Source organism: Ammodytes marinus, assembly GCF_949987685.1.
Source record: "Ammodytes marinus genome assembly, chromosome: 2".
Taxonomy (NCBI): Eukaryota; Metazoa; Chordata; class Actinopteri; order Uranoscopiformes; family Ammodytidae; genus Ammodytes; species Ammodytes marinus.
Genome location: NC_137231.1, coordinates 25,300,013 through 25,588,370, shown reverse-complemented (window position 1 = coordinate 25,588,370; position 288,358 = coordinate 25,300,013). Strand labels below are relative to the sequence as shown.

Here is a 288,358-nt window from a genome sequence, read left to right as displayed (position 1 = left end):
AGTTCACTGAGTTCATTTAAACATAATAAGGGTATGGTAGGGTATAGATATGCTTTTCGGGGTGTGGTATTCCTCATGGTTGCTATATGCACACGTGCAACCACGTCAACAGTGAGATGCAAACATTTAAAGAGAAGAACTAATTCAGACTAATGGTTGCACTTTGAGCGACTGAGGTGTTCCTCAGTAATTAGAAGGCATTTCACAATAATTACATGGCAAACACGAACCGTCTGTGTCTGCCTAAAGGAATGACTTGACATGTTTTAAGTCGTTGGATTGGCAGAAAAGACTAAATAATTGTTCTTTTGGTTGGAGCCCATCCATCCAATGGGCTCCAAGGTTGCAGAAGCACTGCAGAGCGGCTATTCCCTTTTTCTATGCATCTTCCTGGGGAGAAATAATAATAAAAATACATGAAAAAGCAAAGGTGGAGGGAGAGCAAGGCTTACGACCAACAACTCGAGGTCCTGAAGAGTTCTTCTAGAAGTGCACAACAAACTCATGGCTGCAGCCCAACCCTCCATCAGAGGAAGAATTGTCTTCAAGTGTCAACAAAATGAACTGTATTGAGAAATGAATGCTGTGATATGCTCAATATGTAAAATACTAGTAGAAAGTGCCTATAAATATGTTTCTATAAGATGTAGTACGTAGTACAGCAAGTTGTTAATAAAAAGAAAAACAAAAGCCGTAAAACTGTCCTCTGCCGTTAAAGTCACGAGTTCAACAATCATAAGGGGCTGTGAATAATGACCATTGTTATGTTTGGAGGGAGAAGGAGCAGGACTAGGGGGCAGCATTATATTGTGTGTTTGCTTTGCTGCAGGAGGGACTGGTGCACTTCACAAAATAGAAGAAGAGGGAAAATGATGCACACATTCTTTAACTTCTGACCGATTGGGAATGTTTTGGAATAAAAAAGAAAGCTGAAGTGAATCAATAAATATCAGAATAAATACTGTTATTTTACTGTAATATATCAAATTCTTAAGATGAAGTTGTGATGCTAACTCAGTGAAGACAGGGAATGTTTACACTGTGATTAAATGTCAGGCATTGTGATTAAATGTCAGGCATTGTGACAAACAAACTTCCCACTTTAACAGCCCTCAGCTAACACAAACTGGCATTTGCTTATGTGCCCTCAGGGTTCAAGGCATTGAGTGTTAACTTCAACAGTGCTTCTTGTTTAGTCCGTCAACCCCTTAAGCAATTTCTGTTATCTTTCTATTATGAACTCTTAATTTAGGGAACACAATTCCTTTAAAAAAAATTCAAAAATAAAGTGTAAAAGCATTTTATGACATTTTAGAACTCCACAGCTGTTGACAAAAACAGTGTCCCACGATAACACAACCTGTGGTATACGACTAACAGCTGCAAGGTATACAGTCATATGAAAAAGTTTGGAAACCCCTCTCAGCCGGCATTATAATTGACTCTGCTTTCACACAAAAAAGATAAAAGTGGTATGTCTTTAATTTACCAGGAACAGGTAAGTACTGGGATGTTTTCCAAACAAAGATTTTTTGAAAAGCAGTATTTAGTTTTATGAAATTAAATAAAATGTGAAAAACTGGCTGTGCAAAAATATGGGAACCCATGTGGTCTTGCTGATTTTAATGCATGTAACACAGGGCTGTACGCTTATTTTTTTAGGTGGTAGCACCGGTGCTAGCAAGCAAAAAAATTCAGTAGCACAAAAATAAATTTGGTAGCACACAAAGTAGGCTATGATTGAAAACTTGCATAACCTTAACCCTTGCATTTTGCTCTAATTACCTTTGAGCATGTCATCCTGGTCTCATTTGAGATTCACAATTAATATATCCTAGTGTGTGCAGTAATAATTGTAGAAAAATTAATAGGGGTGCACTGATTGCAATTTAGAAAAAAGAATCTAACCTGCCAATTGCAATTTTTTGCTGATTCAGAATTATTATTATAATGTCCTTCTGTTAATTAAAACCAAACTTTAAAACATTAAACATAGCCTATTAAATAAACAAGTATACATATTGGTACAATTTAGGATAAATTAAATAGGTTGTTGTGAATGTGTTGGGAGTAGCTTTTCAGTGGCTTATTTAAAACTTTGTTTAAATAGACTAGGCTACTGTTGACTGCTCGCTGCAGCTGAATGAGTTGCCTTTCAAGCTAGAAAAAAGCGGCTTCAAAATAAAAGTCAACTCACGTTTGGCTAGTAACAGGCTTTTAATGTGAAGGCGCACAGGAAATGTTCTGTTTGTACACTCGCTAACTTAACTGCGGTAATGTGCCGTCTCTTTCCGGTAATTGCCGTTGAAGCCGTGAAGTTTTTATACCTAGAATCGCTGCACGAACACAGATCCCGAGCACACATCTTTCACCAGCCAAAGTGGAGGGTGGACTCAATAACTTACTTGCCTAAGACTCATTTACCCGCAGTGTTAATGTAGAGCCCTCTAAGCAGTGTTGTGCATCTGTCCTCTGTGTTTCAAAGACAGCCTCTCCTCATTATCAACCTGTCGCACGAGTGCGAAAGGATTCGTATTCATCATCGCACGTGATCAATTTCAGTAGCAAATGCGATCAAAACTGTCGCACTGTACAGCCCTGATGTAACAGCATGTAAAACTGATGACTTTAAACACAAAATTGGTTGGATTATGTTGTTAAGCCTTGAACCTCATATAAAGGTCTGTTTAATCATGATAAAAGGTATTGTAGGTGCCTAAATGCAAGTTCCACTTCTCTTTGACTCTCTGCTGAAGTGAGACAGAATGCGATCATCAAAACAGCTCCCAAAAGATCTTAAAAACAAAGTTTAGGTTTAGGGGAAGGCTACAAGAAGCTTTCCCAAAGGTTTCAATTGTCAATTTCTACTGTAAGGAACGTTGTCAGGGAATGGAAGGACACAGGCACAGTTGCAGTTAAACCCAGGTCTAGCAGACCAAGAAAAGTACAAGAGCGGCATATGCGGCGGATTATGAGAATGGTTGCACACAACCCAAAGATCACCTCCAAAGACCTGCAAGAACATCTGGCTGCAGATTGTGTATCTGTACATGGTTCTACAATTCAGTGCAATTTGCACCAAAACATCTGTATGGCCGGGTGATGAGAAGGAAGCCCTTTCTGCGCCCACGCCACAGATACAGTTGCATGGAGTATGCAAAAGCTAATTTATACAAGCCAGCTTCATATTGGAAGAAAATGCTTTGGACTGATGAGACAAAAATTAAGTTATTTGGTCTTTATAAAAAGCAGATGTTTTGGTGCAAATTGCGCTGAATTGTTGAACCATGTACAGATACACAATCTGCAGCCAGATGTTCTTGCAGGTCTTTGGAGGTGATCTGTGGGTTGTGTGCAACCATTCTCACAATCCTCCACCTATGCCGCTCCTGTTTTTTTCTTGGTCTGCCATTCCTGGGTTTAACTGCCACTATGCCTGTGTCCTTCCATTTCCTGACAACGTTCCCTACAGTCGAAATTGACAATTGAAACCTTTGGGAAAGCTTCTTGTAGCCTTCCCCTAAACCATGACAATGAACAATCTTTGTTTTTCAGATCTTTTGGGAGCTGCTTTGATGATCCCATTCTGTCTCACTTCAGCAGAGAGTCAAAGAGAAGTGCAACTTGCATTTAGGCACCTAAAATAAATTTTCTCATGATTAAACAGACATTTCTATGAGGTTCAAGGCTTAACAACATAATCCAACCAACTTTGTGTTTAAAGTCATCAGTTTTACATGCTGTTACAGGCATTAAAATCAACAAAACCACAAGGGTACCCATATTTTTGCACGGCCAGTTTTTCACATTTTATTTTATTTCATACAACCAAATACTGCTTTTAAAAAAATCTTTGTTTGGAAAACATCCCAGTACTTAGCTGTTCCTGGTAAATTAAAGACATACCACTTTTAAATGTTTTTTTGTGAAAGCAGAGTCAATTATAATGCCGGCTGAGAGGGGTTCCCAAACTTTTTCATATGACTGTATGTACATACATGAATGATCAAATCCTTATTTAAACCATATGAGGCATTTTGCCCCTGATTATTTAATGAAGACAATATCATCATCGGAAAGGAATGTGCTCATCAGATCAGATTGTTCAGGGAAAAAAATTGGCGTGCTAAACACCTTTGTCCTCTGTGACCGAAAGTTTGGCTGCAGACCTGGTCTCCCAGCAGACATTGGGGTTATCACAATGTGTGTGTGAGTGAGTGCGGCCATCTGGAAGATCGACTTGATATCACACCACTCGGTCTGCCTGTCCCCTAGTCTGCCTGGCCAGTGTTGCTACGGTCCCCCTGACACCACACGCCAACACGCAAATACAAATACAGTACACACACATCCAACACTGCTGCTTCGCTTAGTCACTTCTCCTTTGCTTTTTCAGTTAAACACACAACCACACACACTCATTTGCATCCGTCTCCTCACACACATCACACCACTTCTCACCAATTGGGTGTCAGGGAGTCTCCAGTAACAGCTGTCTTGTGTGCGTGTGTGTGTGTGTGTATGTATACAAGTGTGTCTGTGTGTGCGTGTGTGTGTGTGTATGTGTGTGTGTGTGTGTATGTATACAAGTGTGTACTGCAAACATGTCATTCTGAGGAGGCAACTTACAATATATGTGTCATATTGTATATTTATCATTTTAAATAAAAAAAGATTTGAATAAAAGTTAAATAACATAAATGACATCCTGAAAGGTGGTTTTGTTTCTTTTCTTTTTTTTGCTTCTTAGTTGGCTTCTACTCCTGCTTTCAGCTGTTGCATCATTCATCATTCCCCTTGAAGCTTCCCAGTGTACATAACATACACTTTCCCCCCCTTTGTTTTGCCTTTACATGTGTATGGTTTAGCTGTACATGTGTACAGCTAAACATGTACTTTGGGATTACCTCACCAGAATATTTATGTGTGCATTGTTTGTTGGGAGAAATTGCAGGTTCAGGCATTTGCCCATTCTACATAGCTCTCTGTTACTGAGCTGTTGCACAAGTGGGGATTAAAGGTGTAGTTACGTATGTTGATGTAGCATCTGTAAAGGTTCTGCCCACATCGAAAGTTTCCTACTCCATTTCCTGTATGATCCCTGTGTATTTTTTATTTTTCTTTGGTTCAGAAAAACACCATTTTAGTGTCTGTTTTATCTTGTTGAAATTGCTGCCATTAAAAAAAAAGTTTGTTTGGTTCTATTGTCATCCCCATGCAGACTTTCCCTGTGGTCACGTTCACACACAAAAATGTCACCACAGTCATGCAGTGATTACAGACAGTGCTGACAGTGTGGATAGACAGAAAAAAAAATTAACATTGTCAAAATACTGAGGTCTAGCTAGACACGTTTCATTATCTGGTGGTGTAATTGTCTTGTCCTTTTTGAAAATGTTAATGTTGTTATGTAAGAATAATTTATAGAATAGCAGAATACTGTTCAGCCTTTAAACAAACTTCTACGCTGACTATCAGGTCTTGATCAAATCATTAAATCAGTGAAGGATCACAGGCCTTTCATTTCACCACTGATGGCAACCACATGGCGTCCAAGAGCAACGCAGACACAACATGAGCCTGGTTAATATTGAGGGAAATTAAATTTGAAATATATCTTGCACAACTAGCTAGTCTTTTTGAAATCTGGGAAGTGACTGACTGTAAAAGAGTCAGGTAGAGAAAAAGGGTACGCACGAGCTGTCAAATACAAACGTGCGTCATAAAACAACTGCCGTAAATTATATAAACCTTTCAGACTGATTTACAGTCTAAGGGAAACCATGTTCAGTCAAAATAACACACAAAAATGCAGACATACTATAAAAGTTCAAGAATGAGGCAAGGGACGAATAAAAGTTCTACATAGCTGACGTTATGACTTTTCCTTGTCACGTGAAGCTTATATGTAATAGCATCCCATTGGTTCTATAGTTTGACTTGAAAGTTAACATGTACTGATGCGTAGAATATATTACTTACGTAGCTTGTGTATAAAAAAATAATGATATAGGTGATTGTACTGTAATTTGGAACTGTAAATATCAATTTTAAAGAATAAATCTATGGGGACAGGTGTGCAGAGAGGAGCAGGATCGGGTGATAGGCTGAGGCAGGAACACAATAACCAATCAGGTTTACTTTACTGTTTGGACTAACAGGAAATGATAGAATGCGCATGCCTGCTGCCTGAGTGTGACGCGAGTGTGACTCAGCATTGATACTGCCAAGAGAATGTCAAATATTTCTTTCCAAGGATTTCATATATTTGTTTTGTTTGTTTTACAAGATCCAAGATCTGCCTCCTCCTCATCGCCTCATAGCACCATCCTCCCTGCGAGTCTAAAGTGGTTCATAAAATAACTTCATATACACGCAAACACACACACACACACACACACACACACACACACACACACACACACACACACACACACAAAACTATGAGCATCAGGTTGCCATTATGTTTGCCCTCAGGTGACATTTTAATAATGTATTTAATGTTATTTCTAAATGAACCTGTGTAGGGATAGCATGGATGTGAAGGACCTTTCATTTAGAGTTCCCTCGTCGTGCATAGTATTGTGGGATAGCTGTTGCATTTAGTTCACAGCTGAGATTTGTAAAGTTCCTAATAAATTCAAAGCCAAGGGAGAGTTAAGCTCTGCTGCTGAAGATGGAAAAAGGTAGCATCATGTTACAGTAACAGCATTTCTTTAGCAGCATATTGTTTCATCCAAAGCACGCCCATGTCTGTTGCTCTTGTGTGTGTGTGTGTGCGTGTGTGTGTGTGTGTGTGTGTGTGTGTGTGTGTGTGTGTGTGTGTGTGTGTAAACCTGGGACATTTTACTAAAGGGAAGTGAAATCTTACTAAATGTTTCCTTCCTCTGTCTAGTGACATTTTAAAAAGAAACGGAAACTTTCTTTTATTTAAATTATTTATTAATTATTTATTGTGAATGTCAAAAAAAGCCATGAGCTCTCTTTCTCTGTCTTTCAAACCCTTTGCCGTACTACCAGTCCCTTCTTGGTATGTGACATGCTTTTTTTTTCTTGACTATGCTGACATTTGACACCAGCGACACCCTGCAGTGTTTGCTCTCAGTTCCCTGACATAGGTTTTGGTCTTATACACATGTATAATGCATTCACTTTCTTTCTAAGGAGGTCGGTTTTAGTTCCATTAATATGGACCATTTAGTTTTTCACTCTTAATCATGAAGAGTAAAATAAATTAACTTCAACTCATTCTTATGGTTTCCGAGAGAGATATGTCTGAACGTCTGTACTTTCTGAAACATCGTTTGAGAGCCATATTTTGTCCTTGTCATCGTGCATTAAGGTCTCACCTCAGTTACACCTAACAAGGAGATACTCTTGGGAGAATCCCCCTGCTATTAATGGAGTCATCTCATTTTACATCTACTTTATAGGCCTTTAGCTGACACACATCTAGGGCAATTTGAAGTGAGAAAGCAAGTAAAGTGGTAATTTTTCTGCACAGGGTTCCTTTAACCACCGGGGCTCAAGTGTCTTCAGAACTGGCTCGGTAAACAAAAAGGATTAGATGTTATTGACAGCCAATTATTGCTTTTTAGTTGGGACCCACTAGTCTAAGCAGAGCTTTATCAGCCAAATGCTTTTCGAAGGATTTGGGATTCTATTGTGACCTCAGGAAAGACATAGGGTTGGTTGGATGATTCAAGAAAGATAAAGTGAACATGTGTCCCCACCAAGAGAAAGGAAAAGCCTTTGATTTAATGAATCAGAATCAGAATAATTTTTTTCCTAATTTGGACAGTGCAACAGATTCCAAGTCACAGACAGTTTGTTTCAGAGAACATCACAAAGATAAAAGAAAAATAAGTTAAAATGTTCTAAAAAGGGGTGGGTCAGTCAATATGTGCTGAGACACCACAATATCATCTGTGCCTCTTGTAGATACGTTTTACCATGACGTGTATTCCTCACTTGTAGCATTTCTTTGGCCACTTTCATGTTTATGTATCAATGACCTTGTAATTCTCGCTTTTAACTTTCAGGAGGGAAAGTACTTTGAGTTCTACAGAGGTGAAACTCAACCTGTTGTGAAGTTGAGAGACTCTTGTATTATATTCTCAGGTTCTAACTGCCTAGGACGACACAGTCACATTTCTAGTGACACCAACATGTGTCATTTATCAGAACATGCTTACTTGTTAGGTCTGAGAATCCACTCCACTTATGTCAAGAATAGAAACGTATTGAGTCATTAAAATCAATTAGTGGGAGGATTTATGTATCTGTAATTGGATAACAAATAATCTCTCATCAAGACACTCTGCAGGAAAACAAATAGTTTTACTGTTTGATGTTATGAGTCAGGACATTGTTATAACGTTGTGAATACTCCCTGAACATTATAGTGAGTCAGCAGCAATCTTGTCCGTTTGAGTTTTAAAGAACCACCATGTAAATGAGTCTAGAGGAAGAACTCTGTGTGCGGTGTCATGACGTGGATAAAAGATCATGAAAACACACAATGATACTCCCTGTGTTGCCTTCTGTCAATGTTTGTGGGTTAAATCCCAAAGCTGTGAGAGAGCTTTAGACGATCTGTTACAACAAGTTTACTTTTCTGGATTAAATGGTTACCTGTGTTTTAAGGTTTCACAATGTTCTAATGAAGGATTTTGTTGGGTGTTAATCTTAAAAAATCCAGCACTTTAATTTTATTTTAAAAACGTTTAGAGAGGCCTTGCGATTATAAAATAATTATGTATCTGGTATAATGATAAAAACACTGTTCCCTTGGATGAAGAAGGTAATCATTATTTCCAGACCATCTTCTACTGCTGCTCCCCCTTCCCCTCATCCAGCCACACCTGTGGCTCATCAACCTATTTAATGTATATACCTGTCCTAATACTAATAATAAATATGAGGATGCATTTCGATACCCATACTTCCCTTGTTTATAGTATGACATTTTTGTGGGATGTCCCAATACAAACAAAAGATTCCCGTATGTCTTCTCCATCCGGTCATATTTTGCAGTATGTAAACAAGCATGCTGTTTTTAGCTATTCTGATCTACAATCCTCGGATGTGTACAATAAAGGATGTCAATAAGCAAGGGGCGCAATGTTATGATGAAAAAGTATTTCCCAATTGTAAGCATGCATACCTGTATATGTCATGCAAAGTACATACTTTTTAAGGGCAGCTATAGTATAGTGTTAACAAAAAAGTTTGATATTTGGAATGCAGGGTAATCCTTGGCCAGATTGTCTCTTATGCCAATGTTCCGTTTTATTATTGTTCCTGTTCTCTGCCTATTTTTTGATGTTGCCAGTAAGAAAACCTAGTTCCTGTTGTCTGCCCATGTTTCGATGTTGCCAGTAAGAACACCTTGTTTAAACCATGTTTTTAACAATGAGTTCTGATTTGGTCAAGGCCACAAAATAGAAGCGTGCTGCATCATATCATTAGCCACATTAGCAGAATGGCTCATGGGATGGCAACACTGGTGTGTCAGTCGGCCCACCACTTTGGTTCATTATCATTAAGCTTTCATGCAAATCATAACAAAGGCAGCGTTTAACTTTTTCCTATGTTGGAGTCACTTTATGAAAATCCTTCCAACTTCATGTTAAAGGAATAGTTCAACATTTTGAATTTTTTGCCTCATACTCCGGCTCATGAAATGGCGAGAGAAACCGTTCCTGTAACTGTGAGCATTTTTGATATAGACTGAAATATACTTCAGTGACTGTCACAGGCACTTCCTGGCTTCCTTCCAGTATTTATTTAGCCAGTATTTGGTCGCCCTGTTTTTCGATTTTTTGTTAATAGCCTTTGATTTAGGATTGCTTTCATCAGGGTGAAACTTTTTCTAGTTGAATGATGTGACAAACTGAGGCCCCTCTCTCTCTCTCTGCACTGGCGGATCTAAATGTCAGCGTGCCTGAAGCAGAGCTGGAGCTGATGTGTCTGTGTTGTCTCTCATTGTTAGCTTCCACAGTGAGGATGTAGATCAAAGAGGACAGTACTGGATTCATTAACTCTCTCCCCCTGTACACTTCACTGAGGCTTTTTTGTTCCCATGGTCGTACTGAAAGGAATCTAGTCACCGGACAGACGGACAAGTCCAGTAAGAAATAACTCTGTACGAGGCAGTTTGAAGGCCAAGGCCTGAGTAGTTTGGTGAAAGTTACACCAGTATTTATGCTGGAATGAGTTTGTGTGTGTGTGTGTGTGTGTGTGTGTGTGTGTGTGTGTGTGTGTGTGTGTGTGTGTGTGTGTGTGTGTGTGTGTGTGTGTGTCTGTGTGTAAAAATCTATAAAATACATTAGCCTACCTCAATTTAAAAAATAATGTTTATGTATTCCAGCTCCACAGTATTTGATACCGGCTCGGGCTGTGGAAAGAATGTCTTAAAATCTTAAAGCGGTGGTCACTGCACGCAAGGAGCTGCAAAGCAAACAAAATGTGCTGAATTAAAAACATACCAAGCTGTGGCCATATGTAAGCTGGCGTGTAAGTGTGTGTGCGGGCGTACCTTTACCTCCCAAACAAAAGAATTCACTCTAAAACGGTGGTGCGGTTTCATGTATTCAAGGACGTAGGGGGCTGGAGCCAGTTGCCAATTCCAGAGAGGAGAGATACAGACTGGACAGCTCACCATGTCTTACAGAGAGACAGACAGACAGACAGACAGACAGACAGACTCTCTTCCATTCACATGAACAAATAAGAGTCTCCACAGCTTCTTCTATAACTGGAAATAGGAAATCAACAGATACATGGTGAGAACATGTCAAACTCCACAGAGGAAGGCCTCAGCCGGCTGTCAGGCTCAAACCCATGGCCTTCTTGCTTTGACTATGAACGGATTAAATTACTAAGAGGGTTCTGAGGGGAAAATAAGCTTCTGGGGGGCCCCTAATAACTCCTTGTTCGTTTCATTTGTGTACAATGCCTGCATGATTTACTTAGCCTCTGATATGCTGTGTGGTCATTTGAAAACATGTATTAACTCAGTTAAATCAGGGACAGAATGAATTAAATCATAGGTTTGAAGCATGAACAAATTGATTTGCTGACATGTGCTATATATAAAGAGTGGAGTCTATACAATAGTGTTGGTGAAGAGGTAGAGAGCAGTGCCAAGGATCTGGGTATTGAAGTAGGGCTGGGAGTGAATGGGTTGGAGGAAGGTACAGTAGGGAAGGAGCCTTTGGGGCCTGCACAAACAACCTGCTGGGTATCTGCTTTGTGGCTCTGAGCAAACTGGGGCTTTTCTAATTGCACATATTTAATACAACTATTGTCAATAATTGTAAGAGGATGATGACACGCTAACATATTTCAAGTGCAGCTACAATCAAGCCTGACAAAAGCAACGGTGATCTGTAACATCAAAGTGAACACACCCACCCACCCACCCACCCCCCTCCCCGAATACAGAGAAACTGATTCTATAGAACACAATGTAATGCAGCCGTGAGATATGTTGCAGTTTGAGAACGGAGCACAGCCGTGACACGTAACATACACACACACACAGCTCAACTGTCAGCATGTCATTCTATTTATATGCATCTAGACCGGGTGCACCTTTGATTTACAGTAGTTTCAGCCTTTGAGTGAAGGGTGTGAGAACTCACAGTAATTACAGTAGGAGAAAAATGAAACAGGTTTGGAGACAAGTTGATAATGGCTTGGAGTGTTGAGTGTTCCTTTGTTGTTGTTTTATTTAGGTCAAACGCTCGGCCAACTATGTGAAGACAAGATGTCTTCCATACTAATGGTATCTGTATGTGCAGAGAAAAGAGAAATGTATGCAAAAATGACACAGCTGTACAGTGGGGTGTGACTGTTAAGTTACATATCTCTTCATACTTCTAACTTTTTAAATAACTATGTCGCTCTGTGTGGTGATCAGTCATGTCAGGTTTTGAACATTGAGGAGGTTTCTGAGGGCTGCACGTTGGAGGGAAGCTCTTACCTTCTATTGACGCAGTCAGCGCTGGAAAGACACATGACACACTGCAACCTGACTCCTTGCTCTCTGCAGAGAGCTTGGACTATATAAAGACAAAACTGTTGCATTGACGAACCACTGAACCCCTTCAACCTGTTCCCGCGCACTCACCAGCACATGTGCACACCTAAGCTACTTATTATGTATTTGCTTAGTCAGTTTCCCTATCAACTACCTTATCTTGCCAAAACTCTCCATTCCTTCTCACTTTAAGAATGCTCTTGAGCATCTTTACAAGGTTGTTAGCATTCATCCAGTGCATCTGACGAGAATGGCCACTCTGTTTCTCTCCAATCAATCAGAGCCAGAAAAAAAAAGAAAGAAATCGCCATCTGAACCCCAGCGCTTCTGTCTTCCGTGCTCCTCTGGCGTCTGCGGGACGCGGGTGTGATTCCAGGCACAGGGATACCTAGAAACTGGGCCTTGTGGTCAGTGCCAGTTTCCATGGTTCCCCCTGTCAAAGAGAGGTTCTTTCTAGGCCTGGTGTGTTTGTGAGGCCCCCGTGAAAAGATGGCTCTGTGTCCAGAGATCCCCGAGCCCAGAATTCCTCTGTAACTCCAACTGATTTGAGGTTGTGCAGCATAGCGGATGGAAGGTAAAGTGAGGGGGAGAGAGAAAAAAAACACAGAAGCTGCATGTTTAGGTCCTGGCTCAATGCCACTCATCAGTTAGGAAACTTGAGGGACTGGGTCAAAGTGGGGGCTCCCAGGAGGGGAAGTAAACAGGCCAGTGTATGCACATTACCTCCAGTAAACACACGGTCAACTGCGAGGATACAAAGAGACACAAGAAGACATCTGTAAAAGCCCAAACACTTAATATGGTGTCCGTCCGTCCTACCTCCGTTTAACACATATCAAAGATTAAGCGCCAAGTTTAAAAAAAATGTAATAAACAAAAAACCTGTCCATGATCTGACACACTTCAAACACTTCACAAAAAGATATATTAATTTTTAAAGACACGGAAATGTACATATGAGTCATCTTTTTGGATTCCTGTCGACACATACACAGACACACCCTCTGTTGCCTTATTGTCCCAGGGGAAGGACTTTGTGTGCACAAAAGCTTCTGTTTTGTGTAAGACCTCCACAATGACTAACCGGATGGAAAAGAGGATAAGCATTTACACATTGTGTACTAGTTTGGCCAGAAATATGTGAAAACGGTTATCACGAAACCAGATAAGCCACTACATGCCTGAGGTGCCCCACACGATACCAGGAAATGACTGCAGCCTACATCATGCATCAATTTTCTTTTCTTAGGTTTTTAATTCAAAGTCTTGAATAGCAGCCGACTACAAAAGCACAATTGTCCAAAAGCTATATCCGCAAAAGAATGAATGGTCTGATTTCAAATGGACAACCAGCCTTTCCACTTAGATTCGTGCACCAACTCCTCTGATCAAGTGCTGGTTTCGTCACCTGTCCCTAAGCCGCTCACACCTTGGTCTTACGAAGAGACAATTTATGGCTTGAGTTTCTTGAAACTCCACTTTCCACTCCCTGAGGCAAGTTTAAATATTACTTTAAAGTCTTTCAAGGTTCTCCTTAAACACCAGACTAAATAGGGAAGGAGGTATGGTATGTTGAAGTAGAGCAACATCTCATCTCAGAGAATTGTGTCACGAAAAAGCTGTTTTCCCCTGTTTCCTGCCATTGATACCTTGAGAATACATAGAGATCAGGTTCTTATTATTTGTTATCTACTGTATTCAAATTGGGGTACGTTAGGCCGCAAACTGAAATAGGTTACCCACACCGAATACATGACAGAAAAGTTATTTTTTTATGAACTCACATGTTGTAAGTGAAAAGGGACAAACTGTTGGTAGCCTGTAGAGCGAGATCACAATGCTTGCTACAGAGCAGCAGAGCAGCAGCTGGATGTGATTCAAGGCCTTGCTCCAGGACATGTCAGTAGGACAGCTGTTTGCTGCCCTAGAGGCCTGAAGATGAGGCTTTCCCATTGATGGACATGCAGTGGAATGATTCACTGGTGCTTCCCTGCAGCATCCGAGTAACCACCGAGTTCTGATTTGATCTGAAAGGCTGAATGAGAAGAAGAAAAAAAAATTATGCTTGTGACATTTTGTCATTGATTTTCACCATTTGTAGGACTACACACCATTTGAACACACTCTTTGTACACAGGCTTGAAGGCAAATGCTGATTCTAGTTGTTTTACGATCTACATGTTTTCTTATTGCTTCCCACTTGACTACAAAATCAAATTACATTAAGACTTTTTCCACATAGAACACATTTTACCCAATCATAGGCCCCTAAGAGTCCTATACGCCTGCACAGAACACAGGCTTATGTACGTCAGTTGTTATTATCTCAATACCTCTATGCATACAATGATTCCCCTCAAGGATAATATAATTCTTAAACATGCACGGGTAAAATAAGCTGTGAGTTGTTACCACAGCATTTCTAAAAAGGAGCTGACTCTGCTCATCCTGCCATGCTCAATGCCTGACTTTGCACTCGCTCAACGACTCTGTTTCCACTGTGGCTTCAGAAAAAGGCACCTGGGCCTCCCCACATCGCGGCGGGCAGATGGAGGAGCAACCACACACCCACTCAGGGGCTGCAGCAGGCACCGTTCTGTGGGGCCAAACATAACAATAACCCGTGTGCCGGTCAGCACCAGTGCACTGCTCTGCTTTTCATGAATTTGCAAATGTTGAATCTGAGGTTTTCCATGATCACGGCCAATGATACCTCTGTCCAGTACTGCTGTGGTTCTCTGTGAATTAACAGAGAATGACTATACTGCAAGGTGGCAATTCGTAGAGCGTAGAAGTGAAAATGAATGGATATCTATGCTGGGCAATTTAACAAAACAATATTAATAATAAATTGAATTGTTATTGTTTGAAATCCAGAAAAGAAACATATTTGGTTTAGGATATTTTAGGATTTATATACATCACAAATTACTATTACAGTGCAGACCATTTTTCAAACATGTGCTACACTGTAAAGAAATTATTAACTGTTTAAAATCTCAATCTTAAATCACTGTTTGTTTTGTGTGAAGTCTCATATTACATATTGGACAATCTGTCTGAAATATTGCACATTAAGACATCAATGAAACTACAATTCAAGAAGCCTAGTGAGCGACAGAATTCTTCCTCCCTCTGCTGGCCATATGCTGTCAGTGCTGCTTTTTATAGAATAATTACAATTCCTTTAATTTTATCATTAACCATAAAGTAATCTATTGGATAACTGCCAATTAGATTTACATTTGAATGATAACATATAGGTTTTAAGGGTACTGATTATTAAAATAAAATAAAATATTTTTGTAATCCAGAAAGTGAAGAAGTTAGGAAAGAAAGGTAGTGTTTGGTAAGAAAACAGAGGTACACCATAATCTATCAAAATTACAAAATAGCTATACTTAAAAAGAAGAAATATCTTCAGATGTTTTATCAGTGACAAATGTATTTTAAGATTTTAAGTTAATGATGCAGTAGCCATCTTTGCTGTGGTGCTAGTTTATGTAAAATGTAATAATCAAATTCATTCAAATAGTAAACCAGCCATGCTATATGTTTTCACATATCCCGAGCAGTTGGTAAAAGAGCATTCCTCCAAAACACTAACAGGGAATTCACAAGCTAATTTAATCTTTCAGTCATTGGTTAAGCAAAGAGTTAGAAGGAGTAAAAATTATTGACCACAGCTGTCTGTGTGGAAGAAAACGGAGTCTGTGGATCAGGGTGGTTAATAGGCCTACGGTTGATTCAATTGTTTGAGTGCTAGGCTATAAGACAGGGGAATTTTTCAATACTTTGCATTTTGATTAATCATATCATGTTACACGCTTTAGTTGTCTGCACAGGAGAAACTGGTTCTGCTGTTGGTTAGCAAAAACTCGTTCACATTTAATATGATTTAGCTTCAGCTTTACTGAAGGTCCACTATAGGCCTATCTTTTTCTCTCTCTTTTTTTTTATTTTTTCTAAGCTTTAAACCATATTTCACGGTCTTCCTCATTATAGGGCTATGGACTGCAGTTGAGTTTTCATCATGGATAGCTCACTTGTTCCTTTCTTATGATGTGTAGTGTAGCATACCATAGTTGTGACAGCAGTGATTTCTAACAGAGCAACCTTCATTCATTCACTGAGAAAGACCATGAGATGTAGAACTAAAAGCCTGCTTGAATGATTAAAATACAATAAATAAAAAACAGCTATAAGACAATTAAAATGTGAGACCCCAAAGTAAAAATAAATATGAGGTCACTAAACAGTAAAGCTCAAAAACATCCTGATTTTTTTTTCTCATTCTTTGGATTCTTTAGTATGTATTTCCGGGTTATCAGAGCAGAGATGTTGACTGTGACAAGAGAGAAATCCCCCTGTCCTACCGACAAAGAATCATAGATTGTATTTAGCAAATAATCTATGCCCCATCAACCGTTTCTTGTGGGCACCCCCGCATGTTCTCGAAATGAATAAATAAATAGAATGATATTTATATGTGTATTATAAACTGTATGCTATAAATTAAGCGGCCACTCACTTACGTAAGATTCACAATATTTCTGGCCAACACTTGCTTTTGCCAAAACGGAAGTTATGGAGGCGTTTCACTCTCGCTTTGCCGCGTTCATCTTTTGTTATGTTAGGCCGAAGCCGGTTTTTTGGAGGACAGTCGTGTATTGTAATGTTATCTACAGTATCAACAATTAAACAACGTATTAAATCACAACAACCCGGCCCCTGGATTTGCTACATATGATTATGTTCAGGTATGTTTACGATGGCTTCCTGTGCTTTCCACACATTTCTGTCGTTTGTGAGGCTTAACACCGAAATTGTGAAAACAGTAAACCACAACCTGTTTTTTCGCTTTGTTGATACGCTATTGTAGCCCATAACTTTACAGTTAACATGCATTTTTTTATTTTATATATGTAAGCCCTTATCGAGGGTTTATGGTATATTTGTGTTATTATTCTTAACCGGAGAGGAGGCCGCTGATGGACCATAGATAGTATATAATATGATGGACCTGTCAAACAATCAATTGATATCTGACTCCTGGTGTAATCGCATAATCACCCACGAGAGGGCGGTGAAGTATAGGCCTACAGGGCATTCACATGAATTAAGCCAATAGTTCTAACTCTTTATAAAGGGGTGCCTTTTTGAAAGTCAAACTGAAAACTGCCACCACAGTGTGTAGGCCTAAACCTTTGCTTGGGATGCATGTTAAACTTTACTTGTTGTGTGTCTGTATATAACTAGTATTATTAAGTTTTCCTATTGCTTACATCCTGTGTCCTTTGTAGGTGAGAAAGGGGGACAGACTGGACCACAAGATGTAAGAGCCTCTTAAGTACAACATGATGAACAACGTTGATTGATATTCATTTTGAAAGAGTAGTAGCCTAGTATCTTGATCTGTTTTTTTTTCTTTTCCTTTTCTTACCGTTAAAGGTCAGGATTAAAATGTCACATGTCGATGCCGATGGCGGTTGGTGTCATGTTGGTTGGCGTCCCATACTCCATCTCTCTGGCTGCCCAGTGGCTTTACGGATGGCCCAATAAGCCTGGATATAAGAAATACATGGAGGCGCTAAAACCAAGGTAAAAAATATTTTTCTTCACTTATTAATATCTGGTGTTTGTCCTAGAAAATATAGTTTGTCTTTTTGTTTTGTGTTTTGTTCATTAAGAAAAGTCAGTTATAATTTCCCTGTTTTCATGTTTGACCCCATCAGGCGGATATACTGTTTGACCAGAGCTGTGCTGGAAACTCTCAAATATCTACAGTACGGGAGACTTTACTTCCAGTGGAAGTCATGGTACCAGAATGACGAGAACCGTAAGCATTATGAAAAGGTGGGTTTTGTACTTGCCTTAAGTTGTAGGAACTCTACATTTGACCACTTCACTCCTTGGAAATGTGTGATATGCGGTACCAAAATATGTGCTAACAGTTTGTTCTATCTGGATACTACCAGGGCATCACGTTTGGGCGCAGAGGCAACAAGTTGGACTTGTACCATCGTCCAAATGTGGGCAAGTCTAAAGATGTGCCTGCGCCACTTGTAGTTTTCATCTATGGAGGTGCGTGGGGCTCCGGAGACAGATCCATTTACTGTTTGCTGGCCATGCGGATGGCTGAAGAACTGGGTGCAACTGTCATTTGTCCTGATTACTGCACGTATCCAAAGGTAATTTGTCTTATTTGCATTCCTAGTAGAGTCTGTGAGACTGGAATATGAACAGTAATTCTCATAATTCTGTTAATTATGGATAAACAATTATAATACAGTAACCCTTAACGGCTTATAAGACATTTAATCATAAATGTTACTGTGGTAGCTGAACTGACAGGTGGTTTTGTCCAATATCCAGACAAACGTCTTAGGGATGATCCAAGATATTGCTGACTGCTTATTATGGGCTCAAGAGAGTGGATCTAAATTCAACCTTGACAAAGTAAGAAAAATCCTCATGTGTACTTTGGAAATTGATTTTTTTTTTTATTATAATGGCAAGATTTTTTTAATAAACGCATAAAGGATCAGTGAAAGCATATGAAAATCTGACAATAGCTTAAAGTTTCCTGAAATCCATTGCCTTTTTCATGCAATTCAATCATCCAAGCATGGACAGAAATTATGCTCTTCTATTTCACAGGACATGTTAAGCTCACAATTTAAACTAATTTCATCAATACATCCTTAAAGTAGAGCTGATTTATGCTGTCTAATCTGTTTTCTAATGTATGAATAAATGTTGTGGTAGAATACATGTTCATTTTCATTTTGAGGTATTTTGTCACATCTGTACCTGTACATCCCCAATCCCCCCCCCCCTCCCCCCGTGTTCTTGGAAGATGTCATTACAAATGCTGTTGTCTTGTTTTTCTGTCCTCTTGTAGGACAACATAGTTTTAATTGGCCATTCAGCAGGTGCACATTTGAGTGCACTGACCACACTATTTCTCATTGATGCAAGAGACGAGCTTTTCATAGAGGCCGGCAAGCAGAACGGGCTTACACTGGCAATAAGAGGAATTATCGGTAAGGATCACTGGACTGTCCATCACCAAATTCCAGTCACTGTTGCAACTACGTTTTACACCAAAGAAACTTTAACTTTAGTAAATACACATGTACCTATTGAATTGTTTTAGTGTCTTCATCTGAAGGCATTGAAGTTTTTAAAAAATACACATATGAATAGGACTTTAAACATATGCCTCCTCCTATATATTTTCATAAAATTGATTGCCAGGGTTTTTACGTGAACCAGTTAGCTAAATCAGTCATGTTTCCCGGACAGGCCTGAGTGGGGTGTACAACATCATGGACCATTATGAGCACGAGCAGAAGCGAGCAGTGGAATACGTCTCCACCATGCACAAGTCTATGAATGGAGTGGAGAACTTCCCGTACTACTCACCAACCCACGTGTTAAAGCAGTTGAGCCAGGACAAACTAAGCAGGTGAGGAAATCAGATCAAATGGATGTGATGTATAGGATTGACCAGGAATGAGGTTGCATTTGTTATTTAACTTACACACACTGATATGGTCCTTGTTTTCATTTGTTCCAGGGTTCCTCCCTTTGCTTTGCTGCATGGGATCGATGACATCATAGTTCCTGTTGAGTCGTCCACAAAGTTCTCTGACCTCCTCAACTCGCTGTCCATAAAGGTGTCTCTCTACCTGCTGCCCAGAGTCGACCACACTGAGATAGTCACCGACCTCATGGCCTCAGACAGGCACTTCTACCATCCCATCTACAGCTGTGTCAAACAGGAGTACAGAAAACTTTTGGAAGTCTGCTGACATCCCACAAGATCAGTCAAAACACACCCATTCCTCCTCACTCATATTTACTGATCGTGCCATACAGTACACTCACTTGGTTTACATTACTAATACCTCAAAATGAATCATGTTAAGCCTTGTTTTTTTTTACTTTATTCTCTAACTTGTGATTCCATAATAATGATGTATGTCTTGAACTGCTCTGTGATTGTACTTGAGTATATCCAGGAGTTCCATCCGATTGATTTTTAATTGGTATTCTGAAAAATGCTTTTCTTGGTGAAATGCAATCTGAAGAACATCATTCTGATTATGTATTGGGGAGATTTTATCCAGGTTGTCGTGAAGAGAATGAAGTTAATATGAAATGAAACCAGTTATGAAGCCAGTCATGAAGCAATAACAGTATTATGAAAATCATTGTAAAGCGCATTAATATATTGTACTGAAAAGAAAGTCAAGTTAAAATCTGAAAAATATGTTTATGTTCTACAGATTCATCAATTTGCGTGGTATTATCCAATTAAACTTTTTATTGAGTTATTATAACATCTTATTTGGGAAAATTATTGATTCAATGGACTCATTAAACCCATGTAAACGTATTGATTTTTGTCTGGTCTTTATTAACTAACTGCATATTTCTCACAAAGGGATATTAAACAATGCATTCACACATAGTTACAATTTATACAACTGTATTGAAACAGGCTATATGTAAGAGAAAATATGTAGTATGAATGTGATCATTTAATAAGTCTATGGATACAGTCTGCTGCAGGCAATGGTGCAACCATGATAGACATTAGGCCGGGGGTCCGAATACAAATATCTTCCACAAATTTTTCCCTACTATCTATGATTCTTCCCAATTCTATTATGTATTTCAGTGATTCTTGAGAAGTGGGACAAAACAGGGTGTAATGTTGAAAAAATACAAACCCTATGTTTCGGCAAATTAAATTACATGTATGTATCCAACATATACTAAGCTACTGAGCTAAGCTTTGACACAACCTCCCAGCTTTTTTTTTCTACCGTCATTGGCCTCTGTCACCACCGTCAAATGTCAACTCCGTCTGATTTCCTGTCTGACGGTGTTGACATATTTAACGTTTCTTAAACATAACAAATGGAATTTATCTAGTAGCCATTTGGTTTTTATGTTGATGTTAGGTGCTAGTATGAACTAGGCTACTTCAGGAAAATAAAATTATCAAAACATTTCCAATAACTTCTTCAGAAATTGTAAGTCGGTATGGTTGTGACACAGGACTTTCAAGATTCGGAATGTAAAATATTCTAAAACTACAACACTTATCAGAGCCTGTCCGACTTTAATGTAGGCTACTCAATAACAATAAACAATAAAAGCATATCCGAATCAAAACTATAAGCAAATGTAACTGTGAGTTTGCTTATTCATTTTGATATTTCAAACGTAGTAGAGGCCTGAGCCGTTGAAAGAGTCTCGTCCAAGGGCCTTGGTAGAGGCTTTATATCAGCATTTCCCACTTCTTATTCTTAAAGCTTTTATTTTGAAAGCTAAGAATGCCATGCACGCGCACATGGACGAGGCGGATTTTCGCGAGGACCTACAGCGGTGCCTCTCACTTGGAGTCGGTTTAGTCTAGGCTCCGCCGCACAGCCTTTCGCCCACTCTCCCTCGTTCTCACCATTAGCTCAACTTGACGGTAGCGAAGCGTAAAGAAATGAAGGACTGGACTGTAAATATGTAACTGGACAGTCCGTCTCTTAACACCATTGTTTTCCTTCCACCGGGAGAAGAAATATGGACTCGGTCGTGACAAACCCCCAGAAGAAGTTGTGGCTCTGTGTGGTGCTTTGGTGGTCGCTCCTGCTCGAGCTGGCGTTGGGAGGTAACAATGCAACTTTTCTACTCTTTTTTCTTCTTTTTTCAATGTAAACACACGACAGATAAACGTATTTAGTGGCGCTTTCAATGACGATGGGTCAACACTATAATATGCTTGTATTGGTAAACTGTTTTCTCCTAGAGTTTGTATTTCACTGAAGAAATAGTTTCACCCTGAAGGCTACTATTTAGCAGGTAACAACTATCACTTCAATGGTCATAACACACGAAGTAGCCTAACAACCCAAACATTGTCTTTTAAGGTAGTTGCTGGCTGAGATGTCCTTTATATGTAGGCCTATTAGGCTACAGGACTATTTCTGTAACATGAGTGTGTCTAAAAGCAGATTTTAGTATCACTTAACAGAGGATTGTATTATGTTTGAGTTTCCTGATTGGTTCACAGTAAAAAATGCTAACACCTGTCTGAATTGATCACAATATGACTGGCTGGTGTTAGTTTTTTGTCTGCAATGTTATACATTTTGCGGCCAATGTTATCATACATTGCAGCAATAACAGACAGTCGCAAATAGCTTTTAAATCAGCATGATTCTGCATGATTATTTCAATTTAATGAGGAATCAGTATTAACCTCATGTCTTAATAATCTGTTGCAGTGTGCATGCAGGGTGAAAACACACACACACACACACACAACACACACAAAGCAGGAGATGCAGTGTTTGGCCATGCAAGCACCCACATTAGCCTCACTTTAATCTGAGGTAGCAGCAGAAATGGGACTGTGATCTGATGCCCACTGCACTGGAAGAACTACTGTATCTGTGACAATAGCACAGTCAAATGGTATCAAATAAATGGAGAGTCGTCACTGCATTCAGACTTAAGGCTAAAATAGGATATATATTTATTTATTTATTTTGAGTTGTTTTGAGTTACAGCTTCAAATGAGCGTAATTTACATCCATGTGAGCATTCATTTGTCTCTCTGGTTGATTTGATCCTGCGCATGTGTCATCTAATCGGAGTGTTCATCCAGGCTTTGCCCCCCCCCCCCCCCCCCCCCCCCCCCCCCCCCCCCCCCGGGATAATCAGGAATTATTTCACAGTGACTCAAACTCGCCATATTCTTCTTTGAAAATAATTACGGTAGGCTGCTGTCGACATTTGTTTTACTTCAGTGCATTTCAGAATGTGTGCATCCTCCTCTGCATTATGAAATAAGTCTTTGCTGAAAACATCCACGTCCTGCCTGGGTTTTGACAATGTGTCACCATCAGCGACAGAGTGCCGTGACAGTCAACCAAAAACCAAAGAGCTGGTCACCTTGGGAGAATTCAAAGGAATCCTGAAGGACAGAGAAGATAGTTCTCTTGGTCAATCCAATTGTTTGTAAAGCTATTTTCTGATAATGGCCGGTTTTATTCATTCATCTGTCACGACTCACCAGTTTATTTATTTAATTTTTAACTGTACTCATTTCAATCTTCATATAGTCTTGTCCCTGATCTTGTATTGTACTTTACCTGACGTTGAATGTGGTGTATGAGAATTGTGGTTGATTGTTCTTATTGTATCATGGTGCCTTCTTGGCCAGGTCATTCTTGAAAAAGAGATTTTAATCTCAATGAATTTTACCTGGTTAAATAAAGGATATTGATTGATTGAAAGAGGCACCTCAGTCAAGATGCATCTCCGATGTGTTGTATAAGCTGGGCACACAGGCAGTGACAGTCCTTGAACTGGTCTTACCCCTCAAATTAACTGTAAGTGGTTGTTCACCTAAAGGTCACTTGCTTTGTTGTTGGGAAATCTCACAAAAAATGTCCCCAACGCTCAGAAAACTGCCCCTGCAGACACACAGATTACAGAACAACACCCAAACACCGCCTGCTTCTACTTTTTAAGGCACACAACCAGGTGAACATGGGTATGTTTATGTGTGGGGTATTGTTTTCTGGCAGCCTACTGTGCTCTTTCATTTACATACCCCCCAAGATATGTCCTTGTTTCAGCCCGTGAGTAATGAGTATGTCAGAAGAGAAGCTGAAACAACCAAAAATGTTCTTGCAAATACTATCTTATTGGCATCATTTCACAGCATTCAAAGAATCCAGTTCCCTCTGGCGAAATGAACCATCAGGAAAGGCCCCTTTGTTTGGGGCAAAATACAATTGAGCGTGCATGTCCATCGTTGTGAATTTAAGGGAAAAATGTTGTTGCATTCCTCTTGGCCAGTTTGGAGAGAAGCTTCCTCCCTGTGATGTACACAGCACCAGTCAGATGAATGCACATGACGTATAAATGAAAAATACATTCAGTCTGACTCAGAGTAAGTCTACGAAATGCTGTGTGCTTGTGGACCAATCAACTGGTTCATTTCCAGCCATATTCAACTGTTGTAAAAGGCCCATTAAAACACCTGACTGGTTAGATTACGACGGTTTGTTCAATTCAAACAAACGACAGGGGTAACTGCAATTAAATTTTTTCTTTTTAAGGAAACATTTTTTAAATACATCTTTATATAGGTCTCTACTACAGGCTTTAGCAGATAGGGCAGACACCTTGTGTGCAGAAATAATTCAAAACGTTTTCAAGCATGTGTCTGCTTTTTTGTCTTTGAATTCTGTGAATTAACAGCACTATAAGATATGTTTAAGGTGTGCACAAATACGTACCAAAGCTTGCTGAAGTGGAGATTATGTCACCCACCATGTAAATTTCACAGGAAAAAACATGAAGCTACTTGATATTGAAGAAAGCTGGTTGACTCAATATGCGTTTATTTGGACTTGGCCAAAAGACCAACAACTATGGGTTTGGATTGGTATATTATTTTTTTATGATAATAAAATTAGATTTGGGAATTAAGGATATTAGGATTGCATATGGTGACTCGCATTGCCCGTTAAAACCAGAATTTTTTTTTTATGGATATGCAATATGGATCATGTACAAATTCTGAGATGGCTGTTCACATGGTAAACTATTCTAGTAGCCAGATACCTTGAGGAAGTCGGGTAGAAAAAAACAAAAAAATGTGTTGTTATTTATAAAATATATTCCATGTTTATATGTTTTAATTTACGTGTTTCTTTTGATTTTGTAAATATGTTACCAGAGTATGTCATTTTGATGCTTGATTCATATTGTTTTTTGTCTCTCTGCAATCAGCGCCTGTTGATTGATGACTGTATACTGATATAGCTGAAGGGCTAATTGACATGCATTACTGGTTTAATTCTGGGTTAATTTAAATTGCACAGTCCATATGGACTGGATTGGTTCAATTGAACTATACCCATTAGTGCATTAACCCTCTCTTAAGAGTGAAAACAATGCATTACCTCACATTGACCTTATCTAGCTTTCACAGTGAGTCACTCTGGCCCAATAGCAGTAGCAGTTTGTTCTTGCCCTGGGTAAATAAAAAAAATGTGGAAAGGACATATTTCTTTACTGAGGCAAAGACGTTTGTTGACCTTTAACTGAGGTACTCTGGAGCTTATTAAACAGTGAGCTGGTGGTGCCTGTGCATGTATGCTTAGATGAGGACGCTTCAGAGCGCGTTAGCCCAGATTACAGGGTGATGTGAGATGGCTGGGAGGGGAGATAGAAGAAACAGCTGGGTCCATCCAACGCGCTCTTTCTGGAACATGGAGCCACAGACAATGTGGGGACGTCAGCACCTTTCATGTTCAGGTTCTTGCCAGGGCAGGGCAGGCCGTAACTTGTCTGCCCCTCTCCACATCCACTGCCTCCACGGACTGTACAGCCTTTTAGCATTAAAAATCAAATTCCTTCAAATTTCACTTATATCAAGGCTACGGTATGTATGGGACAGTCCATGAACAACTTTCTACCAAAGCTACGAACAAGTAGAGACATAAGCCTGTAATGAACAGGATGGAGTTTTGTTTCATCTCAAAAAGTGCTTATTATTGTATAGGTAATGCTTTAACACACCATAATTGTACTCTTGTGTTGTACTTAAGTGTATATAAATCATTATAGTTGAGCACATTTAACACAACTGGCCCACCGGGATGGCTAACCTCAGCATATCCATAGAGTCTTACAGGCATTCCTTTAAATTAGGTGAGGTATAATTTCTGTATGTGGTTGTGTTTTTTTCTCCATGTAGATAGCCTCTGCTCCCCTTGCAAAGAACAACCAGGATGATAATAAGCCTGGCTTTCATATCTAAATGTCACATGTTGGCTATATTAAGAACACAATGCTTGACTTCACTTGTTCTGTGTTTGCCATATCCACTGCCGATGTTGCCTACCCTCTGTTACAGTTCTCCTTCATACTCGGCTAAGTATGAGTCTGTGTTAGGCATTTATTTAATAGCCTGCAAAATAAAGTGAACACCACATTTTAACACATCAGTTCTTCCTCTTGTTCTTAATTTCCTTTTTTTCTCTTAACTATATATTTCTCTCTCTCTCTCTCTTATGTCCCTTTCTCCAGCTTCCTTCTACGGCGACGGCTTTGTTCAGCTCAAGGCAACAGAGTCGTCGGACCATAACACGCTCCGCATTCGCTTCCGAACCTCCAGCACCAATGGCCTGCTGTTTCTCGCTGCCGGACAGACAGACTACTTGTTACTAGAGCTCTATGCTGGTCGCCTGCAGGTGGGTACATCCATGGCCCCGGCACACAACCATATGTGTTCAAGCATATATTCACACAAACATGCATAATATATACACAGGCATGCAGTACACACAGATTATTGTGCGTTACCACAGTCGAAAAACACACATAACACACACACATTTAACACCTTAAGCTATTGCCTCCATCTAAGTTGACAGTGTCAGTCTCTCAACACAGTAACGCAAGCAGACAAGCCTGCGTGGTCTGAGGTCATTGTTAACTCCATACCAGTCAAAGTGGAAACTAGCAGATAATGAAAGCACCGGATTTGTGTTTTTTATCTATTTGAGTAATCACGTCTGCTTTCTAGCCCCTCTGTACAATGTTAACAATTTTCCTAAATTGTCAAAACTATGAAATTAGCGTACTGCTTGTACGCAAATGTCTGCTGGTAGTGTGTGTGTGTGTGGTGTGGGTGGGTGTGTGTGTGTGATCAAAAGTGTATAGCTATGTATAAAAAACGGTTGCAACTAATGAATATTTTGTATGTTAATTAATTGTTGTTATCGATCAATTCCAGGAAATTTCATAGAAGTGATATCTTGAAGTGTTGTTTGGTTTTGCCAGACCAACGATCCAAAACCCAACTATATTAATTTTTTTAATTATATAAACAAAGTAAAGCAGCATCCCTGTTAATTGACTAATTATTTAAGCTCTGATTTAATTACAGTCCTATTTATATTGTACTGTATAATATGCTATAATATAAAGAGGCTTTTATTTACTTTTCCCAGTTTTTTACACTGTCATGAGCCATAAATCTGTCATGATATGTAGCCATACATGTGTCTGCAGTGCCTTTTGCTTAATCCAATCACAAGAGTTACCTAAAAATTTTACTTAAGAGTTCCAAAGTCAGCTGAAAAGCAAGATGTGATAAATAACAAAATGTTCAAATTTAAATATGTTTTCCAGATTTGAAAAGTTATGACAATTTAAATATGTACCAATGGATTTTTAGTTACTTATTCCTAATAGATTATCAAAATGAATGTAATATTTAATCAGGCATTCCACATATAGTGTATCTCTCTGTTTTCAAGGCACTGAATAATGTGTGTGAATCAAACCCTAGAAATCGTTGTGACTATTCATGTTATACTTGTGCTACTGTGAAGGTATCACACTGACGTCTGGGTTGCAGTGTTGTACTTTGGTGAGCACGAAGAGTGAATCACTTGTCCCTGTTTCTAGACGTGTGCAGGTCACCAAATAATTTTTCTGTTCACTCACACGTTATCCTCAGGGTTGGGGTCTCATTACATGTGACTCAGGCATGAGCATCGCTCCCTGGTAACCCGTGCATGAATAGCAGGGCCTCGGCAGCAAGCCTTGACAAGCACGTCCTCTAAATACAGTATTAGTTTGAGATGGTGGCATGATGCTGTGAAGAAAGACATAGCTGAAGGCAAAGAGATAATTAGTCTCTTCCTGCTTAAAACCACAGGAAGAGAACACACAACTCACAGTTATAACAACAGGTGACATCAGAGGATAAGCTGTTTAAATCCTGCATTTCCCTCTTCAGGTGTCACAATGTGTTCAATTAGTCATTGGGTTAGCATGCATACTGTCATAGGTTATATGTACGTTTTAAACAAGATTTTACAACTATGGTAGAAGCACTGTGAGGCTGTGCTAGAATGTTTAGTAAGTATAATGTTTACATTGGTAACTTACCATCTTAATTTAACATGATTTAATAATGGTGGTAGATGTTAAGTAATCAACCATGTTATCATAATTCATTCTGGAGGGGACATGAAGGACATGTAACCAAATTGAATGTCAATCTATCTAAATTTTCAATACATTTTACTCAAAACCACAAACGTCAAACTTGTGGTGATGCTTGAGGAAAGGTCAAGCAAGGGATCCCCAAATTATCATGATTATTCCAAGAATGTCAATACAATATCTTTACCCATCGGTCAACTAAATGTTGAGATATTTCACAGGATAATAAATTAATAGTGATTAGTAAATAAGATAATAATCCCATGAATAAGTTGTTGAGACATTTAAAAATAAAACTGAGATAAAACCAACAAACTCATGGTTGTGCTAATTAAAAGGTCAGGAGATCACCATTCTAGAGCTCACCACTTACATGGCTAACACAATTTGTGCAATCATATTCAATCTGGGATATAAAAATATCTATTCTAACTGACTAACATCATTGTAAAGGGAACTAACTTTTCATTTCTACAATATATAAATGTATACATATTTTGTAATTCAGTTTGTTTGTTTTTTCTTTTAGCTGAAACTGGACCTTGGATTGGGGGAGCAAGTGTTACAGTCAGAGAAAGGCAACCAGCTCAATGACCTGGCATGGCACTCTGTGGATGTCCGCCATGTGCAGCACAACATTACTCTGATTGTAGACAAGAACTCTCAAACAGGTGTAAAAATGCCAGGCGCTCATCATGAACTCCACATTTTGGATGGTCTCTATGTTGGAGGTTCAGGAAGCCTGGACAGACTTTACCTCCCCAGAGATCCGATTGGCTTCAGAGGCTGCATGGAAGAGGTAGTGTTCAATGAACATGACTTGCTGTCATCATTGAGACCATATACCGGATTCAAGAATGTCCATGAGGTGTCTCTAGGCTGTAGTCCCCAGTTCTTTGCCACCGAGGAGGACCCTATAAGCTTATTCAGCTCCAGGGCTTACATTTCTCTTCCGACATGGAACACCCAGCAAGAAGCAGTATTTGAATGTGTGGTGCACACTTCAGCCAAAGAGGGAATTATCCTGTACAATTCAGCTAGAGAGGGGGACTTTGTGGCTGTGGAGATTCAGGAAGGTTTGCCAGTGGCCATTGTTGGGAAAGGAGGAACCCAAACTGAGCTTCGCTCCCTCACATACATCAATGACAGGAAATGGCATGCTATCAGGTTGCATTTCAGTTCCAAAAGCCTTGAGCTAACGGTTGATGGGGAGATGGTGAAAAGCAGTATTATCTCTCGTTCAAAGGGGCTTCAGCTTAAAGGTTATCTTTTTGTTGGAGGTATCGATGACAGCACCAGAGCAGAAGTCAGAAAGGTGGGGCTTGTATCTGTATCTGGGAAGCGCATTAGAGGAGGTTCCTTGAAAGGATGCTTGAAGAACATTGAAGTCAACAAAGTTAAACTGGGTCTCTCCAGTGCTATAGTCACCAAGGATATCTCAGTTGGTTGTGAGCCAGAGAAAGAACCAGAACCATCAACCACAGTAAGTCCAACAAGTGTTCCGAGATCCTTATTTCACTTGGTTACACCATTACCACCTCTTCACACATCCACCCTCGCTCAGGGCTTGGACAGAAGGTATGGCTCTAATTTTTTGCAGCTCAAAAACCTTGTGGTCCAGGAAGGTGGTCGAGCATCTCTTGAGGCAAAACACATCAAGGTACTTTTGGACTTCAAGAAGCTTGGCATTCGACAGTCTCAGATCATGTTCCGAATTCGGGAGCAACCCATCCGTGGTCAGATAAGACTTGATGTTGATCAGGAGCAAGAAGAGAACACCTTCAGCATGTTGGATCTTTGGCACGGACGAGTGATGTATATCCACGGAGGCTCAGAGGAGCCGGATGACTTCTTTATGTTTTCAATTTTTTCTAGTAGTAGAAAGCAAGTTCCTGATTATCTAAAGGACAACAAATTGTATCGCTACAATATTACCGCAACACCCACCAACGATGCTCCTGAATTAAGTCTCCCTGAAGGAAATCTTTTTGTCCTATTGGAGAACTCAAGGAAACGCCTCACCACTGATGTTTTGAAGACCACAGACATTGACAGCAGCTACACCGACCTTGTCTTCTCTGTGCTTGGGAACCTGAATGCTGATGCAGGATATTTGGAGAATGAAAACAACACTGGCAAGTCAGTGACTTCATTCTCATATTTAGACTTGGAGGAACTGAGGGTGTACTATGTTCACACAGGGGTTCGTAACTCAAGGATAGTTCTTAGAGTTAGCGATGGGGAAAAGGTCAGCAACACTGTGGTCCTAAGGGTCATGGCTGTAACGCTGGAGTATAAGATAGCCAACAATACAGGCCTTGAGCTCATTCAAGGAGAGACAGCTATAATTGGCTCTAGGGAGCTGGCTGTACAAACCAATGCAGTGAAACAACTTGTAGAGATCCGGTATGATATCATCGAACCCCCTCAGTATGGAGAACTCCAGAGACTTCACTCAAGCGGTGAATGGAGGCCTACTGACTCATTTTCCCAAAGGCTTCTAGAAAAAGAGCGTCTGCGGTATATTAGCACTTTTCAAGACATCCAGACAGTCAATGTCACTGATTACTTTAAGAGCAAAGTTAATGTTGCTGCAAGGGCAACCACAGAAATACTCTTCCCTATCACTGTGAAGTGGGTGAAGTACCACCTGGTGAGGAATATCATGATAGACATGGATAAAGTTAGAAAAGTGACACTGAACTCGCAGTGTCTTTTTGCCATAACTGAAGGTGTGGAACTTTCTGAGGATGACCTTTATTTTCGGGTTCTCACCATTCCAAAGAAAGGGAAACTCCTGCTCGACACCACTGTCTTGGGGAAGAACTCGACCTATAGCCAAAGAGATGTAACAGATCTAAAAGTGCATTACGAGCTAGTTGACAGGCCTTATGAAGATACAAGCGACAGGTTCAAGTTTCAGCTGGTTTCCAAACATGCTCAGTCACAAAACTATGACTTCCAGTTTTCCATTAAAGCTGATGTCAATAGCGTGTTTATAAGAAATGAAGGTCTCGCACTTCTGGAGGGAGAAAGTAAACTTATCACGAAAGATGAGTTGTTTGCAGAGACTTTGAGTACAAAGAACATGTTCTACACAGTCATAAGCAGCCCTAAACATGGAAAGCTAGCCCGTATTAGTCAGTCAAATTCTAATGCTAGCTACACCAATATCTTAACCTTTAGTAATCAGGATATATTAGAAGAACGAATAATGTATGTGCATGATGACAGTGAAACAACTGAAGATGAATTCACTTTCATAGCCTCTACTAGCCAAGGGTTCAAATCTTCCATCACAAATGATGAAATTGGCTCCAAAGTAGGAGCCTTTAACATATCTATTCAGTTATTGAATGACCAAAAGCCAGTACGTGCTATTGATAAAGTTTTCCATGTAGTAAGGGATGGACAGAAGTTACTCACTATAGAGGATTTGCGTTATCATGATTTAGATTCTGATTTTGATGATGGGCAGTTGATTTACACTCGACGTGGAATTCCAATGGGAGACTTAGTTCTGGTTAATGACACTACTCATCGACTTTTCCAGTTTCGGCAGAAGGATTTGGAAGAAAAGCGAGTGTTGTTCATTCACAAAGGTGTGAGTACTGGCAGGTTTGTGCTCTTTGTCTCAGATGGAAAACATTTTATATCAAGCCTTTTGGACATCAGTGCTCATGACCCTTTCTTAAAGGTTGGCAACAACACTGGCCTACTGGTTCAGAAGGGACAGTTAGTAACCCTCTCCACCACTAATCTTAGTGTCATCTCAAATTTGGACATCAGAGATGACCAGGAGGTCATTTTCAAGTTGGATGAGGCTCCCAAGTACGGAGGAATGTATCGTAATGAAACCAAGGTGGGGTCCTTCTCACTGTCTGACCTAAAGGATGGGCTGATCACCTATCGGCACAATGACAGCAAACATCTGGCAGACTATTTCAACGTAACAGTGAAAGCTAAAAGTCTTCAACTTGCAGTGAGGATCAATGTGAAGGTTTACCTGGAAAGTCATCAGAGGCCACCCATTGTGCAGCATCACAACACCTTACTTGTGGAAGAGGGAAAACCAGCAAAGATCGATGAAACTGTACTGGAGGTGAGTTTTTCAGAAGAGAGACGGATCGTCCTAAGATTACAGCGTTTAAGTTGTTTTCTGTGTTTTTTATCTAGGTTAAAATAATATTTTTTCCCCTCCTTTTTTAATTATATGGCAACATTCAATATTTTATTTACTTTTGAAATATCACAATTTTTCTGCCACAGAAATCTAGTTAATTAATTTTAATATCCAGTATTCTGATTCTTTACAATTTGATCATGTCACTTAACTTCTCTATTACAGACGCTTGTACTTTATACAACAGTACTTAACATATATACAGTATCTCACAAAAGTGAGTACACCCCTCACATTTCTTCAAATATTTCATTATATATTTTCATGGGACAACACTGAAGAAATGACACTTTGATATAATGTAAAGTAGTCAGTGTACAGCTTGTATTACAGTGTAAATTTACTGTCGCCTCAAAATAACTCGACACACAGCCATTAATGTCTAAACTGAAGGCAACAAAAGTGAGTACACCCCTAAGAAAAATTTTCCAAATTGGGCCCAAAGTGTCAATATTTTGTGTGGCCACCATTATTTTCCAGCACTACCTTAACCCTCTTGGGCATGGAGTTCACCAGAGCTTCACAGGTTCCCACTGGAATCCTCTTCCACTCATTCATGACAACATCACGGAGCTGGTCGATATTAGAGACCTTGCGCTCCTCCATCTCCCGTTTTAAGAAGCCCCAAAGATGCTCAATAGGGTTTAGGTCTGGGGACATGCTTGGCCAGTCCATCACCTTTACCCTCAGCTTCTTTAGCAAGCCACTGGTCGTCTTGGAGGTGTGTTTGGGGTCGTTATCATGTTGCAATACTGCCCTGCAGCCCAGTTTAAGAAGGTTGAGTGCACGTTTTCAGCGTCATACCAAGAGGTTGGCTTTGGAAAATAGACGTATGAGTGCTGCCAGCATTGCTGCAGGGCTTGAAGGGGTGGGGGGTCAACCTGTCAGTGCTCAGACCATACGCCGCACTCTGCATCATACTGGTCTGCATGGCTGTCGTCCGAGAAGGAAGCCTATTCTAAAGATGATGCAAAATAAAGCCCACAAACAGTTTGCTGAAGACAAGCAGACTACGGACATGGATTACTGCAACCATGTCCTGTGGTCTGATGAGACCAAGATACATTTATTTGGTTCAGATGGTGTTAAGAGTGTGTGGTAGCAAACAGGTGAGGAGTACAAAGACAAGTGTGTATTGCCTATAGTCAAGCATGGTGGTTGGAGTGTCATGGTCTGGGGCTGCATGAGTGCTGCCAGCACTGGGGATCTACAGTTCATTGAATACCAACATGTACTGTGCCATACTGAAGCAGAACATGATCCTCTCCCTTCGTAAACTGGGCCGCAGGGCAGTATTGCAGCATGATAACGACCCCAAACACACCTCCTAACGACCACTGGCTTGCTAAAGAAGCTGAGGGTAAAGGTTATGGACTGGCCAAGCATGTCCCCAGACCTAAACCCTATTGAGCATCTTTGGGGCTTCTTAAAACAGGAGATGGAGGAGCGCAAGGTCTCCAGTATCCACCAGCTCCGTGATGTTGTCATGAATGAGGGGAAGAGGATTCCAGTGGCAACCTGTGAAGCTCTGGTGAACTCCATGCCCATGAGGGTTAAGGTAGTGCTGGAAAATAATGGTGGCCACACAAAATATTGACACTTTGGGCCCAATTTGGACATTTTAACTCAGGGGTGTACTCACTTTTGTAACCGGCAGTTTAGACATTAATGGCTGTGTGTCGAGTTATTTTGAGGGGACAGTAAATTTACACTGTTATATAAGCTGTACACACGCTACTTTACATTGTATCAAAGTGTCATTTATTCAGTGTTGTCCCATGAAAAGATATAATGAAATATTTGAAGAAATGTGAGGGGTGTACTCACTTTTGTGAGATACTGTATAATAATAAATATGTAATTAAAAAACGTAAAGCAGTAGTGTAGATATGGTGTCAGAAGTGCACACTTATTGGTAGATCATTTATTAAACTACAATTAAAGGACAATATTACAATGGTCACAGTGAAATACCAGTTACCACTGTAGGTTTTGAGGCTTCTGAAAGGGTAGGAACTAAATGCAGACCATTTATATATTTTTTTACGTTGTGTTATAATGATGCTATGTTACATTGAGAGCAAAATGAAAGCTAAACTTTAGTGACACATTGAACATTTCAAACGGAATCACAGAATATGTTTTTTGGTTGTTGCAGGTCACTCACGAGGACAACCTGCCATCTGAGATTGTATTCACAGTCAAAGTAACCCCGTCTCATGGGTTTCTCCGGCGGTTTGTCGAAGTGGAGGAGCGCTACATCGGAACCGATCAATCCCCTGTCAGGACATTTACCCAAGAAGACATTAACAGTGGGAACATCCAGTACATGCAGGTGGAGATCAGCAAAGTCAATGACACTTTCATCCTGGATGCCACTAACGGGATCACGGATGTCGGTGACATTAGGATGTCTGTTGACATCATCCCACGCCTCATCCCTCTTCAGGTCTTCAATTTCACAGTGAATGAGGGCGCCTCCAAGGCTCTGACCCAAGACATGCTCAAAGTTACCAATCAACATTTTTCTGGAATCAACTTCCTGTATAGTTTGACTGAGCCCCCGCAGCACGGTCACATTGAGCACTCTCGACACCCCGCTATACCCATAACTTCTTTCACCAGGAGGCAGGTGAGATATTCTTAGTGACTCTTTTAGCTTGGGAAAAATATCAATACACTGTCTGATTGTAATGATTGTTGGATACATAATTTGTGTTGCATTCAGGCTTAATTTATATTTTTTCCCCTTTTTTTTCTTTTCATAATCAGTGCCATGTTACAGGCAGGCACAGAATATTTTAGAGGAGAGGACTTAGAGAAGTGACATTTAGAGGAGGTTTCTTCTGATTTCACTCACATCTACAGGCATTTCTATAATGATTGTAACCTAAAATGCCTTCTAAATTAATTTATTATTACTACTGTACAGCAGTATCCAGAATAATTTGCTTTGGCTGGTTTACTACGTAATGGATTGATGGATAAATAATTCTATCTGCCATTTTTCCACCACTTAACTTGCTTTGTTTTCTCCGTTAGAGAAAGAGTAGAGCTTAATCTACAGAAATGTTTACAACAGTTGTAACTTCAACTTCATCCTTGATAAAATTACCATACAGGAAGAAAAAAAGGCCTTGCCTTTTTATCTCATCCTACCTGACCTTGCCATTTTTTCCTCCTTTTTTTCTTTGTTAATTTCTAAAATTGTACAAAGTCATATTTTTTTTTGCTCCTGTCTGTTTGTTCCTTTCTGTTCCTATTTGTTGTTTTAATCTCAGTTTCTCCCTAATTATTTCCATGATCAGGTGGAGCATGAATTCATTTACTACGTCCACGACAGCAGCGAAACCTTAGCTGACAACTTCACTGTGGTGGCCAATGACACAGGCCTGAGGAAGCAGAGTGCAGCCCTGACCGTGTACGTCCAGGTTACAGCTGTCAACGACGAGCCTCCTGTTATTACAGCCAACAGGGTCCTCAGGGTGAGTCTGGGCTGCTGATCTAAATTTATGCCCTGGACATTTATTTAACGAGCAGGCCTGGCACCACAGTTTACTGTCAGATAATTTTAATTTGGGCAGCTTTGCAAGTTGCCACGGCTGGCTGGACAAGTGAAACTATGTTTGCTATGTGGAGGAGGGTCCATGGGGGCTGGCAGCACACAACACACATTAACATGCTTTTGGAGGTGCTTGGGACTTGTAGCAAGGTCTGTTATGGTTCTATTGTAAGTTTTCAAACAGATTCTCCTAGTAATGAAATATACCACTGCTTTTCTGAGTTGGTTGCAAGCACTGATGTAGGGAGTTGGACAGGGAGCTGCTATTTTGCATAGTTATCAACTGGAAATGATTTCTTGGGCTTTCTGTAAATATAAAATTGTTTTTAAATCTAATGTGAAATAAGCCCCAGGCTTTACTTGCACAAAAGCTCTTGCTGCTGAAGATATGTCACTTGCATTAAGTCCATTTCAAAGCATCCTGGTGATGAGTGACATGATGGCCTGGTCTGGAAATAGCAAACACAGTATGTCCACATGGCATCAGTACAGTCATGTTTTCTCTAATTCAAATTCCTCTACACTGGCTGCTTCTCCAAAACCCTACTTGTTATTTACAACCTGTCTGTTAAAAGCACCTCTAATTACGTACATTTTAAAAATGTTACTCGTAGATGCCACTTTTTGTGTGTGTCCATGTGTTCAGCATTGCTGACTTTAGTGGCTAGAGTTGGGAGAAGTCCAGCTATTCTAGCTCTCTATTGTCTGTGCAGCTTTCCCCCAAATGCCCCAAATTCCTCTGGGATCCTGCATACTCAGAAAGGAGTGGCTGCTCAAATGTGTACTGTCCAGAAGAACATCAGGAAATCAGCTGACTTGAAGAAGTTTTTATCAGAGACCCTGAAAATAGATTTGAAGGGGAGCTGTATATTATTTTTTGGTCACTGATTGACTGAAGTACTGCCAAGTCTATTCAATGAGAATTAATTTGTCATTATATCATGTTTTACTAAATGTGAGGTGGATGGGAACTGGATTCTCAGTGTCCACAAGGTGGCTCTCTGCCACTGCACTTCATGTTGGGCCTCAAACATATACTTGACCAGTAGAATAACGGGTCTTATTTCAATAACAGGGTTATGTCTTCCCTCATATAATTGATTGGAAAGTTAGTTTTTTGATTTCTGAATCAATGTTTAAAAAGTCATACGATTTGTATTAACGAAGTGTGCCACAGGAATTCTACTTACATATTATATATGTTTGGCAAATGCTCAATTAACCCTCCCACAACCCTACATAGCATCAAAAGAGAAACCAAATCAAATCTACTGTAAGTTAGATGTCTGTCATAAAATACAAACTAAATATGTCAATGACATATGTAATTGTGGTAAAGTTTGTTTTGTTTAAACTTGACTGCCATCTCCTTCACTAAAGCTGGAGCCTGATGAGTGGTACACACCCCGTCCTCTTTGAGGGATTGATCTTGACTACAAGGGGCTGCAAATGAATCTCACATGCCTTTTCTTTGAATTTGTTGAGTCACACTGATCCTCACACTTAGCAGACTCATCCTGCTGTGACCTCTGTTAAATGGGGGATTTTTGGAGGTGTCGTGTAGTTCCCACTAGACAAGCACACACTCACATGTGGCAAGTGTTCTCATATGGCAAAACGGACTAATGGTGTGTGTGTGTGTGTGTGTGTGTGTGTGTGTGTGTGTGTGTGTGTGTGTGTGTGTGTGTGTGTGTGTGTGTGTGTGTGTGTGTGTGTGTGTGTGTGTGTGTGTGTGTGTGTGTGTGTGTGTGTGTGTGTGTGTGTGTGTGTGTGTGTGTGTGTGTGTGTGTGTGTGTGTGTGTGTGTGTGTGTGGGTTGATGCAGCCTTTAAAGGTGCTAATTGAAAAAGTCCCCCATGCTTTTGTTCCAGTAAATAACGCTTTGAGCCATGTGAGAGGCCATCTCACTGTGAGTTTCACCTCAGCCTTTAATTTAGCCATTTCAGTGTAATTTAAGGGCCATTTAGACTCTAGTGTCAACCAATATTTCTGTTTATAAAAGGATGAACCCACCTAGAGTTTTGTCACACTCCTATGTAGGGCCCGACCGATTATATCGGCCGATTTTCGCATATTTCGGAATTATCGGCATCTGCCGTTTTTTATTTATTTTTTATTTTTTTAAGCAATCATGTGTGAAATGTATTGCTGCCCTGGATGTAGCCTAATTGAATAGCATTAATGCTATAGCCTATTTACAGCAGCAGCAGGTGTGTTGTAATACATTGGATTAATTTACACTTGACTGTTCCCCCTGCAACCAATAGCAGAGGCATTGGTCATCGCTTGATAGTTTATAATAATAATAATTGATAGAATTTATATGGCGCTTTTTTGGAGGTCATCCAAAGACACTTTACATCATAGAGAATCATACATGTAGAAAAAGAAAACAAAATACAGAAAAAATTTAAATAAGGTTTAAAGTGGAGTCAGGTGTCATTATGCTTCCTTAAAGAGGTGAGTTTTGACTTGACTTTTGAATGAGTTTATTGAGTCTGAGATGCTGAGGTTTGGGGGGAGGGAGTTCCAGAGGGTTGGGTGCAGTAAGATGAAATGCATAATGTCTGAATTTAGACATATTTGTTACACTTTATTTTATTAGACATAATGTCTGAATTTAGACATATTTGTTACACTTTATTTTATTAGACAATGTGTATTGCAATAAAGAAAAAGTTCCTGTACATATTTTCAACAGTAAAAGGTATATATATATATTTAAGGATTCAAAAAAATCTTTTTCAATATATATTTTGGGGATGTTTTTTTTTTAATCGGACGATTTAATTGTAATTGTAATTTTTCTCTGAAAATAATCGGCATCGGCACTCAAAAATCAATATCGGTCGGGCCCTACTCCTATGTATCATGTGATGTTTGTGATTTACTGTTTATTCCCTCCCTGCAGCCGTTTTGTTTTTCTTTCCTGTCACCCTGCAACTTTCACTTCTGCATTAACCAACTTTGAGAGAACATCAGTGAGAACTTTGCCATTGTGTGAAATATTAGTGTGATCCCACTCTAACACCTGTTATGGCTGCATTTGACTTTAGTGTGGCCTACTACTCTAACAGGAATTTGAACTAATTTTGTATAAAACCTTGTCTGTCTTTAATTTGGACGGTACATAAGAAAATACACCATGAGCTCTTTGTGACTAAACAGTAACTTTCTTTGTGATCTTAGAGCTATTTGAATCATAACTGTTCAGTTAAAAATGGTTGAAATGTCTTTATGTAATGTAAAAATTGTCCCGCATAGTTACCAACCTGCAGATGACTACTACTACTCTGCATTTCCCCTGAGCTCTAGAGAGCGTTTCAGCATGTTTCAGCTCATTGTTTTTGTTTGACGGCCTACGACTTGTAATGTTTTGGTTCAATCACCAGTCTCATACAGCAAAAAAGCTCTACAAACTCACATTCCCTCCATCAAAAAGTGGGCAACTAGCTGCTTACCTTAGCAGATAATTAAGCTGCTTAAGAGATAGATATTTCCCTCAAGAGGAAATGGAGACCAAAAACAGAACTGAATGTGTAAGGTAATTATATCAACTTAATCACATGGTAATGTGTTAGTGTTTTCATGCCCCCAGGACAGGCTAAACAGATCAGTGTATCAGGGTTTAACTAAATCCTAGCATGAAGACATGTACAGTATGTATGACAAAAATGAAATTAATATAAATGAAACTCAAACAGACGGTTCCGACGATGCAAATTTAAATAAGACTTAATCACAGCAGGATATTTTGATGAGTCAAAGTAGGAAGAGCACAACGATACAATTACACATTTTCAATGTTTTTCACAAGTCTTCTGTGAAAAATAGAATTTGTTTGCATCCTTCAAGTAATTATTGTGGAATTAGAACCCGTCTGAGAGACTTTGACATGTTATGCAATAGTTGCTCTGGTGTGGAGTGTAGAAGCTCATCCTTTGTTGTCAAGAGTCTGCATGGTTCAGCAGTTTTAAGCCCTGCGTGTCAATGGGTTCCTCTGTTCCTTCGTGTCAGCTCGAGGCTTTCAAATTTACAGTGAGGGAGAACCACCAGGAGAACTGTGCCTGGCCAACACTCTTCTGTACATCCAATTGTTTTTACAGTCTGCATACAGTCAGTTATATTATGTCCTTGGATGTCCCTTCATTTGAATTATGCGGCTTAACTCGACATCAGTGATAATCAAAGTGACATTTTTCCATAGGTTGTTAATGTATAACCATCTTTAGGTTTTTAAAGCAGTTCTGCTTCGTTGGAGGATTTATTTTAAAATAAAGAAGTAACAGGAGAAAAGAAGGTAGAAATATGATAAATGGCCTTTTGTAGCCATTGTATGTGGTGATGAATGAGAAGGATGCATCTGCTGTTGTTATGTGTGTGCAGAGAGTAGGTGTTTCAAGGCTGCTCTACATGGTCATTTACTTTATATAAAAACATTACATGAGATTTAATCCCATTCTATCCTAAAGGCTTTTTTTCAAGAACACCTGAATTGTGGGTATTCATTGCCTAATGTAAAACAACATCTGACAGTATTTGATTCCATCTATTTGAAAGTAAATGTCAAACTCCCGTTCGGCTGTCTAATACCATCGGCCCCCCTAGAACATGAGCAATGTCAAACAAAACGTCTCTGTCCCTATTTGACTCGAGGTCTATTATTTTCATGTAGATTACAGATGTCCTTGTCAATCTTTTGTCGCAGGTTTGGGTGTCGTCTGTGACAGAGATCAGGCCGGAGGATCTGAGAGCGCAGGACCTGGACTCTCCCCCAGAGGAGCTGTACTTCATGGTGGTCCCTCCCAGCAACGGACACCTGGCCCTGAAGAGCGCCCCCATGAAGGCAGTGCTCAACTTCACCCAGGCACACATAGACCAGGGACAACTACTATTTGTTCACAAAGGTAAAAATAAAAAAAATCAGTCAATCAATTTTAATTTGCATGGATACTAAGAGCATAAAACAGCAGTGACATAGGTCATACGGGAGAGATCAAGAAAAACCATATCGAGTGGTCCTGTTGTTGTTCCTTTTGCCTCCACTAGAAGCTGCTGTTGACAATTCCTAATGGTTTGATTTGCCTTTTTACGTGTGCCAACCCACAGCTCAGGTTTCTGCCTACTGTTCTGATTCCTATCTACTTTTTCTTTGTCTGTACTTGTACCACCAGGAAAGATTGCAATCATAGTTGGCAAGGGACTCGCCCCACCCTAAATGTTTAAGAATGTATTTTCTTTTTTACACACTCACACACCTACAGTAGCATTGACGAATGGTATTGATTGAGTATTCCTTACGAGAATAATAATTTTTAGCTCGCATTGCAGTTCTTCGTGGGGCCAGAATCGGAAATGCTGAACAGGTTTGTATCTGTATTTTGCAGAAACCAGGCACGTCTTCTTTGTAACTTTTCCATTAGCCGACAACAAAGTGAAAGTGTTTCACAGACAATCTAACAATGTTCTTTCAGTCTTCTTGACCAATTATTTTGGTTCATTGCAATTTCAGGGGCCATGTCTGGAGGATTCAACTTCCAAGTCAACGATGGTGTGAACTTCACTCCCAGGCAGATCTTCAGCATCACTGCTAGAGCCTTAGTTCTCAGTTTGGAGAAAAACCGTCCACTCAAAGTGTTTCCAGGTAAATCGCCCTCTGAGTAGAGTCTCAGCATTAAAGAATATGGCTCACATTATCCTTTTTTTAAGTTATTGTCAACAAATCTCATCAAAGAAATCAAACAAACCCATCAATTCTTTATTTGGATAAATAATTGATCAATGTGCAAGTGCTTCTCTTTATAGTTTTCCCTACTCTGTTGCACTCAGCTCCAAAACATAAAACATGGTTTGAAAATGAGTCATAAATGTACAAATACAGAAAATGTACTGAAATAAGGCCTCCAAATCAGCATCTATTGTCAGGCTGGTCACTGGTTTCATTTGAGTACAAATACAATTTCAAACCACAACTTCTACTTTTGCTTGTGAACACTTTTAGCTGTGTTTTTTTCCGATCTCACAATATGAGATCACAAGGAATTCTCTTTTGGTAGGCTTTTGTGGCATGATGAATCCACACAGCTGCTTCCTCAAAAATGAACTGAAAAAAAACATATTTGTGTCTGCCTCTGGGTCATCAACTCACACAGACTCTTTTTAGTTGTACTATAAATGCAAAGTATTGATTTCCTCTTTTTTGCTTCTTTTTTCAAGACTTTGAAGTGTGAGTTTGTCACACATTGCCCTCTCATTTGCTGTCATTTGTAAGATTAAACCTGCTTGTATGTTCACTTCGACTATAGTCTCTGCCCAGATTCTCTTTGGTTAAACAAAAGCACCTTTCCAACAGCCAAGTCATTTACCCAAATACCAGACTGGTGAATCAGCTGCTGCCATTGCGTAATGTTTTAATATACAGTAAGCTACTTTTAAAACACAGGAGCTAAAAATAGGCTTACTGGGTGTTGTCTTTGTCTGCAAACACATTTTCAAGATGGGATTTACAGTGGTTGTGTTTGTGAATTAGGCAGAAACAAAAAGATTGTGAGTGCAGCAAACTGCCAACTGGCACGCTCTGCTGAGCTTCCCAACCACAGGGTGAGTGGGTGTTTGAAAAGCTGTACCACTGTCTGTCTGTGGCAGCCCCGTTTGTGCTTTGTGCCAGGCAGGGCAGAAGGGGGGCGGGGGGGCCTTTACTGACAAAGAAGGGTTTTGAAGGGGTGAGGTCCGGGTTGACATGAAACACGTTCACACTGTGGAGGTGAGATTTTGTTTTCTTTTCTTCTTTACATCATCCTCAAATGTCTGGGTGCACTGCTGAAACTGTTCAAAGATGGTTGTATATGGTTGTATAAAAAAAATTGTTTACCTGCAAGCATTCAGGCAGCAAGTCAGAGTGGTGTCACCTGCAAATACCACACAATATGCTTAAGTGATTCTTGGAATGAGGGAAATGTATCGATATTCTGTCAAGCTCTTCTGAAAAACACTTGCATTTATTTAATGCAATGTGTTGTTTCTATTACATGGCCACAGTGGGAATGTAAGGAATAATAACAGTCACCATTATGGTGTGACAACCTGTGTGTCACCTGTATGAGGCGAAACCCAGGTTAAAATTAAATTTCCAAGCACTCATCCTGCTTGCTGCTGCATGTTAAGCTCATTTCTATTTTACAATCTGCTGATTGCAGGTTTTGGAAGGCTACAGAAATGGTCGGATGCCATTGTCAGAAAGGTGTGCAGAGAGGGGTTTTCCAAAGCTGTTTAACCACCTGACAGTGACAAGCACTTCTGCTGAAGCAAAGTGGTGCCTTAATGATATTCAAATATAGTTTCTCTTCGTTACAGTACATGTAGATGTATTCTTCTTTTACCCATACTTACTTTTGTTATTATGTCTTAAAAGCATGAACTTCACAGTGTGAGTATTTATGGTGCATTGTTTGCGCAGTTGATAAAATGTTTCACACAACGTTTGCTTTTTCCCAAAAGTGGCAAATTTCTCGCCCACAGGCAAAGACTAAAAGCTAAAAAAAAAAGTATTGTGGATGTGTTAAATATTATGATCATATTCCTGTGAGCATTTCTACATTGTATATATGTACATACTACTATCAAAAAATGCTGGACAAATATCTGATGTTACAGCGAAACCCATCTTGTACAGTTATAGAGCAAGATGGATTTCATTGTAAAAAGAAAAGAAAGCCCATCTGTCTGAGGGACATTTCCCATGAGAGACAGAAAATAATGGTGGGAGTTCTCAAAACAAGTGATGATGAATGCATTTCCCTGTGCTTCAACACCTCTTACCCTCCATCATTCCATTGTCTATCACTATTAATTTAGCAGATCCTTTTGATCTTTACTGTGGAAGCAGAACTTTGGAAATCTTTGAAATTCATCCTCAAAAGAAAAGACGCTCTCAGTAGTCAGTGTTAGTCATCGTGCACCAGAGGTGCTTCTCTGAACATTTTCCCCAAGTGGAGGACTTTTGTGCCTGCAAGGAGCTGATCCACTTTTAATTTCTTGTTTTGATTTTATGTAACACTCCGCACTGTAGGAAAGTGCTGTAAAAAGTCTGTGATGTCTGCAGTACAGTATTAATTTGACACATCAAAGGAATCTCATCAGTGTGTTCCAGGGCATGTTTTGCATAAATTGGGAGTCAAAAAGATGTGAAACACTTGCAGTGGAGAAAAGTTGCAACATTTGATGAAGCTGCAGAAGAGTTTTAACAGTGCGGTTACAGCTCAACTTAACACCAGACTAGACAATGATACTTTTTTTTCGATGGTTACAGTTCCATGATCAATTATCCAAGCTACATTTGCAGTCATTTTCTTAATTTTACTGTCTTAGTCTTGTTTTACACATGTGTGTGTTGGAAGGGGTTTGTGTGTGTTTCCAAATGTGCATTATTGTGTCACTGTAGGCGTTGTCAAAGAAACATTTCTGTTACTTTGTGACAGAACATAATGTTATATTATCTTATCTTAATTCAATGACATCTTTTTCCTCTAGGCTCTGCTACACCAATCACAAATAAGAATTTACAAGCAGTGACCAATGACATCAGAAACACCTCAAGCCGCATCATTACATTCAGGGTGATTCGGCATCTTAAACTGGGGCGTCTGGTGATCAGGCAGCCTGATAACTCGACAGTGGACATCTCCACTTTCACACAAGACATGGTAAGTAAAATACTGGAGGTTGTATAAACACGTATGACTCATTTTAAGTTAAAAAAAAAATTATAATTTGAAATGCATGGGATGTGAACCAGTTTAAGATTAACATTAAGGTTGCTCCATTCATGTGGAAAGTTGCCAGATTTCCAAGGTATGAATAATTTATATTCTGCATCCCCATTCAGTAAATTGACTTTGTGCTTCTTGAGCTGAATGGAGCATGTAAGGCTTTTATGTTATCAATTATATCTGATGGATTATTATCTGACTCAGTAAAAGCTGCAATGCTCTTTGCACTTAGTTTACTGCTGAGCAACGCAGATTTAAATTTTATGAGAAAATCTTATACGTACCATAGTAATGTCTTTCTGAATGGGGAAGAAATATTGAGGCCACTGAACCGTTTATAGAGTTGATTAAACCATCAATTCACTTAAGGAATGGCTGACCTTTATGTCAGGCAAATAAGTTGTTGTTAATTTATTTGGATCATGGTTTACCTAAGGATTTTTGGTGTTTTTGTACTTGTAGGTGGACAAAAAAGAGGTTATTTATATTCAAACCCCCATCGAGTCTGTGGGCTGGGAAGCCATGGACTCCATGACCTTCTCTGTGACATCACCGCCTACTTCTGTGGATGGCCAGACTTTCAAAATAGACATTTCCTATGATAATACTGGGCCTGAACACAACTCAGTCCTGCTTGCAAATACAGGTATGAACAAGATTCTATAGCATTGGTGCTTTGAGCTAAATGCTTATGTTGGTATGCAAACATGCTTTCAAATGTAAAGCAGGTATGACATTAACTTTGTTAATCATCTTAGTTTTGCGAGGTACCAACATACCTATATTAACTTATGTGCACTAGAGACAAAGTACAAACATTTTTGACTTCATTATAAATGAAAAATTGAGGGTTAAATAGATTGATTGATTAATTAATCCCAAAACAAAATTGCTGTAAAATTCTAAATAAAATTTGGAAGATTAACAGGTCTTATTCCTGGGCAATCTGGCATATAGATTTCAATGCTTCCATTACTTTTCACTGAGTTATTTCAGTCTGGACCAAAGTGATGGAGCAATCGATCAAAAGACTTATGTCTGTCCCTAGAGCTGTGCTGCTAACATTGCTGAAAAACCACTGACTATGCTCTTGTTTTTGTTTTTTGCTTTTTATTTTTTACTTTGAATAATTATTATCAATATTGTCCTTGAAGATAAACCTAATGTCTGCTTGTTGCCAGGTGCCGATGTAACAGAAGGGGAAAGTGTCATCATTGATGAATCCAAGCTGGATGCCTCTAACCTGATTTCCAAGCTGCCTACACCTCAGCGGAACTCCCATGAGGTCTGGTTCCAAGTGACGTCTCTGCCTCAACATGGTGTCATAGTGGTGGGTGAGAGAAACCTCACCAAGGAGAAACCTAATTTCTCCCAGTTCATCGTTAACAAATACGGAATAACCTACAAGCACGACAACTCAGAGACAATGCTGGATAATTTTGTGTTCAGTGCATGGCTAAATCCTAAGGGCAAAACAGCGCATCGTCCTCAAGATGACGATGATGTTGTTGAGGAGAGTTTTAACATTACAATCACACCTGTAAATGATCAGCCACCTTTGCTAAAAACCAAAGCTCCAAGTCTGAGGGTGGTACAAGGAGATACAGTAGCCCTCAGTCCTGAAAATCTCAAAGTTGAAGACTTAGACAATCCTCCTGCTGATATTAAGTTCTCTGTGATTAGTAAGCCAAACAATGGTTACCTGGCTCTTGAAGGAAGTTTGAATGAGTCGATAGTGGCATTCACCCAAGCCCAGATCAACAGCAAAAGCGTCTATTTCATCCATGATGGAAGCTCTGTCTCGGGTGTGTTCTACTTCAGTGTCACAGATGGCCATCATAAACCGATATATAAACTCTTTAACCTAGAAGTGACCGAAATCATGATTTCTTTGGTCAACTTCACTGGGGTGGCATTGGAACAAGGCAAATCTACAGTTGCACTTACCCAGGACAACCTTGCTGCCGAGTCCAATGGGAAAAACATCACCATTCACTACCAGGTTACAAGGCCTCCAAAATTTGGCAAACTTCTGAGGGACAACCAAGAGGTGACACAGTTCGAACAGGAGGATCTACAGGCTGGAAGGTTGACCTACCATATGACCTCCCTTTCCTCTGCAGAAGACAGCTTTGAGTTCACTGCCTTCACCTCAGAAGCTAATCTGACTAGCCAGCTGTTTAACATAACAGTCAGACCTTTGATCCAGTTCGGCAAAGGTTTGAGGATTCCCAATGGGATTGCTGTCAAACTCAACACCAACTTTTTCAATGCCTCAGAACTGGCTAATATCAGTGAAAGTGACCCTGTTTTTGAAATTATCTCCCATCCTAAGTATGGGAAGGTGATTCTGAAGAAACCTAAAATGTCCAAGAAAGCTATACCAGCTGAGTCCTTCACCTTTCAGGAGTTGATGGAGGGGAAGGTAGTCTTGGAGCTGAATGCCAACATGACTGGAGTTCAAGAACTAAATGACTCACTGATCTTTGTATTGAAAGCTGATAACATTCAACCTGCTAAAGGGGAGTTCCACTTTACAGTTGTGCCATATGACCCAGCACTTTTCCCGACCACAAAAAGTCCATTTCCAACCACATCCTCTGGTCCTCAGACAGCAATCCAGAATTCTAAAAAGGGGACTACTTTACCAGTCCCGTCTACAGCGTACTTATCCACCGAGCTACCAAGCAAAAACCAGCAGAAATTCAAGAGGCGCAACCGCTGGGGTAACTCAAATGGAACTAGCATTTTCAGTACAACTCTTGGCAAACCAACGCGTGGACCAGATCATTTTCCCTTTAGGAACACACCAGTTCGTGTAGAGTCCTACCCTCAAAAGACCTCCAATCCTCTCCTGGTTATCTTACCACTTCTGGCCCTGCTGTTGCTCGTAATCATCTTCGTAGTCCTGGTGGTTTATCTACGACACCACAGGCAAAGAAAGCAGAGCCCTGCTGCTGAGCCACCTTCCCCTGGACTTGAGGGCAGTCAGTCCTACCTGGGTCAGACCCAGAGGAGCACAACGGTTCCCACGGTGACTGTCACTCAACTAAGCCCCTCCTGCCCAGGTAGTCCTTTACTTGATCGGTTCTTAACTCCAAATCAGGGTTTAGCTTATAACAGTATTGATTCAAACATGTTCGTAAGTTCTTGGAGCAATGGTTCCTCTGTGCCATCTTCCCAAATTATTCAAACACCCACTCCCACTTTGCAGAAAAATCAGTACTGGGTATGATCTTCCACAAACCAACTTTTAGCTATTGATACCATAATAATCCACCAACTCTGTTGGACCTTTTGCATCTATTAACTTGTTGTTTTGGTTTGTATGGATATATTACCAAATAAATGAGTTCCAACCCTTTCAAACTCAGCAACAGTAGGTGGAAATAACAACCAGAAAAAAATAGAAACTAGAAAGAAAGGAAGACAAAAACTCAGTCACAAGTTGGTAGAGGCTTAACCTGAGCTAACAGGTCACCACATGGCACACAACTCAAATATGAAGATAATGTTGCTCTGTGTCTGTAAGTAGGCAATTGTTTGCTAGCTACTTTAGAGATAACAGCTTTATAAGTCCATAATACTGTATGTAAAGACAAGACTGTTTGTGTGTCCAGTTTGAGTTCTTCTGATCAATAGTGTCCAAAAATGAATTCACAGAGCTTTAAGGGTGGATGAAAATCAAAGCAAAGCCAATCAATCGCCAATTTTCAATCACTCACATTGTTATCTGGTCCTCATGCATGTTAAAAACTCTTCCATTATGGGCTATGATCATCATCAGAGTGGACGATGAGATTAATAGAAGCTTGAAACTGTGAATTACTATTTCTGACATAAGCACAAAGATGTCCTGTCCAAACATTTCTATTGATTGTGCATATTTTATAGTGTTATGTATAATATATTATAGTATAGCAACTTTTTGTAAACTCAGGTATTTTGTTAACAGTCATGTAATTCATGTTACCTTTTAATGCAGGTTGCATGTATTGTCAATAATTGAGGTCTTTGTTTAACATGAACAGATTCATAATTATGAAATTGGCAATCCTGTTACAAATGCTTCCCAGAATGGCTGTAAACTGAAATGGCTCGTTTTGTACCACTATGATAGCAGGTTTAGCCCTGAAAAGTATACTGGTTAAAATGTAAGCTCTTTTCTTTGATATTTTTTTATTTGATTTTAGTATGATCAGTATTTATATTTTTCTAAAATGTGTGCACAGGAAATCACGGCACTGACTCTAATGAACACCTAAATCTACCTTTTGTGCTATTCCTCTTCACCTCTGTGATTAAACATGTATTTGGTATGTAGGCAGTTGTATTATGTAATCTATTTATAGGTGCCCCTAAAGTGGAATAGGTCGGTAAGTCTACCAACTTTTAAATAGATTGAGCAGCTAACCCTAAAACATACATGTCGACCTGATATATTTAATAAAACTGACAGGTCCTAGATAAACCACAAAAAAATTATAATTTCTTTGAGAGAAATAAGTGCTGGCATTTATTAATTATTTAACAATGATAAGCCTGTTTAACTTGCGTCACATTATTGACATAATCTACTATAGGCCTGCTTTGTTTGACACTGTAATAATGAATCTACTGTAAGGGAAAAGGTGCTGTTCTGACATGCTCTGGCGAGCTATGGGAGGTACGAAAAAGCTGTCACAGTAAAACCACTGTAATCTTATGTTTTGTACTGAAGAAAAGTGTCTTTATCAAGTGTGTTCTAGTCTCCACTGAATGATGTAACCTACTCTATAACAGATGTGTCATATTTATTTTTACCATATTTTTAATAAACCACTTTAAAATGTTTAACTGGAATTTCTTCCTGCTATCATAATGTGTTTTTGTGCATTTATAACCTGTGCATTTTCTTATTTTTTTTTAAATTCTGCCCATTTCTGTTTTTAACAAGATTTATAACAAACAAAAGGTCCCTTATTCCTTCCACGTAACTGAGTTGTTCAAACTCTTCTCGCGCCATGTTTCCGTCCTCTAAATGGCACTCTACCGAAGATACATTGCACCAGAGGACCAATTAGAAAAAGATGACTTAATCAGTCCTTCCACTTTCCTGCACTTGTGTTAATTGTGGGGAGTTTTTCACAAGCAAACACAATGAAATCAGCAGGACTTTTTCTGATTATCTGTACCAAAGTGTGCTTTCAATCGCAACTTTAAATGTGTCATTGCCAAAGCAAATGTCCTCTAAAAATCTGAGTGGATACTCAGAAGGTAAACACGTAATGTGATTTGGAAAAGCACAAGGATCTCAGTCTGCAGTTGGAGCTTTGCTGCTCTGAGTCAATCCACATGACTGGTGGTTTCATGTGAAGAAAGCAATGACTTGTTTTCCTGACCCTAACCACACTAAATGCTGGCAAAATTGGATATGTTTTTCACGTGTTTAGTTTACAGGTGTTAATTAAAGATTACATTGATCTAATAAAGAATCCAAACTCTTTCACTTAACATGCACCGAGCTCAAGTTTTTTACACAATCAGTGGCGGTGTGCTGAATGGTCCTGTTGTTGGTTAATGAGCTAATAGGAGTGGTGAGCAATGGCATCACATGGGAGTTGCAAACTTAGCATAGTGATGTCAAGCGGGAGTCCACCAAGAGGAACTTCCCTGGGATACTGTTTTTAACCACAATGTTGGCATTTAATGGCAGGACATTTCAACACAATTTAGGACAATTATCATCAAATTGTTTAATCCAAGAGTATGCGAGTCGGTAGACGGCCACAGCTGGTGAAGGAAAAGATACACTGAAACAGAAACTTCTGAACATGAGTCTGATCCACTGATAATGGTTGACCTTCACCATCACCTTTTCCACTATCCACAAGCAAGATAACTTTGTCAATTAAGAATCTTAGTAGGCTACACCCTTAACATGACACATCTACAGAAGATAAAAACAAAGACACACAGTACAGGGGCGTGTCCAGTGCCACACCTTCATCCATAACTATGAATGGTTATCTTCCTGGTCAGCAGCAGGATTTTAGGTTGAACCAGCTGTGTTGCAAGAGCAGGGCAGTAGCTTTGTGTCATTGCTCTTTAGCAAATATATACAAGATTTGTATTGTAATGTTACCTTGAAGTACATTTGCATTATGAATTGATTATGTCATCACAGACATCTTACTAATAAATACAATTTATTTTCAAGGATGTATGGAGGCTTAACGTTCCCAAAAAGCTGTGTCATATACACAACTGTTTACGGCACAGCTTTTCAATAGACAGAGTGGGGGAGTGGGATTTTCTTAAAGTAAGGAAGGATTTAGAAGATTAAGATCACCCACTCACTCCTTCACATATAAACACATAGAAAACATTTATAAAGACGCACTCTGTTTTCCTGTACTTCCCCAATCTGAATCCAAACCTCAAGCCCTGTCATCTGTCTGACCAAAATGTGTATTTGTGGCAAGGACAACCTTGCTTGAGTGCTTTCATCATAACAAGTGAAGTCATGAACACATGCTCAGTGAAACTATCCACTGTTGCTACACATGGTGAGAAGCCTGTTTGTGTTTAGTAATGCTTGTGATCCATCTAGAGACAACAACTTGCCTCTGCTCAAACTCTATTTATCGCCTGAAATAATTTGCAGAGATGCATGTTTTGTTTTGAACGTCATGTCGGATTTAGGTACAATATTTTGTCTGGTGGAACACTGTAAAAAGAAATGGGTGGATGCTGAGGCAAAAGTGAATATGGTTAGATGCAAATGCAACAGTCACCTTTTCACTATCACACACAGTGACTTTAGGATTGTACATACATTGTACATCTGTTTTGTGAGACAAAGTTATACGGTTCTATGTTAATCCGGTTTAGGTTGGTCATATTTATCAAAAGGTCAAGAGTTGGGAAAGAGGAGAGTATTGCGTAATCCGATAGTTAAAATTGGCAGTGACGCCATCCCTACAGCCATGCCAGATAGCAATATGTTGGCTATAGTTCCACGTCACTACTGATTACATAGGTATGCATCACAATGTAACATGATCTGTTCTAATCTTAGATCTATTTTAAAGTGCAACAACTCTTTTTCTCCTCTTGCGACACACCCCGTTATCAGTTTGAAATATCTATGTATATGTCATTATGGGTCAAGCTAATGCAATTACATTATATTATGACACGGTTTTACAACAAATTGGATTTTTTTACAAAAGTTATTAGATGTACAACTTATTTTAAAATGTATTGTTTGCATTGTGTACATTGATGAATAAGAAAACTGTGAAACTATGCCCATCCAAATTGGAACAGAATCAGACTGTACATTGCATTAATTAGAAATACGGTTGATGTGTACTTCCATGAAGAAAAATCCAATTATAGTCTCAAGAAGAGGAAACTAGAGTAAGAGTAAATGCTGACATTGTGGTATTTAGAGTTACAAAATGTGGATGTCTGGCAGGATGCGGTCACATGTTGGACACTAACAGCAGCCGGCGCTCAAATTATCATTACACATGCTGTCTGCGATGTTAAAATAAACACACAGTGTTAAATATGGGAGATTTAAAAGTGAGCTAATGCAGGTTACAACTAAAAACATGCATGTGCGAGAGAAACTGAGAAAGGGAGTCAAAGAGAGATAATTAGTCAAGATGAGTTCTTGATCATTGTTATCTAAAGGTTGGTAATTGTAGGTTCAGAGGGCTACAGAACAATAGCACCATGCAAGACCAGACTAGGAGAGACAAAGCAGTCTTGGCTCACTTGGTTTTAATAAGGTTTCACACAGTCAAACCCAGATGGTTAACTGAAACACTTTGACCACCAGTTGAATTTTACTTTGTTTCACTTCACTTAAAAAAAAGAGACTCCCATTTCTCATTCCCATTTTATAAACTGTTAGAAGAATAACAATGTCTGTGCATTTGAAGTACCACTAATATATTGTCCACAAAGCGTCATGTTGTTTCTTTGTAAAAGCTAATCAAGGCGTGTAAAATACTGCAAAGGGTTTCGGAATGTAGCGGGCTGGTGTTGAAAGCTGTGGCGGCTGCCTTTAAGGAGAAAGCTCTTTACCCAAGTGGCACTGGTAAGGGAATCAGTCATTGTTTTATCTGCTATTAAGAACTGGGCCCGTTCTCATCAACTGGGGGGGCGGGGGGGGGTGGGCTTCTCGATTCATTGACAGGCTTTTCACTGTTTTTTTTTTTTGCAGTGATGATCAGACATGGCTGATGTGAAAACGTTGTGAGGGCATATTGACAGTCTACTCTACTAGATATTTAATCATCCGAGTAGTTTAGGCCTAGAACACATCTCTTTATATGCTTAACAAATACAAATAAACGAGTAGGCCTCTTAGATCCATGGTAAGTGTACAGCCCAGAGTCCAAACTAAACATGGGGAAGCAGCATTTAGCCGCTATACTGCATACATTCATATGCTTATCATTGAGTATTAAAACTTTCACTCTACTACTGCCTTTTAGTTCTGGAAGTAGGGCCTCTAGTAAGTGACATATTGGGCTTACAGCCAAGCTTGGCACTTGGCCCTTAGATCCAGCCACAAATTAAAGGAAAGATTTTTAAACAGTTGGTCTAATCGGTGGCAGCATCTTTCCCCTTTTTTGAAGCCTGCATGTAACTTTTCAGATGAAATGACACCTGGAACATGAAGGCACATCTGCTCACTGTTACTTTATAGTCTGACATCTCTCAGCATCAAACACACTCACTCACACATAGTGTACCATGCCAGCACGCACGTGTAGTCAACTCCCACGTGCCCTGCTGCTGTCCATTGATTTTGTAACACTCAGTCAATGTCTGCCATTAGGTTCATCCATAGTGCGATCAGAAGGAGACGTCATGCATCAGTAGATCCGCCTGATGTAGCTCTCTCTCCCTGTAGCCCTGCACCAAGTTCCAGTCCCACAGGAAGCATGTTCTCACCACTCAATCCTCATCGTTCAGTGTGGAGTGGACTATTAAGAGGAACAGATTTCATGTGATTCTACCACTGCCATGTGAAAAGGATCGTGAGAGAAAATCCAATGTTCAGCTTCCCATTTCAGCATGTTCTGTTCCTATATACCGATTCCCACATTGCACTGTTCCTTCCTTAGACTTTTGATCTTGATAGTTAAGGATGTGTGGGCTTGTTAAGAATGAAGCTGTACAGTTGGATGTGTGTATGGTAACTGTGAGAGAGGTCAGACCACCAGCACTCCATGTCAGCTGGGATATTTGATGACTGTGGTCAACTGTGGACTGTTGGGGGGAGACAGTGGACAAAGAGGGTGGTTAGCTGGTCAGCACTGTGTGTGTGCTTGCCAACATGTTGTACAAGTGTGTGTGTTCGTCTGTGGAAGTAGTTCACCCTTGAATAAAAATATGAGGTGGATCCTTTGAAATGAATGACATACTGCTGGCCTAATCTCTCATAGAACCTAGGTTTAAAGCTAAAATGGGCAAAACCTCAAGAGCACACAGACATCTGACATCCTATGACTGAATGACGGTGTGATAACAGAAAACATTTGTAAATAAATAGAAAACAATAATAATATCAATGATTTTAGGTTTCACAATACCTTGTGCAAGTATTCCCAGAAGACTCAATTAGTCATTCCGGTTTGAGAAAATCATTTAATATCTTACAATTTAATTTTTTAATTATTGTTTTTGAATTTCAACTTTGAAAACACAGAAAATAGTCAGCCCAAGATATATGATTGACGGACATTTGAGTGGTCATGTCCAATGAGTGAGAACTGTGTGAGCGTGGGGAGAGGCCTCATCCCTGGTTGTTCTTGCTTGTTTATTGTAATTAGAGCTATAAATGAAACTCTGATGGGGGAAGGGAGAATGCACATTGGCCTACAAAGACAAAAAAAAAGTGTGTGTGTGTGTGTGTTTGTGTGCGTGTGCGTGTGCGTGTGCGTGTGTGTGTGTGTGTGTGTGTGTGTGTGTGTGTGTGTGTGTGTGTGTGTGTGTGTGTGTGTGTGTGTGTGTGTGTGTGTGTGTGTGTGTGTGTGTGTGTGTGTGTGTGTGTGTGTGTGTGTGTGTGTGTGTGTGTGTGTCTATGTGTCTATCTTGGAGAGCGGCCAGAGAGGAGGGGGTGGGAGGGCAGTCAGCGTTTTTCAAGCTACATGAATGAGGCCCCACCGGAGTGAGCTTCCTGTGTGAGGGCTATAAAAACAAAACCAGGGCTAAAGAATGCAGAGTGCTCCCACATTCCTGAACATTCTGTCAGGTACAGGACATCACAGCATGTCCTCTTGTCTTTCCTTCAACAAATAGAAAAATACAAAAAACATCCCATCGCGCATTGTCCTTGATGGAACACAAGAAAACATACGTACTTGTACAGATTTTTTTATTTAGCCCTACACATTAAAATGCTCCTGAATTGCACCTGCTTCAAACAGGTTTATCCCTTTCAGACCATGCATGCCCCCTGAAATGTCTGCTCATTAACAATCTGCCCAGGATATTTTGAAATGTATTCTACACGAACATTATAGCAGTAGAAGAAAGGTCACAGAGGTCACCAACAACAGAATTCACCCTCCGAGGACTACAAATTCAACGGCAAATTTATCGGAAATGTTTATTTAGTATGTCCTTGAAAGGAAAAATATATATTATCGGTTATTATTTCACAAGGAAGTAGTTGAGCAATGGAGTAAAATAACTGAGACAAGCTGGTGTAGCAGTCACAGAGAGGGAGAGCTGCTGTGTGCTGAGGTCAGTGCATGATCTCATGGGAGCTGCTGACCAGGCCCACATGTTTGTACACTCACACTTCCTGCCTAACCACCAACTGCTTTTAATGCAACTGCTTGATAGCAAAAAAAAATATCCAAACAGGAAAACAGAACTGCATATTTAGAGGAGTTTCGTTTTCTTTTTTTTACAGGAATTAACAGAAAAATATTGTGGAGAAACACTGCAGAGTTGTTAGATATGTTAATATAATATATTCAGTTTCATTTTACATTTCGTCACCCTCTTAAAATAAGTCACTTTTTTGCCAAAATGATTTTCTTGCCTAAATCAGCTCCTTGTGATGCTGGCCACCTCTGGTAAAACTCTCAGCATCCTCAGTTGAACAGATCATGTGATCCCACCCCTTTAGTGTAATGGCCTATGTCAAGAGTGTGAATTAGGCCATTTTATTTAGCCTAAGTCACTAGACGGAGTGACTTAGGCAATTTTATAAGCGTTTCAAAATGGCGGTGGTTTGTAAAAAAATATATTTTATATGAAATTATAACCAAATATGGTAAACATTTACAATAAGGTTTAGGGTTAGGGGGTTAATCAGCATTAACAGTAAGTTTATGTTTAATTACCATGCTTATTCACGTAATGCTTAGTTCATGCTTAATATCTTAGTTAAGCAGTTAAATAAAATGTGTGGTAAATGATTATTGAGAATGTTTGTTGACAAATCACTTTGTCAACATCAGTGAATATCTCCTCCCAATCTGCTACCGGTCCATACTGTGTGAGCACTGACAAATCTTGTTAATACACCTAGGCTAGGGAATTTTAACAATGACGACCCGCTTAACCCACCGTCAATGCTAAGTTGATGCTTATAAAACATTAACTTAGCATTGATTAATGCTTATCAAGCATTAAATAACCATTAATTAATGCACCCTTATTGTGTGCATTAATAAGACAAGAAAAGATAAGATAAGATCATCCTCCTCTCCACCTCCGGACTGTCCAGTTCAAGTCCCACAACCGAGCTGGCCTTCCTCACCAGCTTGTTGAGTCTGTTTGACTCCCCAGCCTTGATGCCTCCTCCCCAGCACGCCCCAGCGAAGAACAGCGTGCTGGCTACCACAGACAGATAAAATGTCCTTAGTAGCCTGCCACACACGTCAAACGACCTGAGCGTCCTGAGGAAGAAGAGTCTTCTCTGACTCTTCCGGTAGAGGGCCTCTGTGTTGTCTGACCAGTCCAGTTTATTGTTGATGTGTACTCCAAGGAATTTATATGAATCCACCGTCTCTATTTCAACCCCCTGGATGGTAATAGGGGTTGGGGCTTCCTCTTCCGGCGGTGGTCTTGCCGATGTTGAGTTGGAGGTGATTCTCCTCTGCCCATCTGACATCCTCCACCACACCTCTGTACCCGTCCTCCCTGATGCAGCCCACGATGGAGGAGTCATCTGAGAATTTCTGGAGATGGCAAGTTCCAGAGTTGAAGCTGAAGTCAGAGGTGTAGATGGTAAAGAGGAAGGGTGAAAGTACTGTTCCTTGGGGTGCGCCAGTGTTGCTCATCACAACATCTTACAGGCCGCTCTGCAGCCGCACGTACTGTGGCCTGCTGGAAAGGTAGTCACCAATCCAGGCCACCATGTCAGGGTGTACCTGCATTGCTAAGCGCTTCTTCTCAAGCAGGGGAGGCTGGATGGTATTGAGCGCACTGGAGAAGTCGAAGAACATGAGCCCTGTGCAGCAGGTAAATGATGGCGCCGTCCACGCTGAGTTGGGCCTGGTACGCGAACTGCAGTGGGTCCATGGAGTCACACATCTGGGGCTTAAGGTGATGTAGAATGAGTCTTTCGAAGGTCTTCATGATGTGTGAGATCAGCACCACTGGCCTGTAATCTTTGGGAGAGCTGGGGCGAGCTATCTTAGGCACCGGAACAATGCAGGAGGTCTTCCACAACTGGGGCACCTTCTTCAGCCTCAGGGAGAGGTTGAAGAGGTGTTGGAACACTCCAGCAAGCTGTCCGGCACACGCTTTAAGCACCTTGGGATTGATGTTGTCCGGACCCATTGCCTTATTCCTCTGGAGCTTTGATAGCTCCCGCCTCACCTGGCTTGATGTGATGACAAGACTAGTAAAAAGGGGGGGAGGAGGGGGAAAGGCAGGGGGAGAGGGAGGGGAAGTAAGGGAGGGAGGGGAGGTGGAGGAGGGGGGCACGGACTGACCTGCTGAGCTCACTGGGGCAGGGGTTGAGTCAAACTTGTTGAAAAATAGGTTCAGCTCATTAGCATGTTCATGTCCGCCCGCCACAGCTGGACCTGGCAGTTTGTGTCCCGTGATCTTCTTCATCCCATCCCACACCTCCTTGGCACTGTTCCTTTCGAGCTTGCCCTCCAGCCTCTCCTTATAGCTGTTTTTAGCCGCCCTTAGTTCCCTTCTCAGCTCCTTCTGAACTGATTTTACCCCCTCTCTGTCTCCTGCCATGAAAGCCCTCTTCTTCCTGGTGAGTATGTTTTTAATGTTCTTATTGATCCAGGGTTTGTTGTTAGGAAAACAGCGGACCTTCTTGATGGGTACAACGCTGTCCTCACAGAACCTGATGTAATCTGTAATGCAATGGGAGAGTCCCTCAATGTCCTCTGCATGGTCCTCCAGGAACAGATCCCAGTCTGTTCTCTGGCAGCAGTCCTGCAGGGCCTCCTCAGCCTCTCTAGACCACACCTTCACAGTCCTGGTGGTAGCCGGCAGCTTGCTTACAACAGGCTTGTACACAGGTGTAAGGTGTATCAGGTTGTGATCAGACTGGCCGAGGGGAGAGGAGCTATATGCCTCCCTCACATTGGCTTAAAGTCCAGGATTTTATTTCCTCTGGTTTTACATTTCACATACTGTGTGAAGCTGGTCAGAGTTTTGGAGAGGGAGACATGATTGAAGTCTCCGTTGATTATCATGAGAGCTGTGGGGTGCCGAGTCTGTAGTCTTGCGTCGGTAGAGTGGATTAATGGTGCCATTCACAGCCAAACTTCCCTCTGTCTCATGAGTCTATGTGTGCTCCACTAGCATATTCAAATGTTTGTGGCATACCCTTCCTCATGGTATGTTACAGTAGTTGGGGAAAAAAAGAAATGCACTGTTTTGCCTTACTTATCCCAGAATTAATTTGGCCCAAGTCAGGTTCAAAATTGCGTAAATCGCAAAGGCATGTTCATAAATTGGCCAAAGTCATTTTATCCTCTCATGTTACACAATTGACTGACATCCTTATTTGTATATCAATAGTTATCTATTGTCATAACCTTTTTGTTTGAAATGATTCATAAATATCATATACTCTATATATGGTTCAGTTTTTTCTGTTTTCTGAACAACTTGAAAATATGACTTAGGCCATTATTTTAAGAGGGTGACGATTTCAGGCATGTTTCATGCTAAGCGCACAGCAGAAGAACAACGCACATTGATAATATCTTTGTTTTAAAAGAGAGCAACATGTTCCACCCAATGTCATCGACCGTCTACAAATAACCACAATGACCAAATCTTCCCATTACACAGATGTGAAAAATTTGATTTTTTTTTTATTTGTTTTCCTTCCTGTGAGTTAAGATGTGTTTTTCCATACTCGATGACGAGACATTTGATTTGACCCGAATGTCAAATGTGAATTCTTAGTTTAGTATGTATGTTTGGGTTTGAGTACCACACAGGTATGAGAGGAGATGATCAGCTCCACTTTGAAGTTTCCACTTCAGGGTTCAACCGATGAAGTAGTTAAGAAGATTTAAGAGAAAGTGAAACTATAATGAAAGATTCACAGGGGGTTAAGTCTCAAGTCTCTGGAGGTGGCTAGGAGGACTTAAAACATGCTTCACACAAACACACACACACACACACACACACACACACACACACACACACACACACACACACACACACACACAGTTTTTCATTTAGGGATTGTACCACTGGGACCATAATGTGAAGCCAGTGGCATTGGAGAGAGTGGTTCTGAGTTTCTTTTCCCCGGAGAATGATAATCTGTTTGGAACCCCAGTGCTCAGTATCCAGTCTCATCCAGTGTGTCAGCTCTGTCAGTCTGAGGACAGGGTCTCCCTTCTGGGCCAGCGAGGCCAGCCTTTGATCAAAGGCCAGTAAAGACCCGGCTGTAATTAAAACAACAGATCCAGCCAGAATCTCCCCTTCAGCAGGAATAATGCTGAGTACAGCCAAACGCCTCACATTCCCAAGGCATGAACAAAAAAAAAAGACAGAACAGAAACAGCACTTGAAGTTTGCTCCTTCTGCCTTACATGTGCAAACAAAGAGAGTAAGTTTAGCGTTGGACCTGCAATGCATGATTTCATTTATTTCAGCAACTGAACACAATCGACCTGTATGTAATTATTTGGTGGAAGCATGGTAAGAATGAGTAATAATTTAAGAACTCATACTATTTGAACAGTTAGATCTACCATGTCTGAAGTATGGAAGTGCAACTTCAGTCAGATTGTAAATGTGCAGGTGCTTTTAATGGAACATTTCAGTAAAATGCCTCATTTGCACATCATGACATGTAGATTCTCATTCCTGCATTAATGTTACACTTGTTTGACATTCTGGGAAGTACACATTTTTCCCCCAACTTTTGCAGTTCCTTTTTAGATCAACAAAGCATTTTAACCAGACTGAAGCAGTTTAAACAGGCCATGCAATAACAACATGTTCAGTACATTTCATCGTTACACCTTGTCTCGCAATACGTTACGGCAATCTAAAACAGACCATTTCCCTTGAACAGAAATCCTGTGTTTGGTTTTGCACTTCCTCTTTCAATATAATAAAAATAATTCCAGAAGAAACACTGTATGAAAGGGATGAAATCTCTGTGGTTTGCCTGTGGGCATTTCCTGGCAATAAGAGGAAGTCAGGGTCAAACACACAATGGCACATACTAGTGTGAGAATATGTAATGGGAGTTCAAGAGTGCTCGAGAGAGGGGAGGTGATGAGTTGGGGGCGTTTTAGTTAAGGATAGCAGATGTGAAATGATGCACAGGTGTCATAGTGGTCTCCAGGCAGAGGGTTTTGGAGAGTAACTTGATTGTGTTTGACAAGCACATTACACAGAGTTTTAGCCTGAACCTTTTTTTTTGTTGTCCATGTCTGTCGGTTTCACTGAGAGCTGAGTGTTGCACAGGGAGGGTGCAACAGGAATTGGGCGTATAATCTACTCAAGGATCTCGAGACACTGATTCATTCCTTATGAAAGCAAATGTGGTCAAATGCAGGCGTCAGTGCCAGGTCATTAGAAGGGGGAAACCCTGTTCCCTTACAACTACTGTTCTGCTTCACAGTGCCAACTATTGAAAACTGATGGAGAACAAACCCATTTCTAGGTTGGGCAATGTGTAAACAAGTCTTGTAAAAACAGAAAAATACTCAAGAAGCAATTTTTTACTTTTCTCCTTAGATTAACAGCATTAAATGACCAGCTGAGACGAGGCTTGGACAGAGTTTCACATTTTTGGAGCGTCGTGGCTGACGACAAAAGGAGGTACAGATAGTTTTTCTGGGTTACATTCACTAAATTCCAGAGATTCACTGCAGGGCCAAAAGGAAGAGAGCCAAGTCTCAAAGGAGCAGTGATGACAACTTATTTTGGACTTGTTTCTTATTAGAGCTGAAATACTCAAACCTCCATGTCCCAGGGCAATTACACTTGCGTCATGCTCTGTTATCGTGATCTGAAGCATCCAACATAATATTAAACTTTCAATACATCCATGAGTAGCAAGAGTAGCTGTGTGTTAGTGTTTCTCAACCAAATCATTTTTCAGAGCAATATGGGCCTCTACATTTATCAGTTTTTATTACTTATTCAGAACAACTGAAGCTTAAGGCCGGGAAGAGCAAAAACATAGGAACAGGAGCACCCATTTCCCCGGGTGATGGCAGTTACTGACAGAAGGCCTTGAAGGATGAGATTACTAGAGGCAGTGCTCAACTCGTCAAGTTAAAGTGGAACAATGAAAACCAGAGATTTCCATGAAAAAATAAAGGACGGCAAAAAGCAGAACCAAACATCGGCATCATAGCATTGTCATTGCAGAGTTAGAGATCTTGATAGGTAATCTGTCTGCTCAATAATTTATTCTCCTCAAGTTAGTTAAAGGGCCTGGCACCTGACACAACCAAAGGCGTTTACAGGGTCAAATGTAACAAATCAGACCATCTGTGAGAGGAGAACGTGCTCTCTCCTGTTCTGCATCTCGTTTATCTCTTGACCATCAGGTTATGGCGGTGATGGCGGCTGATGTGAAAGCTATTTTTGACCTTTTTTCCTGTTGGCTACGTGTTCACTGTCATCCACTCAGGCACTGTGTTAACATGGGCCAGATGTCCCAGATGGCTCGGGGCTGTCAGCAGATCTACGTGCCGAGTGTGAGCATGGAACACTGACACGGCACACACACCAGTCCCTCCAGGGACGCAGCCAAGGAAACCTGCAGAGCTGCACACTTTGCTCTCTTTTTGTCTCACTGCCATGGTAAAATGGCAAGGTGGCCACAACACATGGGTCGTATAAATTCTACAGGCTGCAGAGTCCCTGAGGCACCGTTAAAAAAGAAAATGTACTCGTCAGCACATTTTTACTCTTTCCCAGACATATATTGAGTCTAATCAAATGGAAAATGAACAAAAGACAAAAGTAAAAACAGCAGCTTTTTGTGAAGGAGGAATTTATTTTGTGTCCATCTCAATCTCTTCATGATGCAACCCATCATCATAAAGGTCAAAAACGGCAGTACAGCTGAACTGTCTAGAAGTTTGCTAATAGAAAAGACTGCATTATTAAAACAGGTGAGGAACCCTCTGAACGCTACCCCCAAAACCTAAGCTTGAAAACCAACGTCATGAATTCATGTGCTCGGCATAGTAAGTGTCCATTATACTCGTCGCTTGCATTCTACGGGGCTTAAATCAGCACCAGTCTGGCTGTGCCATGCGTAAGGCAAAGGGTTCCCTATTGTCAAAGCAGGTAATCCTCTCTTGATCCCGATTGGTCACACTGTGAATGTTGACAAATCAAATGCCTGGGGGTGACTGGGGGGAGGAAAAGAAAAACGTCCCGAGCAAACAATATTATCTCCCATGTAAGACGCTGCCCTCGTTTGAAGCACCGGGATATGAAAATGTGTAGCTTTGTCAAAACAATTTGAATATATTTCTATATATACAGTATATAAAGCTTTTTTTTTCTAGTTACTAGTAATAAAAATGACCGGAAAGATGTATTCCCAAGGCACATATAGACAGTGGCAGCGAGGAGACTGTAAACATGTTGTCCTGTTTGTCCAAAGAGAGAGAGAGAGATAGCAGCCAGGGCTTGAGTGTTTCCAGAAGGCAGTGTGTCAGCCACTGGAGTGTCGCTGCTCTTAGGTGTGGCAGTCGCTTGTGAATAAAACCAGTCAGTTTAAAACAGTGCAGTAAGGCTTAAGAACACTTAATATATGAAAAGCTTCACTGGTTGTATAGCAGCAGGTAGCAGCAGATACAAGGTTCTCTCTCTCTGTAGGTCATAACATTGAATGGATTGAATTCACCCACGGCACCGGACCAAGTGATAATCATTGATTCTCATTCAATCTAAAGGCTGTTTGTTTGTTTTAAAAAGTTATCGGAACTTTCATTAAATTACACGTCCTCTCTTAAAAGAAGGACATCCATCCAGTCCCCCCCCCACCCCCCACTAAAATGTGTCCAACACACACAGAAACCTGGATTGGGCAGAAATGTCTTTATTACTGGAGTGTCATCATCTCCTTGACTGTCCCTCCCTGCAGGATAAACAGTGTTCAGCACCGTGTGGCACCGGCAGTTGGTTTTCCTAAAACTCCACTGGCCGGCCGAGGGAGGTGCGTGGTTGGTCCACTGATCACCGAGGTCTAAACCCCTAGACGAGCTGGGACAGAGCCATCCATTTACGCGTCGTCATATTTGTGCAGTGCCTCCTCCAGCGTGCCGGTGATCTTCTGGAAGAAGGCGATCTGCTGCTGCAGGTAGTGCTGCATCTGGGCCTTGAAGTCCCTCACTCTCATCTGGTGGAAGTGCTGGATCTCAGCCAGCGTGGCCACCGAGATGATGTTGCAGCGATCGTCTATGCCTTCCGCCTGCGCCCGGTCCATCTTGCCCTCCTCCACGTGCTTCTTGCTCTCTTTCACCTTCGTCAGGGCTCCTGTTTTCGGGGATGAAATAGAAAAAATAATAATCAAGATTTATTTTCATCTTTTAAAAAAAATTTTTTTTAAAGTTCAGTTTTAAAAGTGCTGGTGTGGCAAAAACAGACCACAACTAAGAATTTTTTAACAATGTTCCTTCCTTAATAAATGAAAATCCTTTCCTTAAACCTAACATTTAACTCAGCCGACAGGGAAATTAATTCCAAATCATATTCTTGGCCGTTTATATTCAAATACACAGCTTGACAATGAGATTAAAACTTCACAGAACAGGCTGAAAATAGTTAGATGAACAGTTTGTTCCAAACTCCCTGAGAACCACGTCTGTGTCTATAGTTAGGGATTGTGAGGAGGCCCGATTCTAAAAATATCTATTACATTAAGTCACTTCAAAGGCCTTTTATAAACAACCATTTAAGGGGATTTTGCTGGCAGTTTGCTACGATTTACGAATGATTGTTGGCTATTTCAGGGACTAAGTATGGACAACTGTCCACTTACAAGAGTGTTTTGTAAGACTTATATATTCTTTAATGCTGATGTCATGGTTGAGCAATTCCAGTCTGTTAAACCCATGGACCTATTATAAACATTAAACCTCTTCCCCGAAACAACTATTGTCTAGATAATAGCCTAGCAACTGTAGCTAGGCACAGCAGGCTTTAGACTTTAACAACCAAACTCATTTACGGAAAATAATGTTCAATTGCTCACACACCAGTAAGACCTCATCTTAAGACCTCAATTTCAAAGGGGGGCGGAGCTTAGAAACAAGTTAATTGTTGTCTTTCAAGTACATTTTGTCCAAACGCTCACAATCTTTAGGGACGTTTGATTCTAACATTTAAACTACATGGACTGCTTTTTGAGCTCATCTGTTGGACATTGCTTGGAGCCCTTCAGGTGAATTTGAATAAACCATGACAAGGTCAGATGCCAGCTCTGCTACACATTTAACAAGAAACTTAATCTGGCAAACAAAAAACTTCAACCATTGAGCATATCACACTCATAGTGAGAGAAACACCCCTGAGGTTCCACTCTTCCAGGAAGAGCTTGTCGTCACTGTGCGTGGTGGACTCTTGTGGCGTACAACGATTGAGACACAATGCTTTACAAACCTCACAATTTTGACACGTCAACTGTCACAGCTGCTGCTTCCTATAGAAAAACTCTGCAGAGTTCTGCGTGCTGCAGAAATAAGCCTTCAGCAAATACCAATAGCAAAAGAAGAAAGTAGCCTAGCAGACAGATGGCCTGACGGGAGCAGAAGGCATGATCAAAACCACCAGCAGCTCACGCCACATGACTTATCAAAAGTCTGACATTTTCTGGCCAGTTGGGGAAAAAATGTCACGAGCAATAAGTATCGAGTTGAGACGCAAAAGGAACTGACAGGATATGACTTTCTGTCTGATCCAACTACATTAAAATGACACAGCTGGATTCACAGCGTGCCTGTATGCGTGTTAACTTATCGTCTCAGCGTTTCTTATGGCTCTTGTCTTTAGGAATTTGTTCTTGTCAAATGATTTAGCAATTTGATTTGTAGCCAAACGAATAGGGGTTTCAAATGTTGCCGTTTCAATTAACTTTACAGGACATTTGATATTCTAAGAATAAGCTGGTGGTAAGGTCAGACATCCCATTGCTAGTGTGTAACATAAAGTACGTTTTACTAGTTCCAGTGGCAAATTCAAATTAAACCCATTTGATTTGTCAAACTTCCTTGACACAGCAGCAGAAACAGTGGTTGGCTCAGTACTTTGAAACACACAAACCCTGACAGACAGACCTTGTGTTCCGATACCCATACTTCCATGCTATTTTTAATGCCAGCAAAAGATAACGGATGTCCCAATTTGTGCATGTCAAATGCGGTATGCCAAAAGTACAGTTCTCCTACTACAATTCATATTTTGCAGTATGCTATCAAGCCTGTTTTTTGGGTTATACATTCTAACCTACAGTCGTCTGCACAGCCAAAGTTACGTCACATCGACATATCTGCAGAGAAAGAACAACCAGCGATGCAAAAGATAAATAAGAAAGAGGGTAAATGTTCAAGATTCACTGTTATGAAAAAGAAGTATGTCCCAATTGTTTGCCTACTGCATGGAAACTACATGCTTTTTAAGGGCAGTTTTAGTATGTAGTATAGAAAACATAAGTATGTGATTTGGAACACAGGCTTAGTGTGAACACTGACGTTGTGTAAGCTTTCAAAGCGACACAGACATCATGTATTAAGGCGAAAGTAATTCCATGCATGGCATAACCAGCTGACAGGCAACGTCATCCCAAAGTGCGTGCTTCAGGGGTGGGGTTAAAAGGTGAAACGTGTGCCCTTAAGGCATGCAGGAAAACTTTTTGTATAGGTCTTTCATGAGCTTTTCAAGTCATTATGTGAGCTTAGTCACCGGCCCTGTGCTGAAAGACTGATTCAGACGGCTTGTTTCCTGAAATGTGAGACCGCAGAAGACACACTGACCTGGCCCTACACCCTTTTGGCTTCCTTATACACTCAAAGTGAACAGTGAATGCTTCATGACTGACTGCAGTCTTCTTCACAACTCACGACACTCAGCATGTAAGGCCATATATAACAGCAAATAAGACACAAATATGCTGACAAAATCCGTCCCCCTCTCCAAAAAAGACATTATCTTCGCCCTTCCCCCAAAAATCTGCCCAGTTTGCCTTCTGGCTGCTGCTGCTCCCTCAGCCGCAGTTTAACCTAGATCTTTCAAACTCATGTAATGCACAACATATTGAACACGACAGAGGGCTGAGCCAAAAAGATAACAGGGGAATGGAGACGGGGTGGTGCAAAGGACAGACGGGAACAAACACAGCTGTCCAAGGACTTAAATGCCTATCCCAAAGGTGTTTTACAGCACCTTTAAAGGTCTCTGGTTTCTTGCAGGCTAATGGACTGAGCAGGGATAATTGTTACCATGGAAACATTATGAGAAAAGGACGAGTTCAGTCACAGATGATTGTGTCAGCAAACCATAATGTAGGGACTAGGGAGGAGCCACATCATTTACACAGCTGCTGCAAGAAAACCAACAAGGGGCTGCGATTTGAGTCCACATTTCAAGAATAAAGTGGATACAATTTCTAGAATGGAATCGACAGGTAAAGTTGGAAAGATGTGGCAGATTCAAACTTCCGGTTTTAAGTAAATTGTTATTGAAACACAAACGATGGATCTTTAAGCTAGAGTAATAATATCAGAAAGTTGTGTTTATGAGTTATTGATCCCCGAATTTTGAATCTGTCGACATCTTTCCAGCTTTACCACAGTCTGGAACTGTCAAGTTTATTCTCGACATTGTGTTGCGTTTTGTCTTTTTTCTCAAAGTGCGTCATTATACAAAACTTGCTGCTCTCAATTAATTTATCTGCCATGGCCCTTATACTCTTCAGTGTCACACTATACATTTAAATCCATCTTGATGCACTGTGCTGAAGACTGGGAGCTTGGAGGTGGCATGGAGCCCTCCTGGACTCACTGAAGGCTGCCACTTCAGCTCTTATGTAATCAGCACGGTTACACAACATTGGATAGTGGCCTGAACAACCAGCGGCGGCAGGCAATCCCCATCTAATCACTCCACCGCCTCGGTCAAATATTTGTGCTGGGGAGAGGACATTTAAACGGCCTGTGACTGTGACGATGCATCAGACAGACCCGTTTGACAGCGTTTGGACTAAGGGAGTGTAAACTGAGAGCCTGACTCAGCAGGACAATCTGACATCTCTGCAATTGGGCGCTTTCCCCTCAACTTTCCTGCCATTGTTATATCACTTCATGTGGCGATTAAACTGTGATGAGATCAGACAAAATGCAGCTGCTAGCAATGTGACCCATAGATAAAAATGAACAGTTGGGGAAAATGTGAGCAGATACGTGATACAGTCACAATGGGAATGAAGTAGGCCAAAAAAGCAGCTCACCAACTGAATGACTTATTAACCTAACCTTCATTCGTTGTGTTCTGTATGCAGCATGCTCTTAAAGGTGGAGTCAGAGATGTTGGGCATTGCTTCGATCCCTAAAGGTGAATTTGAATAAACCATGACAAGGTCAGATTCCACCTCTCCGACACATGTAACAAGAAACTAAATTTTGCAACAACAAATAATACAAAAAAACTCCAACCTTTGAGCATATCACATTCAATAAGAGCACACACAGTATGTAAAGGTGGCGGATCGTGAGGAGATATTCACTGATGTTGACAAAGAGTGATTTCGTCAACAATCATTCTCCAGAATCGCTGACTTCATCTTTAGGAAAACAGATTGTAGGCTGTTCACATATTGTGATTGGATTAGCAAGTAAATGTGATTGATTACATTTAAGTTTTCATTAAAGTTTGTCAATGTGTGCTCCTCTCTGAAAATAGTCTATTTTGTTATCCTGATAAAGACTTGGCGTCTGAGCCTTTTTTGCATGTAGAAGTGGGTGGGACTCTTGTTATTTTACGTATACTTTTAATCGACTATTATTTCAGCTGATGTGGTAACATTGCACTAGTCCAAAGTTAACAACTTTTCTTGTAAGAAGCGCTTCAGGCAAGGTCAATATTGTCACACGGAGTAAGTGTTTGAACAAGAGCTTAAGGCAGCATAACCGGTTCTATTTCACTATTCAAGTGACACATGACTATATGAGCTGTGATTATAAATAGAGATTGTTTTTTTTCATTTACATATAAGCTACTGGAACAATTACTTCGTAGAGAAGAATTTATTCGATCAAAACATTCAACACCCTTTCCCCCCTCTTGAATAATGCTATAAAACTATAAAAACAAATGTAGCTTATTTTGTAAATGGCTAAACCAGTTAACCTTGTCTTTGAATTGAAAACAGTGAAATATTTATAAGAAAAAGCTGCTCCTCCCTTCCTGTTTCTCAAGAGCTTAAAAGGGGAAGAAACAACAAAGCCAGTTGCCGTCTTGGCCGCAATATCAGATTAGGGACAAAAATAAAAGGATGTGAAGCTGAAGCTCAATTTGTTTTTGAAAGCGACACCAGATATGATGTCAATATCATTGTCCCGGTCAAGCTCTCTACACTAATGGCTAATGGGGGTTCCTGAAGAAGGTGCAGATCAATGGTGTGATGGTCAGTGTCCCTCTGTGGGACAGATGGGATCAAATGAAACACCTGCCTTGTGTCTACTCTGAGGTCCTTATGAGACAGATACACAGAGCTAAAAATTGAATTCATTAGCTGATAAGCATACAGTCTGTGCTGATAAGACTGACAGGCATGGCTGGACTGACCATCTGGCATTGTGGGCCGGCGGCCTTTTGGGCCGACCCGGGCCGACGAGGTTCAATTTAAAAAAATAAAAAATAAAAATAAATCTGGGCCCCGCCCGTCCCATCCATGGCCGGCCCGGCCCGGCCCATGTCACACAGCCGTGGGCCGAGGGCCCTTCCCTCTCGGCCGCGCAGACTGTCAACTTAACCTGAAAGGCCAATGACATATTGGCCCATTCATCATGATTGGTTCTGGACCGGGCCTGGACCAATCACACACACAGCGGAGGGCCGAGGTCCCGCCCCTTGGGCCTCGGCTGTCAATCACTCAATCAAGTCACGTCACTAACAGACAGAAAAACAATTCGAGAAAAACGGAGATGAAAAGGAAAGGAGACAGTTGCTGGACTAGTGGTAAGAAGTTGAAAATAAAGTTATGTTGAGAACAATTATTTGTGTAGCTTGCTGAATTTTAACCAACACAGCATGTGTACAGTTTGCCAACAGCTAGCTGCTTGCGTTAACATCATGGATAGAGCCATTTATAGAGCCAGGTCAAAGTGGCTATTTTAGCTAATCACCTACTAAACATTTGCTAGCTCTCTTGTGGTTTTTAAGAGGAGTTAAATAGCTGTTGTTGGTGTATTGAAAGAGTATCATTACTTTGCTAGCTGATCAACATGTCATTAAAGTGAGGAAGCTGTCAGTGTTTGCTTCTTGCTGTAGCCTACTTATTCAGTATAGTGGATTTAATAATGTTTTACTTAAAAATACTTTTCTGTACTGATTGTTGACATGGTTAAACATACTTGAATTTTATTTATTTTATATATAATTTAAATGCAATTTAAAAATACAGACTGTAATTTGACCTGACCATTAAAATATATTAATATATCACAAAGTTAACAGTAAATGCAGAAAAGTATATTCACTCAATATGCAACATAAAGATGTCACACTTTCTCCTTTCACAACACTTTCAGTGTTTGAGGCATTAGGCTTCTCTTTTTTAGAAACATTCAGAAAATTAGACCACCACAGAATTGTAGCCTACTTACTTTTTACAAGCTGTTGAGTTTCTTTTACTAGACCTGCTTTCTAGACCATCATGTAGGCCTACTTTAGAATAATACACATACATTAGACCATTACTTTTGTACACTTTTTTCACATTGGTTTACTTAGTAAAACAACAATTTGTGCATTTTGCCTGTATAAATCTATTGTAATGGATCTTTCCACCTCTTTAACTGATACATCCTTAAAACCTCAATCAATTGTGTGTCTCTCCTCATTTATGAAACAGGTTGAGCCACCATCCACAGAGGAGGAGTCTGTCGAGAGAGAGAGCAAGGAGCAGGAGGTTGATTACTTTGTCTGTCCTGAGCCTACCATGTTACAGGTATTTTTTGAGCACCACCCACAACAGAATTAGCCTGGTCCTACCAGACCATCGTACCTCATTTCATTTGTACAGAAGGTCTGGAACTGCTCTATTTGGCAAATGTTCACTCACTTAGAGGCGGGTGTCTGTTGAAGTTTAAAACTATTGGATCTGCCCAGTGCCACTCTGGATCAGCCACCAATCGCATAACGTTTGGTCGCAGCATTCAATTGAAACTGGAGCGCGACTTCGACGTCATCGTTCTCAGCCACTCGCTCTGTTCGCTGATTGGACGGCCGAACATTTTCCTGAGCTCAAACACGTGAATTCACCGCAGCCCCAGACTGACTACTGAAGGGAAAATGAAATTTGGGGAGAAGTAGGTAGGCGGACGGAGCCAGGCTACAACAGAATACTATAGCTACTATAAAACTTTGTAAATTATATTGTATTATATGTCTGTACACTTGTTCAAAATAAACCAACATTTTAATTTAATTCAATGGAACAGTCATCTTTAAGGGACCGTGATAAATGTGTTCTGGTGGGTGGTCGATCAATTGTGGTGGGCCGGTCTGGGTCCAAAATGCCAGGGCCAATTTTTGGTTCCAGTCCAGCCCTGCTGACAGGCAATGCTTTGACAGGTTCCCCCTAAAAAAGGTTCACTGGTATAACTGCAAGACCTCAAAACTGTAAAAATGAAAAACACATGAAACTCAAAATTCCAAGGCAACTTTCTTCACTAGATTTTTTAGTTTTGTGGCCACCTAAAACTCCTAAGTCTTCCTACATTTGATCCAAACAATTATCTTTTTTTGAGATAACTTATCATAAATTGGTAATGTAACTTCCAAGTCTGGAGTTCTTCATACTAAGACTTTCAAAAAGTAAACGTTGTGGCAACTTTTGTGGAAAAGAAGAATGACAAAGATTGCTCTCACCGTCAACCCGTTTTTGATGGACAATACAGGGGACATAGAAAACCTGAGACCCTGTTCTTTGCACGAAGCATACTCACAGAACTTGGCCTGGCCTCAAACCTTAACCTATCATTTTAAGTTTTGCCACCTTAATTTAAGAATGTAGACACACTTTACACAATACACTTCATAATTATAGTTGAGATAAATAATTTGATATAGTTTTAGTTTAAAACAAAATTAAATATTTTTTGTTTACTTTACCAAAAAACATATTTTTTAAGTGAAAGGATAACCTCTCAAATTGGGGTAATGTCCAACATTATCAGGCTCAACTTATACTGCTAAAGTAACCATTGTTACCATTTGTCTTTCTGCCTGACTTCAAATCTTTATTGTCGCTGCACCAATGCAGGGCTGCAGCACGACTCAGTCCTGCCCGGCTGGCCTAGTTGGTCCAGTGAGTTTCAGTGCGACGACTTCTGTTGCGGAAATGTGCACTCAGGTTAATGACAACAAAGGATGTGGCCTAGCCACTCGTCTGGGACGCCTAACCAGGAGAAGACAGCAATAAAAGCTTGCCTCACAACAGGGGAATAGCACATGGACATTTCCTCCAGCAGTTTATCAGGAAAGACGCATTGAAAACCCAGCAACAGGTGGCATGGACACACGCACAGGGATGGAAAAGGAAGTGTTTTATTCAATATATGAGGAGGAAATGTGAGAAAAGGGGCAAAGGGCCAGGGCAAACCCAGAGCATGTTCATGGCCGGTGTTCATTTCAGTCCGTCGCTGCACAGTATTTTCTTCACACAATGACATGCCATTGAGATTGAAGTTAAGCAAGGGATGTTTATGTCTTCATTAAAAAAACTCCTTAATTTCACTGATTGCACTGCAGTATAAACAGTTGTCAGGTGCCAAATGATTGTACAAGACCTTGAGGTGAGTAAACAACATCAGTAGACTTCAGAGCGTGAACGTAGAGCACCTTTTGTGGTGGTTATTTGCATTTAATACTCCCCCGAAAACGTGTAGGCAAGCTGATTAACAAGCGGCCATTCAGTTGGCATGAATGCAGCATAATAAATTCCTTTTATAGCCCCTCAGAGATACCGGCACACTGTGATGCCAACAGGACTAGCAGTACAAGTGGCCATACACAGAACGTCTGCTCGTACTTGACTAAACTGGCATGAATTTGCTTTTTTTTGGTACTTTAATTTTCTTAGGAATGGGAAAGAAATTAGGAAAGGCTTCTTCACTTACAAAATTATTTTGGCCCTCTTAAGAAAACAAACGAAATATAACTGGCCCAGCCTGAATTAAAACAGGTATAGAAGCTACACAGGCTCAGTCCACGGAAAAAAACAAGATGAGATCAAAGTCCTTTTGGATTAAATATGCTGCACGGGGCTCTCCTTTCATCTGCTGCATGGGCCTGGCTCTCCCTCCAGCTGTGTGTTTCCACTCTCACAGGTTTGCTGAAGTTTCACCAAACAATTAGGCCTACGTCATATTTTTTCCCCTTTAAATCAGTATTTTTCTTATCTGTGGAATGTATTAACGGCTGTGTCACCTTATTTGGGGCTGCGTGCAGCCTACGTGGCAAACTGGATTTGGGCTGACTGATGGGAAGGTTGTGTCCCACTGCAGCCTTAACACAGTCTGTCCTGTCCCTCACCCCACCCCACTCTGCCCCCAGTGTTGTCTATTATGGACTGAATGGGCGCAGTGTTTATATTATAAGGGACCTAAAACGATCAACCGAGATGTCCACAGGCAAGTTGAGGGAGTCGGCATAAGTCACCATAAATGTTTTAAAACGGAACTTGTATCTTTACTTAGTCAATTTGGCATGTTATAGTTTAGAAGTCATTATTTTTGGACCCATGTGCCTGTTAAATTTGTTTCTGGTGTAAATCCACAGCCAAGGCTATGTAAACAGGTATGTAAACAGGGTATGTAAAATAAGGGTCCCACCGTAGCTATAGCATCACGCCTGTTTTCAGATCCTAGGCTGTTGTATACACTTGATTTTTTTTCAAAACACACACAGTACTGACGGGTGGATCATCGTGAGGAGATTTTCACAGATTTGAACAAAAAGTGATTTCGACAACAAGCATTCTCCAGAATCGCTTACTCCACCTTTAAATACTGGAGAACACAGGGAGATTTTTTTTTTAATCTAAAGAGCCATGTGGTTTTAGTAAATTAGGGTACTAGGACAGAATAGATTGCATCCAATGAGAAACCTTAATTCACCTCATCCTCTACTGTTGCAGCACTGTAAACAGCACCTGTCTAAGATACAGTTCTCTGTTTCCATTTGTTAGTGATCGTAAAGGTTTATGTTTCACGTGAATTGAAGAGACATCCACTATATGAAAGCACAAAGCTACACAAATTGGAAGACGTGTTCAGAAAGCTGTCAGTCTGGTATAACCTACATGGAGAACAACAGGTTGGTTTGAGTTGAACGTTTCCTTTCAGATCCTCCTTTTCTCTTTCCTATCAGAGGGAAGCCACTGTGCCACGCTCCCACATACCGTAAACAGCGAGTGAGAACATCCCTTTGAGCACGAGTTGCCACAACGCCGGGGCCTCTTGCGCAACAGTGTTGCCTCTCATGAATGTGACATTTTACCACACAATGGCAACAATCATCGAGGTTAAAGTCATGTAAGCTGGATGGCCTAGATTAGTGTAACATTGACTTTTTGTGCAAAAGATTATCAAACATGTGGACACTCATTTGTGAAGGAATGCGCTGCAAATTGTAATCCTGCGTCAGTGTTGTGACTCGAGAAGCCATGTGGGACAAGAATCTTCCCTCCCTCATATGCAATACTTCACCCGTAATGGAAAATGAAACACACAGCCAAATCGGTCGCCGCCCACACTGGGTCAAAACAGAAGCACGTAAACTCATTTCTCCAATGCAAACAAGACCTATTTGTTTTGCAAAGTCACACACAAGCTATTGTCGGGACCTTACTGCAGTCTGCTGTTGACAGGTCTAACATTTTAAAGCGCCTGTAACAAATTATGTTGTTTATCCTTCTACAGCTGGCAAACACTTGTGTCTTTACTTTGAAGCCTGTTGATTGCACCTCAACCTAACGTGTGTCGTGTGGTGGGAAAGTAAGGTTTGGAAACTTGTTTTATGATCCCAGAGGTGCCATATAATTTTTTTTATATGTATTTTAAATCAACCAGAACATTTTACTGAGATTAGTCTCCTAAAGTGTTGTACTGGGATTTGAATTGTGTGAATCTTTTACATATTGCCCTTGTTGTTCAGTTTACTGTTGGGTTTGTGCTGACTATAACATTAACAGATTATCTTCTTCCCTTCAGTCTCATTTTTCAAAAATAATAGTTTTTAAAGTTTAGAAGAAATGCAATCTTATCTTTTAAAAGGTTTTTAACAATTTCGGTCCTGGTGTCATTAAAGGTGCAGTCAGCAATTTTGGAGAACGCTTTTTGTAAAAATTAGTGCACATATCCTCACCATCCGCCACCTGTCCATACTGTGTGAGCGCTGAAATGTAGCCTACTGTTTAATACACAGCCTAGTCCCTGTTAACAGGCATGTTTCTAACAAAACTGTGCCTCTTTCTTTACATTGCCTACCCTTTGTTTACCTACCCATTTATAGAGCCTATGCTGTGTAACACTGGATTTCTTTCAGCGCACACACAGTACGGACAGGTAGTGGATTGTGACAACAAGCGGTCTTCAGAATTTCTGACTCCACCTTTTAATAAAAGAAGCAAGAAATATTAAAAATCTTAATAATTTGACTCCTGTGAAAGCCTCCTTGTGCAAAACGAGTGTGAGATGTAAAGCAATGTCTGTGATAGTGTTGCATTCTTTACCTTTCTGGACATGGATAATGTCTGGGTAGTTTGCCAGGTGTCCTTGGTAAAGAGCTAACAAATCCATGATGGGGTCCAGATCCTTGCGGGGCTGCTCGGCGAAATACTCCCCGATGGCTTCGTACGCGTCCCCCGTGAAGGAGATGGCCTGGTTGAGTCCCACCGAGTAGGCCTGCTGGTCCATCTCGAAGGCCTGGCTGAGCACCTTGAAGGACAGGCCCACCTTCTGGTACTCCTTCTTGAAGCCCGTGATCTGCTTGCGGGCGAACTCGTTGACGGTGGCGTTGAGCTGCAGAGCGCTGTCGTCCATCCTCTTGGTGAAGGCCTTGAAGCCGTCGATCTTGCTCTCCACCTCCTGGAAGTCCAGCGGGGCGGCGGGCGTGCTGATGGTCAGGAAGAAGTTGGCGCCCACCATCTCGTCCTTCTCCGCCTTCCTCTTGCCCTGCTTCCAGGCCTTCTCATCCGTGCTGCTGCAGCTCAGGAAATGCTGAAAGACGTCGCAGCGGGCCAGCACCGGGTGGCTGGTCATGTGGTTCATCCACCACACCAGGCCCTTCCTCCGCTTGGAGATGAAGTCCTCCTCGAAGCGCCCCGTTGCCTGCTTCTCGGGGATGTGGGGCACCGAGATGACGGGGAACTTCTCCACTAGCCGCGCGTACAGCCAGTCGAAGTGCTTGTACCTGCGGTTGACCTGGGTCTGCGTGTGCGTGGGCGTCAGCTTGTAGGAGATGTAGCTCTTCATGCCCTTGAACTTGGTCTGCTTGGTGGGGTCGTCGATGGTGCAGGCGAACGGGTACGGGTTCTCCTGCCACTCTGGGCCGTACTGACCCATCACCACGCAGATCTTATCCCCGTCCTTCACGAAGCCAGCGGCCTCCCCGAGCACAAACGCCTCCCCTCCGGACTTGACGAAGGTGGAGAACCGGTTCAGGTTCCTGCTGACTGTGGCTGAGCTCTTTGCCTGCTGTGCGTTGCCTCCTCTTGACATTGAGGATGTTGACACTCTGTAAGTGGAAGGGCCATTACCTTCAAAGTCCTGATACCTTCCTCCCACGGTCCCTGGCTCGTCTGCAACAGTCGAGCTGTCATCCCAGTCGTCGTCCCAGTCATCGTCGCTCCCTTGGCTGGCCTGCTGGTAAATGTGCTGCTGTTGTTGTTGATTTTGTTGTTGTTGTTGTTGTTGTGTTGGGGCTGAAAAAGTCCCAAAACCAGGCGGTGTAGTGGACGCTTTAGAAAAGTTCTCAATTTTACTCTGAGGCTTTTGGGAGCCGTCAAAACCTCCTGATGGGACGTTTGCATATCGGGAGTCTGGGTAAGACGTGTCCCCTCCAGATGTGCTGCTGCTGCTGCTGTTGTTGTACGTGGTGGTGGAGGTGGTGTTGGACGCAGTGGCGGCTGCGTCGCTCCTCATGATCTCCACGTAGGACGCGGGGAACAGACCCCTCTCCCCTTTGCTGTTCACCCCCTCGAACCAGCCGTCGATGTCCTGCTCGCTGTACAGAGTGAGGACCTCGTTCTCCTTCACAGACACCTCCCCGGGGTTCTCGGAGTTGAAGTCGTAAAGCGCCTTGGCTCTGAGCGCCATGATTCACAGCTGGAGGAAAGACAGCGGAGGGCTAATTTATGGGCTGGCCGGGCCGGGGCAGGACAGGACAGGGGCAGCAGCCGGGGCAGCCAGGCTAGCTCAGGCAGGCAGCCCACCCGAGACAAGCCTACTCTTTTAAAAAAAATAACTCCGCGTAAAAACTTCTCGCGTGTAACTATAGCCTTTATTGTTTAAATCCCGTTTGTAGCCCTTACCGCGCGGTCCCACTCCCTGCCCCTTGGTCAAACCTGAGAGGAAGCGGTGGCGGTCTTAAATCCAGAGGTTGCAGTGTAGGGGAAACAGGAGCGGAGGTATGTTCTGCTACAGCAACACTAATCTGGGCTCCTCCACTGTCCCTCGGACGCTTGTGCCCTCACGCGCTGCGCAGCAACCATACATCGAGTCGAGTCGAGCGAGCAGGCTGGATAATCGAGGGCGGAGCTACAAGATGCTGCGATCCACCCAGACAACACAAATCCGCCGCCTATTAATGAGTTGGTCCATGCTGTGACTACTGCCTGCTACAATGTGACACTGCGGACTTCTTAAGTTCCTCATTGCCCAAAACATGTTCTCATGAGAGTCAGCCTCACCAGCAGCACCAAAAGATGTTTTGACCCATTTAGTAGCTTAGTTGCCTTCTTGTAATCAGGCAGTGAAAAAAGGTGCTTCCTCATCACACCAATGCCAACAATTATTAAACCTATTTTTCATTGTTATAACAGTGTCCTAAATGGTAGCTACAGCCTCGAACATAGCCTACCAGAATTAAACAGGTCATAGCTATTTCTAGATTATGAACAAATGAAGCCTGCTTAGATGTTCTGAAAAAAGCCCATAACATAAATAATCCTTGCAGGTGTGTGGTTTTACCCAGCAAATGCAGTTCAGATTAGATCCTTGTTGTCCCTCTAGAGTGGCCTATACATTATTTATTTTTTCAGCAAGGCAGCATTGAAATATAAAACACAAACACAAATAAAACCAAAACAAATAAGACAGGAAAATGTCTTCTGGCCATCTAAATATTAGAAAAAGTATTTTTCCATTGGGAGAGTTTGTTTTGGAGTGGACTGGTGTATTGATGGAACGCACAGTTGAAATTGTTGAAGTGGAATTTGATAATCAAAATATTTAACTCAAACTTTCGATCTCCCTGAGGCCCATTGAAGCTGTATTTGCTCTGTAGCCAATAACTCAAAGATTAAAGATAGGGGTCTGTACCATCATATACTCATGCAACGCCTCAGAGAACATAACCTTGTGATTCTAAAGTGAAGTTGACTCCGACAATGAGCAGGATCCTTTTGGAGGTGATGAAGTATATGTATGCTGATTAAGTTTCATTTTATCTTTTAGTTTGAATAGTTTTGACATTCATGTTAATGGTCGAATGGTGCAGTGAGGATACTTCAGCAGTGTCATGCAACCTGCAATAAAACCTTTATGGAGCTGCTAACTCATCATAACCATTGTTTTAAATTGAGAAGTCTATTGTGTCCCATAAAATGAATGCACTTTCTCTCCGCTGTGAATAGTATTATTCTTATGGAAACACATAATTGTTTTAATGTGTTGGAAATTTTAGCATAAAGATGGCAATATCTACATTGATATAAATTGACTGCAGATATATAATGTAGCTTGACTCAATATTACATTCAGCCTTCTGGTGTATTTGGTGGTCGGTTTGATTCTAAACCTGAAGAATAACACACACAATGTACATTAAATCAGTTTGTGCTTGTCTAACGCACGCTCATTATTTTTATTTACTCATAGACATAGACATAAACAATGTAAGCCGCCCATCCTGTCACATCAACAGACCATTTCCTTTGGAAAAAGGTAAATACTAGGCAACTTTGTGCCCGTAATGATAATGTGCATTTTACTCTGTGAGATACTGCCCCCTTGTGGCGAATTTTCAAAGAGGAGGCTTATGTATTCTGCACAACAAATACAAAAAACAATTTATTAAACAACTTAATCAGTCCAAATAAAGTGCCTGGTTCAAATCAATTAATTATTTAGAATGGCAATCTAATATTTCTTAAAGTACTCAAAGCTTTCAAGAATGCATCCAACCTGATAGTTCATGCTGTCCATTGGTCAAAATGTCCAAACAGCTCCTGATGTGTGTGTATTGGAAAACATTTAAGTCACTAGGGATAAAAGCCTCTACCAAATGAATCTATTGAAAACCATTGCTTATCTAAACCACCATAACATTTTACACATATACATACTACTGTACATACTGTATACTATCTATGCATTTTACCAGAAGCCACCAGAGGTCTCTCCTCTCAAATTTTATTGAGTTAGATATTCTAAAGAAGACCACACAATTTAGTATGATTTACGCATGCCTGAAAATTCTGACATATGAAGAAGGGAAATGCAATTTCTTCCTTACCTGTCGAACCTGTGCAGAGGACAATCAGTTGACCTTCCACTTAAAGGCCTACTTCACCGGTTTGAATATGAAGGTGTATTGAATTCTGAGATCCTATGTAGTATAAATGTGCAAAAAAAATTAAAATCGGTTTATCATAGCCTGAGAAAAGGCAGAAAGAGTGTTTTTTTTAACCCTATATTTCTCTTTCTCGTGACATCACAGAAAGAGAAATATAGGGTTAAAAAAACGTACTTTGTAAATATTACTGTGATGTCACAGTAAAAGACATCACAGTAATATTTACAAAGTAAGTTTTTTTTAACCCTATATTTCTCTTTCTTTGATGTCACAAGAAAGAGAAATATAGGGTTAAAAAAACACTCTTTCTGCCTTTTCTCAGGCTAAGATGAGCCGATTTCAATTTTTTTCCGCACATTTATACTACATAGGATCTCAGAATTCAATACACCTTCATATTCAAACCGGTGAAGTAGGCCTTTAACTACAGCAGATTTCCTTTATAGCACGACACATGGGGTATTGAACAGGTGTGGTGAACCGGAATTCCTTCAGTTTGCAGCTCGCACCACATGAGCCGACTTGTGATTTACCCGGTTCCTCTAGGAATCGGGATATTGCATAATTGATTCGTCTGGGCCTTCTGTTTGGTTCCCACTATATCATTCTTTCTTATTGTTTCCAGTTACTTTGTTCCTAAATCAGATTAGCATTCATACAGGACGGCATTGAGTAAGAAACACTATCATATCTCTAAAAATATGTATTAGCCTAAATGGCTTTTTAAAGAGCAAAACAGGGCAACACTTGAAACACATCCACACGTCAAAAGGTTTTGTGTTTTGTATTCACTTGACAAAATGCACATCCTTTAGTCATAACATCTGTGTTCAGGACTATGTGCTTCAGAGCAAGCAGTCATTCATTATGTATTGTTTAATGTATTATGTCAGAGGCTGTAGCATTTGGGGCCCCTTCATTGATAATACTTTGGAAACTGCAAACGCATGAAGTGAATGTGCAATTGACATTCAATACAAAGCCACCTAGTGGTGCAATACATGTAAGGGACAACTGGATATTCCAAAAAGGTATCTAAACAAAGTGGCCCACCTTAGCTGGCAACATGCCTGTTCTCAGAGCCTATGGTGTGTACACTGGACATTTTTCCAGCTAATTATTTATCTCTATATACATTCCTAAGAGAAACAGCCTAATATAGCCTACTGTTTTATAGCCAAATATTATCAATAGGCCTACTTTATTAGCCTACAACAATGGCTATAGGTTGTAATAGCGTATAGCCTAAACATTGCCTATAGGTGCATGCTCAAGTTATGTGAAACATTATTAAAACCAGCCTGTGTGTAGCCTATATTAGAGATCCAGATTATATTTCAGTCGTGCTGAGAGTTAAGCAGCAGAGGCAATTCTTCTTAGCTCACATTGCTTCAGCTGTCTCACCTTTGTAGGTTGGTGTTGTTACATAATTTCCTAAAGGAAGGCAGCAGTCTTCTCTTCTACTGGGCAATGTGAGATACATTCATAAACCCCTATAGGCCTTTAAAGATAAATTAGCCCATAAAAGCCCATTAATACCGTATAATATCATAATGAATAAATACATCAAACCCACACATCGTTTCCGCAATCCAAATAAGAATACATGCATCCGCTGTTGTAGAAAACCTACTTTAAATGCAAAAAGGTTGATTTAAACAAAGCCTCTATGATCGCTGCTCGGAATGAAAATAGCCCACATGTGTTTGGTCATGTGACCACGCTACGTGCGCAAGGCGACGTGCGTGACGTAGCGTTGTAGGCTTCGCTAGTTTCCTCAACCAAACACTCACTCACTGACAATTGTGATAAGGAAAAAACTGGATGTCAGCCTGAAGTCAGCCGGTGGACGAGGGGCTATTTATTGAGGAAAAAACACACGACCCCAGCGGCCCTTGTCTTTATAAACAAACTCAGTGGTTCATGCACTGGAACGAGTCTCACTACGGAAGAAGACGGCGAAAATTGTCCTGCTTTTAAAGGCACCAAAGGCTGGTTTCTATTTTGCTGTGGCTGTCGAGAGGCGGGGAATACGAAGCGACGTGTGGTCAAATTTATATAATTTTGGACTCATTGAAGCAAAAACGGGATTACTACAAAGCCAGTTTGCGCTGCTGTGACTGGTGAGCGATAGTACATGGATTATCTGGTAAGTAAATGAATCGATATGCTGTGATGTTGCTGCCTATCCCAATCAAATACTTTAGCCTATCCAACGTTTGCTTTCTTGCCAGTTGGGCCCCTGATCAGAAATTAATGTCACTCAGGTGTGTGACTACAATACGGAGGAGTAGTACCGGTTGTTGTGCTATGCCTCAGATAGCCTAGTAGCCTATCTTCTTCCTATCAGTGGTGTGTGAACAATGTCTAACTGGTTGACCCAGACCCCGCTCTGTTTACATGTGAAACAGAATAATTAGCCAACTAGCTACACCCATAAAGTACTGTTAGCTATAAGTAATGTGGCATGCGGGTGTTATTTTACCCTAAACATCATATTACTGCAGAGGATAAAGATGCATTGTGGGTTGGATAAGGCTACTTGCGACAAGATGTAAGTGAGATAAGTGCCCTTAAGTCCCCTGCATATGTTTTTAAACCTGTGAGTGACCAAACGAATCATTACACGTCAGGCCACTGTGCCAGCTTTGAGCCTGAGAGATTATAGTCTTTGGGTTTATGCCCACATTGTAGGGATGGGGATGGGTGCTGCTGAAACAGTGCAACAATAGAGAGGAAGCTGTAACTGAAAGCTTTGCCTGGGAATTCATAACCCAGAGGAACAAGAGCACACACACATTGTGCTGTCACCTCACCAGTGGGACAGACATAGTGACCGTGTGAAATGCAGAGGAACTTGCCCACCCAGCGTTATCTGCTTGTTTATAGTTGGCCTCCCAAGATGTGTGGGACCTAAAAGGAACTTTGAAGTTCTCTTCTTCTTTCCTTGGGTCAAGATGACAAAGTCCTCTCCGGCAACTGACGACAAAACAGTTTATGCTATAGTTAATAATACAAACAGCTTACTTTCTAGCTTGTCCGTGACTGCTGGCCTCTGAGTTACAACTCTGGCACATTCATAGTTAACAGGAGTTATTCTGTAATCTCTGGTACATATGAATGGAAAGTTGTTGTGTGTACCAAAGGTAAACACAAGAGGCATTGTTGTTAATGGCAGCACACTCGTGACTTTACACAATTCAAATATATTTCACCATCTGCTCTTTTTCAATGCCTTTTATATTTCAGTACGTTTTGACCATGTTAAATCCTTGCGTGCATACGAGGAAAACTTGCCTGATTATTTAAGGTTTTCTGTGACAAACTATTTTCCGTGGCAAGCGCAGCTGTAACTCTGTGAACTGTTGGAGCCCGAGTGCTTGGCTGTCCTCGGAGGTCAGGCACTCAATATGCGCCGGGCCTCCATTCCTGCTGTGAAACACAGGAGACCTGGCACAAAACCCAGGCCAAAACTATGTCTCTCTTTTTCCTTTAAAGGTGGAGTCAGCGAGTTTGGGAAATGCTTGTTGTCAAAGTCACTTTTAGTCAAATGCAGTGAATATCTCATCACAATCCGTTACCTGGCTGTTTGTACTGTGTTCGCTGAACAAAAAAAAAAAATCTGGTGTTAATAGTTAATACACACTGTAGGCTCTGTAAACGGGCATATCAAACGAACGGTATAAACAAAGGGGGCCAACCGTAGCTGGCCACATACCACTTTTTCAGAGCTAGGATATGTGATAAATCTGTTTTTTTTCTTCAACACACACACACACACACACACACACACACACACACACACACACACACACACACACACACACACACACACACACACACACACACACACACACACACACACACACATACATACACACACAGTACAGACAGGTAGCGGATGATGGGGAGATTTTCAGTGATTCTGAGAAAAAAGTGATTTTTGACAACAAGCATTCAGCAGAATTGCTGACTCCACCTTTAAATCAACAGGAGCCTGTCGGAACCTTTAATAAAATGTACCAGTCCTATATCCTCTTCATGCTTTAAGTTAAGGTTTTTACAGCAAGGTAGGTCTAAGAGGATATTTGGGATGATCAGGAATGGAAGCACACATCATTATTGCACATTTCTGATGGGTAATATAACTGTGATTGAATTATGACTGTGTTTGACATCTGGCCTATGGTGGATTCTGTTTCAACTGAGAGCTGGAGCAAGTTGTAGGACCGTTCTCCTGCACAGTCAGCAAAGTGTTAAAAAAGACTACACAAAACAGCAGCACCGGCAGAGGAATTTGGTGCTAGCTGTTGCCATGATACAACCTTACCAAATTACAAAGTGTACCGTGTGTCCAACTTTAGGACTCTAACTGTCTGAAAACGTCAACAGACACGACACATTGAACATGTAAGCGTCATCAAAGAATGGGCACTTTGCATCTGAGAAAACCAAACTATGGCATGTTTATTTCTAAGACACATAAGAACATGCAGAATTATTATTATTATTATTATTATTATTATTATTATTATTATTATTATTATTAGAGAGTTTTTCTTTGCTTCAATTGTTGACAAGTATTCCACTGCACTGGGCTCAGGATTATTTGCTTTTTTTTAAAGAGATGACCGCTGTTAATTTCTGCTGCATAAGGGACCATCCCCTTAGGAGGAAATGTAGCCACAACAACACCAGCAAACCTTTTAACCTTTATTTTGTCTGGTGTAAACAACCAGTATGTTTAAAAAAAAAGTATGTAAAAGAATCAGCAAAAGCTGCCATGCATTGACCTCAAACCATATGGTAATGATGGGTGTGACAGATAACTGAATAGAACCTCCATTGTATAAGCTGGCCCACACATGACTACTCAAGTCACTATAGGCTCATATACTGAGAGAATGAAGGGCAGTACAATTTAGGGGAAGGAAGCTAAAGGGTCATTTTTGAAAACACCAGCAAACAAACAAGTGTTGTAATTAAGGCTGTTTCTTTATTTAATTATATCAGTCTCTTGTGATTTGAATTCCTCACCTTCATTTAGTATTTTGTTGTCATTGACTTGGATGCATCTTCTTTGTTGATAACAACTTGGCATATTTCACCATGAAGTGGTGGATCTGCCTATTGCTGTCTGCATTGAATACTTTAAACATTATAATGATGTAATAAACATGAAACTATTCAGTATTAAATTCTGTCCCATGAACATGTGCAAGTCAGTGAATAAACTGATTCTACTGTTGGGTTTGACTGGGAAATTGCAGACTAGTAGCTAAAGCTTTTTCTTCCCCAGACAAATGAGTTTCTTGGATAAACAATAATCACAATGAACGTCAAATAATTATTTATTTCACCTTCAAGGCTGATTTTTTTTTTTCTCCTGTGTGAAAGTGTTTTTGTGTACGATCCTATATACGATAGTTTGCTGCTGGCTAAATGCCCTGGTGCTTGTTGAGGGTCAGCTAACAACACTCGTTATGGACTGGTTTTCTTACTTTCTACATGTTCTAATCAATGGTTGGTTTAGTTTCAGTTGATGAAACAGGTTTGTGGTGTTGTCCATCTTAGCTGGTACAGTTTACCATGCACCCTGCTCTGTTTTTTCTCTATGTTTTTTTGTCGTATTGTAAGCAGCCAAAATAAGGTCAAACCATTGAAGTTAAATGACCTTTCTTGTCGAAAATGGCTTCGTCTTGCTTGCTTCCAGCTGTCCTTACTATTTATAGTAGTAACAGCTGAATAACATTTTAGCCTGAAAAAACCTGAGACAACCTGGCTAAATTGAAAACCTGTTTTCAGTTAGTTCACATTATTATTATTATTATTATTATTATTATTATTATTATTATTATTATTATTATTATTATTATTATTATTATTATTATTATTATTATTATTATTATTATTATTATTATTATTATTATTATTATTATTATTATTATTATTATTATTATTATATCAAAGCTGCCTGTCACCTGTTGGCGTTTTCCTTTTTTCCCTTTTTGTCTTGTTTAGAATATAACCGCATTCAACTTTTTTAGTATGACCTAGTTTTGCTAATTGGTTGTTGAAAGGAGCACTGCAGGATTTTCACACTTGTAGGCTCTATTGGGAATACAATCTGAGTAGTGACAATGCTTGTTAATAAACAGATATTGTGTAGCCTTCCCATCACATCATGAAAATCAAGCAACATAGTTTATGTTACCAAGAAATGTTGTTAGTAATTAATGACAGAATATTTATTTGTCTTTTCAAGTTTATTAGGGCACAATAAGCATATTTCTTTTTATGGATGATGAATATGTTAAGGTATCTTTGAGGCATCTGTGCATTCACCCAGCCAGGCGTTAAAGACTTTATCTGCAGTTTGTGAGGAGGACACATTACTCAAGATAAGTAAATAAGCTAAAAATAATTGTTTGATATGGGAGATCTCCTCTGATGATTGCTATTGTTATGCTGAAAGCATTTTAGTACTTTCTTTGCCACTAGCTATAGAATTTAAAGGTGGAGTCAGCAATTCCGGAGAATGCTTTTTGTCAAAATAACTTTTTGTCAAAATCAGTGAACATCACCTCACGATCCGCTACCTGTCCATACTGTGTGTGCAAAACGTCAACACACCCTAGGCTTTGTTTAATAGTAAACAAAAGGTATCAAACAAAGGGGCCCACCAAATATATCAACATCCCTGTTTACAGAGCCTGTGTATAAAAGGTGATTATTATTGTGATATTTATTGTTTTTATTTTTTCACTTTTCTAATGTGTATTGTATACTTGAGGTATTTCAATCTTGATGTATTTCTTGACCCTGTGAAGCACTTTGAGTGGCCTTGTGTCTGACTTGTGCTGTATAAATTTGCCTTGCCTTGCCACTGGATTTTTTTTATAGCGCACCCTTACAGGTAGATCGTGAGGAGATATTCAATGATTTTGACAAAAAGTGATTATGACAACAAGCATTCGCCGGAATCGCTAACTGCTGCTTTAACAGATGATTATGTTTTTAAAGACATTATTTAGGGGAACATGGTAGCGTTATTTAGCATTTGGGAATAAAAACATTGGAATAGTGTTTATTTTCTTTTTTCTTTTATTTGATAGTACAGGGGCAGACAGGAAAAGAAGGACACCACATGCATAGAAGGTCCCCGCGTTAATTGATACGATGCTGCTATGTTTTAAGCACCTTAACCATTTGGTTATCAGGAGCTCCCATTGTTTATCTGGTAAGCACTCAGGTCACACCTCAGTAAATAAGTAGTCTTTGTAGAAACCTGAATGTGTGTTTTTAGCTGGCCACCTGTATTGCAGAGCAGATCTCCTGTTCAAGGGCACACAGCAGGCCGTAGCAGAATGACGCCTCAAACACAAAAGGAGGGAAGAGAGCTGATGATGGGAAGTTCTTGGCAGCAAGAGACTAGCTGGTTAGCATATGGGATACAAGGCTGCATGGGGTTTCTTTTCCTCTAATGTTGTCCTCTATCTGACCATGTTCCACACCACTGACTCCAGTCTCCACCAGGCTCCTTTCAGAGGCTAACTAAAATTACCTATTGTATGCAGAAAAGAGCACCAGCAGTTTCACAAAAAACATTTCAGCAATTTGTGTGTGTGTGTGTGTGTGTGTGTGTGTTTTAATATGGGGATGGATGTTAATGGCTAATCGTTTCCTTAATCCATCCGTGAAAGCAGGTTTACTCAGGTTTCAGTGTGAATGGATGTGGATTGATAAAGTCCGGTTGGTCACAGTAGGTTAAATCTACGGTGCAGAGCCCACAGCTGTAATGTGAAATACCTGTCTAAACACAACAGCATTCCTGAGTTTGACCCGCTGCCAGCAGCATTTCCGCCATGGTTTTTGTATGGCTGTCTGCTGCCTGCTAACGCAGTGATTCCCTTGTGTCTGTGGAGAGTGCTAGTGAGTCAGCATCTTAGGCTGAAGCAACATCAGGGTTACTGTTGGTGAAAAGGCAATATTTATGCTATGATCATGCTTAAGCCCAGGCACTTATATTATCGCTTTTATTTGCATCCCTATAAGTAGATGGACCATTGTTCTAAAGATGCATTCGTTTTCAAATCTTCATCACGTTTAGTTTCCGTTACTTTATCTTATCCCATAACATCTCTCATTGTTTTTTCTCATAAACAAACGTGAAGGACATGGATAGGTGGAAGGGGTCCATAAAAAACTTAAACAAATACAATCGATAAGAAGGCTCTTCTCGCTGACCCACTGAAATACTGCAGCTATAGCCATGTTATAGCTTCAGTATTTCAGTAGATATGGCAGCCACTTTTGAACAGCTGACCAAAACAGGCTATTTGAACATGACTCACAATTGTCCCTGAAAAGACAGACCTTTGACAAAGCGTTGCAGATATTTAAATCCCCTATGGCCGCTGTAAACTCAAGTGGTCGATCCCCTTATCCTCCTCCATGCGTAGAAAGCCGTGGTTTTCATACTTCATGACGCCATATATGTGTACAGTATGGGCACAATGTGTGGGTGGGTTCTGGTGACTAATCCCATTTGAAGTCTTATTCTGGATTCCTAGTTGTCACTGAGCCCTTAATCTGTGTGAAGAGAGAGAGAGATCCTCGAACAACTAAGCTTGTGTCTGTCTACTGATCCTCGTGGCAATAGTTTTTTTTTGTCTTTCCATGAATCAATACGGGGAGTAAATATGAGACAACCTTTTAATCCTGCTTATTTACACCCTTATGAAGCCCATCTGTGATGTCTTGGGGATAAGGACTGCTAGCCGTGAGACGGTGACGGGCTGGATTCATGTTGTTGACCTGACAGTGTTTAGCTGCTCATGATCCTCCTCCATCCATTCACTTACTCCAGAGGCTTGGCTTGTTTGTTGCCGGGGGTTACGCTTGTTGCCGAGCACAATGTCGGAGCACATGCAGCTCTCCCTTGCCTTGTGCAGGATTGGGCTTTACACGGTAAGGAAAAAGGCTTAAACGCTGCTATCTGCTAGAGGTATGTGTTGTGTGTATGCTATAGAATACTATTGGTTTAATCTTTCCTTGTTGTATTTAGAAACAGATACTGACCAAGCAACAGTGGCTACTGCTCTACTGTTGCTTGGTCACTGAATGGAGAGTATGATCCGTTTTCATTTTGAGTGCGTCTTCAGTTCTCATAATATTAAGGTGGAACAGGTGGACGTCAGTACTGTGTGATGTTAATTCAACCTACAGAGAACAAGCTGTCTTTGAGTAAAGGCTGTTTCTCTGAGAATAGAAACAGAGATAGATTAGCTTTTCTGTTGCAGCTCCTAGCAACTGGCTTGGTCAATGGTTCACTCACCCTTTGGTACAGTTCAGCACAGTGCAGTTATGAATGGATCCATTAATATTATGCTATAATGGTGGAAATATTATTAAAGTTTGTTTTTGTTTTGTAATCGCGATGACTGTCACACTAAACATAATGTTAGCTAACACTCCAGTATTCATCTTTCATAATTACCTTATATTCACCATTGATCAGTTTGCCCATCAGTACCATAATCATTTTGAGTAAGACAAATTGTAACTTTAATGCACATAGTTTCCTTTTAAGACTTTTTGTAAGATGTTTTTATAATGGTTGTATATTAACCAGGGCTGTTATGTCACTTCCCTGTTATTCCCTGACCGGCTGGTGAAGCTTTCTCAAATGAACATCTACAGACAGGCTTATTTGGAAACAGTATCGTTCAACAGTAGGCTTGTGCACGGCTACACATTGACCAAAGTTCAAAGAAGTACTGCTCATGACTTTTCTTGAATATATTGAAAAAACACAAGATACTTTAATCAAATGTAGGGAGACAATTCTCAAGAAATCAAAGATTTTGGAGGTTGATAATTGCTGCTAAACTATTGCTGTTATAATAACAATTTCCAGTGGCAGTTTGACACACTGTCCTATTGGCCGTGTGTCAAAAGGAAATTCACCTAGAAATTGATTTGTAAAAATGGTAAATCACTGTATAACATGCATGTGAACAGAAAGTTGCATCCCCTTGGGCATTTTTGTTAGTTATTTTTCTGCTTGACTAAGCTATACTGTGGGAATACTCAGTGCTTTAAATGTGGATCAATAAAAGTATAAGGTTTCAATGGAGATTGGAGCGATTGTTTTTATTGGCTTGCAGGCATTGAGATCATAGATAGCAAATAATATGGATGTAGCATCCGGGCTGACCTCAGTTATTCACACGGCATCCAATAATCCTGGCTTGTGCGCGTCGTCATCTTGTGAGATTTTTACTCCGCCTCACTCCTCTTGCCGAAAAGGGGAATCAACGTCACGTCGGGGGGAGAGAGATAGCTGACGTATACCTCCGAGGCAAAGTGAGGGACAACGGGCGGAGAGCTGTCACTCAAGAGATCGTGCCAATACATTTTAACCTCCAAAATAATAAAAACTAGCGTGGGCCAAAAAAATTCACCCCCCTCAGTGTTGTCATGGAGATATGACCTAAACATACAGACTAAAATGATTTTGTGGCCCAGGCTGTAAATAGGTTTAATAAGACTTTGAAAACGGCCTATCTAATAAGTGAGTCAAAGAAAAACTGCTCGTCTTGGCGCCACCCCCAGTGGCACTTTCTGGTTACTACAGTTGTAGGTCACTTCCTTATTGGATGCCGGTAAAAATCGCTGAGGTTGGGGCTTGATTGAGATGCAATCCCCTGCTGAGTCACCACACTATCCTGTTTGGTGGGGTGCAAAATCAAACCTGAACATATGTGATGCTGGATGCTGTGGGAGAGGACTGGTGTGGTCCAGTCCCACTGCTACAAATGGATCACTTTGTTGTGTCAAAAAACAAACTTCCTTCTACACGTAGTATCAGACATTAGATCTTGACAGTGGGGGTGATGCTGAAAGAGCTTTGCCACTGGGAAAATCAAGAAAAGCTTTGTCAGTATTAATGCTTATCAAAATGTAGCAGACGACTGGGCAGCATTGTAGATGCCAAGAATCTATTGGCCGAAAAGTTTGTAGACTGAAACATATTTGTGCCACCTTAATCTAATTCATAAACATGTTTTACCTGATGAGGAGCAGCTACGTGTGGGTAATTAAAACAACAGCTTGCAGTTCAAATATGGTTCAGCTCTTGGTAACAGCAGGTGCCATGGGACAGTATAAGTGACCATGTGCCATGGAAACCATAGCTACTGCTTTGTAGAGCCTGTCTTTGCATGATGTCTGAACCATTAAGGCTCTAAAGGATCGTATTAGGCACTTCGTGGTCACCTCATTATGTTATTAATGGAGTGGAAAATGGCTGCTCCACTGCTTGCTCCGACCCCCAGGCCCAAGCCACATCATTCAGACCAGAGTCTCAAGGCTTGGTCATGCTCAATTTGGAAAGAAACCCGACAGTGTGTGCATGGTTAGAATGACATACTGAAAGTGAAGTGAAAATGCACAATGGAGGCCCTACCGAAGATTGCACACAACCTTAAACTGGAAACTACATTGATGCTGTGGCGCCTCCATGCAAGACTGGTTGAATAAAATGGAACTAGATTTACTTGTCGGTTCTGTGCCACAGTGGTAACACCTGCATCCTGTGAACCATATGTAGATTAAGTTGCCTTGTTACCGTTGTATAGTTTATATGGTGATCTAGTCAGATTATTATTATTTTTGAAATTAAATGTTTTGGCAATTTGTTATTATTTATTAGACAGTGTATAGAAAGAGAGAGAAAACGAAGACACGCAGCAAAGGGCCCAGGCTGGAGCCAAACACGGGCCTGCGCAACAAGGTTTTGACACCTGAGCAGGTAAAGCCTTGTGAGGATGTTTTGTTCCTGTCTCATGGGTTTTCATGCTGTGTCACTGCATAGGTCTGACTCTTTTCATGTTCTCACATGCCTGGTTAATGTGCCTGGTTTATCTCCACTCATCAGCTGTGAGTGTACTCCTGTTACCATTTCTTATTGGTTTAGAGTTGTGACGTTTATCATTCCCAGTCTCCTCTCCATTCTTTCTTTTTTTAAGTTGGCCTTAAAGTTTGAGAAGAGTGTTGTAAAGCAATATTTTACTTTTTCCTGACAGTACATATCAATTATTGTTCTGATCAATATTTGTTGTAGAGAGCTGCGGGCTAACAGTTGGCAATGCTCGTATATTGTTCCCTCAGTGATACAATTTCTCTCTCAGGGATGTATGCAGAATGTTAAATTGTTAATAAAACTAGCGAACACAAACACAGTTATCTTTACCTCAACTCATTTGTAAAATCACACTAATCCATTGGATGTTGAGCCAGACTTAGGATTTTTAAAGTCTTTGTTCAGAGTTAAAACAGTGGAGTTTGCTACTTAATAACAGGATAGTCCTTGTACCACTGTTGTTATGCCTGGTTGGTTTTAAACTGGACATTGCCAAATGGTTTCAAAGTTCAAGAAGACCCCTTGGTAAGTAAGTAAGAAAATACAAATGATTGACCATGGTGCACTTTGAGCTGTGTACATTTCTGGTGTGAAAGGTTTAATTTGAAATGCAATATGCAAACTTCCAAAACAATTGCAATTTTTATTCAAACCGTATAAAGCTATTTTCTTGGCAGTTGCTGTTTTGTTTGTGGTCGGGTGTGCTACCTCATTTTATAGAATGCAATATACATTTATGTATGAAGAAGTGTTGTCACATTTTCAACATATAACATAGGACATATTTGTGAACGTTTGACAGCCATTTACATTACATTTTATTTAGCTGACGCTTTTATCCAAAGCGACTTCCATCAAGAGCAGTCAACCATGAAGGTACAAACTCAGAACAACAAGAATCACGCAAGTACTATAGCTTCAAATAAACCAAACTACAAAGTGCCACATGAAAGTGCTACATGGAGATGTATCCATTTATTTGTCACTTCTCAGAGAAAGGGCAGAATGGCAGGTTTGCATATTGATTAGAGACATAGCAGCACATCCATCTCCTCACTTGTCACTAAAACGACCAAGAAAATATGTCTGTACCAGCAACAAGGACTAAGTTATATGATTCACCTTTCCCTTGAAGTTAGTTTAGTTTTTTTTTAAATAAACCTTTGGATGACATTTAAGAAGCAGTTTTTTTACACCCACATTTGAAACTGTTGGAATTGTTTGACAACAAAAAGTCATCCAATTTTTTAGTAGGGGATATTTTGCAGCCCTATTCCTCAAGCTTTAGGTGCCATGCACTCATCTTGATGACTTAGTGATCATAAATTTACATTAACCTAGAATTCCAATACTATTTTGTTAACTATATTGGTTGTTCACAAAGTGCAGTGCAAAACATTACATGTAATAGGTTTACTTTCTATATGTTTATTTCTCTGAAATTGTTTCCTATTCAAAATTCAATGCAAAAAAGGTTTCAGATTGTTTTTCACTTGGGGCTCATAAATCCCAAAGAGTTATTGTTTTCATGATGCCTCTTATGTAAGAGAAAAACGTCCGCACAGTAAATACACCTTTTTTTCCCACAGTGTGTCAGAGGCATACATTTTCAACCTGCTTCCGTCCTTATGAAAGGCAGGATGGGAGCAGCCATTGCCCCATCCTGGGCTGTAAATATCCCCCACTTTTAAATAACCACAGGACCTGGTGGGATGATGACTGAGAGATCACCATGGGTCACATACCCACTATCAAGGAGTTTTTCCTAAAACTCGGCTGCCAGCCTTTACCGGCTTGTTTTGTTGCATCAAGGACATTTTGAGGAGGAACTCCTGACTCTCTTTTTGGGAAACGACAAAGTATAACGTCCGGTTTGAGATGTATTGGCTGACAGAGCAAAGGTTTGGCCTTTGTGTACCATGTCAGGGTTCAACACAACTTTTTTTATCCCGCCGGGCCAGTGGATCCGAGTTTTACTGGCCCCATGTACATTTTCACTGGCCCTGCACACACTTTTTTCTTCTTCATAATTTAGTGTGAATGATTATAATACCTATATTAGAAAAATAACCAAATCTAAAGGGAATATCTATACTGTAACAGTATAGATATTCCCTTTTAGATTCGGTTATTTTTCTTTTAGTTAATGATATGAAATATTGATATTGCTCATACACATAATATAAAACCAGGCAAACGTATTGAATTTGAAGCCTACAACTGAAAGCATGTGGAAGGAGTCGGCCAGTATTTTAAAGTCCAGAAGTTTGATAATTGTTTTTATTCTTGAATTTGGGCAGTTTAATGAATAGTTCAGAAATCATGTTCAAACATTTAAAAAAAATAAGAGATGAAGGTCTGATCAGTCTTTGTGGTGTGGTAGTGTTTACTACTTTCTCTATGCATTAGGGATGTGAATGTGTCAAACCAATGACCGGTTTTCCACTTGCGCTAAAGTTGACGTTAAAAATAGAAATCCGAAAATCAGAAGGTTATGCTGTTTTTTTAAATGGGAGATTTCACCGTGTATGCGAGTTCACGTCTGGTCGTGAGCGCGCTGCAGGAGCTTCACTTCTACATGAAGTGTCAGCTTAACATTAAGTCCGGTGTGGGACCATTTTTTCAACTAGCCTATTGATAAAAAACAATGCAGTGCAAAATATGCAGCATCATGTTAAACACTCGTCTAAGGCTATGAAATCACCTTAGAAACACACAATGCCTTTGTTCGAGCAAAGCAGCGTTTCATAGTGAGATCTCGCCAGTGAGTGAGCCGCTGCGCAGAAGGACTGCGGGGTTTGTGGCTAAAATAATAACCGGGGATATTCTCCCCGTTAGCGATTACACTGGGAAAGACTTCCGCGATCTGATTGTATATCATGAAAACACAAAGCCATGTCGGCAGACAAACTGCGCGACTATAGGAACTGTCCAGTGAGCAGAGTCCCTCCGTTCGTTTCTGTCTACAACCGACACAATCACCGTAGACGCATTCACAGCGTTTAAATAAAGCCTCTCATTTGTATTACCATTGGGGCTTTGATGCAAATACTGTAACATTACAGCGGCAGTTAAAGGAAAAGCGCAGTTATCACTTCATTTTCTGCACCTCAACCTCTGCTGTGGGGAGAAAAAAAGGGGGCAAAGTAAGTCGATTGATTTGTCGACTCGCAGGCGGACAGTAGGCAGCTCTGCCAACGGAGCGAGAGTGCGCCCGCTTGTTGCTCCGCCTGTCAAAACGCCCACGCATCGTTTGTCCACTGGCCTTTCATTAAAAAATATATTGTATATTATGTTTATTATATTGATAAACACTGCTATCATTACGACTCTCAATGCGCATTTCAATGAACCATGATGTAGTCTACAAAAAGATACTGAACTGTGATTGGCCGTTACTGGCCCGGACGGGACAGTGACTGGCCAATCAACTTGCCCTGCATATGATTTTACTGGCCCCGGGCCAGCGGGCCATTGGTTATGTCGAACCCTGCATGTATATCAGGAACTCCAATCAGATTTATTTTCAGGACCACATCCTTTTCAGAAGCATGTATTATGCAGTAGTCATGCCTATCACGTTGTAGTACATTGGGTGGACTTTATGAATGATTGTTTTCAGAGGTGCAGTTGTTCTTCAGCCATGTCTTAGCACTCACGGATTGGATTCTCCATAGGACAAAACCAAAGCAGTGTGAAAGTATATCGAGCAGCTTCAAGGCCATGTAATGTTGGGAGGTTAATCTGAGTCATAATGAACATAATAAAAAGGAGTAGTTATAGGGAAGAGTGGTAAAACTGTATCTGTAGAAAATGGGGAAAAAAAGAGAAGATAAAGTACATTGGGGTGGGACAGCAAGCTTGACAGTGCAGGCTAGCCTGAATAAGGATGTTGAGTTGTAAAATCAAATCCTGGAGAATCTTTTGATCCAAAAATATCTGATCTTGTAAAAATAAGTTTCAGGTTAAGATTTGCATTTTGTTTTGCCACACAACCTTTATTTGTAACTTTCTTCTGCACCTATTTTCACCCCTTTACTCCCTTTGCTCTCTTTAGCTTTAGATTGAAGATAGGCACAGAGAAACTTCTCCCCATAAGCAAATGTTTCAGAAAGGGGCTACTTTCAAATGCTGGACATTCTACATCCTCTTTACCTTGAGGTGGAAACATCAAGTAAATAAGCCAAACACATTTAAGAGTCGAGGGAGACTTCAAATTGTGTTTCAACAGATAGAAATATATTTTACAAGCTGTTGCAATACAATTTTTTCTTCTTCTTCACTGTGATAGTCGTTTGTCTGTAATACTTTGCATACTTTTGATCTGCTGGCCTATATTTTGAGGGGCAGCCCTTATAATGCCCTTGATTCTAAAACCTCTCTATTAAGGCTTTTGTTGTGAGACGCCTTAGAGCGTCTTTCTTTGTTATACAATAGTCTTTGTCCACATGACATGACATGACAAGGGCCTATTACCCACTGAGCTCAGGGCCTGACCACATATTGTTAATGTGGCTTGAAAAAGTATTCATACCCCTTGAACTTTTCCACATTTTGTCACGTAACAACCAAACACGTACAATAATTTTATTGGGATTTCATGTGATGGAACAACACAAAGTGGTGCATAATTGTGAAGTTGAATGAAAATTAAACATTGTTTTAAATTTTTTTTATAAATAAAAAAACTGAAATATGTGGCGTGCAAAAGTATTCAGCCCCCTGAGTCAATACGTTGCAGAACCACCTCTCGCTGCAATTACAGCTCCAAGTCTATTTCTCTACCAGCTTTGTACATCTACAGACTAACATTTTTGCCCATTCTTCTTTGCAAAATAGCTTGAGCTACAGATTCAGCTTCAGATTGGATGGAAAGCGTCTGTGAACAGCAATTTTCAAGTATTTCCAGATATTCTCAATTGTATTTAGGTCTGGACTTTGACTGGGCCATTCTAACACATGACTATGCTTTGATCTAAACCATTCCATTGTAGATCTGGCTGTATGTTTAGGGTAGTTGTCCTGCTGTAAGGTGAACTTTCACCCCACTCTCAAGTCAGTTGCAGACTCTAACAGGTTTTCTGCCCTGTATTTGGCTTCATCCATCTTCCCATCAACTCAGTTTCCCCTTCCCTGCTGAAGAACAGGACCCCCACAGCATGATGCTGCCACCATCATGTTTCACAGTGGGGATGGTGTGTATAGGGTGATGTGCAGTGGAAGTTTTCCACCACACATTGCATTTTGCATTATGGCCAAAAACTTCAATTTTAGTCTCATCTGACCTGAGCACCTTCCTCCAACCCTTGCCACAAACCATTAGGTGGACGCAGCATATGCAGATAAGACCAAACTTGAAGTTTCTGGCTTAAATGCAAAATGCAATGTGTGGTGGAAAACTCACACTGCACATCACATGAATATGTTTTGGGGCGACTGTGGCTCAGTTGGTAGAGTGGGTCGGCCGATGATCAAAGGGTTGGAGGTTCGATCCCCGCCCTGCCACCTGTGTCATAGTTGTTGTGTCCTTGGGCAAGACACTTCACCCACCTTGCCTCGTGTGAATGTCGATAGTTAGCCTGCTATCGGTGTATGAATGTGTGTATGAATGGTAACGTGTAAATGGGAACAGGTCTCCCTTGCAAAAGAGTCTTCGGACTCAATGGGATTTACCTGTAGAAATAAAGGTAAAAAAAAAAGAATATGTAAAAAAAAAAATGCGTATCATATTACGCAAATGTAAGTTATCATACAGAAAAAGGAATACAATGTTTTGGTCTAGATAGTTAATCATTTGGGAGGTAATCCGAGGTTAACTGATCACGTCACGTTCACGTCCTAGCACAGTGTGTATTAAGTTTATTTAAAAAAAAATATGGAAATGGGGCTGCCCTCAGTTGCCCATGCACTGTGTATAGTCTACAGCCTTTTTCAGCCTCGTCTGTGGAAATAAAGATAGCTGGACAACAGAGTTCTTCTGCTTAGTTCCTCTCACTGCATTTAAATGCATTCACTATATTACAGAGAAATATGTCTCGTTTAAGCAAAAGAGCTCCAAGCCCAACCCAGAGGACCCTGCATATTCTATTTTAAATTAATATTTTTATGGAAAATTCATGAGTCTTTCTTCAATAGCTTCTAATTCATCCGACCCAGTGTCTCCAAATTATTTGTTCACACAAAATTCCTTATATTTAGCCTCCTAATTTTCCTCTCAAAGTGCACCAGATTGATGCATTTCACTTTAAAAAGGTAAACAAAAAATCTCCTGGGGGGGCATACCCCCGGACCCCCCTAGGAGGGTCAGGATATCTGCTGGCTACTATTTTCATCAAGCAGGACATTGGAGGCACTAGCGAAAAAACACTGGGAATGACATTTGACAAAAGTCAATAATTTGGGCAAGTCTGTCTGCCTATCTTTCTAACTCCACTGCACACTCAGGCCCTCATTTATCAATTTTGCGTGGAAACTGGTGCAGATTCTGGCGCAAATACCTCCCTACACCAGGTATCGCGTGGGATTTATCAAACAGGCGTATCTCGCCAATCTCACCGTACGCCAGGCCATTATTGATAAATGCGGCGGATGAAAACTAGCGTATCACGCCCCTATATTTTCTCAGTTTAGAGGCCTCGCCCAGAGGTTTTACGACATGGATATGCGCAATACGGCACTTCCCTGAAGTAGAAATTGACAGAATAACAGCGAAAGTAGAAAAAAAAGAGTTTCATTTCGGAGCATTAGCCTACAAGCAGCATCAAAGAACGACAGAAGGCAGCAGTTAGGAAGGAAATAACTGCTGCGGTCAACAGCGTTGGTGTTGACTCAAAATCGCCACTAAAAAAAGCGTGTTGCTGTTCTGAAATGCAACCAACTGGGGGTGCGGGGCTGCGGGCATAATATAAGTGGTGGAGGAGAAAAAGACGCACCAACTGTCCGATAATGGTCCCCTTAAAATAAATACAGGTCTGCAGAGATTAGAATGTATTGGCCCTTTTAGATAGCACTATTCAAAAGGGTTTTAAAAACTAAAAATAACACATTTAGCGTTTTACTGTATGACAGCATGCGCTTGGCACGAGTGGTCAGCCCGGCCGTCAGCTGCACAAGCCGACCCGGAAGCGATCAGCTGTGAGAGCGCCCACCGTCCTGCTCCACCAGCAGATAGGAACATCGTGCCGGTTAACGGTGGAAATAAATCGCTCGCTTTAGCATTAATGACACATTAAAAGAGGAACTAACATCTACAAAGTGCGTCAAATAAATAAAATGTTAAGCTGAATGTTGTGCCGTGTATTTTTTTGTATCATAAAGAGCAGTGTATGTCTACTACATATTTAATACTTAGACTAACATTTTGAATGAATGCAGCCCCCGTGCCTCAGTGTCCCCCCAGCTGCTCCAAGACGGAGACAACTGCCCTTTCGCAGTCCCATGCAGCCCTCCTAAGTGGCCGGTGTGCGCACTATTGAATCAGCTCTCCTACTCAGTTGCACACCATAAGCTGCTCATTTTTAAGTGATTAATATCTTTATTTCGGTCTTATTTGCACTGCATTTGTATTATCTTCTAATAATTGTCCAACAAAGTCATCGGCTACCCGTCACAGCCTGCACTGCGAGTCCAAGCTGTTTTCAAATTTGCGTACACGAGCTGAGAGCTGGCGTGGGATTTGAGCGTACCCTACGCTCACGTCCATATTGATAAATGCCGAGATTTGCGTGGAAATGTACGTACACCCATTTTTCTGGTCTACGCAAGATTGATAAATGAGGGCCTCAGTCACTACTATCCACGCTTAAAGGAAGCAGGATTAAACCACTAGATTAAAATGTTCAAATGTATTTTGAAAAAGCAAAACAAAAGTGGCTCCGCTGAAATTTGTTCTCTGAGGGGGGGCTCACTCACTTTGAAAACCCCTGGTTTAGATCAAAGCATAGTCATGTGTTAGAATGGCCAAGTCAAAGTCCAGACCTAAATCCAATTGAGAATATCTGGAAAGACTTGAAAATTGCTGTTCACAGACACTCTGCATCCAATCTGATGCTGAATCTGACGCTCGGGCTATTTTGCAAAGATGAACGGGCAAAAATGTCAGTCTGTAGATGTACAAAGCTGGTAGAGACACACCCAAATAGACTTGGAGCTTTAATTGCAGCGATAGGTGGTTCCACAACGTATTTACTCAGGGGGGCTGAATACTTTTGCACGCCACACTTTTCAGGTTTTTATTTATAAAACAAATTGTAAATCATATTTCATTTTCATTCCACTTCACAATTATGCGCCACTTTGTGTTGGTCAATCACATGAAATCCCAATAAAATAAATGTACGTGTGTGGTTGTGACGTGACAAAATGTGGAAAAGTTCAAGGGGTATAAATACTTTTTCAAGCCACTCTACTCTATATGCTTATCCACAAGCAAACATTGTAATACATGAGTGGGCTGCAATTTCCTTTAATAACTCAAGCCAGAGGGCCTCTTTTCTTTGACCTGTATGTCTTTTTGGCTACCTGTCAATGTTTCCTGGGAATTGGAATATAGTTTGTAGTATTTTGGTAAAGCATGTTTCACACCTATTTGCAATCTGGCTAACCTTGAGTCAATTGAAGATCCATTAACAATCCATTCAAGACAAACTTGATTAAATTGTTTAAGAAAACAACAGTTAAACAACAATTAAATTGTTTAGAAGAAAACATTAAGTTTTTTTATTGTAAAACCAGTAAGGGGATATAATATATAATGGGCCGGTTTCACAGACAAGGCTTAAACCTAGTCCGAGACTAAAATGCCTGTTGAGCTGGATTAATTCAAAGCTACTTGCACAGACTCAGTTTAAAATAGTCCTAGATTAAAGATATTCTGGATTAAACAAAGCCAATTGCAAAATGGACGACTAGAGCTACTCTAGGTCTAAATTTGAGTTTAAATTAATCCTCCAAAGAGGCAAGTTTAACTTCAGTTTAGTGGTGTTTGTGAGGGAGCATGGACTATTTGGAATATCTAAATGAAGACCAACTCCCACTGCAGAGGCCAGCTAGAAGAGTACTTGTGGATAGGTCTAATCCAAAACATTTATTTGATGAATTTACATTTCGGGACCGCTTTCAATATGGAAAATGCACTGAAAATAACAACCTTGCTTGAGTTTATTAGATGGATGCATTTAAATTGAAGATGTATTCAGCATAATAAAATGAGTGTCTAACAATTCTGTTTTCAAATGTGGTTGTAATACTGACACACATGAATAACAAAATGACAAAACACAACATGAACACCTTTTATTTTCTACTTATATCTTCACTGTGATTAGTAATCACAATTGTCTCAGTACTGTATCTTGTTTGAATCATAGCTCTCTCTTCCAACTTCATGTCCAATTCTACCTGTAGAATTTTCATTTTCATGTCATACTTCCTTCAGATATTGCATTTTCTGTTCATGGAATTCTCGGGCTAACTTTCATGCAACGTCATCTTTTTTGTCCTTTGTTGAAAGGTTGTGGCAAGCTCTTCTTTAAAGCGAGATTCAGGTTTTTCTACAGAGTCTATCAGTGCAGATATCATTAAATATAATGTCAAAATTATAAATGAGAAAGATGTGAAATACCGATAATAATGAAGATAACCTGAAGTTGGTGTATTGTTCTCTTAGTAACATTTTCATTAGAATTGAATTTGTTGCAAATTGCGGCCCAACTGTTTATTTGCTCAGTCCCAGCAGTATGGCTTTTAGATGCAATAACCGGATGGTTTCAAACTATTATTTTTTAAGAGATTTTTTTCAAATTCATTAAAGTTTATTGACGGGATTTTTTTAGCCTCTGTCATTGTTTTTTCTCATAAGCAATGGTGTTTCCGCTCCACTCCAGGTTTTCATTATCACTCATGGCCAGGTGTTTACAATCAGGCTTACTTACCTTACTCCAGGACTTCATAGTCTTACGCGCCCCACACACATCCTACCTCTACTGCGCGTCTACCTCGCGTCTGCGTCTGACTTTTAGTCACAGACTGTGAAATCAACGTAGAGCGAGCACACATCCAACCTCAGACGCACTGCTGAGGCGCGTCGGAGGCACGTCTGCAGCGACGCTCCCCTTCACCTCAGGAGGCTCGCCTATTTTTTTCTGAGAGCAGCGCGTCTCTCTCGCGTCTCTGTGCTTTAACTGATAGAGAAATACTCTACTGACAGTCATACCAGCAGCATTCACTCTAGTTACACGTTTACCCGGTGTGTTTATTTCAAAATAAAACATCCCTCAGTCGTATACGCGAATAATCCCTTTATTTCACGATTTAATTGTGCAATCAAAATACGAGGGATTTAAAACCTAATTTTCAATTAGTTCTGGCATTTCATTTTTGGATAAATGACACATATAGAGATCCAATATAGTGAAGAAATAAAAAAGATCATGATGAGCGCAACAGTTTTCCGTTGCTCTATCTGTGTCTACGGCCTTCTTCTTCCCCGACCACACCCCCCTCTCTCTCTCCCGTATAAATCAGTAAAGTGATTTTTTAAATACTCTGCTGAGAGTCATATTGACTTCATACTGGCAGCTTTCGCTGTAGTTTCACCATTTCCTGGTGTGTCCCCTTCAAAATAAAACTTCCAACAAGCGAACATATGGCAAAAAAAAAGAAAAAAAATGGCAATGGGGCGCACGGATTACTGTCCAGACTCAATATAAATCATATGCATCATAGATGACATGAAAGAACTTCATTTTTAATGGGAATTATCTATGAAAACTCTATGTAGAAAGATAGGGCTTTTAGAAGCAGCGCTGCAGCAGCAGCAGCAGCTGCTGAGACGTTGCATGTGTGTCCGAGAAAAGTCCGAGAGACGCAGCAGTAAGGTAACGCGACGCGCTCCAGAGGTAGACGCAGGATGTGTGTGGGGCGCGTTACACTAACTAAGCCAAACTTAAGCCATATCCATGAAAGTGACTTAAACGTCCCAGTTTAACTAGTCCATATTAAGGCCTACTCCTGGCTTAATCTAGGGTAGGCCCTGTCTGTGAAACCGGCCCTATGTAGGGTAAATTTTCTTTTTGACTACTTACTATTTTTGTAATATCAAGACACCTACATATTCACCTGTTACAGTTAAGATGCCTTAAAGACGCTCATGTATTCCATCATTTGTAAGTTAAGGCCGGGTATAGTGGTCCTTTGGTATGGCGCTTTCACACCTGCAGTGTTTGGTTCCACCTTTTCCTGCGGGTTGTTTGTGCAGCTGATAACGAAGCAATTGCACTTGGGTGCGCACCACAATCGGAACAAACAAGCGTTGTTGAAGACCTTGTTAAAGAGTTGGTCTCGGTACACTTTCAAACAAGCTGTGGTGCAGTCTGTTTGTGATGAGAAAGTGATCCGACTGAGTCCGACCTAACTGCAGGAAGCACTGCGCTAACGTATAGCTGCGATATGCATTATGGGATTAGGAAAACAATCTACTTTCTGTAGTATCTTTCTGTTGTTTTCCCACATGGAAATTCGGTCCAATTATAAAGCAGTTCAGTAACTACGTTATTGCTCCCGCCCCAGACACATCTGACCAATGAGTGACAGGAACGCTCTCAAGTGGCTTATGCGGCCGCATTTTGGTTCACTTCAATAACTGATTCGGACCAGAGGAAACGATTGGTTGGAAAGAGAACCAAATCTGTTCTAAAAATTAAGATCTATCACAACTATCAGGTGTGAAAGCACTGTAAGATTATTGTAGGCACAATCTTACCTGGCTATTGGAATGAACCCACCAATCAAATCGCTCCAAAGCTTCTAACAAGGCACTGACTATAATTTAAATTAAAAACACCTCACCTCACCTGGAAGCTGAATCTTAACAAAGCTAGATGAAGTGCTTTGTTTGATAAATCTACAAATGTTAACCGCGTTTGCTCAATTGCAGTCATTTTAATAGAGACATCCGGTACAGTCCCAGAACCAGGGAACATTTTCTAACGGATGTTTGACAGTGACTGTCAGCACCACAGTTAATCTCCGAGGGATTCCTAATTATGACAATGGAGCTGGTGCAGATCATGCTCCAGTTACTATTTCTGACAGCTCTATTTTGCATATAGGCATCCTACCTTGGAATCTGTTACTGTTATACCACAAGAACAAAATCAGGTCCCCTGAACTATCAAACAATGCTTTTTATAAAAAATACAACACTAAACTCTAATTTGTTAACGTTCTGGCCTGTGACAACACACAAATGTCATGTCCACTGAAGCTGTTCCTGCCCAAAATGTAATCCTACTCAATATGAATGTTTTCCTCTTCCAATTTTTTCAATAAGTGCTGATATTCTTGGCCTCATGGAAGGAAGGAAGGAAGTGTGACAAATAGTGATGTGGACAGCTCTATTGTTGATGCTTGCATGCCATGGACATGCCCAGATGCATTATGTACAATTTATGTTACTAAGGGTTAAAAATAAACTCTGCACTGACAGTCAGATTGAAGTCCAAACAAAAAATGGTCTGCTCTGCATTGGATACCAAATCGGATAGTGTTTTTAGTTGTGTTTCTAATAAGACGTTTAATTATTTAAAATCACATTTCTGTCAGTTTGAGACTAGAAATTAAGGATAGAAAATGTTGAATATTCTGTTCATTTATAAAAGGCATTTGCAGAAAAACAAACGACCATCTGCCATACCAGTGATGTAACATAAAATAAATTAACAGATGTAGCATTTCCATTTTCCTGCTTTCTCATAATCACAACAGTATCATTTGAAAGACACATTTTTTGTTATAACGTTTTAACCAATTCTGTAACCAATTTTATGAACGTTTTTCTTATCTGCATCATGTGAAATAATAAAGAAAGTCATCACTTTACAACAGGCTTTGGTTTGCTTAACTCTTGGGTAAACTTTTCTCTTCCAAAAATGGTTTCATTGAGGACTAGTGCTGATTCCTTCACATACTTAAGATATCCTTCACAGCAGTGTTTTGGAAGTGCTGAGAGGACAGTGTGTGGACAGGTTTGGTTTGGTTTGAGTGAACTGCTAATCCAGAGAAAGGGTAATGGCGCCCTCTGTTGTTATTAAACAGACGGTATTTTCAATGGAAGGGCTGAACTTGTTAAGATCTTTTATGATGTTGAAGTTTAAAGCACACTGGGTGTTGTCAGGACTAGTGTGTTCAACTTGATGTTCAGACCAGCTTATTGTCCCCTTTAAAATATACACAGGGATATAGTGGTGTTTGTAATAGGATCACAAGGACATGAAAAGAAGGAACATGGTATAGTATAAGTCACTGCAGTTGTTAAGACAAATGCTTATGCCAAAGGTACCTCACGTAGCAATATTGCATGTCTAAAAGTTAAAAAGGCATTTTTACGGTGAGATATTGAGAGAATTCACAAAACAAATGTAACAGATTAAGGCATCAAGATCAGATACAGTTCCTTAGTTCAGGAATGACTAGCTTGAAGTGATTCAAGGGGATCATATGGAATTTAGGACTGTCAACTTTCAGATGCACTTGACACACACACACACACACACACACACACACACACACACACACACACACACACACACACACACACACACACACACACACACACACACACACGCGCGCGTGAAGTCCAGTAAAACATTAATTTCAAAAAGTTGTATGGGAAACTACTTCCCTGAGAAATGTTTAAATTTCTTTTTAAAAGATAGAGAAAGCCAAAACAGGTCTTAATGCTATGCTATCTATTGAGATGACATCATCTGAGCCCATGATGTCTTTGTGTAATGGACAAGACATACTGTACTTTGAGGACTCTGCACAGACAGCTGTGCAAATACTTGTTCTCTCTCATGTTCCTGTTTTCCTGAATGATAATTTCCGTTTTAAATTATGTCTTGACACATTCAGGGGTGTTTTTTTTAAAGAGACAACATTTGTCCCCCATCTCTTCCAAAAGTACTGGATCTACTGTTGGAAGAACTCTTATGGGACGTTTTTTAGCACAAAGTGTACATTTGGATTTCAAATTCCCCTCATCTGTCAATAAGCTTGGGATTTTTCCTTTTTGACAATTGAAAGTCAAATGTCCCAACAGACGGGGCTCAGCACATGAATGGCAGCATTTTAACAGAGATTAAAGTGTGGACTCCATGTTCTTCTTTTTTGTCAGCATGTGCTCCTTTTTTTCTCTTGATGTGTTAAAGATTGTGCTAATTTTATCAATAAGTCAAATACTACCACTAGGGCCGCAACTTATTATTGTGTTATATTATAACTGATTGATCTATCATTATTTTTTATGTTTAATTAAAAACATTATCACAGATATTTTTTTAAGGCATCCCTTTTTGTTTTTTAAAGTAATCAAACATGGATATTGAAACTCTGTGGTTTTAGAAACCCATACAGAATTTCAGAATTTTCAGTAAATAAGATTACATTTCTCATGTAAATAGATTACATTTTTTGATTATTCTAAATTCAGTCCATACAATTCACTCATGTGTCCTCTGGGTGGAGCCATGTAGTCTCTCAACAGTTTATCAGTCCAGCCCATAGGGTCCAGCCGCACATTTTCTACAAGGGTTTTCTAGAATAATTTACCCTGAAGCAAACTTTTTCCTGTAGCTGTCATATATTTGACATACACTGCATTTTACCTTTGCAAGTAACAACACACACATCCGTGATGTAAACTTTTTGAGTATGCACATACAGGTGAAACTCGAAAAATTAGAATATCGTGCAAAAGTTCATTTATTTCAGTAATTCAACTTTATAGGTGAAAATAATATCTTTATACAGACTCATTACATGCAAAGTGAGATATGTGAAGCCTTTAACTTTTATAATTGTGATTATTATGGCTTACAGTTTATAAAAACCCCAAATTCAAAATCTCAGAAAATTAGAATATTACATAAAATCAATAAAAAAAGGGTTTTAAATACAGAAATGTCGGCCCTCTAGAAATTATAATCATGCATATGTACTAAGTACTTGGTTTGGGCCCCTTTTGCATGAATTATTGCCTAAATGCGGCGTGTCATGGATGCTATCAGCCTGTGGCACTGCTGAGGTGTTATGGAAGCCCAGGTTGCTTTGATGTGGCCTTCAGCTCATCTGTATTGTTGGGTCTGGTGTGTATCATCTTCCTCTTGACAATAGTCCATAGTTTCTCTATGGAGTTCAGGTCAGGAGAGTTGTCTGGCCATTCATGCACAGTAATACCATGGTCAGTCAAACAGTTACCAGTGGTTTATGGTACCGTGGGCAGGTGCCAAGTCGAGCTGGAAATGGAAATTGTCATCTCCATAAAGCTTGTCAATAGACAGAAGCATGAAGTGCTCTAAAATCTTCTGGTAGATGGCTGTGGTGACTTTGGACTTGATAACACAGTGGACCAACAGCAGCAGATGACATGATACCTCAAATCATCACTGATCCAAATTAAATGTTGCGTTTCATTTGGAAATCAAGGTCCCAGAGTCTAGAGGAAGAGTCGAGGGGCACAAAATCCAAGGGGCTTGAAGACCACTGTCAAGTTTCAACAGTCAGTGATGATCTGAGGCACCATGTCATCTGATGGTGTTGGTCCACTGTGTTAGCAAGTCCAAAGTCACCACAGCTGTCTACCAGGAGATTTTAGAGCACTTAATGCTCCTGTCTGTTGACAAGCTTTATGGAGATGCTGAATTACTTTTTCCAGCAAGACTTGACACCTGTCCACAGTGCCAAAACCACAAGTAACTGGTTGACTGACCATGGTATTACTGTGTTGATTGGCTAGACAACTCTCCTGACCTGAACCCAATAGAGAAACTACGGACTATTGTCAAGAGGAAGATGATACACACCAGACCCAACAATACAGACGAGCTGAAGGCCACTATCAAAGCAACCTGGGCTTCCATAACACCTCAGCAGTGCCACAGGCTGATAGTATCCATGCCACGCCGCATTTAGGCAATAATTTGTGCAAAAGGGGCCCAAATCAAGTACATATGCATGATTATACTTTCTAGAGGGCCGACATTTCTGTATTTAAAATCATTTTTTTATTGATTTTATGTAATATTGTAATTTTCTGAGATTTTGAATTTGGGGTTTTCATAAACTGTAAGCCATAATAATCACAATTATAACAAATAAAGGCTTGAAATATCTCACTTTGAATGTAATGAGTCTATATAATATATTAGTTTCACCATTTAGGTTGAATTACTGAAATAAATGAACTTTTGCACGATATTCTAATTTTTCGAGTTTCACCTGTATGTGGATGTCTTGTTGGTATTGGATTAACATAGGCTGTTGGATGTAAGGCTGAAATTCAGAGTTATCATATGCTATGAGGTTAAATACTAACCCAGCTGGGGAAATAACTTCAGTCTTTTGATTCATATTTTATATTACATGCATAACATTGGTTAATTTTGAAAGCAGGATCATAAGATGATGTATGGTATACAGGCTCTTGGCAGTTTAAGTGGTCCTTATTTTGTGGTATTTGAGGCAATGCCTTTGCCTGATGATAGATTTTTCTTGTTTTACAAACGTTTTCACTCTTTTGACGGTAATTTTTTGGCATTTTTTCCATGCTTTATTTGACAGCGTGTAGAGACAGAGAAGAAATGGGGTAGAAAGGGAAAAGACATGCAGAGAACAACCTGAGCTGCAGTCTGCTGCGGCGAGGACTGAGTCTGGTACTCGCTCAAACCACTGCACCGCAAGCGCCTCGTTGACACTTTTTATAAAACTAACCTGAAAGCAGCCAAAACTTATTAAACATATGAAATGTTTTAAAATCTGATTTGTGTGATCTATGATAACATGCTTAAAGTTTTTTTTGGTAAACCATCAACCTGTTATTGATTATATTATATTTTATTGTGCCATTTCTAATGTTGTCTTTGATACCACATTGACTTAACAGGGGAATTTGAAAAGGGGAGTACTTCAAGAGAAAGATGACCAGATTTAAAAATAACTTTTCCAAATAACATCTTCAAGGCTCACCACCCGTTATATATTATTACGGCTCTGCAGTCTAAAATTAATTCCAACATGATCAAATCAGAAACACCTTGAATTTCCCCTATATTTTTATTGTATTAACACCAGATGTTCTCTTTTCAAGTGAGTTTTCTGTTGCACTTTCTGACATGCAGACAATTTTCACAGTCCCCTATCATACAAATTCATCTAAAACTGGTAGTCTGGATGCTCTCTCTCTCTCTCTCTCTCTGTCTCTCTCTCTCTGTCTCTCTCTTTCTCTCTCTGGGGAGGCAGACCTCAGGAAGGGCCTAGGCTTACCTCTGAATCAGGTTGCAATGTGCAATGTCATAGGTAGGCCTGTGATGGATCATGGCACAGTTGGCCTCTGTCTGTTCTTTCCTGTCTTTGACTAAGTAAACGTTTCCCTCTGTGCTCAGTCCTTTATGGAAGCTCATTTGCGCAATACTGCCATACACATCTATCCACCAGCCTTGGCTCTCACTGTGTGTGTGTGTGTGTGTGTGTGTGTGTGTGTGTGTGTGTGTGTGTGTGTGTGTGTGTGTGTGTGTGTGTGTGTTTGTGTGTTGTGTGTGCACATGTGCTTTGTCTGGGGTTAATTTCTTTTTCCGGTAAAGTATGTTTTTTTTTTGGGTGATGTTGAGTTTATTGTTATTTCTGGCTGTTGCACATGGTGTTAATATCCATCATCTTTTATTTAATTAGGTAATTTTCTGGGGGCAATTCTGCAAATATTGTTTGCATAGTTAAGTTAATGGGCAAAAGTCACATTGATCTAACTGAAAAAACTATGGTAGGCCTATTTGTATTGTTTGTTTGCCTATTTGTATTGTTTGTTTGCCAATTTGCAAACTGTATATTGCTAGAGTAACAATGTATGTCATTGTAGTCAGAAGATGAGCAAAGTACCGGTGGTTTATACGAGGGGTGGTGTAAAATATCGATTCATATAAAAATTGCGATACTTTCTGCGATTCTAAATCGATTCATAATAAGCATAAACTTGTTTAATGATTATTTCAGTGATACATTGAGTGTCTGGCCATCCAGTAGGTGTCAGGCTAATGCAGCACAGACAAGCATTGAAGATGGACTCAGTGAAGTAGTGATAGTAGTAGAGAGTACTGAATGACCATTTCCCAGACCTTTGAGACTCACTTTCTACACTGCTATCTCAGTCTACATTGTTCTGCCATAAAAATACAATCATCTGTTGTGTGAGACCGTTAAAAAGTTAGCAGTGATATATTAGTATCATATTCACTTGTATGCCCGTCACTGTAAGGGAGGATGGGCTGGTATGATGTGATGCTTTTGTTGGTCCCCTTTGAAGTGGGAAAGACATGTGGAGTCCATTGGCTTTAGTCAAACTCTCCCTGTGTGGGATTTAGTGGTACAGTTTGTGTAGTGGTAGCCTACACACATGTTTCTCTGATTCAGCCCCTAGCCTTTTCTATCTTCACCATCTTTCACACACATGTACACTGCAGTCAGAAAGTATTAGGACAGTGACACACGTATTGTGGTGTCTGGTCTTTGTTTCAGCACATTGGATTCAAAATGAAATGATGACTATGAGGTTGAAGTGCTGACTGGCTTCTCTGGCTTACTCTCCCCAATTCTAGGGCTGATAAAAACAATTGGACAATTTAACAGTAACATAATGTAATATTTAATATATGGTTGCAGATCTTTAGATATTCCCTGTTGAGGATGTTGTGATGGTCTTGTCAGAAGTTTTGATCAACTTGCTGATGCTTTGTCTTAAATATGGTTATTGACTATATTGAATGGGCACCACAACACTACTTACCCCTTTCACACCCTTAATGCAAAATTCAAGTGGAGTGGAGGTGGAGTCAGCGATTCTGGAGTGAATTTGAATCTGATATCAGATTTTTGTGAAAATCACTTTTTGTGAAAAAATCTGTGAATATGTCTTCACCTGTCAGTACTGTGTGCACTGCACGCTGAAAAAAAATGGAATGTACAATTTGGGATTTTCTTTTCACTCACTCACTCACACACACACACACACACACACACACACACACACACACACACACACACACACACACACACACACACACACACACACACACACACACACACACACACACACACACACACACACACACACACAACTATATATATATATGAAGTACAGCAAATGAATGAGCTGAAGTCCATTCATTTTTTTGAGAAAGCCGAAATAGGTCTTAAAGGTGCTGTAAGCGGAATGGTTCTTTTAGCTAACTTCCTGTCAGTTACTTCAGTTAGCAGTCCCCTCGCTCGTCCCTACGTCACCACATTAATGCCCTGCGGTTTTCAAACAGTGAGCACCATCTCAGATAAGTAATTGTGATAAAACATGATAAAAACAATCAAAATCAAAGGATTTTTACCTGCTCCGCCATTGTAGGCACATAAACTTTCACCCATCTGTCCTCTGGCGTGCACTGGCAGTGAGACCATGAGTGAAACGGGTTCTCTCTTGTGATTGGATATTAATTTAGGGATCCGATTAAAAGTTTATTTGTCTGAGAGATCGGCTTTATGAAACGCGCACATTATGTAAGTGATCACTGTATGAATAAAGAGCGATTTAACACTTATATTAACATAAGTAAATCGCTTTTAAGCCAATATCTGATGATATCGTGCAGATAATATTGTGCAATGTGCATCCCTTAAAAAAAAATACATTGTTCATACACAGCCTTGGCTCTGTAAACGGTACAATAGGCCCCATTTATTTACATACTGTTTGTTTACATACCAGTAGAACAGACAGAAATTCACTGATTTTGACAAAGCGATTGACCGAACTGCACTTTTTTTTTTACCTGAGCAGGAAGTGAAAATGGGTGATAACAGTACCAGCACGTTGCTGCAGCCACAGAAAAGTGTAAGCTCGGGTTGCAGTATGATAGTTAATTTTGCTCAAAGTTTGTGATTTCCTTTGCTAATCCCAGGCTCTTCCCTCCAGATAAAGCCTTTAGCTTGCACATAGCACACACTTACTTGATGTGTGTGTGTGTGTGTGTGTGTGACCTCCCCTATATGCTAGCTGTTTGTTTGTTTGTTTGTGCCTGTGGGAGAGAGCGAGAAAGCAAAGACCATGTTAAGCATTTATTTTGGAGTAGTTGGTTAAGTTAATCATGCCCCTGGATGGTCTGAATGTAAACCAGTAATGTTGGCATCATCACTCAATTTGGCACCAGAGCATCTGCATTACTATACCACCTGTGTCACACAGCGGAGGAATTAAGTCCTGCTCCAGATCTTCACTTGGGTGGGTTTTGGACCAATGGAAGCTACAATCTGGTCCTGATTTACTCTTACATAAAGCATTGAAACTGTTGTTTTTGTGAAGTTTTCTTCGTAGGGAAGAAAAGTTAAGGACGATAAAAAAAAACACAAGAGAGTTGTTCCAAAAGCAATTGTGGTGTGTAAACAGATCTTGGGTGGTGTTTGAATTCACAACGGAGGCCATTTTATCTAGTCTCAAACCCCCAACGACCCTGTCTCTCCACAATTAGTGGGAGGTGAATGAGTTTAGATGGAGGGATGAGGGGGAGCTGGTTACAATTGGAGAGGACACCCTCAAATGGTGGATAAACAATGTACCTGAGCCAAACAGCAGGCAGTGACAGAGGCATTTGCCGGGGAGGACACAAACTAGTGACAGTGGGGTGGGAAAAGGTAGGTGAAAGTGGATTTGAGCTTTTTGAGGCTGGTCCTACAAAGAGTCCGCCAGTCACAACTGAGGGGCCCAAAGCGTGTGATTATTAATTACTGATGGCTTCTCAGCCTTTGAAAATCAGGGGGCCGCAGACATCAGATGTGTGGAAGAGGCAGAGGAGCGAAAGGCCTGTCATTACCATCACAGAAACAATGTTAGAATTTGGCTGTCATGCATTTTTGCCTAATTGACTGTTTTGATGCAGGTTTTTTTTTCTCCATTTTGTTTTTGCCAGTCTTGATGAGGAGAACTTTGGTGGGCTTTCAGCTTCACCCAGCAAGAACCTTCCGGAGGTTCTTTGATGGCAAGAAAAGCCACTGGAGACCTCAGGGGCCTCATTGGCCTCCATTAATGTATCAGCACCATAACAGTCCATTTCTGATTCCTGACAAGAAATGAGTGAGGAGAAAAAGTAATGTATGAAAGGCATACAGTGCGTGTAAGGGGATGTATGTGCTATATGGAGTGTGTGTGTGTCTGCAGGGTGGTACTTTTTGTGTGTGTGTGTGAGGCTGCAATGAAAGGGGGAGGCCAGGGAACCACGAACCACATGAGGGGTCTCCTAATTTGCATAATTAACTGTTGACACTAACTGTGCTTAATGAAGGCCTATTGAAGTCATTGACCCTTTTACACAGCCAGCCCCTGGGAATGAGACACAGGCTCCTCCAGCTAAGGTTAAAACAATGTGTCTGGTTAACTTCCGACAAACGCGCCGAAACGGCCCAAGTCTAAAAGATTCATGCTCAATGCAAGAGGTTATGGCACAGAACGACCTGTAATTTCCCAGAATTCCACCAGATGTTTGGCTTTGGTGTATCATCCCTCCATAATTATTATTTGTTATACAGAATTTGCCTGATTACTCAATTTTGTCTGTAATACACAAGCAAATTTGTTAGCAGAGTTGTGTAACAGTATCAGATGTCTATCTTTTAGTATTCTGTTCCAAATAACCTTGGATATGTTCTTCCCGTTACATGGTGACTAACATCTACAGGAAGATGAATGGTGTTAAAATGATTTTGATCTCCCACATATACTGTAGGTCATTAATTGTCTCCTTGTTTCCTGTGTAGGTCTTGTTACCTTTTTTTTATGACTGAAAGCATAATGCAGGGGAATAGCACAGTATTTAATATATGATGTAGAAGCAATACTAATATCATATTCCAGACTATTGTGAATACATTTGCCAAAAGAGCATTTACGAAGTACAGATCAAGTCACCTCCCCCATGTTATAAAACTAGGCCAATGGCCAGTATGCAAATGAGAAAACAAGGGTTCTGGGAATACGATTGGGTTTATTATAGATAGTGTTGTTGTGGGCGAGCATGTTGTATTTGGGTTGCATGTGTAAGTCTATTATCAGACAGGGGTGGCACCAGCCACTATTTGGCCATTAAAACGCCAGAAATCAAGTGAAAGCCAACAGTGTTTGAACTAGAGGTGTGTGGTTAGAGAGGGCTCTGGCCGTTGCTTCTGTTGTGGAAAACACACTTCAACACTGACAGACCACTTAGTATGGCTGGGATCCTTTTAACCAGTCTTGTATGGAGACTCATGCCTTGCTTTGCATTTATATTAAAATCGGAATAACATACTTTATTTCAAATATTTTAAATGTACTACCTAGTCAGTTATTTGGGAGTATAGCTCTGCAGACCTCGCAAACACCGTCGGATTCAAATGAATTGCGCTTGCTGAAGTGTAAAGCCATACAAGCCAGGGGCAACTGTCCCAGTTTCCCATAAAAAATATGCCCACAAGTGGTCATTCTGATGCATTTAAGATGCATTCTAGTGCCAAGTCTCAACTGGAATCTGTCTCAACTGGACACTGTCCTTCTGGATACAAGACACTGAAAAGGTCCTCCTGACCTGCGGACAGGATGTAGTACTTGCACATACAGTTTCTCCTAAATGTATAGGTCTCGGAAACACTGAAATATTATGGAAAGGTTATGCACAAATAAAAAGAGTAGAACGTATTTTGTCACAATTATATGGTATGATTTTAAGACACAAGCAATTTAGGTCGCAATGAATAGACAAAAGCCATCTGTTACAAGAGGTTGTCAACGTCACAGCACAGGAATTGTCGCTTCTCCAGCTGTCTTTGATGTGTTATGACTAATTTATTTGAATGCTGCTGAAACCACTTGGTGCTCTTCATGTTTAACAGTACTCAAGGGTCATGATCTTTCTCTTCCTGAAAATGTCCCTCATCTGTTGACATCACTGTTTGTGGTACACTCCTATTAATGGCTTTTCCATTTTCTTGTTCTTGAAAGCTTCCAGAGGCCTATCTAATGTCCCTGTGCAGGCTTTGTAGAACAGAGGGATTATTTCTACAGTTTGTCAAAGATCGCTAAAAACAGCTTTTCTCTTCTCCCTCTTAATCTGCACACGTTGACGCGTTCAACGAGTTCATTGGGGATGTTGTGAAGGATCATTGTGGCCCGGCCTTGTTTGTATGATGTGATGAATAGTTCACTCTATTAAAGAATCAAAGATATTCCATATCCTGTGAGAATCTATTTGCATTGAAAAGGCTTTACCAGTTTGTCTACCCCTCCCCCCCCCACTCATCAACCTAATTCTCAGCTACCGCACAATGTATAAAAACAGATTTATTGTTCAGTTGGTCCCCATCAGGTTTTTTTTTTGTCTCAAAGGGGCCTAGAAATAGTTAATGGGGAGTCTTTCACTTTTAATGACACTGTCCTTAGGCTTGAAACTTTCCCACACTTGTTTCAGGGGGAATTGAGGCCCTAAGATTTGTTTTTATTAAAAAAAATGAGTTAGTCGTCGATAGATAGATAGATGCTGTATGAAAATGTGCCATAACTGATGTAAGTGGGACAAGTGCCCTCCCCATCCACCCACCCTTTTTATGTCTATGAGATGGGCGCCCCCCACCCCCCTTGGTTCTTGCACACTGGTTTCAGGGCCTTCAAAAGGGGGCCCCTCAAGCTTTGATCCTCTACATGGGTGCAGAAAAACATCTTTTTGCCCTACACTGTGCCCAGGAAACCAACGTTTTTGCCGCCACCGTATGCTAATGTTGCCTAGCTAATCACCCTTCCCAGTTCCAAGATTTATATACCATAATAGCGCCCAGTGGTACTCTCTCAATTCTGTGGCCCCCTTATCTACACTCCGGGTGTCCCATCGAGCAAAGGTGTCTTCTGTCTGTGAATGCAGCTGCCTTGCCACCACCTCATTCTTGCTTTCTTTTACAAAAAAGAGGCTAACATGAAAACAGTCCTGTGGCAGGGCCCCTTATTGCTGTCCCTCTCATTCGCTACCTAATGTACTTTTCCAGTAAATGTCATGAAACACACAGGATCTCCAAGGTAGGCTCCAGACAGATAAATGTGTTGTGGGGGGAGGGGGGCTCAGTCCCTCTGTATGTCTAGTGGACCTGCTGCTTGGATTGTATTTCTCCTGTCAATATTTTACCTATCATTTCATCTTTAATAATATGAGTGAGCTCCCTCAGGGTGATTTCACACGTTCCTCATTTATTCTTCCTTCCTTCCTTTTGCCGTTTTTTCGTTTCCTTAACTTGTTACAATCCCTACTGTTAAAATGTAAATGTTAATGATGATGGCCAACTATGAGCTTATGGACTTTCTTTCTTACAAATGTCCCCTCTTCAACAACACAGGTTATAATAGGGAAACTGTGTTCAACCCTAGTTTGTGCAGTGGCCCACTCCTGGCCCCTCGGAATGGGACAAACGTGGATGCTGGCTGAACCCACCAGAGCTCTTGGATCTGTCCCAGGCTCTCCTCAGGTGAACTCTTGTCCTGCTTTTTGAGAGAGGGGTCCTGTTCTTTCCAATAAAAGGACACTAACTCAAAAGAAAATCTAATTTTGTTCAACTTAATTTGAGGTGTGTGTGCTGATTTTGAAACTGTACTAAGAGATTCTGAATGTGAAAACTTTAGAAAAAGCCTCTCCACACTTGAATCTGTGAAACAGCATTTAGAAAAAAATATATTTTAAGTCTAGCTTCAAAGAGAGTCAGTTCTGGTTGTTTGAAACATCCAAAAAGACACATTTTCTGTCACTATTTGCCTCTGTTCTTCTGGGATATCATTCTTTCTATTACAAGATGCAGTCTTTTTTGTGGCATCTTAATCATTAGCCTCTGAGGTTAACATCAGTATGTCTTTCTTGACAGGTGTAGGTGGTGACAGTTTTTGTGGTTCTTACTATCAAGGTTCCAATCCAGACTAGCAAATTGCATTGGTGGCTGTAGTACAACAAACATTGTCAGTTACTGTGGTCAGTATTGCATTTGATTTAATGAGTTGAACTCAAATAAAGACAAGGGTGTCTGTGGCTAAGGAGGTACAACAGTACATCCACTGACCACAGGGTTGGCGATTAGATCCAGACCGCCTCCTAATATTTAAATATTTTCATTGTACAGGACTGTTGACCACAGCTCCCAAATATATTACGGGTAACCTGTTGTTCTGGGATTTGCCTAGTTATACAGGAACATATCCTTGCATTTCAAAAATAAATTGTAGTAGTTGTAGTTGTTCAGGCATCTGAAGGCCAATGCCTTTGCAATGGCTTTAAGAATGGTGCAGTATACTTTGTGGTTGTATGTCTGTCTGTGTGTGTGTGCATGTGAACCACAGCAGCGGGCACTTACTGCCACATCCAGATGGTGCTGGAAACAAACAGGGCTACGCAGGACCCCTCAATAGGAGCGTCTAGACTGGTCCCTGACCAGACAGATACAGCCTCCCATCAAATTAGCGTTTGTCAGATTTATGGTAATGGTCCGCAACAGTCTTCCTGTCAGTGACATCAGGATTTACAGCACTGTCTGACACCCAACCCCACCCCCGTGCCACACAAATACACATACACACATATACACTATCCTCATCCTGAGCCCTCCCTTCACCCCTCACTCCTACAAAGGCCACCTAAACTGCTGCATCTCTCTTCATTTCTTAGATGTTGTGAAAGTGGTTGTGTGTCTGTGTCAGGGAGGTTATTACAATGGCTATGGTCATGAAGACTCGGTCTCTTTCTTGAAAAGCATCATAACCCAAGTGGAAAAAACGATCCACTCGGGGTGGCAAAACCACCCAAGCCCCCTCTGCCTTCCTAACAATGGCTTGTGTCAGGGTTTCCTGTTAATCCTCTGTGATGAAGCTTGAGTGTTTCTGGGGAGAAGGGGTGGGAGGAGGGTGAAGTGGTGGTGCTTGGAAAGCTTGGGTCGGGATAGGGCATGTTAGTATCTCTGTGTCAACCCCCAAACTAACACCCTGAGTGGTGGAGACTTTAGCAGGTCAGGAGGAGCAGAGGAGGAGAAGGGGAACATTTCTGGCGTTGGTGGTGTAGTGCGAGTGGAGAACAGACAGAGAGCCCCATGTATGTTGATTAGCGTCGCCTCCTCTTTCATGTCGGCGGTTTTCGGGGTGGTAACCTGATCCGTGGGCCAAGGCACTAGTGAGCCCAGTGGGAAAGGCTTCTTGACAGATATCCCGTCCGTTCTCAGCCCAAATGTTTTTCCAAGGCTGCTCCTCTGCCTTTGATCTGGCCTCCTCCTCAGCCACGCAGGGTCACAAGCTACCATGTCAGGCCAGAGAGGAGGAGGCCAGCAACGGAGCTGCTTACTGAAAAGGGGAAGAGAAGGAGAGAGAGAGAGGGGGGGGGGGGGGGTGTCGCTCCAGGCTGTTGTTCAAAATCTTGCCCCGTAGTCTAGACCTGTCTTGGTTGTCTCTTAAAAAGTGGACTTTACGCTCCAGATGGTCAGTTGGTCACATCAAGTCATCAGATGAAACTCCACCTTGCACCACAGTTCCTAACGCGCCCCACACACATCCTACCTCTACTGCGCGTCTACCTCGCGTCTGCGTCTGACTTTTGGTCACAGACTGTGAAATCAACGTAGAGCGAGCACACATCCAACCTCAGACGCACTGCTGAGGCGCGTCGGAGGCACGTCTGCAGCGCCGCTCCCCTTCACCTCAGGAGGCTCGCCTATTTTTTTCTGAGAGCAGCGCGTCTCTCTCGCGTCTCTGTGCTTTAACTGATAGAGAAATACTCTGCTGACAGTCATACCAGCAGCATTCACTCTAGTTACACGTTTACCCGGTGTGTTTATTTCAAAATAAAACATCCCTCAGTCGTATACGCAAATAATCCCTTTATTTCACGATGTAATTGTGCAATCAAAATCCGAGGGATTCAAAACCTAATTTTCAATTAGTTCTGGCATTTCATTTTTGGATAAATGACACATATAGAGATCCAATATAGTGAAGAAATAAAAAAGATCATGATGAGCTCAACAGTTTTCCGTTGCTCTATCTGTGTCTACGGCCTTCTTCTTCCCCGACCACACCCCCCTCTCTCTCTCCCGTATAAATCAGTAAAGTGATTTTTGGAATACTCTGCTGAGAGTCATATTGACTTCATACTGGCAGCTTTCGCTGTAGTTTCACCATTTCCTGGTGTGTCCCCTTCAAAATAAAACTTCCAACAAGCAGCAGCAGCTGCTGAGACGTTGCATGTGTGTCCGAGAAAAGTCCGAGAGAGGCAGCAGTAAGGTAAGGCGACGCGCTCCAGAGGTAGACGCAGGATGTGTGTGGGGCGCGTAAGGCATGCACGTCTATTTTCCAGTTTGTTGGAACTTTGTGTTCACAATGACAAAGCTGTTTGACGCAGGGTAGATGCTTTCCCTTTATATTGGAAATGTAACATGTTACTTTTATCCAGTTTGTTATCCTTATTGTATTTTGTTCATTTTGTTTGAACTTTTGTTTTCCTTTGCTAAGTTATTTTGTAATTAATAGATGAGAAGATGTTACAGTAACTGAGGTGTTGCAATGCATTGCTTGTCCCTTTTCAGTGCAATGGATGTAATGGGTTCTATTAGAAAGCTGGGGGGCGCTCTAACTTCACTCTATAGCTGTGTGTGTGTGTGTGTGTGTGTGTGTGTGTGTGTGTGTGTGTGTGTGTGTGTGTGTGTGTGTGTGTGTGTGTGTGTGTGTGTGTGTGTGTGTGTGTGTGTGTGTGTGTGTGTGTGTGTGTGTGTGTGTGTGTGTGTGTGTGTGTGTGTGTGTGTGTGTGTGTGTGTGTGTGTGTGTGTGTGTGTGTGTGTGTTCCAGCTTGTCTCCTTGTCCAGACACCTTAGCGTCAGGGCAGTTGTGTTCAAGCTCTGAAATGAGGGCCAGACAGACAGAAGTGGGATGAATGAATTGGGTAGAGGGGGTGATAGAAGAGCGGGAGAGTGGATGTTGCTTCAGAATAAGGGGATGATGTGCCTGCAAAACAGTGACAAGCAAATCCGCTTTAAAACAGGGCCTCCCTGTACACACACAGACATGCAGGCATAATGGGTTGTGGGTTGTATTGTTGAATTAAGTAAGACACGGTCTACTTCACCAGACGGGATGTTGAGTTGGCGCGGACAGGGTCATGTTATTATTGCCGTGTGTCTGTCATTTAAGTCCTGTAGGTCTATGTGATTTCATGTTTTAATATGTTGAAATCAACAGTAGACATATTCAACATTCACTGCATCAAAAACATTCCACACAACTGGATGTGCATTGTTGAGACATGGAATGGGAGTGACGCGTATCCCCCAAATATTCCAGTGTACTCTTCCAGTATGTGTGTATGTGTGTGCTTTGTGCACGCACGTGTGTGTGTGTGTGTGTGTGTGTGTGTGTGTGTGTGTGTGTGTATGTGTAGGTGTCTGTATGTAGAGGGATCTATTTCTGATGTGGGGGTAATGAATGACACCTGTTTAGTGTCCTTAGTTGGCCATAATTTTTGAAGTGCAGTACATCTTGTATTTCATCACCTGCGGCTTCAGTTGAAAGCGTGTAACAGTGCCGATGCCAAATCCCTGTTTTGTTTGTTTAATCTCGCAGTAAAGGTTTGAAGAAACCAGTCAGTCATGCATGTAGCATCGTGCCTTCGGTGTCTTCTTGTCTGCACCCTCTGGGCAGAACATGTGCTGATGCGAGTGGTGGCAGTGTTGGTGATTAAAAGGCTGTTGAAGGAGTTTTGCTGGTGTGATAAGACCTAAATTGTACTTGAGCAACCCCTCGTCATATGTCCTATGTTGTGAAGCAGAATAAAGGGTGTTGGGGTGCTTTGGTAAGGTGTGGCAGGAGACCCAGGCCTGAAGCCGTCTGTGGTTGGCGCGGTAACAACTAAGCATTGGAAGAGTCCAGTGAACAGCCTTGTGTGTAGCATGTCTCTCTCACCCCTTAACGAGAATGGCATGCAGTGTGCCCCACACACCCCCTTCCCTCACTGTACTGAACCACACTGTGTCCCACCGTGCACCCCCCATCCAGCTTCAAAGCGGCAAATAACAACAACTGAAGGGGGGAGAAGATGAATGAGGATGAATGAATGTGGCCCTTCCACCCCCTCCACTGCCCCTCTCCCCTCTCCCTTTCCTTCAATCCCTCACAGACTGCCTTCCTGCATGCCCTTCCCCGCTCCAGCCCTCCGCTTACGCCAGGTTGTGCAGGCCTGTGTTATGACTGTCACCGGTGTGTATTACACACATATCTGTTAGCGCCGCTCCTCCGTCGGGACGCCCATATAAAGGACTGTCATTTCCAAAGGTCAGGAGTGAGCCCTGCACACAAGTGTTGTCCCGACACTTGGTCTGGAAAAATAAAAACGTCCTGCTTGCCCGTCCGTGTCCCGTGTCTGTCTGTCTAGCACGGCTATGACTCCCAGAGGCAAGTGTCTCAGATGTCCTTTCCCTTTTCTTTCTCCTCTTCCTCTCTCCTCTCCTTTGTATATCCCACTGTTGTTGGGAAATCAAAACCAACCCTGTGTAAATTGGCAACCAAGGAGGAAGTTATGGTTTGCTTTTTGGTGAGCTGTTGGAAATGCCTGGAGGTGAATTTGATATTGCAGTTTTCAGCAGGCATTATGACACTCACTATCACCATCGCTGGGCCGAGTGCAAACATTTCAAGCATATCAGTTGATGTGTGTCCTACCTGTGAACGAAGTGTGTCAAGCAATGGGCATGTTAAGAAGGGACACAAGCCACAGCGTTGGTTTTTATTGGAACTGCACAAGGCTTTTGCCTAACAAAGTGTACTTCGCCGAAGGGTGGCTATGGGTAGCCAGCACATCTACATCTTGACGGACAAAAATCTGTCTGGTGTTAACTTCTGAACCCCCATCGCCCCAACCCCTAGCCAGGCATCAGAATTGCACACAATGTTATGTAATTATCCTCAAAAGAATGCTACCCTTGTCTGGGCAACACATACTCTATGATTAATTAATGTTGTTCAGCAATAACATTCAAATGTAGCAATATCATTTTGCAGATTAGGTGAATATCAAAACACCCAGCAACAGGTCTTTGTAGGCCCTATACCCAAATGTTGTTCAGTAGTTATGTCACTACCGTAGCAAGGAGGAAAAAACCCTCCATAGAAACTGGAACCTTGTTGGGATTCCTCAGTTTGGAACATGCTGTCATGCCACTGCTCCTTTTCCTGTCCTGTGGTGTCCCGACAGTAGCCAGAGAGTACGAGAGTGAAACACGAACTAGTCTGCTGCGGTGGTAGTGGCTTCCCTCTAACCCACATTTATTACCTCTAAAAATACAAAGTGCTTTTCTTAAAAAAGCTTTGCTCCTGTTCTGTCCAACTACATCAATGATTCTTCCGGAAAAGTTTCAACTTCACCTGAACTCATCAGTTTGCTTATTAGTTTCCTTAATCTTTTTCCAGTTATATAGTGTCCTAATATCCATGCTATGTGTTAACAGTATGCAAATGGACAGACAGTCACTTGAGGTCAGCAGGCTCTGTGGTGGAGACCACATGCTATACACCATGTGGTATAACTTTGAACACTGTTTAAAGGTGCAGTCAGTGATTCTGGTGAATGCTTGTTGACAAAATCTCTTTTTGTCAAAATCATTGAATACCTCCTCTTGATCCATACCTGTCTGTACTGTGTGTGAAAAAATAAGCTGGCGTTAATACAGTCTAGGCTCTTAAAACATGTGTGTAAACAAAGGGTATGTAAAAGAGCATGCTGTTTACAGAGCCTAGGCTGTGAATTAACACAGGATATTTTTCAGGTTTTGGACCGGGAGGAGATATTCACTGATTTTGACGAAGTGATTTTGACTAAAAGCATTCTGCAGAATCGTTGACTCCACTTTTAACCCATTGATGACGGCTGCTGCGCGATGCCACATTGGCTCTCCTGCCTGATGCTGCATCGTGCAGCATTATTACTTTATCTAATTTTCATGGCATTCCCAGCATAGAATGCACTGTCATTGGTTCAAATACACATGAGGTGGGTTTTGTTGATTTTTTGAAGACCACGTGACCACCCAAAAGTTGTGTGGTTTGCCGAAAATCATGTCAATAAAAAAAATAAAAAATAAAAAAATAAAACAAAATAATAAAAAAAATACGCCAGCTATGTCGGCGACAGAACAGTTAGTGGCGTTTGGTGCGCAGAATCAAGGTCTACTATAGACTACTGACGAAAATCACACAACACATTGCATCTATTTATTAACAATATTTAATAATTTTCTAATTCATCTAATTTTGACGATTTTTAGAAATATTTGTTGGCTTGTAAGCGCTAAGGGAGCATGTTTAAATAACACCTGTGAACCTTAACTTTTAAATGTATTTTATTACATGTTTCTATGTGCTACACAGGCTTAGATATTAAGGTTTTGGTAGACTTGACAATTCGTACTATTTTTTCAGAAAACCCTCAGGCATTAAGGACATGCATCCTAGATTGCCATAGTCATCAATGGGTTAAGGGAAAACATTGGAGAAACAGGAACCGCAGTAATAATTTTCCTTTCATTCCAAAAGTTTTCCGTTTTTCTCTGGGCTCCCCATCATTTACATGAGGTAAATGCTATAGGTTCAATGCCTGTTGAATTATGAAGCTGCTCCAAGCTTTCCTTACACACCACTGGTAGACTAGCCGTAGTGTCTTCAGCTCCTGTTCTTGCTTGAGCTTTGGCCCGCTGCCAGTAGGCCGGGTTATGTCACCCATTAAATGCCCTTACATCTTTTTCAAATTGGAGGCTTTTCCCTTTATTCTGTCATGCATCTTTCAAGGAGACATTAATCTGAAAAAATGCAGCCTGGCTACGTCCCCAGCCATATTTATATTCGGCAGTGTTCCTCATTTACATAAAGCCTAGCTAATCAGCTTTCACAAAAACAGTGAGGTAATGTCTCGACAGGTCTTTTAGGGAAGCACAATTAAAACATGTCCAATCCTATAAGAGGCAGCCGATCGATAAATTCTAGGAATGGCTGACTTTTTATGGGTAGTGTTTTGGCAAGGAGTTGCAAGGTTTTATTTGTTTCTTAAATATCTTCCTCCTTTTAATGGACAGGTGGAGTGATTTTCAGCTTAGTGGGTGTACTGTAAATCACCCAAACAATATTTTGTGAACTTTTGTTCACTGTGCTGAATTCAATCTGCTGTTTCTCAGCCGTTGTTCTGGAAGCATAGGAGATTTATGGAGCTAGTCATCACCGGACAGTCTCATTTGAGCGCTCAGTCTTAGTGACACAGCACATTGACTCTCAGATCATTGAGTGCGTGTGGGGGACGGAGGAGGGGCATTTCCCCAAGTAAGCAAAGGCTTTTTGGACATATTTGTTTTTCTCCTGTGAGCCTTTTGAGCAAGTTCTCCTCTTCAATCTTGTGCTGTCAAAGAGGGCCAGAGGTGGGAGCACCCATCTTTATCTCACACACACACACACACACACACACACACACACACACACACACACACACACACACACACACACACACACACACACACACACACACAGACAGGGGCCACTGTGTACGTAGGGATTCCAGGGTCAGGCCCTGGATGCTCCTTCTGTAACTGTGCGGGAAGGGAGATGTGTTGGGAGTTATCCTTTACGGTCTGCTCCCACAAAGCTAATGAGGTAGCAACCCTCTCTGTTGCCTTTGTCGTGGTCTAGAAATATATTTTTTTATAATAGGGGTGAATAAATAACAAACCTCCAATTCATAGCAACTTTAAAGCTGCTCAAGTTGTTCCAACTCTCTTTATCTCAACCCCTCTGAAACATTCACTGTCAGCTTGGGTGATTGACAGCTTAAGGGACTGATTGAAGAAAAGGGAATCTCTTTACATGCGGCCTGGAGGAAGTTAGGTGGGGTGTAAAGGTGGCAGGGGAAGAAGAGAGCCAGAATGAGAATGGAATGACCTCATCAAACCAAGTTTTTACATGTGTTCACCCAACTGATGCGCGCGCGTGTGTGTTTCCTGATCCTGGCGTGTTCCTGAAAGAGGAGAATGTTTCCTGTGCGAGCAGACTGACGGGTTCACAGAGGAGTCGGGGAGGTCGGGTTGCTCAGCCGACGTCTGGTTCTGTTGAAGCAGATTCCCCCCACATCTCCATCAAACAGCAGCTCTGAAAAGTCACCCTGGTGGTGGTCACTGAAGTCAGGGGGTGTAATGCAAAAGAACTATGGCTGAAACACTCTCTCCTCACCTCCAGTTTGAAAGAAGCAATGGGTTTTTATCTCACAGCATTACTGCCAGTCTCAGAAAATGACTCGAGACAACAAGTGATCTGCCGTAAACGTGATTTTTTTTTTTTTAATAAATTCACGTAGTTTTGTATTAGACTTCAAATTTGACCTAAAATTACTTGAACCAAAGATAAACGAAGATGCAAAGATACTTGAACCCTTGATACAGAGTATTTATTTATCTTCTTATTTGTTTATATCGGCTTCTCGTGTTTTTAATGGCATGCCCCAAGCACACCTGGGGAATGTGCGCACAGATGTGAAGCAGTTCATGTACACTTAAGCGTGTGTTTTCTCGCCTGTCAGAGTCTTTGATTGAGCAGAGTAGCATTACGTTGAGCCGGGTCATCCCCGACAACAGCAGTAAGCAATCCTGTGTTGATGTTCTACCACCTGGAATGGAAGATGAGGATGATGAAGATGAGGAAGACATAAATAAACACAGAGAGAGAGAGAGAGAGAGAGAGAGAGAGAGAGAGAGAGACTGCTGTCTACCCTCCCTGCCTTGTCCAGACAAGTTCCTGTCTTGCTAATAAAAGAGATCTCTTTTTAGTTTTGGATACTGAATACTCTCCACACAAGTTTAAAGATCTCATTCACGGTTCACACCGCATTTGCTCTCTAATGTCTCACAGCAGGCCCTTGGTCCCAGGCCGTGATTCATGGAGTGACAGGTCTGCCTCTGGCCGCCATAAGGGCCCAGTCAGACACACACACACACACACACACACACACACACACACACACACACACACACACACACACACACACACACACACACACACACACACACACACACACACACACACACACACACACACACACACACACACACACACACACACACACACACACACACACACACACACACACACACACACACACACACACACACACACACACACACACACACACTGCAGATGGAAACACGTTGCGGCAGTTCTTAGATGCATGCATTTAACACTCCTTGTCCCTTCCACATATTTTTTCATGTAGACCTTTTACTTTGTATGACATGGTAGCATTTCACCCTGAAAGGAAAACATATCGCCGTTTTATTCTTTGTCATTCCTGATTTCATTTTTTAAAATGACTTTCTGGTGGACCATGGTTCAACATTCTGCTCTTCTTACATCAACTGACAGTGTGGAAGTGTTTCATAAACCAGACTTGTTTTTGACCTGTAGTAGGGTTTCCTGATTCATCGTATGAAGACAGATGTGAATCCCACAAGGGTCTTTTTTTGAAAGTTAAAGAATTTATTCCAAAGATGTTCACTAGAGGGGCTGAACAAGTGATTTCAAATGCAGATTCTTTTTTTTCTTTCTTCTTTTTAATTATTTTTTTTTTTTGGCATTTTCAAAGCTTTTTTTGATAGTGCAGAGAACAGAGATGAAATGGGGCAGAGAGGGGAATGACGTGCAGAGAACGCCTACGGGTCGGATTCGAACCCGGGTCCGCTGTGAAGAGGACTGGGCCTCATGGGGGGAGGGGGGGCAGATTCTTAATCACTAACTTGTCCAGCCCAGTTGTATTTTGTTTGTTTTCTAACGCAGTCATTGTTTTGTGTGTTTTAGTGTTTCCGGGCACTGTGCTGTAAAGGACCCCCGCCACCAAGACCAGAGTACGATGTGGTGTGCATCGGCATGACAGGTGCCGGAAAGACAAGCCTGCTCTCACGCCTCTGTAGTGAGGGTGGCGACGGCATCGTGCCTACAACAGGTATGTACTCTTTCATGGGAAATTAAATTTTTTCAGTGAGTACACACCATGGTACACACACACACACACACACACACACACACAGGCAAACAATTCATACACATGCAATCACAGAACCATTAATCATGCATTAATACCAATGGGGCTGCCACATAGTCAGGTGTGCCAAGCAATTAAGGGTTTGGTGCCTTGCTCAGGAGGTGAACTGGCAACTCGTCCCCAAAAATGTTATGTATGTACTTGAATAAAAGCATGCATCTTCCACAGATCTATCGGCATCCCTGCCTTCACATATGCACTTCATGTTTCAAGAACAGTAGATAGATAATACTATCCAAGTATGACTGCTCTCCAATAGGGGGAAGCAAGTCTTCAATATGTCTACCAAAATCCCAGTGCTCACACCAGAAACACTCTGCTATATCTCACCATCCAATACTCAGCTTCTTTCTTCTTGTCAAGTGGAAAGCTGGTGTTAAGTTAGTCCAGAAGAGGAGGCTTTAGGGTTGGTACATCATTCTCTTGGTAGTCACTGCTCTGCTTTTCCATGTACGCACCGCAATCCCACAAGGACGCTGACATTCCCTTTTCTCTCCCCTGGCTTTGTCAGCAGTCAACTTTGAGCTGTTGCAGAAGTCCCATTTTAGATTCAGTCATTGTTTTCACGTTTACCAGTAGATGCTAAGAATAACAAATATTCCCAAATGTGCTGCCTCTAACCGTTAGTGTTAAACTGTCTCTGTGGCAGGGGGTGGTTTAGGGGAGTGAACACCTGTCTGTGTCTGCCACTGAGTAAGCCATAATAGATCAAATATGTCCATTACTCACCTTTTAGCAGAAGCATTATTTTGGTGTATTTCTCTGGAATGAGATGTAGCTGTCAACACTGTCTGGGTCTGCCAACATTTACAGAGTGAAGATGAAGAACAATGATGGGGAAAGTCTCCTGTGTTCCCCCCCCCCCCCCCCACGTTTTACCTCATAATTTTGAACTGTTGTAATGGGCTTTAAAAAAAATCCTTCTGCGGTTAATTCAGATTTTTTGAAAGTCCTAATCGGTTGTCTCTCCCATTTCTTCTCCTCTTTGTGAGAGTTTCCAGGAAAAGGAATTCCCACTGAGACAATCATTTTTTTCTTCAATGGATTTCTTTACTATTTCCCATCGTATGCAACCGCAGAAACAAACCACATAATACATGGTAGCACTTTAGAAATTAAGTTTTATCCTCCACTAATTCCAAAGTTGAACAAAACACTTTTCTGTTTAGCCTTTCTTGATTTCTGTTTTGCTTACTCGGACCACACATTGTTATTTTCTTATATTTGTATAATACAAATGTGTTTTCAGTCAGCTTTGTGTTCACCAGCTGGTGGTTTGGAACAAGGTTCACCAAATATCCTGGGGAAACTAAATGATACAGTGGATTTTTTTGGCATTTTCTCATTATTGGAAAGAAACAGCCAACATTCCTAAAAGTTGACTCTCATTCCTCCAAACATGTGCCCACCACGCATACTGACTCACACATTGCTCTTCATCTTCTATCTGAATCATTGCAATAATGGATTTTTATTAATTTCTTCTTCAGGTTTCAGCATCAAAGCAGTGCCCTTTCCCAATGCCATCTTGAATGTAAAAGAACTTGGAGGTAAGAAACCCATCCCCAGCCTTAACCTTTTTTTTCAATGTGAAATACAGTGGCAGAGTGTTGACATTTTCCTGTGGGTCAACCCAGACGTTAGCAGGTTTAGTGGCCCTGTGCTAACTTCAGTGTGTATCTGACTGGGGTTTTGGATTGGACAACTGCGTTAACAAAACACCAACATTTTGAATGGAATACATATCTTAAAGCAATTACATGTAGAGAAATGGTGTTGACGTTTCTTTAAAGCTTCACATATACAGTGTATAAAATAAGTTTCTGTGATTTATTTTATGAAGTGAAATCCACATGAAATGTAATCATTCCCCATATTTCAGGTAATGAAATATTATATTCCCACACTTGATGAAGTCAAAACTTTCGTTTCACCCCTTTACATAAAGTAGTAATCATGCAGGAATGAGCTTGTGTGAATTCATTTCTGCATGTATACCCTTATTTTTTGATCCTGTACTAATAAAGCAACTGGTTTGCTCCAAATCACAAATCTGAATTACACTAATGTGTGCATTTACTCGGTTTAAAAACATGTTTTTCGTTTTACGTGATAAAAGTTGTCCTGATATCCTCTCATCTCTCAATATTAACTGTTTACTCTAGAAAACTGTGTACAGAGTGCAAAAGCATGTTTGTTTTTTTACCCCCTGTAGCATCACACCTTTCGGTCACAGACTGACATTTGTTTACAGACGTCAGACCTGTTAGTGTGTTTTTGAAGTGGCTGCACAACCTGCACTCTGTTATTCCTGGAAATGTAAAGCATTCAAGGAGGCAGCTTAATAAGCACTGATGAGCTAGGAGATAAGTAAACAGAACATACGCAATGGGAAGCTTCCTGTCCTTAAAGGGAGCCATACGAGAGGGGTAAATAACTGCTATCCCATCTCTGTGACGTGAGGAAAATTCATTGTTTTGTTGAGTTGCTAAAATAATTTATTTTGTTTTCCGCGCCCAATAGGCACATGACAGGTGCAGTGCATGTTTTGAAGGCTCACCCAACGTATCCTTCTGAAAAGATGAAAAACATACACGCGCAGACACTAACACATACACACACACACACACACACACACACACACACACACACACACACACACACACAAAGAGGCACCGGGGGACCACCAACGAGGGTGCTACCAAATTTGGACAGAGCGCATTAGGGGGTTTTCAAAAGAGTTTTTTCTTTTTCGTTCAAGCCAGTCTGGTGGGACATTATTGTGGTTGGGGAAAAAAACACTGGTCCCACGGATGACACATTTGATTTAGATAAGTGAGTGTGGGCTGCCACCACCGCAAAGGATGATGAAATCTGTTCTCTTTTTCTCTTTGCCCCCCTGCTTAGACCCTTACTCCCCTGCTCCCTTTCTTGTAAATACAGAGAGCATAAGAATTTAAGCGTTTTATGGGGCCATCCGTTATGGCTGGTTGGGAGAGGGTAAAAACAATCACATGATGTTTTGACGCCTCACTGGACTTCTTTTTCGGAGCGCAGCATAGGATTTAGGTTTTCGGTCTGAGGTGAAATGTTGACATGAAGGTTTTTTTGTTTTGCTGAATGAAAGCGTACTCTTCTAGTTCCACGTAAACGTGGAGTCAGGAGAGTTGGAGTTGTTTTGCTGTTGCAAAATGTTCCGCTGGTCAGTTTTCATAACGAGCCTTTCAGATTGTTCTCTGATTAAACTAGCCTCTTTCCACACTGTTTTTAACTTACTCAACACTTCCCATTTCTGTCAGCATACACCACCCCCCTTCCCCCATGGCTTCAAAAAAAGCAAACAGGCCTGGTTTAGTTTTTGTTACTTTGCATTGCATCAATGATGCAGAAAAATGATACAAGATGTGACGCACAGACAGTATTCCTGACCCTGAAAAACTTGTTTTACACAATACCTTTGTGGCTTGTTCATTTCACTCAGCCTTGACTGAGGCAAGGGGAGAAGTGTGAAGACGTGAAGCTCTTACCATGTATTTCCTTCCTCTCCCACTAGAAAGCCCGTTGAATGTCAATGACGTATTCTCCCATAAGAAATATAAAGTACTTCAGTTGACTTTAAAGCTACAGTGCGTAACTTTTTCACATAAATTAATAAATGGCGGTTACATTGCCATACGAGTTGAAACAGAGTTGATTAAGCCTATCAGCTCCACAAAATTCTCCGTAATTCTCAGTATGGCAGCGTTTACAAACTGGTGTTGACCCCGACACTGACGTAGGACTTTGAAAAGAGCCCAAGAAATATTTCAGTTGTGGATTCTACTGCTAAGAAAAAACCTGGACGTACAACAGAAGGAATAAAAACCTTTCACAATCATCGAAGGCTGACCTCATGTACAGTAGATGCGTCGACAGGGTTGTTATAATTACTCAGAATTCCTCATGGGGGCAACATAAGTTACGCACTATAGCTTTAAGTGTGATCAAAATATTAGACACAAATGCTATAAATTAACTAAATGTAGTGTAATGTTATATTTTTTTCTGCTTTTGATATAGCGGAAGTAAGGCAGTAAGCCGCATTATAGTTCAACCCTTTTTATCTAGGAGGCAAAAATGGGTTAAGTTAAACAGAAAGAGGGCGCATGGGAAACAAGCAAGTGTTGAGGTCAACACCTTTGGCAGGCAGATAAATCTTGCATACAGCAAAGAGCAGAGAATAACACTAACAGGGCACTTGGAGTTGGCTTTGGAGCCAAGTCTCCTCTCGGCTATTAAAATGCCGCAGGCTATGAACCACTGTAAATGTAGTTGACTCATAACTGTAACTTGTGTTGTTGCTAGCTCTGGTAATGCATTTTTAATGTCTTTTTTAAACCATAGGCACAAAGCAGCTTATGTTCAGGCAACCCTGATGTATGGTCCCTATAATGATTAAGACTGGGCTATATGTTTGTCTCACTCATGCATTTGCCATTGAGGTCCCTTCAGTCTTGTTTTAATTAATTATCTTTCTCATCTGTCGCTCTGGTTTCCATTTTTATTTTCTTCCCCACCCTTCTGCCTCGCGTCCCTTCTTTTCTGTTTCTGGATTGGGCTAATACAGTATGTGTGTTGTCTTTGTCTCTCTGTCAATCTTCCCTCATGTCTCAACATGCTTATTGATTTGAACGCTGACCCGAAGACATTCTTCAGGCAGAACTTTTCTCTCAGTCTTTTTTTTCACATGCTTGAAAATAAACTTGTTATTATTACCTAATAAGTGTCAGCTTGCTGCAGTGCCCAGATCCCTTAAATATAATGTAAGTGAGAATCCCAGTTCCCTTAATTGGAGTAATGGATTCAACTGGTTAATACAGATAGATTTTTCTGAATAAACTTGGTTTCTTGGTCATAAGACTAACAGCTTTTCTATCTGTGTCTCCGCTGTCATTTACATATCAAACATTTCCAAATAGGCAAAGTATTGCTGTGACAGCATTGTGGTTGGATGAAAGGAGACATTTATTGATTCCAAAGTCCAAACCAAAGCTTAAACTCACAAGTAAGTCAAAATAAAGTGGCCTCCCCAGCTGCTGAACAGCAGAACATTTGTAAAAATCTGACACATGTGCACACAAAAGACAAATACTCACTATAGAGCCCTTCCTCCCTCAGTGCTGTCAGTTCAAATGCTCTGAAAATAGAAGAGGCAATCATGCATTGTGCTAGATCGTCACACATCAATAATGCACTAAAATAAAATACACATGTCAACCATGATTTAGAAAAATCTATTTAGAAAAAAAAGGACACAGTATTGAAGAAAGTGGAAAACGGTGTGCTTTGATGATAGCCATTTATGTATGGCACCTTGTATTACTTACATACTAAGAAATATTGTGAAAATGTAATCAGGAATCAAATTGATAACCTTAAAATGTGCATTTTCATTCTAAGATTGCCAGCACAAAGAGATGAATACGTTATTCGTTTAATCACCAAGCAGCAACCTTATAGGAGTCAGCATTTTATGACGAAAGCTCTTATTACTCATCTAAGTAAAGTGTAATAAGGTATTTTCAGTCAGTTGACATTGAGAATTTTGCATCTGGCAATCTTTAGTCTGGCAGGCATTTGTACCCAGCTGCCAGGTATGGGGATTTGGTGGGAAGGGCACCTCCAGGGACACGGGGAAGAATCTATTAAGTGTGTGTATCAGTGTGTGAATGTGTGTGTGTATATGTCTGGACAGTGACGTGACGTCAAGTCTAGACGAGCCATTTCACATTGTGCATTCATGCCGCGCCATGCAACTGATGAAGTGGCTGCCCTAATAATCGACACTCCTTGCCGTTGAGGCTGTTGATTTGAGATGGAGTGGTAGAGATTTCCACATGCATTGGTTTTGTGTGAACATTATTTGACAGTTGTGTATATTCCAGTATACTGTAAATCAGATAATTTTTACTGAAATATGTTTGTTTAAATTTACGATCTCATGTGCTTTTATTTACACATTGGCATGTGTATATGAGACCTTTGATGAATGTATGCATGTGAGGCATGCAGTTTTTAGCTCAAGACGAGCAAGTTGCAACAATATCAGAAAATGTAGCCGTTTTCTAGGACCATCAACAGCTAAAGGAGATACTGTGAGCACAACTCAGAACAACAACACTGCACTGTCGTCATTGCAGACCCAATGTGGTTTGTATTACTATCAAATAGGACCACAGTGTGTGTAACTTTGTCCAGCAGGGAAGCCTTTCTTTTGCATAGGATAAGTCATGACCAAAAGTGGAATAATTTGTCAATTGTCATTGGGGTTTAAAGCAGATGCTGGCAGCCGCAGACTGTTCTGATTTTAGAGTTCTGAGGACAGACGTGTAACTGATCCTAATTTGAGGCCTAATTCAAGGATATTTCCCTATTTGATGTTGGGTTTTCAGTTGATACTGAATGAATCATATAAGCAGCACTATAAGGGACAGCCCATTGACATCTGGAAAGTGCCTTAGCCATAACCAACTCTTGAAGTTCAAATTTCAAAAATGCTAAAGAACAGTAATTATTCTATTTTAAAAATGCAATAGCAATGTTTAGGTCTAGCAAGTGCTTGATCAAGTGTGCAACAACAATAAGGACATGCATGTGAAAATGATGTCATTAAAGAGGCACACCAGTCTATACAAAAACGGGATACAAATAGAAAAGGGGATGATTTGAAATCATTGTACTTTCACATTACTACTTGTCTTACTATAAACAGCTGTGGTCACAAGCCCCTTTTACAAAGAGATTGCGGCATATTGATGGAACGAAAGAGTGGCAATTTTCCGGCTCTGCTTGGTTAGGTGTTATTTACACAGGACCAAGCAACGCCGGCATGTTGGCGCATCAGTAGCCCCTTTTACACTGCGTTCCGGAATGAAAGAGGTGCTTGTAAGCAGCGTCAGGTGTGACGTAAACATTTAGCGCAGCGCCGGTCAGCTGCTTTACAACAACAACACTGGCCGGTGAATTGAGAGCAGAAGTGCTGGGGCTTGCACTAAGAGGGCCGTATTTTACTGTCCCCGTGATGTGCCGGTTGATCTCGCTACGCGCTGAGTCCAACATCTCTGGGACAGTTAACCAAACTGACAACATCACTCCGCTCACTGCGTCACCTCACCTGTGTGCGTGTGTGTGTGTGTGTGTGTGTATGTGGCTGGGTGTGAGCGAGTCTCTTTGAGAGCAGTGCTCTGCCATTCAGACATACACATACACACAGTGTGTGAAGTCACGTTACTGTAGACAGAAATAAAGTGTGGATATACGCTCAGACTTAGGTTACTAATAGTGGCGGCGATCCGGTCGCAGCCTAGCTTAGCCTAGCCTTGCTTTCCCATTCACTGTACAACTTCCCCCGGGCAGAAATAGACTCATACACTCTGCAAAATGAAGCGTTGGGGTTTGTATTGAGCAGCGTACCTTATGACCAGCTAGATTATACGCCGTTCCTTTTATTTGGTGATTTTTACTGGACATCAGGCCGCCGTGGTTAATGTTTAACACACGTCCTTCAACTGCTAACATGGTCGCATGTTTAGAACGTAGGCTATGGAACGTCAAACGCCCCCCTGTTCCGCAACAACAAGCTGGCCGCATTTATACAGAGAGGCGGAACTGATTGTGTCGCCAATCTTACTACCCCCGAGGTAGTAAAATTCCCGGAACAATCTCTCGCACCTTTCTTCCCCCGTTCCGCAACGGTCACATTTGTACAGCAGGGCGGAGGGCCGAAATTCCGACATATTCCCAGCTTTCACTGGCTGTGTAAAAGGGGCTACTGTGGCAAATATTGAAAATGGCTCACCCAATGGAAAGGAGGGGCCAATATAGTGGAAAACAGCAAATATACAGCCAAATCATTTGCACAGAGTAACTCAAGTTATTTATCTAATATTAAGAGGTGCCACATTTGGCGGGGCGACTTTAATGCAGATTAGTAAATGATGCGCATAGATGAAAGGGATTGATGTGTGTTTCAGGCTAGGCCTCAAACAGGAACTGTTTACTTAACAACAGACAGTGCTAAGACTGCAGGTTGATGGGTGTATCAACAGCTGAAGTGTTTTCTACCTCACTGCAGCTCTAGCCCCAGCTCCTTCCTCAATGAAGTAAGCAAACTTTATTACTAAAGGCCTCCCTCCAGTCCCAGCACTCCTCCCATCGCTGTATTGTAGCTGTTTTGTTCTGAGAGAAAAAACACTGTCTGTTTTTCGTTAGGGAGACTTCAAAGAGGGTCGCTTTCAGTGTTTCAACTTTCAAGAGTGAAAAACGACCTGATTAGCAACATGTTTGCGTTTTGTTCAGGATAAAAGCTGGTGCAAAAGCGTGAAGGATTGGCTGAAATATATTAGACAGTGTTGTTCAAGCTGCTGACTGTGAGTCTGAAGACATACCTGCTGCGATACCCAACAGCTAACAGAGCAAGGCTCCACAGTAGCTTCATTTAGACCAAATGGAAATATATGATCGTTGGATTCAAATGTGTTGACTAATTTTTTTTAAATGAACACCGTCACAAGTCGTTTGAATTTACAGATGATCTCAGAAACAGCAGCCAGTACACACAAGTGAAATGAATCTGCTTTTAATTTGTTCCGTTTAATTGCTTGCTTATGTTTTACTGGCATTGGCCTTTAAGTATGCTTTATTAAGACATAGACACACTCTGATAAAGAAAAAAGTAATGTGATCACTGAAACGTCATTGCCAGTTGTGTTTGTGTAACTGTAAAGTAGATGTCTGCTTTTCCCATTCTCTCCTTTCTGCACCATTGGCGTCATGACTTCAGCAGCAGATTCCTAACAGTTTCCTATTCAACATGTTTTGAGCTTCACTTTTACTCCCCGTTTGCTCCCTAACCAAACAATAAACCAAAGACCCCACAACAAAAACATAGATTCGCATAGGAACGTTTAATGTTCAAATAAATTAACAGTATATTATACTGTTCTTGCTTCCAAATTTGAGGATGTCGTCATTTTAACAAAGAAAATGTACTGATGTCTCCATTACTGATTAATCTACGATTGTCATGTCGATTAACTGACCAATTATTTTGTCTATGAAAAATGTGAAAATAGAACTGCCTTAACACTAAGATAACGTCTTTCAGTCAAGGACTTAAACGTTAATTCCTGTCATTGTAATTTTTGATTGGAAAAATGAATTTGAAGATTTTAAAAATAGTTGCTCAAAAACTTCCGTTGATTGATTAATCTGCTGATTAAGCTTACCTAACGCAGCTCGAGGCTTTAGTTCAGTTATTTGAATTCGAAAAGCTCAATTTGCCGCAAAGCTATTGGAAAGTTCACTGTTGGAAAAACACAATGGAGATGGAATAAGAATAGAAAAGTTGTATGGACAGTGAATGTTGGCTGCATTAGTAATGAGTGGTAGCCCTGGTAAGTGTTTCGTATAACATTGGTCTGTAGCTGTTGGCTGTGTGCATACATAAAGAATAATGAATGAATAATCAAATGTCTACGAAGCATAGCACATCTGTACAATACAGTCATTAAAATGCATGTCTCCCAGACCTCAAACCAAGCATACATGTTAACCATTCATATATAGTAAATAGTACATGGAATAAATAATTAAACTCTTTGTTTCAGTCTGTCCTCATTTGCTGCAGAGGCTTGAAGAAGTCTTGCTTGAGAGAGAGAGAGAAAGAGAGAGCTAGAGAGAGCTAGAGGGAGAGAGAGAGAGAGATGGGTGGGCTGGGCGAGGTGTTTTCCTCAGATCACATTTCTATCCATTTGATCCCAGAGAGAGTTACTCTCATCACAGACTGACATCACCTTCTTGTTTATTTCCACAGTGAAATACTTTCAGAAATGTTGAAATCACAACATTGAATTGTCTTTTCTTGTGTAGAGGGCATAAAAACAAGTTTACAGCAACATAAAACCTACTAAAACACATAACATTGGTGAACACTTTTACTGTGCCTTTTTTCCCTCTGTTAGAGCTTTTATCTGTAGGGATAAATGGCACGGCAAGACCATTGCTATAGTGAAGGTCAACCAATTAAAAATCTTGCACGAACGCTTGTTGTGAACATTAAGTTTTAGTCTGATACCCTCAAATCTAAAGCGAAAACCCGACTTTGCCTCTGTGTTTAACAACTATAACATGGATTAAATCCATTTTGGAAAAGCAAATGATACCAATTTATTTTGCCAAGGAGGGCCTCAGTAGACAATTATGTAATGCAGCCACAAGATATGTTTTATGATTTTTTCTCCTGACTGGAAGTTGTCGCTCTCTTGCCATTACTAAGATAATATCTTATTTTGTTGCTCTCTGCACCTACGCATTAAACCAACAGCAACATGTATCAAGTTCAGGCAAGTGAAAAGGATGTTGAAAGCTACTCTGGGAAGTGCAAGTCGTAACTGACGTTAGGGTCAGACATTAGACAGAAGTTTAGGTAACATGGATACAATAACAAATATTTATTTGTAAATGTTGAAAGTATCCACTTGTGGAATCTTCCTTCAGGTGGATCGACGTGTGGATACACTGAAGCTTTCAAGAGCGAACATGCTGGACCATTCTGTGTGATACATTTAATGAGTCGTTTACAAGGAGTTAATTCATATTACTTTGATCGTTTGTTCACGTGATCAGATTTCCTAAAACTCAGTTAATTCATTGATTTTGCTTGAGCATGTACAATTCCAAACATACTGTCAAAACCCATATAGTGAATAATTTAATGTTTTTTTTAACATACTATAATTCCAAGCCATATTTATAGGATATTAAGTGGTGAAGGGTAGAAAAGCTAAAAAAAAAAAAAAAAAAAAAAAAAAAGGAAGTTAGATAAACAAGCAATGGAATGAAGTCTTATTCACGGCCCACTAAACTGATTCATTATATGTAGCGCTGCCAGCATTCCCCCCAAGAATCATGACGCCATGTTTGGAAATCCTTCTGTTAGACCAATAGGTGGCAGAAGTTGCCAACGACTTCCAATGAGACGTGACGGACATTCCACCATTTCCAGGCAAAGATGAGAGAAACTTCCTAGTCAATCTCTCAAGTGCCACTTTGTCTGATAGCTTTCCACTCCAGTGAGAGGTGTGAGTGGGAAGAGTGGGGGAGGAAAGAAGAGAGGGAGGGAGGGAGCGAGGGAGAGCATGAAGAAAGGGAGGTAAATGTCACTGAGAGCACTTCATGATGTTTGTACATGTGCCAGCTATCTTGGCAATTAGCTTACTATGAGCAACAATAACAAAACAACAGTTCACAAGATTGCAAAGGAACTAGAAGAAGGATAATGTTCAACCCTGTAAAAGCAAATACAATGTACCTGTGTATGCAATATAGTGGGACCCTTTTTGATATGTATTTTGAGTAAAAAAAAAAACTACTTTGTGTTGGTGTGAAATTTGAAGGCTACTCATTAAAGGACACTAGCTGTTGTGGTCAACTTGTCAGTTTACAAAGGATGCTGAATATGGCATGAGTAACATCGAGGATATGACTCACATATCTTTCTTTTCTTTTCTTTTAATATCATGGTTTGTGGTGTTGAGTGAGTTTGTCAGCATCGGTTAAGAGACGCTGCCTGTCATCAGGCAGTCATTCCTAACCTTATGAAAAACACAATTTTTATTTCATTTATTTTTTCTCATGGACTGAACAGTGATATAAGAATTTGCCACAAATCCTAAGAAGAAACTATACCGCTGCTATTTAAAGGAAGAAAGGTTGGAGAAGTAAAACGTTTGGCATTTGCATATCCAGCACGTTAGGTGTCCAGTTTTCAGACAGAACATTTGGCAATAGTTGGTGTCGAAGCACTCCTGTACATAACTGATTGATTATTTTATTCTGAGTTTAGGATTGAAAACTGAAATAAGCATGTTAGGAAAAGTCCAAGACAGTGAGCTTGCACTACGTATAGCTGCACCAATCACGTGGCAGTGCTTTACTTAAGGTGAGAAATGGGTGAGGTTATGGACATCGCTGTGATTGGGATTGGGTTGACGTCTACCAAATCGTTCAAACTACGAAGCCAATGGAATATTTAGACAAACCAGGATCAAATTAACAAGAATTTGTCATGAGCAGAATAGAACCGGTTGTTTGTAAATATTTCGCTATAATCATTTATTTCCCGAAGCAAAAGGATGGGCCAGCAGAGAAAGCAGAGGGAGGTGGTGGCGAAGAGACACGATTGAATCATTTTGGGAGCATGTAGGTCTCTTCCTCAAATGACTTACACTAATAAATAAAGTTGCTTGGAACTAAACCATTGTGTGTGCGGACATTCCTGCTACACATTGGAACAGAAAACAGGAACCAAATGTTGTTCCCTGTGGACTCGATTTGATTCTGTTCTTCATAATAAACCCAGACTCCATTCAACTGATCCAGTGAATTTGTGTATTTTCTTTATGGACTTTAAAGATCACTACTGTGCCTTTTTAATAATGACTTTTCAACTGCTGAGAAATATATGTGTAAGTACTATAGGTTGAACGTCATACCCCAAAGATTGCTGGTTTTGGTTTTAATACAGAACAAGAATAACAGCTACGGTGATTTTTATACATCATGATAATTTTTCCTAAAATGTTTGTACACCGCACAGCAGTAATTGTTTGGAATTTATTTTTCTGACCAAGGTACGGTGACCAATAGAAGCAAAGGAAAATTATTCCACCAATATGATTTGTTGATTCTGTTTTTTAAGTGGCTTGATGTGCTAAGTACTGATTTTTATAACGTTCCATGTTGAATAATTATTTCAGTACTTTCAATAGTTTTTTTTAAGATTTATATCCTGAGCTCAGGTTGATTGCAAACAAAACTTGTTTATTTTTTTGTAGATTGTTTTTGTATTGAAACAAGTCTAGGTATACACTGACAATTGAATTATGAGATTATTTCTTTTTTGAGTAACATTAGTTGACAATAACGTCTGCCATAAATTGACACATTTGATGGCATCACATTCATCTACAGGAGCCGACAACATCAAGAAATACTGGAGTCGTTACTACCAGGGGTCACAGGGTGTAGTCTTCGTTTTGGACAGCGCCTCATCAGACGAGGAACTTGAAGCAGCACGTAACGAGCTGCACTCTGCCCTGCAGCACCCACAGCTCTGCACACTGCCTTTCCTCCTCCTAGCCAACCACCAGGACAAGCCTGCTGCAAGGACGCCAAACCAGGTAAGCTATAGTCCGTTTACAGTGTTAACGTATTCCCTGGCATCTCTTTCTTCAGTTAAAGGTGCTACAAAGATCTTTTAAATATTTCTGAAACCGTCTAATTTTTCCTCTGACGATAATAAATTACATGTAACAGCAAACGAGATCATCAGTGCAAAAAAATGCTATTTTTATATAATTTTTCTTAATGCCTTTGTCATGCTTACCCAAGAACAACAGCTGGCGTAGTAAAAACACTACCGCTTTTGACCAAAGGGGGTGCACGAATGAACACAAACTTGGAGCACCTTTAACCTAAATTTGTCTTTTGCAAATAATGCATTTTGATGATTCAAATAATGGATCATTTTGGATAAAGTAATGGTTTACGTTCAGGAACATACTACTGACATACTGTATGTAAGTTTACACATACAGTTCATTGGATGGCTCATTTACAGACTGAAATAAGTAGTTCAGTTGATTATTGTTGCCGTTGTTGTGACATGGGGTCAGACTGTCTCTACAGTAGTCTGACCTTAAAATGGCCTAGTCCCAAGAGGTGTCAAAGTCTTATGTAATTTAATATGACAGAGCTCTGGTATTATCAACAAACAATTAATTAACAAACCAGCAGTATAAAAGTAAATATTTATATTAATATCTGACATCAACAAATTAGCCATCATCAGGGATTCTGAAATATTCTTCCAAATCTCGAAGGATTTTCTGATCTCAGCTTACTTTTTGTAATACATCTGTTTCAGTAAGATAGAGAAACATCCAGGGTGCATGGGCTTCCAAGATACTAGCTTTTAATTTTTCTCCTGCCAGGAAAAGGTCCAAGAAATGTTTTTTTCTTGGTATCTGGAACACAAATTCCCCCTGATTCTTTGTTCGCCTGTATGTTTATTTTTCCTCCCTCTTATTAAAAGGTGGATTGAGCGATATATTTATGTTAATATACATGTTAAATTGCTCTATATTCATACAGTTATCACTTATATAGTGTGCACACTTCATAACATAGGTCTCTCAGTCACCCGCTCTGCATGTAATCAGAAAATAAACTTTTTGGGTATCCTACAACCTGATATCCAATCAGAAGAGAGAACGCTACAAACCGGCACGTCTCACTGCCGGTGCACACGCAGAGAGCGACATAGGGGTGAATGTTTATGCGCCTACAATGCCTTCTGTCTGTTTTGATGGTTTTTATCATGTTGTATTGCACTAACAGATCTGAGATGACGCTAGATAACTCGCTGCATGAAGACCGCAGTGCATTAATGTGGTGACGTAGGGACGAGGGAGTCACTGACAGGAAGTTAGCTAAAAGTACCATTTTGCTTAGTGAACCTTTAAGTTATAGATTATATTGCTGTTTTATGTTTGGCAGGTCAATGTTTGGCATTTCATCTTTAAAACAGAAAATTTGATTTTTATCATTTGGCAATTTGCCCAAGTTACTTGAAAATATCAGTATCTGAATATAGAAGACTTGACACTGGTCACAAGGAGGGAATCCAGTGCCATCCATATTTTGAAGTGAGTTGTCTTTAGGGCTGCAAACTTCATATTGCTGTACTGTATATTGGAGCAATGGAAACCTAGCCAGCGCAGAACTCCAGGAGTACACTTTTTTTGTTGTTGTCTGGAATAGCAGTTTGTAACTCAACCAAATGACAGACTGTCATAGTTAAACAATAGAAGAAATGTCATGTAGTAGTCCTTGATTGCAGGGATACAATACAGCACTAGGGTAGTCTGTCCCACCTCTTTCTCTCACTGTTTGTCTTTCTTTCCGTCTTTCTCTTCGCAAACCATGCTCTATCACTCTACCTCCTGTTGGAGCCTGTTGGAGTAGCAGAGTAGATGTTATGGATAGAATTCTCTGTGCAATAATCACACATGTACAAAAACGTGGAACCTCACTTTCCTGCACACTCACAAAACCACTGAAACAGAACCCCCCACACACACACACACACACACACACACACACACACACACACACCATCTGCTGGGGTCTATTTGATGTTTACAAAGTACAACAGACGATTGCCATCTACACAGCCTTGACCACTCGTGCTGCACTTTGCTGTGATGTGACATCTACACTATGAAAGGATGGAGTAAAAGTTGCACACAAATACTGCTGTGAACTAAGGCCCAGCCGATTATCGCATATTTCGGAATTATCGGCATCGGTTTTACACATGATTTTAAACAATCATGTGTGAAATGTATTGCTGCCCTGGAGGTAGCCAAAATTAATAGCATTAATGCTATAGCCTATTTACAGCAGCAGCAGGTGTGTTGTAATACATTGGATTAATTTACACTTGACAGTTCCCCCTGCAACCAATAGCAGAGGTATTGGTCATCACTTGACAGTTAATAATAATAATTGATAGAATTTATATGGTGCTTATTTGGAGGTCATTCAAAGACACTTTACATCATAGAGAATCATACATTTAGAAAAAGAAAACAGAATACAGAACAAATTTAAATAAGGTTTGTATTGGAGTCAGGTGTCATTATGCTTCCTTAAAGAGGTGAGTTTTGACTTGACTTTTGAATGAGTTTATTGAGTCTAAGATGCTCATGTTTGGGGGGAGGGAGTTCCAGAGGGTTGGGTGCAGTAAGATAAAATGCATAATGTCTGAATTTAGACATATTTGTTACACTTTATTTTTTTTAGACAATGCGTATTGCAATAAAGAAAAAGTGCCTGTACATATTTTCAACAGTAAAAGATATATATATATATTTAAGGGTTCAAAAAAGTAAATTGTTTCAATATATATTTTGGGGATTTTTTTTTTTAATCGGCCGATTTAATCGTAATTTTTCTCTGAAAATAATCGGCATCGGCACTCCAAAATCAATATGGTCGGGCCCTACTGTGAACCAAACTGATCACATTTGAGGAAAATCTGACTCCACTTAAATCAGACTAACTTAGTTTAGCTCATCTAAGCAACTGCTTGCTTTAAACCCGACGACACTGTTCTCTTTGTTGGCCCTCATAACATAGACAATTAATCCAGTCCGTGAACTTTTCACACTCGCCGACTGGCCTTAGCGTGTTGTGCCCTCTGCTATATTTGATCCATGATTGCATCAGTCTCTGGAAGTATTGACTTTTCTGAACTGTTTGCAAACACTAACGACATGTGAGACCGGCTTACGTGGATGAGGTCATGAGATAGATAAATGCCTAAAGGCCTTTTTCACACCATGTTAGTATAGGGCCAGTTCAGTTATGAAGGACTTGTATAAAGTCAGTTGATCAGTGATGCATTTGTTTTCATACTGGGTCTTCTTGTATCAGTCAACAATTAATTGGGCATATGGACCTTTATGCAATATTTTGTTATGATTCACTCGCACTCTTCCTGTCACACATGCACTTACATTAAACACACTTAACAAAAACAAACTATACACACAGCTCTAGTTAATTCTTATTTCAACGTATTCAACATTGACACATCCCGTTTAGCTTAAGGTTCTGATAGTACACTTTTACAAATGTCTATGATGCTGCACTCTTTGGGTATAAAAGAGTTACTATTATTTTGAATGTTTAAGTGTGTGTATATTCTTTTTAATATGTTGTGTGCTTACAATTATTTTGTTATTATGACCATGCAATGTTACCGTGCATGTGTGTTCCACACCTTCTCTTACACTATTTTTCTTTTAGGTTTTACACTATATATCAAGCACATGAATGGAGTAATAACCATGGCTTGTTCTCATTATTGACACTTCAGGTAATATCCAGTGCCACAGAGTTCAAAATAAAACAGAAAAGGGTTTGAAATGGTAACCACACTCAACCACTGGAGAGAGGGCAAACCCTCTGTATGTTAACCAAACATTTGTTCAACACCGACCGGGGTCTCTTCCTGGAGTTTATTTTGAGTTCTCCCCAGGTTCTCACGCTATCGCTTTAGTTCACGTTCGAGGATCTTTTCGCATCCATTATGGGCACTTTGCAATTTAGAAACGAATAATGATAATAATCTTTATGTCCTGAGATCAAACATTATTTAGACTGTATGGGGTAAAAATGGTAGAGATCCTTAAAGATCAAACTAACCTGTTAAAAGGTCATTTCATGCAAAGTGGTGCTGAAAGGCACATAGTTTGGCTCTGGGTAGCCCAAAGGGGCTTTGGCAGAGTACTGACATGATGTTAAAAGAATATCTTTGCCACTGGTCATAGTCTCTGTGATAATTTCAGAAAGATGATTTTTCTATCATTTTCTAAAATAAAAATCTCTCAGTTTTTTGTTATTGCTCTACATTGGTCTCCGAAATGACAATACTGGCTTTATCTTTGAGTTTATAAGACATGTTTTTTTTCAATGTACATGACTCTATTGAAACAATAGTAGGCTTAATCTGCTATCGGCATTTGTTATTTGCTTCCTAATTATAAATTAAGATTATCTTTACATATAAATGTCAACTAAATTGAAAGGGACTTGCTAGTTGTGCCAACTGGTGACGTACATTGTTCCTTAAGCCCTTTGTATATTGTTTGAGTGCAGGAATTGGGGAATATTTCTTTGTTCACATTACTTAATGATAAAGGTTGTCAAAATGCTCTACTGTGGAGCCGAGTTGCTTAATATTAAATTAAAGTTATACTAGAAGTACCAAGGTACATGTCAGAAACAAGCGGCAAACCACTCTCATGGGCTTGCTGGTCCAGTGAAAGTGCAGTGTGTCTCCTCATCTCAGGATAAAAGCACAATTAAAGATATGCCACTGCTGCTTATTTCCAAGATTTTCTCATTCTCAGCCGCAGAGCTGTATGAAACATCGCAGCAAGACCTCGGTGTGAACCCTAGACAGTGTTGGTTCTGTACAGTGTGTCCAGCTGCACTTCTCACATACTTACATACTTCACATACAGTATCACTCATTTATTTAGGTTATCTAGAGTATGTGTGCATGCCTCTTTGATTGAATTTGTTACAAGCTGCATATATATAAACTTGTTTCTAAGACTAAGGAATGTAGGTCAACATAGTTAATGTGATGTATTGCACTAAATACAAATTATTTCAGCTGTATCAATACCAAAGAGTGTCTACATCACTCACTCATAGAGCATTACCTGTTTATGCAGGACCCAAATAATCTCACACATGCATCCTCTAAAGCAGGTCTAGCCTCAAGCCTTTTGCATCAGACTCCCACGTGGAAACTCTCCTTAAAATTCTGAAAATGTATTGTTTAAATTTCGAACAACATTAGAGGTTTGTAGATAACGAAAGTAATCACATAATCTTTTGCTGCCTGAAGGTTATAATGATGTTTAAGATTACCGTGATTCATCATTCATACCACTTTGAAAATAACCTTTTCAACTAGAGTCACAACCTTTGATCCACAGTAACAATTTGCCTTGGAAAACTAAGTCCGGTTACATCCTTTGTAATCCCTTTGAAATGTTTAAACGATTTTAGCATGTCCAAATGTTTATTAGACAGGTCACTCTAAATTAAAACAAGAAGTCATCCGTAAGGTTTTGTATATACTATATGTGATGCATGGGTTAAATGCTGCAGTTCTTGCCACAGTGTTCCCTTTAAATTCCTGGACGGAATAACCTTTCACGCGGGACTATTTCATGGGGACCCATATGACATTTGGAATTATCTTTTATTTTCCAGAGGCATATGTTGACAGAATGGGACTTATGACGTGTCCTGAAATTAAACTTAAACCTGACCACTTCAAGTTAACATAGATCTTGTATTATTAGTGGCTGACGTATAATTGCAGCCGTCTAATTGCAACTTAGAAAATTGCTACGGTATTCTATGGTAGAGCACATACCATTAAGGTTAATTCTTTGTTGCAGCGGACCCGGGTTCGACTCCGGCCTGGGCAGTACTGCATATCTTCCCCCTCTCTCTCTCCCCATTTCAACTACAGTGGAGGAAATAAGTATTTGATCCCTCACCGATTTTGTAAATTTGCCCACTTACAAAGAAATGAACGATCTATAATTTTAAAGCTAGGTTTATTTTAACAGTGATAGACAGAATATCAAAAAGAAAATCCAGAAAATCACATTAAAAAAAATATATAAATTATTTTGCATTTCATTGAGTGCAATAAGTATTTGATCCCCTACCAACCATAAATAATTCTGGCTCCCACAGATTAGTCCTCGTGCTTTAAAAAAGTATTCCTAATCTCAACTAGATTCCTGTATAAAACACACCTGTCACAAATTGTTGCCTGTATAAAATACACCTGTCCACAGAGTCAATAACTCAAACTCCAACATCTCCATCATGAGCAAGACCAAAGAGCTGTCTAAGGACATCAGGGACAAGATTGTAGACCTGCACAAGGCCGGAATAGACTACAAGACCATTGGCGAGAAGCTGGGTGAGAAGGAGACAACTGTTGGTGCGATTATTCGAAAGAAACACAAAATGACCATCAATCTCCCTCGGTCTGGGGCTCCATGCAAGATCTCACCTCATGTGGTATCAATGATCATGAGAAAGGTGAGGGATCAGCCCAGATCTACACAGGAGGAACTTGTTTATGATCCCAAGGCAGCTGGGACCACAATCACCAAGAAAACCATTGGTAACACACTATGCCGTAATGGATTGAAATCCTGTAGTGCCCGTAAGGTCCCCCTGCTCAAGAAGGGACATGTACAGAACCGTCTGAAGTTTGCCAATGAACACCTGAACGACTCAGAGAATGCTTGAGAGAAGGTGATGTGGTCAGATTTGAACAAAATCAAGTTATTTGGTATCATAGTGACTCGCCATGCTTGGAGGAAGAGGAATTCTGACTATGACCCCAAGAACACCATCCCCACAGTCAAGCACGGAGGTTGAAGCATTATACTTTGGGGGTGTTTCTCTTCTAAGGGGACATGTGGACTTCACTGCATCAAGGGAACTATGGATGGGGCCATGTACCATGAAATACTGGGTGACAAGTCCGTAAAAATGGGTCATGGATAGGTCTTCCAGACCCTAAAATTACAGCAAAGGCAACAAGGGAGTGGCTCAAGAAGAAGCACATTAAGGTCATGGAGTGGCCTAGGTCCGGAGACCTTAATCCAATAGATCTGCGGAGGGAACTGAAGCTCAAGCGACAGCCTCGAAACTTTAAAGATCAGGGGCCGTATTCACAAAACATTTTAAGGCTAAGAGTAGGTCCTAACGTGCTGATTTAGGAGTAACTCTCAAAAATAAGGGGCGTTTCACTCCTAATTTTAGGACTCCTAACTTTTTAAGATGAGTGTAATTCACAAAGCATTTTACCGCTAAAACTAGCTCCTAAATCTATGAAAAGCTAGGAGTCCTCGAGAGGACTCCTAAGTCACTAAGAGTAAATCACAGACACTCATTTGATGGCATTTTGGAGAGATTTAATGCTAGTGAGCTTTACAAAAGGTACCTTAATAGCTGTAAGGGTTTAATGATCTTAGTAAAGCTATGTTTAGAAAGTATAGACACATTTATATTTATTATATTTATATAAAAAATTATGTATTAAGTTCCTTTTCCTGCAGTTGCTTTGGGTTTACGATGCACTGAAAGTTACTGTTGGTGTCACGTTTGGGTTTAATTTGTTACTAGAGTAGGCCCATATGGCGCTTCCATCTCCTCCATTCCACAGGTCCGCTACTGTATAGTTGCGTGTCTCGCCTTTTTCCTTCCGCATGCACTTTATGATTTCGCCAGTTGTTTCTAAATTGCGAATTTCCTGGTTTGTGTGAGGAAACGGAAGGTTCTCCGTGAGAATGGTGACTGATTCCCTCACTGCAATCTGGTGTGTGGCACTGATTGGCTGATTGGACCCAGGTGTGAGGAGATGATATATGCTCTGAGATCCCAGTGCTCTGTGCTGCTCATTATCTCACCTTAAGAGGTAGTGAGAGGTTGTCTCTGAGTGCTCCCTGTGTGTCTAAGTCTTCTGTTTTGTGTGTGTGTCCATTCAGCTGCTTGGCAGCGGTGGTTTTGTTCTTGTTTTAGTTTTCAATATTAAAAGGTAGCCTGTGTGGCCCTGCACAACTTTGTGCTTTTTGTTTTCTCCCCCCTCCCAGTGTCGCGTTGCGATTTAGTGGTTTTCCCTCCGGGGATAACTTTTAGAAACCCCTTGGTCCGCACCTGTGTCCCAAACTCCCCCCCGAAGCCTTACAGTTTGTCGCTGTCTGACTATTGCGGCATAGTCCGCCGTTGAGGGAAATACAGTGAGAGTGCATGGCGTGCAGCTGTTCAATGAGGATATTTTTTCCGATTCAAATCATTGCAACATTTTAAATGAATAGACTTATGTGGCGCTATTGTAGGTTAATTGTGAACGAATGTGTGGGAAACCCTGCAGTATCTTGGTTTCATGTTAAATCAGTGTCACTTGTCATTAATTGTATATTAAAACTCTTCACTTTAATACAGCGACACGATATGGATATCTCCCACAGTGTTTCTATCATAAACTCACTCTTAGTTCTCATTCCCTCTCAGCCAATCACTGTGGGCATAGAAGGTATGAACATGACATCATCCATAGCAACAGGGTCAACACCGCCCTCTATTCTTAGTTTAGGAGTCCCTCCCATTCCTTAGTAAAAGTTGATCTTATCAGCTTTGTGAATAGGTTTTAAGAAATTACTCCTTACTAAGAACTTTTAGTGCTCCTTAGGAGTACTCTTAGCGCTAAGATAAAATGTTTTGTGAATACGGCCCCTGGAGAGGATCTGCAAAGAGGAGTGGTCCAAATATCCTCCTGAGATGTGTGCAAACCTGGGGCCGTATTCACAAAACATTTTATCTTAGCGCTAAGAGTACTCCTAAGGAGCACTAAAAGTTCTTAGTAAGGAGTAATTTCTTAAAACCTATTCACAAAGCTGATAAGACCAACTTTTACTAAGGAATGGGAGGAACTCCTAAGCTAAGACTAGAGGGCGGTGTTGACCCTGTTGCTATGGATGACGTCATGTTCATACCTTCTATGCCCACAGTGATTGGCTGAGAGGAAATGAGTCCCTAAGAGTGAATTTATGATAGAAACACTGTGGGGAGATATCCATATCGTGTCGCTGTATTAAAGTAAAGAGTTTTTATATACAATTAATGACAAGTGACACTGGTTTAACATGAAACCAAGATACTGCAGGGTTTCCCACACCTTCGTTCACAATTAGCCTACAATAGCGCCACATAGGCCTATTCATTTTAAATATTACAATGATTTGAATCGGAAAAAATATCCTCATTGAACAGCTGCACGCCATGCACTCTCACTGTATTTCTCTCAACGGCGACTATGCAGCAATAGTCAGACAGCGACAAACCAGGAAATTCACCATTTAGAAACAACAGCCGGCGAAATCGTAAAATGCATGCGGAAGGAAAAAGGCGAGACTCGCAACTATACAGTAGCGGACCTGTGGAACGGAGGAGATGCTGCGAAGCGCCACATATAGGCCTACTCTAGTAGGAAATTAAACCCAAACGTGACACCAACAGTAACTTTCAGTGCATCATAAACCCAAAGCAACTGCAGGAAAAGGAACTTAATAAATATTTTTTTATATAAATATGATATATATAAATGTGTCTATACTTTCTAGATATAGCTTTACTAAGATAATTAAACCCTTACAGCTATTAAAGGTACCTTTTACAAAGCTCACTATCATTAAATCTCTCCAAAACACCATCAAATGGTTGTCTGTGATTTACTCTTAGTGACTTAGGAGTCCTCTCGAGGACTCTTAGCTTTTCATAGATTTAGGAGCTAGTTTTAGCGCTAAAAGGCTTTGTGAATTACACTTATCTTAAAAAGTTAGGAGTCCTAAAATTAGGAGTGAAACGCCCCTTATTTTTGAGAGTTACTCCTAAATCAGCACGTTAGGACCTACTCTTAGCCTTAAAATGTTTTGTGAATACGGCCCCTGGTCATCAACTACAAGACACGTCTGACCTCTGTACTTGCCACAAGGGTTTCTCCACCAAGTACTAAGCAATGTTTTGATAAGGGATCAAATACTTATTTCACTCGATGAAATGCAAAATAATTTCTATATTTTTTTTAAATTTGATTTTCTGGATTTTCCTTTTGATATTCTGTCTATCACTGTTAAAATAAACCTAGCATTACAATTATAGACCGTTCATTTAATTGTAAATGGGCAAACTTACAAAATCAGTGAGGGATCAAATACTTATTTCCTCCACTGTATGTGCTTAAAACTATCCTGTAAAGCTATAGTGTGTACCCCCAACGGAGCCTGCAAGGCAACACTGCCTGGAAGGCCCTATACCCTAACCTTATCCCCAAGCCTAACCGTAACCAGCGCTGCCTTGAAGGCTCTGTTGGGGGCACAAAACACCAAACACTCTCATATGAATGAATGTTGCTTACATTCAAGCCATCGGCAAACGAGATGACACAAAGTTGATCAAGCCTATCAGCTTGAGAAAAAACCTTGTGCTATCACCGACGGCTTCCCTCATGTAGATGCACCAACAGTGCTGTAGTTATCACTCAGAAATCTTATTGGGGCGACAGAAGTTACACGGTATACCTTTAATGCATGATTCATACAGTGGAATTTGTAAAAGAAGTTCAAATAAAGTCAAAGCTAGTTGATTTATATATCAGTACATGTTTCAACGGTAATTAATCGTCAGAATAAATATGCATATAATGTTTAAGCCACTCAAAGTGAACATTTGAGTTTTTCTAAACATTAATACTCTTAAGCACATTATATCCATTTTGACTCAGTTTTTTAATTTTTTTAAGCAATTTTGTTATTTCGGGAAGAAACACTAGTCCCAGTTGCCAGTCACATGCTTTGAAGATTTCCTCTGCAAATGACCTTAAACATCCCATATGGAATACAAGAGGATGTGGTATGTATATATGAAGGCACATAGGCATTCATTATATGGGTTATAATGTTAAAACCATGGATGGAAGTCAGTAGAGAAAGCCATGTAGTTTGTCTAGTATGTGATCTTAATTACCATATTCCATTTTTGGAACTAGTATTGGATTCTGCAAAAGTCCCGCTGCCATCAACCCTGGCTCCTGCAGCTGCATGACTGCAGCTTGCTTCTTGTGAATGTTTGACAAGCACCACTCACGAAACGAGCCACAATTAAGTTGTTCTGAATTCAATTGGCAGCTCTACTGGCAATGACACTATACACAAATGACGTCTCCATGTTGGCCTTATACTCGCAGCAACCACTCTGTTGACTGAACAGGGTGGCTCACTTCCTAAACACACACATAGTTGCATTTCCTTGTGCTGTTTTCTAGGGGCACTCCTTGTTTACGGTGCCACGTTAGTGACCTGGGTGTTTCTGGCACTGCTAGAGTGAGGGGTGAGAGAAGGTGGTGGTGAGCCTGTTAGGGCCTCACTGGGGCCCTCTGTGCTGCTGCAAGTGTTTTTCAGAAGCTGGGTGGGTCTGGAGGAGGTAGAAGGAAACGTGGGACAAAATTCCTTGTTGACATCAATCTCCTGCCGTTGGGGGGCCCAAGGAAGCTGGGGAGGAGTGGAGGGGTGGTCACCTTGTTGATATAACACCTCAACAAAGCAGGCCTGTTTGGATGGATGGGCCTAATGGACTGCGTCCACGAGGGGCTCTTGTTTTAGAAAAGCTTGTCAGTGTTAGTGGGCAGAGGTAGAGGTCTTTCTGGTTCTATCGGTGCTTGTGTTATCGGAGTTGAGATAGAAGACAGATGAAACTGGGGATACACTACACAGAAAGTACACAAAAAACATTGCCAAGGAGCGAGTCGCATAGAGGGGGAGAAAGAAAAGGGGGGTGAACTGCCAATATGAAAAAATACTGTAACAGAGGAAAAAGGGGGAGGCTGGACTATGTAACCTTGAGAACCACGGCAATGGCACCCATCCAAAATGAAGTCGGAAGCATTGAAACATTGTGGTCAAGTCCAAGAATGACTAAACGAGAAAATCACCAACCCAAACTTTCTCTTTCTCTTCTATCTCTCCTTCACATTCTCCTTCACACTCAGTCCCTCTCTCTCTCTCACTCTCTCTCGCTCTATCGCTCTCTCTCTCTAACATGCGCACACACACACACACACACACACACACACACACACACACACACACACACACACACACACACACACACACACATACATGCACACGAACACACACACACACACACACACACACACTCAAACTCCAGTCAATCCAGTCCCGGACATTCCCTCTATGCTTTAGTACATTGTGAAGAAAAACAGTGCCTGGTTTGAATTGAATTCCATCTGTTTTCAGTGTACCAAAGCTGAATCTGATGTTGCTCATACGTTGTGACAAAGTTACACCGCACAGACGAACAGCCACTCAAGTGCGTCATACACTTGTGGGACATTTTGTGTGCCACATCAGCAAAAACAATAAAGTGGATTACAGTACATTGGGTGTTAATTGTCTAATTGTGATTACACATTGTTCTTTGGTTTACATTTTTGGGAAAATCTAGTCAACTGAAACGAGAAGCAGAATGGAGAGACGGGGACAGATTTTCACTTGTCACCAACCAGCATGCAAACAATCATTAATCATCAATTTGCCATGTTTTGACAGAAAGACAGGCAGACACACACATATACTCAGACACACTGCATGGACAAATTGAAGCAGACATTAGTTGTTTCACATGTAGAATGAATAACCTTCCTCAGAAAAAAAGAAAATGTTCTCTGCTTTTTGATGGCTGTTCACAAAATCACAAGCCAAGCCAACAGCTCCTAATTTGTTGTTATGACCCGTTGCCTTTTTGTTACAGTAGGTCAAGGGGAAAGCCTCTCAGAGGTTGAACTCAACACAAGTGTTAAACTGTAAAATATCATAATATTTTCAATTTATTTTAGAAAACTAACTGGATTTGAGTTAAGATTATGGTCATGGAGCAGAAGGTGGAACTTCTACTGTGACTACTTCTGTTTTCACTGAAACATGTCTGCATCTATATTGTACATTGTAACACTTACATTCATACATACAGATCCATAGTATGTACTGTATCACACACGCACAAACACACACACACACACACACACACACACACACACACACACACACACACACACACACACACACACACACACACACACACACACTCGCACACACACTCGCACAAACTGAGGGGGTAGAGGGGGTGATAGAGAGTGAAACAAAGCATTACACATCCTGTAATGCCATCTGATGAGTGGTATAGTGAGACTCTGCAACTGCATGAAGTCACTGTTGGCCAGTCACATTGGATTTAAACCTTAATTTAGATGTTCTCTTTCGTTCTCTTTTTTTGGATAGGGTTTTAAAATTTAAACTCATTGTACATTGTGGTGCATATCCTCTATGTGCATTCATTTCTTACCACAGTCTGTCTTTTTATTTATCTTTTTACATTGAAGGAGGAGATTCAGGGAAAGGAAAATCCGTAATCTAAAAGTGTTTGGTGTTTTGATCAGCGGCTTGTAAACAGCCAACTTGTATAGTGATTTTAGCTCCTTTATTGTTTATTGAGTTGTATAAAATACTTACATTTATTGCTAAATATTCACTTTCCCTCTTTTCCTACAAATACAGTGTCAGAACGCACATAATGCATAATAGTTACATTGATAAACCACTAGAGACAGAAAGTTTCAAATCCCTGGCCTCTCTCACTTTACGCCTACTTCCTTTTCTTTCTCTTTTTTAGCATTCATTCATCTGCCCCAAACTTGACACACAACTCCTTTCAAAACATTGCGGTGAATCACTGGCTATTAACAGATACAGTATTTGACTCTTGCAACTCTGTACTTTTTCGTATATAAAGTATACTTATAGCTTTATGTAATAGATGCAGCCAGGGGGTAATTCCGTTATGTTTTCATTTCTTTCCATATCATACCTTTTTGCTTGTTACACTCCTAATAAGTTATCTAGCTTTCACCTCTAAAAATGTTGAACCTACTCCAGCAAGTGAAAATCTAATAAGTCACTGAAAGACGTGTTTTCTGAAGGAAGCAAACTCACCAACCCCACAGCTGAGTGGGCTTCTCCACTCGCAGCTTGTTCTGTTCTCCTGTGGTCTACAGGAATGTGGCTCACACAATGATGGAAAACCCACAACCAGCAAATAGTTTTTCCCCATATAAAAGCTCTCATTTGACCAATGCCTGTGTGCCCCTTTTGGATACCCACAAAAGACATCACAAATCACTTGCACAGTAGGGGAGATTAAATACATCACTGCATGACAGGTGGAATTGCATGTTTTTGACAAGTCTCATAATTAATGGGCCCTTTACGTAGAGGCTTAAACTTGTATTAGTCTTTTTTTAGATTTAGATTTAGTGTCTACGCTATATAATTGAATTAAAACTCCTGTCAATTCCAAATGTGATAATGGACATTATACATATGTTTTGATAACATATCATAAAACATTGTAATTGTCTTATATTTGCTGACAGTATTTCATTATGTTGTTGGACCCCATTGTTTCCTTTCCCCTTAATGCGAAAGTTGCATTGCTGAGATTCCCACCCAATTAATGGAGATGTTATGATCAGTGACTGGTGGAACTCCCAGTGACAGCTCTAGGTTAGGCCACCACCGGAGATTAAGAGGGTGCTTGGGTCATGGTGTATAGGGAAGTAGTTAGCCATCCTTTTTGTCTCTATTATCAGGCTTCCTGAAATAAAGTGGGTGGAGTGGGACCGTGGGGGCCGGCTTGGGCGCTCCGTTTGATCGTTGATCTTCATGACCCCATTTGAAGGGTCTTAATCTCTCAGTTGACCTCCTCAAGGATTTTTTTAAGGGAAGGTGACACGGGTGGATGTTGTATGAAGAGAGTGAGGATGCTGTGTGTGGGGAAAGTGATGGGGGGGGGCTGTTTTTTTCCACTTGAGTGGAGATACAGGGATGGAATAAGCCTGGAAGGTGTGTGGATACATGCACACAAGTATGCAAATCTGAGATATGGAACTTACTAGTACACGCCGCTCTTATGTTTATGCTTAACCACAGATACTCACACCTCGGTACATTTGGCCATCAATGTTTACATAGGCCTTGATCACCCACGCTCAAAGAGGTGTAGACAAGTTGTTTTGTTGTCTAGCACAAACATGCCTTTTGTGTACAGAGTTTTGCTTGCGTAACACATTGTTCAGACAAATACTCATGCCCCCCCTTCTCTCGCCTTACATTCAAAGTGCTTTAAGCTAAAGTATAGTACTAGTATCATTTTACCTTTTTATAAAGCAGAAAGGCACACAAATATTTAAGTGAAGTAATTTATATCCAGTGGGCATTTTTTATTTTTTTACATAACCCTCTTGACTGAACATGAAGCTTTGGTCTGGGGATGTTCTTCCCTCATGCAAATGTCTCTAAACTCTATCCCCAAAGAAGATTTAAGGCTAACTTAACTTTCCTTCAGCCTTTGTGCCTCAAGTCTCCAAGGCACTACTCTCCATGACAATAAGAGGATAACGCCGTCTCTGTCTTCAGGGCTCAAACTGAATGTTGTGACAAGACGACTAGACTGAACCCTTTCACATATGCTACACTATTCAGCCCGGTGTTTCTTTAAGAATGGTTTATTTACTTTATAACTGCAAGATTTATCTATGAAATGTATTCTTTATAAAGGTTAACAGTGATTATGAGCCTATTTTCTTTTAATAAAACGATAGCCCCATTTATACTTAGATCGTGAGGTGTCTTGAGAAATTCCAGATGAGACTTTTTCAATTAGAAAATCAGACAGTGCCTGTTCACACAAATTGGCTTGTGACACAGTTGCACTACGGGGAGGAGTTAAGATTCTGAATGTGTACATTTACGTGTCATTTACAAGTTTTCAATATCTGTCTGAATGCTTTAAAAAACTTTCTCCGCAGGTGGTTCACACAGATTTAGAACCTTCTTGAGGGAATCTTTGGTTGCATCTACAGTATACTTACTTTTTGTTAAATCAGATAACTATCTCTCCATTCATGAAGTGATTATCATATGTTTACCAACCCCAAATAATCAAGCCACCCAATATCAATATATTAATCAAGGTAAGCATATTTCTCCAATAGGAGACTGTGGCACTGGCTTTTGCTTAGTTTGCGACAATATTTATGCATTGTATCATGGACCCGATGTTATTGGGCTCCAAGGTTTTTTCAGTCATCTTGAATTGTTGTTGGATACCAGAATACAAAAACAGCTTAAAGCAGTGTGTCAAATTCAACTTTGTTGTGGCTGAGCAAAAATCAATCTGGCGCTGGTGTCCTGCATTAAAAAAAAAACTATTTCCTCAACCAGACATTGGATGAGGTCACACTTTGTGACTTATTTCCCAAGTAGTCTCCTTAGTTTAAAATCAGCTCAGCAGATTAACATCGATAACACCCAAGGGTTGGTGCAACAGACTGGTTACGGTTGTTCATTTGATTTGATTACAGGGAATAATTGACAGTTTTGTGTGTAATGACTTGATGGAATTCCCAGCCTCCTTTTCATAGATTTTTGTCGTTACTGACAGTTTTGCAATACAGTTTATTGAGGTCACTGTTTTCTTTTCTTTATCGCATCTAATTCCTAGTGCATTTGCCAACTGATGATAAGGGGTTTTTAGTGCACTCTTTATTTTGAGGCTTTCGTGTGTACCTGTTTTTGTGTGTGAGAGAACATATAATGCTGAGAAGAGCAAAAAAAAAAGTAGAGATGGGAATGTTTTCATTTAACTGTCTTTGGTATTCAGGACGGATAATTAAGTAGCTCTTTTAACTTGTCTCTTCTTCAAGAACTCCAGATGCGCCAAAGTGTTGTCAGACAAGGTGTGTCGCTCTAACACGTCCATCCATGAGCAGCTGTGCGGATGTGCTCATTTATGCATGCATGTGCGCACCCATGAAAATCAGACTGTTGTGTGTTACATCAACAAACCCTTTTGCCGTAATCTCTCTTATTCATTGTGTCACACTCCCACACACACACAAACACACACACACATCGTGGTGTTATATGGTCAATTCACTGCTCGCCCTCAGGAATGCAGCTGCACTCCAACTTCACCACACGTAGATACACACACATACACAGATGCTGTGGTCTCTCTCGCCTTTACTGTCCTCAGCTGGAAAGGTTTAAAAAGCGAACTTACACAAGATCCCTGGGAAGGAAACCATAAAGAATGGATTTGATGTGAAGAGGAAAACCACAGTGCTGGGTGAATTGTGATAATGACAGACAGGACACTTCCTGGCTTCTTGTTTTGAGAGGAGATACTGATCTCAAGCAGCGTTACCTAAGATACTCAGTGTAGCCAAGCACAGAGATTACACTGATGAGGCCGAGGGAAAGCGAGAGGGCCAAGGAAACACAAGGCTGCAAATGAGAACGTCAGCGCCTCAGACCTCTGCTTCTGCTTATCTCTCTGCCCATCGTCTGGGGCTCTTTTGTCAGCACACCAATTGTATCCAAGCCACAACTTTAGCCTTTGTTTTTATATGTAGTTAGCTTTACTTGGTAGGTGTGCTACAACATAGTCTTATCACGCTGCAAAATCAGGGATGAGGAGTTGATGGACAGCTCAAGCTCAAAAGAATTCTAGCTCATTTTAAAAGAAACAGGAAGATGGCTTTTCCCCCTCTTTTGACCAGGGAAGCAGTATCACCAAACATTGGTGGTTTTGGCTCAGTAACTTATTTCTGGGAACCATTCTCCGTCAAGCTATTTTGAGGCTATGCTCTCTTGCCTGCACCTCTTTATCAGCATTCATATTTATGATTGTCATTCATTGGAGCATGTTTTTGTAGTTATATATTTAAGTGATGTGAAAGTGCCCTCAATAACCAATACATAACTTTGACTGCTGTTCTAAGGGATTTAAAACATCAGAATAACGTATATATATATGTATATATCTGTATGAATAACTGATGGAAATTCAAGAAAGTCAATAACTAAATAACCATCATTCTGAACGGTGCTACATTCTACGAAATAAATTCAAAGCTTAATCTGAGCTCCAAATCCAGATCTGCAAAGAGAGACAGACCAAAAAGAGCTGGTACTGCATAATGCAAGTAGGAAGGCCATTTGTGTTGGACTCCCCCAGTAAACTGCAACTGTTTTCCAAGCTGATTTCCCATGCACACTGTACACACAAACGGTAGACGCATCGGTGTATTGATGCTTTGCACTCTGTCCAAAGCCTCCGTTATTTTGGTGTCTGCATTCCTTTATGGCACAACCACCTCCAGATGTTATCCTCCTATACTGTACCCATGTACAGTTATGTCTGAAAAGGCAGGGAAGCCTTGGTTGGGTTGGATTTCCCCCCATAAAGCCATTTTATTTGCCAATGTTTTTAACATCTCTTCAAAAGACTTTTGACATGGGAGCCCCTCAACAGTGCATTCTGGATAAAACATTAAGGGACCCAGGCCTCACAAACAAACTCTCCCCCCCTGTCTCTCAGAAGACAAGTGACAGTTTGATATATTTCTGTGGTGTCTTATAAAAAGCAAGAGAACAACTCAACATGTCCATCAAAAGACCAACACGTCTTCAAGCTTTACTTTTATCATACTTTGCAGAAAGAATATATTCTGTAATGCGTTATTACCCTTATAGCGACTGTGATGACTGCATTGTATCCTGACATAACCCTAACCTGATTGTGCCTCAGTGTCACACTCCGTTTGTATCTTCATTTAGAATAACCCTTTGTGATGAATTCTAATATCAGGATAGGCACATCTTCACTACTGCTGCATGATGGACTTGGGTCATTCCTATACATTATAAAATACTTTGTGTGTGCTTGCTTTGTGTCAAGAGCCGTGTACATGCACATGTATGGATACGTGTTTTATAATTAAGAGTCGCATATTCCTTTTCCTGTCAATTACGCAACCAAATCACCACCTATTTTAGCAGACATGACTGATCTGCGGGCTTGTCAGGTACCATCAGTACAAAGCTGGTGCCATGTGACGCCCCTGGCGGCTTGCCCAAAGCTAATTGTGCTAATTGGCGAACGCCAATCCTGTAACAAGGCTTTGAGGGGCGACCCACCGACATAGATGAAAGCACTCAGATTTGTCTTCTGTCAAGGTCTTGCGGGTAATCGGCATGTCCGCTGACCTGCAGGCCAGGAGGGCAGGACCACAGTGCTGTGGCTAGTCAGTGTGTGAAGAGGACGCAGGACATGAACTACAGGATCCATCCACTGGATCTTCCCAGACTTCACTATCTGGAGCTCATAAAAGGCATATTAACGCTTGTGCCTGGAACTTTTAAAGTCTCCTTAATTCCCTGTACATAACATTTTGTACCTACAATTCAGAAATATTACGGATATAGATTCTTCATTTGTCTATATGAACATCATTTATTTTCCGTTTCCATGTGTTGTTCTTTTTTGTTAACATTTATTATGGTACATAAGCCACACACATCTATAAAACCTGGCCTGGCCAAAGCCCAGTTGGAACAATGTAATTCCGTAGGTTTCGTGCATCTCAAGTCAGTCCTATGCTTTGGTCTGTGGAACACAGTGGAGTATATATAATCCAGTCTGAGGATGGATAGATGAGCCCACAGATCAGACAGAAACTCTCCCAAAGGCTTTAACAGTCAGCAGGTCATTTGACTTTTGCAGCTTTAGTTGTCTGATAGCCTTAGCTTGGGGTAGAGGGTGGGGGAGTGTTTGGTGTTGGGTGTCTGCGATGGAGAATCGGTTTAGAAACAAAATGAACATATGCCTCTATTTGTTCATTCAGCTGTTTGTTTGTTGTCTAAAGCTTATTTTAACAAGTACAACATCCTATTTCCAAAAATCCTTTAGTCAAATGCTTTCAATTTTCATACTGTCTGGGAGCTTGTAAAATGTTTTCACCTAGCACTCGGAGAGACTTTTGGAGGATTGTCTCTCCTCAAGCGTAAGACAAGTTTGACCGGAGACAGTCACTCGGGTGTGATTATGTAGAGAAAAAGAAATGTAGACAAGATAGGAGAAATGCTGCCGGACAAATGGACTGGCAATCAGACAGAGACGCTGACTAGCCATGTAGATGATTTAAAGATAACAACTGCATTTTAATATAAGTCAAATAAATGAGACTGTGGTGCTTCTTAAGTGTCGAGATTCTTAAGCGTTAGTTATAATTTTAAGTTATTTTAAGACATTCCCCTTTATTGTATTGACGAAAAGGCCACATTCTAAATCATTCAAATCAATCCAGCCACACATCCTGTGATCACTGCAAGCATTTAAAGATATGGCATTTCTGAAATGTAAGGGTCACTAATGTCAGGGTTCATACTGTAGCAGGTCCTGCTTGACATCAGGTTAGTTGGGAAGTTTCTGGCTTTTGTTAGGCAGCCTGATTGGCACTCTATCTTGCTAAATCGGTATGTGAACACACCCATGCGCGGCCACACCACTTAGCTTTATGTCTCTCACCAGTACTTTTCAGCTCCACAGGTATTCAGGGACAAATTACGTTTGGCTTCCCAGACAGGGGGCAGTCCAGAACCCGAATAGTTACTTAGTCCACTGAGTTGGGATGACTAGCAAGGAAATAATGACCTCTTCCCAAACAATGATTCATTTAGCAGCCTACTTTTGGGTGTTAAATCTATAGTGTGTAACTTATGTCGCCCCCATGAGTCATTCTGAGTAATTACAATAACACATTGTCATGAGGTGGGCCTTCGGTGATCCTATATGGATTATATTCCTTCTGCTGCACATACAGGTTTTTTCTTAGCAGTAGTATCAGCAACTGAAACATTTCTTAGGTGCTCTATGGTATTTTTATGATCTCCTGCACCATTGTTGGAGGACGACACCAGTTTGTAAACGCTGCCATAGGGTTTTACTGTCTTAAGTAATAATTGTGTGGCTTCCTGAAATTTACTACATATTATTGAAAACATTTCATTTCATCACAGATTAAAGTAACCTCAGCTGTCAGTGATCTTGTGTTTTTGCCTTGGGATTGAGAAGATTTAATTAAATGTTTGATGTAAAAGACTGAAATGTTGTAACTACTTTCCTTTGTACTCTAATTAAGTGTGAAATACAATATAACCTAATAAAAGCAGATTTATTTTTCTGCATTCCTGGCTTGTATGATGTCTGGAACTTTATCCATTCATCCAGATAATACAGTCATTACTGGGCTGCTTAGCACTAAAAATCAAATATTTTCTGTCAACTCAAAAGGCACTGGTGATATATTAAAGTGTAACAAAGCAGAAGACTCAACAATCAGTCAATAGCGTTGTGTTTTGGTTGCCATGCGCTGCATTGAAAGAAAGATCAAACACATCCGCCCCTTTGACTTTGTTACACCTGTGGCAGCTCATGTTGAAGGGGTTAAACTGTGTGTGTTTGCCAGAAATCAAATGAATGCACAGAATACTTGGCAAGTCGCTCTCAGTTCCTCTGTGCAATGTAGCTACATGAACATGTAAACTGTCTGAGTTTTGCAGACATTGCTGCAGGGCAGAGGGAATTACACTGTCACACAGAGGATATGGAGCTGCAGTGATATCCTCTTGGCACATAGTTGAAGACCATCCAGATTGAAATTGGCGTGCTCTGCCAAGAGGGAGGTGGGGAGTGAGGTAGTTGCGTGGGAGGTGCTCATCTGCATCGGCAAGCACTGTTTCATGTAAACAGTATCTGACTTTACCTGTTGTAGCTGTCAGAAGGCAGAATAGGTGGTTTTGGGTGTGGAGGCAAGCAGATGTTAAGGCGTGTGTGTATGTGTGTCATGTTTTGCACACCTGTAAATTTTTGGGATTCATAAAGTTGTGTGCACAATCTGTCAGTGCTGTAATCCGCTGCACAGCGGGCACATGTTTTCATTTAGATCATTGTGTTTTTCAGTGATAAAAGGAGTTGTGTGTGAAGAATATTAACTTATAATACAAATGCATGTGTGCATGACAATCGCATTGACTCCCTTATTGTTGGGTTTTGTTTTAAAGTTGCACAAACTCCAACATAGTCATCCAAACTGATACCTAGATTGCATCTTTACCTTTCCTAAATATTTTCTGCTTTTAATATTGTCTGTACTATGATTAAAACAGTCTGATTAAAATTATGGGAGACAAAAAAAATTAAAAATTAAAAATTATGGGAGACCATAAAAAACATTAATCGGATAGGAAATCATTGCCTAATTTGTTTCTATAAAATACGCAAGTAGGTGATTATTTGCATCCACATTCTTCATAATTTACAATAGAGTATTGATCAAAATACAGAAGTAATATTGAACTGCCATAATACTGCACTGATACTAATACAGAAGCGAAAAGTTAAAATGAGATGGATTAGATGCAGGAGCTAACGTTTGCATTTCCTCGCCAAATATCACTGGGACCTCCTGATGAATTTCAGCCTTTTGTCAAAAACAGCATTCTTTCAGTCTCACGTCTCATGCCAAAGCTGGTAAACAGCCACGGCCACCCTGTCTGCAGACACACACACACACCATGGCACATTTAATGGCTCTGAAAGATGTCTACCAAATATGGAGATGTGACCGACGGGATTTGGAAGCCAGGTGTCCTGAGCACCACAAGCCTGCCTGGGTATGATTAAAGCCGTAGCATTATCTCCAACATTCTTCAGACGAGATAACGTATCGTGCTAAAGGGGTTACTGAACCGTACTGACGACTTGCCTTCTACTTACTGAGTGTGTATGTCATTAACCAGTTCTCACATCATTCCCAGTTGGTGAATAGGTTTGAGTAGCACTGCGTAATGTTGCTTTTGTTTATAAATAATCAGAAATGTTCCTATATTTAGAAATACTTTCAGTGTGGTCTACTTGCATATGTTTGTTGTTTTCATCTAGACAGTGCATATGGACCCCACACACCCTCGGGATTAAAATGGGATCCGTGTCTGGATATGCTATTCGTATAATCATTATTCCAACCATGCCACATGTGTTTACACACGGTATTTGTGTGTGCTGTGTCTGCGTGCTGTCTGCATTGTGATCATGTCTCAGTTTTCATGCAGAGCGTAGAGAAAAGGTGAGCAGGGGAGGTAGTGTCGTGAACAAGAATAGACGAGGCGGATGTAGGAACGTTAGACATGACACAGTGCTGCCTTTTTTTACCCTTTATTTTAGTGCAGAGTTATTTGACTCTCGCAGAAAGAAATGCAATGAATATGTCTTTTTGTCATCTTTACTTAAGTAAGGACAAGTAGTGATGAGTGGTAAAGGACAGGGCATTCGAGCAATGCTTAGTGGACGACTGTACCAACCAGATAAACGATATATTTTGATAACTGTATAGAACAAGCATTCATTTGTGATATTTTAAAATTTTTGTAGAATGATCAGTCTCCATGGATTTAAATACAGTCACATTTAACTGCAAAGAATCACACAATGACTCGGTTTTTGAGATACTGCTTTCAAAAATGTATCTCTCAAACAAAGCTTTGATTGATTGATTGATTAAACTTTATTTCAGACATATCAAAAAAAAAATGAAAAACTAAAAGCATGAAAACACAACACAAAGAATATGTTCAAATGATTTCACAAATAAAAATAAACAAAATAAACAAAAAATAAACATAACATTGAATTGATATGCCTGAAAAGGAGTAGGAAGAAGTATAAACTTATTTAATCCTACCCCTTTTCCACAGCTCAATAACTTTATAATATTTTTATATATATATATATATATTTTTTTTATATTTATACAATCCATATATCCATATATACTCGACGCCATTGCAAATGAGGGACACCCCTCAATTGGTCTCCCGAGGATAAACAAAAGTCAAACGATAAATGAAATGAAATATCCACTACATACATCCATACAAAAATACATCCACCATATGCATCATCAGCTGATGTAATGAAAACCAATATGTTTCTACTTGTCTAATCTTAACATTTCTGAATATATTAACTCTAAAGAAACTTTAGTTTCCTTCTGAACTATTTACACCAAAAGGTTCATAACAGACAATATATGAGAAGCTGAAAAAGAAAAGGAAGGTGACAGCCAACCTCAGCAGTCTGTCTCCCTCCTAAACTGCTAATTAAAGTCAGCCAGCATTAATCTTTTTCTCCCACACACATCTCAAGGCCTAACCGTCACTGTTTGTAGTGCGTGCTGCATTGGGCAGTTTTACCGCTCCAACTCGATTTGTGTCTTAATCACACCAAATGACAGACGAGTCCCCTGGGCTGTCTGGGCCACATCAGACGCTTCTCCTCAGCTTCCTGTGATCTGGGTTAACCTCCCCAAAGGGCTCCAGAGCAGTCAAAAGAAGACCTAAGAATATTGTGTCATTATTACCCTAACAGATGATTTAGGGCTTGAATTAATGTTTTCATTTCACCACATCTTTAATCCAACTGTCTCACCATACAAGGCTTTGACAGTCACTTCCATTAAAAAGAAAAATCAACAAAAAAAATCCTTTGATTGCAGCTAAGTTTAAATGCGTAGCAAAAGCAACACGTCATGGCGTGTCTTGTCAAAATATTTGTATCTCTTTCATTCTCTTGACACCATGGAGATGGTATGCCCCATATACAGTTACAACACTTGGATTTAAGTGTGACTTTCACAGTGTTTGACCTCTTTTTGCTCCACAAACTTTCCCCCGATGGGAACTGTTGGATGCTGTTTGTCGGAGCTGATTATGGGTGGTGTGAGCCATGCAACCCTGCCACCCTGCTCCAGTGTCCTCGTCTGTCCCTGTCTGGCCTGCCTACCCCTCCACCTCCCTCCTGCGGTGTCCTTTCGGAGGGCCAGCTCCTCTGGACCCAAACAACAGTTCCATTTGTTTTGCCAGGGCTGGGAATGCACTCAGCCATCTTTAGCTGTGTTTCTGCCAGCCCCACTGGGTGCCAAACCTGTGAACCTTACTCATATGCCAGCCCTTCCTTTTCTTTTGCTTTCTTTCACTCTGTCTGCCTGAGCTTGTCACAGAGCCAATGTATAAGTCAGCGGTGAAGGGGTCCTGAGAAGGGACCATCTGTATGGCTATGTGATAGTGAGGCTATCGCGCTGTGGATGTCACTAAGTGGATGTTACTGAACGACAACAAATTCCACAACAGTGAATGAACTTTTGAGGAATCCACTGATCACATTAACTAGTTGAAGATACAATTTGTATTATATTTTCACATTTGCATGCTTGATACACAAGATGTTATGTAAGAGGTGCAGTGTGTAAAGGGAAATTTTCATTTATCAGAACAGACTTGTGAGAAATGGAATATGGTCGTCATAAGTTTGTTTTAATTAGTGTATAATCGCTTGAATTTTTTTTCCCGAAGAACGGACAAACCTAACGCCCTTAAGCGTTGGTATCGGACGGAAATGCACCAGTTTGAAGACGAAGAATATGTACTTTAGAATAAATAACTGAATATATCTTTACCACATCACTTGATATTGTGGGAATAATTCAGGCAGTGGTGGATGATGATGCCATCTTTAGTTACCCGCTTGTTGTCCTTGAAGGTAAATTCTCCGATCGGGAGGGTAGCTTGGTAAAACTTTCACCACTAGATGATGCCAAAATACACGTAATTACATACTGCAACTTTAAGTGATAAACAAACATGTTCAAACTTCTTGTCAATGATTGGTATCCAATACAGAGAATTTAGCAATTTGCGTCCCTGTCAGCATTACTCTGTTGTCTGAAGGCAATTATTGTTTGTACATTTTTTATAGTATTTTGCATAATGATTTGGCAAGTTTCTATTATCAAGTGTGTTGCATTGAAGCTTGGAGCACACATTCCATCTCTTTCAGAGAAATGTGTCATGCCTGCCATGCCATACTTCTCATTGTCTTCGAAAGCCTGTTGGTCTCATGAGATATGTCCAAATACTGTCAGTGTCACATGACTTGATGCTACTTTTTTCAACAGTTTGCAGAATGGTAAAATAAAATTCATGGTATATTAACCGTTAATATTATGATGTAATTTTTAATTTTTTCCAAATTTTTGTTCTTAATTGCCATATAAAGTTACACCCATAACCAAATATTCATACAAAACAGAATCTGCTCATCAATTGTGCTTATTTAAGAGCATGATTCAATCTTAAATTTGCATGGCTTTGGCTTTGCTTAGGCATATTTCTATATTGCAAATGCATCCATATTTTACATACATTCATTTGTGGATACCTGTTAAGGAAACCCCTCAAAAATAATAAGTTATATTATCTGTATCATTGCTTTTAATTTATAGTAAAATAAAATTGTACAGCAAGTTATCATTGTAACGCACTCATTTTATTTTATTTTCAATTTTTCGAGTGATCAGTTGGCCGTGATAAAAATGACCAAAATGTTATTTCAGCTCTTAATTAAAGATATCCTGCAAGTCCTCATGTTTTAATACATGGTATTTTTTTCTAGATGTTTTGACACTTTTGCCGCCTACAAGCACCTTTCGACTGCATGCAGTGCACTGGCCTTCTTTCTATTTTATACTTTTTCAGCTATTTGCATTTGAGTAGCCACTGCTCGTTGGTGGCAAATAGGCCATGGACGAGACGTGAATGCCTCATTGCCCAACACTCTTCCATCCCCGTTGTTTGCATGATGGATGAGTGAGTGTATGTGAACACTGCATATGGTCTCAGCAGTACTCACAGTGCAGAACCACTGTGGAAATCTTCAGGTTGCTCTTGAAGGACTTAAGGAAACACAAGTCGCTGATCGTAATCACTCAGTCTCGGAGATCTGGTTCTAACCATCACTTCAAACAATCCCCGATGCCGAATTGTGCACTACAGGGAACAGTTTGCACAAGTTATGGCACAAAATCAACTGATTGGGATCTCCAAAAATGAGTTTTTTTAGCAAGTTTTATCATTGTTTTTTAACAATGGGTTGAAAGAGTCGCATGGAAATATTTGTTCTTTGTGAAGCACATTGTACAAGCACTAATACATATTTAAATGAACAGTAACTAAGTTTGATCCCAGGTATAAAAAGTGTAGGGGCTGATGTTCTTCACAATGATTACACTGGTGACTAAAACAATCGTAGAACTCTAATCTTGAATCTTGAATCTTAAATTCTTAATTTCATCTTTTATGTTTTTCATTATATCAGATTTCAACCCCTTCAGACATGCTAGTGGCATCCCTGTCAGCTTGACAAACAGGACAACAGAGAAAGTGGGTGAAAAGGTATGGCATGGGAGGGCTTCCTCGGCTGAGCGGAGAGAATGAAGAAAGGGGAGTAATCTGCTCTGTCTGGTACATTACCCATGAATGAGGCCTGGGCACGTCAGGGGACTCATAGAGGATGCACTCTGGCCTTAGGACACAAAGACAGGGCATGGCCAGTCACTTTGTAGCACTTAAATCCACCGCTCCTGCTTCCACATCATTCACTTCACTCATTTCTGGGATTTTTGGGGATTTTTTTAACCCAAGTAACAAGTCCCTAACAAGTGTGTGACCCTTCGCTATTTCACTGCTAGTACTTTTGCTCTTTAACATTTAAAGGTGGAGTCTGCGATTCTGGAGAATGCTTCTTGTCATAATCACTTTTTGCCAAATCAGCGGATATTTCCTCACAATCGGTTACCTGTCCGTACTGTGTGTGCGGTGAAAATGGCTGGTGTTAATGCACACAGCCTAGGCTCTGTATACTGGTATTTAAACAAAGGGGCCCAAAGTAGATAGCATCATGCCTGTTTACAAAGCCTAGGCTGTGTATTAACACTCGATTTGTTTTCAGTACAGAGGTAGCGGATCAAGAGGAGATATTCATTGATTCTGACAAAAAAGTAATTTGACAACAAGCGTCCTTGCTTACTTTTGCGTCCCATGCTTCGTGAATAACTAAACATAAAAAAAAAAAATATTAACGAGAAACACATTTAAATACACCTCATTCTTGCTTTCCGCCCTCATTTTATATTTTATGTCACCTTTTTTTTTCCTTCCCCTGACCAATACCAAGCATATACCTCCCTTTTTTCTTATCTATGTTATGAGGCCATCTCCCTATAAACAACTGGCCATTTGATCCCTGTGGCCCATCCATGTCCACTTTTAGAATCAATGGGGATGCCCCGGTTAGCATGGGTGTGTCCAGACATGTTGTACAGCCTTAGCCTTACACCCCCCCCCTCTCCCCCTTCAACAGCAGGGGCCCTGCCTGTGAATCATGGAGATGCCTCAGAATGGATATTCTCATCTTTCAAGTAAATTGGGCAGTGTTAACCTCTGGGCCTTATTCTTGACATCAGTTACCATGTAGGAGATCTGATTATAGCCCGGTGTAGTGCACAGCTTTTTCTGTGGTTATGATGTCACGAACACTAGAGATGCCCATGACCTCAGTGCAACTTGTTTATGTGCCTTAATCCAGGGCAGTAGCAGCAGAAGGGAGTGTACGTTCCTCTATATGTGTATTATTATCATGTGTGTCACGTATAGGACTATATTGAATTTGAATAAAGTTTCCTTGAGCTGTCCCTGGAGTGTATGATCATGACAAGTGATTAAAAATGGCCCAAAGTACTGCGCATAGTAAAAATTATAAACTAAGTAGCAAAATTAAATAGCACGTAAATGGTCAGTGAACTACTTTTTATGTTTTTCATTCTGCTTAGACTGATGTGTGCATGTGATGCCACAATTCAACTGAAAAATTGGTAATATCAGTGCACTTCATGGTCTAATTTGAGTTTGTTGCAGCACATTAGTATATTACACATGTAATTACTTTGATAAGGCGGTATTGAGGGAGCAAAGCAATTCTTCTTACTGTATTCGTACTTTTTATGTCTGATAATCCGTTTGCATGCACAACTGGCATTATTAGTTTTTTTGGGATGTAGTGTGCTGATCTTTTGCTGTGCTTAGACTACTGTATTCTGTATTGTAATTGTTTTCATTTAAACAAGAAGGGGGTGAGGTGTTGTATTGGGGCTGCGGTACAGAAACTAAGGTGCAGTCCATTGTCAAGCAAATATGCATTCACAGGTAATTCCAGATGTAAGGGACACAATCTCTGGGCAAATATTGTTTTTGTTGTTGCCAGAAACATATTAAGTTACACATCAGGTGATGATGCATTTAGAGGAGCAGCTTTGGACTGTTTCAGTGGATTTGATCTGCTTGAAGAGGATGCACAGAGACAATTGAAAAGGTTTTTTTTTCTTTCCTGCAGTACAATACAACAGCAACACAGACAGTGGCTGCAGACAGCATTGTGTGGGACTTGGCAGACACCCCCTGAAGCGTCGTTTGAAAAAGGTTACCTTGTTTGCCCCTTGAGCTATTTTCGCTCTGCCTTTCTGTCTGGACTCGCCAGTCTGTGAAAATACTCCTCAATAACCTTCCTCCTCCTCCTCCTCCTCCTCCCTTCCTCCCTCCAACCTCATGTCTGTCATGACATCACCGACATCAGGTATCCGAAGCAGACAGCGGTAAATGGACGTTTGTTTAATAAGCATTATTAACACACCTGCTTTGCTGCACATTCCTGATTACACGGTCTAATGGGACGGGCACTCAAAGTAGGATTAGTGGAGCCTGGGGGCCTACACCTGAACCTCAGCCTTAGTCCTATATGCAAACATCTCCCTCACTCAAACAAAAAAGGCTGTGGAGAAGTCTAAATGTGACCCAGCTACAGTGTGTTTGATCAACGTGTTTACCCATACACACCCAAGGCTGAGATAAAGACTGTTTATCAGATTTTTTTTTTATTGAAAAAGTGGCACAATGCCTTGAAATAATAATTCTTCCAGAAGCCAAATGTCTGTATATACTAAAAACATTGTAGTTAATACTCCTGTTTATTTTATTGCATAGGAACATAAATAAGCTTGTGAACTAATCTTATTGATCTGAACACTTAAAAAAACGCTCTAAACTTATTAGTAATTTTTGGCATTGGCAATTTCCTTACTTGTGTTACAGTATACTGGAAGAAGCTTACATGGCTACATAGTTATCTTGCTGAGGATATGCAAATTTGACCAGTGATACATCTGTATTGCATTGGTGTCGTTTTGTGGTGAGCTCTTTAGTAATCGCCCCCTCACCGAAATATAGGATCAGTATTGCTGAGACACGGAGAGTCAAAATTTGTTTTTGGTAGAACATGTTTTGTCATGCCCAATATACAATTTGTCCTGTGGCTAAGCACACATATAAAATGTAATCTGTCTCGTTTCCCACACATATCATTATTCTTTCCAGTCCCAAAGTGGGTGGTAGTAACCGTTGTCAATTTTGCCTCTCAAACTGTGGGCATAGCACGTTATTGTATCTCTGTACCAACGACATGTGCCAGATCTGCAGAACCCCCTATTAATCCTTTTTTATCATTGTGGATTTGTCAGCACCAATTTAAAGCATTTCCCCCGGTGTGCCATGTTGCATTATACCATGAAGGAACTGTGGGCTGAAAGTATGGCTTGTTTTTGGTGTTGGCTATCACAAGTCAGGCAATTTTGGAAGCTGGCACATATACGTGTTTATTCAATTTTTATAAGAAAAAATTGGTTATTTTTATGTAACACCAAATTACAAAAGCAGTATATTTTGGATTAGTGTTTCTCTATCTCCGCACATATTCTTCCTGCATGTGGCATATTATGTTATTCCCGATGCTTAGTCACTGGCCCCTCAGGTTTAACCAGTGATTGCGAAGGAACAAACAAAATGTCTAGGGATATGACTAAGCCAGCTAATACCTAATTGGGGCTAATGGTGAAATGTTAAAGGTCTCCGGTGTGATATGACCAAAATGACCCTTCTTGGGTTAACTTGCAGGGAGTCTGTCTTATGTCTGCACCCTGCGGCATGGCCAGTCCTCAGCGCTGACATCTTCTCAGAACACTGTGCTTCTCCTGATTAGATTTGAGCACTTACTGAAAGTGAATGACATAATTTTGGCTGTTCGAGAAGCAGCTGTGCCATTACTTCCAGACGAAGTAATGTGGGAACCCTGCTTTCTAAGGAAAGAGAAATACAAGGAAACAGAATACCTATCTTTTGCTTTTATTTGGGAGAGGAGGACAGAAATCAAATACATTAAACGCTTCTCTTCGCTTCGCTTCTTTATTTTAATGATGCCTTCAGTGTCAGTCCTGCAAAAAGGGGCTTTCCGCTATCCGAATTTTATGATATTATTATTTCATCTTTGGTAATCCTAGCCTGTGGAAAGATGGAACTGGTTTTAACCTGTTCGAAATAAAATGCCAGCCATTAACAATGGGGAGAAGATAGCATTCTAACTCTCACAATTACTGCTGGAAAACTATATACATCCGTACAATGGCATGTTTAAACGGAAACGTTTAAGTGTAATGATCTCTTGTAATTGAGGCCTTTTGAAGTGTTGCATGGGTGTTCAGGGCCTTTATTGTTTACTTGACATGCACACCAAACAGTTGTGCTCACACCTCCAGTGGAGTCACCTCACCACAAAGCATCAGTGACAAGAGGTATTTAAGCCTTTTACTCAAGTTAAAGTAACACTACCACAATTTAAAAGTACTTTGTTAAAGGTAAAACTCCCGTGTTCAAAATCGTACTTATATAAAAGTTTATATTATTAAGAAAGAAATAGTGGACTTTTTCATAATGAAATTAATATTTCCTTATATGGCAATTCAATTCAACTGCTCTACACAGACAGACCCTCATGTTCTTAATAAAGAAAGATTAAAGTATTGGAAAGCCAACCAGACAAAAGAAATTAACAGTTCTTTGTGCAATTAAAAAAGCCACTGCCGAGTTTTGGAACCGATCCAACTACCACAACAATGCTTACGGTACTCAGCAAACTATGCTCCCATCCGCTTTGATGTGATTCGACTTTGATTTAGTCATTTGTGTTCATTTGACTCTGATCCAAAATGTTCTAATTTACTCCCCACGTTGAAGGCGTTGCTTAGGTAATTTGCTGATAACACGAGGGAAGAGCTCTTTCTCGAGGTCCCCACATCTACTGAGTAGGTGGTGTAAATGTTAGTTACCTTTTACCAATTTTCATAAATGCCTGATTAAAGGAGCGATAAGTGATATGGTCCTTTTAGCTAACTTCCTGTCAGTGACTGCAGTTAGGATTCCCCTCCCTCGTCCCTACGTCACCACCACATGAACGTGCAGCCGTCTTCTTCAGAGAGTGCCGCGATGGAGAGCTGCATCGTTCACGGGCACAGAGACCCGCCTCTTTATAGTGCTCTGTCTCCTGATTAGATAAAACAAGCGGGATACTCAAAATTTTAACTGGCGATTACTGCAAAGCTGAATGACTGGGAGACCTGTGTTATGAACTGTGCATACTGTTTAAGTTATTGCTGTATGAATATAGAGTGATTTAACACATATATTAACAAAAAATTTCCCCTTTAATCTGATGAGCCATCCCATAGAGATGTAGGATATTTAATTAACTACATGCACAAATACAGTTGTTGTTCATTGACTTCCATGAATGTCACTGCCTTCCGAGGTGTCATCAAAGGTTAGTTTTTTTTTCTTCACATCACTGGTTGAATCCAAAAAATCTTATTTCAATATATCACAGACAGCTTCCCTGTTTGCTTTTGTTTAATACACATCTAGGACGTTTGTTTAAACAAGTTTTCCAAGATCCTTGAGATTGGTAATAATGATTTTGTGCTTCCCAGCATAGCTCTGACAGCCTCTGACAGTTTGTATTTGTAACGGAAATCTCAATGAAGTGATCCGATAATTATCTCTTTTACTTAAGACATTTGTTTGACTCACAGATTCATTAATTGAGAAGAATACAAACACCATTGACTGGAGACATTTCTCGCTGTCATTAGGCCTATGTAGAGGTTTGCTTTACTTTCAGACTGGATCAGTGGTGCGATGTATTGTTTCTTCTCTAGCCCTCTTTAGCATTGTTATAATCCTTTTGCAATACTTTTTGAATTTGCTACTTAATATGCAACATCATGACATTTAAATAAATGTGGCTAATGCAATTTTTTTAATTAGTTCCACCATCATTAAGTAATTCTTAAAAGTCCTGAGATTTCCTCTGAATCGTTAGATGGTATTGCAGTGTATTCTGCATACGAGTAAGGACAGATTACTTTGGCAAATATTGCTCAAGTATCTGGATTAGTGTAATATTCACCTGTTGTTTTCTCCTGCCGTGTGCTTAGCCACCCATGCTTTTTTATATATATTTGATGCTGAGGGCCCCCCCCCCCACCCCCACACACACACACACACACACAAAACCTCCACAAAAATATCTCTGTAGTACCAGTTCATTCAGGTAATGCAGACTCTGCCACATTTGTTTCTGTTTCTGTAGGAAACATGAACCAAACTTCCCCAAGCATGTTAACAACAGGTCTTACAATCAGGTGTTGTTGTAGCACTCCTGGACAAAGCAAACCACCAATATATTGTGCAAAATAATTCAAAAGCCATTGTTATAAGCCATGTATCAATCATATTAACTTTTATTTGTTTAATCAGTTTAGTCCATGTTTTGGATCTGCTCTAAGCTCAGGGAAAACCAGAGCTCTGCATAATTTTAGTTAGTGGTGTGATGATTCATAATGCACCTGTTCCACTAGCTCGTATCAGGATCCATTGTTTTCAATCAGAAATGTTAACATCTTATAATAATCGGTGTTGTTCCTGCATCCATCTGATTTACCCATGTTATTTAAAAAAAAATCTCCATGGCTATTGTTTGTCTCTCTCTCTCTCTCTCTCTCTCTCTCTCGCTCTGCCTGTCTGTTTGCGAGTAATTTTGAGGAGACAGGGTTTGAGTTTGACAACCCACACTCTCTCACAATAGGTGCATGTATTGGTTGATTGATTGATGCAATTAAACTATTGTAGTAATGGACATAGTTCTCCGGATCATCTGTTACTTTTTGTTTGAAATATGACACATCTCCTTCCTAGCCACATAATTTCTTACTCATCCTTGACAGGTGGCAGACATCCAGATGGCTACTTGAATGTTACATCTGATAGACCACTTGCTCTTTGCCATTAATTAGTTCATAAGTTCTCTCAGCATGTCCTACGTAGGTAGTTACACTGCCAAGTATGTTGCTGCGTGTCCTACCCTGCAGAGGGTATGGAGCTGCTCATCACATGCTGTATCTTGCCTCTTTGCATTAATGTGATCCAAACGCAAAGGGCTTCCTAATAATTGCTGCCGGCATACAATCTGGCAGCTATGATCAAAATAGATAATTTGTTCAGATTTATGCTTTCAAGATGGTTTATCTTGAGTGTCACACAATGACAGGTAGCATACAGTATATCAGGCTTTGGTAACTATGGAACGGTAGGAATGTCTACACCTTCCCACTATATAAACTTTATTTATAACCACCAGGATTGAAGTTTAATTAATTAATTAATTATGGTTACTCTGAATAGATTTTTGTACTAGCATTTCAGAAATGTTGACTTAGTAGTTTACTTTTCCATAGCAAAAACACAGTTTTAAAAAATGTCCACAGCCTGTGTTCGGCTGTTCAGCCCTTGTGACCCCAAAACAATCCCATAGATTCTGCATTCTTTGTGTAGCTGGGACAGTATTTCTATTGTCAATGTCCATTGCAGTCACTTGACATTGCAGAAAGTGCAACGATAACTTTTGATCAAACTGTGTTGGGACTAGTCCAAGACGGAAGTGGCTCGTCAACCACTGTCCTTTGTCACATTTTGCACATGGTGAACTTGCAGGTCTTGGCACACATTGGGTGGTGGCTGTGCTCAATGACTCATGTGGTGCCCAGTGTCTGAAACTTTCGTCAAATGTCTGGCACATGGTGTGTGTGTCATTGTGGCCTGTGACGCTCGTGGCTCTAGATTCTCCGGTTGCTTCTGATTGGTTGTGTAGAGGATGAGGCACAGGTAAGGGCCAATGAATGAACCTTGAGAAGGAAACAACACAGTGTGAGCAACTCTGATACCAAATGGCACCAACTAACTTGTTAAGATCACCCTTACAATACGGAACACTTGCGTCATGACTGTGCGTAAATGTCATATTTATATAATAATTATATTAATAAGTATTGCCAGTTTGCTAAGAATAATCAAGAAAGTTGAAAATGAGAACTTTAGGCGATATTTTGTTTTTGAGGTTCTTCTGGAAATACTCCATTCTGTTCCTTTGTCAAGAATAAAAATGTTGCCACTTTATACTTAACTTCCCTTTGGGGATTTAGTTTATGAAAAGTCTTTATATTGACAAAAACAGAGAAGATGTTTCAAGTCACACACAAGCAATGAAACAGCATCAGAAATAATCACATCTAAATAGGTCCAAATTTAAAAGTTGGTCTATGCAAAATCTACTGCAGTAAAAGTTTCAATCCGTCATTGTTATTGCAAATAAATATTTTTTGGTTGGTTTTGTAGGTCATTTCTGAGAGGGGACAGTTCCAACAAAGCAATGAAACGTAATGACATGGTGTGAACCATGAGAACATTCACATCTCATTAAAAAGATTAACGTCAGGCTCCCACCAGAATTGCTCTTTTCACACAACTCTGACAGCTTCCTACGATATGACACCAATACGATCCTTTAGAGCAGGAAAGTGTTGCTCCAGCCATGAGTGTGTGTGGTGCTGTGTATGCTCTAAAGTCAAATGTCTGTTGATTGACTGTCTTTGAACCACAAGTCGTGATGGGTGTGTTCCGTTCTTAGACTGCTTGTATTTGAATGTTGCATGCTGTTTTTTGTGGGGGGAAAAAGTGTTGTTGATATCAAAAATGTTCCGGATGTGGGCATGTTGGCTAATCCATAAACACTGATGCTCACGACAAAAATTATGCTATGCTTAGCGCTGCACAGCATGTCACTGATGCGTTGACTTTTGTTTCTTCATATACCTCATCGCCGGAATAAGCTAAGGTCAGTGCTTAATCATCATGAGGGCCGTCTGGGAGCTCTAGCCTCTCTTGGTCTTCTCGTCTAGATGTTATCGTCAGTAGTAAGCGTTCAGACCCACCAGACAATCAGTAATGCTCTGCTGCAGCCCCATCAAATGATTCAGCAGATGCCACTATCCTTCAATGGGTAGCTTTTGCCCTAAGAAAGTAAAGTGATGTTGCAAAAGTGAGAGTCGATATAATCTTTTTTCTTCTTCACTCTGCAGAAAAATAATTAAGAGACCTTCCAAAAGGGCTCATTGCCAGTCTTGTAAAGATGAGATCATTGGGTAATGTCAAGTATTTTTTATTGGCTACACTGCCAAAGATTTGGGACTAATGAAAACTGCAAATTGAGTGCAGTCAGCATTTCAAACAGACATTTCTTAGAATTCTGCTAATTTCCCCATTAAACCTTTTCTTCACGATGCCAAATGAAGATGAATGTGCTCTAAACCTTAGAGGTCCGTCTGCTGCATAAATATTTCTGGTGCAGTTTTAGTCACAGCATCACCATAGGGACCACCATAGAGTTCTCATAAATTTGGGTAATTGAAAATCAATTTTTTGAGTGAAAGGGAAAGCATGCAGATGTTCAGGAACATCACATGCAGCTGGGTGTTTAGTTTTTTCTTCAACATTTGCATGCTTATCTCCCTTCCAAACGAAATAAAGGGGGAAATTGTGAGAATACCTCTTGTATCGTGACTTTATAACTATAGAATATTTGTGCAATCAGTGAGATATTTGTGTGCTGCTGAGCGGGCAGATGAGACTGATGGAGTTTCTGAGGGGGAGGACGTGGGATGAACAGCAGGAAAGCAGACAGGTGGAGAGGGAGGAGGAGGGGGTCAGGTGGCGTGACTTTTTACTCCGCGGCTCACTGACCTTGACAATGGAGCCACAGCCAGCTCTCGACTCAGATAGCTCTCTCTGATAGCGTCTCTCGCTCGCTCTCTTTGCCTCGCTGTCTGTTCCTCTCCCACTGTCTCTCTTTCTCTCTCTCTCTCTCTTCCACTCTTTTTCCCTTTCTATCTCTCTTTCTCTCTCATCCTCTTTCTTTCTGCTTGCTTCGCAGTGAGTCTAGCCCGCCGCTGGCAGCCAAAATGCACCACCACCACCTCTCTCTCTGCTGCAGCTCTCACCCCCTCTTACCTCACGTCTGCTCTTTTTCCAGACAAGCGGGTTTAAAAAGTCAACTGCGTATTGAGCCGTCTAGACTGAAGCCGGTCAGCAAGCAACCCCTCCCCACCCCCCAACAACCCCTCCCCAACCCCCGACTTGCTTGTGAGTTGTAGCTGGCTACAGTGGAAAAACGGATGAGGGGCCGGTGACCTTGCTGAGCTCTCTCCCTCCTTTCCAACCACAGGCAAAATGGCCCGATAGCAGCATTATATAAACATATTGATTTAATGTAACAACATAAAGCTCATGTTTGCCCTATGCGGTTGACAGAGGTGTTGATAATCTGGGAAGTATTGACTATCTGATAATGAATTGCTATGATAAAAGCTAATATGCAGTTCCAATCCTTTTGTTTTTAACTCCTCCTTTGAATACATAGGATCATTATTCTTCTGAAGTCATGAATATAATATAAGAATCTTTTACTGTTTACCCAATATACATCACTCCAGTGCCTTTCCATTTACAAGGTGTTAGCCCTTTAAATGAGGGTACATTCTGTCCGGATAAAATACAAATGCTTCCCACTCTGTTCCCTGTTACTCTTTTGATGTTTCCTTTTATGAGTCATTTTTAACTTCCCGTTTGAGGGACACCAGTAGCCGCTAGCTGATTTACTTCCCAAATGGTTATCATAATTGTGGATCATGTTATTTTAAAGTGCACAAACGAATAATTTGCTCGGGACATCTACAGGATGAATCAGCTGAAAGAAATTTGAAAGATATACAGTCATGGCATTGCATAGCTCTCATTAGCACAATATCTTAGTGTAATAAAGTTATTCTTCATTATTCTTGCCAGTTTATTATTTTATTAACTGAAAAAGAGTGAGGGTGATGCTCTATATCTACTACATCGCACTAAATTATGGATTTTATTTATAGATATTTCCGAACAATTACAGAAAACTGCAGAAGATGCAGTATAGTTTGGAGGGTTTTTTGGTCCCTCCTTTGTTGATGAGGTGTACTGTATGGTACCCCGATGTGTGACATTGCGTGTAAAGCGGTGCGTGATAGTTTTTTAAGAGGTGTCTCCAGCCAGCGGCCCCGCCATATGCACTAAGATGACTCCATACTACCTAGTTTCCAACAGGAACAGTTGGTTACAATCAAGTTGTCTTTAAATGCAAGAGTATGCCATTCAATCTTGTGTTACACTTTACATACTCATGGCTTCCTTTGTTGTGTGATTTCATAATGTAACCAAATGCAGAGATGTTTGACAGCTGCCTTAGCGTGTCAGTTTTGCATTTCTTGATAATTTCTATAACCCCGGGGTAATGCAAGCAATGCCACAGGTATCGTCAGAATGTATTACTAATGTGAAAGTAATAAAAAGGGACTATTGAAGCCACCATAATTGGTCTTCCATCACACAAAGTCTGTGATCCCTGTGAGAAACCTTACTTTTCTTAACATGCAGAACTGCCTCATTGGTGGCTGGAGGGTGAACAACACCTTTACAATTTGCATGTGGTACAACGTGCCTGACTCCTTGTTATCATATTATCTTATAGTTCGTAGACGAAGTAGCAGCAAGTTTGTCACATCTACTGATGGTACCTGGAAAATGCTTACAAATGTTTTGCAACATATTTGGCCGAACAATTCTTTACTTTATATTTCCATGCAATCTTGGTAGGTGGCCTCATGTCAGATTGCACTTCTGAGAGGGAGAGAGAGTTGTGTTTTTGAGAGAGATGTTTTTTTGCTAACAAATGTATCTGAAGGTCATAAATAGTAAGCCGCTCGGTGTGTGTGATTACACAAACTGTTGATCCCTGTGTCAGGAGAGATCGCACAGATGTGTACTGAGGGTTTCATCCACTCCGCCTTGGGAGGCGAGGCTTGGAAAAGCAGTCAGGCAGCACATATTGATTACCCTCTAGAGAATGTGTGCTAGACCTTCGAAGCGCAATATGTGAAGCTACTTAGAAACTTCTTGTTTCTTTGATGGTTTATCTGTCTTACATCTTTGTCTATCCCACTAGGGCAGTCCTCCCGCCCACCTTCATCTCCGCTTTCTTTCCCTTTCCCACCCATACAGCCTTTCTCATCCTGTCATCTCTGGGCTGGTGGCCTGTCCCTTTGGGAGGTTAAGGGGCACCGTGGGTGAGAGGCCAGTCGGCAGGTTTGTGCGGGCACCATCATCGCCTTTTCCCACAGCCCGCGTCAAATGCTGCTGAACCCTGACCCCAGTGGGTCCTCATTCTCCAAACTGGTGTGGAACGCAATTCAGCCAGCCAGACCCTATTCAAGACCGGACTTTCCGAGAAAAGAATTGTGGTCAGTGCCCTCCCTTTGTCTGCTGGTAAAGCAGGGTCGGACGACCGGCCGCCACTAGCCAGGATCAGACTTCTGAAAAGCCTATTCAACGTGTGATCTGACCCCCAGGTTCCATTGCTGACTCACAGGGATCAATACTTCGGAATCTCTTGGGGGTTCTCTGCCATGGAGTTTTTCATCCGTTGAAAATTCGCTTTTTTGACAAAACTAAAAATAACTAATGATTGCTTTGATGGTAAACAATGTTTCACATATAGGTTTAATGCTGGCTATACATAAGTGGCTAGGAAAAAAACATATTTTTCATTCTCCTTTGTGAATCGATTTTTGTATTTGTAGTTTGTATTGCTTTTATGTTAAATTAAGGAAAAGGAGCACATGGGATAGCTTTCATCCTTGACAGTTGTCAATGTTTGTGAGTGCTGCGGCTGGAGCTGCTTTTTTCTTGGTCTGGGGGCCACAACATCGACTGTAAACTCCTGATAGCCTGGTAGTGATTAAAACCCTTAGAGGGAGTTAATTGTGCATAAGAATAAACACAAGTACATCACATCTCACTTTTAATGCTGAGTCCAGGGAGCAACACTGAATACACACAGACACACCACTGATTTGTGGATTTAACTAACTTTAGTTTTGAGTGATGTACACTATCATAAGTAAGAGACTTAGTTAAAGCAATGAAACAGCTGGAAAAGGTGCTGTGGAATGTGTGGGTTTTTTCATATCCTTTGGATTTTCTTTTGTGTCATTTGCCTGCTCTGTTGCCATGTACTGTAGGAAACTCCTGTGATTAATTTACAGAACACACACACACATACACAAACACAAACACGCAAAGAAACAATGTAAAGATGTTGTCATGATTAGAAATATGATGAGGTATGCGAGACACAAAAGGTTAGAAAAAACATCAACTTCGAATTTAAAATATGATGGTCAGTCCGATTGCACATGTTTGTCTATGGGAGAGAGGGTGATGTTTGCTTGCAGATGTTTGCAGACTCCGCATGGTTTTTAAATCTTTTGCAGAAGCACTTTGATTGTTATGCCGTGAGCTGTGTGCTAAAGCGGGGGCCTGTTGCAGCTTTAAAGCTGGTCAACTGTCAGGACTGGAGCGTGAAAGGGGGGCCCCAGAATGAAAGGGGTGGAGGGTCCCACTAGGGGGGTCCTGGAGGAGGAGGGGTGGCTTGTAACAGACCTCCTGGGCTTTGAGGGCCCTCTGTGTGGGCTGCTACAGCAAGGCGGCCCTCTTCACAAGAAGAAGAGAGAGGGAGGGCGGGCTCCAGGGAAGGTGCCGGCGCATTGGCCCCTTCAGCGGGGAGCATGGGCACGACGCCAGCTCACCCGTTCAAGTCCCACAGACCAGATGTTCCTTGTCAGGGAGCTCTTGGCCTCTAATAAATTGAGTTACTGTAAATCTGTAATAAGGCAAGGCAAACATGGGCACCCCACCTCCCCCCACTACACACACATCTCATATATTCTGCCCTCACAGACTTTTGTTAGTGTCCTGAAGGTCAACCCCTGGTGAAGGGGCCATGTCCCGGCTACTGAATCTGCCAATTACTTCCCAAGCTACACAAGAGGACGGATGTTTTCTTTCCCCTTTGCCCCCAACTCACACTCTAACTATAGGAAATGTCATTCATTCTCCTAGACCATAACATCATAAGGTTTCGGACCATAATTTCTACAGGGATCTTACAGGGACCTGTCCCAAAAAGAAATGTACGAGATGGTATATAACGGAAACCCATGGCATTTGGGTTTATTAACAATTTTCAGGCTTGCCTGTTTCATTTGCCCAATTCTGTGGATACATTTGCCTATTTATTCCTAGACTGATAACTGATCTGATCACCTGTAGAGCTATATATAATGTATATAGGAGATATGGTTAAAATCCTTGAAATCACAACACCGATAAGAATGTTTGTCAATTTAAATATATATCAACTAAAATAATCAAACTGATTTCAAAATCAATTGTTTCTCTCCTGTGCATTACCAAACTCTGTGCAGTTCACAGTATGTTTGATTGTGTGTTCTGCAAAGACTAAATCTGCTGTTTCCACTACTAGACCTGAGGCATGGGTCATTTACCCAGGAAACATCAGCCAGTGTTTTTTTTTTCATGTCATCTGATCTGTTGCAAGAAAAATACAAATAAATGCCTCTGTGCTACTGAACGGGTCGAGAAGAATGTTCCCTGTGCAGTCTTGCTTAGATTTACAGTGCCTCTGAGGATGGCTCTGATCTGGCAGTGGTCAGTTGGCTTTGAAGAGAAGTGTACCGCGAGTGAATCACTTTGAACCTGCGCCGAACTGAGCCCGAGGGACACTCACGGTCCCACCTGAGTGGAACAGGACAGTAAATCTAAAGGCAGCTCAGTTTTTGCACTATGACATTGGGACTTTAGTCTTAATTTGTTATCTGCCGAATCCACTTGTCCAACAGTTCTACAACCATGGCTTGGTTCCATGGTGGCCTCAACACGTTTACGTGCCGGTACGGCCTGGATCTTTTCCAAAACAATAGAGCAGACTAAATGGAAAGTCCATATCTTTCAGTCTTTCAACCACTCCCTTTCTCTAAGCTTGAACTTTCGGTGTATATCATACTTTTTTGTACTGCATTCGTTTCTAAGCTCTGCTGCATGGTTCTTTATGGGTCTTTGGAATTCTCAATTTGAAGCATCGAGGTCTGTGCTCATGTGCACCTTAACGATGATCGGCTTGTTGGTTTTTGGTATCCCTGAGCCAACTGCTTCCTCTTTTTCCTCCTCCAAAAGTGTACCAAATACTGAGGCTTTTTTATATTCCTTTTTCAGTGCAGTAAAATTCAAAAGGGGTTTCTCAAGGCCTGGCCCCATATATTGAAGAATACAAAGGTGATAGTGTCATGTACCTTGCCAAAAGATAGTACTTTCACTTAACAGGTGATCAGGTCCTTATATGCCTCAGGTACAGCCTGGGGACAGTAATCCCCTCCGATTGTAAGACCTAGGGTCCATTGACCAAGGTGTTACAACCTTGCTTAAATAGGCTTTAAGTTTTACTTACTGGCCTGTGGGTTGTTTCATTTGACACCTCCAACAGTTTGTGGTGAAATGTTTGTTTTTTCACAATTTTCACAATTGTTCCCCTCTTGGGGACCTCCAGGCTTTCTCATGTCTTTAAGGCTCTTTAGGTAAGCCGGAAAAGCAAACAAAGGCATATCTATTATATGGTAAGTGGATCTCACATTACCCTCCCATTTCAACGCAGTCGCCAGTGTGGGCCACCTTCCAAGTGACTGATATTTTCACAGGGGCCAACATGTCAAGGGATGGTGTAATTGATTGTCTTGGATATTTGAGTATGCCACTTTCCCTTCAGAGACCCCCTAATGCTTCCGTCTCCAGTTATATAGCTTACTCGTGTGGTGAGGTTTTGACAAGACAGTAAAGCAGAATAGACATGTGGTCATGGTAGGACAAGGGCATTAGAAGCCATATCCTACATTGAGTGACTGATGCACAGTTATTTTAAAGCTAATACTACACAAAAAATAATAGTAAAATAATATACTAAATCTCCAAATGATATAAATATGTATTTGGCAGCTTTCTTTTGCCTTTGCCATAGGTCACGTTATGCACACATGCTCTTAAGTAGCCTTTGAACAAAGGATGTTATTTTTGTTGAAAAAGGATCCCTGCTGAAGCTTATCCAAATGAAAACCTCAAGGCTGAAATCACTGGTTCTCCAATGAGTTTATTGAGTAAAGCTTTCCCCGCTCTGCAGCAGAGTTTTGATAGTTGCCTGCAGGAAAGCAGTGTTTAAAGGATAACTTATCTGTTTGACTAAGCCTTTTTATCAGCTTCTTTTCATGTTTTGTTTTTTCTAAACATGGCTGAGAGGCATAATCTTCTCAAGTGAACGTTTCCTGTTGTTCCTTTTATGATCTTATTACTTAAACAGGAAGCGATTATTAGTATTATTTGATATTATTGAATTTAGTTTCTATATTTTTCTCAGACTTTTGGAACCTGAGGCATTTGCAAGAGCCAGACTCGAGAAAAAGAAAAAAAAACTTGACCAAAATGAGAAATTGAGAGTTGACAGCGCAGGTCATTTAACTTTCTTTTACGATACTGATCTACTGTAGGAGTGTATCCAACAAACCTGCATATGTTCCATCTGGCTTTGTTGTTGAGCTCTGCAAAGAAAATTAAAACTGACTTCAGATTTCCCAAATATGCGTAGAATAGCACAGCACCATTGAGCCACAGCAAGCCTCTTTATCAGTACAATCCTGTAAACGGTATGTTAACTGAGTGTACTCTGTTGCCTTGGCCCTCTGCCATTGCACCCTTGAGAAAGGCACTTAACCTGGATTAATCAACACAATCTCGACTGCCAAAATTACTATAGGAAACATGGGTTTATAAAAAAACATGGGTGGATCAAATAAAGAGATTGCGCCATAGAAAATTACTTTCAGGTTGATAAATCATTGCAAACAAAACTAATTTGGGTCATATTAGGCTGCATGTCAGTATTTCTCAGCTGCCTGAGTACTGTATGCATTTGTGACTTTTTTGTACAAAGGCACTGTTTGTCTACCAGGCATGTTATCATAAAGTCTGTTTCTGTTAACAATTTAAAGTTTTAATTTTTTGTTCATATACTATATAAATAAATACCTAGATTTTTTGTTTATCTCATAACGGTTCTGCTGGGTCATCTGGGTGGTAGTTACTATAATTGTGAATGTGAGCATGAGCATGAGTGAGCTTGTTTGATTTAATCAGTGTGCAATCCCTGTGTGTGCCTGGAAACTAGTATGCTACAATAGAATGCAGGACTATTAATAATAAATTAAGTAAGCAGGTAGTGTAAAATTTGAAAAAAGTTAGAATAAATTTTTTGAAGGAATAGTTCAGTATTTTTGAAGTGGGGTTGTTCTTATGCATAGTCAGTCTGTTTCCTTATGGAGATGGCGTTCTGCGCAGTCATTTAAAAAAGTTTGGGAGAGACGTCGCTGTTGCAGAAGTCAGCATTGTACTGTTGCAGAGTGGGCCAGCTGCAAAAAGTGTTTTCGCTACGTGTATAAGTGCTTATCTTAAAACGGAATATCCGTTCAATTCTTCACTAAATTTAGGATTTTTACAGTGCTTATAAGCAGACTGATACACTGCACTGTACGGGCAAACAACCATTTATTTTTGCACTTTTTTCAAGAGTATGTGGGCCATGTACAGTCCCCTACAAAAGTATTGGAGCGGTGAGGCCAATTCCTTTATGTTTGCTGTAGACTGAAAACATTTGGGTTTGACACCAAAATATGAATATGAGACAATAGATCAACATTTCAGCTTTCATGTCCAGGTATTTACATCTGGATCTGATACACAACACATAAGATAGCATTATTTTTAAAGGGACACCACATTTTAAGGTGAGCAAAAGTATTGGAACAGATAGACATACATTTAAGTAAATAAAACTTTATATTTTGTTGCAAATTCTTCTCTTGCAATAACTGCATCAAGCCTGTGACCCATTGACATCACAAAACTGTTGCATTCTTCTTTTGTGATGCTTTTCCAGGCTATCACCGCAGCCTTTTTCAGTTGCTGTTTGTTTTGGGGGGTTACTCCTCTTTAGCAGGTAAAATGCATGCTCTATAGGGTTTAACTCTGGACATAGACTTGGCCAGTCTAAAACCTTCCATTTCTTGACCCTTATTATTAACGCCTTTGTTGTTTTTGCAGTGTGTTCTGGGTCATTATCTTGCCGCATCATGAGTCCATCAGTTTGGTTGCATATTTCTTTAAATTGTCAGACAAAATGTTTCTGTACATTTCTGAGTTCATTTTGCTGTTGCCAACATGTGTTACATCATCAATGAAGAATAACGAGCCCGTCTCAGAAGAAGCCATGCAAGCCCAGGCCATGACATTGCCTCCACTGTGTTTCACAGATGAGCTTGTATGTTTGGGATCATGAGCAGATCCTTTCTTTCTCCATCACTTTGGTAAAGGTTCATCTTGACAACAACACAGTAACACATGATAGCAGCAGCAAAATGAACTTAAAAGTCTACAGAAACATTCGGTCTGCCAATTTAAAGAAAGATGCAACCAAACTGATTAGAAGATCCTCCATAATGCAGCAAGATAATGATCCAAAAAAAACTGCAAAAACAACAAAGGAGTTCATCAGGGGCAAGAAATGGAAGGTTTTAGACTGGCCAAGTCAATCTCCAGACTTAAACGCTATAGAGCGTGCATTTTACCAGCTAAAGAGGAGACTGAAGAGAGTAACCCCCCTAAACAGACAGCAACTGAATGAGGCTGCGGTGAAAGCCTGTAAAAGCATCACAAAAGAAGAATGCAAAAGTTTTGTGATGTCAATGGGTCACAGGCTTGGTTGCAGTTATTGCATGCGAAGGATTTGTGACAAAATATTAAGTCTTATTTATTTTATTTTATTTTAGGTCTATCTGTTCCAATACTTTTGCTCACCTAAAAATGTGGTGTTCCTTTACAAATAATGCTATCTTCTCAGTTGTGAATCAGATCCAGATGTAAATACATGGAATTGAAAGCTGAAATGTTGATCTATTGTCTCATATTCATATTTTGGTGTCAAACCAAAATGTTTCCAGTCTACAGCAAAAATAAAGGAATTGGCCTCACCGTTCCAATACTTTTGTAGGGGACTGTATTACTACGCCAACTCGTGCTGTTGCAGTGCAGTGTATCATTCCGCCAATCAGCATTGTAAAAATCTTACATTTAGTGTACAATGGAAAGGATATTTATTTTTTAGGTAAGCATTTATATATATGGCAGAAAACTGTTTTTCAGCTGGACCTCTGAGAGCTGAGAGCAACACCTAGCCCATACTCCTTAAAGTGACCGGGCTGACGGCCATCTCCTTAAGGTTGCAGACTAACTAAATACCTCATACAACCCCACCCATTATCCCTTCAACTTCAACATAGATCGAATTGAGAATTAGAATTGTTTGTCTATGATTTCAATGTAAAGGCATCACATATATCCTCAACAGCCAACATCATACACCTCCATGACCAGAACTTGACCTCAGCCAACTTTCTCTTTTCTCTTGCCTACCTCCCTGACGTGCATAGTTGCTCAGGAGGCCAGAGTAGGGATCTGTAGGATAGGATGCAGCCACTCAAACATTTGCCGGCATTGTGCAGTAACATGTCAGATGTTGTTAAAGGCAGACAAATTTTATTTATTTTTTAAATATAATTTTGTCACACGAAGCTAAATTGGCAATCTTATGCAAAGTTGAGAATTTTCTGTGTTCTTTTGAGTAAAATAGACAGCGCGGAAGGTGGTGAAATAGTAAATTGATGCATCAACCTCCATATTATCACAACGTCTAGAACTGAGAAGGCACTTAATGTAAACCCACTTTGCCAGCTCTTCATGTTGCACACTCAGCTTTGCAGCACTCATCAACCCACTGAACAAGCCTCTTGCTCAATTTTGCAGCACTGTTAGCATTGCTGTTAGTATAGAAATCATTCAAAATACAAAAAAATCCTATAAACAAGATGAAAACAGGATTTTGCCAATTTATTCTAACCATTAGTATGCAAGAATTTAAATCGCACCCCACTTTTTTTGTGTTTTCTTAAGGTTAAATTATATCACCAGGCCTGGCTTTTGTTAGGTTTAAACATATGCTACAGCTGCATAGGAGCAATTAAGCATTCTTCCACTTTTCAAAAAAGATTTGTCAATTTAAATTGTAATACATTTTCTGATAATAGAATAATACAGTAAAGCCGTCATTGCTGTCACAAAATTAGATATAAAATCCAGTATTCCAGTTTATTCTGAAGAACTTGTCGGGCTAACTGTGACTATTCAAGCCTGAGATTTATTGCTCTTCCCATAACAGTATACCCTGGTGGCTGAAATGGCTTGATTCCAGCAAGAAGAATACAGTTGACACATGCATAGGTGTTTTTTTTGACATCCTTATGCATGTATAAGCCGTTTTCTCCCATCCGCGAAGCAAGGCTCCACAGTCTAGTGTATGACCTAGAAGAAGCTAGACTGGGTGACCCAGTGGTCATCCGAGGAGCCATCTGGCAACCCACATCTTGTGTGGCTTACCCTTCCCAGTACCTCACGCAATTCCTTAAGCAAGCATAAGTGTGCTTAGGAGGACTTAATCTCAGAGAAACTGGTTTGGGCCGCAGTGTGGATGCACCTGGCTGTTACAGTAGGTCATGGGGTTCCTGAAGTCATGTAATCCTATTTTTGGCAATGCATCCTCTCCTTTGGCATACTGGCAAGGTATTAAGTAAATCTTTGGTATTTCAGACTACCCGTGTTTTCATGGGTGCACAACTGTAAAGCTGCACCTTTTTAAACTTGATAAGTCATCTGGGATCCTTGGTAAGATCGGCTGTCTGATCTTGCCAATGATGGAAGGCATTTACCACACTGTGAGATGCCTGTCAGTGTGTTCTATGGGCCTGTTAGGCACAGAGGGGAAGTGAGAGAAGCCTGATCCTGTCTGCACTTGCACAGAGGTCACTGTTGGCCTTTTGACTGTCTGCCAGTGCAGGGGCCAGAGTCTTCCAGAAGAGGGCCTTGGCTACAGGCAGACAAGTGAGCCAGCCAGCCAGCCAGACAGGCAGCCAACCGCATCAACTGCAGTCTAGGTCTGGGGCTAGAGCTTGGACTAGGGCAGCTCAAGTTACCCAGACAGATTTGTTAACACTGTTTGGGTCCGCTCGGCTTTCTAGCCAGGCTGCTGAGCCAAACGCGGCTGAGGTGACTTAATCTGTCATTAAACTCACATTACACCCGGACAGAGACTTGGGCTCAGGGGCAGAGACAACGCTCAGTCACTCACTCTCCTACTCGCTGCCTGGCATGGCTGGCTGGATTTGAGCTGACAAAAAAGAATAACCCCCCCCAGTCTAACCCCTAGCTCCCTCCTCCACCATCCTCTTCATGCCACACACCATGGTACAGCTAGACAGCCCAGTACACTGCAGACAAAAGCAATTTCACTTGAAGTTGAAAAGCCCTCTGACTGTGTGGCGGTCACCTGTGTGGCTTTGGTGGTGTTTTCAGGGTTCACGCCGGATAAATTTGTCTTCTTGTATTGGATGAAAACCTCTTCAGATTACTAAAGTTTCCTGCTATTTTCAGTTTTAAAAATGTGTTAAACTATTTGATTGCTCTTCTTATTTTAACAATAAAGATTACTGAGGAAATAGCTTTTTAGATTTGATTTCTTTTTAGTTTTTTCTTCTCAGAGCTGTTGACAATAGGCAATTGTCTCTAGCATAAGGGCGATCAGACAAACCAGAGGGGATGGTTGTACTCCGCTCACACCGGGCGAACAAAATTGCTTCCATAACTCTCAACTTGAAAATGTCAGAAACCCTAATAACCTGTAGAACCTTCAGTGGAGGTCTAAGACATTGCTTCCCTCTGTTGAGATTTTGTTTTAACATAACAGCTGGTTCTGGTTCCCCCCAACCCCCAAACCTCTCCACACCCCCACCATGAGCTGCTTAAAGCCAACATATGAACTTTATATTAAATTGTTACAAGGAGCAGTGCCAGGCCAACAAGTCACATATTTCTCAGATAAGAATGTTTTTTATATTATTAAGTTGTATGATATTTTGCTATATTGTATTTATTTATACATGTTACAAAATCATCTTGTGTTGTGTTTGTTTGAATAAATGCAGACTATTTGCCTTTATTGCTGCATGATTTCAGACCAGCGGTGTTCATGTATACATTCATATCATATTGAATTGATTTAAATGGTTCCTTGATAGTACTAATACTATCTCATACTTAATGATTTGACGGACTGCACTCTTTGTTTTTGTTGACAGATCAAGAAGTACTTTGAGCTGGAGCCACTGGCCAGAGGGAAGCGCTGGATCCTGGAGGGCAGCTCCACCGACAACATGGAGGCAGTGAAGGAGACCTTTGGTCAGTTCATAAGCCTGTTGGAAGACAAAGACACAGAGCCCGCAAGGATATGATGCTAACGCTGCTAATGTTAAGAGGCATTAGCGGCTAACGACAAAAGAACACAAGCTGCTGTTGCCCACGTACACACACACACCCACGCTCACGCACAGATACAAACATGTACAGACACAGGAAAACACAGCAGATGTTGGTCTCTGTCTTTTAAGAAGTGTTTTGTATATGATTTCCCCCCCCACCCCCACTTCACTGCGCTCTCATTTCGAGACAATCTCTCCAAATTAGAAGAGATTGTGCACAAGCGACAGTCGGCCACCTGAGAGAGAAGCGCTGCCATTTAACCCTGTCCAATGTAAAGCAGTTTGTCAAGGAAAATCATTGAACTATGCCAGAAATGGTAATCTTGTTTACTACTACTGTCTGTGCCATTGTGATTGAACCAGTGGCATGTGGGACATACGGCATGCCTACAGTCATCATTGGACGCTAACACACATCACTCCTACACAGACACACATACATACGGTCACACACAAAGTGAAGCCCATGTTGTCTGTTGATATCTTTAACATCTCCAGTAATTACTTTACAGGATGTCTCGGTGGGCACTGTTGATGTTCTTTCCACTGAGAAGTACTGTATGACTGTCAAGTTTGCTTCTTCTTTTGGCTCGGTAACAACGGATGTTGTATGTGATTGGAGTGCATAGTCCAAAGCCTTGTGTTATGTACGTGAGTTACATATCGGTGTCACACCTTTTCTGAATATCTAATCTGACTAGTGTAGTCTGAGTATGATGTACATGCAGACAAGTATATTGCTTTGTACCCCTCCTGTGCAGCCATATACAAGTACTACTAATCATTTGACTAAGTGCTACATGACTTTATAGAGAAGTGGGTCCATTTTGAAAAGAGTCTGACTGCTTTTATAAATGTGCAACTTAAGATGTAGGATTTTTTTATATATCATACCACACTTATGAATTCCTTCAAATCAAAGAAAAACCAACTGCGACCATTGACTGGGCTAGATGAAGCCACAAGGTAGATAAAATGTGATCACATCAGTGTTAAGGAAATGTCACCTTTGTTTTATGTTTTTTTTCTGTGTGTTTTTTTCTTTGACCTTTTTCTGTATTTCTTGTTTCTTTTTGTATTTGCCATTATCCCTCTGAACACTGGCCTGAGTCTCTGACTCCCATCAGGATGGAATACAAGCTCTATCAATCAGCTACAGCAACAGCTGCATCTGACATGTCCCTGTCCGACACCCTAATGCCTTCCAACTGTCTGTAAAGACCCCTCCCTGTCTGCTGTTTACTGCGGACCCCCGCCCCACCTCATCCGACCCCGGCCCAGTTTTTATCCCACATGGCCTTGTGTGGAATACACACACGTTCAAACAGTCGTATCGATTGTGCCCCAGGTGTCCCCATTATGTTCCTCATTAATGGATACTGTTCACACCTCCTCCATGCGTGCTTTATTTTTGTTGTTTTGTTCAGTATTTTGCCAGATTGAAAAAAATTTTTGGACCTGACATAAGATCTGCCAGGTAGTTATTACAACCCTGATGGATAGGTGCATTCTTTCACTCACTTGAATGCAAAATAAATCTGTCAACTATGAATTATATCAATGTTGGACTTTGCATATCATCTGCTCACACAATGGTATGAAAACAGTCACTGCAGTATGTTTTCTTTCATTTCTTTTTTTCAATCATGCTTTTTGTCTGAAACGACAATTAAAGTTTTAAAAATTTAAGTATTGTCTTAGTTGTTATTGACAATATTCTTTTTTTCTTGCTTAATTGTCAAATTGAACGCCATACTGTCTTTTTATTATGTAACCTCATAATAACAGTGTAAATACTTTCTGTATTCTGCCTTCAAATACTAATTTTTAAACTGTGTAGCTCATGTTTCTAGCATTTGATGTTTGTTAAAGCATAAATTCAGTCAAACCATGTATGAATTGGAGACTGCATTCTTAGGTCTTTCTTGGTACTTTGTGTGATGAGTTGAATGTTTGCACACGTTTCTGGAAACACTTTCTCTACAGTGTCTCTGATTTGTGATTTAAGGTGACCTGTGGAAATCGGAGACACTGGAAGATAATCGCAGATGAGCTGGTGGAGGTCGAGCCAAAGTTTAACAAAAAAAAAAAAAACACTCAAAGTCAAAGTGTAGCAGCTGAAGAAAGTTTTGAGCGGAAAGTTAACCAAGTGAGACAGGAGTTCCTGATAAATATACTCTGTGCTACCTCTGCCTCCCCTTTTCTTCTCCTTTTGCCCTTCTTCCATCTCTTTCAAATTAACCGTGTGGCTTTAATACAATGTGTGTCATGCAGGTTGCCCTGGCGACTCTTTGATCCTGTTTTCCAGTCTCTGCCTCTGGGGCAGACGTGCTTCTCCTCAGTCTGCTGCACACACACCAGCTCTGGAAGCTGAGACAAACCATGGGCTGCTGCACTCATCTCACTCCCCCCTTCTCTCTCCTGTCGCTCTCACTTTCTCTCTGTTTTTTGAGTCTTCTCTATCTCTCTCTCCTTAGTGTTTTTCTTCCAAATTCTCTACAGCTCTCTCTCTCTCTCTCTCTCTCTCTCTCTCTCTCTCTCTCTCTCTCTCTCTCTCTCTCTCTCTCTGTGCTTCCCTTTGGTCACGCCAAAGCAGCCCTCCCTCAGCATGGGCATCCAGGATGCCCAGGGGAAGGGAAGAGAAGAGGCTGGGACCTCAGCAAAGAGAGAGAGAGAGAGACTCTCCCTCTCTCTCTCTTTCAGTCTGTACAGTTGATTTTATTCTCCTTTAAAAACAAATGATCCAGCCAGTCTCATCTTCTCCTCCCACACTGAACCTTTACCTGTTTAATGGCTGCTCTCTGGCTGCTCAGGGTTTTTTTCTTCTTCCAGATAAGAGGCTGCAAAGTTAGATTGTTGGAAATCCAGTCCAGACCCTTTCAATCAGCATGCGATCCTATTACCAAGACAATGTGATGTTTACTGTGATGGATACAGTATCTTAAGAAACCTTCAAGCCTCGACAAGTTGATTTTGATTTTCCCTTAAATGAATGGTAATTAATGGCTGCCTGGAAGGGGAAGAACATCTAGCAAACTAACGCAATCCTAATTGTTGGCAGTGATATAAAAGTGAAGGTGTGATTTGTAAAAATAAGGGCGAAACATGCAGAAATGCCAAAGCGGTCCCTTTTAAAAATATTCTGCAAGAAAAAGAGCAAAGACACCACACTAAAGCAATCTAAACTAAGGGTACACTGTGGAGTTCAAACCTGCAAAACCTCAAACAACTTTCCACCGTGCAAAGAAGCGGCCCTCCAGCATACTTTATTAATCATTTGTCTCTTTGCTTTTGATTGTCTGACCGAGCGCTGCTGCATTCACGTCATTACCTGTCTTTTCTGTTTTCACAACTTGGTTACAGTGTGTACTGTATACACACATTACAGTGGATAAGAACACAGGAAATCTTCCATTATGTGTGGATTGATTGGAAACGTGGGCTGTGTCCCTTTTAACACTTGGAGAAAAAAACAGCGGCCTGCGTGTGTTTTCATTTATTTCTCCCACAAATCACAAACAGGCAAACGTGCTGCTCTTTTAAAAGAGGGATCATGAATTATCTACAATCTGTGTTGCATCTGACGATCAAACCAAGTTGAAGAAAAAAGAACAGCACAAATGAGCCAGCCAAAAACAATAGATGTTGCACAAGTACAATACCAACAAAACCAGTATCGAATGTAATATGTCGGATGACTGATTTTTCAGACACGTATCTAAATTAAACTTTAATGCATCCAAACAGATGTAGCTTAAGCTGTCAATGCTACAAATAAGTGAAATCGACTGTGCAAATAACAGATCCTCTCAACGGTTTTCACTGAAGCAGTATTTTATAAGGAGTAACTGCAGGGATTTTAGTGACAGTCTTGGGAAGGTTTAGTAGTATCAATGTAGGCGCTTAATTGGATTTTTTTCATATTTTGGTATATGGCCTATAAAGACAAAGTGTGCCATATACAATATAACAACCTACCAGAAGAATAAACAAATGTGATCTCACACAAAAACAAAATCAACCCTGTGAGGCTTTGTGAAATGCTAATGCGGCGACCTGACGGGGAACCTAACTTTCGTTTACAAGACAAACAAAAGCAGGCGTGTTTTCTTAAACTCTGCAAAGAAGCTCTCTGTGGTCTCCCTTCTCCTGTCCAGTGTGTGGGGCAGTGTCTCTGCTGATAAGAGCCAGGAGGGGGAACAGATGCTGCCCCGACATCCATCTGGGCCTCGTGCCCCTGCTCTGCCTCCCACAGCCCCATGCTCCACGTGGGACACCCCACATTCCACCAAGCCAAAATAATACAAAGAAAAATGCACTGAGCAGTGACACAGCACAGACATCAGCCTGGATGCTGCTTTCATTTATTCACACACGTGTGCACACACACACATACACACACACACAGGCCCTCTGGGTTCATTCAAGGTGTTTCCTCTTTGTTTCAACACTTGGTTTCAACACTCTCCTGCCCTCATGACACCCACACACAAAAATTACGGAAGTGCTTTACCATGATGTGAACCAGTCCAGTTCAGAGATATTCCCTCAACCAAATATGTGAAATGACGGTTCAAAAGAGTCATGGAATATGTAGCACTGTGATTGTCAGATGTATTGTCAGTCAACATGTTTCATTTAATTTAAGTTAACCAAAAAACAACTATTTTTGTTGTGTCCTAGAGGTGTGAGAGCCAAGCCGTCCAGTTGCTGTCATCCTCATCTGTCAATTTTAATTTTAATTTGAGGGATTAAGGGCTTTTATAGAGAGGGATATATAGGGATTAATAGACACAGATAAGCAGCTGTGGATACATTGTTGCAAACTACACTAGTGTGAAACAGTAATGATAATTTCAGATTTCCTTCGCTCCATGGTGCACAGTCGGTCGGGATTTTCCATTTAGATGTGGAGTCATCTTTCATCAAGTCTTTATTGAACATGGTTAAAAGAAAATAATACAAACAAAAATAAAATGATTGAGCAGTAAAAAAGGAAATAAATAAATTAAAAACAAACAAATGGGATCCTCAGGATCCTAAGCAACAAATACATAACTCAAATAACATAGTTCATGTTCAAAAGGGATAGGAAGAAGTTAAGAAAAACTAAAGCAATTCTTGAGAACGCTTGTTGCCAAAATAATTTTTTTTTTATAAAATCAGTGAATATCTCCTCACGATCTGCTATCTGTCCGTACTGTGTGCACGAATCAGGTGTTAATACACCGCCTAGGCTCTGTAAACGGGTATGTAAACAAACAGTATGTAAACAAAGGGGACCCACCATAGCTGGCAACATGCTGTTTTCAGAGACGAGGCTGTGTATTAAAACTGGATTTTTCTTTCAGCGCACACACAGTACATACAAGTAGCGGATTGAGAGGAGCTATTCACTGATTTTGACAAAACTTTTTTTCACCAGCATTTTCCATTATTATTCTATTATTTTATTTTGAAATTAATATTAATCTACTTTTGAAGAATCTCTGACAATAATAAGATCTTAGAAACCTTCCCAAAAATATTTTGTTTTACTTAATATTATAAAATATTATTCTGTGAAATATTCAGTGATTTTAACCATTAACATACAGGTGTTTCTTTTAAAGCAGTGTTGTGTTTCCAGATGTGCAGCAGGAGATTCCACAGAGTTGACATCCCTGACGCTGAGAGTTAATGGCGGAGGAATCCCTCCTGACACACGTGATCCCACAGGTCTGTGGTTCAAGCTGTAAAACTAATGAACGGCTCAAACCTGATAGAAGACTAACGAGTTACACTCCTGCCAAGCAGTTAGTGAGTGCACTTTGCAGCAACATGCCACAATCATTATTGCCACTAGTCCACTTGACTCTTGCTTTATGGTGCTATTTGAGACACAGAAGTTTTTTATTTCTTTTTTTGGTACTTAAAGGTGCACTATGTAGTTTCAGGGGGGTGGATTTGTTTACATTTACAGAGCCTGCAGTGAGTTTACAAAACACATTTACTCTACATGTAATTCTTAGTAGGCTACCGAATAATTAAATCACAAGTAAAATAAAAACATGGAACCAAACATAAGACTAGAATGTGTTTGTAAACAAAAAACTGTAGGCCCTTCTGCTGTAAATAACAATAGTGAAACAGTACGTTTTAGTTAGCTTTTTTACTGCAAACAGTGTAATAGGGATTCGATTTTCCTGTGAAGAAAGTTTTTTTATTTAATTATGAGAATGCACATCGGAAAATGTTCACTTATCTGACACACCCAAAGTTACACTGTGCACCTTTAAGTTCAACCTTTCAGTAAGTCCTTTGTTTTGCCAACTGTAAGGTTACCTTTGATTATACTTGTCCATGCACACTTTTTCAGTTTCTTTATGTCTTAAATAAATATCCTGATACACAAGCAAAGTGAAGCAAATGACATTAGTCTGAATATATTTAAGTAATTGAATCAGAAGTGGAAATTGAGGATATTGGCCAGCGAACCAGACAGCTGCCACAGTCATTTCTTTCCAATCAGTCCTATTAGCCTGAGGATGACTGGTAGCTCAGATGTTCTCATTACCACCAGACATAACATTTCTCTTCATTTCAGAATGTATAATAAACCCTCACAAATGAATATTTCTGGAACAGATTTCGCCTGCACAAACCTCACTCACTGCAAGTTGTTTATGCGCTGTAGACCTTCTAGGCCTGTCGTTATTTATAGTCCAACATAAAAGCAATGAAGCAATTTACAATTTAATAAACAATAATGCATTGTTTACCACATGTGCGAGATCATTGTAAACAAAGGAAAAGTATGCTTATGAATTTGCTTTATACACTTATATTGTATTGACATGTCAAACAATGGTGGGACATTTTTTAGATTTTTACTTTTACTTAAAGCTATAGTGCGTAACTTTTTCATATAAATGAATGCCTAGTTACATTCAAGCCATCACCAAATGAGTTGATACAAAGTTGATTAAGCCTGTAAGCTCAACAAAACTCTCTGTATTTCTCAGTATGGCAGCGTTTACAAACTGGTGTCATCCCCTGACTCTGGCGCAGGAGTTTAGAAAAATACGAAGAGCCCAAGAAATGTTTCAATGGTTGATTCCACTGCTAAAAGAAAATTTACTTTTCACCTGAGCACAGTGCTCTCGGTCATCTTTAACTTTTTTTGAGTGTGTGATGAGGTGAAATTAAAATTGTCTTTGTCTCCATCCTGCGTATAGGTTTGTATATGTAAGCCTTAAAAGGACTCAAACTTTTGTCTTCAGAAAAAAACTAAGGAATCCATGCTGTGCGATTCTCCTCACGGTCCCTTTGTGGCCACCTTAAACTCCCATTGTTTTTTCTTGCTTGTGTTTGAATGCCCCGTCTGTTGGGTGACTTCCGTGGGATTCCAGCAGGCTTGTCACTCAGATTGTTTGTCCTGGGGACGAGATCTGTGTGAGACCTGTTTCTCTTCCTCTCCGCTTTGGGCCTGGAGTGCTGATGGAGACCCGCATCCCAGGTGGCCCACACATCAAAACAAGAGGGATGGCGGCTCTTGGTTTTCAGACAAACATCACTCACTTTCTTTGTTGTGTGAGGGACAGGGGGGCACGGCGGTTTATCTCCAGAGGATCTCCCCCGCTATCGCCTTCCACCGGCCCACCGGCCCATCCCACAGGAGCCGCTAAAAGCAAATGTCAGTCAAGGAGAAGGCGTTGCATTCCTTGAAGAGGTCAATTAGTGGTGGCCACTGAAAGATCTCTTGCATGTTTTAGAAGAAGACTATTTCCATTTCAAAACCTTCTTTTCCGTGATCGCCCAATCCAATCCGGTTCCAGGTTTATATTTTTCCTTGGCGTGAAACAGAACCACCACGCCGGCTATTTTTTCTTCTCTATTTTCAATCCCCCCCCCCCCCCCCCCCCTATATGATGACACCTCTTGTCACGTTGCAGTCCATGTTTTGAAGATAACTGCTCTGCCCTGCCTTACATACCTACCGCACGCAGCAGCCCAGTTTAGTCTACTGTGAGTTATTTGAAGCAGAGCCTGATTCACGATAGGGCCGCAAGTGAAACCTATTGCTCTCTCACAAGCCGTGTGATGGGGGCCCGGTAGCAGCTCGCAGTCAATCAACTCCTGACCCACATGTGCAGGTGATTCCTGCCCGGGCTCTTCCCCTCCAGGGCCTGTAAGGAACACTGTGTCTAGGGGAACCTTTATGAGCATGACCTTAACATGCCCGTCTCGAGTGGTCTCGACTCAGCGCAGCGTTTACTAGAGTCCCCATCCCCACTGATAGCCATCGCTCTACTTTCTTTACCCGCTTTTTACTAGTGATACTCTCTTGTCATAAATCTTTTTGAAGACGAACCGACGTGACGCTTTGACTGTCGTTTTTGTGGATTTGTGTAGAATTTACTGTCACGGTTCTGAAAACACAGGGAATAACAACGTGGAGGGGGGCTCTGCCATGCACTCACTCTCTCACATGAACATGTACAGAGTAGGCTACAGCTGTGCTATGGCTGCATGATGAAAAACAGGTTGTAAGGCTTTCATGTAGCGAAGACACCAGTGTCAAATGTATATATATATATAGGGGAGAACGGGGGAATCTGAGGCATCGGGTAATGTGAGCCACCCCCTGTATCTAGGCAACGGAAAACATTTGTGGTCATGTGAGATATATGTTTTCAAGCCCCTCTCATTTCCCCATGGCCCTGAAAAAGAGGACCTTGTGGTGCTGTGGTAAGCATGTTTTTTTCACCAAAATAGGTATTTTGCATGTAAAAGTAAATTTTCTTGCTGTCAACTTAATCAACTGTTGTGCCAAAGCAAATGTATTCACGTAGAAAAACTTCTATCATACGTGTTGATGAACTACCAACAAATTAAACCATGTGATGCTGATAACTGAAGATTAGCCTGAAATGCTAAGAGATGTAGTTTTTTCTCAAATTGTGGTGGTGGGGGAAAGTGAGCCAAACGCTGTGGGGGAAAGTGAGCCACTGTCTCACTTTCCCCCACCATGAGGCACAAGTTAAGTTTAGTCTTAAACATATTTTAATGTAATATTACACGACATATGTTTTATTTTAATGTCATACACATTGTAGAAAAACCATCATGCCAAGGAAATACACCAGGAAGACGACCTGGGGCAACCACACGGAAAGAGCACCTTCTCATCTGTCCCTGTAACCTTCAGGGCTGGAATGTAGAGTAGGCCTAGTTGTAGAGTATGACAGGCTGATGTTATAATCCAGTTGGGTCTTCTCCTGTGTTCTGAGTCCCAGGCTGTTCTCGCTGGTTCTGATTTTCCTATGCTTTGGCCCCCAGACACTAGCTGGCTCTAAGGGTCCTGTGTTCTGACCCCCAGACTGTGTTCTAATCTAACTGGTTCTATCTTTCATTTAAATCTTATTAAAACCTTTTGAATTATAATATGTTGTATTTGATTTTGTTCAGAGTTACTTTCAAGTGTTTAGAAAATTTGCTTTGCTTATTTGACCAAACCCCATCATTCTTTTACTAGTCCGACATTAGTTCTGGAATGTGTGGCTAGCTTTCAGGATTCTTACTGTTACAATATGTGTTGTTATGGTAGTTTCAGAGTGGAAAAAGTAAGTGGATCAGTTCACCCCACAGCTGGGGTAAAGTGAGCCACATGACAACTTTTTTTAAAACAATCATATTTTCACTGCCCTTTGTCTTGAAAAAATTCTGCTAATGCCCATTTCTAGGAAACATCCTGAATTAATGGGAAATGTGTAAATTTGAGTGATAAATCATTTTAGCTCGCTTAGATGAGCAAATGTAAAAAGTGGCTCAGATTACCCCGTTCTCCCCTATATATATATAATTACCTCAATGAACTGTTGACTGTCTTTAATCCCAGTTTTTATGAGCCCTGGCCTCTGATAACTCTTATAACAAGCCAACGCAGTGACTGTTTTGTAAGAAGCCACAGGTGATTAATCAGTCGCTAATGTGTTGTAAATATTTGATTGTTGCCCATAAATGTGGCCCCTTTATACATTATGGACTGTTTGGTGTGTTGCGTGGCGCCAGGCCAAACACTGTAGGTGGATTAGCTCACTGAATCCAAACAGTTTACGGGGAAAGCAGCTCCAGTGACGACACTATGTGGGCAGCTTGCAGCTCTCAAAATACAAACGTTCCGTGTGAAAGTGCAGAGAAGAGGAAAAAATGAGAAAAAGTGAGTCTTTCACAGGAACAAAACACGGTTGCTGCGCAGAGAGGGAGAACACCTGTGTTTTACCAAAGTTTTGGCAACAGAGCAACGCGATTCCTGCCGGGGCCATATTTGGTTGAGTGCAAATGTAATGTTTGCCCTTAGAGCAATGACGAAACGCACCCTGAGTCAGGCAGGAAACTGCAAAGTCAGTCACAAGTAAGATGTGAGTGAACAACAGAAACAGGAGAAGGTGCACAGCGTGGTGCCGAGATGATTCAGCTCTGCTGCAATAGCAGACTGTAGACACACACACACACACACACACACACACACACACACACACACACACACACACACACTAGTTGGATAGTAGGAATAAGCTTAGAGCTGAAGCCAGAAATAGTGTTGAAGTGTTGAGGATTAGGGTTAAATGTCAGAAGGGTCAAGTAGGAGACCAGTTTAGATTGGTTTAGAGAGGTCAACACTGGCAGCTAGAGTTCTGAGTCTTTCCATACTTTTACAGTAACCAGCGGCATCCAGTCTATTTCACATATAATGTTGGCCTCTCCTTCCTAATGAGAAAATTCTCAAATACACATCGATTTAGCTTTTTGTAAAAGTTTGTGGGGATTTATTACATTTGAGAAACCGAAACATTTTATTTCGACTCAGCGAAAAAAGAATCCAAAGCAATTTAATCTCAGTCGACACACTTAAAAAACAAATTGGTAACTAGAAAGTGGTTAAAGTACAGGACAAAAACAAAAAACAGGCTAATTGGCAAATGACAAAGTATTCACATGACGTCAGCTCTTGAATGTTTTTCAGTCGATTTGAGTATTATGAAATGTCTCCAGTCCAGTATTTTGGAATCACATGGCACAGCTTTCCCCTCTGTTTACTCCTGTTCTGAGAATTGAGCCTTAAGCATCCTCTGAAGGGATCAGCGAATAAGCAACTCACTGTACACTCATAATAACAAGTTTATAGTTTAGCCCCAAATAATTTTTTCTGCCTGTTTTCAAAAATATAGTTGCCTCAATGTACAATCCAACCTAGTTAGAAATACTTTTAAAATAAAATAACACACTACCTATGTGAATACTTTTAAACCTATTAAATTGAAATTCCTATTTCTGACTGAATCATAATCTGTTTCTACATAGGTTAATCTTAGCCCTATTTAAAGTTGCAAGTTCGAAAACAGATAGTGTATGTGTAATTGTATCCTCAAAAATCTACTATTTTCTTAATGTCTCCATTTATGTTTCTAACATTACTCGTCTTTAAATTTGCAACAATCAAAGTGAATTAGACATGTTTAGGGTACCTTTTATGACGAGTTTGACAGCAACAAACTCAGCTAATCTGCATCATTGTGTGTGTGCGATTTGGTAAGATTGGGTTACACTGAGACCAAAACAACCCAACAGCTGTCAAAATAATACAGAAATCTCTCCTGTGAGATAACCAAAAATGTTTTCTCAGAAATCAAATCATGCATGTCGTCAAAAAACCCCATCCCATATTGTAAGAAGATGATTGGAGGTTGGAATGATCCTCTGATTTCAAACTGTCTGGCACTATTAAATACAGTATATATTCTGTATTCGCCTGAGCCTGAAATAGCCAACACTCATTAGGTCAATTAACATTCTGGATGTCTTGAACATTTCCCCAAAATTCATGTTTTGAATGCAGGAAAACTGTATGAAATTGTGGTTGTTACAACAGTAAAACTACTCCAATACTGTTCTTCAATACAGTATTGAAGTTTATTACTAATTTACTCCATTACATTTTAACTAGTTGTCACAGATTAAACTAACAGTGTTTAAAATAAGTGTAATTATAATATAATTTAATTAATAATAGTACTGTCTCATCTCACGGGGGGGGGGGGGGGGGGGGGGGGGGTTAGTGTTAGTTGTGAGTTTTATATGCAGGAGTTTTTCAGCTTTGCTGCTTTTACTACAAGTAAAATGAAAACAGGCTTAGTCAGTACAAGCCAATGAAGCCAAGGCAATCATTTTGCCAATTTAGTTTAAGCTCATGCAGTGGATTCATGCAAAATAGTAACTTGTGGGCCATGTCAACATCACAATTGATATGAACTTTTGATCTGTAAAATCTGTTATAAATATGCAACAAGTGGCAAAACAAAGCCGTAACATTTTTTGTAAAAACATTGAATGTAATACTTTGATGGCTCTCCCCCCCACCCTCCCTCCTGATGGGACAAAACAAGAAGAAATGAGCTGCGGAAAGCTTGAAGGAGTGACATTCTTGTATTATCCTCAGTCTGTCTCTCCTGTTGCTGCCCAGCGGACAGCCCCCTCCGCCCCTCTGAATCTGCCTGGTTCACATACACAAGATTAAGTAGCAAAAGTGACATCCAAGACCAATCGGGCCACCCAAGAGAACCGCAACCAGCGGAGAGGCTGTCAGAGCCCCCTTTTGCAACATTAATCTTCAAGCCTCTCCTGCACTGCCAACTCACATCTCCTTCAAACAGGACAGGGAGGTAGAGGAACTGAACTTTTCCCTCCCTGAAGGGTTCCTCCTCTCCATCAACGAACTCTTTGGGGGACAATTCATCGTCACATGCCATGTGCCAGACTACTTCAAACACTGGCAGAATGTATTACTTTTCCAGACATTTAAAACAAAAAAACTTATTTTAATTTGGCCACCGAGCGATTAGTGTGAACGTTGGCTACATTTGTAATCGTCATAAATGCCTTCAAAATGACAAGTGAGGCAGAAATGACACTAGAAATGATGCTTTATAGTGACTTATGTCTGAGGAAACTACACTTAACTTGTCTGTAGAGGTCTGTAGAGGTATTATATGGTCTGTCCTACACCCATTAATAAGATGTTAACATTCAGCAATGGAATTGATCTCAAATGTCAGGGGGCCGTTAAGATAGACATCGAGGGATCAGCACGCCAACTGAGCTACTTTGACCACCTTAGCTAACCCTTTTGTCTTCTTTGCTGACCAATAGCATCTTTGATCCCTTTCATGAGGATATCTCTATGGTGTGTGTGTGTGTGTGTGTGGTGGGGGTTTGTCCTGACCTTCTGAGTGGGTGGTGTCACGTCCAACCTGATAGCGGTGTGAATGGGCAAACTGAAAAGAAGAATACAGCAATTGCTAAATAGCGGAACAAGAGTGTGTTATGCTGTGGATGCCTTCAGTCCCAGGAGAGGGCCTTCCTAACCCTAACCTTTCTTCCCTCCGAGACCTGAGAAGCAAAGGGGGACGTCGAACCATCTAACAGCACTCCTTTGAAGACAGCAAACGCTGAAATCAAGCGGCATGCCTAGAATACTTTCTGCTGGTTTCTTCGGTGTGACTCTTTGCACATGGCTGGAAACCTTATCTTTTGGAATACGTCTCCTTTAAGTCTGCTGACAATAAGCAAAATAAAAGAAATTGCCAAAGACTATGAAAAGACAAGGACTTAATGAATTGATACTATACTTACAAGTACTGTCTGTGTATACATTGTAGTTTAGTTTATTTTGATGTGAGGCTGTTAATACTGACTTACCTCTGATCATATTTATAGATGCTTTGAGGAACTTCTAAAGGTTTATGAGTTACGGTTTATGAGCATTTTTCCTCTTATGATTATAAATGACCTGTAACAGCAAACGAGACCATCAGTGAAAATAACTATATTTTCATATAGTAATTAGTTATGCCTTTGCTCAGGTCTGAATCACTGCCAACTCAGCCAAAACTATTTGCAGCAGGCAGACTGGAACAACCTGCTTTTCCCAAACGGTATGGTAATAAATTTGCTTCACCATCATTACATAACCATTATTAATGTGACATAGTCACATATAAATACATTACCTCATTGTGATCCTGCAGTCTCACTCACTCCCTTTCAAAACAAATGGACACACCGCCGGCAGGCTCTTGCTAAGATCGTTTGGACAGCAGGCAATGGTGCCATAAAAGTACCACTGCTTTTGTCCAAAGGGGTCGCTAGAGTCAACAAAAACTGAAAGTTCCTCTTAGTCACTTTTACTTGGCAGATTTTTTTTGTTTTATTTTGCCAAGGACCTCAGATATCTGTCTTTAAGAGTTCTAACTTCACTCCAACACAATAGAGGTTATGAGAGTTGTGAGCGGTGTGCCCAGAATATTTTAAAAAAGGATTTTTTTTTTCTGATTTCATAAACAATGTCCACATTTTTCAGTATCATCCACAGACCCTGCTGTGATCTGTTTTCTTTGGAACCTCTGTCCATATTATAAATAAAGAATATTCTTTTTTAAACATAAAAAACATTTTACATTGACCCGTGTAACTGGGTTGGCTTTTCTTGAAAAATAGCCAGCAGTTGATTTTCGAAACTCACATTAAAAAATAAATAAAAATTGTTTTGATTACCACAAATGAAAATTAAAAAAGCAGCAAATGAAATCCAAACTCTTTCCGTTAATAGAAACCACATATATACAAAAAGAAAGGAAAGTTTCTAGAAAAATCTATTAAGAAAATTGTTAAAATAACTTGACAGAAATGTCTGTTTTTGGCTTATCTAAATTCATGAAATACCTTTCATCATGACATTCGTGCAAAAATCATACACAAATCTTAAAAACGGCAACATTGATTGTTTTATTGGTTCCCACAAATACGTCATACACCCAGAGATATATTAAAAGAAATGGGCAAGGCAAGTGTATTTATATAGCACTATTCAGACACAAGGCCACTCTGGAAACAGAAAAGTGTTCAGACTTGATTTCAAAGAACTGAGAGTTGCAGCAGACCTCAAGTTTTCTGGGAGTTGGTTCCAGAGATTTGGTGCCTAAAAACTGAAAGCTGCTTCTCGTTGTTTAATCCTAACTCTGGGGACTGTAAGTAGACCTGTCCCAGACGACCTAAGGGCTCTGGACGGTTCATAACGTATCAGCAGATCAGTAATGTATTTCGGCCCTAAACCATTTAGGGCTTTATAAACCAACATCAATATTTTTAAATAAATTATTTGAGTGACAGGAAGCCAGTGTAAAGACCTCAGAACTGGGGTAATGTGATCCACTTTTTTGGTCATAATGAGGACTCGAGCAGCAGCGTTCTGAATTAGCTGAAGCTGTCTGATAGATTTTTTTGGAAGGCCTGCAAGGACACTGTTACAATAGTCAAGTCTACTAAAAAGATAAATGCATGGACAAGTTTTTCTAAATCTTTCTGAGACATACGCCCTTTAATTCTTGATATGTTTTTAAGGTGGTAGTAGGCTGACTTATTAATCGATTTAATGTGTTTCTTGAAGTTCAAGTTTGAGTCTATAACAACACCAAGATGTCTGGCTTGGTGTGTGGTTTCTAGCATAACAGATTTAAGCTGTGCGCTGACTTTTGATTGTTCATCTTTGGCACCAAAGACAATTACTTGAGTTTTGTCGTTGTTTAATTGAAGAAAGTTGTGGCACATCCAATCATTGATTTGTTAAATGCACTTACTCGGTGCTTGTATCGGACCATAGTCTCCTGGTGATATGGTTATGTACATTTGTGTGTCGTCTGCATAATTATGGTAGTATAATTTGTTCTTATTCATAATCTGAGCTAGTGGGAGCATGTAGATGTTAAACAGAAGAGGCCCAAGAATGGTACCTTGGGGGACCCCGCATTCAATATTTGTTCGCTCAGATGTGAAATTGCCTATTGACACAGTAGTCTCTACTTTAAGTAGGATTCAAACCAGTTTAGTACAGTTCCAGAAAGTCCAACCCAGTTTGCAAGTCGATCTAGTAATATGTTGTGGTCGACTGTGTCGAAAGCAGCACTGAGATCCTGAGAAGGGGGTCCACGTTATACATGGTAAACATAAAAAAGCATGATCTTGTCATTATATTGTTCAGGTGACCAGACCCCTAAACAAAGTTGGAAAGTTGCTGTTGACTATTTTGGAAAAACTTCAGCTTATTAATCAAAAATAGATAATAGGGCTGTTTTTGTTGTCTCAACTTCACTGAGGATAATAAATGATGCAAGAATACTAAACAGTACACTTCAGGTAAACAAGGTTCTTCTCAGTGCTGCTTGCTGCAAGCTTTTGTTTGGATAACCAGAAGTCATCATCTATCTGTGATCTGTGACCTTCAAAACAAGCAGCGGTCTCCACTGTGTGCTGAAAACACACACACAGACACACACAGCGTAGCAGGTCTTTGGCTGCAGAAGAGAGCAGAGTTGCGTGCCTTAATCGGATGGGTTGACAGGGAGCATTGATCATTAGGTCATCGTGGGCCAGGAAGCGGTTTGCGTGCATGAAGGTGTGTGTGTGTGTGTGTTATTTAGAGAAGCTCCATTAACAAATAACATCTTGGCACATGTTCAAACTGAAACTTCCTCATCAGGTCTTCTGTCCAGCTGCCAAGCTGCCAAGTCGAAGCAGGACAACCGGCTCGATAACGGCCTGACCTAACCTGGCCTGGTAGAGTGTTTTTAATGACACAAGGCTGAACTGTATTTATAACAGAAAATAACAGTTAATGATGGATAAAGCTTTCTATACCCTTGGAGAAACACTATTTGTAGCTCGTTCTTCCCTTTGCTTGCTATCTTGTCTCCATGTCTTTTTTTTTAATTGGAGCACTTTTCCTAAGCCTTTGACTCCTGGGAGCCATATTTCCTTGTCAGCCCTATAACATCTGAATGCATGATTGCATAAAGTGTAACATAGATTGTGGTTTGTTTCGGCATCCCTCGCTGTAGGGTTTTTCTATTGTATCTTCCAGCTGGCAAGGCCAATTATTACTTAACCCAAAACACATAAGAATAATGTTAGTGGCTGAAAGCAGTGTAATAATGAGCAGGTGCTACACTGTATTCTACACATATCAGATGTGGCAGATCCTATATGGTCTCAGAATCTACTCAGCACATATGCAATCTATGTGCTATGTGTAAATATGTTGAATATGAATTACTAACACATGAATAAACTTTCTTCTTAACACATGTATACACAGGATTATACAAGCTATTCAATACAGTGGAACTTAATGGTCTTTTGTTTCTTGGGTAACACTTTACAATAAGGTATACAAAATTGTAGTACCTACTACATAGATATGTTTTATACTACATAGGTTTTTTTGTGTTACCTACTACATAGGGTTTTTTGGTGTGTTACCTACTACATAAGTTTTTTTTGTGTGCTACCTAACACATAGGTTTTTTTTGTGCTACCCTATAGCCCCTTTTACACAGAGATTGCGGCATATTGACGGAACAACATCACTCCAATATGCCGGCTTTGCTTGCTTCTGTGTTGTTTACACAGAACCAAGCAACGCCGGCTTGCTGGCGCATCAGTAGCCCCTTTTACACAGCGTTCCGGAATGAAAGAGGTGCTTGTAAACAGCGTCAGGTGTGACGTAAACATTTAGCGCCGGTCAGCTGCTTTACAACAACAACACTGGCCGGTGAATTGTGTGGAACTTGCAGTAAGAGGGCCATATTTTACTGTCCCCACGATGTGCCGGTTGATCTCGCGACGCGCTGAGTCCAACATCTCTGGGACTGTTAACCAAACTGACAAAAATCACTCCGCTGCTTACTGCTTCACCTCTGTGTCTGTGTGTGTTTGTGTGACAGGTTGGCTGTGAGCGAGTCTCTTTGTATGGGCAGCGATCTGCCAATCAGACATACACATACACACATTGTGTGAAGTCACGTTGCTGTAGACAGAAATTAAGTGTGGATATACGCTCAGATTTAGGATAATAATAGCGGTGGCAATCCGGTCGCAGCCTAGCTTAGCCTAGCTTTCCCATTGTACAACTTCCCCTGGGCAGAAATAGACTCATACACTCTGCAAAATGAAGCGTGGGGGTTTGGATTGAGCAGCGGACTTTATGACCAGCTAGATTATACGCCGTTCCTTTTAATTGGTGATTTTTACGGGACATCAGGCCGCCGTGGTTAATGTTAAACACACGTCCTTCAACTGCTAACATGGTCGCATGTTTAGAACGTAGGCTATGGAACGTCAAACGCCCCCTGTTCCGCAACAACAAGCTGGCCGCATTTAAACAGAGAGGCGGAACTGATTGTGTCGGGAATCTTACTACCCCCCGAAGTAGTAAAATTCCTGGAACAATCTCTCGCACCTTTCTTCCCTCGTTCCGCAACGGTCGCATTTATACAGCAGGGCGGACGGCCGAAATTCCGGCATATTCCCGGCTTTCACTGGCTGTGTAAAAGGGGCTTATGTGTTAGGTAGCACAAAAAAGAAAAAAAAACTATGTGTTAGGTAGCACAAAAAAAAACTTATGTAGTAGGTAACACACCAAAAAAAACCCTATGTGTTAGGTAGCACAAAAAAAAACCTGTTAGGTAGCACAACAAAAAAAACGTATGTAGTAACACACCAAAAGAAAAAACCCTATGTGTTTGGTTAGGTAGCACAAAAAAGAAACTTATGTAGTAGGTAACACACCAAAAAAAAACCCCTATGTGTTAGGTAGCACAACAAAAAAAATTATGTAGTAGGTAACACACCAAAAAAATACCCTATGTGTTTGGTAGCACAAAAAAAAAACTATGTGTTAGGTAGCACACAAAAAAACCCTATGTAGTAGGTAACACATATATATGTAGTAGGTACTACAATTTTGTGTACCTTATTGTAAAGTGTTACCGTTTCTCAGAGCCGGCCCAAGCCTTCAGGGGGCCCTAAGCGAAATATGATTAGGGGGCCCCTCTCCAATGTTAGCCCTGCTGAAATTATAGATCTTTGTTAAATATCATTCACACACCCAGTGTTTTCCACTAGTGCCTCCACTGTGCAGCTGTGCGAAAATATTAGACAACCGAGATTCAGACCCTCCTAGGGGGGTCCGGGGGTATGTCCCCCCGGGAGATTTTTTTAACCTTTTTAAAGTGAAATGCATGAATCTGGTGCACTTTGAGAGGAAAATTAAGAGGCTAAATCTGAGAAATTTAGTGTGAACAAATAATTTTGAGACACTGGGTCAGATGAATTAGAAGCTATTGAAGAAGGACACATGGATTTTCCATAAAAATATTAATATAAAATAAAATATTATGGAGGGTCCTCTGGGTTGGGCTTGGAGCTCTTTTTCTTTTGCGGGACATATTTCTCTGTAATATAATGAATGCATTTAAATGCAGTGAGAGGAACGAAGCAGAAGAACTCTTGTCCAGCTATCTTTTTTTCCACAGACGAGGCTGAAATAGGCTATAGACTATACACAGTGCATGGGAAACTGAGGGCAGCCCCATTTCCAATTGTTTTTAAATAAACTCAATACACACTGTGCATGAATGTGAACGTGACATGATCAGATAATTTCGGATTACCTCACACATTTTTAGGATATTAATTATCTAGACCAAAACATTTTATTCCTTTTTTTGTATAACTCACATTTGCATAATATGATGTTAATATCAAACACACAAACTAAAAAAAAAAAAAAAAAAAAAAAAAGATTTCTATTTTATTTATTTTTTTGAGGGGGCCCCCCTGGCGGTCGGGGGCCCTAAGCGACCGCTTAGTTCGCTTATGCCTCGGGCCGGCTCTGCCGTTTCTTGTGCTGAGTGTTGGACAATTTTAATTTAAAAAAAAGTTGAACAGCAAGAATTTAGTTGAGTTTCCAAAAGGTTGTGCAGAAAACATTCAACAAAATCTGCAACATCTCCACCATCACGACACAATATTGGATTCTGGCATTGACAGTAGGATGTAGTCACGGTGGCTAAACAGTATAGAACCGTATGGGAAAAGTACATTTTGAATTTGGGTTCAAATCTGTTATCCGATTCTACAGAAACTTGAATAAGCAATCTTGAGCAGGGCAGAAAATATCAGAGAGGATGAAGATTTCAGGCTGGAAGAGAAATTGTGATTCTTTTACATTCCAATTAACTCTTCTTTCTGTTTTTATTGGGACATTTTCTTTCTATTTTCTTATAGATTTTTTGGGGTGTTTTCACCTATATTTAAAGATCTTCTGGCTGGAATCGAACAAGCGAAATTACAACTCAATGGCATGCTCGTTAACCACGCAGCTTCCATGGTGCTCCATAAGGACTACCTTCTACTCATACCCCTACCTTACTTCTCATAACAATGTATTTTGATTACTTAAAGTTACACAGATTCTGAACTGAGAAATTGGTGATTATTTGTGTTTTAATCCACTAATATAATGTCGATCTTCCCCCATTGCATTGTGGTTGTCAAAGTAACCATTTTACAAAGAAATGAGACAAGAAGTCAATGTAAGTGAACTTCAAACGTGATATGTATCCCTGTAAACATCTTTATTTTCCTGCACACACTAGATAACATTGTTTTGTATGGTTTTAAAACTATCATAAGGCTGTCTATAACACTTTAAGCCGGTGTGTTTATTGGCCCGCCTGACTGAACAGAGCGGTTGCATCGCTGATGTTTGTGTTGCCATGATGGTTTTGAACAATGCCACAGAGCCGCCATTCTCATTTCACATACATTATTTTGTGCTTATAGACCAAGACGGGCGGAATGCTTTCAACTTTTTATGACACAAAGTTGTGCCAAGTGCATTTTTCCCCGCTGCTTTTCAAAGGGGGCAAAGCAACACATGATGTCATTCATGTCCTGCCGTTCAGATGGACCATTACGCTCATATCAGAGCGGTGCTTTTGATGTGCAGAGCGACAGAACAAAATAAATAGCAAGCGCAAGGCTGTGAAAGATTTGCAATGCAGTGCGTTAATTAACGAAGGGCTATACCAATTAGGCGCCCATGATTGGTGTGTGAATAGCAGTGCAGTCACGCAGTTCGAGACTCGGGGCGCAGAGTAACACCACTGTTTACTGAACACAAAGACCATAAACAAGCACTGGCAACAAGTGCACTGCCAATTGGGAATAGCTGGGCATTTCAATTAATTTTTGGCTTTTTCCAAAAATCACAACTTTATCACAACATTGAGAGGAACATATTAACAATTCCTTTAACTTTAAGGCATGTTGTTCTTAGGCAACTATAGATTAAAAAGGGCTTTAATGACTATGTTCTTCGTTAAAAGCACACAGTAAAAGAACACCAGTTCTCCTGCATTACAAGTCTTGCGGTTGTGTTGACTATTTGGTATTTGCCAATAAACCTTGAAATTAATGGTTAGACTTTTGAACCGGCCAGAATAATTTTACATAATTTTAACCTGATTCAATAACGTTGAGCTCCTGGAGAGCAAGAATTGTGCAACTGTTATAAAACTCCAGAAGAGATTTTGTTTTTTCAAAGAAAGAAACCCAAAAGGCTGCTCAGTTTTAGATTCTGGTTTGCTGCTCTTCTTATTCAAACATGATAGTAAACCATACATTAAATATAGATATATGTTTTGGATTGCTTGTCACACAAAACAAAGGTTATGAAGATGCCACATTGGGCTTTATGTACTTTGTGAAATACATTTTTAATTTCTTTTTTTTACAGACCGAACAACAAACAGATGAATCAGATGATAGTGAAAGTGATACTAAGTATTTTGTGGATTATTCCAAAATGTATTATTAACATTATTCTGTCATTTCAAAATGTAATAGTACTTCCATAAATGGTACCAAGGAAATCATATTCTCTACCTCAAAAGATGAAGTAAACCTCACAGCATTGGTGTTGAACTAAAGAAAAAACTATTCCAAGTTCCTATTTAGAGTCCAGCCCTGTAGCTTTCCAAATGCGAAAACAATTCAGGTAATAGGATCAGAAACAAACACTTAAGCAGGAAATAATGTCACTGCTTTTGGCCCAAAGATATATTTATCCTTGTGTTTAAACAGGTTTTAATTGTTATAATGTGTTTCCCTTTGTTTGGCCTTTGCACAACTCCACACAGAGAACAAACACTTCATTTATCCAACAGAGCACATTAAGTAGTCAGTAATGAGGTGAATGTTTGAAGAATAAAGTGATAATGACCCAAATGTTTGGTTCACACATATATACTTATGCATTTATTGACAAGAATGATACAGGTCTGCAGTGGGACAAAGCGAGGTCAGGCCAACCCAGCAGATGGGTGTCTTCAGTTTACTTAGCAGACCTCCTGGTCCTCTTGTTCCAGGAGAAGTTAGCTCCGTAGGATTTCACCCGGGGCTTTGCGCTCATCTTCTCCGATAGATCGTAGCTCCAACCTGAAGGGAAAAAACACATCAGCAGGGTAAGTGATGGGGGCCAGGGCGTCAAGTATATTCACTTTGGCTGAGTTCCAACCACAATGAGGTGTTTTGTAGACATCAACAGGCTGTGTGTAGTCAGAACTGCACTAATCACTTTCGTGGTGCAATAAACAGAGAAAGCCAGTTTCCTTTGCTTTAGTTTCAACAAACTTTCCCAGATGGTTCAAGTTCTGAGTCCAAGTGAACTTTTCTGCTCCAAGACAAGAAACAGTACCAACCGTCTTGCACTGGTTAACACACGGCCGTTTGTCTAATGATCCTCTTTAGCCCGACAAAAGTTAATACCTCATCTTCTATTATTTGATTTTGCAATGTGGCTCACACGTCGTCATTAGTGTGTCTTTTATATTCACATATTACAAGATAGTTGCTGTTTTACTACTTTCACCATCACCTAATTTAGAAGGTGTATAAGCTGTGAACATAAAAAAATAAGAAACTGTTGATATCCGATGAGTAAAAGTGCTATACCCTGAAAAAAAGAGTTTTTCTATGTATAGTTTATCCATTGGAACACTTATACGTTTTGTACATTATTATTATACTATAAAAATACTTTTACAGTCTAGTAATTTCAATGATTCTATATTGAAAGGGATGATCTGTTATGTCATTCTAATTACCATTTTTCTCAGCAAAAGCGATGGCATCTTCCTTGGAGGAGAAGGAGAGCAGCATGTTGGACAGGGGATCCCCACTGAAATGCAGATAGAGCTATTAGTCAAACAACCGTTACATAACTGGAGTCAAATATCATGAAAATAATTTGATGATTTATCTAAAAACATAAAAAGGGTCTAAGAACTTAAGGTGACGTATTTGAACAGATGGTAAAAACGGTATAGGGAAAATTTATGGTTTTGACCTGAATATATTAAGTTGACTTGACTAAAAATAACCTACTTAAAGTAATTCATACTCATCGAATCCCCGCTTAAATAATTATGAAGAAGTACTATCACAATGTAAAGAAACCTAATGTAGGATACAGGTATAGGAGGTTCTTACGTGGAGGCCCAGCCCATCATTGGATTCTCCCAGCGCTCTCTGGTATCAAAGTCCATCTTCCACTTCTTGGTGCTGTTGCTTCCGGACTGCATGGAGGTTTTGGCCGGCACGAAGATGTGAACCTTCCGTGTTTTGATGTGCTCGTCCGGGACTCCTGTAATACTGGTGATGTCCTTAAAGGGACAGACAGAAAAGCACAACCTGATGTAAGTATCCAGAGCTAACGTGACTTTCAGACCAGAGAAAAAACAAGGAATTCAAACTGTTGGTGGCGGTCGAACATTTGAACCTATGTTGTACTTATCGGTGACCTCATTCATAGAAAATACTTTTAATCAAGTTTGAAGTCACTTGATCGCACTTAATAATAAAAAAAAAAACATGATATTAAAAAATACATTGTGTTCCAAATTATTATGGAAATTGGAGTTAAGTGTCATAAACATTTAATTTTTTGTATTTAATTTAAACTCATGGATGGTAACACCTCCGTGCGCTTTGGATCATTGAAATCAATCTCAGACACCTGTGATAATAAGTTTGCTAAGTAAGCGCAATCAAAGGAAATCTACTTAACAAGGACGTTCCACATTATTAAGCAGGCCACATGTTTCAAGCAATATGGGAAAGAAAAAGGATCTCTCTGCTGCCGAAAAGCGTCAAATAGTGCAATACCTTGGACATGGTATGAAAACATTTGATATTTCACGAAAACTTAAGTGTGATCATCATACTGTGAAGAGATTTGTGGCTGATTCAGAGCACAGACGGGTTCGTTCGGATAAAGGTAATATGAGGAAGGTTTCTGCCAGACAAATTCATCGGAATAGGAGAGCAGCTGCTAAAATGCCATCACAAAGCAGCAGACAGGTATTTGAAGCTGCTGGTGCCTCTGGAGTCCTGCAAACCTCAAGGTGTAGGATCCAGAAGTTTGCAGTTGTGCATAAACCTATAATTCGGCCACCCCTAAACAATGATCACAAGCTGAAACAGTTGCAGTAGGCTCAGGAATACATGAAGACTCATCTTCAAACAGTCTTGTTTACTGATGAGTGCCGTGCAGCCCTGGATGGTCCAGATGGATGGAGTAGTGGATGGTTGGTGAATGGCCACAATGTCCCAACAAGGCTGCGACGTCAGACAGGAGGTGACGGAGTCATGTTTTGGGCCGGAATCATGGGGAGAGAGCTGGTTGGCCCCTTTAGGGTCCCTGACGGTGTGAAAATGACCTCGGAAAAGTATGTAGAGTTTCTGACTGACCACTTTCTTCCGTGGTACAAAAAGAAGAACCGTGCCTTCCGTAGTAAAATCATCTTCATGAATGACAATGCACCATCTCATGCTGCAAAGAATACCTCTGTGTCATTGGCTGCTATGGGCATAAAAGGAGAGAACCTCATGGTGTGGCCCCCATCTTCCCCTGACCTCAACCCTATTGAGAACCTTTGGAGCAACCTCAAGCAACAGAGGTTGGGAGGCAGTTCACATCAAAACAGCAGCTATGGGAGGCTATTCTGACATCCTGCAAAGATATTCAAGCAGAAACTCTCCAAAAACTCACAAGTTCAATGGATGCAAGAATTGTGAAGGTGATATCGAAGAAGGGGTCCTATGTTAACATGTACCTTGGCCTGTTAAGATGTTTTTGATTGAAATAGCTTTTGATTTCACTAAATATGACCTCCTAATGCTGCAAATTCAACAAATGACCATTTTTAGTTGTTTACAACCTATAAAATGTTTTGAAACTCTGTTGTGCATAATAATTTGGAGTGCATTTGGAGTTTTTTATTTTTGAAAAAATTTCAAATTTCAAATTTCATTTTATTCAATAAAATTCGAAATATTTGACTTGAAAATTATACTGTGTTATACAGACTGTGATTTGCATCGACTATTTAGGAAAATCTGTGAAAATCTCATTTGCATTATAATTTGGAACGCAGTATATGAATGGAAATACGAAGGCGCACCTGTTATTGATTTGCAAACATGATACAGACAAACAGCTGAATACAACTTTTTTAAATGAATTAATTGACCATTAAAATAATTTTAATCTACAAAAATACTGAACAAAAAAGGGGTATCAAATTAAAAAAAAAAGTTACAAAAACAAGACATTAACTGAGCAATAAAAACTAAAAGTAGTCAAAGATTCACGTTCATGCGACTATTTGCATGAAAATAACAAACTGACCATGAACTTAATCCTTCTGACTTTTATTTGACCTGGTTGCTTCTACCTTTTTCTTTCCTCCCGAGTCATGGGAGAGCTGTGTGTGTGTGTGTGTGTGTGCGCGCGCTTGTGGAGTAAGCTTGGCGGGTGTTGCAAAACACTTAAAGCTCAGCTTAGTGTGAGAAAAAGTGACTTAGGAAAGACTGTGTGGCTATAAAAAAGGACTTATGTAATCAACTACACACATCACAATCTGTGGAGATTTTTTTTCCACTTTTAAATATCAAGGTCAGAAAAACAATGAGAACATGACAAATCCCAAGTAGTGAAAACTTTTTATAGGCACTTAAAAATAGAATAAAAGTCTGAATTTTTATGGTTAATTGTTTTTGTTTTTTTTCTCTGTCAGCACAACTGTTACAACTACATATTATGAATCATTCCTGCGTTGTAAGAATGTTATCGTGGTTGTTTTTTGTACATGTCCAACAGTGTTCAATGGGCCGAGTACTCGGGCAACAGTTTAGTAATTCATATTTCTGTTTTTCAGACTTTGAATATGTACACAATTTTACTAGAACTTAATAACATCACTGTGAAATCAAAATGGAACCAGACAAATGCACAGGTTAGGTCAAATACGAGAAACGGTGTGTTCTTGATTCAATGGACAACAAGCAGCATAGGAAGAATAAAATGGCCATCTTTATGTCGTTATCCATACGTTTTTGCATTGAGGTGGATGAAATGAATGCCTAATACTTGAGGTGATTTATTCCAGACCATCAGAAAGTAGGCCAGTGCGACAAGAGGAGGAGGAGGGGCCACTGGGTGTACTAAATGCATATTCCTGAGCAACTGGAGCCCCTTCAAGCTCCTAACAAGGATCTGGTCCAATTCTTCAGGGAATTAGCAAACAAGCAATGGGAAGTCGGCGACAAAACATAGACGAACCTCCCAGCACGCAGGCACCAGCCACCCAAGACTGAGGGCTTTCCAGGGCGCTCTCCTTTCAATACAAGAATTTTACACATTTCAATGGCCATTACAACTTCAAAGAATCAAATTTTCATCATTGTCTGTCATCTGCCAGTTGATTTGTAGAAAGGGGGTCGTTTTGCATGAACCCCACACAAAAGCCCGCCTTTCCTTTGGCAAAGGAGGTTCCTATGGTATTAAAGCCTTGTACGTAGCGGGCCCGACTGCTTCAACGATGGCTTGTTTCAGTGAAACAGCCTTTGCCTTGGTCAGAGGCAGGAGCAGACTGAATTTAATCATAAACAAGATCTGCACATTGAAAAGATTGTTCAAATGAAAGGGAAAAGACGAACAAAGGGGGGAGGGGGGGTGAAAAAAACTTCACAAGTGCTTGGTAATTATTTCCGGCTGCCCTATCTACTTAACCTTAACAATTCCTTCTTGTCCCAGAGAGGAAGAAAACATGTTCTCTTCACCCAAAGGCGGTAATGGTGGACGATTCATGACACAATAACACACAAGACGGTGTGAGAGAGCAACAAAATGAGGTGCCAGGTTGTATTTTTGGTTTTAATCTTGGAGCCTGCTGTGGGTTATAAATTATTTTTTAAACATTGCTTTTTTGCAGGGTGAAAGTTTTTATTTCAAAAGATCTGCACTCCAAAAGTGAAAGGTAAAAAAACCTCCTTGACAGTTTTGGACCAAACCATTAAAATACTTTGTACACAGTGAACCATAACCCATTTGGAGCTGTGAATTTTGGGGGGAAATAATCCACAAAGTACCTTGTGAGTTGAAGTAAATCAAATTTGCAGTCAGAAACATTTAGCAGCTCTGTGGTCTGGTGTTTTCTGAAGGAATAGATGCATGAAAATCCATCTCCGAGACATATTAGAAATTTTACCCTTGGGATTAGCAAACCAGACTATGGTTACGCGTATATACGTTACATAAACCATAACTGACACATGAGGCCCATGTATGGTAAACTGGTACCATAATTTGTCCAGATGTAGCAGACCTTAAATCACATCTTAGGCATGGATGAGCACAAAAAGGTCCTTCATAAATGAGGGAGGATGTGTCAAAACAAAAGCCCTGCCAAATCACTGAAAACACTCTGCTCATTATCTGGCATTGTTTGCAAAAATTTGAGTCTAGACTTCTATGATACTTGCATGCATTACACTGAAAGCTAGGAGGGTTATATCGGCATAACAGACTCACCCACAATACCCGGATTCACAAAGGGAATGATTGTGGCTGGAATGTGGTGTGTTCCCAGGAAGACTAGAGAGGGCCATCACAAAAGGAAAACCCACACGGTGGGCACTTTTTCTTCTGCCATGTACAGGAAGCAAAATGAGAACTATCAAGTTTGACACTATTCACAGGGCCTTCACGGGGCCCTACAATACCTGGCTGGGTAGGCAGAATGCCGGGCTTAAGAAAGGGGGGAAAAAGGCTGGCAAAGTCTCCGTCACGTGAAAGCGTGTCGATATTTCTGACACCTCCAGGCTAAGTGCCAAATAAAGAGCATAGGGGCTTGTCTCTGTGGGGCCGCTGGGCCCACTAGAATACTGAAAGCTGGGACCCCTAATGCTCCAACAGAGACCTGGGGTGGAGGAGTTCTGTGTAAACAAGATTTAGAGATCTTGATATGCTGAAGTGGTACAAACTAGTTGTGTTGTAAATATGACTCTAAAACATAAACTGTTTTCAGATGAATGTAAAAGTAAAGATCTTTTCCCTGTTATTATTAATGTCTGCATTGAAAACCAGCAACACAGCTGACACAGAGCACAACACCAGAAAAAATTCAATCACAGACAGAAATTGTGGTGGGCAGAAAACCAGGCTAAAATAAGCCAGCCTAATCTTCCCCTCTATAACAGTGTTCATCATTGGACTCTTAAACTGTCTCCCATCCACTAAAGCCCATATCGTTTAGCACATCTTGTCAGTTTCAGATGATTTGCAGGTGAGTGGCCACATTTCCCTGCAGTTTAAAAAGCGGCTTGCCAGTATGAAAATATCTTTAAATAATGAAAAGCAGACTCCACTTCTGGATGTCTCTTTAAAATGATTATGTAAAACAACACAAATCACACTCTTTTTTTTTTTTAAATGTACCAGACAATTTTGATTAAAATATCAATTGCATGGTGAGGTTTCATTGGTGGTTCACGCTGAGGGTCTTGGAACCTCTCCTAGGATTTGGCAAAATCTAGACGAGGAAGTGAGTGTAAGTATCTTGTCTTCTGAACAAATTACTGTTGGTTCGCTTAGTGGAATGAATAGCTCTGTTTTTTTAACTCAATCACTTGATACTCCCCATGTGCCTATTTAGAAAAAGAGGATTATTTTAAACCTGAAATAAGCCAGAGAGGGGAAATTCTCATCTGTTCTTGCAATGATCCTTGAGGGCTCAATTACGATCTCAGAAAATGATCGCTTCTCCAAAAAACGAGAGAAGTTAGACTACACACATAAAACATGAAGGTAATGTATTGGCATTTGGCACTACTTCTCTGAGATTTGCTGCTCTTATAATTAGGAACCTAACCGGGTTTTGACCTGTTGGACGAATGACAGAGACATTTAAAGATGTCACCATGGGCTTTGAGCTGTATTTCGCTATTTTCAGATTTATAGACAAAACCAAACTATCAATGAATCAAAAAAAGAATATACAATCATTAGTTGCTCTTTGTATTGCTAGAAAAACAGGGGAGAAACGTTCAGGTACTGGTGGTCCTACTTTTAAGACTTGTTAGGCTTTACTAATCTAAACTAAGGAGCAGAGTGTATTTTCCTGTTAGTACAGTCACCAAACAGACAAAACAAATAAACAAATAAAGGATGTCTATGCATGACCGGCTCAGATAAAACATTTCTAGCATCACAAGCACATTGTTATTGGTAATGGTGGACACCCTGACAGTCGTGACCCATGTACGGTGCAGCCTATCATAGCCATGAAACACCCGTATGCCAAAACTGCAGCACGGCAGCCAGGAGGGGTCACGAGGTCAGCCGAGCTGAATCATGTTGAGTCAGCGTGTGGTGAAAGCCCAAACATATCACCCTTAACCCCCCACTGTCCAGACCAAGAGCCTCACTCATCAGCCTCCGCCGGGTTCCCACCTTCAGACATCTTTGAAGAGGAGAAAGCGTGCCAATTACTGATTGGAACATAGGGGGCGTCTCCAATAGAAACAAATATTATGTCGCTTGCTCATGTGTGGGAGTGGTTCAACACCGGAGAACGAGAAGCAGCTGGCATGAGGGTCATCTCAAATCTCACATTACACATGCCAGTGAGCATGGCAAACAGAGGTTCCGAGGGGGAGCCTTTAGGAATATGTTGGATGCATTGCAGACACACTTGTTTGTTTGTTTTTTGTATGGCATCTCAAAAGAAACCAGTTCAAAATGTATTTTTATATGTAAAATACTTAATATATTACCAGAAAACGATCATCATTTGTTAAGCAAAAATCCCAAACACTCCATTATTAGCTTGGCTTTTTTCTATGTTTTATATAATTGTAAACTGAATGTTTATTTAAGTTTTGACCATGAGTCTGACAAGAACTAGAAACATTAAGACGTTCTCTAACGATCTGGGAACTCTTTTTTTAAATTATTTTACAACTTAAATGACGAATCAAAAAAATAAATGGTTGATAGATTAATTGATAATGAGAAATAATCATTAATTCTGAAAAACATTCTAAAACAGTGTAAGAACATAATAGAGAATACATTATAATTTAACCACAAATGTATTTATTTGGTCAATTGAATGTTGTATTATTGTCTCTGCTCAAGTGTGAACGTTATGTTATGTTATGAAATTAAAACACAAATCATGCTCAGAATTAATATGTTAGCTTTTTGTTAAGATAACATAGAAAAGATAGACTGGGGAAAAACAACATTATAACCAGACGTATGATGGTGTTAAACACCAAAGCTAGTTTGTAAAGAGAATTTTAAAATAATTGCTAGCCTACAACTAATGAATAAATGTAAGGGTATAGCAAACAGAAGTAGAAAGCCTTTTTTTCTTTTTGTCTGTTCTGCAAACACAACACTTAGCACCCGGACACTTCCTAAAACTGGGCTCTCGCTGACAGAGCCGAGGAGTCCTCCTCGAGGCTTAGTCTCTATGCAAGAGAGTGTTAATGAATGAAATACTATTTAGTGGATGATATATAATAAAGCCTCTTGTCTGGCACTCTTCAAAGACCAACATCCTCTGACCTACTACTCCAAACTTGAGCCGAGAGATTTTTTGCATAAGCGCGCCGTATGAGAGGGCAACCAGACAAAACAGACACTTAAGTTGTCTATGTGCGAAGGAGGGAGGAAGGGTGGGAGAGGAGGATGAGAGGAAGGGGGGCGGGGTGGGGTGGTGAATGTGGTCTGCTCCACTCTAGGTCACTCTTCTCTGAGGCTAGACAGGCTTAGAGAATATACACCCCTGTGCTGCAGACTTAAACTGCTTGTGCTAAATATATCCTCATAGTTGGAATAGCCGGATTTTTAATAGGCTTCGGCGTCTTTGTTGTAGTTCACACTGATTTTTCATTCAATTTCGTAATGGAAAACGCAAATACTGGTTTGAGGCGGCAGTGGTTATGGGTACTTTAACCCGTTGACACTTTCAAAAAACACATTTTATTCTGCGGAAATTGAGTTCTCAAGTGTCACAGAGCAAACCGGCGTGTCGGATTGCATAGCCCTAATGGTGCAATGGGATGATTTGGTGTTAACCAGTTTTCCGTTGACTGACCTCTTTATCAGGGAATGTTCTAATATCTCTGGATGAGAAATCTTGACTGACAGACTCAGGAAGTTTCCAATCTGATTTCTATTTAGGTCCTTTCAAAACAACCAACAAGCTGCTTTCAGACTCAACCACCTTACTGCAAATCAAAGCCCACATATTTTTCCCAGATGCAATGGTACTTGCCAAGCGAACCCTGTGCTCTAAATCTGCAACATACTAAACATTTTCAAATGAGAGAACTCAAGATGCCAAGCATCAATAGTTTTTTTTAACAATTTAATACTCTCTTCCTCTCCCCGTCTTCCTCCCTTCCGTCCCCGTCAATTCCCCACACTCCAATAACTGTCCTCCTCTGTCTCGTAAAAAGGCGTAGTGCCTTTAGAGAACTCTATAACAAGGCTTCACAAGCGCTTTAAGATGATGGTGTTGTCTTTATGTGGCGAGAGGGAGCGCAATAGGCCACAGCTGAAGTGAGAGCAGATACGCAGACACTCAGGTATAACGTGGGAGATATTGTATTAGCACATATTGAAGCAGCTGCTAACCTTATAGCCGCAGTTGTTTCTGCAAAGGGCCAGAGAGTGAATCAAAGGCCTGAATCTGAGGGAGGGAGGTCGCAGACATTCCGTGTAAAGCTGTGTATCAGTGGCCAGCCAGTCGAACCCTGGGAGCTGCCCAGCATGCTTAATCAAACAGTAATTACAAACAAAAGCATGGGCACTCGAGGGAAGAGCTTTGTGCACTGCAGCTCCATCACGCAGGTCTTTTCAGTCGGCATTACCTCTGAAATACAGACAAAGCCTTCAAAGTTTTGCTCATAAAATGCATACACCTCTAGATAGATAGATAGATAGATAGATAGATAGATAGATAGATAGATAGATAGATAGATAGATAGATAGATAGATAGATAGATAGATAGATAGATAGATAGATAGATAGATAGATAGATAGATAGATAGATAGATAGATAGATAGATAGATAGATAGATAGATAGATAGTGTTTTAAACTCATAGCTAACAATATCATTCATTTAGAGTTTTTTTAATGTCCATGTGATGAATGTAAATCCAATATTTAGCCTGCTTTTAGCTCTGGTTTGTGTCGCCAAAAGCCTCCGAGTCAAACTTCTGTCTCTTCCATCTTCTCATCACTAAAAGCGAAACCTTTATCATTACACATCATATGTAGTTATGATTGAGTGTTATAATAAAAACATTGATTATAACCACTTTAAATGACTCAGTTATCAAAACAGTTTCACATAATTTTTCAGTCCCCAGCCCCCGCCTAAATTGTTCACAAATGCCATTCAAAATCGGCTTCACTGCATTAGTTCAGAATTGTGACCTGCAGCGGATACTTGCCCTTCACAGCCAAAATGTGCCTGTAATGGAGATGGCCAAACAAACTGGAACAGACAGACAAGTTCCTGTAAAGGTCTGCATTTTTTGGACAGACGAGAACTAAGGACACGATAATTGAGTGTCACGCAAACATTCAGACAAGAGACTTTTTGGAGTGAATTCAAAATATATCGTTTGCGCCGGCCAAAATGCAACCTCATCTAAACGATGTTATTCTGAAAAGGTTCACTATGGAAAACAAGCGGCAAGCCACGTTTCTCTCTTCGGGGCTGCTTGAGAGAGAGAGAGACAGCCCGGCGTGACCCCACCAGTGGATCGAGACCTTTGTTTGATCGGGTCTACCGAGAAAGCAATTCACTTATTGACAGCCCTGATGAATGACTAGCGTGCTGACCTACGCCGCTGAATGCCCGAAAGGGAGGGTGCTCTCATTGCCCTCTTCCATGTGTGAAGGAGACCGCACTGTACTGTAATCAGCTGAGGGCCTCTCTCTCTCTGTCTCTCTCTCGCTCGTCTGGGTGAGCAGCATTAGAGAACTTCCCGCCGTCGCCAGCAACAGTGTGCGACAAAGGAACCTCTGTGGCCGACAAACACTGAAGTGGCCACTGTCTTCTTTTTTTTTTCACGAGTCTCAGGGTGTCTCACAAATTTTTTCGATGCAAGCTTCTTTTCTCCCCCCCCCTTCCTCCCCATTTTTTAGAGGCCCTTTTTTTCTCCTCCTCTCTTCTGCTGTTCCTCTCAGTGGCCCCTACTGAGAGGACAGAGACAGACACTCCGCCCAGCCCAAGGTTTGTCTGCCAGTATGGTCAGCTTTGGTCTGGAACAAAAGCTTACTGACGCTGCCCACACACAGCAAACCCCCCCTCCCCCCCAAAACAAGTCCATAACAGACTCCCACAAACAACTCCCTCTTTCTACGTTATCTCCTTCGTCTTTTAATGACAAAGCATTGCCTTCAAAGATCTGCTTTGTTTTGTACAGTTGGGTTCATTGCTAACCTTGGCCACATCACATGCAATGCTTATATTGCTGTTTCAGCGCTTGATGAAAAGACCCTGTGTGATGACATATGAAGCTAAATACAGTGATAACACATGGTTCATAGTAAAAAAAAGATGACGTCATAGTCACCCGCTGACCTGTGAACAAGCTTTGATTACACATTTTGAACTGAAGAGTGGAGCTATGCTGTGTGCCAGAGCCACACCAGATGAGAACGGTTCTGCTCACAGAAAAGTATTAAACAAAGCCACAGATGTAGTATCCAACTGCTAGAGAAATGGAGAAAAATACAGCATTTTAGCTTCACAGGGAATTTATCATTCACTACATGTGTGCTTAAGTAATTGGGTTACAACTGCCTTTCTGCAGTTTCTATCATTGAAAATATGGATTTTAAAAACCATGTTTTTGTAAACATGGTAGGAGATTAGAGAAACCTGATTTTCCCAGTAACTTTTTTTCCTGGAAAAGGCGATTTATTTGCATTGTAAACGTTTGACTACTACGGTTACAACTAACAATCAATTAAATTATTGATTACTCAGGCAATTATCTTATTGCTTTTACAATTTCTCAGAGCCCAAGATGACAGTGTCAAACTTTTGTCCGACCAACAATCGAAAACATAAAGATAATAATGATGACATAAAGCTGAGAAAAACTGAATGGAAACTAGAAAAATGTTGGAGATTTTAACTGAGACAAAAAGTGCATCAAATGTAAGATTAAGCAAATAAAAGTATGCTGCCTTGTAGAGAACAGAGGTCAAATAACTAACTTCAATCAGTGTGCGCTCATTCAAAAGCTGCTGATTGGAAAATACTATTCATTTCATGAAATGAACAAAACAGAGCTGGATAAGACAGTGCATGTACAGTATGCAAGATATGTCATGTCAATAGAGGCAATGCAACTAACGTGCAGATCCACCCGCTTGTTGTTGATGCCAAACACAAGGACCCTCTAGCAAGTTTTAAAGCTTCCATAATTCCAGCTAAAATGAATAAATCACTTGTGTTTCTGTAAATCTCTGCCGGTGTTCAAACCACAAAGAAGCAGGATTCAGGCTCAGTCCTAGGCACACTCATCCTCTCTCTTTCAGTTCTATTAGCAGGTATGACTAATTATGCCATTGTTGTGTAGCCACAGGGTTAAGAAAACTAAATGGAAATTAAATACTTAGATAAATCAAGATCCAATCAAACATAATTCTGTAATAGACTCTAAATCATTATTATTATCACATGTTGAAGTAACTAGAGATTCACAGCCTCATTCCATTCAATTTTAAAACAATGCTTTGCTGAGGCTCTTGAATATTGATGCTCAAAAAGTATATGATTGAAAACCCCAAACCAAAAGCTGACAGTGTTAAAATGTTGTTAGTCATTTCGGAGGCTGTAGTTACGGTTTCTATACTGTTAAATATTATTGATGATATGTGGTTTTAATAACTCACCGATATAAATGAGGTAGACAATATATATTAGAAAACAACAACCACCATAGAAATTGTATACTGTAACCTGACTGTAGGGGAGAACGGGGTAAGTAGGCACACGTTTTACTCCAGTGAGAATTGCTCATCACCTAAACATCTTTCAATAATCATTCCTACATTAAATTGAAGCTTAAGGTGTTGGCTTGAAATGTGTAGCCCTCACTTTTTCTATCTTATTGTAATAAAGAAGAAATTAATCATCAAAGACACCCTTACACATTGTGACAACCAACCCCATCAAGGGGTCGGTTGTCAAACACTATGGGGTTGTTTGTCACAATGTTATCTTAATGGGAATAATATTAAAAAGAAGGCAAGAAAGTAAAACTAAATTTGAAAGTTTAATTGCATTGACAAGTTGACAAATAGGCCTACATAACTTACTGTAGCCTTGGCAGCTGGTCTAGTTTGGGATGCACTGGGTTTGTTTTGATTTTGTTGCCCTTTTTTCTTTTGCATGCTAGCTGCCTTTTCCTGCTCTATTCTTTCCTTCTCTGGGGTGTCAGTGATGATACAGCTTGACAATTTATTTCGTTATTGGGTTCCTTTTCTGGCTGCAGCCTTTGGATAACATGTGACAACCAACCCCCAAAAAAATGTGACGAACAACCCCAACTTGAATTTCTTGCCTTCTGGTTCCGAGATATAACGATTGTGACAACCTACCCGTGTGACAAATTACCCCGTTCTCCCCTATATTAGTAACTGCTAAATGCAGACAAAACTATTAAAATGTACAATAAAAATATTAATGAATTATGGTCACACATTTTGTTTGAGATCAAACATCGTCACATTATCATATATAAATAAAACATTTCACTTAAATCTCATTGAGTAGTTATTCAGTAAAACTATTCAGTAGTTGGAGTAACTTCACTTGAGGAGTGCAGACTGGAGAGAGGATTATTTAAGCTGTGAGCAAACACAGACCTACCAATGATTACAATCATAAAAGCCCACTCTCTTATACAAGCTCATTTTGGCAGTGGATTAGGAGAGTTTTTCACAACTTTTCCAGGGAAAGTGTTTGGAAGAAAAAAAAAGCAGATCAGACAAACAACAATCGATGTCTCACGTGGACCAGGGTTCTTACCAGTTTCTCATCAACTGTAATAAGTTGCGTGTCTTGTCCTGGTTTTCCTGCCAGCCGCACTGTTGATGTGCTTGCGGACCTGAAAACCATTAAACAGACATTACACGCACGGCACAAACCGCCAAAGGGAGACAGGCAACAAAGAGGTCAATTACTCTAACAAGTTAGACTTTGCAAAACACTGGGCGATCTTTGAGGAAGTGTTTGGGCCGAGGATACTGTGAAAAGGTAGAGATGTATTAGTTCTGTCTGCTGAATCTCTGGCAGACTAGTCTCTAGCTCTGGTCCTAATGACAGGACGCGCTGCTGCTTAAAGTTGGCTGTGGTGGACTGTTCGGCAAAGGAATCACTGTGTAACTCTTTGTGAGTGTGCACTGTGCAGCCGCGTCCAGTATGGCTGGCCCGAATTATTCGAATATCCGAGTATTCGTTTGATAAATTAGTATTCGGAGCTCAGTTCAGTATTCGGAATATTTTTTTGTTCTTTTTTTTTTTGCAAAAGCACCTCAAACTGCAACATATTTCGTCAGCAAATAATGATTAGATTCCAAGTTCTACAACAATAGTAAAATACACATTAGACTTTAATTTAAAATATATTATTGAATTATTTGAACTTTGATCTAGTTGGCCGCTGACCTTTCAATGCGCAACCGGTGAAATCAGCTGTAGGCTACCTGATGTTACCAGAGCGAGGCAAACTAAAGCGGCACCAAGCGCAGTAGGGAGAGAGAGATGGAGGAAGAATAGATTATGTGTTCCTCTTAACTCTATAACACAACATTAGCGCGATTTTGGAAGGAAAAGTAGCCTAATGCTTGGCGTAATGCTAACGTTAGCTTAGCTTAGCCGGTTGTTTACGTTCCTAATGCAGCCCTGCTATCGCCCATCATCAACAGTGACTTGCTTGCATCATGGGAATACGCGGTTAATAATGGGTATAATATGGACACAAAAGACTATCAATATTGGAACTTTGTATGGATTTATAAATCCCCGAAAAGATGCATGTTCCTGGATAGATTGATAAGCTCCTCTACGGGTTACGATTGCACAGAGGACAGCTGATTTGGAACGGAACAACAGCTGTTCGCTTCCACAGGGAAAAAGTAAGAACTCCGACTTTATTACCGTTCGAATGTTATTAAAGTATCAACAAACTACACAGCTTACTGTCTCTGTTCACACGTTTACAAAAATGCCTAACCGTGTACACGACAATTTTTTTTTCGTGTACACGGTTAACCGTGACGTCATTGTCCTCGTGCCCCCGCCGTCTTGTAGGCAGGCGCGCGCGCACACACACACACACACATACGCGTTCGTTCGCCTGTAAACACACAATTCACATGAACTACGCTCGTTTACACACCTCTTATAATAGGTCCATGGTACACACACACACACACACACGTTCACCGTCATAATCGCGCTTCATTCATTTCCTGATTAATATAGCCTATCGCTTTCTACATGTCCACGTTAAATGCATGTTGAACAGGTGTTATAAAGTTCGGGCTACTTACGAGCGTAGTTCACGACAACCGAGTAACTTTAATCTTTAGGTTATCTTTCATCACTCTTCTGTGGCTGTGAGTCGAGCCCCGGCACAGCGACTCCCCGTGTGTGTGTGCGCTGATACACACACTCACACACACTCGCCGAAGGACAGACAGATTCTCGGCAGACTAGCTTTTATCCTCCCCAATTAGTTTATTAGTGATGTAAAATCAATAAACGCGTGTCTCCAGAACATATTTAAAAACTTTGAAATTTGAAGATTTTTTTTTTTTTTTGATTTATGATTTACTAAACGGTTACACGTGTACACGTGTACACGTGCACACCCCTAGTTCACACACTCGGTTTCAGGGTGTACATTTGGATTATTAATGTTGGTTTTGATGGTGTGTGTTTTTTAGAACGAGTACTCGAATATTCGCTCTGAAAATCTAACGAATATTCGAAGCCTGTAAAATGGTATTCGGGCCAGCCTAGCGTCCAGTCACAAAAACAGCAATGCGCTATAAGTGCCTCAGCCAGGGAAGGGGCTATTCCACATACAGGTGCATCTCAAAAAAAAAAATTTAACACATAAAGTTTAACACTTTAAGCCTTTCTTTTGTTTTAATTCCGGTGGTTGCGGCTTACAGATCCTGGTGGAATTTTTAAATATTAGACCATTCCTTTTATGTTAGGTTTTATTTAATATTCAAATTTTTTGATATGCCGGATTTTTCATTTTCACGAACAACAAAAAAAAACAGACTTTTTCAATTCGATTACAGGGGGAAAATGGACCTTCCATGATATGCAAATGTTTTAAAGATGCACCTGTAATCACATTCCCGATAATGCCCACATAATCACAACTGTACATTCAATCAAAACATAAAGGAACACAATTAAGACTTCCGTTATGTCAATATACAACTATGGATTCTAGTGTACATTTTAGAACAACATAGATTTAAAGGGCACCCTCATAAGAAATATTAGATTCATAAATGCATGTGCTGGTTGGTTCATTAACAGATTAGTCAATCAATAAAAATAAATATATTATCCTTCTGAAATCATAATTTATCAAGTAAAAACACCAAATATGTGTTATTTTTTGTTTTATAAATGGAAGTGGTTTTCTACTTTTTTCCATTGAATAGCATTATAGATGCTGGGAGCTTTTGCTTGCAGATCAAATGATGTACATAATATTACAATGAATGTCACATAATATTTGACAGAGCAAAGGCCAAAAAAGAATTGATGATCGATCAATAGTACTGAAAATAGTTTTTAATTAAGAACTATTCATTAAATAAAATAAAACTGATTTGATTTGATTTAAATGAGGGCTTTTTTTTTAGTCTGCAAATTATCTTTGCAAGCATTTCCTATCATCAGTATATGGCCATAAAATGATTTGCCTAATTTGACAACTGAATTTTTTGACTATTATGTTATGACTTTGTTTTGTGCAGATTGAGGCAAGTGTCTCATTATAAAAGCTGGGAAAGCCATTACTAAAATGTCTCTCATCATTTTAAAACAAAGAACAAAACGTTTACAAAAAACCTTTCTAAGACCCCTTTCTGCATGCACTAGATCACACTTTAGCAAACACACTTTAGTAAACCTGGAAATGTAAAAAGTATTAATGTAATACTGTAGTATTCTTGGGGGCAGTACATCAATATAATGTTTTAATATTGTCAGTGATGTTATTGATATTCATGTCTCCAATACTATATTTAGATTAAAGACTGATTAAGTGAAGTGCAAAGCCAAGCAAGCAGGCAGTCTCAATGCCTCATCTTAATTCAACTGTTACATTTCCTTACTACCAAGAAAATATTATAATAAAAGTAATTTGCAAAACACAGTCATATCAGTGTATTAAATGTTATAGAGTGTCTCCCAGCTTTGTGGTAGATGTGCCTGCCACCTATGTTTTTAAGATTAAATTGTGCAGGGAACAAAGGCATGTTTTATGCAGCATTGTGCAGCTCACGATTCATAACGGGTGTGAAGACTACAGATTGAGATAACACTGAGTGCACATTGTAGACCTATGTACTGTACACAAGGAATAAAGTAAATAAGAACAGAAAGTGTCGAGTTATCTAAAACTAATTTTAATTCATAATGCCAGAGGCTTGTGTGTTCCTGCAAAGACAACTGCATCGTGTTTCAACATAACAGCCTCGTCTGTGGTGTGTTAGTTTGATCATAGTTGATAGCTTCCTTGCAGCTTGTGAGGTTAACTGTTGTAGTTCAGTTAGCTGTTGCGAGTGAGGGAGTGATATCGTCCTTTACCAGGGAGGTCTGTTGTTGCATGAAGTTCCCCATTCACCGAATATATTAGTAATGAAATGCAGCACATGTTGTGTGGAGCACTGCACAGCATTTAATTGCATTAGCTCTTGAATGATATCTACCTAGAGTCTAGACCTAGAATTAAGGAATTAGCCGGCTAGCCGACTGCTGGAAGGACACGGGGTAACATTGACATTAGCCGATAACCTATACATTTTAAGACTAAATACACAAGTGAGAACGAAGTTAAGTGTACAGACATACATATTGTAACCAATACAGATACACTTAAACTGTGTGTATTGAAGTGCTTCGTGTTCTCACGCTGGCTAGCTTACAACCACGTAGCCTGTGACGTGCTAGGCATACACGGATTGCTTGACTTTCTCCGACTTGGGAGTTAATATTTTAAACAAACATGGCTCTTAGCAACACGCGCCCATACTAAACTAAAGAACAATTAAAATGGATTTACCTGATAGGGTTCAGGGCCAATTTAGAAGCTATATTGATCGCAGTCAAACGTCCCAAGCCGAGAAGTGACATTGAGGACGCCATGATTGTTGTCAACAATGACGTACGGAAAGCGCAAAGGAACAAACAGCACAAGCAGGTGACGGAGACAGCTGGCAGAGAAATGGAGGACAGATGCCAGAGACTGATATTACTTTACAGGGAAGTGTTACATACAGAAAGACATGTCCAGACATATCGGGCATCTATTTACGCCACTGATGTTTGTTTCGTATCACCAATAACGATGGAGATGCTGTTAATGGGAAGAAACTCAGCACATCCGCAGGAACTTGCATTTGCGTTCTGGGTCTTTTGCTCAATAAAAGATTATAGTTCCATTATTTTTTCCCCATTATTGGGGTATGCTGGATACGATCATACATGAAGCTAGGGTACTATGTAGTTTAATGTTTGGCTAATTGTGGTACAAATTATGACTCAAAAAAAGATTATTAATCCCGATTATTGAGCCAATATTAATGAGCTATCCAATATCGATATGCATGTTTAAATTGTTTTGGTGATTTTTATTGATTTAAAAGTGTTTCGATTTGATGTTGTAACTTGTTTTTTTTTTTAAGTTTTGAAGGCATATTTACAGGTTATGGAGTGATTGTAGCGCTGTTATTTAGTAGGCTTAACTTCAAATACAAACATTACAATACAATGGAAAGTTATTTGCATATTCAATTGAGTCAATCAATCGAGTGTTTTATTGGAACATGCTGTATAAGAGGTGGGCAATATGGACACATATTAAAATATATAAAAGTCCTTTAACCGAGCAAATCAGTTCAGATAATTTCTAAGTAGAAAAATCTACAATCTGAGAGGAATGTTTGTATTTTTCTTATGCAAATTAATTCAATAATTTATCATTTTAGTGCAAAAAAATTATATAAAAATTCATGCAGAACAGCCTGACCCGAATGATAAAAAAAATGGGTTGATTCCACAGTATAAACTGATTTTCTAAAATCACTTATGGTGGATAATCTCATCTCACACAGTATATGGTTTTACATCACATCGCCCAACTCTGTTACCTTTTTACTGTATGTTGGTCTGAAAAAATTCTTCTAAGGATTCAGCCCATGCTTTGACATTTGATATGTTTAACTACATGTTATTCATAAATAATAATGCGTCATGAGTCAGAAAAAGTATAAGGAAAAAAACTTTTATTGTTTCACTCTTCATATCTGTACAAATACCATCAAACTTTATATGTACATATGACATTTACATAAAAAATACAAAACTATATATTCATAACAGAATTTTGTATTTCTCTTGTGTTGCATTCTGAGAAAAAAAAACAAAAAAAACGAAGTGATGAAATCTGATATAGAGTCGATTACTGCAGTACGTTAGTCCTATTGTAGCTCTGCGAGAGCAATACGGAGCTCATTGGCAAGAAGACAGCACACAAATGTTAATGGCACATTGTTTCCAAAATAATCAAGTATCGTCCAAAATGTACCTCTGCTCTAACATGATGAGACAAAGTACACTGCTATTGAATAACATCTAAAGTTGTTGTCTCCATGTGGAAACAATTCTAAAACTGAAGAGTAACCAAAAAAAATAAGGAAAGAAAAAACAAATGGCTCTTTTTTCTCTCTTCCTTTTCATCACTGCTGTGTTGCAACTTTTACAATGCTCTTTTGCAAAACCATTGAGAGAATCCCTTTGGTCAGTTATTATGAGTTGTAAACAAACCAGAAACACTTCTGTACATAAAATGATTGATATATTCCCAATAAATAAACACACAGCCTAAACATGCATTTACGTATGTGTGACATAAACATCTGTGATAGAGATTTGACAGAAACAAGCAGATTTTTACAGCTTAGGGAATGCAATTTACAGCTTGTAGAGGACTTTTACTTACACGGTAACATGACAAATAAATAACACTGCTTCTCTTTGGACAAATATATTTCTTCATGATTAAAAAAAAGAAAGTAAAAGGGACAACAACAAAAAAGGGGGGGAAATGAGTGGTAACACAATATATCATGGTAGATAGTAAGCCTGACATTGTAAATGTATAAATTATAAAACACAAAAAAGGTATAAATAAACATCTAGCGGACTGAACTATATGTATACTTCCTTTTTCTGTAAAAAATAAATAAGCATACACATAATGTACAGTATGGACATGATTCCTTGCCCTAGGACTCTTCCCCTAGTGATGGGGGCCTATCCATCCAGTATAGAAGATATATGGACATAGGCCTTGTAGTCTGAGTCCTCATCTTCCTCATCCTCCTCCTGGTCTTCTGTAATGGCTATGTGGGAGAATATATGGTAGCTGTTGTATGAATATGGACCTCAACAGCACAGAATATCACTGAATGTTCTCAAAAACGAAAAGAAAAAAAAGCTCACAGCAATGCCACTGGCACAAAGCCTCCCTTTTGTTTTCTTTTGTGTGGGTGTGTGTGGTGTGTGTGTTAATGTATGTTGTGTGTGAGTGTGTGCGTGCATCTGTGTGTGTGTGTGTGTGTGTGTGTGTGTGTGTGCGCGCACGTGTGTGTGTGTGTGTGTGTATGTGTGTGTGTGTGTGTGTGTCTGACTTAGCATCAACAATTGCTGTGGCATCCCCAATTATGCAACTTCCATTTACATAATCTAACAAGTCAGGGCTGCAACAAAAGAAAAAAAGTGGGTTGATGGAAAATAGGGGTGGATGGTAGGTCACAAAGTGGGTTTAGGGGTGAGGGGAGGGGGTGCTGCTGGGTGGCGGGTAAAGGGGCTTATGGTTCCAGTGGCTCTGGTCTCTTTTGGGCACATTCCTTAAAAGCAGACGCACATAACACAGAAGTATGCTCTTGTGTTCTCTGGTTTGCTGGTTTTCCTTCGCTCTGATTATTGTTCTAAGTTTCTGGCTCAAACGTACAGGGAGGTTGGACTCTGTGTCGTGGCCTGGCCTTAGCAAGCAGGTCAAAGATCATCGACACAGTTCTGAGGTATATTCTTTTCTTTTTACAGAGGAGCTTTACATCGGAAAAATAAACAAAAAAAACAAGAAAAGAAAGCTCACAAGCAAGAGCGAGAGTGACAATACAAAAAAGGAAAAATAAAACAACAACAACAACAACAACAACAGGCAGTCCCTCATCAATCCAAATGGATTTCTTGTAATTGCTGATACATATTCTGGTAGACAACACATTCACTGGAAACAGCTTGATCAATACAAGTTAGCTGATAGATGTTAACTTGTTTAAACTGATGATGAGTAGGGAGTGAGAGAGCTTGGATCTACAAGTGTCTGATGCTTATCCTGCACACTGTTAAGTATCACATTGATGTTTAGCTCATGAGGTGATCATAAAGTTGGTCCCTTGGATTCCGTTGCATATCTTAAGCACATTGCATTAAAGTATTCAGTCAGCCGGGAGAGAGAAACAAACAAGGAGACACTCTTTTTGGAATGTAAATTTGATACTTCCTTCAATTTGATAGTTTACTCACAGATTTGTGAGCGCATGAATGGCTCCACAGATAAGAAGTCTAGATAGGAATATCAGCATTGGAATCCATTGTCATTATCACCAACATGTTACCAATGTTACAATCACCTTATGCTCATCATATGAGTATATTGAAAAGTATTCTGTCTTATTGACATGTTGGCAGCGGGATGTATGTCACAAGAGGCAGTGCATTTTGAATTAATTGATTACAGCCAAAAGCAACCAAAAGAAAAATAATACAAAAACACAAATAACAAAATTAGCAAATGTGACCATGGAATTTACAAGCTGTAAAGATATGACCACTATCATAAAAGTATAACCATAACTGATTATTTTTTTTAAATGCAGATTTAAGGCAACCTGCTCCTGCAGGTCACTAGGATGTCCATATACTGAACTAGACTTTTGAAATATCAGAATTGTTCCACTGCAAACAAAATTAGTCTCCTTTATTATTTGCGTTAGTTTAATGGAGTTAGCATTTCCTAGACTCTTAGATGAAGTCTGTCGATATATATTTAAGCTTTTTCATTCAACTTTCTGTTATTTTGCTCTGCAGAAGAAGTTAAAAAAGGTAAACATTTTAAAAACCAACAAGAACACAAGAACAAAAGCCAGCGACAAATACAACGTCATGCAAGTTCTTCTATTCCCAAGTCCTTTCTGCTTGCTTAAGCTGTGCTTGTTGGTGTGGCTGGGGCAAAGGGGTTTGGAGGAAGAGTGGGGATAGGGGGGGGGGGCACTTTCAGGGGAGGTTTTTTGTTGGGAAAGCAACATGGAATATTGTCTTTTGCTTGGAGAGGGAGAAGGGGGTGTTTTTCTTTCATTCTTTTCATATTTTTGCTTTTGCTTTTTTACTTACAGTTGCAAGATCCCGAGTGCTTGACTTCCAGCAGCACCCCCAAAGAACAAGCAACTTGCTTCATGGCACATTCACTGGGATATGTGGTGTTGTCGCTGGCACACACCGCCTCCTCCATCTTGCTCTCCGGACAGGTCTCCTCACACAGCGAGCAGCGGCCCCGGCTCATCCGAGCATCCCACAGACACTTCTTCCCCGCGCTGCACTGGATGTCCTCACACGACTTGGCCTCTGCAAGGAGAAAGAACCATCGTAGAGGGAGATCTTTGATCAGATGGCGTCAGAGTTCATGGAGAACTGAGCAAAGGAATCAAAAGCTAAATCCTGTTTTAGGGTGTTAGGTCTTGTGGCAAAAAGAAAAGGAGTGATGTTTTAATTTGCATTTTGAAGACTACATGACTTAGATTTACTGCTTTGTGGATGTGATTCCATCTGATTCAAATATTAAGTTGAAGCATATCTCCCAAGGCCCCCTCAGCACTCCCCTGTTTCACTCTCCTTCTGCCTCCCCCCCTGCTTCCCTCTCTCCCATATGGGATTGGGCTGCCAACATCAGGAAATAATAAGATGTCTATCATTTATTGAGCAAACACAAGCAACTACCAAACACTCGCTCTCCCCAAGACCCCCTCCTCAGTGGAATGTTGGCAAAAAGGAACAGTGAATAACTGCAGAGCTTGGCCAGGAAGGAAAATGCACTCAAACAATGTTCAATAGTCAGTGGCTCGAGGCGCTCTCTCAGAGAATCAAGTCTCACACTCTCCCGTGTCTAGTTGCAGACTTACTTATGCATTTCCCCTCATACGCCACTCCAATAGATCTGCCCAGGAGACAGGTAGCTCTTCTCAGGTGACACGCGCTGGCATAGATGATCCCGTCGTTTCCACACAGGTACTGCTCAGGCGAAGTCACCTCGGGGCAAATCCGATTACACGTCACACAATATGCGTTATTCGTCTGGTCCACGACGCACGTGGAGCTTCCGGGGCACAAGACGTCGCGGCACGTTTCTGTCGAGACAAAGAAATGGGAAGAGTTTGTGAAAAATGACACGAATGGCGTAAAAACGAGGAGGAGACCGTTGGATTATTGGCATGTGCAGCAGCTACGGGAAATGTGGAGTCTCACAAGTGGGAAGATTTAACAAAATGTGTACTTACTCTTGCACTTTCCCTGGTATTGCACGTCCAGGTCGGGGTGGCCTTTACATTTAGCCTTCAGCAATGCGCATTCGTCTTTGTAGGTCTTTCCGTCTGAGCCGCAGACCGGTCCTTTCCAGGTGATGTTGGAGCAGTCTGGCGCGCACACGCAGCGCGGCTTACTTCTCCTGTTCATCTTGCACCTCTTTCCAGGCCCACAGTCAACATTATCGCAGGTTTCTAAAAACAAAAGCTCTGGGTTATGTCATGCTGGTGGAGGATTTGGTCCTTGTGCGTAAAATCACTATGGCGCATAAAGCAATTAATATGCGTAAATAATATCACCACTGGGATGTATTAAGCTAAATGACTGAGGATGTGTATTGGGAAACGATGTTGTGGGAAAACGAAGGGAAATGAGTGCACCTCCACCTTTGCAAGGTATGCAATTGGGGGCACCGCCATTGAAGATCATCCATCTGAAGAGCGTGCTGTTGGGGACGTCCTCTTCAGTCCAGGACGTCCCCAGTCTCCCACTCCGACAGCACTCCTCCCGGCTCATCCCGGGCATGTACAGCACCTGGCATCTCCCGTTCTTTCCCTGCTGCAACCAGCAGTTACCGGCTGTAAACAGACAAACACAAAAAAAAGCTCGAATGTCGCACGTTGAACTGAACGCCTGAAACCGCTGACCCAGACTCTCTAGACACACACGCAGACCGTATTATCCGAGACGCTCCCTCCCCTCCCTCTCGCGGCTGTATTTTGTCTGATTTTTTTTTCTTCTTTTGCTAGACTGTTAACACTTGCCTATCCCATCTGTGACTGACAGCCCTAACAATGCAGCCACAAACCAAAAAAAGTAAGAAGAATCTCTGGAGGGGGGGTTGTTCTTTATTCCTAGAGCCTCCTTGTTATCACTGGACAGAAAGTGGAGCGTCTAGACAGTGTTAAATAGCAGCCAATCTCCTTCAGAAAACCACGGTCTTTAGCTAAACACACCACCGTCTCCAACGCCTCTGAACAATATCCCAGACATACACCCACCAGACAATGACTTGCTCATGAACAAACCAGTGAAAAGTTCATTTTAAACATATACAAATACAAATTAATAACAAAAAGAATCGTTATCCTATTGCTATGGTAAAAATATATTCCCTGATCCAGACAACAGCCGGATGGTTAAACCGACACAGACACACATGACATTAAGTGGTCATGAACTGGTGTGTTTCTGAGATTCAATGCGGGTTTTATATTACATCTATTGAAACAATAAGCTCTCAAACAAGCAAACAAACAGAAAACGGCATTTGCAAAAGCTTGATTATTTAGTCAAAATTAAAGATTTACAACTGCCAAAAAATTGCCATTTTTACGCACAAACCCACATGAGCGCGTGCATGAAATATATAGATAACACGCCCTTAACCTCACGGTGGATATTCTGAAGTTTGTTATAGGTTTGGCGACAACACCGTGAGACCCTGAACGTATATACAAAATGATCTGAATATGCTCAGGTATCATGGAAAGCTGGAGCTGCCACCAACACGGCGTGGCGGCATAAGTGTGTGCGCCTGGCGAGGGCTGCAAAACGTGCCATGATATAGCCTTACTTTGAAGTGTCCCATACGGCACCTGTTTTATGGACGCTTTACGCACGCACTGTCTGATGCAGAGAGAGAGTTTTTGTCAGCGGTAGGAAAAGGGGAAACCCACTTTAAAAAGTTTATCTGTTTGCAGCAAGTATTCGATAGTCTTGCGCCTTTTGTGGCTGACAACAAGTCGAAGTTTCCCAAAAACGAAAAAAAAAAATTAATAAAATTGATAAAGAGAGCCTACCTTGAACTTTTTGATGTTCCATGAGGTGACAAAGCCATACGAACAAGAGAAAAATGCCCGGGTGGAGGTGGTGTTTCAGCATCCTAAACATGATGGAGAGGCAAAGTGAACTACGTATTTCACACAGGCAGCGCAAAAGTAATCTGCTTACGGTGGCAGTGTTGAATAAGTGTCAGTCTGAGAATGCAGCCTCTCTTTTTAAATCTATAAGGGGTCTCGGGTTGACTGTCTCTGGTGGGCGGTCTCCTTTTCTGTGGGGGTGGGGAGATTTTTTTCTCTTTTTTCTTAACAAAGTTTTTTTTTCCAATCCCAATCAGGTGACACCGTTACAAGCAACTTTCTCTTTCCACAATAATCTAAGAATATGAAATTGTAGGCTATCTGCATTTGTGATTAAACACCACACCCCCGAATTATGAGGCTTCACATGTCAGACAAAAGCAAGCACAGCAGATCAGATCAGACAGAATGTGTCAGTTTATAGGAATACAGTTTTTTAATTGAGAATACTTTTGTTTAATTTGAATTGTTTTAGTTTTGTATCACAATATATCAGTGTGAGGCGGAGATCCCGTTTTTACGCACGGCTTTAATAACAACCATTTAAACCTAATAATAATACTAACTATGATGATAAAAATATAATAATACTAATACTGATCAAATAACTCATTGGTCATGAGGTCATTTTTACTCATAGATCAAGCCTTTATTACTGTGTAATCAAACAGGCCCTATAGCCAACATACCTATACGGACATACCATCAGTCCTTCAAATTAAGGGAACTACTTGGTTGCAACTGATATTTTTTCCACCAACTGCAGACAAAAGTGTAAATCTTTTGATAAGAGTTGCCTTTTGGAATACATCCGAGCCCAGACAATAATAGAATTCATAGTAGTCCGCAGCCGCACAGCTAATATTAGAATAGACAGTTGTTTGGGTTTCTCTCCCGGGTCAAGCTTTTAAATATAATCAAACCTGTTTCCGAAGAGGCTTCAGACAGAGGAGCGGGGTGTTGCATTTCATTGAATGAAACGAACGCAAGTACGCGCACGCGCAAGTGCACACACACACACACACACACACACACACACACACACACACACACACACACACACACACACACACACAGTTCTCCACTCACTGACGCACAGGCTGAACTCCCTCAGAAGTCCTTGCGCGACCTCTTCAGCGAAACTCTGGTTACAGCTCTCCTGAGCAAAGAGCAAAGTGTGTCTGCTGTGCGAATCAGACACCAGGGAGTTAATTATCCGACGGCCAGGAAGAAGACACTATAATCTCTTTTTTAATTCCACTAAGGTATCGTTTATCTGCGCGATATGAGAATGCACGCAATCAACTCTACATATCCCCATGTGTCCACAGCCAAGTGTGACTAATGCACTGAAACAATTAGCATAGTTTTGAATAGAAATGTATCAATTTCTATCCTACAACAAAACAATATGATCATAAAATATCACTATCCTTATCTTTCTCTAATCTTTGAAGGTTTGTGTTTCAACCATCTTACCTCCATCCTATTCTTATTTGTGCATTGCACTCGGAAATGACTGGCTTTAATATTGATTTAATTACAAACGATCTGGAACACAAACCAATAAATAGAATCTGAAACAGATACTCAGGAAGCGAAGGGTTTTCCTGATCAAAATGAGTATTTCTAAGAGAACTAAACAGAATTCACTTGGAAAAAGACCATAATACAGCCTAATAATCCCAACTGTTACATATTTTCATGGGGACCATCCACGTTCACTCATCTAACAGCAAAAGGAGAGTGTTTGACTTGAATAAATTGATTTTGTGCCGTGGAAAAAAAGAAGATATTTTTGCATTTTTATGTTCTGTGATCCAGTGATGGAGTACATGCTGCAGGAGAGGAAAAAGAGAATGTGTTAATCCTCAGTTTAAGGGACCTGCTGCTGGATCACATCTTTCCTGATTTAAATTATAATCAGAAGAAGGATTTGGTTTAAAGCTTGACAAAATCAAAGATGAGAAAAACAAAAAAAAAACAATAATTTTTACACTAGTGCAAATGGTTGAAGCAAATCTGAGACTGTGTACACGTATTGTGCCCGTGTGACCATGTTCTGCAGTACTTATCAGCTATTTTTCGATTCTCTTGTGGCAAATACTCACATTTTGCTGTCCTTGCAATACATGTTTTCTCAGTGACAACCATGGTCAGCCTATACTGAACTTTCAAAGTATCTGTGGAGAGGGAAAGGGCTTGGGAAAGTTATGTCTAGCTTGTGGTGATTTGTATGAGTTTGTTAGACAATGTAGCATCCTGCAATCAAATGTCACATTATGGGATTTAGACTTGAACATTTTACCTCGTGTTTCCATGTAACAAAAGCCAAGACAGGGTGTCTATAGTCAGTAAAATGATCTGTCTGAGTGGCACGTTTCCACCAGTCTCATACTGACATGCCACACTTGAGGAGATCTATTCTTTTGTTTTGCCATTCTTAATTCAATCAAGCAAGTATATCAATTTGGATACGAGAAATATTTTCCGTGTTTCCCATTCAACACTTAGAAGTGAACCGAAAGCCTGACACAATAGTTGACTATCTGGCAAAATAGTGAAAAATGGCCATTTTGACCATTTCAATTTTAAACGAGCCAATGAAAGTTGTATTGAAACCTTGAAATGGGAATGTTTTATGTCACTTGCTGTCAGCTTTACGAAAGATCACAATAATCAAGTCGGTATTTGTGTAGATATCTTCTTTCAACAAATGTGAAAATGTTCACATGATGTTGAGTTATGTTTGGAAACTCATTCAGCGTCTGGTGTGTGTGATTTGTAAAACATTGGTGTGTCTCTGAAGTGTCAAAGCTACCAAAACACTTCCTGACAAGCCAGTGCATTTCTGCCCTGCTGTATCAACTTTAAAGTGATGGTTATGGTCCTGGTGCCATTAATGGCCTCAACAGATGGACAAACATGTTCCCAGTCTGATGGGCTCTGGGTGGAATTCAGTTCAAACAGAACCCATGTTTTTGCAGTGACTGATTGGATTTGTTTCGATTGGAACTTTTTTTTCCAGCTATGAGGAAAATCTCTGTCATAGATTACAAGACTGATTGGTTGCACACTCTCTTTCAGCGCCATGGGGGACAACATTTTGTTATAATTTGATAGATTTTGCATTCAAAAAGCCAACAGTGTAGGCTGTAATACATGTGTGACTGTGGCTGTTCCACTCTACTCTGCAAACATGAGACTAAATGTTCAAGTTTTTTTTTTACTATATGCCAGCAGTCATTTGTCAAGTGGAAGACAATCCTCTTGAAATGAGTCTCAATAGTAAACTCAAAAGATTACAGTCGATGTTTGGATTACGCTAGAGCTCTCACAAAGTGCAAAAAAGCAAAACATAAATTAAAAAAAAGGCCAACAGTTATCAAATAATTTGCTATGACATCATTTTTGATTTGCAACATCATTGCAGCAATTTGTGATTTGCAATTTGTCAGTTGTTTGGCTGCAACCGCCAATCACCTGCAGGAGACCCAAGAGGGCTGAATTTCTTTTAAAAAGGAGTTCAAACACTTCCACTGTATCTTATTCTATCCACTATTTCCCCATTGCTCCCTGTGCTCATGGACTCCAAAGACTATTTCACAATGCTACAGCAGTGCATGAGTAATAGTGAAACGGAGCAGTTCAATAATTTATAAAATCCTATATATCCCTTCCAACAAATCCACTCCCAAAAAATATGCTACTTATTACAGACAAATAGTATATTCCACCTCACCAGATCCAAAGAAATGAACGCTTAAGACTAAAGCCGGGTGCTGGAGTTGGCTCGTTCAAAAAGATAACTGTTAGAAATACATTCCTTAACAGACCAGGGACAAAGTTACCTAACTGTGGGAGGACAGGAAGGTCGGAAATGTGACAGGAAACTAAGTAAGTTTGAGGGAAAACTTCCATTTTACTGTTAAGAAGTGGTCCAAGTACGATGGCTTTGCTTTTGTAAAGGTGCACCAGTGAGAAAGGAGACGAGTGAGACACAAGACAACAGAGGACAAAGGAACAATAACAACAATATTAACAATATTAAAATGGGTAATGATCATGTATTAACTGATAGTGGTATGAAAAGTTCAAGTCATCAACACTGCCACAAGAAGATAATAAACAGTACCAATGTGTCGTCCTTTACCCTGCTGCCATCTTGTGGTTAACCTGTGCCAATACATTTATATTCTGCAGGGGTAACGTTGATCCAACTCCTCAGACATAGGGACAGATAGGGGGGTAATAAAGGGACCTGATTGTTGCTTTTGGTTGCCACCATGCACCATCTAAGATGCCTTTCTGATTATGACACTTTAGTTCTGGAGTCAATGGTATTTGCACACGAGAAGTGCAGCTCATTGTGTCCTTTTACCCTACAGATAAACCATATCAAATGTGAAATAAGTGGTCAACTTAATCTGAAACTGTTTTGATGATCAATTTAATGGTTCAGACAAAAAACTGTTGAACATTTGCTGTGATAGGAATTTTTGAAAACAATTCTCTGAAATTAAAAGTCAAAACCATGAATCGATAACTTTTTTCAATTATCAAAACAATGGTCAGTTTCAGACTTAAACAATATGCTAGTTAAATATTCATACCTGTTGTGCCAATAGTGGTAAACAAAAAGACTCAGTATATTCAATACAAATAGTCAAAACAAATCATCAAGAACAATAACAACAACATAAGTAGCTTCTCCATGGGACAATGCTGGCCCTAATATGTTCACATGTAAAACCCAATAAAAAAGGTCATATTTTTATCTTACAGTATGTACAGTACAAACACAATGAAACAATAGAAGTGACAGATTTCACTCTTTGTGGGATAAGTATTGTGTCCCGTTATCAATAATTTTACTGCAGGTGAAGTCCTGAGAGCCAGGATGGCAGCAGTTGAATCTGCTGGCATCTAACGCCTTAAATAAACATTGTATTGTCTGTCACTAAAACATTTATACAAAGTGCATAAAACCAAACGGTCATAGTACAGTCCACAAAACTCAAAAATAAAGACGTATAACAACATTCTTCTGTAAAATGGACAGAAGTTCAAATCTGAGTAATCCACAACAAAAACAAAACAAAAACAAATCCCATCTTCCAGTGATTGAGCTGTTAGTCCATTTGCACTTTCCAAGAACCAGTGACAAGTACCAATATCCACACTGGACAACAATCCAGAGAAGAACTACGGCTGCAGGTTTTCCTCTTTAGTTCACAGCACTTCATTGTCGGGCGCGTGGCTCTGCCCGTCCTCGTCAGCCTCCTTCAGAAGCTGCTGGTACTTTCTTTTGAAAAACCCAAACTACAGAAGCAAACACATTGAGTTCAGACACATTTCTAGTATCAGTTATAATACATTTACGAAGAAAAACTGAACGGAAAAACTGAATCAATAAAATGTTTGCAACCATGTCTTTTTTTGTAAAAATATATCAATGATGCAATAATTTAATACATTTATATTGCCTGTGTTTATTCTATCCATAAGTACTGTCAATAAACTGCATTCAGCGGCACAGCAAATTGCTGATACATTGTCATTTGGACCTAGAAACATAAAGCTACGCCTTTCTATGAAAATACTGATCAAATGTATTCTCCTTCCTACCCTTTGCAGAGGTGAAATGCTCATGTTTTCAGACAGATACCAATTGGGAATGCCAAAGATAAATACCTTATACACTGATATTTCTCTTAATGTTATAATCAGACGGACATTTACCTTCCACAGCAGGCCAATAGCCAGAGCCAACAGCAGAAGTCCGCCAATGACGCTGCCGACTATCACTCCCACTGGAACCTCACCTTTCTCTCCAGGTTTACTGATGGTCACCACCACCTGGGCAGCAGGAAGGCAAGAGATTTCATTACATAGTCCGTCTCACTTAGATATGGCATGATTAACAAAAAACAAACACCCCAAACTATGTCCTCTGAATTTGATTTGAAAAAGAAAAAACATGAGAAATGTCAGACCTCCGTTGCAAGAGCGATTCAAATAATTTTTGGTAGTTTAGAATATACCCTTTACACACCGAATATGCTGAAAAAATACAATGTACTCATGAATCACAATAAGTGTTTAAAATAAACTGGAATTTCCAATGGTTCCAAGTTTCAAATAAAATGTATCTCTTCATCCAATTTCTTTACGTGAAGCACCAAAACAAAACACTGAAATGGGATCTTACCGGTAGGTGTTTCACGCCGATAACAAGCAGATCTGGGTTGGGTGTCTCAACGTCAACATTGGCAGTCAGCTTCACGTCCTGATAGGTGGCCTTTTATGACAGAGGTATACAAATGAGAGCTCTGAAAGCATTGGCAGGGATTCTCTTATCAGTAACATAAAGAAAACTGATGGTAAAACAGACAAAATCAAGCAGTATTGTACAATTGAATATTTTTACCGAAATAAAAGTGCCACTCCAGATCCTTGTTTTTACTTCTACAATGTAGTCCTGCTTCAGTTCAGTGTCTTTGACGATGCATTTTATAATCTTGCATTTTGCAGTTTTGCAGTTCTGCCAGTTAAAAAAGGAAACAACATTAACACAAAGAAATCCGCAAACAACACCAACAAATTACTTATCATAATATATATTGTGTTTTGGATATTAGTTAACTATATGACACATGAAACATCCAATTCTAAATAACATCTGTGTATGCACTTTGGTGCTTTACATTTCATTGAAGTATCATGCGTCAAATCACAAATACATGAGAATATGATCACTTTTGCGCAAAAAATAAATAAATCATTGTGTTATTAAATGATGTGCGCTTTTAGATCTGTGCCTTACTTACGACTCCAAAAAGGAAAACACTACATGAGAAACACGTAAGAAAGTTAGCATTATAAAGAGAAAAACTTTCAAAGAAAGAAAGTGGCTGACCAGTTCTTTAGTGCCTCTGAGGTTTTCCTCAGAGAAGGACACTTTGTGGCTTTCCACGCCGATCTTCAGGGGATCAACCAGGCTGCTGGAATCACAGGCAACTGCTCCTCCCTACAGGCGGGGACGCTTCAGGTTATTTATAATTTAAGAAATACAAATATTTACAGTCTTTGGAGCAGTTTTGTAACCAACCAAAGTGAGTGCTTGTATTTAACTCTGCATATACATACTGTACAAATGTATACCTTTTATCTCATCCTCACACTTTCTGATTATTTCCAGGTTAACCTAAAAATACTAGAACTTAACTACTAGACTTTTGGTTAAATAAAGGTAAAATTAAAATTAAAATTAAATCAGTTTTTTTCAATGTGTTCTTGGACTTTTAGAAACCCCCTGTATTTATAGAGTTGTTTGAAAGTCTGTAATGTTTCAATTGCACAAACTCTAAATTGCAGAATGGGTGTCCTCTTGGACAACAAACGTTTTAAAAGTAGCTGGTTACTGAGTACTCACTTCTTTTGTGTCCACACTGGTAATATAGATGAGCTGGTTTCCTCCATTGCTGGTCATTGGCAGAGCAATGGTCAGATACAAGAGGCTGATAGGGACGCTACCTGTGGAAACCTTTGAATACATTTTTTTTTTAATGAATATTATTTTAAATAAATATGATGAGAATTAAGATGCTGATGCTTTCAAAGACAGATTCATTTATTGCACCTTCACTGTAAAGTTAAACAGTGGGCCGATGTCATCTAGACTTTTCACCGTCGTTATCACTGGCAGGGTGGCTTCTGCCACGTAGAAATTGATATTCGACTCACTATGACGAAAAAATGTAATTGTATTTACCATCATCACATTTCAATCTGTAAAATGTCAACACTGTACGATTAAAATTATAAACAAAATAAGGCCAAAGTATCACCTTGATAAAATGACCCCTGCATCATATAGAACAGGAATAGAAAAGTCCACTTTGTTGTCTGCGGGTCTCTCCTCTTTACCGTCGCTGTAAAGAAAAACGGTACAGAACATCATAACATGTAAAAAAAGATTCACAATTTGTAATTCAATTTCTGATGAACTAATTCACGCACCTCTTGGCCTCAAATTTCACCTCGGCTAGGTTTTGCAGCTGATTAAGATTGTAATCAAAATTGATTTGAAATTGAATCTGTAATGAAACAACACAGCATTTTTGCATTACTTACTTTAACTTGTCAAACAAAGACTTTTGAAATGGATTTTGTTTTCTTTACACTTACCTCTTGGTCTTTTTTTAACGCTGGGTATCCCACTTGGCAGATGACAATTTCTGTTTGTGGTGTTGAGGTGCATTTGACTCCCTCCGTCTGTAAATGTAAATGAATAGTTCAGAATAGGACTATGTCGCTTTATTACACTGACATCTGCTTACACAGTCCATATTAGGAAGAACATATTATTTTTTCACATTATCCTCATACCAAGATAAACAGCTATCTTCTAGCCTTTTTTACTCACAGGAGGAAAGACAGAGGAGTAGAAGAGGTTGCTGGAGAACGTGGCCAAGACCTGGGAGTTGTATGCGTTTTCCTTTTTGTTCTTCACAACAACTTGAAATGACAGCCCTCGGTTATTAGGCCCGACATGGAAGGGAGCTGAGCTGAGACACAAGAGCTCAGATTACTCTACTCTGCATCCACATGTGTTAAAGGGACATAATCACAGCGTGAGTGTTCTCTAATTGACTAGATATTTCACTAAAAGACGGGATTGTTCGTTGGTCTTTCTCTCTCTACCTTCACATCTATAAATACAGGAGGAGACGTACAGCACCTAACACTGAAGATACATAAATGAACACTTTTGTTTTTAAATCCACCTTAAAATGCACAATAAGGTCTTTATTTAGGAATAAATCGCATGGGCTTCCTCAAAATAAGAAAGCAACGCATACAGCCAAGTCTGCAAAAATTTAAAGTATAGCAGCTGCATGTGATCAAATAAGTTTGAATGTGGGACAATTATTTTAAAACAATTTGTATTGACTCTGTACAGTCTTAAATCCGTTTCGCCCAAACTTTGCACATTGTTTTCCAAACTCTAATACATAATAAGTCCAACCCAACCCTTTAATAGGGCTATGCAGTTTGCACTATAAAGTGAAAAACTCTCATTTGTGCAGCTATTAACAATTAAAATGGACTTGTAAAACAGAGAAAAAGGAAAATGGTGCAATGTTTGTTAGAAGTTACTGGGGCATAGCATTTTGCTAAAGTTGGTCCAACCTTTACACAATTCCTTCTTTTCTATAAATGGGTTCACTACTAAGTTCTGGCTTTGACATTTTTACACTTCATGATTTTAGCCCTGTTGGAAAAATACATGTAGGTGCAGGCCAGTATGTCTGTTCAGCACAGCCTCCAGGGTTTTTTCTAGAGGGGCGTTTTCATAGTACTGTTTACAAATGTGAACTCTGAATATGCACCATGTTGTAGCATGACAGCAACAATATGTGATAAAAGCAGATCATTTATTATTATTAAATGATTAAATATGAATGTCTTCTGTAAGATTGTAGTCGATTATAATAAGAAGCTGGTTGAGAAAAGTATCTTTAAGTGTCTTTAAGACAATGCATTTTCCCCCTTTTCAAAAATGACTCACAGTTAAGAATCAGAGTCAGACCAGCCCAAGCTTGTTCTGTAAAACACAGTATTTTTTTTTAAACTTCAACAATAAATTAGTCAGAACTACATTCTCTATCCTTGGGCTATCTTCACACATCAACTGAAATCATGAAACAGAGCATATCGTATCATGTATAGACTATGTGTGTTATGTAACGCAAGGACAGCAATTTTGACATGTTACATCAGGTCTGTGATTCTCACCTGGACGCCTTTGTGTCTGTCTTTACACTCAGCACCAGATCACTCAAACACACGTCATCAGAGCCACAATCTTTTGTGAATGGAATCTGTAACAACAACAGAGCAGAACATTCGACACATGGTGCTGCTTAAATACGGCAAGGTCTGTATTTAAAAAAAAGTCTAAGCTCTCCTATATTCTCTATAGATTTGGAAAAAACATTACTTCCCCGTTGGATGAACTCAGGATTGTTGTGAAATCACATATTGTGTAAGTCTGTGAACTTGTGTGACTCGCACACCATGTAATTTTAAATGACTGTACAAACACCTACACAAAAAAACAAGCACATCTGAAATCTTCACCTAATTTCCTGTTGATCCGTGAAGATGAAAAGCTCCCAAAAAAAGGGAACAGACATTGAGAAATATAATGTGCCGCACACTTACAAAGAACTCCCATGCACTCAAAGAAGACTTGTCCAGGACAGGGTTAACATCTGGATTCTGCTGCTGGATTTCTACTTTCAGACTGAGGGAATTGACAAAGTCTGGTGTATCCTGTTGAAGAAAGCACATCACAATCAAATCAGGAGATCATTTTCAAAATACTTTGTGACTATTTTGAAAAATAACAATAATGTGAAGTCATATTTCTTGAACAGACTATTTCCATACATTACCTGAACATAAACCTGGAAGTCTTGACACAGGGACGTAGATGAGATTTTTGCCTTTCCTGTGAGCAAGCGTTCATCGTTCTTCGTGAACAGTCCTCTCGACGTCACTCGTGAAGCCTGTAAGTCAGCGTCCAGAGTCAACGTGTAGGATATATCTAAGAGGTGAAAATAGTCCATCTTCTCGTCAAATTCTTGGCAATAGAGTGAATAAGCATATTTCACAAAATGTTGAACTTTTTCTTTAATTAACAGGAATCTACATATTCTCAGGTAATCTTATTTACCGATGGGTCCAACGGGGTTCTTTGGCCTGAAGGCAGCAGTGAAACAAAGGCTGGTTTGGAAACATTGGAGCTTGCGTCCTTTAATGTCACAGGGTTTGTTGACAATGTTGATTTTATCCGGTTTGAAAGAAGCTTGAGTTGTGACGGACGCAACACCTCTGGACCTAAGAAAACCAAGTGCAGTTTTTTATTATTATTACCAGCCTCTTTAACTGAACTTGATGAACTTGATTCTCACAAATTGTGATGGTCTTAGCTTACCAGAGCTGAACAACTTTGCCGTATGCACCAACGGAGATGTCGGGGAGTGTGTCATCATTCAGATCTGTGTAACTATCTAGGGACCTTCCAAAATACTGCAACTGAGGATCCAGTTTGGAGCCAGAGATTTTCTGAAAAAGATCAATGAACAACGATGATACAATACATAACAGTCACAAAATGAATATAGCTCCAAATGCACAGGCCAACCAACCAAAACTAAAAGCAATATTTGTCAGTCAGCTATCAACCCTAAAAGCGTTTCCTCCGTACCTGTGAGAACTCTTTGTTTAACGTCTTCTTCTCCCCGTTGTAGATGTAGATGGCACCTTTTCCTTTGTCTTCTAGCGGCGCTCCAACCACAACATCATTATAACCGTCCTGGTCCAGGTCAGGAATAACAGAGATGGCCATCCCAAAACGTGCATTCTCCTCTGGACCACTGAGGTATCCCTGCTCGTTCAGTATACCCTTCAAATGATGAGACGCTAAAAGTTATGTGGCTGTTGGAGATAGATGTCAATAGCTTACAAGTCCTTTAAACTTAAGACCACAACATGTTTCAACAAACAAAAGTGCCATTCATTACCCTGGTGACGGTGAAGAGGTAAACCCTTCCTTGTTCTTTCTTCATATCGCTCATGAACATGGGCGCACCAACCAGCAGGAGGTCTGTCCCCCCGTCTCTGTCTACGTCCAGGGAGCACAGGACGCTTCCAAAGTATGATCCAATCTGGGAACAACAATTGCCAGCTGTTAACTGATTGTAAGGGATGCTAACATGCTACATGTGTCTGTGCATTCGGTACCTGGGCAGGAACGTGAATACCACACCCTCTAATGTTAGTACCTGTTTGCCTCTTTCTGAATCTATGATAGTAAATTTCTTCTCGGCGTTAATGGTGTAGACAATCACTTGTCCAGAGTGGTTGGATCGAGGCGCACCGGCCACAAAGTATTCTGTAGACCCGTCCCTCAGTGTGGTGACGGAGTAACCTGCAAATAACCACAAATAACTCATTTATTCACTGACATCTGTATATGGGACATCTTCTTACTTAGACATCGGGGTTATGTAACCAAGCACATTTAAAGTGCAATGTTGAATTGTATGTACTTATCTTTAGTATTTCCAATGTATTCTTCATTTACATGTACTATTCTTAAAATGTATTTGTATGATCAAATCACCTGGCTGATTAGACCTCCAGTGAGGCATACAAGAATTTCATCTTATGCATTTGAATCAACAAATGCATGAGGGTGAGAAATCTAATTATGCAGCATGAGTGACTGTCGGACTGCAGGGTCTTTAAGGTGGTACATGCATAATACAGTATGATGCTTTATTATCGACTACTCAACCAAACAATGAGAAGAAGTTAGAATTGGCTCTGCTCTACAAGATACAAACATTAAAGCACTGCATCAGTTGTAAATAATAATAATAATAATAATATTTAAAAAAAAACAATGACACGCTCCAATAAGCATAACCAGTACTTTTTAACATATGTATATAAGTCTACTAACGTTATATTAAGAATGCAGGACTTTTGAATGGTATCATACTAAATTCACTCCTAATATTGTTCCTTTAACATGATAAGTAAATATACTGAATACTTTTTTCACCACTGTACTTAAACCACTCTCTGTAACACAGTGTCATCCTTTCATAAGGAAATTGCTGCACAAATGCAAACAACCCATACTGTCCCAACACATATTTTAAGTTAACTTTAAGGTTTGAAGATGCACCATATTTATCCTAACAAGAGGCAATCACGGATATCCACTTGTGTGTAAATAATGAAATATATCATGACAGAAAAAGGGGTATGGTGTGGATGTGTATTTTTATTTTTATTTTTTTAACCTTTATTCATACAGGTATATCCCATTGAGTCCGAAGACTCTTTTTCAAGGGAGACCTGTTCCCATTCCCACGTTACCATTCACACACCAATAGCAGGCTAACTATCGACATTCACACGTATGCATTTGGTCAATTTAAACTTACAGCAAATGTGCACAATCAGATGAGGCCGCCGATTCATGTCTAAATATGGTTTTATGAGTGCACATGAAGCACAAAATGCCTTTAACCCAGTAGCATCTAATGCATGGTAAGATGAATGTTTCTATACAAGACTCAGTATAAATAATGCAAACATTTCTCCAAACTTCTCAGAATTGTTACTACAATGAATGAGGTGGTCAGTTGATGGGTTCGGTGGTTAGCTGGCCTTGAACATGATCATTACACATAACAGCTCCAACTCAGAAACAACAAAGACATTAACCACACCCGTAGAGTTTTGTTAAGAGGACCTCCACTATGGCAGCCAAAGCAAGGCAGCTGCAGTCCTTAGCTGAAGTGCATACTATTTTAAACGTTATTACCATCAAAACGTATAGTAAAGTAAGGGAAACAAATGCGGCAGCTGACCTAGCAATGAGCTGTGGTTTCTGTCTTGAAGCGTTTCCTCAAAGGCTGAGGAAGGCAGAATGTCTACTCTGGAGCCTTTTTGATGGACGACTGTCCCGCTCCAACCGTAGGCCCCCACTGCTCCCAGCATCATCACATCCTGAAAGCACCCAGGTCAAACACCAGTCAACAGACGCCATAGAAATACTACTGTACATCACAGCATGTAGGTTACAGGCCGAGCAGCTTGAAACAACCCACATATTTTCAGTTTCAAAAGGTTCTCAACAGTTATGGGAATCACAAAGGGCATTCGGTGTGAGAAGAGAACACTAAATGTGGTTAAAAAACAGGGTTGAAATGCGGTCAGACTTGTGAGAAGTTTGCAGTTTCCTCTTTCCTTTCTGTGAGACTGCTGCGTTGGTACAGCAGGAGGGCTGCTGCGAAGGGGTTCTGTGACCAGCTCTTTTGTCACTTCAAACCATCGTCACAAATAATGCTCAACAGTGGTTGGTTATTATCACATCTTTTCATAGCTAGGATTGCAGAAAGTTTGATCTCTACAAAACACATTAGTGTTTTGTAGAGATCAAACACTAATGTGTCAGTGGTTTTACCGCTGTGCTCCACATAACACAGTGTGATGTGATGTGGGACAGAGTAACAACAGATATAAAAATGAAGAGTAGTCTGGCAAAAATATGTGCTGGCTCAACATCAATTGCAATATGCTGCTGTGATAACTGTGTGTATTTGTAAAATTATTTCTCAAAGAAATACAAAGTCTTCTGAAAAGTCTTCAACCAGGACTTTACAACAAGGGTACAGTATTGCACAACCCATCTCTAGTGTTTTGTCAAAGTCTCAGCAAGGGACAAGCAATTGCAAATGATCTTAGGCTATAAATGATGTCGTGTGTTGCATTGGTTCATGCTACACACTATGTCCCTATGCAAATAAACCCCTTAAATGTTTTAGCAAGTCTGACAATAAAAAGCCCTATTATTTTGATAACCACTTATTAACAATTGATATGAATGTTTTAGAGGTGTACAAGGCAGCATTCTGTACCTGTTGGCTGGAATAGTGAGCGCTGAATCCCACTTGGGACATCTCCATCTTAAAGTTGTCGCCTTTTCCAGTACCTTGTTGGAACAGAGCATGAAAAAACAGAGGTGTAGATAGAGAATCAGTCAAAGTGCAAGATGTGTTCAAGGAAACACATTTTCCCTTGATCTCTCTCGGGATCTTCAGGCATGTTGTGACTGACATTTCATTTTCATTTGTTTCATTTAACCTTTATTTATACTTATGAGATCATTGAGGGGTGACCCTCATTTACAATGACGTGGGGTCGAACAAATGCAGAGCAAAAACAACAACACAAACACAATGTGCAATGCAAATACATCAACTACACAACAGGCTGATAAAGAGCTAAAACCATTGAAAAATGTAGACAGCGATATAGAATGGCTGCAATTAAAATGATGTGCGTGAAACTACAATATAACCGGAAACAGTAACAGGTAGAGACTTGATAAGGTTATTTGGAAAGAGTTTACAAATGAACATGTGGCATCACGTACAAATCAATAATATGCACCTTCTATGTTGAAAATGCGGTTCCCCAGTGTTCCAGCAATGGTGGAGAGGGCCGCCTCTTCCGACACATTAAAGAAGTACTTCTCTGAGGGAGAACTGGCGATGGATTTGATTTCTTTTATCAGGTTCGTTGTGTCTTTATTTTCTCTGTTGTAATAACCCAGGACCTAGGGATAAAGAGGAAAGGCCATACGTTTTAGGATAGCAAATAGGAAAAAAAGAGGCAAAGCTCATAACACCTCGAAACATCGAATTGAATGCTATGCAATCAGCAGACAGTGCATTCACATTTACAACTATAGATCAATACAATATGACAAAAAAAAACTATAAGCAATAAAAAGATATAGAAGAAAAATGTCCAAATCATTTACTTCAGCTATACATCTGGTTCCATCTTCTTTTGCATGCAAAGACACTGGAGCAGTTCCCCAAGGAAGTCTTGTATAAAAGATTATGGTATGTTGTTAAAGCACCAGTGACGATAAATAACATGCCGCTTTGAAATGCAGAACCCTTCAAAGAAAACCAATGATGTAGGTTCTATTGGTAAGCAAAACATTTTGTAAAACGCCACGATGACACGAATAGAGCAAGCAGCAGACCATCACTTACAGCGATACCAAAGCGGATGATGCCTTGTTTCTCACAATCTCCGATGAACGCATCTCTGAAAGAACTGTCATGAGACTCGCCATCAGTGACGACCACCATCACCTTGGCAGCACCTCGGCGAGCGCCGTTAGCTTGGTCGAAACCAAACTGCCTGAAGAGAGCAGACACAGTGGACTCTTTAAAGTTACTGTTTGAGTAAAAAAAGTACTGTTTTATCACAAGATCTGACAAGAAAATTGTCAGATGTTAAAAAGATTTAAATAATTATTCAATTTGTATCAGGTAATATACATAAACAGATAAATACACAGAGAGACAGAGCAACAAATAAATGTGTTTTATAAGAATAACAAAAAAACAAAAAGTTAATAAATAAACTCAAACATATGCATAAAAGGCAGATATAGTACAGCACTAACCTGGCATATTGGATCGCATGGAAGGTATTGGTTGAAGTACCGTACTTTTGTACGATTCTGGATGCTGCTTGCATCACCTCAGCTTTGGTTTTATACTGGTTCAGTTTGAATTCAAACCTGGGGTCATTACCATACTGAATGACGCTGACCTTGCATAATAATAAAAAAAAAAAGGTGAACAAAAACAACACAGAAAGCTGTCAGTAACGACCACAAGACAATTTTTTAATGAACTCAAGAACCTGTGTCATCTCCTACAAGCCCTGTAATGGCTAATGAAACATAATGTCACCTGTGCGTTTTTGGGCCCGATGTCGAGCGACGGTAAAAATTTCCCAAGGAAATGGGTGATTGGCTCCCAAGGATAAATGCTGTTGGAGCCGTCCAAAACAATCACAATGTCCATAGGCCCTCCGCATGCTGGAAATATCATGAGGCATACAGTTAAATGATGACACCAGTCTGAGTGAGGTTCTTGTATTGTAGTTATCTGTAAGTTAGAACTTTTTGGTTTGTTGAAATGACTCCTTATGTGGTTCTGAACACAATAGACACCTTCTTGTTGGTGCGTTCAAAAAGCTCCGACATTCAAGAGTTGAGAGTAGAAAAGCAGAGAAATCCTAAACTTTGTAAATTGCACCTAGACATTGGAGATAATAAATCACACTTGGCAATGTCTTGTGTTGATAGTCTATAATTGGCTAAACAGACCTTTACATGGAATGACATAACATGATGACCGACTAAGTGTCACTGTGTTGGATTATAGTAAAACCTGTATTGAAAGGTAAACACATCTCAAAACATCCATTGATCACATAAAAAGATGACAGGTCTTACTCTGGAGGGCAGGAGAGAAGGCAGCTTGAGGCTTAAAAAGGGGGGTCATTTTTGCACATATGCCTGGGTAGAAGTCCTGATTGCCGCAATTCTGTCCCCAAAGAGGACCGCACATCTGTATCAGGGGAACACAGAAGAAGAGAATGGGCTCAATGGTTAGGTTGTGAACTCCTTTAAAAGCTACCAGTAAGCTCTTAGGTCTGAGTTCAATAGTCGATTAGTTTGTTGTTAATGGACTTAAATCTATAGTGCATAACTTCTGTTGCCCCAATGAGAAATTCTGAGTAATTACAACAACACTGTCGGCGCATCTTCTTGAAGTAAGCCTTCGATGATCGCACATGGATTGTACACCTTCTGCTGTTTGTCCAGGTTTTTTCTTAGCAGTAGAATCAACAACTGAAACATTTCTTGGGATTTTTCTGAGCTCTTGCACCAGTGTCAGGGGTTGACACCAGTTTGTAAACGGTGTCATACTGAGAAATACAGAGAGTTTTGTGGAGCTGATAGGCTTAGTCAACTTTGTGTCAACTAGTCGGCATTGGCTTTAATGTAACCGACATTCAAATATATGAAAAAATTAGGCACTCTAGCTTTGTGTATCTGCAAAATAATTCCTTGACGCCACCTCCGAGCTCCCAGGGATGGTGTTTCTTCAGCGCTGTGCATCAGGATTTTTTTTCATGCAGTGTTTCTTTTTTGTTTTGCCTTATGTACTAACAAAAAGGCCAGGCAGTTCTTCCTGCTGCAGCAATCAATTAACCACAGACACGGACACACTTCCTTCCACCTAAAAATAACATGTAATGTACATTTGTAATGACTTGACTGGTTCATGTCACGCTGCTAAGTCAAGAGGCTCATCTTATATTTCTGACAGCAATTGAAGGTTGTGTTGTTTTTTATATATAAAAAAAATATATATACACTCAACAAAAATATAAACGCAACACTTTTGTTTTTGCTCCCATTTTTCATGAGATGGACTTAAAGATCTAAAATTCATTCCAGATACACAATATTACCATTTCTCTCAAACATTGTTCACAAATCTGTCTAAATGTGTGATAGTGAGCACTTCTGCTTTGCTGAGATAATCCATCCCACCTCACAGGTGTGCCACATCAAGATGCTGATCTGACATCATGATTAGTGCACAGGTGTGCCTTAGACTGTCCACAATAAAAGGCCACTCTGAAATGTGCATTTTTTTGCTTTATTGGGGGTCCGGGGACTCAGAACCAGTCAGTATCTGGTGTGACCACCATTTGCCTCATGCAGTGCAACACATCTTCTTCGCATAGAGTTTATCAGATTGTCAATTGTGGCCTGTGGAATGTTGGTCCACTCCTCTTCAATGGCTGTGCGAAGTTGCTGGATATTAGTGGGAAGTGGTGCACGCTGTCATATATGCCGGTCAAGCACATCCCAAACATGCTCAATGGGTGACATGTCCGGTGAGTATGCTGGCCATGCAAGAACTGGGACATTTTCAGCTTCCAAGAATTGTGTACAGATCCTTGCAACATGGGGCCGTGCATTATCTTGCTGAAACGTGAGGTGATGTTCATGGATGTATGGCACAACAATGGGCCTCAGGATCTCATCACGGTATCTCTGTGCATTCAAAATGCCATCAATAAAATGCACCTGTGTTCTTCGTCCATAACAGATGCCTGCCCATACCATAACCCCACCACCACCATGGGCCACTCGATCCACAACATTGACATCAGCAAAGCGCTCACCCACACGACGCCACACACGCTGTCTGCCATCTGCCCTGAACAATGTAAACCGAGATTCATCCGTGAAGAGAACACCTCTCCAACGTGCCAGACGCCATCGAATGTGAGCATTTGCCCACTCAAGTCTGTTACGGCGACGAGCTGGAGTCAGGTCAAGACCCCGATGAGGACGACGAGCATGCAGTTGAGCTTCCCTGAGACGGTTTCTGACAGTTTGTGCAGAAATTGTTTGGTTATGCAAACCAATTGTTTCAGCAGCTGTCTCAGTGGTTGGTCTCAGACGATCTTGGAGGTGAACCTGCTGGATGTGGAGGTCCTGGGCTGGTGTGGTTACACGTGGTCTGCGGTTGTGAGGCCGGTTGGATGTACTGCCATATTCTCTGAAACGCCTTTGGAGACGGCTTATGGTGGAGAAATGAAAATTCAATGCACGAGCAACAGATCTGGTTGACATTCCTGCTGTCAGCATGCCAATTGCACGCTCCCTCAATGCTTGTGGCATCTGTGGCATTTTGCTGTGAGACAAAACTGCACATTTCAGGGTGGCCTTTTATTGTGGACAGTCTAAGGCACACCTGTGCACTAATCATGATGTCAGATCAGCATCTTGATGTGGCACACCTGTGAGGTGGGATGGATTATCTCAGCAAAGCAGAAGTGCTCACTATCACACATTTAGACAGATTTGTGAACAATGTTTGAGAGAAATGGTAATATTGTGTATCTGGAATGAATTTTAGATCTTTAAGTCCATCTCATGAAAAATGGGAGCAAAAACAAAAGTGTTGCGTTTATATTTTTGTTGAGTGTATATTAGGGCTGTCAAATTAACGCGTTCATTTCGATTAATTAATCACAGAAAAATTAACGCGATTAAAAAAATTAACGCAGATTAATCGCACTTCTATATTACCCTTTGACCCGGTGCAAAAGAGGTGAGATGATAGCGGAGCTGCACCTGTATCTTGCGGACACGGCCTGCACGAGATTAAAGAGTAAAGAAAGAAGCAGGGGAAAGGGGCCGAGGGCAAATAAGCATGAAGGTAGGAATACGTTTTATGTTATTCTCGCAGTGTCTGTGCATTATTGATTTAGTGGGTGCCTAATTAACCATGTAGGTTCAAAACAGTAGGCCTATCTCTCAATCTTCCTCGTGTCTCACTTTTGTTTGCTAGTTGCGATCGTCTCAACGGAACACCCGCGGCATGTTCATAATATATTTAATGTCAACTTATAATAAATAGCAACGGTTTGATTGCAAACTCTGAAGGTTTTGTGTGTGTGTGTGTGTTTGGGGGGGGCACCCTGACCAGCCCACCTTAGGGCACCCAAAAGCCTAGCAGCGGCCCTGCACCCGCCCCCTCTCACTCTTCCTAGCATATGCCTGTCTTTTTTCCTCCTTTGTGTGTGTGTGTGTGTGTGTGCGTCCTTTAGACTGCTTGTTTTTTTGTGTTTTTTTTCTTTCGGCGCTAGTAGTTCCTTAATATATTTAATGTAGAAGCCTGGCTGAGGGGAGGAGACAGAAGTTACGAGAGACGGAGAGAGAGAGAGAGAGAGACGAACGGTAGCCTATAGGCCTACAGTTGTTTATAAACAGGCATAAAAGTGTCATATAAGTGTGCGATTAATTTAGATCAATTAATCACAGAGCCTGTAATTAATTAGATTAATTTTTTTAATCGCTTGACAGCCCTAATATATATATATATATGAATAGTCCCTCAAATCAAGCATAATACATGTGTAGAGACAGAGGTGAAATTGGCCAGAGAGGGGAAGACATGCGGAGAACTGACCCGGGCGGGATTCGAACCCGGGCCTGCTGCGGGGCCTGGGCCCGGGGGGGGGGGGGGGGGGGGACACACACACCCTTACCACTGTCCATCTTTTGTGTCAAAACACACGCACACAGACACACTCACCATCAAACCATTGTCTGCAGTCATCCGGGTAAGAGTCAAACCCAGGCACATGTTGCTGTCAAGGTTTTTTACATCTGGAATATTAACAGAATCTGTGGATAGAGAAGAAGGGAGTAAAATAATAATAATAATAATTGATTGGATTTATATAGCGCTTTTTTCCCTTAGGACTCAAAGCGCTCACAGGGTTCCAGGTTCAATTCGTTCACACACAGTCATATCGGTGGTGGTAAACTACGAGAGTAGCCACAGCTGCCCTGGGGCAGACTGACGGAAGCGTGGCTGCCATTCAGCGCCTACGGCCCCTCCGACCACCACCTCAAACATACAGCAATCATACAAATTCACACAAGGCAAGGTGGGTGAAGTGTCTTGCCCAAGGACACAACAACCATGACACAGGCGGCCGGGCAGGGATTGAACCGCCAACCCTTGGATCGTTGGCCAACCCGCTTAACCACCTGAGCCACAGTCGCCCCAAAAAAATAAAAATAACAATTAGCTTTAAGTGTGAATACATTTTGCGCTACATTTCAAACCCAGCCAAATGTCTGGAGGAATACAGGCGGATTAAGATGACACAACTCTTCAGTTCATATTAATGAAATTAATTTTAAAGGCCCTGGCAACCCAAATCCACTAAATCCTTGTAACTATGTTATTTGGGGAGTAAAATGAATGTTAATATGTATATGAAAGGTTTTAGGAATAGCTGCCAACCCCCGCAAACATATACTTCCATGTCAGTTGGTCGAGCATTTGAAAAATCCTGATTCGAATGTCGCATGACAAGCCGTTTTCACACGCATCTCCACTCCAACATACATTGGACTTCTCGTTAGAAAATTTCAAATTCGAATTTTGGCTTGGAGTTTTGTTTTCACACGTCACGCGATTCTTAAAGACTATTAAAACAATTCTATGCCATCTCTCTGGTGCCGCGCAAGTGATACAGACTGTCTCTTTGCGCCTGAGCCTACACTCAAAGCCCCGTCTGAGCGAAGCAGCGCGCACCCCGTGAAACACTGTGATGGTGACGTTCACAGTGAGCCCTCGCCGAGCCGCCGTGCAGAAAAACTATGTGGTTTAAGACTAAATGATCACCGGGGATTCCTGCACGTTAACGTTGTAGAGGGGACATGCTTTCACGAGCCGATTGCATGTCCCGAGCCCTGATACACAGAGACATGTCTCCTAACTGACTGCGCCGATACATGCCTCTGACACGTCGACTCACAACATAATGAGTCGAGGCTTTGAATTCAGTGCTGGGGATGTGGGGCCATTTCACGTGCCTCTTTTTCCTCTCGTCACTTCGTTCTCTATCCAAGCGCACACACCTCTGTCCGGCCGCATCTGAGTGCGCAGCCAGTGCTCCACCCGAAAAAATAAAAAACAAGTTGGACACAAGCCCTGAAGCTGAATGATCGCTGTAACGGTCAGTCCATAACTGGACGCTGAATATTAGACCCCGAATATAAAACGACCCGACTTTTTACGACCTATTCCCAGGGGGAAACCCCTTCTTATAATCGGCCCAATACGGCATGTGTCACCGCTGCATGTAACAATATTGCATTGGTGATGCATTTTTTTTTAATCAATGTTGCGAGTTATTATTTAAGTGCAGGCAGAGCTTCTTTTTTGTCAGCACTCCCTTCTGAGAATATGTTTCCGCGGCTATGCCTGTAGCGTACTTCAACAGCGGGTCTCCACACTGTTGAACCGTATATCGCATCAGCTCACGTGATGAGAAACATAATCAGACTCCGTTTTCTCTCTCTCTCTATTCCCACTCCTATCCACAGAAAAATCTGATTTTAAAAATGCATATGCCTAAAATAAGATAGGGGATTTTTTGCAAGTTAAATGGGAAATAAACTAATAAGAGATAGTCTAACAGCCTAAATATGAGACAGAGATATTTTTATATATTTTCATTGTGACACAGACACCTGTTTCAATTAAATAGGTTGCGGTTGTGGTGGGGAAAAAATAGCATACAACTAGCCTAATTGCAAAGCTAGCCTATATAGGTTACTTTCTAGCAGGATGCAAGTGATTCTGAGCTGCGCTCTCAGCTGTGCCAAAGCATTCACCGTTGCTAGGGAAACTAGCTACCGTCGCAGCCCGTGCAGCAGTGTGAACTGCCAGTCAGGCTCATTGAGCATTTGCAACATTTTCAAGTTTGCGTTTCGTTGTGTGGTGAATCTTTGGTCTGAACTGGGCTAAACCTGCTCAGCACCGTGAGTGAGAGAACGTTCCCTTACAGAACGTTATTGACCACGCCCACACCGCCCTGCAAAATGTTCTAGACAGCAAAAAAGCAGTTTTTTAGACGAAATTTTATAATATTTATGAAAATACATTTTTAATTGGATAACTGTAAACAGCTTGTAGAGAAACACAATATTAATGTCATATATTTAGGTCTCTGGGTTGCCAGGGCCTTTAAGTACATGGCTAATGTTTGTTAGAAAAGATCAAAGGTTAAACAGAAAAAGAACACCAAACCTTACCTTGAAGATTGAGCTTGTCACATCTGTTATTGGATCCCGAGACTGGACACTTGTAAACATCCCCCATCCTATTATTATTTAAACCACTCCACGGAGCACCAACCAGGAGCCTACAGAAAACAACAAAACTCATCTCTTCATAAACATAAGAGTTATCACTGAATTTGTGTCTACAGAGCATGACCAGCTTAACACACAGTAATTGAATGAAACTCCTTTCATATAGTATTTGACACGAAAAATGGTAGAACTATTTTAAATTATTTTTTTCAAGATCTAGAATTATTTCACTACTTAAAGCATTTGTTAAAATGATGAGAACCAAACTATAATCTGGGCCAATTGTAACGAACCCCATACAAAATATACATAAACATCAGTGTGTCTCAATTTAGCAGTAAGCTTGTTCTAAGCAAGTGCTAACAGGTCAGTTAAGTCATTCCTCTAACTTCCTTTGAATCCAGAAGTTGACAGGAGATATCCAGTCCAAACATGCTTCCTCACAACATTCAGATGCTGCTTGCTAATGTTGAGGATCTTACGTTAGATTCAAACATCAAAATCAAAATACAGAACCACAGAGTAATAGAAATATTTCGCAATACTGCTTTCAAAGTGATGCAAACTTCTACCCCATCTTAATTTTCTCACAGTGTCAAGAAGGCACACAAAGTGGGTAACACTATTGTTCTTGTAGTAAGTAAGAGGGCAGGAAACAGGATGTGTCAATGTTGCTTTCTCATGGATATTTACAGTACGAGGAATACAGTCATAGACACACTGCCCCCACATATGCAAACGGGACACTCCTCCAGACAGTGATTTAACCTTAGAGATTCTGACTCAGAGTGTAGTGTACAAACATCCAGACATCAATGACATGTTAAGTTACTGTTTAACTTAATGTTACAAATGAGTGGGTCAAGATGTGAGAGGATGATTAAAACTTGGCAGGATTGTTTGTTTCACACAAGCGGCTTGTACCAGCTCGGACAGCACTGAGCATTTAGTGTTGGTTATGACTGTAGTTTTCAGGAATGTAACCAGCATGGCCTTATCAGATTCAACAATTGAAATCAACATCAACTTGTCACAAGAGCTAGCCTGATAAGAAAAAAATATTATGAATATGACATATACTGTATCTAATAGCTTGTGACAGTCTAAAAGACAGGGGTTCGAGGACTTTTATTGTTATTTTTGTTTGGGAAAATCTTGTTGAAAACTAGACTTGGCGTCTATAAAGCCATGATAGTTGATCTGTGAGGCAATCCTTAGGCACATTGGTGTCCAGTAAATGCCTATAAACCACACATGTCGACCTCATAGTGGTGCAAGAGAAAAAGCCAGGGGGATAAATATCTGCACAAAATGCTAGTAGTTGCTTGAGTATTTAAATCTGGACCAAAGTGGTGGACTGAGCAGCCCACAAAAAAACTGACATTGCAATCCCTAAAGCTATGGAACTAGCATGGCTAAACACTCTCAAACCTAGAAATACATTGAGGAAAGAAAGTCAAAATGTTCAATAAAAAACTAAATGACAAAGCTGAACTGAGTTCAAAAGAAGGGATTTTTTATTATTATAATTATTATTATTTCTATTTTAAAAAACTGATCTCTAATTCAGTATTTGGCGTACTTTGGTATACTGGCTATAATGGTGGTACAGAACTGTGACAGTGTGTAGAGTTGTTGACATGCCAACAAATACCAGACATTGCTGCAATCCAGGTGCTTTAGAGCAACAGGCCTTCATTTGCAGAATAGATACTTCTAGGATGATTCTACACGGTGTGACGCGACACAAATGCACTTATCAGTTCATAGATTGAGAAATATCACAGTTTGTGAACATCAACTAATTGCACAGACTGGAGATCTCAACCGTTTTTGGGATTAGGCACAAGGATATATTTGTTATGCACACAACAGTTTGAAACCACATCGACCAGGATCACTGGTTGAGGCACTCTGTTGAGCCTAGGATTCAGCCTATTATGGCTTGTGCTTGTTTCTGCAAAAGTGGCACACTGTGTGTCTGCACTTTGTTAAATCTAGAGTAAACTGCTCCACGTGATATATACAGTCTGTATACACTCGGGGGATGTCATTATCTTTCTTGCTTTTATTGCTACGTCTAAGACGTTGCAGGTAAATATTAACAAAATGAATGATTAACTGGACACCATTGGAGAGCTGGAGCACCTGGACAGGACACATTTTGTGATGGAAGCATGGAACATATATGTACTAGAGTTCTTATAGAGCACATACTTACGAGAGTAAAACATTTTACAACCAACAGTTAGCAGTAGGTCTACAGGTAAGTTGTTCACACTGGGGGTAACTTTAGCTAAGAAAATGACTTTCCTTTCATTGAATGCTAAAGTGATGACAGAATTCATACCATTTGCCTTCATAGTTTGTCGCTTGTTGGACTGTGTAGCCAAACTCTGCCGCCACTGGTCCGCTGAAAATCTTGGCACCTGCAGTGCCGACGTTGAAGGATTGTGAGTGCCAGATTCTGTCAGCTGGTGGGGGAGAAAAATTAGATTGCATGACAGCAACACTGACCGTTTATATAATACTTTGTATTTGGAGGCGCCTTTCAAGACTCAAGGTCGCCTTGAAGCACCTCTACATCACAGCATCTCTTTACTGGTTATAAAGACCCTGCCAAAGCAGGTACCTACACTACCCATTCTATTTTTACAGTATCACGTTGCATTGTGGTATTTGTGCATTTATAAGTTGAAAACTTAATTGTTATCATGTTTCTGTTGATCAGATTGAGGTCATCCTTACTTCCTCTCCTGAGTGGTTTGTGTGGCTGAATCATGTACATTTTAAAAACCACCCCAGCTTGACTCATGGCAGCAGGGCCACCCACTGAAAAAAAGCTTCACAACACATGAAGGGCATTGTATTCATGGTCCCGGAAAGAAACAGGGTATTTCTCCACTGACACAATCCACCTTTAAGTACAGCCTTCTAAAAGCCCTCATGACTTGGAATTTGCCTATCTACGAGTGAGTCTTCCTGGTGTATCAGACCCACAAGCCCATACAGGCAGAGCTAAGCTCCCAGCCTGCCTGCCCCTCAATCAGCAGTCAGAGGAATGTGCAGCATGGGGGTACTGGATTTAGGAGACCTTTACTAGCACAGTCTCCTGGCACGCCTTGTTTACCTGCAACACATAGTAGCACTTTGCCTTCTCTATGAGCTCTGCATTCCACAACATAATAATATTTCCATTCAGTTTAGAAATGTGCATACAAGAGAATAATCAAAAGTGTCAGGCTGTATGAGTGCTGCTGCTGCTGGAAAGCTTCCAGAGGTTATGGAGCAGACATCAAAGCAGCGCAAATAATCTGACTTTTCTTCACTTTTACGCACGGCTAAACAAACCAACCCGCTCTCAAATCACCCACAAGGGTAGAATGTGGATTATGCATTTGAAATAAGAGGGAGAAATGTGCAGGATGAAGTGAAATGTTGTTCAAAACAAAAGCATTTCCAGGCAGATTCAATCAGCGGAAGGGAGTGCGTGGTGAGTTTACACGCCTCTTGTTACTTTTCAGATGTGTATGAAAACATTAAACAACCAGATTTATATAGCGACGAACAGATAAAGCGCATTTAATGTAGACGCCCGAATAATACACCTTACCGAGTCGAACCTTTTGAAAACGATGTGAATCATGCGCTACTCGTGGCGAGAATTATTCAATCTGTTTGCTCTATGGGTGAGATACTTGTGAAAAATAAATAAAAAAAGGTCCAAAAACAAGTTCGGTACTTACCAATGACTGCTATAGTGAAGAAGATATTCGCCCAGAAGAACTCCATCGTCCTCTTTATTCCATTTGAATGAGGTGATGAAAAGTAGCCGCTGCACTTGTCAAAGTTGTGGCTCCGCATCGCTGAGTCAACGGTGACGCGCACCGGATAGGCTCTCTGAATAAGGACACAGTTCTCCCTTTACCTGCCGATACACACTTTGACTTTGACCCAAGTATTGTAAAAGGGTGTGAGGGGAGCTGCCTATGCAATAACTTCTGGCTGGATAAAGCAAGGACACTCGCTGTAGTAGTAGCCTGGATTCAATCGTTACGAAAAGGCACAATACCTGAAAAGGAACTGCATCTCAAGTTTAAAAAATTTGAAAACTATGTTCAAGTGGAAGCAAACGTTAGATTAAAATAAATAAACCAGTTAACAGTCAAAACAAGTCCACACCCATAAACCTTAATTTAAATATCTTGTAATAGTCATTCTATAGCCACATCATTAGCAGACAAACAACACATAACTCAACAGATGACAAAATAATTTGTGGAACAGAGAACTATGGTGGAGACAGGAATATCTTGTGAAATTTAGAATATCAAGAACCTATATAAACTCAGGCCCAAACAATGGACAGTCTTTTATTAGACTTTTGTAAGAAGAATGGCCAAAGCCTCGTTGCATGGGGGAAAACAATGATGTAAGGCACTTTCATTTGAACATGTGTCGCTGGCAGTGTGAATGGACAGGATAGTGAGAGAACTGCAGGACATTTCATTATTCACAGCTATTTTGGAAAGAAAGATAGCTGGTGATGGTTGCTTAATTGCTACAACAACCTCTGATGTAATATTCAAAGAAGCAAAGAATTTAAGATGTAGGTCACAATTTCAATGTTATTTCAGGTAAACTGCTGATTTATTTTATGCAAAAAGGTCAGTTTAGGTTTAGGAAGTCTAACTTTGAAAACTGTTGTAGGAGGTCTCCTGTGGTTCTCAAAGGAAGTCAGAAAATAACCCTGATGACATCATTGCAGCTATACATTTGAAACAGAAAGCCTTCATTGTGAACTAGGGTTGTGGAATTTGAAAGATGTGGGCATTTGCCAGGCAGGGAGGGTCAAATGAGAAGATGCTTTTGGTTGCAATATAGGATCAAGAGACTTCTGAGCTTGGGGGTTAAGATTTAGCTTTAAAAAAGTAACTTGTAATTACTTATTCACTGTCTTTTGTATCGTGATTATACTCACATAGCTAAAGTTATCCAATGCAACCGCAGTCTGATCTATTGGCCACTGAGCAGCTCTCAACTGCAGCAGCTGGTAGTGAAATGCCTTGGTCAAGAGCACCTGAGTGGTGGTCAAGAGAGGTAGGGACAAGCACTGCTCCATTTGACATGTTAACGCTGCCAGACCAACTGGCCAGTGATCGATCCGGCAGCTTTCCAGTCAAAAGCCTTCTTCTCTAACCTTTAAAACACCACAGTTAAATGTTAGCCTACCAAAGTGCAATGCTAAATCAACAGAGCACCCCTTTATCCATGTTTACCAGACAACACTGGTGGTTGCAATTAGGCCATTTAGTAAGTGAACACAGTTTAGTATTGCTTTGAAAGGCTATTGTCCCGTACCGAGTGTAACGGAAAAGTGGTGACCATCCGTACTAAAAGACACTGGCAAAATAATTTCCTTCAGGATGAATAAAGTTCTATCTTATCTTATCTTATCATTATCAACCTCTGTCATTGCGAGTAGGTCACGCCAAATCATAAATCATATTTATTAACATAGGCAAACCCTATAAATTGCTAACCATCAGGCTTTCATAGTACCAACCACAGTAACTAATTCATTTAGCCTAATTCTCTCACTCTTAAGTCTTTCAAATCCGCCTGTGAGCTTCTTCGGTGAACACAAGCCCTAAAAGGAGTTGTGAGGCAAATGTGAACCTTAAAAGATAAATCCTGTTAGCTAGAATTCCTGATGCAATTGTAACTTTACTTGTTTCCCTATGCGCTTAGCTCCTCAGTGTCCAGAGTATTTTGGGAGGCAGGCAGGCCCACAGACCCAAGACCCTCAACTATGAGTCAGTCCAGATGAGTCAGTAGGTTTGGGTTGCCTGAAAGGAACATTGTACAACTCTTTTCAGCAACCGGACCCTTAATCCCACTCCTCTATTTGTGCAGCCACAATTCCCCTTTAAGTCATGTAAGGAGCAGGAGCATTCAAAATGAGAATTCAAAATGAGCAAGTTCAAGGATTCTTTGTGGTATTGAGGTGGAGCAGTTCCTGGAAAAAGCCTATTGTTTCTTTTTATTTGTGTTGACAAGAGTTGCTTTGAGAGACTGAACCACTATTTTGTTTAACAGAAATTAAAAAAGGTTAAGCAGGGAATCTCCCTCATTGAAAGCAAACTACATCATTTGAATCCCCTTTTAACAGTATACTGGATTCCTTCATTTGTATACGCTATTTCCCCAACAACAGTGCAGGGGGTTTTAGCCTCATTACTTACGTTAAACAATATTGAACAATCTAAGGAAGGATCTCAGAAACAGCGAAGTCTGCGGTCTATTTTCCTAGCAGGCCATAATATAATGGAGCAGTGTGGGCACGTCATTAGAAATCCCCTTTGGAGGGCCGTGAATCATTTGAAGTTGACCTTGAGGTTAGAAACCTCTTCCAATCACAAGACAAGCCTTTGTTTTTTTTACCCCTCCTATTAAAGGGTCCTTTCTTTTACCCAAATTATTTAAAAAAAATGTTTTCTCTCTAAGAAGTTTTGGTTTCAATATTTCTCCAGGTTTCTACATGACATTAAAGATTTGGTCCACCACTCCAACAAAATGACTTGAAATGATTAATTACATTTTAAAGATTAATCAGCGACATGTCTTTCTACAACTAGTCCCCCTGTTCACCCTGGATGATCAACCAAAAAGAAATACATAATCTGGACCAGTTCAGTGCATTGAAACGACTCTCAAGCAGAGAAATAGTCCCTCTGAAAACTATTCATTTTGAGGTCTTTCATTTGGAATTTTGTGATGTTGAAGCATGAAGGGTTTTTGCAAATTTGTTTCCACACTGAGATGAATCCACACCCGTTTGACACAGTCAGAAGACAAGTGTCACAAAGGTTTTTTTTATTGACGGTCTATAGCTTTACATTGTACATATAATCACATTGTTGTCCACTCTTGGTACTGTATACTGTATTCCTGTATTGTTCTGATGATTTCTCAATATATCATTCACCGTGGACTAAATTGATTTTGCCAATGCAAACCTATGCAATTCAACTTCATTAAAATATGCTATGAAAACTCAAGAGTTTCTTAAATTGCCTCAATTAGGAAAAACATTCCAGGAATACATGCAGGTCCCAATCCAATTGACTCTCTGATGTAAACACACATCTCAACCACGTAAATACAGTTTTGAACATTATAAAGATGGTGATTCAGAGTCACACATTTGGTCACCAGAGCTTTCAGTCCCATACACTCTGGAGGAAGAAATATATTGATGTTTCCATGAATATGAATACAGATGCAGAAACACACACCCACAGTACTGGGTGAGTGGACTGCAGCATGGAGCTAATCCCTCTTTCACACACATCTGCTGACCAATGGGAATCTAAGTCCCTGGTTTTCCCTGTTGTATTGTGAGCCAGACAGTCACATCCAGCCGGCTCGGGGTTCACGAGTCAATGACTGCACACACACACACACACACGCTGTGGTAATGTGACTTAATCTCACATGACCAAAGATGTATGTTTTATTAGATTCGGACAGGTGCATTTCCAACAAAGGAAGCATACAAGTATGAGTGACTGCACTTCTTTGCAAATGTAAATGAGATTTTGCAAAGTTTAATGCAATTCATCAGTAGGCAACCAGTGGTTTGCAGATAAAGTTATCATCTGTGTGCAATGTGCTTCCTCATCAGACTTATGGGTGACACAGTCACACACATTCAAAATGCACTCTCGTGCAAATTCAAGTGTTTTCTGTCCGGATACAGCATATAGCATTTGTGAAGGAACAGTAGGCAAACACCATTCCTAGATTTAAATAAAGTTCCACAAAGCTTGTCTGTAATAAGTTGGAGGCAGGCTTGTGGCCAAGTCTTTCGTCTACAGTGGTAACAACTGGCAGATGCTAACACTTAACTTAAACACACTGTTAGGGATTGTATTCTAAAGTACAGGGACACAGTATGCTAAAAAACATGATATTTTCCATTTAAAATATAATGGAAGAACCACATCAAAGTATGCTACCTATAGCTTTAAATGGTGTCCCATGACTGATTTTCATATTTGACACCTGCTGTGTGAAAGGGTGACGCGCCAACAAAGTTCCCAAGCCAGGCTGGAACCCGCGATTGTTGTGGTTGTAATGCAATCATCTCACATGGCTGAGCCAACAGGACGCCTCAATACACTGTACCCGTGACAGACATGAAAGAATCACACATTGTATCACATTGCATAAAAGCAATATTCCTGGATGTAAATGAAGAGTCGGACAAGTTCAACATATGCTTACTGCTGAGAGCTACAAAGCACAGAAGAGCAACTTGACGTTCGCAAGAGAAATTGCTGTGGCATGTCACTGAGGTTAAGGGAATGTCATGGAACAACTCTTTGTCATATTCCTGTAAACTCAGGCAAACCACAAAGTATTTTCTAGGCCATTCTGAATACACACAACAGATTTGACACGGCAAGAAAGATGCTCCTTAAGGTTTGTTTTCCCTTGCACATTTTGAACAATGGAAGTGGTGTGAAGTTTCAAATGTGCCAATGTGGTGGTATGAAAGTCACACTCAGACAAGGAGGATGTCATCTTACACCATCCTGTTTTCTTGATGCAAAAGGCCGACATGATGTGATTGTCAGCTGCAATATGGTGTGAAGTTTGGTGTTGCCTCAATACTTGCATGCAATACTTTACTTACATTTACCTAAAACCAGCATTGTTAAAACTACATTAAACTAATACATACTCAATTAACAATATCAAAGTCCTCAGTTCAGAATGTTACTTCAGCCAAAATTCTAACACTTTTAGATGATAATGTATTTTAGCACCAACAGTCCTGGGATCAATGTCATTCCTTGATAATGAAGGACTGCTAATTTTCACAGTTCTTAATTTGGTCACTAGGTGGCGGCAAAGGCTTATATAAGGGGCACTCTGATTACATTAACATGATGTTCACTTGTAGGGATTTGTATAATTAGTAACATTGACTCTACCACAGTCATGTAATTCAGTTTTTCTTAGTCTTTGCAAACCCAAAGCACTCCTAATCTGCCTGTTTATCCACTATAGATGCTCATAGTCATACGGCTGCCACCTGGAGTACAGTAAAGTAAGAGTTAAACCAAAGTATTAATTTCACTAATAAAAAATAATAACAGTAATGTATGTAAACAAGACATTTTTATGCAAGTATACCCCTTACAATCAATTAAGAACAAAATACAAAACAATCATAAACTATTACCACTTAAATTGGAATAGTATAATTTTGGATAAGATTGTTTCAGTTGTTTTGTGCGTCTCCTGAATATTTGTGTTCATAATGTATAGAATTATAAAAAGGTGAGAGCTATGGCAGATTCACTCTTCAAGTATAAAGCGACTGAACTGTTCCAATTGTTATCGTTTCTGATAGCCCAGACACAACACACTTGGTGAGATGCTCTTAATGCACAAAGCATTCGGAAACATGAAACCAATTAATCAAATCAGCCTTCACTTTTGATGTACAATTGTGAATTAGTGCTCAAGAGCATCTCAGCTCAAATCTTTCAAAGAGCCGTCTGTTGGCAGACATTGAAATTGTGGGATGTTTATTCTTGTTATCCTCGGGCCACTGAATCCATTTCCCTGTTTGTGCTTTGCTGTCCAATGACTTAAACAATCTGCTGTAATATGATGAAAAATTAGTTGAGATAATGATTTGATCAAATGCAACACTATCTATGACAATTGTGGGGCGACTGTGGCTCAGTTGGTAGAGCGGGTCGGCCGATGATCAAAGGATTGGAGGTTCGATCCCCGCCCTGCCACCTGTGTCATAGTTGTTGTGTCCTTGGGCAAGACACTTCACCCACCTTGCCTCGTGTGAATGTCGATACCTGCTATCGGTGTATGAATGTGTGTGTGAATGGTAACGTGGGAAAGGAAAACAGGTCTCCCTTGCAAAAGAGTCTTCGGTCTCAATGGGATATACCTGTATAAATAAAGGTTATAAAAAAAACGCTGAGCTGTACTGCCACAAAGTCGTTGGAAGGGACTGGTAACACAGCGTTACTATACTTTATCAAGTAGAGAATGTAATTCAATGAATATCTCCTTTAACTTCAAAAAGGCTTAGACACGGACCAAGCAAATTAAATTTCACATTATAAAGAATTTATTGCAGGCAAACAATACCATAAATAATATATACAAACTAAAAAATAACATTCATTTTGAAGGGTTCCGTGGATGGCTGGTAAACAGTCTTTCAGTCTTGGATAATAATAAATCCTTTCTGCAGTTGAGTTAACTCACTCTGACCCCTGCAAACTTAAAAGACTTGTAGATATTTAAAGCTACATTCATGAAATTAACTGGGTTTAGATTCACAGCATTCTATTGAAAAAATGCAATTTTTCTTACCTAAAACTCAAGATCTTTTTTAAAAAGTCAACCAATGTAAGACCAGAAAGAGATTAGCAAAAGGAATTTCTTATATTTGTACTTTCCAGATTGTAACTGAATTAATTACAGTATAACGCATATTCCAAACTGAACAGCCTTTCAGAGTTCCTGTCCACTTTTGTGAACTGCAGCCAGATAAACAGGTAAATAGCATTGAATATAGGGTTTAATATTGGCAACCTGAAAACAGACACAATTTCACAACAGTGGAGCTAAAGGCTGTATATGCATTGTATGAAGGTGTGTAGTAAACCAACCGCCTCACCTATCATCTGATGTTAAGATTATGCATCTCTGCTGAATGATTTGTGTTGTAGCCAGTAATGGGCATTGATCGAAATATATCAAATTATGCACACATGAGATGAAACTTAACTGCCATTCAGAAAGGAACACAAAAAAAAATCCACAGCACACAATCTCCCTCTTGGCATTTAGTTTTCTGCGCAAAGCAAAGAAGTCCCTGAAAGAATTCAAAACAACAAAGAGAACTTCCATGTTCGAAAAAAAAAACATTTCCTTAATACCTCAATATTTCGAACAAATATCCCGTTGATTGTCCCCATTTTCAAATCAACACTGACCGCAAAAAAGTGTCAGAAGTGCAACTATGAACAGCTTTTTGTTAGAATGCGTGTTTGCCGTAAAATAAATGGTTTTGAACATATCTAATGCTAGCTTCCTTTTGCTTTTCAATATTCCAGCAAGTTGAGTCGCAAAAGTACAGTATGTGCCAGTTGAGTCTCACAGATTCTCAAGTCATTGTTGTCGTCGTTTCCTCTCTGTTTCTAAACAAAAGTTCTCAAAGGCTTCCTCCATCTCAGGCTCCATCTCGTCTCCATCCGAGTCGGATCTGTAGACACAGCATAACAGTGTATTTGCAGCCACCGACTTCATTTCATATACTTAGATCAAATGCGTTCCTTCCTTCATGTGTAGATGGTTAGTGGGACTTATATTAACATAGCCTTCAATAATAGCACATCATTGGCATTTACACGACGCACAACACCCAGAAATACACATAGAAACACACAGCTCTGAGAGGGAGGATAGGAGCGAGCTAAGCCCTCTTTCACACTCAACTGCTGACTACACAGAATCTAAAACCATGGTTGACCCTGTTGAATTGTGGGTCAGTCAAACACATTGGGGGCCCACAGGTGGTCATATGACCTGGGAGAAGCCAGAGTGTGACTTACTGTTGAACTTCGACACAGGACGAGTTGGGACTAAACAATACCATTTACTAGAGATTGGACATCAGTCTGTTTAAAGAAGAACTTATCTTCCAAAAATGCAATGAGTAGTGAAAGTATACCAACTATTTAAATTCCTTTATCTTCCTAAATCCTTAATATGTCTACAATAGAAGACAAGACATATTCATATAAAAAATAGAAACAATTCCAATATTACTAATGTTACACAATCATCTGTTTCAGTTTACGTGCAAAGAAAACCAATACATTGTTTAAATATACAAGGAAGAAGTACTGGTAATTTAACCACATAGGAGACTTGTTTGTTCAGTGAGAGAATATTTTGAAGGTCTTGCAGGTCACCTGAGGCACCACTGAATGCATGAAGCATAAAGAGATACAGAAATGGCTATAAGCGCTACGCATTCACAGGTTTCCCAGTTAAGTAGGTGGCAATGACCAAAACACATTCTCTAAGGGTCACAGCCACAGCCATGTATGATCCATCCATTTTGTTGATCCTAATGATATGTACTTACATGTCATTTCCATTTTCAGCTCCATCTCCATCTCCATAAATATCTCCATGGAAATAGTCCTGCCTGTCCAGGATCTCTTGGTATTTCTCAGCATAGTCTGTAAGAGCACAGAGACATTCAAGCAAACAGGGGGCTGCAACACTGTTCAATATCTTTTCCATTTAAAAGTTATAGGGGATTTTTTTTTAATGACTTGTAGCCAGAATGAGTGGAGCCAACTTATAAAAATTACTTGTATCTAAAATAATAATAGTTGTTTTAGTGTAGAAATGTACATGATTTTCCTGCCATTTAGTTTTTGCAATATGCATTTACTTGACAAAATGATGCTCTACACTTCTAGGAAAGACGTCATAGAAAGTTTATATCTTTCACCTGAGAATGATCCTGCATTTACCTGGTGCCTGTGGGTGACTTAACACAGCCTAGTAGACAGCTCACCCCACATGGCCCTCTCCTGATCTATCATGAAATGTTTGCAAAGCCTCACCTGGGTCTGCTGCTGTAAAAGGTGTGCCATCCTCTGTGTAGAATGTGGGTTCGTTCTAAGAGGAAAACACATCCAGAAAGAGAGGGGCTGTAAAACATGTAGATTTATACAAAAAGAGAAAGATTTGGTTTGTGGACTCTCACCATGAAGTAGTTGGGGTCGTTGTCTGGTGTGGCGTTGCTCGCCGCCGAAGCAGCACGGACTCTGCCCCAGTCACTGGATCTCAACTCCACCAGTTTCAAAAGCATCTGTCTGACATCCCTGAGGAGGAAATGATCATTTCAGAAAGTTGAACCCAGGTTGTAACTCCAAACTGTTCTGCTTTTTGGCCATTCAGCCTTTTGCCAGTTTATGGCCGACTTTTGAATGATGTTACACTTTCCTTTTTTTTTTTAAGTATCCCTTTTCTTCTAAGGTTTTCTGACAACGGATGGTGGTCTTTAACACCTAGTACACATATTATTTTGCATTACATGCAACTATGTTTGAAGACAACTCTTTCAATGCCTTTTCATTCCGCCTATTTGTAGCATCCCGAAAGAGGTGGCATGTTGTAAGCTATTTAAATCTGACCATTGACCATATTGACATACACACCTGCTGCAGGCAGCATCCAGTAGAATGGTTTCTATTCTTTGGATCAGCTTTTCCATGTGTGGTTTTCCAGCGTCTTTCCACGCGTCATCCAGGACCGAGCCTGTCAGCTGTCAATGTAAAACACATTTTAATGACCTCCTTTCACAACAGAACTTCATTGAAACCTTTTAATACAAATATGTAAACAGATTTTATTGAGATGTAGAACCTTAAGTAGTTTGACAGCGCAGATGAGATTTGCGTCCACAGGATTTTTGAACAGACTGTTCATCAGTTCATACAGGGCAGAGAGAAGGATATCTGCTCGATTTGGAGGTCCTTTCCCGCTTTTTACCTAAATGAATGATACGTTAATTATGCCATTTAAAACAAGAGTTAATATTGTGTATATTATCATGTCTGGATTTACGCAACTTCAGAAATTATGATACTGTCTCAAAGAGAAGCTTACATGCACCAGAAAGCCAAGTAGAAGTTCTTACCTCCAGGTTTAGATAGAGCTCTCCCAGGAAGAGCACAAACGAGTGGAGTTTCTTCTGAGTCTCCGAGTTTCCTTTAGCAGCCACATCCCTCTGTTCATACTCAGTTTGACACCTATGGCAGACAGACATTCTTCATTCCTTTTTAAATGGCAACTTAACTAAACAATGGCAGTTTAGCTCATGATTATTTGTCACCCAAAAGCTAGTCAGTTTGTAACACAAAAAGTACACAGAAGCAGTATAAGAAGTAGAAATATATAATGTGTTACACATTATATATTTCTACTTCTTATACTGCTTCTGTGTACTTTTTTTTAATATAGAAAGTTTTTCAGTGTACCCTTATCCGATAGTGTAAAATAGGGGGAGAGAGCAGGATGACATGCAGCAAAGGGCCCGAGCCGGAGTCAAACCCGGGCGGCTGCAACGAGGACTTAATAGTATCCACTATACCAGTTGGGCCACTATCATCAAATAAAAAGATTCCTATCCCCTTTTTCAACAATATTTTAAAATAAATAGTATTTAATTAATGATCTTGTCTATATCCATGAATACCCATGAATCACCTTTGCAGGAGCATCTGTCGGAAGTTGCCTTTCGGTGGGCTGACAGTGAGGTGATGGGACAGGTAATTACAGAGTCTGGCGCCCGTGTACGCGAAGTTTGGAATGGCAGTGGACTGCAAATGAAAAGAAAACTTTAATACACAGTGGGATACCTTATTCAATTGTGTGTTTTTGTCAGACACATGCATTATCATTTATATTCAATGTGTATTGCTGTGTTTAGTAAAGATTGGTTCTAAATCCAAAAAGGTAAAATGCGGACTGATGGCATGTTATCTCCGAACCTGTGTGTAGATCAGTTCCACCAGCTCACGCAACAACTCTTCAGTAGTAACCCAGGCATTTAACATGCCAGTTATGTGTTCAACGTCCGACTCAAAGGAGCCCGGTGAGGAGCTCAGGTGAGCCAGAAAGTCTGTGACCATTTCAGCCAAGGTTGGTTCATCGTAGCTTTCGCTATCGTCGTAATAGTTGGTTTCCTAAACAAAGAAATCACAACAAAAATATGAACAACTAATAAGAAAAATCCTAAGTAGTGATATTTCAAAATAGTTAAGTAATATATTAAAACAAAAAATCTAAATTCATAACAACTGAGATCTTTAACATGGTGATGGATGTATGGATTTATCAGAAGTAAGAAAACCATTACAATAAAATCAAATGTATTCTTGAAAATAAGTGTAATATAGCATCAGGATAGAGGCGGTGTAAACATTCTTCTTACCTCGTATGGGATGAATCCAGTGGGGACAAACTCTGGGGCACTGGCAGAAAGCTTTGATGACATGACCAAGGAATCCACATCATTACACTTTTTGGAAGCAGAAGTACTGTTGGAGTTTGCATTTTGTTGGGACTGTTTTTTAAAATCTGAAACAGCAGGGGAAGAAAGATTTGTTTCAGTCTTTGTTATATGTGACACTAGTCGCTCCATGTGGGCAGACTGTCTTTGTTCTGTAAGGATACGAAATGGCAATATGATTGTGTTGCTATTTAAACTACTGTAGTATCTATTCAAAAAGGTTAATCACTTAAAATGTGTCCCAAATCAAATAAATATTTTGTATTTTTAAGGGTGAAAAGAGCTGCCTGGGCACTGTGGTTTTTAACAAGCTATTAAAACAAAGAGTGAATTGTGCTTTTGTTTAGGACCATGTTTAGCCATAGAGTAGGTACAATAGTGAGTGTATACAGCAGAAGGATACTGTATGTGGGATTATCTCAAACTAAACTACAGCCAGAGTAATTGTGTGGCTCATTCACTGATGTGTTTTCAATAGTTTTTGGGATAAAAATGCAAGTCTGTGCACAGAGGAATAAGCTCCATTAGACAGTGGATACACACAGACAATACTTGATAGGTAAGGGATCAATTCTTAACTTGATTAAACCAGAGAGACATTGATAAAGTCCAAATTGTATCTAAAAAGCAGCCAATCTTAACAACGTTAGTTTATGACTCTAACATAGACAATAAAAACCATGCAGTTAAAAACTAAACAAAATAACAGGAATCACAGACAATGTCCACATGAAAAAAAAGTATGCACTACTACAGAACTGTCCATTCGCACATACATTATAAATCACAGAACAGATCACTGTCACCATGTAGAGCTAACTATACTGCTGCTGCTGTGAGAACTTAGTTTCATGCAGGACTCATGTTGGCAAAATGTGTGTGTTCATATAACATGCTGGACCGTTTCTTTCCAAACTACCTCACTGACTTTTTGGGGGAAAAATACCACAATAAGGCCTCTAATTCAGTCAGAACATTGTACCCGGACTCTGACAAACAAAGAATAGGGTTTTTTGATACATCTACACTACTCATTTATAACGCCAGCTACGGGTTCTAATTTGACTTCCTAAAAATTAGAAAAAAAAAGTTTAAAGGGAACTGAATCTTCCCTTTTTCTAATTTAGCGTGGGGTTCGCTTTAGCGACTGTGAGCTCTACACACTCTTGTTTTAACTTGGCAAGTATCTTGTCAAATTGCCAACTATGACATCTGAGTGGGACCTTAAATTAGATGGCGCGTTACCCCACAGTAAATAACAAATCCAACAGGTGCATGTCACAACGCCAAGATGCTAACGTTAGCTCATATAATCATAGTTGGCTTATTACATCTCCATATATACTTGTGCTTCTCATAATGACCTGTGTGTTGTGTGTATGCTTTTACATATATTCAGTCAGTTTTGCACTTCAATTACCATTTCTATTGGCGTGAGATCTAAAATTAAAGTAGCTAAGTTAGCCAGCTAGCTCAGTTAGCTGCTCCAGTCCCTACCTCCGACACCCATGTCGCTAGCTGCGCCAATGTTGTTCTCGGAAAAAGGCGGGCATGTCCGCGGCTGTCTCAACGGTTCCCTCTGGTTGAACAGGGTGCTCTTGATGTCACCGTCCCCGGCGGAGCCCACGAGCCCGGGCTCTGCTGCCATGTTTCGGGCTTTCCCTGCTCCGGCTGCTCGGTTGAAATTCTCGTTCATGGCTAGCTTGTTTTGTCAGCTTCGACTCTCAAAGCAGCATGAGAAAAAAGGTGAGTAAAAGCTGTGCACCGTATAACCTGATATGTTTCCTTCGCGTACCAGGCAATTGCTTGTGTATAATCACAGCAAAAAACGCACTATCTCTCTTTCATGGTGGCTTTTTGTTAAAAAGCTCTATCGGATAGTTTCTGTATCACAGTAACATACACAACTTTGCCACTTCCTTTCACAACAAACTCGCATTCACTGGTTATCCCCACGACAGTGCTTGATTGATAAAATTAAAACCGTTTCCCTCTAGTGGCGTGGAGTGGAAACTCCGCCATTTATTTTGAATACGACTGCAGGATATTGCTGTGGTGGTAAATTTAAAATAAAACATAAAAAAGCATAAATCTCCTTTTTATAAGTAAAATCCATGTTCTAGTCCAGTTATGTAGGCCTACACACATTATAAGTTGGGGGAGAGTTAACTAAAAGCAGTGAGTTGTAGCCTAGCTCTATAGGCTATGTTTTTCTTTATGCTGAACAGCGGCAACTCTAGCTTTTTCTGAGATATATTACCTAAAACGATGCTGAGGAACGTTTTGCTTAGTGTATTTCTTGAAAAAATTACTTAAAGTATCAAAAGGTGAGGCACTCGCTATGCCAGAAAAATGCCATCTGTGATTGTTATGCATTACGTTAAAATATCTTTACTGCCTCTAATTTTGGTAAAAAAAATTATAAACCTTACATTTAGGCTATGTTATTGTCACTTTGTTGTCCATTCAGTAACATAGTCAGAGTCTGTCCTTGCCCTAGAATACCTGTTGTGTGAAAGTTTTGATTTGATTTGAACTCCCACTCAGATTTAGCAAAACCGCCAAATTCCCAGAAAAAATAACTTGTGTGTGCGCCATCTGAGATTCTGCCCTGTTGGTGGGTTTCAGGCAGTTGTTGTCTGCACATAGTAATGGACCTGTTGAAGGATATGTGTGGTCCAATAGATTAGATAACCTCATATATTTGATGTAAAATATTTGCCAAAGCAGCAAGGTTTGAAATTACATTTAACTGAAATATCTGACACGCATTTTTGCATCACAGAGACATATCTGGACCGGTGCATCCCCCTCAGATGTGCCTCTCTGTAGCCGAGCTCTCTCAGTAGCTGCCCACTACAAACATGTGTTGCACCAGACCTCTCAGTGTAAGTATTCATTAGTTGTTTTAGCCTCCAGTCATTTTCCACTTGTTTCCTAAAGCTGGATCACATTATGCCACAGAGAATTCCCATGCCAGCAATGCAGAGACCCACTTTGATAGAAGATTGCAGCCCCTATTTTCTGTTATTGCTGCTCTTCCCCCAAGCCAGAGTCCTGGAGGGAGTTCAAACATTTGCAGTTCTCGGACACGCACAAAATGGCAAATGAATTGGCTTTGGGATCACGTGCCAACTCGTCGCCACACGTTTCACATTCAAAAAGTGTAGTTTCATGTTTCATCTGTTCAAATTATAAATATCCGGTGATATATTGACTCCATCTTTAAATAACATATGAAGACAAATCAAGGGAGAAAGCCGTTCTATTGTATTGGTGTTATTTTACCCAATGTATCTATCTTGTATTATTTCTGGTAACTTTAATCCTTGTTCAAATGTATTATATAGACACTTGCAGTCTTTTAAGTCCAAAAAAGGTTTTGATATTGAATATGAATCTGGCTTCTGAGATGAAACAGCCACACCGTATTGCAAATCCCTTGAAAGAAAGAGCAAAGAAAATGTAATAAACAGGGCTGCGTACGGTGCAGAGATGGTCCTGGAAATATTTGAACCCATCTTGCCATAGGCCCTGATTGTCATGGTGGGATGCACTGCACTGCAGCATTCCTCAGTATTAATCATTCGTTTCGGTGATTCCTTAAACGATCATTACAGGACAATATAGCATAGCTTGGAGCAAATGCTTTCCTGTACTCTGGATTTCTTTAGTCCGCATCACTTTAGTTTGTTTTTGCTCCTTCCAACCTGAAGTCACAGTCACGGGTCAATTTGGATGAAATTGGAAAGGAACACGAGTCGGTCTGCAGTCCGCCTCCTGCCTTCCTGTCCATGGCTACACTCCTAATAGTTCAAGCTTTTGCTGAGATGGATGTTCAGAGAGGCGGGTTAAGAGAACATGAGGCCCGGAAGCCTGTGGTGCTAATGTTCTCCCCGTGGTCTTTTGATCTGGCATCAGGGCAGCTGTCATTGATTAGTGTGTTTGTACATGATTGCTAAAGGGAAGTGGGTGGTCAGACACAGGTCATATCTCTCTTTCTCCCTCATTCACATTTCTGCCTCAGACACATGCAGACATTCAAAAGGTTTTTTCTATATATTTTTCCCCGTATTATCAGCAGGTGCTTTAGCAGCTATCTCTACCTTTCAAGCCCTCCTGCATTCGGGGAATGTTGCAACTCCACGGTAATTGGATAATATAAGGAAATTATGTCAGCAACTTCTTCAGGCCATACCAGGGAAGTCCCCTCCCTCCCATTTGGTTGTGGTCGGCCTGCATGTTTCCAGTTTGTTTGGGAACTAATCATTAGTGCAATGGTTGCCACATGGAATATCTGGCTAGTGGCTAGGCATTAATAGTTGCCTTTTGTCCCTTCCCTACCTCAGAGGGCCAGATAAAGGATAGACCATGACCCGAACGTTCACCAGGCTTTCTCGCAACTTGTGAGAAAACGTATCTTATTCCTTGCAGTTACTCTACAGTAAAGTCAACTTGCAATGTAATGAGGAAGTGAGACGCATTTCAGAGGAGAAAGTGGTATTTTATTTTTTCACATAATAGAGTTCCTATAAAAAGTTAAGAATGCAAAGGAATGCTTGTAAGTGTTCCCCTCCAGTTAAATATTTCACAAAATAAATAAATCATAACAATACAGTCAAAACACAGTGGTTAAGTATCAAACATTTTGCTTTAAATGTGTTGCATCCTTTATTAGTTAATGCTGTCGAGACAAACTGACGGAGAATTTCCCTCCCTCTATCCCTCCCTTTGTATGTTGTGGATTATCTTGTGTTTTACAGGAGAATATGGATTATAAATAACATATTGAGATACTTCTGCATCTACTGCAGATCACTAGCTGGGACCGGTTTCTTCTGCGTTGTCCACATTTACACACATACTCCAGCTGCAAACTGTTTGGCACAGAAAAAAAAAAGATAAATATTGCATCCCGTGCTGCAGAAAAAAAAAAAAAAACCCGACAGATATCATCTTTCCTACTAAATAAAGTACACGATCTCAGACAAAAAAAAAAGTCAGGAGCAGAGATCATATGTTTGTGTAACAGTGTTAGTGCCTTGTTTCCAAAATGAGAGATTTCTCAACGAATGTCTTTTATTTTACAGCTTTTTTTCTTCTTCCAGTATTGAAAACCTCTCTGTCCAGTGCTGCATGCATATCCTCCTTCTCCAGCTCTTGAGTATCTCCACGTCACACCACAATTGGTAGAAAGTGGGTGGCTGTGTTCTTCCTTCGGGTTTTCTTGCCTCTCAGCGGCTTCCCGTGGACGTTCAGACCCACAAACATCTGTCGCTTCTTGTTCCTCCACTCGGCCGACGCGTACGTGTTGTAGCCGTTCTCCTCAATCCTTTCCTTCAGCGTGCAGTCCACACCAAACTCTCTCTGGAAGAAAACAAAACAATTGGAGTGGATGTTTCAGTGTTATGGGCCAAACACAGATCATTTTCTTTTTTTTGCAAATCCATTGTGGTTGCACATGGTACATTGTTGTATATGTTTACTATGCCTTTATCTGCATTGCTTTGCTTTGTTTGCTTGTGTAAGAAAAAAACTGGTGTGCACGTTTGGGAATGACACAGTCTTAGAGGATCGTGTGTGTGTGTGTGTGTGTGTTTGCGTGTGCGCGCGTCTGTGTTTCCAAGTTGACCCAGGAGGTAAAGATAAGGACAGGACAAGAAAAATCTAACACTATCTACGTCTGTGCAGAATCCAGATTGACCCCTGACCCGGATACTAACCGCTCCGTACAGCTCTCCCTTCCTGCTGATAGCCAGATAGTAGTTGCTGTTCAGCCCTTTGATGGCCACCACTCCCACGTCCACCGATGTGATCTCCAGAATACCTATGGATTCAGCAAATAAAAAACCTTTATCACTTTTTCTGTCGAAAAAGACCAAAAATTTTACATGTTAAACATATCTTAATACTTTTGATGTTTCTTTCAGTTCACAGAGACAAATGTAAAACAAGATGTGATCAAATTTTCCTGACTCACACCGTTGCTATACTATGGAACAATTAAAGGCATATTTCACCCATACGGAACCGGGTTCTATCATTATAAAATAGCTATTACAATATAATGAATGAGGTTTTTCTTCCCTCAGTCTTCCCTTGGCTCCGCTGTCCTGTTAATCCTAACCCTACATTTTTACTAGTGTGATGTGACACTAGTAAAATGTAGGGTTAGACAGTGAGACCATAAAACACTCTTTCTGCCTTTTCTCAGGCTAGGATGAACAGATTTAAAAAAAAATTGCACATTTATACTACATAGGATCTCAGAGTTCCATACACATTCGGTGAAATAGGTCTTTAACACTCAGGCACAGTCAAGCTACAGACATGGCTGAGCGTAGCTAATGAGTAACAGCATGTTGCACGCTCATTTCGGGACAGTTACATGTGGGAACGCACTGTGTGGGAATTCTGTGTAAGGTCACAATTACACTCTGAGCGCATTTTTCATTCCAAAGTGATATTACATAGCTAGTTTACAACCTACACCTGTGTAACAGATTCCAGCTGTGCGGGCCATTTAGTTTCAAAATTAATGGGTGGATGCCACAGAGATCCTCGGGTTGTTTATGTTCTGTTTGGCATTTAGGTCACCAAATCCCTATACAAGTAATTCAGGTTTATCCTAGGCCACAAGAGGGGCTAATTTATACCCCAGTTAACGAGGGCATGCTTTTCCTGCAGACAGCTGGGGTTATTTGTGTGGTCTCAGTATCAGAGGTCAGAGAGATATAACTTCCTAATGTGTCCTTTGACCACAGAACCCGCTTGTCTTGTCTTGTGCTGGTGTGTGTGTGTGCGTGACTGTGTGTGCGTGTGTGTGCGTGTGCGTGTGCGTGTGTGTGTGTGTGTGTGTGTGTGTGTGTGTGTGTGTGTGTGTGTGTGTGTGTGTGTGTGTGTGTGTGTGTGAATGAGCCTCCCCGGTTCCCATGGCATGTTTGATTTCATACCTCCCTCCCTGACTTCCTTTCCCCACTTCCTGCGAGCTGTCGTTATTTTATCCCGATAAGCAGACATATGTACGCAAGCACACACACACACACACACACACACACACACACACACACACACACACACACTTCGGCGTGGGGGTGTGAACTCCATAGAGTCGACGACATCCTTTGATCAGATCAGCAGCCCTTCAGCCACCCCCTCTGTCTGATGACTGTTTGTGTGGCAGCCTGCTCTCATGTCGGGCCTATACTCTACACTGGCTTTAGGGGCCACTGAAGCTGCCAGCCTCGCACATAAGTGGACAGTGGAGGACGCAGGTGTGCCCCCAAAAGAACAAAATACAGCGGCTTCTCTCCTCGTCCGTGAGGTCTTGGACTGTATCAGTTTTCTAGTTCAAACAGTGGCACCTCGGGGCAGTGAGGTCTGAAGCGGCAAAAGGCGCTGGTGGGGCCAGTGACACAACGGCCATTGAAGATCTGAGAGGAGCAGGTTTCTGTTCTGTATGGGATCAGGTGTCGGGGTATGGAGTGAGGATGTAAGACAATCTATGGCAGTCTCTGGCTGCTCTGTAAACATGGGAGGGATGAAAGGAAGGAGAACAGAGGAGGACAGAGGAGCCATGACAGTGAGACTCGGGGTGGAGTGAGGATTAGTAAGGCTGTAATGATCACTGATCAAAGTCAGCCACCGGAGGCAGGGGCGAGACAGGTTGTATATACACACACACATGCATGCACACACACACACACACACACACACACACACACACACACACACACACACACACACACACACACTGATGCACCCACCTACACATACATAGTTAATATTGCAGCAGGTGAATAGACACTTGCACACTACTACTTGCACACTCAACCTGGCTGTGAAACTTCAAAAACCTCCATTCACTCTTCTATTTAGTTTGGCCCACAAGTGGAGAGTAATGAGCGTATGGCTGCAAGTATAATAAAATGCCATAACAGAAAACATGCTCTTAGATTAGCCTCCACCAGATTACAACATTAAACCTTAACAATGCTTTGTACGGGGTAAATTCTGCAAACCACACATGTAAAATGCCGCCCAAAGTCAGCCAGTCAGGTTCAGCTGTTTAAGTGGGGAGACACAGCAGTTTTTCTTGTGCATGCTGGTTGCTTTCTCCTAATGTGTGGCTTATTTGATACGCTCTGTTTGGAGTTACAACGGTATATGGTGCGTTGGTTGTGGAATGAAGGCACACCACGCCAGTGAGAATTAAAGGTGGTTTTTCCACAGTGGGATGCCAAAAAACAATGTGCTTTGCAGCTCGTATTGTTATTATTTTACCCTCTCACTTTGGTCTTTTTTTCTATTCTTTTTTATTAATGTTGTTCATGGCCTACACAAAATAACATTTGGACGGATCAGTTGAACGTTCATTTTGATTGGTGCCATTCCCATGCCAAGAAATGGTGCGGAGTGAGGCATAATTCAGGATATATAGTAATAACATTTGATAAGGACCACACTGAGTGTATTTACAATGAAAGGACATCAATCCTCTTCCCCTCCCCAGAGAAAAACCATATATCTCTCTCCTCAAACCTACATAAGAGCACCATCTGTTTTTATCCCACGCTAAAAGGCCACTGCTTTGATTAAAGGAGGTGAATGTGCACACACTTACACACACATTCACGTATACTTAATAGGTTCACTTCTCAAGCCATGTCAAGCTTTTTGCACATATGGCCTGGCCCCTAAAACACAGAAACACAACTAGTGGCCTGACACACACACACACACACACACACACACACACACAATCTTGACAGGCTTACCCTCTCACACCATGACAGCCGTGGATAATTAACTTTTACCGCCAAACTTTTGCCTCATTTATTTAGTCTCATTAAGCCATATCACGTGTCACCTCGAGCCACCAGTCTTCTTTAAGTTTAAGAGAACTTAGCTGTGAATCATAGATATTTTAATAATGGTCTCATGCCATGCAGATAGCTACTTAGCTGACTTTAACATAATCTCCCTGCCTCTCTGTAACCTCAGCACAGGCTCCCAGCGGGTTGGAAAGCCATGTGGGACAGTTTTACGCTGGCATCCCCATAAATCTGTGGGAGGCTGGATACTTGCTCTTTAACAGACAGTGAGCCGGGTCCTTGCAGGGCCACAGGCAGCACCCAAAAACCAAAGCCTCTCCACATCCTTTACACCTCTCAGACAACCTAAATACACAATAAAATCATTGATCATTGATACAATTATTATGAATGACGTGTGTTTCTCTCCCCCCCCCCCCCCCCTTGTCACTTCTGTCTCAGGATGAGGCCAGCCATCCTCCAGTCATTGCCAGATAAAAAAACTTGATATTTTGTCACTTCAAGGGAGCATGGAGGGTCTACAAAGGACGTCAGCCCTGGGATCATGTCTAGCCCAAGGGGCCAGAGCAAAGACTGAAGCTGCTGTTGTGTGGTATCCTTTACCGTGAGAACCTGATACCAGGGCACATAATCCACACACAGTGTCCCCAGACCCCCCTCGGGACACAGCTTTTGATGGCACCACCATTGATACTGAAGACGCGCTGCTTTGATGTCCCCACAATGATGTTCAGCCGTGTCATTCATGAACTTGTACCTCCAGAGAGAGAGAGAGAGAGAGAGAGTCCCCCGTGCTCTCTCTCACCTCCCTCCCCCCCAGTGCTCCATCTGCACCAAGTGAAAATAACTTTTGGAAACAGGCAATACGTATACTAAAATATGGGACGTTGTGAGTCGATAAAAAAGAAAGAAGACAGGGCCATAAATCGTCTTCCAAACATACATAAACTGTGGCGTGAACACACAGCTAACAGCGTATCTGACTTCCTAACGCCACTAAAGTTTTACTACTTAAAAGAAACCAAATAACAAAGGCGGCAGTAAAAGGCATCACAAAAGTAATACGGTCGGTAAATAAAGTTGACGTGACCTTGTCAAAACAAACATCTCCCCTGACATTCTGCCTCCCTGTGCCATTTCCCCCTAAGTCACTTTGATTGAACGTGTGGTTTTAGCTCTCCCAAGAGGAACATTAAAAGGTTCCATATACTCGCCATGGGGTTGGGGGACGGAGGAGAGAGGGAGAGAAAGAAAGGAAGCATGTGAGAAAGGAGAGAGAGATGTAGCGAGCACATGTGTCGTCCTGGTTGGACTGCTGCTGTATGATCACACACCCACTGGAGCATGTGAGTGCCCGCTGGCTGACACACACACACACACACACACACACACACACACAAGTAGCCCAGTGGCGGTGGGAACGCTGGGAAGACTAATGAGAATGGCTTTTTTCTTTTTTTACTGACTGATACACCGCAACATACAACATGTAATCACTTTTAAAGACGTGTTCCTCCGAGTGAGCACGTCAAACTGCTTTAAACAAATGTCTAGAGCTGTGACAGAGGGCAAGCAATTTGCTCGACGCCGGCTGGCAGACAGGCGGGCGGGCGGGCAATCTGAGTGGGAGAGTGAGAGAAACACAGACACACAGAGAGAGAGAGAGAGGCAGAAAGGGTCTAAAAGCATCAATGAGATGGACGTCCATATCCTCGGAACCCCCCCACCTCCCCTCCTAAAGCCCTGTTCTTCTCAGTCGTTATCAGTGCTGTTTACCCTGGGCTGTGAAGACTGCCTGATAATGGCTTGAGTTATCTGGCCCTGCTCCTTTTTAAGCCAACTGAGGGCTACCATCATTGTGCTGAGTGTTTGGACAGGAGAGATATCACTGGGATGTCTGGTTTAAAACAAAAAAGACGACTCTACATTGTCCGGGGATTGCTTCACTATACCAGCCAATGTTTTAAATGACATGCTTACACCCAAGTTGTACAGTTTGTTTACATATCCAATTAAATGAATTTGTGTTGGTGTTATTTAACTTTTTCTTTTTATATATAAAACAATGATTATTGCTGATTCTTAAACACCTGATTTATCAAAGTGGAAATAATCAAACATTGAAGAGGCTTTCTTGGGATCAAATATGTCCCAGACTAAACGCTATACATATATGCGTTTTGTGCATAATATACTAATTCCTTAAAATCCTAAAATGTATTCTAAATGTTTGAAATGTTAATCCGACTGCTTGGAGCTAAAACATGAATTGGTTCAGGTAAACCTTGTTAACAACTCAGAGACTCCGATCATCTTTTGGATTTGAATCCCTCTATTTCTGCTTTTTCTATTCTAGTCTGTGAGTTACTTACTGAGGGGGTCGTCCTTGCTCTTGGTCCCATTGACCTTTCCATTCCTATCGATCCTCAGGAAAAACTTCTGGAAAGAGAACAGCTTCCTCTTCCGTATGTCCCCTTGGAGATGGTTGTAGCTGCGCACATGCCTCCCCTGCGGCCCCCCAGTCCGACCGAGGGGGCCCCCAGTGGCCCTGGGCCTGGGGACCGCCTCAGTCTCAGAAATGTTCAGTGGAACCCGTAGAGTCCGTGGGTTGGCGAGCCTCAGTCTGTCTCTGCGTAGCCGGTGACAGGCCGCACCAGGCAGGCAGAAGGAGAAAAGCACCAGGGCAAGCAGGAGAGCCACAGACAGGGAGGAAGTCAGTGTTGGTGACTTTAGTTTGGAGCTATTCCCAGAAGCACAACCAGCCCCTAACCAAGCAGCCCTGGAGCCGGACGAGGCAGAGGCAGCCTTACTCCCTCCAGCAGCCCATCTGATCATGGTAGTGTGCTGTGAGGAGGACTAGAGGCAGCCTCAGAGCCTGGGACATGCTGCTGGGGGCGAGGAGAGGCTAGGAGGGCAGGGAGGGGAGCCCTCCGCAGCCCAGGTTGGCGAGATGGTCCCCCACGCAGAGTCCAAATTATTTAACACCTGTATGCAATTCTTAGATGACCGTCTGAAGTACTTTCGACAGTGTAACGATTGTTTCCACGCAGTTCTCTTCACCACTGTGAAACACGTTTTCAGAAGTCTGCAGTCCAAGTCTTTTTTGGAAAACAAATCAGTATGAATGAGCAAGACTGTGTGCACGAATTCCAGGAACAAACCTGCTCTCCACTTTTCCTTTTGTCTTCTAATTCTTTTCTAAATAGTTTGAGAAATGTTGACTATTAGTCTTGGCTGCTCCAGTGTGACCCTTGTATTTCCAGACAGTGCTCAAATTAAGGAAAAAAAAGAATCCAAAAATATATAAAGTTCACAGATATCCAAGGAGACAGTTTGCGATGCGTAAAAATTCCTTAGTTCCAGGGAAATTAAAAAAAGGTGCAACCACACAATGTACCTGTCCAAGTGCTGCTACACTCCGTATGTGCTGGAAAGCATTTTCAGATTTCACTCTGAGGAGGATGAACAGGATTCAAGACCCGAAGACCAAAGAAAGAACGCTGGTCAATCCAGGCTCATGTCAGATAATCCATCTGTCTTCTTCTGTGGCCTTGCTGCTCTTGCTAACTCCTCATCTCTCTTTCTCTCTCTCTCTCTCTCTCTCTCTCTCTCTCTCTTTCTCTCTCTCGCTTTCTCTCTCTCTCTCTCTACCCCCAAATGACTCCACCTTCTTACAGCATAAAGGTAACGGTCTAGGGAGGTCTCAGGGTTGAGTCAGACTTGTTTGCCTCTTGTCCGCTAGGTCCTTAATATAAAGATTCCTGGTGTGATCCCCTCACCTGAAGGCTGATCACAGAAAATGACTGTGAGTTGTGTTGTGTGACTTTGTTATTTGATCCCTCCCTCCTTTACTCAACTTCCCCTCTCACATATGGGAGCAAGTACTGCTCTGCATGTGTGTGTGTGTGTGAGCAGGGTTTATCTGAGTAGTTGCAGCAGGGCAGGAAGAGGCAGTTTGGTGGTATTGGATCAGTCCCCACAGCTACAAATTGTGCTGATGATTGCTTTATTGGTTAATCAAAGAGTGGGTTTTATTTGACAGTGCATGGTTACTTGAAGTCGAGTCTAGTTTAAAGGTGGAGTCATTGGTTCTGGAGAAGGTTTTTTGTCCAAATACATGAATATCTC

At 40.5% G+C, this 288,358-nt stretch overlaps 9 protein-coding genes across 11 annotated transcripts; 3 read left to right on the top strand and 6 right to left on the bottom strand.

The window, feature by feature from the left end:
* Positions 1-16,698: 16,698 nt before the first annotated feature.
* Positions 16,699-20,185, top strand: LOC307259222 (uncharacterized protein). Its single transcript, XM_080038984.1, has 9 exons — positions 16,699-16,806; positions 17,350-17,381; positions 17,498-17,647; positions 17,782-17,902; positions 18,025-18,237; positions 18,422-18,505; positions 18,951-19,092; positions 19,355-19,517; positions 19,629-20,185. Coding segments are annotated over exons 2-9 (1,110 nt in total). The 5' UTR covers positions 16,699-16,806; positions 17,350-17,379; the 3' UTR covers positions 19,864-20,185.
* Positions 20,186-21,637: 1,452 nt separating this feature from the next.
* On the top strand, positions 21,638-48,524 carry cspg4ba (chondroitin sulfate proteoglycan 4ba; the record flags this gene model as incomplete). Its single annotated transcript, XM_080051592.1, has 10 exons — positions 21,638-21,725; positions 26,165-26,328; positions 28,623-32,195; positions 34,435-34,908; positions 35,585-35,761; positions 40,546-40,744; positions 41,350-41,481; positions 44,367-44,539; positions 45,068-45,251; positions 45,787-48,524. 10 exons carry the CDS (start codon positions 21,638-21,640, stop codon positions 47,838-47,840), a joined length of 7,218 nt encoding a protein of 2,405 aa, XP_079907718.1. The 3' UTR covers positions 47,841-48,524.
* Positions 48,525-62,078: 13,554 nt separating this feature from the next.
* Positions 62,079-77,007, bottom strand: snx18a (sorting nexin 18a). The gene is made up of 2 exons (XM_080036894.1): positions 75,051-77,007; positions 62,079-63,574 (listed from the first exon to the last, which is right to left on the bottom strand). The coding sequence occupies exons 1-2, from the start codon at positions 76,633-76,635 to the stop codon at positions 63,321-63,323; spliced, it is 1,839 nt and encodes a 612-aa protein (XP_079893020.1). The 5' UTR covers positions 76,636-77,007; the 3' UTR covers positions 62,079-63,320.
* Positions 77,008-80,906: 3,899 nt separating this feature from the next.
* On the top strand, positions 80,907-190,893 carry arl15a (ADP-ribosylation factor-like 15a). The gene is made up of 5 exons (XM_080041812.1): positions 80,907-81,263; positions 125,986-126,130; positions 127,720-127,779; positions 139,241-139,449; positions 188,823-190,893. Exons 1-5 carry the CDS (start codon positions 81,252-81,254, stop codon positions 188,973-188,975), a joined length of 579 nt encoding a protein of 192 aa, XP_079897938.1. The 5' UTR covers positions 80,907-81,251; the 3' UTR covers positions 188,976-190,893.
* Positions 190,894-210,643: 19,750 nt separating this feature from the next.
* On the bottom strand, positions 210,644-229,763 carry ndufs4 (NADH:ubiquinone oxidoreductase subunit S4). The gene is made up of 5 exons (XM_080051108.1): positions 229,647-229,763; positions 225,356-225,434; positions 212,433-212,605; positions 212,048-212,121; positions 210,644-211,379 (listed from the first exon to the last, which is right to left on the bottom strand). The coding sequence occupies exons 1-5, from the start codon at positions 229,727-229,729 to the stop codon at positions 211,276-211,278; spliced, it is 513 nt and encodes a 170-aa protein (XP_079907234.1). The 5' UTR covers positions 229,730-229,763; the 3' UTR covers positions 210,644-211,275.
* A 1,088-nt stretch (positions 229,764-230,851) lies between these two features.
* Positions 230,852-237,178, bottom strand: fsta (follistatin a). 3 transcript variants are annotated; one of them, XM_080048273.1, is made up of 6 exons: positions 237,031-237,178; positions 235,609-235,806; positions 235,204-235,422; positions 234,829-235,053; positions 234,044-234,274; positions 230,852-231,987 (listed from the first exon to the last, which is right to left on the bottom strand). In XM_080048273.1, exons 1-6 carry the CDS (start codon positions 237,119-237,121, stop codon positions 231,899-231,901), a joined length of 1,053 nt encoding a protein of 350 aa, XP_079904399.1. In that variant the 5' UTR covers positions 237,122-237,178; the 3' UTR covers positions 230,852-231,898. The 3 variants fall into 3 exon arrangements, with proteins under 3 accessions (XP_079904399.1, XP_079904400.1, XP_079904401.1); XM_080048274.1 differs by having other exon boundaries at positions 235,615-235,806; XM_080048275.1 differs by having other exon boundaries at positions 230,852-234,274.
* Positions 237,179-241,208: 4,030 nt separating this feature from the next.
* itga2.2 (integrin, alpha 2 (CD49B, alpha 2 subunit of VLA-2 receptor), tandem duplicate 2) lies at positions 241,209-264,124 on the bottom strand. The gene is made up of 30 exons (XM_080037464.1): positions 264,001-264,124; positions 262,605-262,728; positions 260,195-260,304; positions 257,676-257,767; positions 254,006-254,120; positions 253,458-253,585; positions 253,166-253,314; positions 252,747-252,897; positions 252,133-252,298; positions 251,598-251,671; positions 250,548-250,686; positions 248,946-249,091; positions 248,685-248,828; positions 248,369-248,566; positions 248,096-248,226; positions 247,835-247,998; positions 247,554-247,705; positions 247,321-247,431; positions 246,892-246,977; positions 245,519-245,660; positions 245,281-245,367; positions 245,113-245,189; positions 244,941-245,024; positions 244,733-244,835; positions 244,526-244,636; positions 244,010-244,120; positions 243,521-243,634; positions 243,302-243,391; positions 242,833-242,949; positions 241,209-242,412 (listed from the first exon to the last, which is right to left on the bottom strand). Exons 1-30 carry the CDS (start codon positions 264,116-264,118, stop codon positions 242,323-242,325), a joined length of 3,624 nt encoding a protein of 1,207 aa, XP_079893590.1. The 5' UTR covers positions 264,119-264,124; the 3' UTR covers positions 241,209-242,322.
* A 6,309-nt stretch (positions 264,125-270,433) lies between these two features.
* Positions 270,434-277,305, bottom strand: paip1 (poly(A) binding protein interacting protein 1). The gene is made up of 11 exons (XM_080049169.1): positions 276,894-277,305; positions 275,319-275,464; positions 274,876-275,070; positions 274,592-274,704; positions 274,023-274,134; positions 273,749-273,874; positions 273,541-273,647; positions 273,087-273,204; positions 272,944-272,998; positions 272,454-272,550; positions 270,434-271,565 (listed from the first exon to the last, which is right to left on the bottom strand). The coding sequence occupies exons 1-11, from the start codon at positions 277,090-277,092 to the stop codon at positions 271,472-271,474; spliced, it is 1,362 nt and encodes a 453-aa protein (XP_079905295.1). The 5' UTR covers positions 277,093-277,305; the 3' UTR covers positions 270,434-271,471.
* Positions 277,306-280,243: 2,938 nt separating this feature from the next.
* fgf10b (fibroblast growth factor 10b) lies at positions 280,244-287,065 on the bottom strand (the record flags this gene model as incomplete). Its single annotated transcript, XM_080037308.1, has 3 exons — positions 280,244-280,763; positions 281,120-281,223; positions 286,603-287,065. 3 exons carry the CDS (start codon positions 287,063-287,065, stop codon positions 280,572-280,574), a joined length of 759 nt encoding a protein of 252 aa, XP_079893434.1. The 3' UTR covers positions 280,244-280,571.
* Positions 287,066-288,358: the final 1,293 nt, after the last annotated feature.

Coding starts and splice junctions, on each gene's coding strand:
- LOC307259222 (XM_080038984.1), top strand. Junction 18,238..18,421: donor ATTACTGCACGTATCCAAAG/GTAATTTGTCTT, acceptor TCCAATATCCAG/ACAAACGTCTTAGGGATGAT. Junction 19,518..19,628: donor AGCCAGGACAAACTAAGCAG/GTGAGGAAATCA, acceptor CATTTGTTCCAG/GGTTCCTCCCTTTGCTTTGC.
- snx18a (XM_080036894.1), bottom strand. CDS start 76,635: ATGGCGCTCAGAGCCAAGGCGCTTTACGACTTCAACTCCGAGAACCCC. Junction 63,575..75,050: donor CATTATCCATGTCCAGAAAG/GTAAAGAATGCA, acceptor CCCCGAAAACAG/GAGCCCTGACGAAGGTGAAA.
- arl15a (XM_080041812.1), top strand. Junction 126,131..127,719: donor CGGCATCGTGCCTACAACAG/GTATGTACTCTT, acceptor TTTCTTCTTCAG/GTTTCAGCATCAAAGCAGTG. Junction 127,780..139,240: donor GAATGTAAAAGAACTTGGAG/GTAAGAAACCCA, acceptor ATTCATCTACAG/GAGCCGACAACATCAAGAAA.
- ndufs4 (XM_080051108.1), bottom strand. CDS start 229,729: ATGGCGTCCTCAATGTCACTTCTCGGCTTGGGACGTTTGACTGCGATC. Junction 212,606..225,355: donor TTACAGTTGATGAGAAACTG/GTAAGAACCCTG, acceptor TGTCCCTTTAAG/GACATCACCAGTATTACAGG. Junction 211,380..212,047: donor CGCTTTTGCTGAGAAAAATG/GTAATTAGAATG, acceptor TTTTCCCTTCAG/GTTGGAGCTACGATCTATCG.
- fsta (XM_080048273.1), bottom strand. CDS start 237,121: ATGTTTAGGATGCTGAAACACCACCTCCACCCGGGCATTTTTCTCTTG. Junction 235,423..235,608: donor CATACCTTGCAAAGGTGGAG/GTGCACTCATTT, acceptor TTTTGTTTTTAG/AAACCTGCGATAATGTTGAC. Junction 231,988..234,043: donor GCACTCGGGATCTTGCAACT/GTAAGTAAAAAA, acceptor TCTCCCACATAG/CCATTACAGAAGACCAGGAG.
- itga2.2 (XM_080037464.1), bottom strand. CDS start 264,118: ATGCGGAGCCACAACTTTGACAAGTGCAGCGGCTACTTTTCATCACCT. Junction 247,432..247,553: donor ACTTCCAGGTTTATGTTCAG/GTAATGTATGGA, acceptor TTTCTTCAACAG/GATACACCAGACTTTGTCAA. Junction 245,025..245,112: donor GTGAAATTTGAGGCCAAGAG/GTGCGTGAATTA, acceptor TTTTCTTTACAG/CGACGGTAAAGAGGAGAGAC.
- paip1 (XM_080049169.1), bottom strand. CDS start 277,092: ATGAACGAGAATTTCAACCGAGCAGCCGGAGCAGGGAAAGCCCGAAAC. Junction 275,465..276,893: donor TAGCGACATGGGTGTCGGAG/GTAGGGACTGGA, acceptor CTGCTGTTTCAG/ATTTTAAAAAACAGTCCCAA. Junction 272,999..273,086: donor ACGACCCCAACTACTTCATG/GTGAGAGTCCAC, acceptor TTTTCCTCTTAG/AACGAACCCACATTCTACAC.